This window comes from Rhipicephalus sanguineus, chromosome 2 (genome assembly GCF_013339695.2).
Source record: "Rhipicephalus sanguineus isolate Rsan-2018 chromosome 2, BIME_Rsan_1.4, whole genome shotgun sequence".
In the NCBI taxonomy this organism is placed as follows: Eukaryota; Metazoa; Arthropoda; class Arachnida; order Ixodida; family Ixodidae; genus Rhipicephalus; species Rhipicephalus sanguineus.
Genome location: NC_051177.1, coordinates 55,776,581 through 56,064,102, shown reverse-complemented (window position 1 = coordinate 56,064,102; position 287,522 = coordinate 55,776,581). Strand labels below are relative to the sequence as shown.

At 48.8% G+C, this 287,522-nt stretch overlaps 9 protein-coding genes across 14 annotated transcripts in view; 4 read left to right on the top strand and 5 right to left on the bottom strand.

The window, feature by feature from the left end:
• The first annotated feature begins 119,238 nt into the window (after window positions 1-119,238).
• On the top strand, window positions 119,239-185,140 carry LOC119382998 (transcription factor AP-4). The gene is made up of 5 exons (XM_037650954.2): window positions 119,239-119,469; window positions 131,905-132,073; window positions 178,223-178,394; window positions 179,881-180,095; window positions 180,689-185,140. The coding sequence occupies exons 1-5, from the start codon at window positions 119,381-119,383 to the stop codon at window positions 181,247-181,249; spliced, it is 1,206 nt and encodes a 401-aa protein (XP_037506882.1). The 5' UTR covers window positions 119,239-119,380; the 3' UTR covers window positions 181,250-185,140.
• A 20,247-nt stretch (window positions 185,141-205,387) lies between these two features.
• LOC119381603 (midnolin homolog) lies at window positions 205,388-207,580 on the top strand. Its single transcript, XM_037649378.2, has 2 exons — window positions 205,388-205,405; window positions 206,862-207,580. The coding sequence occupies exons 1-2, from the start codon at window positions 205,388-205,390 to the stop codon at window positions 207,567-207,569; spliced, it is 726 nt and encodes a 241-aa protein (XP_037505306.1). The 3' UTR covers window positions 207,570-207,580.
• Window positions 207,581-209,908: 2,328 nt separating this feature from the next.
• On the bottom strand, window positions 209,909-211,197 carry LOC119382996 (AH receptor-interacting protein). The gene has a single exon (XM_037650947.2). The coding sequence runs from the start codon at window positions 210,997-210,999 to the stop codon at window positions 210,022-210,024; it is 978 nt and encodes a 325-aa protein (XP_037506875.1). The 5' UTR covers window positions 211,000-211,197; the 3' UTR covers window positions 209,909-210,021.
• A 1,444-nt stretch (window positions 211,198-212,641) lies between these two features.
• Window positions 212,642-220,782, bottom strand: LOC119382997 (glucosamine-6-phosphate isomerase 2). 4 transcript variants are annotated; one of them, XM_037650948.2, is made up of 6 exons: window positions 220,719-220,782; window positions 219,812-219,937; window positions 219,642-219,743; window positions 217,066-217,248; window positions 213,436-213,620; window positions 212,642-213,115 (listed from the first exon to the last, which is right to left on the bottom strand). In XM_037650948.2, the coding sequence occupies exons 1-6, from the start codon at window positions 220,765-220,767 to the stop codon at window positions 212,858-212,860; spliced, it is 903 nt and encodes a 300-aa protein (XP_037506876.1). In that variant the 5' UTR covers window positions 220,768-220,782; the 3' UTR covers window positions 212,642-212,857. The 4 variants fall into 4 exon arrangements, with proteins under 4 accessions (XP_037506876.1, XP_037506879.1, XP_037506877.1 ...); XM_037650951.2 differs by lacking the exon at window positions 220,719-220,782 and adding an exon at window positions 220,546-220,621; XM_037650949.2 differs by lacking the exon at window positions 220,719-220,782 and adding an exon at window positions 220,290-220,428.
• A 114-nt stretch (window positions 220,783-220,896) lies between these two features.
• On the top strand, window positions 220,897-249,842 carry LOC119382995 (protein unc-45 homolog B). Its single transcript, XM_037650946.2, has 20 exons — window positions 220,897-221,339; window positions 221,412-221,587; window positions 223,545-223,634; window positions 223,708-223,878; window positions 223,941-224,109; window positions 225,356-225,514; window positions 225,609-225,786; window positions 226,957-227,026; window positions 228,007-228,099; window positions 228,730-228,864; window positions 229,081-229,175; window positions 229,910-230,051; window positions 233,220-233,360; window positions 234,795-234,910; window positions 236,333-236,399; window positions 237,855-237,968; window positions 240,787-240,902; window positions 241,564-241,681; window positions 245,017-245,163; window positions 249,475-249,842. Exons 1-20 carry the CDS (start codon window positions 221,111-221,113, stop codon window positions 249,760-249,762), a joined length of 2,814 nt encoding a protein of 937 aa, XP_037506874.1. The 5' UTR covers window positions 220,897-221,110; the 3' UTR covers window positions 249,763-249,842.
• A 1,643-nt stretch (window positions 249,843-251,485) lies between these two features.
• On the bottom strand, window positions 251,486-267,949 carry LOC119382994 (myotubularin-related protein 6). Its single transcript, XM_037650944.1, has 14 exons — window positions 267,765-267,949; window positions 267,278-267,394; window positions 267,033-267,195; window positions 266,752-266,909; window positions 265,636-265,761; window positions 265,294-265,428; window positions 263,875-264,007; window positions 263,173-263,405; window positions 262,031-262,281; window positions 260,115-260,246; window positions 258,730-258,856; window positions 254,761-254,965; window positions 254,545-254,681; window positions 251,486-253,553 (listed from the first exon to the last, which is right to left on the bottom strand). The coding sequence occupies exons 1-14, from the start codon at window positions 267,786-267,788 to the stop codon at window positions 253,407-253,409; spliced, it is 2,088 nt and encodes a 695-aa protein (XP_037506872.1). The 5' UTR covers window positions 267,789-267,949; the 3' UTR covers window positions 251,486-253,406.
• Window positions 267,950-270,083: 2,134 nt separating this feature from the next.
• LOC119381602 (proton channel OtopLc) lies at window positions 270,084-276,695 on the bottom strand. Its single transcript, XM_049412837.1, has 7 exons — window positions 276,622-276,695; window positions 274,894-275,210; window positions 274,670-274,778; window positions 273,794-274,040; window positions 272,040-272,206; window positions 271,812-271,950; window positions 270,084-271,241 (listed from the first exon to the last, which is right to left on the bottom strand). Exons 1-7 carry the CDS (start codon window positions 276,637-276,639, stop codon window positions 270,310-270,312), a joined length of 1,929 nt encoding a protein of 642 aa, XP_049268794.1. The 5' UTR covers window positions 276,640-276,695; the 3' UTR covers window positions 270,084-270,309.
• Window positions 276,696-283,183: 6,488 nt separating this feature from the next.
• Window positions 283,184-287,179, top strand: LOC119382990 (dehydrogenase/reductase SDR family member on chromosome X). 2 transcript variants are annotated; one of them, XM_037650941.2, is made up of 7 exons: window positions 283,184-283,771; window positions 283,859-283,963; window positions 284,050-284,118; window positions 284,200-284,301; window positions 284,365-284,572; window positions 285,150-285,342; window positions 286,947-287,179. In XM_037650941.2, exons 1-7 carry the CDS (start codon window positions 283,636-283,638, stop codon window positions 287,163-287,165), a joined length of 1,032 nt encoding a protein of 343 aa, XP_037506869.1. In that variant the 5' UTR covers window positions 283,184-283,635; the 3' UTR covers window positions 287,166-287,179. The 2 variants fall into 2 exon arrangements, with proteins under 2 accessions (XP_037506869.1, XP_049268331.1); XM_049412374.1 differs by lacking the exons at window positions 283,859-283,963; window positions 284,050-284,118 and having other exon boundaries at window positions 283,187-283,771.
• The window catches only part of LOC119382993 (anaphase-promoting complex subunit 15B), a 2,181-nt gene continuing 1,583 nt past the window's right edge, over window positions 286,925-287,522 (bottom strand). For both annotated transcript variants that reach the window (XM_037650942.2, XM_037650943.2), the window contains exon 4: window positions 286,925-287,335. In XM_037650942.2, coding sequence (XP_037506870.1) covers window positions 287,324-287,335 — 12 coding nt within the window. In that variant the 3' untranslated portion in view covers window positions 286,925-287,323. The remainder of the gene's footprint in view (window positions 287,336-287,522) is intronic.

Genomic DNA, 287,522 nt, shown 5'->3' with positions numbered 1-287,522 from the left:
GAATTCTGAAAACCCGCCGGTGTAGCTATGCATATCAGCAGCAGCGCATGCTAATGCTGAGCACAATGCAACGTGCTCGATCTCCTCGGTCGATGCCGCATGAACATGCGGTCAACATGCAAAAACGCCCGTATAGATAGAATGAGGGGCAGGTAGAAGAGCTCCGGTTGTAGTTTCGTCACGTAAGACGTCAGGATTTCCAGAAGCATGAGAAAATAACGCTGAAGAAAGAAAGAAAGAAAGAAAGAAAGAAAGAAAGAAAGAAAGAAAGAAAGAAAGAAAGAAAGAAAGAAAGAAAGAAAGAAAGAAAGAAGAAAAGAAAGAAGAAAAGAAAGAAAGAAAGAAAGAAAGAAAGAAAGAAAGAAAGAAAGAAAGAAAGAAAGAAAGAAAGAAAGAAAGAAAGAAAGAAAGAAATGGACAGGCGGACGCTTATTGCAGGATGAACTAACTTATTGCCACTGAGAAGTAGCATATCTTACTTTACACGCTCTTTCAGTGTTTCCTGAACGGTACAACGTGAGCTGCGCCTGCAGTTGGCATCTCTTCAAAAGAAAGACGTTCACCTCGTGCGAGGCTTGGTCACGTCCTTTTTACAGGTACAGCTGGTGCTCACGAAAGCGTTGTGCTGATGTGCCTTGTGTGGCCCCTTTGTGGATACTCAATGAACCTCCTTGTTTTTCAGGACGTCAGGGATTTTTAGGCCTGGGAACGAATACCGGCCCAACGGGCATCACTGTTACAGCCGCGGCAGTTTCCAAAACACGACGTGCGATGGAACTTGACGCGTCTCAACAACGACAGACACGCAACCGCGAAAAGGTAGCGTGACAGATGATGTTGCGATACGCCACGCATTCTATCTTTAACGCCTCCTGTATACCAGAGTTGATGTGCAACGTACACCATGTTTACAAGCCGGTGGGCAATCATCGCGAAAGCTTCACCTGTGACTCCGCACTGTTGCGCGGAACTGTTCCGGGCGACGTGCCCAGGAGCCCACGCAGCGGTAAAGTTGGACAAGTCGTTTAGCAAAAGTGACAGGCCTGCCTATTTTAGCATTAACTGGCGGTTCGGTGGTCCCAGCAGACTCGGCGGAGTATGTTACACGTGTCACCCTCCGTCGGCTCCGTTTAACGGAGAAGAAGTCAGCGCCCTGGGTTGGGCAGAGAGCCAGGAAGGCTTTTTTGCCACGGTGTCTCGAGAAACGGGCCCGGCATTACTTTCCTCGGCCCAGTTAGGGTCACGCGTTGGTTGCGTCAACCGCTGTCGTATGGCGGCGAGCGCATCTGACGCGGCCGTTTAGCGCACACGCGCTGCCCCGTGACAAATTAGAGGCGATAGACACCACCACATTGGACGCGCCGCTCTGACAGCTCCTTCCGCACCTCCCCCCCAGGCACCTCACCCTTTCCATACACCTCTCCAACTTCGTGCTTTGGACCGCGACAGATAAGCGGAGGAGGTGCTGGGAAATGGGGACATGGGGGACGAAGTGGTGGTGGGTATTGCGTCGGTTCCAATAGCGCCGGAGTGTGTCCGTTGCGGAGTCGATAATCGCGCTCAGTTTTCCCGACCGAGGAAGCGATTCCGGATGAGTCAAGACTAAGAAGCGATCGTCAAAAAAGAAAAAAGGAGCGAATGCTCGTTAGGCGTAACGACGTTCAGCGGGCCAGGATCGAAGAGCGTCGCTCGTCGGTCGCGTTGGGGCCCTGATGCTGCTGCTACCACGGAGGGGGCTCTTACCGCCGCTGGAAACTAAGCGCGATTACATAGCCCCAGCTCCTGTAACGGCTCGTGCGCTCTGGCTCTCCATCGATGCACTCTTCGCCGCCTCCTGGCCTCCTCAGTAGCAGCTGCCAGTGTGCCATAAATGGAGGGAAGGAGGCCCCCTTTCCGAGGCTGCTTGTGTTTCACCTTCTCACACGCAGCGTGCGCTAGTACTGCGTCGCTTTGTATACATACAAGCGACGACAAACGACCCGCTGGCTGCTACCGCGCTGTGTTTACGCAGGCGCATTAACAGAAGCGTGTCAGGGACGAATCTATGGTGGGGCGCGGCGCGAACGAGCGACGAATTTCCACGCTCTTTTGTTTGTTTGACCGCGCGGTCGCGAAGACGCCGCCGGCTAATGACTGCCAGTCCGATGATGACCGGGCGGAGCCGGCGGCATCCAGACTGCAGGTGAGTCGAAGCCAACTACCGTCCCTGGAGCCAACAGCGCGCTCTACGAAAAGTGGATGTGGTCTTTGCATCGCGACTGCTTCTCGAACACTTACTTGGCTACGAAATCTTTCCGTATACATATACGAGAGGGGATGCGTCTCCAGGGGTATAGCGCGCTGATTGCTGTTACGAGACGAGAGCTCGGCCCATGCTGTATATACGACAGAAGGCCGCAGCACCAAACAACCCGCATTAAGTGTGATGCAACTGGCATGCAGGAATGTGGCGCGATCGGGAAGCCTGCAATTTGACGATCTAATAAGAGCAGACGTCGATGAACTTGCCCTCTTTTCTCATTTCCTTTAGTAGGAAGCGCGTCATCGAAAGCGAATGTAAACGAACGTACACTGGTGATTTCTGTACATATATACGCTCGTCGAGATATCCATCGATTCAACTTTTCCTTTCGCTGATGACCCAGAATAGGGTGTTGCAGCTGATGGCGGAACTCTTCGTACAGAGGAGACGCTCTTCGATAACGCATCACGCGCGCTCGAAAAGTTAACGTTGCCGGAACGGCAGTATTTGCCTCCGGGGAATTGTACGAATGACGATCGCAGACTTGAAGCGCTACGGCTATTTATCCACAACGGCTATAAGCACTCCATCTTTCTCAACTGGAAGACCTCCCATGGTGCAGTCGGCAGTATGCGTCAACCGAAAATGGTTCGCGTTTTGCATGTCGTAATGACCGCGTCGACTGCTGGAATTGTGTACTACAGCAATTGGGCATGCAGGCGACAGCTTGTGTTTGTGCTTGTGCTTTCGCGGATCAAAGAGAGTGTGTTTCCCTATAGCATCCGAGTCATGATGCAACCAATGGAAACAAAATGAATACGGCTGAGGATTTCGAAGCAAGGAAGATCTGGGCACACTCTAGATGCGCATTCGTTTAGATGAAAGAACATTCCGGTCGAAATAACGTGCCTGCCACAAACAAAACTGAGCATATTCAAGACGCTACGATCGCTTGCTTGTCAGGTTGCAAGCCTGTGGGCGTGAGCAAGCTAGGAGTACTGAATTAAGTCAAGGCCCGTGTTCAGCCCGATGATGCATGGTCGGAGCGAGAGGACGATGACCGATTGCATTTAAGTGGCTCCTGCATCGCCGTAAGCGTAAAGCTCCACAAGAGGTTCGATTCACCGCTGCAATCACGCGCTCAGTGACTCGAAATTAGTCAAGACGACTGTGTAATTTTTTAAACTGTTTAAAATAAAACTGCAGTGTAGAGTTTTAGCGGTTACCTATAAACTTTGTTCTTTTCGTAATTATAGAAAGTTTCTGATCAGGTACAACCGCTGTGCAGAAATATAATTGCTGGGCTTTTACGTCCCAAAACCACGATATGATTATGAGAGACGCCGTATAGAGGAGGGCTCCGGAAATTTCGACCACATGGGGTTCTCTAACGTGCACCTAAATCTAAGCACACGGGCCTAGCATTTTGCCTCGATCGAAATGTAGCGGCCGCTGCAGACGGGATTCGCTCCCGCGACCTTCGGGTCAGCAGTCGAGCACCATAACCACAGATCACCTCAGCGGGTTGGCGCTATGCAGAAATCACCGCTGTATGTACAGATATTCGCCTCCCTGCTGTTGCTGTATTACGAGTATAGTATAAGCCCCAAAATTGCTGCTTTGGTCACATATGACTCAGAAACGCTAAAAAAAAAAAAACTGTCGCGCGCAGTTGTCGACCCGTGTGTAGCGCCTGATAATCCTGATTGATTTATAACACGCTTCGATGTCCTCACTGCTTCAATAAAGAATTTGGCGAAGCTTGCACTAAGTCGCGCAAGGCTTGAAACAGCGAAACTGGATGATTCTGAAGTCTAATCTGCTTGCTTCTAGGCTGTTGCTAGGCTTTAGTTAGGTTAGTCACGACACGGACCTCCACTCTCCAGAAGCGAGCGTCCGCACCTCTCAAAGATCTACGGGCACGTCGTCGTTGGCGTAGGCCTTCCATCGCTTCGGGCTCTTCCATGGGCTCTTCTCGCAGCCGCCGTTGCCTTTACCGTTCATTATGGTATGGCAGTTTCGCACTAGTCGTGGCAAGCCTTTCTTTCTTTTTGTCTTTATTCCCATTGTTTTTCCCTATTTTGCTCTTCCTCTTTCTTTCGATAGCTTTCTATCTCTCTCTCTCTCTCTCTCTTAGTGAACCAGTGGCGAGTAGTGGAATTTCCTCCTCCTAACCCTCCTCCACGCCATCACATCTCTCCTCCTCATGCTCAATTCCCTTTCCCACGCCCTTGCTACACTATGCTATTCATGCATGAATGGATATACGAGTGGTTAGAACGCTCCCCTTCGGATCGAGGGTACGCGGGTTCGAATCCCGCCTTGTGACGAATTTTTTCTCAGCTAGAAATTTTCTTTTTCTTTATATCTTTCTTTCCGTCTCTTTGTTTGTTTTTCTTTTCTCTCTCTCTCTCTCTCTCTCTCTACTCGTTCTCAGGGTTATTAGAGGCCGCACCATAGCGGTGAGTAGTGGGATCTGCCCAAATTCTGTGGCACATAGAAGTTCGTGATGATAGTTTTCCGATAGACCGCACACACAAATTAGGGCTAGCTTAAACAAGTTTGCAGTTAAAATGTTTATTCATTCATTCGTTCGTTCCTTCATTCCATGACCGCAGCTAATCACCACGGCCGGTCCACAGCAGGTCCGGCTAGCCACATGTGTGCAAGGACGACTCCGCATCGGCACGAGCCCGTGCATGGTGGTTGCTGACCGCGGACCAGCAGGACCCATCCGGCGTGTGTGGCGTGCTCCCGCTGGCCGGGGCGGAAGAGGAGCGGCGGGAGGCGAGCACGATAGGCGGTCGCTTCGATTCCCCGGCGAGCATCAGTTCGGGGCTCAATTAGAGATCGAAGAGCCGGCGGCGCCGCTATGCCTGGGAGCAAATGGCCGTGGGAAGTCCGGCTCCGGACAGATGAATGTTTCATAGCGCTCGGGAATGGCTCCGGTGTCGCTCGCTATGCAGGTGGACGCCCACGTGCGCGTTGCGTCTCTATACTGCAGTGAGCGAAAATTCGCGGATCACATGTTCTGTGCGAAAATGTTCTAAAAAAATTAAACTAGTCGTATTGTACAGGTCTGTACTTTAGCGAATAGATTAATGACATTGAATGAACCTTAAATCCACCCCCCCCCCCCCCCCTGCACCACGGCCTTCAGTTGCCGCGTAAACGAAAGTTATGCTTTAACTCTACACTAACGTTGTCACTGTTTCACGGTTGTTGTTTGTAGGATCATTGTAGAAATTTTTATCAGTATTAGCCCGGGGCTCATATTCACAAAAGCTTCAGAAGTCGTTCATGAGCTCTCATTCTCATTGGCTTCGTTATATGTCCAGCATCAAGATTGCCCGAAATCTTATCTTTCAAACTATTTTAGTGCATGACATTTCTGCGAATGCGGGCCCTAAGCAGTCAGTCATCGTTAAACCACGTGATCATCGTGGCGTATGCCGCTTCCGACTCTTTACTAATCACTATGTCAGCCGTTAAGGCTCGCAGATATAGGTGAATTCGGCTCGATGTTCATTCGCAGTACGAATAACTTGAGTGACTTCACCACGCACCCCTTTCTCCTTCCTCTGTCATCTTAACATAACTTCGTCACTTTCTTTCGACTCGGATGCAAATGCACTCGTTAAAACAGTTTCCGAGACGACATTGTGAGACGGACGACAGACAGGACCTTCGTTTGACACCTGCTGCAAAGACAGGGGAGCAACGAATGCAGCAAACAACTGGAAAATCTATAACAAAAGCAGAAGTACACAGCGACGCGCGTCGCCCCTTATTTCATCCTCTTTGTCGACGAGTCATCTAGCACATCGAATAAGGAGGAAAGAAAAACGAGCAAGCAACGAACGGGCCAAGAGCTGCGCAGTAGAATGCGATCCGGAAAAGCACAAGCGACCCGGGGCGCTCTCTGGGGGCCCGCGACAAGTGACACGATCGCGCGGACACTTTTCCGCCCCGCGACAAAAGACAGCGGGCGGCACGGGGGAGTGGCGTCCGCGGCGACGGGTGGACAGCAAGGGCTGTCGTGTTCATCACGGCGTCACGCTCGGTGATCCCTCATTCAGGAACGCGCTCCCGTCGTCTACACCGACGGCCGCTCAGAAGACGACCGACCCCCCCCCTCCACCTCCATTCAAGCAGCCGGGTCAGATCCGATCTGCTTCCCTCGGGCCACTGCGAAGAAAAGACAAACGGTTAGTTGGGCTGTTCGGATGTACGCGCCGTAACGAAAGGCGCGTCGCTGCAGGAAATCTCGCTCCCCTTTTTGTCACCACGGTGTGTTTACAAGCGGGTAAATACGATTGGGCCGTCCTCTTTGCTCCCGTTAGTTGGGCAGCCTTTGTGTGCAGGTGGCGAGAGAAACAGCTTCGTTGCAACGCGATTGATTGATACTGATTAATTCAAATGTGCGTCGTTGATTAGCAGCTCGGCGTCGAGAGGCTTGCGATATCTGAGCCGCGCTCGCGGATTATAACGTCAAAATGCACATCGTTATCCTAGGACATTGTAAGGTATCAGATACAAGTTGGGATGGAAGCTCTATTTTCGAGCACAGCAGCCAGATGTTGAAACCGGTTACTATTTGCCTTTATTTCAGCGTTGTATTTTACATGACCACGCATACAGTCCACCAATAAATATTTTTAACAGTTTATACACCTTGTAAAGAGGATTGGGTATCCATCGAAATAGCGAGATGATCGAAATACAACCCACGATACCGGTAGTTTCAGGAGTCTGCAATGCACGTCCTTTCACACACGCCACCTATTCGAATACGAAGTTTTCGAGAACTGAGTGCACATCTGCATCAGCGTGCCGAAACGGTATTCGTGTTTGCCACGATATGTGGAAGCCCAGAAGCATGACTATAGTTCGTAGGGCACTCCACCTGCGTTTTGAACAGGCAAGGAAACGAATTCCACGAGGGTCAATTAATACAGGTAACTGTAATACTTATTGGTTGGGAACAGCACAGGGAATATCAGGACCTCAGTGGGGTATCATGTCACACTATAGGCCACGATCACTCGCAGCAATGCCGACTAGACGTTGTATTCTGAGAGCACCAGTTTCGGAATCGGCCCACCTTCCAAGGTCCTTTGCTCAGCTAACGCCACGTAGAGAATGTGCGCCATTGCATGCCACCTCGATGAACGGAATGGAATGAATGCGCATTAAATTTCTTTTCAGGAGCAGAGGTGACATCGTCGTTTCAAAGTAGACAACATGACGCAGACATAGAGGTTCGCGCGATTTTGTCACCCTTGGTCCTGTACGAGATTACAGTCGCTGTTTCTCTCGCTTACGCTCGTCAACTACACACGTATACTAAACCCGCCAATCCGCACCTTATAGCGAACTCGCGCACGAAGTTCAGAGTACAAGCCATGCTGTCGCCTTCGTATACGACCGTCGTTACCACGTCGTTCTCGTCTTGCCTTTTTTTTTTTTTTTCCTTTGCTCCGTGATGGCAGCAACGGCAAAAGCCGGCACTTACCTCGCACATCGTCAGTCTCGAAATACCTCCCCGCTTCACAAACTGAGGCTCCTTTCCGAGGATTTTTTTTTTTTTTCGGTAACAAAGGAAGGTATAACAAAGTACATAATCGCAGCACGCTTCCATCTCCATCGCTTCTGTTCTCGCGTGAACAACGCGCCTGGGGGGTAAACACTCATGATGCTGCATACAATTTCCTGCTCCAGTGCACGCAAATTGAATGTTTGCGCTCGCGCCCCATCCGCTGAGTATAAGAAGTGCCTCCCGTTGTTTCTTCTTCGTCATGGAGGAGGCGCAGCACGGCAGCTATGGTCGAGCGTATCCGAAACGAGTCTAGCGAACCAACGCACAACGACTAACCCATCTAAAGGACAAGCGACTACGCGAGAAGAGCACAACGACGCGTACACATCTCCATCGTTCCTCATTGCCGACTCATCCGGCTTTGTAAGCATCCATCAGCCGGCGTGGAACGACCTGTGGGAAGTCGAAGAAGCGACGTGGGTACTGCATGCAACCGTTTCATTAGCCGCCGCCGCCATTCTTCAGCGGCGAGCGTGCTTTGGCTGTGTCCGCGAGTCAGGCCCCTCGTCACGCTGCATCGCTAAGCGGTTGCGCAAAAGCAACGTCCCCGCCTCCTGCTTAGACCACCGCTTATTCAACCTCCCGCGTATACCGCCTCCCCCTAACGCCGTACACGTGTGCCCGGAACCAAAAATACGGAACCACACCGAACGCAACAAGTCATAAGAGGTGACTGGGAGCTCGCTCAGAAACGCCCGTGCGTAACGTCGAGGTCCCTAATTGTGTACACTGGGTTCGCACCAACGCGTTAGGGTTACGGTTCTATAGAAGGCGAGGAGATGCACCTGAAATGTATCATGCCGTTTTAAGCCTCGTCAACCCTGGTTCAGGGCATCGACGCCTTATCTCATCTCTGTAAGGGTGTTTTTGGTGAATCGGGGCGATACGTGTCGGAACGACCCTAGAGAAAAAGCGAGCAATTTGGATTCCCCGACTCCGATTACATCGACTTGCGTACTTATAGAAATGGTGTGTTGGCGCTTTCCAATGTGAGCCACGCGCTGCACGGAAGTATATATCTGTGGAGCTGTGTAACGGCTCGGCCATGCACGTGGTGGGTCTAAGCTGATCGACCACAGCAGATAAGGCTGCCGTGGCGGCGGCGGCGTTCCAGGCGTATCGCGTGATTACAGGGCGAGACCGCGCTGAGCGTTGCCCATTTGCATGTGCGTGGCTGGCCACTCCAACGTGCACCACCTCTCTTTCTCTCTCTCTCTCTCCCCCCTCCCCCTCGCTTGCCCTGCTTGAGGCGAGCACATGCCGTCAGCATATCACGCTGGGCTGGCAACGGAGTCATTTTCCCATGACTCCGCGTTCCTTGGTTTTTCCTTTCCGTATAGCCCGTACGAGTCAGCGCTCTTCTCCTCAATGTTTGTGTATACGATCTTGTGAGTTGATAAGAAGCAAATAATGAAGACGGTTAGACAACCTCCCACGCTCTCGACAGTGCCCTGGCTGAAAATGTGTAAGTGTACTGGCCCAATACGTCAGCCTTACAGCGACCAGAAACTACGAGCATAAATTAAAAAAAAATTATATGACAGGAAAACTGCGTCTACGATCACGATTCAAAGGCTCTGTATCCCCCACCTCCACCCCTAATAAAAAAGAAACAAAGAAAAAAAAGGAAAAGAAAATTCGGCAGATCCCGCGCCTTGTGGGAAACGGTTTCATGCGAAGCACTCAGTGAATATAGTTCTATGCTGCATTTCTTGGCGTTGTGCCAAGCGTTACGAGGTGGATTGACGTGTTTTTGTAAGTGTAGTATAGTTGTGGGCACATCGTGAGCTTACCAGGCACGTCGAAAACACTGGCGTTTCAAGTGTGACATAGTATGACTTAAAGGCCAACTCCGGCGATTTTTCGAGGTCGATGGATCTCAATGAAATTCGCTGGGTACGTTCCTTTGAAAGTTTCCGTCATTTATGCCAAATTACAGGCTTGAGACACGCGCAGACTGTTTGCAAATGAATTTTAAAGAATGTCTGCAAACGCCCTCCCGGTTTCCCACAATTATTGGCAACATTGCGTCTGTGACGTCAATATTGTTAAGGCGACAGAAGTGACGCAGCCGAGGGCACCGCTGTCTGTATCAGACGCGGCACTGTCAGTCGCAGACATTACAGCTGATGCGCGGCATGCTCACCTCTTCACTGTGCGCCTGCTCGTCCCGGCTGTCACAGTTTTCATACTCCGCGCCGGCGTGACCGGCATGCCTTGCACGACTTCCGGTTCGTAACAACTACTACGTCATACGGAGACAGTACACTCGGTTGGGTTTCGGTTTCGGTATTGCGCCTTTTTGCTTATTAAAAATTATTTTCGAATTTGCTGAGCATTTCTGCTATCGGGCGCGTGACAAGAGTGTCTCAGGAACATAAAAGCACCATTACCCTGACATGGTGAAAAAATCGCCGGAGTTGGCCTTTAACGTCAGCACTCACGTTAGAGAGCATACGTCAGTTTTGTCGAAACGGAATGCACTTTACAGTGCGATGATGTGAATATCATACGTAATTTTCGTTAGCGGATTCCTCCGGGGTCGAGCACTTGACTATAGCTTGCTGAATCATAGGAATACAAATGTAATGTTTATTAGACTGCCATAAAAGCGGCGCCAACACTGGAACCACAGACGTTAACCTGACATGACGCCTGTATACCGTAGCAGTGCATATGTAGTGTTCATTCCTTTGTTATAAAATTAAATAGCCAGCACCACAACCAATATTGACGTTGCACCGACATTACGCCTGCGTAGGGTGTTTTTCCAAAAGACTTTCTAGACCTGGCATGGCTCTGTGGCGGAATACCTGAGTGCCACGAGTACCTGACTGCCGAGTGTTTTGTTCCAACAGTGGTCTTAACTGAACTCAAATTTACCAGGAACTGGACTACAGATTTAGTTAGACGTAGCGCGCACCATGGGTGGTCGTGGGACTCAGTGAATCACAGCCAAATAAAAACACGAGACAACTCTTCACCTGGCGCGGTATTCAGAAAAGTTTCAGTGCGTAACTGCTCGTTTACCGTTGGCCGGTCGCATTAACGAGTGACATGTTCTCGCCGTCACGATTGACTAGCATCTACATAGATTGATTCTGCATTGACTAGCATCTGCACGATTGACTAGCATTTGCTCTTTAGAATGAACAGACTGCTGTAAGGTTAAAGTTTCTTTTAAATGCGAAGCATTTGTTAGCGAAACCACGGCACATTGAGCGTTCCCATCTATCTATCTATCTATCTATCTATCTATCTATCTATCTATCTATCTATCTATCTATCTATCTATCTATCTATCTATCTATCTATCTATCTATCTATCTATCTATCTGTCTGTCTATCTGTCTGTCTGTCTGTCTGTCTGTCTGTCTGTCTGTCTGTCTGTCTGTCTGTCTGTCTGTCTGTCTGTCTGTCTGTCTGTCTGTCTGTCTGTCTATCTATCTATCTATCTATCTATCTATCTATCTATCTATCTATCTATCTATCTATCTATCTATCTATCTATCTATCTATCTATCTATCTATCTATCTATCTATCGACGCCGAGGTCTTCGGTACACCGCGATGACAGGCCGGAAATACTTTACATGTGGTCGCACTGAGCCAGCTTTCCAGTGCACGAGGCCGACCCTGTGTGTACCGCCTATGCCATACAGCTGGTTACGCGGGCTGGCCAGCGCAGCTCCGTGTGCAACACCTGACCAGCGCGGCAGCAATGCCCGGCCGCAGTGCGCACACTGGCTGTCGTCTCCGGCCTTATAGCGAGAAACGCAATGTGCCGCTGGCACGCCAGCTCGCGTGGTGCCAGCCCGTCACTGCTCGAGAGGGCTGCCGCCCCTTCGCTGTTCTGACGTACTCTATTTTTTTATTATTATTATTAGTGCTCTATGGTAACCTTTCGCTTGCTCTTCTACCTAGCTCTCCCTCTTTTCACTCTCTCACTGTCTCATTTAGGGAGAACAGTAGAGGCTACATACTCCTCCCGCATCCTAGTTTTTCTTTTGCTTTCTCTCTATTCTTTGTGCGGCTTCAGGTGACCGTGATCCAAACAATTCGCCGGCCTCACATGGCGCTTCACAAGCGGTCCCTGCGCTTGAATCACGCATACTCCCCGAGGGTGCTCTCTCCATAACGACGTGGGAAGAACGGGAGCGCCGCAATATTATACATCGATGGCTGTTACAGGCAGGGGTATTCAGGCTGCATTCGCAGCGGTGTCTCGTAGATCGTCGTCGTATGCCTTTGTTGTCATTTGTCGTAGTGGCTGTAGCCAACCAATGGCAGTCATCGTGTTGTCGTGACGGTGACCAAATCGAATGTTCATTTAAAAATCTAAATAATATAGAAAGTGTCTTCAGCCGACTTTTTAAGACGTCCTCTCGTCACGTGTCATAGGACACAAAACGAGGTATAAACGAAACAAGGGGGAAATTTTCGAAGGGCTCATTTCTATGTCAGACACAACAGAAAACATAGGGATCATCAATTGTTGCCTTTAAATGCAGTGTAATAATTACAACATAAATTGAAATTAATCAAAGTGGACGAAAAGTCACCCTTTCCTTCGGTAGGATCCGAACCCGCAACCTTCGAATTACGCGTCCAATCGAGCAACAATGGAAGGCGCTTCGACAGATGGGCTACACTTTTATAAATACCCAACAAAATGGACGGGGGGCGCCTTCCGTCGTATCTCAATTGGTAGAGCATCGGACGCGTAATTCGAAGGTTGTGGGTTCGTATCTCTCCGACAGAAAGAGTGATTTTTCATCCGCTTTAGTTCGTTTTCAACTTACGTCATAATTATTACACTACCGTTAAAGACAACAATGTTCCCTAAGCTTCCCTGGGCTTAACTGTCTGTTCGATTAATTCTCCTGCCTAAAACGAGGTATAGTATTTCAACATTCGCCGGATGTTACAACGAAAATGTCTGTAGTTTTGTGGCGATTCAAGCACACGACGGCGCCCTCAGTCGAGGTGCTCTCGAGTAAGAACGACCGCAGTACACTTTCTTTCTTCGTATCATCTTTCTTTTTTCGGCTCTGTATTGAATTAGCCCTAGCAGGAAAAGTTTCATACTTCTCCGAAGAAGATAAGGACCGCCCAACGAGGAACGGCACTATAAACGGTAGGCTTAATGGTAAGAGGCAGGAAGATTGCATCGTAGATTAGAAAGCATAAACTTGGGTTTAACAAACGCGGTTATTACTGAGATAAATAGGACAGCTGGTTAGGTTATGCACTCCGTGTTTGGAGATAAGTGGTGATCGATCAGAGCAGCCCGCGCCTGTGTGTGCACGTGTGTGGAGAGGGGGGGGGGGGGTGATCGAAGCCCCCCCCCCCTCCCGTTTCGAGTTTTCATCACAACAATGATGGATTTATTTTGCGCGTCTCCCCTCAGTGCGCAGCTTGTTCGTTTTTCAACGTCCTCAACCCCCATGGGAAAATGGGAAAGGCATGCCTCTAGAGCAAGAAAATGCTTGTATAGCGAGGCATTAAAATCACGTGAGATGACAGCAGGGCATTAGATAGCTTGATGAGATGAGAAATTTTTCAGGCGTGTTGGTCTACAGGTCGAGCTTTTAGCAAACGTCCTCCCGCTTGTCTGACTGATCTACGAACAGGAGGAAGGTGGTGAAAAATAGGAGCTTCGAAAGAGAAAACTGCCATCCTCTCGTTTGCGCTATAGCACAAAGCTGCAAGGAAGACCGCACGGATTTATCTGTAGCTTTGTACTACGATGGATGGACGGATGGATGGATGCAAAAGTTTATTGAAAAATCCCGCGGTGCTCGAATCAGCGCGCAGCGGGCCGCTGCCACGTTTGCCACGTTGGAACGTTCAGGCCAAGCCCTATATACTGCCGCATCGTGGGCCCTCTAGACATCCCAGAGTTGAGCCACGGCATCGGTGCTCTTGATAACAAATAGCCACTTGTCTTGGTTGTTTTGGCCGTGCCTCGTAACGAGGGGCAACGCAAGAGCATATGATAACCCTTCCTTCGCCTTGCAAAGTACCGCATAACAGATTTATCAAAGAGGAGTTTCCTTCGCACAATCCAAATAAGAGTGCTCAAAAAAAAAAAGCATGATGATGCCCGATAATTACAGACAGAACGATGATCGCACTCTCATTTGTATGAGGCGCGTGCCGAATTCGCAAAGAGGAGCCATGCGGATGAGCATGCGTGCTCGTCGCGTAGTGGCGACGCGGCGACGTTTGTCGATGCTGTGGGACTCTGGTGGGAAACCCAATCAAGCAACGCGATAAGTCCCTCAGGATCATCGCGATCAATAATTACCGGCGAGGCAGCACTTCTTCGCCCTCCTCCTCCTTATCGTTTCGCTCCCCATTCGTCCGCTGCCCTGGGCAGCTCTTGGGGATCAAGATTAGGGGATGTACTGCACGGAAAGCGAGGGCCACAAACAACCGAGGTGCCTAATCCACTTAGACCCGAGCACGCGGACAGCGTTCCTTCGGCATCCTGCCACGGCCTCTCTTGCCTTTGAGAGTGCCAGGAGTGCTGTTTACTGCGTAATGCATTTAAGCCTGCGAATCGAGCCTCCACGTGCTCAGTATGCAAGCAAAACGTTCTGTACCACGGCATTCGATGACCCTTCATATTATCCTTTTTTTTTTTCTCCGCCTCTCGATGGGCTGTTTCCTGTCTCTGGTGTTACCAGGCTTATCAGGCGATAATGAACTCCTCGCTTCAGGAGGTGATCGACAGAGATGACCGAGTTTCTTTTGGAATTGGTGCTTTCGCACGATTTCCAAATGCAGGCCTCGATAGATTAGATTACGGATTCAGATAGATAGATAGATAGATAGATAGATAGATAGATAGATAGATAGATAGATAGATAGATAGATAGATAGATAGATAGATAGATAGATAGATAGATAGATAGATAGATAGATAGATAGATAGATAGATAGATAGATAGATAGATAGATAGATAGATAGATAGATAGATAGATAGATAGATAGATAGATAGATAGATAGATAGATAGATAGATAGATAGATAGATAGATAGATAGATAGATAGATAGATAGGTTTCCAGTCAGTTGAAACCAACGCTTTTCAATATTCTCTAACCGGCATCGCGCAAGAGAACAAAAATGAAAGAACAAATAAGCATTCAATGTCACGGTCGAGAACGTCACGGTAAATACGCAGAAGAAAAAAATAATAACGAAAAAAGAGCGAGGGGATAGAATGGACGTTCGATAGTCGAAAATGGCCGAGCAACTCGAGAAGACATACGCGCTCGACGGGCGATCCCGGCGCGCAAGGCTCGCGAGCTGCAGCAAAAGAAAGCGAGCAGCGAGCGGAGGACAAAAGCAAGTAATGGTCGCGTCGGGCCATTGCCGCGAGCGGACCGAAAACTGAATCAACCCGCTCGCCCCGCAATCTCTCTCACATACACACACGTACCGCTTCTCTATTCGGTCACGGCTTTCCTTCCCTCTCTCGCCGTGCTTGTAAAATATCGTTCCGTCGGGGACCCCGGTTTTATAGCCACCCCAGCGCCGTGTTTCGGGCGCTGGAACTGTGTTTGGTTCGAGAATCGTACAAGGCGCCGACATGCAGTCGAAACGCGCGATATACGGAGATTTGTGCCCAATCCACAACCCATAAAAAGAGGGCCGCGTTTAGCTCTCTACTTATTTCGTTTCTGCCTCCCACTCGTGCGCTCTTCTTTTTCGTTTGTTTGCTTGTTGTTCGCCCTTGAGCTTGTTTTACGTAGATTATCTTGAAGCCCTGTCGACCCCCTTAGCAATGAAAAAAGGAGATGGGCGCAGGATAAAAGAGAGAGAGAGAGAGAAGGAGACAATGTTGCTGGTCCACAAGGGTGGGAATTTGGTATAGTTAGAGCCACAATTATTGGCATCATCAGATTTCCTCATGTTCTCGAATTGGCCAATAATGGAACCTTATACCACTCGGAGAGGACACAGCAGTCGTCTGGGCCAACCAGAGCTGACAAGCTGGAGGAATTCGCTAATTGAATTGAAAACAACTTTAATTAGGTACTGCGGAACGGGTCTGGGTCGCGCACCCGGCTGAGTCCCACGTACAAGGACCGCAAAGTCATGAAGAAGGCGCTCGGTCTCCCCATTAGGAGTTCGCTAAGATAGAATTTCCCGATGTTCAGAATATTACCCACTGTCCATCGTACACTCAACACTGCAGGGCCCATTTCCCGCTGTTTTAACAACTAAACACACTTCATTGCGTGCGGTTTTAAACCGACTGCAGGAACGACAGCGAGTTCACTAAATTGCTCGGAATATGCATGCATGTCCTTGATCATCATATGCGCTGCGGGCCAGAATACTACTGCCGAACTTTTTCAAGACAACAGAGATATGTGACCGTCTCTGATAGCCCAATGAGAGAGGTAGTGTTATGAGGCTAGATAAGACAAAAGAAGAGATCAAAAAAGAAATGCAACCTTTCGAGATGAGTGCCCATACGGCAGCGAGAGCATTTTACGCTGTCCCTTTTAGAAGAACAGGTCCGGTGGCTGCCCGGCGACGCTGTGAGTCGTACCTAATACCTCCCGCGATAGAGGAGGACGCTCCACCACTTCATCATCGCCGCGGAACGCGATGAACGCTGCTATACGTTCCCCTCATTTCATTTCACTGTACATCTTATTTTTTTCTCTTCTCTTCTTTTTTTTCTCTATTTTATCTATTATTGCCATTTTCCCTTTCCCCAGGTGTAGAATAGCCAACCGAGCACGTTCTTAGTTAAGCCCCCCCCCCTGCCTTTCCCCTTGGTTTCTCTCTCGCACACACACACACTTTTCTTGATTCTCTTTTCTCTCCGCTTTCCCCTCCACCACTGCAGGGTAGCGAACCAGGTGCTATCTATCTATCTATCTATCTATCTATCTATCTATCTATCTATCTATCTATCTATCTATCTATCTATCTATCTATCTATCTATCTATCTATCTATCTATCTATCTATCTATCTATCTATCTATCTATCTATCTATCTATCTATCTATCTATCTATCTATCTATCTATCTCCTTCCCCTGTGATTATTTAACTAGAAGCTACCGGCGATGGTTGAAAGTGCAGTTACGCGGCGAATAACGAAATGATTCACGGCGTGAGGAGAGGAAAGCAGACGCGTGAAAAGGGCGTGCTACATAAGCGCCTCGTTGTCGTCGTCGTCGCTCCGGCAAGTGTCACGCCAGAGGGAGCACGCTTGCGTGTCGATGCGCATGTTTCCTCGGTGTCGATTGCGGACGACGTCGATTGGCGCGTGTTTGCCACCACCCGATGCTAAACGCCTCCCTCTACCTAGCTCCCTGAATTGATGTCATGGCGCGCAAAAGTCGCGTGCAAACCGACGCGCTCGCTTGTTCGGTCGAGCTGTTTGCTCGTTGTCCTGTTAGCTCTTTACGTTTGCTCGCTTTTCTTGCCTTTTTGACCAGAGTTTCGCAGCCGATTTCATGCTGCGCTGAAGGCCGGCGTGCGGCGGGGTACTGGGTATCAATCAATCAACGCCATCTGCGTCAGTGTCCTTAATTTTTTGCTTGTATCAAAACGTTATTTTAAAATGACACCTGTTTCTTTTACGCGTCAGGCGATCGTACGTCACCTTCGCGCGGTTTGTGTCAGCTACTAATCCGTAACGCATCCTTTCTCAAGTCGCTTCGGGAGGGAGAGGAGGTGGTGAACGGAAACAGTGTTTTGTTAACGCTTAAGACGCTCGACTGCGCTATCGGTATTAGCGAACTCTCCTTATATGTCAAGTGTGAGAGGACCATAATTTAAACCATGGGAAGGTCGGCATTCGGTGGGCGGAGATCAAGCCCAATCAAGTGCCTCGACCCTGCGTTATACATTGTCCGTTACGCCTGACGTGTCATCGCTGCAACCTATTTATCGGAAGGCTACTCGACTACTACATGGTGAAGTTGTCAAAATTCAGCTCTCGTCCTGTGCGGTGTTGCGTAATATGGCATCTTTGCGAGCGAATACAGGACAAGCGCCATCATGGTTGTGAATGTTCTCAGTGTGTTTAATGGGCAAAAGTTTATTTTCACCACTTGTGCATTGATTTATATTGTTTTGACCCCTCTACAGCGTTTACTAGAGACGTTATCACTTAACTACGTCTGGCAACAGATGATAAAACGGAGAGACGTATCGGAAGTGGGCTTCGCCACACAAAGACTCTTATTGTGGAGATGCCAACTTTACAACCACCAACAACATACGTGCAGACTCGTGTGCCCACTCGATCAACCCGCAGAAATGATACTCGCGAAAGACGCCCCGTTCTGATGGCCACATAGATTTTATAGTAGACCTGCGCACCTGAGTAAGCAAAGTCGCCTGCACTAGTTTACAATCTCATAAAATTGAATATGTGAGACAAGGCTTAGGTGACGTGTTCCGCGCGATAATTTGTTTTGAAATACGAAGCCCGGTTTATAGTGGAATGCCAGTATAAATTAAATACGACGTTACCATCCGCGAGCGCAGAGACCTGAACTCAACATCAATATAGTAATTAGGTCCTTTGCGGGAAATATCGTTCCCTGCGCCAACCGCTTCTTCCAGGCATCTACGAATTATCAAACTTCACCACTAATTCTTTATGTTTTTATATTTTAGCGTATCCACAAAGCTATACTATACTCCGGTACTTTATCGCTTAAGTGCTTGAACTATGCTCACACCATCCTGTCTTATAGGCACTTTCTATGTTTGTTTTGCGACACAACCATCGTCGGCTCTGTTCTCTTCTCTAATCCACGAAGCCTCAAGTAGTAAGCGTCAAGTGCCTGCAAAGCAATTACTAACATTATGAGAACAGAATCGCCAGAGACTTGCGGAGGTACACCATCGGTATTACAAGGTGACTAAAGAATACTGTAACGCGAAGAAACAGCCATAACTCTTTAAAAAGTTAACAAAACGAGGCACGCTTCACTTTATTCGAAAGGTCATTCCATTCTGTTCAAGAACTAAAACGTTTGTTCCAGAATATCCACCTTGCGCTTTGATAAGGTCTTCAAGGCCCATCTGGAAATATTTCGAAATAGCCGTGTATATTCTGGAGGGAGGGCACGTTTGAGTGATTCGATGGATACCCACTTCGGTGCCGGTCGTCGATGCCGCCTGTCTCCGGATACCATTTGCCGACGCGACGCAAACTTGAACACGCTGCAATCTGAGCATATTAGCGATCTCTGGAATCGTCGTACCCTGCTTGCGGTAGGCAACTATTGTGTGGCGCAGTTCTTCAGAGATCATTTTTCGTTAAAAAAGACGAGACACCGAGAACAGTAGAAATATCAGTTTGATACAAAATAAAAAGAACAATGAACACAATTTGAATATTGCCTCTGCTAAAAAATGTGAACAATATAATAAAATAAATTTAAAGTGCGTTACAGTATTTTTTCGTCACACCGTATTCTTTTACAAGACATACGTGACGATGTTCAGCCTTTCTTGCGCTAGAAAGAAAGCATTTCTTTCCGTTAGTTCATGGTCGCGTTTATAGCGCAATCATTTAAGAAATGAAGTCATGCAACATAAGAAGAGTCAAGAAATATCGGCGCGCGAGCGACGCAGCAAAGCTGGGACTCTAACTGCGTAGTTCAAGAGCCGTAACGGGATACAAGCGCCCCGCACGCGAAAAGCAAAACGCTTTCATTTATTCTGGGCGATATAACGGAAATCGTTACTTAGAAAATAGTCGGCGTTTACATTTCTTCCGCGGACGATTCTATACTATACGCTTGTCGTTGGAATAACAATCCACTGTGGTACGTTGTATGGCTGTCTCCGAATAGCTCGGGGTCTGCTGCTACGTTGTATGGCTGTCTCCGAATAGCTCGGAGTCTGCTGCTTTCCCCTCACTCGAGATAAAAAGTAGCTCGGACTGAAGTTTGAAAGGAATATTTCCTGTACTCGTCATACTTGTCAGGAGAGGAAAATAGAACAGGCTGCTTGCATCGATGGGAAGTTGATACAGTATTAAACTGTGACAGGGCAGAGGTGCTTATTATCTTTGTTTTCGTCTATGCGACCGGGGCTGAAAATAAACACGTCTTCGGACGTTATATATCGAAGAAAAGCAGTCTTCCGTGAAGGCTGAACAAATAAACACCCATTCATTTTCATCGTCGGATATAATGAGACAGAATGGACGCGTTGGTTAAGAATGGAGTACGTTAATTTATTATGTGTCCTAACTTAAGTGTAAGTTAATTGCAAAACGCGCACTCATCTGCGATGTCACTTTCCTATTTTGTCGATGTTCCAGCTGCAGACGCTCGACCCATCTCAGTGGGATCCGTTTGCAGTGTACAGCTCCCAAGCAACGCAGTGGACTGGTTTTTAACGCGGCAACGCTAAAGAGCTCGTTTCGCAGAAATTCCGGAGTCTTCGTCGGTGTCGGCGTCGTTGGTTGTGAGCGAAAAAATCATCATGTTCGTGACCGAAAAATCGAGAAAGATGCAAATAAAATAAATAATACAAATATTCGGTTCGAGTGAGAATCGAACCCACGCCTTCTGCGTGGCAAACAGGTATTCTACCACAGAGGCACGCCATCACTTGAAACTGCTTCTGGAAAAAACGCCTTACGAATGTCATGTAGTGGGAGAAGTCTAGACTCCTTAACAAATGTAACATTGCGTGGCAGAAGCGTGGAATCGCGCCAGGCATCAAAACATGTGAATTGCGCAACGAGTGGGTGTCTTAAAGGCCCACCCATTACAAAGCGCTCAGACATCTTAAATCATCAGCAGTAGCAAAAGCAACAACAAAGTGAGCATCTGCGTCGGTTCGCGTGTTGCCTTACGGACGCGTATTGGGCCTTTCGCTGATTCGTAAAAGGAAGAATTACGGCGCGGTGGGCATGGCGCAACTGTACCTGCAGGGGGCATTCTAGGATATAGTTTGAAACGACCAAACGCGCACAGACGTTCGTTTCCTTGCAGCACGGTTGAGACATGCACCAAGAACCAAAGCCAGGCTAGGAACTCAGAAGGCGATGCGCACGGGGCCCGATCACGCTATCACGTTCTACTCTTGAAGACGAAGCTCAAACGTCCTCCAAGTGTTTTCTTTTTTTTTTTTAGTCAATGCAACATACGCGACCGAAGACATATAGTAGGTGAAATGAGAGACGACCTCGCAAAGTCCTTAATGGCTTCACTCACCGATAACCATCCACAAAGTCATACGCGTGTCACGAGTACATGCGACAGCGACGCCCTTCATTCAACACGCGGGCTTGTGTCCTCGTTAAAAGTAGCAGTCAACGCGTTTCATTCTTTCAAGTGCCCGACAGAAGAGCAATCGGAGGCTCACACTATGCCGTTAGTTAAAGGTGACGGTGACAATAGCCGCGCTCATTTGGATAAGAGCGGACACCAAATATTTCATCAGCTTCCCCACCTTCATCTGTAGGAGTAAGCCATTGCATATAGCCCGACTGACATCTTCAGCTTTCATTGCAATTTTCAACGGAGAAAACGCCAGGTTTAACAGAGATGAGTAGAGAAGAGGTCACCGGAGATCAGCGCCGCCACGCAGCCGAATAGCCCCGGAGAGGCCACCGCCTTGAGAACTGTATAGCTACGTCACAATACGTAGAAAACACAGGCACGCTGAAAAGAACTCCCCGCAGCCTCGCGGCACGTGCGCTTAGCGCGAGGAGCCTGTGCGGTGCTGAAACGCCTATCACCGACCGGAGCAACGTGTACGCATCACGCGGCATCCGCGTCGACCAGGTACGAGAATAGAACAGCGTTTGTAGTAGCCGCCGCCGTGGCCCACCGCCGTATAAGAGTTATGCCTTGGTACGTTCAAACAAACCTGTTCGACGCGCCGCGCAGGTCTTTAATTTGCCGCTTGTTGTTCGGACAGGTGAGCCTGTCAGCGCTCCCTGCCCTTGAGTGTGCCCGACTGGGCGATGATCGGCGCCTCCCTCGGCGAAGGCGCCAAGGCCAAGCCGGGCTGGGGTCGATCACTTCTCGTGGGCGGAGTTCCAAACAGCGGTGTGCGCACAATGCCTGCCGCCGCGCCGACAGAACTCTTCTAGCCGTCGTCGCAACCTATACGCACTCACTAATACCGTGCAGCACTGTTGAAACTCTAGGGCACTCGTAAACCAAGCGGGCGAGCGAAAGCTAGTCGTGTACCGGCGCTCATCCGACTTCGTGGTCTCTTGTCAAATCCCGTAAGCTCAAGCCTCGACCTCGTGCGTGGCACTGAAGCGCCTTGGTGAGTTAGAGTTAACAACACCGTCAGCGCTGGACGACGGTGTTGTTACAGCCCAAGGAATGTCGAAACTGTACGTTCCGCGAACTACCTGCCGAGTGCCCCTGAGCGCACCTTGCAGGCTTTACCAACGCTGCTCGGCTTTGCTGAGGCTTCAGAGTCCCCGCGCCGACGCTGCAACGGTGACTGGCGTCACGCAAGCCGCCCCAGCGGGCGGTGGAAGACGGACGCGACGCAGCTTGTCTTTCTGACTTTGGCTGCGTGAAGCGCAGGTAGCATGGACGGGGCACGTCACTTCGGTCTCCGCGAGCGCGGGTGCGTCGGCGCGAGTTGCGGGGACGTGTCAGGCCGTGGCGTCCCGCTGCCGTTGCGTTTTGCAATAAGCGAGTACCGCTGACGTCATTTCGTCTCAGATGCCTAAGCCACCCGCTGCGCTCGAGAAGAATATGTAATATTGCGAAACGTCCTTTTTGACACCAAGGGAAAGTTCGAGAGGTTGCTTTCTTTTCCGACCTTTTGTCATATTACATATCTATCAAGGTTTGGCGACAACAGCCCTCAAGAACAAATAGGATTCCCACAAACTATGAGCTTCGTGGTATCTGGACAGCAGCCACAGTTACTCGAAGTGAAAAAAATTAACATCCACTAAGCCCTGCAGGTAGAAGGGAATCAATATAAAAGCCTATGCCGATGGCTCAAGACCTTGGTAGAGAATACGAAATAAGTATGAGACATGTATGCCTGTTTGCGTGCTCTAACAAATGCACACGTGCGCGGAATTGTAACCAACGACGCGGCTTGGGTCAGCAACCAGTACTTATAAAAGACTGCCAACACTTCAGTGCATTGCTGCGGTTTTACATGCAGGGTCTCCCATGAAACACGACTACGCCACCGTCGTTAGATATCATTAATCTTCCTTTCTTTGTAAAAGCTGACATGTTATTCGTTTCTCGACCCGGCCGTTTTCGGAACAGTTGCAGCCGTAACCGATAGACAGGAAAATGTCCGACGTTACGGGACAGCATATCCTGCTTATGTGTATATAAGCATTCAATGCCCGTCTCTGGAATCATATTTCCTTGTTTTTTTTTTGTTTTGTTATTTTTTTTGTTTTCGAAGAACTCATCAAATTTCAACATGCGTTCTCGTAATGGTTGTGCGATACAGTGTCTCGGATCGTTTCAGCGAAGGAAAAGAGAGCGTGGTCTCTGCGATAACGAACGACGCTGTCCTAAGCTATACACCGCAACCACGTGCATTCTCGGCCCCATGCACCAGCAATCGATCAAAAAACTGCGTGCAACGTACTCGCTCAGCAGTTCCACACCACCATGTCTGTCGCGGCGCTGTCTGCGACTTTCCAGACGGCGAAGGAGGGAAGAGGGATCGTACACACACACACACACACACACACACACACACACACACACACACACACACACACACACACACACACACACACACACACACACACACACACACACACACACACACACACACACACACACACACACACACACACACACACACACACACACACACACACACACACACACACACACACACACACACACACACACACACACACACACACACACACACACACACACACTGTAAGAGCCGCAACATGCGACGTCGAGGGAGAAGGAAGCGAGCGAAAGGACGTGCTTAATAGAGCGTAATGCCGCACCGCTTGACGGCCGCACTTGAGTGTGCAGTGGTTGTTTGTAGTCGCGGCTGTATAGTTGTCGCTACAAAACCGGATCGCGCAATAAAGGCACGGCGGCGCTCTGTGACTGCACGAGCCGGGCAATCATACATACCGCCGGCGTCGGGTGACGTCGAGGGCGAGCACCGCGCGGCACACAGGACGTCGTCGTCCAAAACGCGCAGACTGCAGCCGCGCCAGACGGCCTAATTGCCTTCCGGTCACACACGCACAAACAACGCCACCGACAGAGAACAAGTATAGATTTGTACGCCGAAGCAACGTTAGGAGACCGGTGCCTCTGCGAATCCCATCACGAGCGAACGCGCATGCACACATACGAAGAGTTGACGCTTTCTCTACACCTGCATGGGTACCGTTATCCAGATTAAACGAGACGGTACACCTCGTCGAGCGTTACCTGCTGAATTGAGCCAATTCGCCGCAACCGGTCGAAGTGTATTGCAGGGAATTCTGCCGTCATCGGAACGCGGCCGTAGCGACCAGAATGGAATTCGCGACCTCACGCCCCGCAGATTAACGCCGCGGTCAGTGGAACTACCGCGGCGGGTGCTTAAATGGAACTGATGGTGCGTTTAATGCGACAGCATTCTTACGCTCTTTCGCAGAGCGTTTTGTCGTTGTCTGCCTACTAGGCGAAAAACCCGACAGCACGTCAAAAGCCAAGTTCACCGAACGGCGTATATTCACCGGCCGTGGTTCGCATGTATCATCTGGAGTAATGCGCTGTTTTCTCATTCAGTTCTCGGCACAACCATGTAGTGAAACGACAAACGGTTCCTTGAATACCCCCAGAGCAAAAACAAAAGAAGTATATCTCATAAAGAGCAAAATTCTATTAATAAAGAATATGCCCCCTTTTCCAGGGGTTTCTGGTTTTGTCTGCCTGCTTGGCTCCAGGATAGACCCACTGAAGCCGATGCGCCCATCTTGCAGCTCACTCATAGCAAAGAAAGCCAATCCCCAAGGCACTGTGATAATACATTTAGCAGCAGCAACAACAACAACAACAACAACAAGAATGCTATCGCATGACATCTCCAACCATGAGATATGAGTCGTATACGTGAATTATTTTCACAATTCCTTGCATTGGCTGCAGCTCTACCATATTATACTGTGTATATGGTAACATGCCCATACAACTCATTTATTCAGAACCCTTTTGTAAAGCAATCGTATACACACTCCCCTCTCCCCCTCCCCCTCCCCTATGCTACATGCTACAGCCAAAAGCTTAAACGACCGAAAGTTGAGGTAGCGGTGTTTGTGTTGTCTTGATCTCATCTACTGCGTCCGTACGCACGCCTACCTTATATTATCGTACGTCCAAAAGCGGCCGCTACGCTGTATACATAACTTTCAAGCGGCATGGGGACATTAGCAAGCCCAAGAACGTACCGTTACTTGTCTAGAATCACTTCGCTGCGGCGCTACATCTGCGATATCAATTGACTCTCTCTCGGTGTATAGAGGCCAAAGTGCCGGACGTTGCTATTTTCGTGGCAACGCACCGATGAACGTCAGTATCATGCACGACCCGGTACTTATCAACCTATAACATTTGCATATATCCATTACGCGGTATTAACCATGACAGTATGGATACATGCAGCAAGTGATGCGCACTGATGCTTATCGCGCTACATAGCGCATACGCGAATTGTCGCCGCTTTGTCACGACGCGCGTCCCCTGCGACAATTGTTATTGCCACATGCATGAGTCGACGAGCGTGCATCGAATGCGATATTTGAGTAGCAATTGTCTCCTATTGTTGTAAGCTACAGCAAGTAAAATATAGAAAGTGTAATTCATTTCAATGAACGCCACAAGAAAAAAGGCGAGCTCCTCCTTACCGACAATCTCGCAGTGAATGCCGAATTTCGGAGCCAGAGCTGCTTTGTGAGCTCCCTCCCCAATTCACTTTCATGGCCGACGCGGTGGTACAGCGGTACGGTACTCGGCTGACCCGAAAGACGCAGGTTCGGTCCCGGCCGCGGCGGTCGCATTTCGATGGAGGCGAAATGTTAGAGGCCCGTGTACGTGCGATGTCAGTGCACGTTAAAGAACACCAGATGGTCGAAATTTCCGGAGCCCTCCACTACGGCGTGCGTCAACATCATATCGTGGTTTTTGCATGTAAAACCGCGAAATTATTATTATATTCGCTCCCACATTCTCCGTTGGTACCGGTATACACCGATTTTAACCGCAGGAATCCTAAAATGCGTTGCGAGTTTATTAAGAAATGGTTTGGTTTTAAATGCACAATGCTCTAATACGATTCGAGCACAGTATACTACTGTGTAACATAAAACGGTATATCGCACTATGTGCCGTCGTATCGTGTCAGTACAGTATCGTCAGCGGTATAGTACAGCTCACTGTCGTCATCGTTTTTTATAGACCGCATCACTTAAGTGCTACGGTCACACTAACAACATCAAACCAACGATCGTGAATGACCGTAACTCGTCAGATTCCCGAAGTATATTGTGCACGCACGCTGACTCCTTGCAAAGGCAGCGTGCGTGAAAACCCCGGGAGCACTGATGGCTCCCTCGCAGCCACGAAACAGCGCAGGTGTCCAGCTCACGCGAGACTGTTACGGTGTTTCCTGCAGAAAATGCTCCCATCGCCGAACCCTAACAAGCCCTTTAACATTCTTTCTTCGTTTTTTTTTTTTTTTTTCGTCTCCCACCGCGTTTCTTCGTGGGAGTCATCCGTGCTTTCGGGAGATGTACGGCGAAAGCCGTCACTTGCCGCCAGCGGCGGTGTAGGGGGCTGAAGGCCTGATTTAAATCGGGCATTTGTATGCGAGCCGGCGATCCCCTATGCAAACGAGGCGTGCCTGGCAGTGGATCTCCGAAACCTGTGCCGGGCTATAATGCTATACCGGCGGAGAAACGAGCCCCGGGCCACTGAGGGAAAGAGCTCGGTCGGGCTTCTTCGCGCGCTTTCACACTGCGGTACTAATATGGACCCCGTCCCTCGGTGCAGTACTTTGGCACCGCACGGAGGGCCCCGATGGCCTCAGCCAATTGACCCTCCCGCCCCATTCGCCCCCTCGGCGAGCGAGAATTCGGCGCTCGCGTAATGCGCCGATCGGTACTATAGCCCTATAGCTCTCTTTGTACCGAAGTCAGTTCGAGGCCGCCGAGTGTGAATGTCAGGTTTGGTCGGCGCTTCTTGCGGGATAGCGTCATCGCTTCGGGGCCGGTCAGAGACTTCACAAAGCAGATACGAAGCCGGGCTGGCGTGGTCGTTCGCATCTAGTGTACTTCTTATCTGCGAGGGTGAAACGAAAGAATAGACAGCAGTTACCTTTTCAAGACTCGGCCCGTTCGATGGAGTCTGTTGTTCCCTTGGCAAGTCCATTACGGTGTGAATGATGCGCCGAAGTTGCGGTTTGAAGGAAAGAACCTACAATGAAGGCGGTGCACAGTACCGCCGTGCAAGCTGTTTCAGCACTGTTTTGTTCTCGCGTGAACATGCTTGCGTTTATAATTCGTAAAGGAAGATGGCCTATCTTAAAAGTAATGCCTATGTAAAGGTACCCCCCCCCCCCATTTTCTTTCAGGGTGCGTGTGTTTTGAACGTGTGCGCGCATATGTACGCATACAAAATGTAAGAAATTCCGGGGGGGGGGGGGGGTTGAACCCCCAAGATCACCCCGCCCTGGCTACGCCTTTGCCGTCGACTATCACGAAAGATCACATGCGGAATGCGCCTAAGTTGTTTGCGTACAAGTGGCTGTTGAGCCCGTTTTGTCATGTGGTCAGCTATACCACGCAAGCCACGTTTAGGCGGACAGCTTTCCTGTTCTCTCGCAATTTTAGCATAGACTGCGACGGCCTTGCGAGCTTGGTTCGTGAAGCTTTAAATTAATATATTCTACTGAGACCTCAATTCACAGCCGGTTGCATGCGCTGGTTAACTATACGTCCCGAAGACTTCCCTTCCTAACATCGTTTAGTTGTTTTTAGCAGTCATAACCGTACCCACATGCCCTCAGCCTTCAAGAAATAAAAGAAGTAGCAAGAGCCTTTGTATTCTCTTTCATTTTTCCGTGTCTTAATGGCACAGGTCATCTGTGTTTATATTGGTACAAACAGCAACAGCTGTTTGTTTTGAGTACGCGGTGGCTGAGGAAAATGCGTCTTGGTGAGTTGTTTGTGTGCTCTAAACTCGCAGGTGTTGTCAGAATACCTGATTTAGGACAGATGTTTACGCAGAACGTATACGATAAACAGGCGACCATACGTATACAAATGACCTCATAGATGGAGGTGAACACAAATGGCATTTGATTCATGGCCTGATGAGGCGTGTTGGAGGACGTCTGTACTAACACCGTTTGTGTACAACGTCAAGATGTAAGTTGACTGCCGCCAAGCTTGCCTCTTCGAACCTCTGTAAGGACGGTTATTGTGTTCAAAGGTGCATTGCAGTGTTCGCCAATATGGGGCCTAGCTAAACGAAACCTCATAGGGCAACAGAAAGTAGAGCAAAAGATCCGTCGCGACGATAAGAACGGCTTTGATGTGCTGGACACGGACAAAAATTTGTCTATCTTCTTTTTCTTTTTTTGAAGGGTGAGGTGTGGATGGGTGTGTCTGTCCGTAAGGCGGGAGCTGGTGTGGAACAATATTTTTTGTTGGGTGGAGGTGTTTGGGTCATCTTGTGGGGGTGTTAGTGGGGTGCCTGGTGGGGGGTATAAATTTCTGGACACGGAGCTAAGTTCGCTGTAAGCAGATTCCGGCAGGGCATGTTCGACCTGCCGCCTTATTCCGTAGACAACTACCTTCCGTGGCCTTTGTTTTCTTCCTTGCCTTCGTCTTATCACACATATCCCACCCATCATGGCCGCACGTACGGGCGTTGTGCAGTCATTCTTCTGTTCAGCATCGTCTCCATGTCTTAATCGGCTTAAGATTATGCGTTCGCCTACGAGTGATAGAACCGGTATATAGTGGAAGGCAAATAAGTGGCTAAGTTTTCTTTTTTTTTTTTTCCAGCTACTCGAGATTTCGACTGCGTTCAACGTTGCTGCCAGAATCTCAGCTCTTACCACGCAGGGGATTTAGGGGTACGCGGCCTTTCATAACAATGGCCGCCGTCCAATCGCTATGGTGGACGTCCACTTCGAGAGAAATAAACGCTGAACATTCTTCGTCACCGTGAATTAATTAGTTTAATTTCTTCGTTTGTTTTAATAAATGAATGAATGATGCGGGCCGTTACCCGGACCCCAACTTACTTAATTGTCCACATCGTCACGCTTCGTCTCGGTACTCGTTCTGTATAGTTGTATCGGAGCCGATTACAGAGGAGTACCCGGCCGTGCATACTTGCGGCTTCATTAGTTGGAAACGTTGATCCTGAGATTACTGTCACTTTCGTAATGCCGTCTTCACCGTAGCGCCTCCAGTCACCATAATCAGTTCGCGGAAGCAGTCCTTTACCCCCTGTGTATAAAGGTAGCGAACCAAACGTTCACGTGCGATTGACCTCCTCGCATCTCCCCTTCTTCCTTCCTCTCACTCTCCTTCTCGTAAAGGAGCAGTGCAGAAGAGAATAAAACGACCGGGGATCACAAAGGCGCGATCGGGGATCACGGAGGCGGCAGACACGCCTGCCACTTCCCAAAAGGCAAGTGCGTATGCTTCACACTGGTTCGCCCACCCATCGCTTGAGATTCCGATATCTCTTTCTGTTTCTTTCCCTTTAACCCCCCCCCCCCCCACACACACACACATACACGCACAAAAATGGAAGGGGGCGAATGGGGGAGGGACGATGTAAAGTGATGAAGAAAGGATCGGAAAATGTCCTTCGTATCGAGGAACGAGTGGCATCAGAACAGGGCGGCATGTCTTTCGAGCGGCGGCGGACCGTTCCGGCTCGCAGCGCTTCGTGCAGACGGCACCAAATCGTCGACGAGCGCTGACGGCGTTTGCGGTCGTAAAAAAAAAGGAAGGGCGACCCGTTCTCTTCTCTCGGGCCGCCGCCACGGAATATACTACACTCTCGATGATTGAGACATGAACCGGGAAACAGGGGAAGCGCCCGCTCTAATGGAATTTCTCCGACAGCGCTGGGGATTTGTTTTGCGCCGAGAATTGACTCGGTTTCTTCGCCATTCTCCGTTTTTCCTTCTTTTTTTATATCACGTTTTTTTTAAATGTTCGTCCCCCTCCCCGTGCCCCTTCCTTTCTTGCCTTGCCTTTCCTCAATCGTTTCAAATTTTCTCTCGTTTTCGTCGCTTCGTTTTATCGCTTTGTTTGTTTCATTCGTGTATTTCTTGCCGCTGGTCGATGAAGTTACTTTTGTTGTTTGGCGACGCGAAAAGAACAAAAAAAATTGGGGTTACGCAGTAAGCAGGAACGTATAAACACGATAAAGTGACGTAATTGTCGTTGAAGTCTATCAGTATGCCGTAACTTTTTCTTACCTTTTTTTTTTTTTTTTTGGGGGGGGGGGGGAGGCGATGGGAGAATTAAGGAAATTTCGTTCGAGGGAATATACACGGTTCTCTAAACGCTGTCGCTCGCGCGCTTTTGTTTGGCGCCAGGAAAAGGCGTGATGCACGAATAATTTATCAGTCCGAGCGTTATGCTGGCGATATAAAATTGTATAAACGCCCGTGAATATTCGCAGAAAGGAATCAGACAGAGAGAGTATGAAAGAAAGGAGCTGTCGTGTAGGTTAATCAGAACATGCTTTCGGTTAGCTGCGCCGAAGAAATAGAGGATGTGGTCGACGTCGAGGCCAAATGCGAGGATACGAAGTGAGGATGGATAGGTGCGCTCAGACAAAGGAAAATTCTATATTTGTCGCAATGTGTGGAAGGTGCGATACGTGATTGAGAAAGTGCGAAGTAGAGAGAGAGAGAGATAAATACAATGCGGAAAGGCAGGGAGCTTAACAGCAAGATAAATATCCAGTTTTGCTACCCTGCACTGGGTAAGCAGGACACAGAAAAGTAAGGAAAATAAGAATGCGAATAAGTAAGTTAATATAGAAAGCAAGTGAATCTAATTACTTAGGGGGACGGAAGAAGTGAGGGAGAGAGAAAGAAAGAGGACGAAGGCTAAGTGTTTGGCTACACTAAATGTCGGAAGGACCCTTTGAGAGACAGAGAGAGAGCAAGCAGAGATAGTTCAGGTGCATTAAATAGACAAGATACACTATACCTACTATGTCTATGGTTGGGGGAATCATTCCAATGCTATCACTTTTCGCTTTTCGTAAGTGGCCTGAGCGTTGTCAGCGTTATCATCAATGCTACCACCTCGAATCGGCCGGCAAAGTGTATAGTGGTGCACAAGAAAGCAGTGCAACGAGCCAGAGGAATCCGTAGTTAGATACGGACCCAATTATCTTGATCCGTCTAGTATGTTGCCTTCGAGAGTGAGTGAGTGAGAGTGAGTGAGTGAGTGAGTGAGTGAGTGAGTGAGTGAGTGAGTGAGTGAGTGAGTGAGTGAGTGAGTGAGTGAGTGAGTGAGTGAGTGAGTGAGTGAGTGAGTGAGTGAGTGAGTGAGTGAGTGAGTGAGTGAGTGAGTGAGTGAGTGAGTGAGTGAGTGAGTGAGTGAGTGAGTGAGTGAGTGAGTGAGTGAGTGAGTGAGTGAGTGAGTGAGTGAGTGAGTGAGTCTTTAAAAAGCTACTCGTACTGAGAGATGCCTCAGTGGAGAGCTCCGGATAATTTCGACCACCTGTGGATCTTCAATGTGCGCTGACATCGCGCAGTACAATTAAGGGCTTCTATCCGACATGTGACCGTTGCAGGAAAGATGTAATGTGATATTTATTTATTTATTTATTTATTTATTTATTTATTTACACTGCACAATCCATGCGGTATCAATACGAGAAAAAGAAATGTTTTCTGCACACGTCGCTGTTGACAATGACGCCGTTAACGGGGTTGCCATGTCTTATCTCATAAACCATATTTTTTTTCCTAAGTTTTTCCCCGCTGCCTTGAGGAACAGAGCAGCCCCTTTTATTGACCACCCCCTTGTCGCGCACATTTTAATGTTACAGGGCGTGCGGTCTGATCACGTGCGTACGATGGCGTCATCGATCCTGGCCGCAAGCCTTCGTCCCTGTTTACTTCAAACAGAGCGGCGAGAACGAGAAGAAAAAAAAATGGCAATTTAAACGAACGCTTAGTTCGCGAACGCCGTGGTCACTAACGTGGAAAACAAAAAAAAAGGGGGAGGGGGGTGTTTGAAAGAGCGAAACACAAACGTCCTCTTATCTTCTTCTGTAGCCCGGTAATGACCGCGTGGGCCGCAGCCATAAATTTGAGGTATTTATCGCCCCTGCGTGTAGCAGCAGCCAAAACCGCGCCGCATGCCTTCTGCGTGATTAACGTGATACGGCTGGTTAAGCGACGTAGTATGCATACGTGCTTCAGCAAGCTTTTCCTTCTTTATACGAATGCGTCGCATTCTTGTTGTCTTTTTTTCCTCGTCTTGAATCCTTCTCTCTTTCTCTCTCGTTCTTTCTCTCTTCATTTGTTTTTCGTTCGTTGATGTTTGCAGATCTTTTGTACGATAAGGACATGCACCATACACACGTACGCGTGCTTTCGCTCAAATAAAATAAAACTAAAGTCGCACGAACTGAGGCATGTGAAGCGTGCATAACTTGGCGATAATGAAAGCGGAGGGTGGGAAGAAAAGAAGGGAAAGGGGAGCATCTCATCGCGGAGCGCATTCGGTGCATGTGGACAAGAATCCCGCTTAATTTTCTGGCCATCAGCTAGCAGCGTCGTCGGCCGAGCTACTACACCGCGCTAGGAAGCGAAGCGCGTGGGCGTATGTGGAGAGAGAAAAAAGAAGAAAGAAAGAAAAAAAAAGAATATTTTAAAGAAGTATTCCCCCCCCCCCCCACTTTCTCATTCCTTCTTTTTTATTTTTGTTTCTTCGAATTGTCCGTCTGCAGCCCCTAATTGGGTGAGACGCCTTATTCGAGACGTCGCCGGACTCTGCTCATCCAGCGTTGCAGTACAAATGCAGCCGGCATGGACAAGAACTTTTTCTTTCTTTCTTTTTGGCAGCCGCGCGACGACGACGTGGTGTGGAAGCGCGGGCTGCTTCACCGCGGAGTTTCCCGAGCCACCCCTTTCTTGCACATCTCTTAGATTGGCCGTCTTTCCTCTTCTCTGATGCATTCCTCCCTTTTATTCATTTTTGCTTCTGATTGTCTCCCTTTCCTCCAAACTACCTCCTCCTCCTCCTCCTCTTCCTCCTCCCTCCCTCTCTCTCTCTCATTCGAATGGTTTCATCGCTATGATTCAAGGGCATTCCCTCTATACCGTACAGTGCTTTGTCAATCTAGTGCGGGACGGGTGCTAACTACACCAAAGACGAAGTCAACAGGCCAGACCATACAAAGCTGCATTAAATCCAGAACTCTCGTAGACACAAATACGGTGACCTGTAGATCTCCTTTCGCCGCCTCAGACCTCAGAGCTACGTCGCGCGTGACACCTATTCGTGAGTCGTGCGGATCGTCGGCGTGTTGCCCTCCCAAGGAAGCGAAAAAAAAAAGCGCTATAAATTATACACTGACGGTCCTACAACACTTGTCCTCTGACAGGGACACCGCGTCTATCGTCCGTGAAAGCTCAGTTTTCCTTCAGAACATCAAAACCAGTTAGCGCCTTGAATTGGGCTGGTTGGTACATACTGATATTGAACGAAGAAACAGCTCTAGAACAGGACGAAGCCTGTTTGTGTCCTCTCGTCTTCACCCTGTTCTAGCGCTGTTTGTTCGTTTAAAATCAGAACCAATGTCACTGTGGAGGGACAAGGGGTATGAAGAGGTTAGACCTCGTGAATAGAACGAACGGAGCAATCGTTCTGACAGCCGCCATAGCGAATTCATGTGTTCTCAGAACTGGCCAAAGAACGGGTCACGCTAGTTTATACGCACTGTTGCTAGGGGCGAAAATAATAATAATAATAATAGTAGTAATAATAATAATAATAATAATAATAATAATAATAATAATAATAATAATAATAATAATAATAATAATAATAATAATAATAATAATAATAATAATAACAACAACAACAAGAATGGTTTCCTTCGCAAAACAAGAGCAGACTTGTGGGGAAAAAACAGAAGGATTTCCTAGGGGAATTGTCGTTTGGGCGATGCGTGAGCAGCTGACACCAAGAACCGGCAAAACTGTAGCAACAGTAGTCACCATTAGCCAACAGTAAGCTAACATTAACCAGTGTTGGTGCTACGCATCCAGGGACCCCTGACTCCTCACTTGAGGTGCGTAACGAATTCCTGGTGCAGTTATATTTCCAAAATTACGTATTCGAGTTTTTTATTTCGGCTTCACTATAGTTTCGTATGATTGTCTTCGGGTCACATTTTACTTCGGTGTTGTCACCACCACCCCCGCAATCTAACCCGGCGAAAATTTGTTGTTTTTTCTGTGTGTGTGTGTTTTTTAGGTAACGTAAGAACATTGTTCAGATGCGTCACTTTCCTTTCCATAGAATATCCGGCATTAAACGAAGTTGCTCCCACTCAACTTGACTAGCCCCAAACTTCGGCACCTTCAGTAACCGTATACCTACAAATCCGGTTACGCCACAACAGCAGCTAGCCCACCACTGCGTTGGTTTACTAAAGTGAGCTGCGCAGCGTCAGCAAACAAAGTTGGTCTCTCTCTTCTATTTCTTTTATCTTGTTTTTTTTCTCGAACGACGCGTAAAAAGTATGAGCGATCGATACGACTAGTCGTGTTTCCTGGAACCATTGTCATTTGAGTGCAGAAAATTGGACCTCGACTTTCGGACAACAGAAGTAATGGCGTATGCTTTAATTCGTCCTCAAGGCTACGCGAGCCGAGCCGTCTAGCATCACTTGCGTCTCAAATAATGCATGCGAAACTCGAATATATGACTTGGAGCTGACGAAATAACTACGGGATAAAGAGACTTTTTTTTTTCGTTGTTCAAAATGCTGTTTGGTTAAGTTAAGTTACTAAGCGAGACTTTTATTTGGTGAGGCTAGTGTTTTAATAATGAAGCAACCTTCTCACGTTTCAGCCTCTTTTTGTGCACTGTATGTTATTCGGTGTGGCGGACAAAGCTCTAATCTGTTTTTCGCTGTATTATGTCAGTAAAGCTCAGCCTCAAATATGAATTCTTTTTCTTTTTTTAATATGGGTGGTGACTAGTTACGATATGATGTAAATAATGAAATGCACACTTGAAATGACACATAATTTTTTTTCCAGAATAACAAAATATAGACGTCAATGAAGAATAATCAGAAGTAATGAGCTATTGGTCTTGGTTAGCGAGGGCGTCGTACCATTACAACCGGAGGCCTCGCGAACCTAGTTACTATTAGTTACGTAACTAGTTAAGAAACTGCTTACAATTCTCGCACGTACTTCCTATACAGAACCGAAAAAGCACTCTCCAACTTAGTTCTTTCTCTTTGTCTATGGCCTACGAAGCCAAGAGCAATTGAAAACGATGATGCAATAGTCAAACGCTTTGAGCGGCGCAGCTGCATCATGTAACGCTACGGAGTTTATTGAATTCCATAACGAGATTTCCAGGCGCTCCGCCGGAAATACCCGCTTGAATCACGCTCCTTTCGACATGTATAGCGACGTGTTGCTTTTACCGCAAATGAGATTCATATAACCGGATTAGTATACTTACTCGGTCCGTTTGTCTTCTGCTCCTAGCCTCTTTGGTTCAAGGCCCCTTAAAACGCTCTCTCGTACTATTTGTTCGGAAAAGCCCAATCGGAGCAAAATCCAGTCCCTTCTCAACACAAACCACATTACACTCTATGTGTACCTTGGAGAACCGATCACTGGAGACAGCTTCAGCGCGCAGACCTAAGGATGAACTTTTATAAAATATTACGCCCTCTGTATTAGAACTAACGTGTGTGGCAGCAAATGGACCGGAGGCATTCTTGGTCCACTTCAGCAAGAGCACTCGGAGAATGAAAATTTCATACACGGGCCCATCCTCCTGGACACACTTTACGAACTTTTTCTTTACGGAAAACAATGTTCTGGGATCCTGGTTCCAAATGGTGTCGGTTTGAGTCACTTCAAAAGCACCAGTGTAGTATGTGTGCGTGCGTGTGTGCGTGAGCGTGCGTGCGGTGTGTGTGTGTGTGTGTGTGTGTGTGTGTGTGTGTGTGTGTGTGTGTGTGTGTGTGTGTGTGTGTGTGTGTGTGTGTGTGTGTGTGTGTGTGTGTGTGTGTGTGTGTGTGTGTGTGTGTGTGCTCGCGTGCGTGCATTTCTCTGCAAGGTAGTCATCTCTGCCCAGCTTGATTAGTAACGTCTCTCTCTCTCTCTCTCTCTCTCTCTCTCTCTCTCGTGCCTCCGCAATACCTGCCACACAACGCCTCATCCTTTGAAACAACCAACACTTTACGCACACAACAGGCGCGGTGTTCGGTTTCTCAGCCCTCCGGGAGAAAGCGAGGCCCACACCTTCGGCAGGGCTCGTTTCTTTTCGAAGCCGCGCGTCCTCATCATTCGGCGCTGGCGGCCGGCGGCACGCGACACCCATTCGAATCGAGCCGCTGCCGCCGCTGCCGGCGACCAGAGAGGTCCCAGACGCGACGGGTTCAATACGGGCCTTGCTCGCGGCGAGTAATTAAACGGGCCCCTAATGATGGCTCCTTTTCCCTTTCCACCGCGCGCACACAATTGGGGCTGCACGCGACGAGCGTGTCCGCGCTCGCGTGTCGGGGTAACCCGGGGCACACACCGCGACTGGTGGAGAGAGAGGGAAACCAAAGGGGTTCTCGGCGTGTCATTAGCCGCGCACGGGGGAAACGAGGAAAAAAAAAAGGGAAGGGACGCCCGGTAATCGTATTAATAGCCCATTCAGCATTCTCTGGGCATGCGGACCCGTATGGTGTCCCTGCAGCGTCAATGTGGGACACAGCTTACAAAGAGATAAAAGCGAATAAGCTTGCACTTTTTATACGAACACGGCGCTAACGCACTGACGCTGCAGTGCCGGCCGCTTCGTGACGCGGCAGTCGGTTTCTGTTTGCGATAAACCCCGCAGCAAACTGTCATTCTCTACCCCCCCCCTCCCCCATTCTTTTGATTACACAATACGGCTTCCTAATTATTCGTATTCTCTTATCTTCACTGGTCAGACAGTTTGTTGATTGATGGCTTGGTAAGTATATGATCGGTCTGAGCTTAATAAACATGAAAAATCGTAACACGTTTCCCGTGACGCATCCCTGATTGTCTGACTTATCGTATTGTGTTCCCGGAAACACATAGCATCCAGTTTGTTTTAGTTAACACAGAGGAGAAAATTGTTTTGCTTTGGGAAAAGCGCTATGCTCCGCGTTTGTGTTCGTTGTTCCGAAAGTCTATAGGGCTCCTGATCATCGACCGACAGGCAGAAGTCGCTCGACATGACTCGACTGGCAACCAAAAAGAGTGATTTTCCGCGACCGACGTTCTATTTATAGAGTTACGTATTCCTGAAAAAAAGGAGCGGCATGCAGTAAGGATGGCGGAAAACTGTGTTATTCGCATTGATTCATGGCAAATAAGCACTGTCTTCTTTATCAGTAAATACGCTCACGTGTCCAAGTCATCCTTCGTCTTCGTTTGCAGTGCGCTGTTGCTTACCTGGCATAAATCAAGTACACAAAAGAAAAATGACAGACGTTCAGGAGAAGGCTTGCATGGAGTGACGAGAAATCGTTGAACAGGGATTGCCGCTGGAGCCAAGGTTTCGACAAGCCTACAACACTACCCGCTTTAAAGAAGGCAACTTGTCGAAACGTCGGCCCTAGCGACAGTCCCTGTTCAGGTCATCATGATGCATGTACAGTAACTCTAGACGTTCCAGTATGCAAGAGCGTCATCTCCATCACCACACCTGTATACGTCTCGCGATTGCCGTCGCATTGGGTCTGTTTGCAAGTTCCGTCGTTACGTGCAACAAGCGTCAGCAGGCGCAGGCGTCCCGTTGCTGCATCATTGGCTGGTTCAGTAGAGACCCCAAAAGAGTCAGTTTTTAACCAAGGCGATTGTATTTTAACCGCGGCGCTGTTTGTGCGAGCCGTTGGTTTGTAATCCGCGAACAGAAAACTGCCGTCGTGAAGCGGCACGCACTCTTCTTCATGTTCTGCTTCGCTCCCAGAACACGTGCGCCGATTTGTCCGGCGTGGGATGCAATAACTCTGATGGGCGAGAGAACGAGTACAGAGAGAGAGAAAGCAAAAGATAGAAAGAAAGAGAGAAATTCTTGGCGAAGGATTTTCAAGACGAGGCGGGATTCGAACCCGCGTACCCACGGTCCGAAGGCGAGCATCGTAACCACTCGGCTATCCAGGCACGGTAGCAGAACACAACATAGCCTTGTATAGTATACTATACCAAGGTAGTGGGAAAGGGAGGGGAGGGTGTGGAGGAGCGATGGGAGGAAGGGCTGAAGAAAATGAAAAGGAGGATGAGAGAGAGAGAGAGAGTAAATCATAGCATAGAAGGAGAGAGAGAAAGAAAGGGAGGAAAAAGAGAAAGAAAGACAGAAAGAGAATTAAAAAGAGAGAAACATATAAACAAAAGGAGAAAGAGATAGAAAGAAACAGGAAGCTAGAAATAGAGAGCGAGAGAGAAAGTAAGGGAACAAAGATAGAAGGAGCGAGAAATATAAAGAAATATATATATAGAGAAAGAAACAAACAGAGGCAAAGAACACGTACACAGAAAAGAAAGATAGAAGAAAGAAAAACAAAGACAGAGATGAATAAAGAAAGATAAAAATAAAGAGAAGCAAAGAAGGCTGCCCAAGCTCCACACTTCCTTCAGGCTTGGTTCCACTATTGCGAAGCTGACCTCCTTTTTTTAGAGGGTTGCTCTCTCACCAGCTTGGTTGCGCGTCATGTGCGAGGCGGTCATGTGAATGCCGCTCCGAAAGCAGCCGTTCACAAAACATCGCAATGCAGAGTCGTGAGCAATATAAAAGGGAACACCAAATTCGTGTTTAATCAACGATTACTTGCGGTGCACCGATATGAATGTGACGTAATCAACTGCAAGGGATGTCCTTCCACTTTAGCATTCAGTTCTGTGAACGCATTTGCTCTAGCCAACTTGCGATTAGTCGTTATGACATTTAAAAGTTAATTTCAGTATTCCCTCTCAAATTTCTCACGGCTGTACATAATGCAGGCCATCTGTCGACGTGATGCCCGCCGAGAGAGTTGGTTGTACGTAGAATGCAATGCTCGATTTGAGCATCCATACAGTTTCGGCAACACATTCGTGTGTGAGCGTAGTCTCACAAATCCGCTCCTTTCGCGTGTTTAGAATAATATAACCATTAGATCAGTGGAAAACCTTCTTGTGGAAAACTGCCAGACCAATAGAAATACTGCTTATAAAATGGGCGCTGCATTAACAGAGTTTGCTTCTGAATGGTCGGCGTCGTTATGTTATGATGTGCCCTGAATGACGAATGACCGACACCAACTAACGCAGACAGTTCCATCGTAAGCGTGGGCCTTCGAGGTGTTTCCGGTGCACTTCGGTAAACTTCAAAGCGCGAAACTCGACAGGCCGCGAGGAGTAAACGCTGTTTCAAATTCCTCTTCCGCACGCGCCGCTTGGAGTAAATGTATACAAACTCGCTCGTCGATACAGCAGCCACAAATGTGTGGGCCACATGTTCTGCAACAAAGCCTACGCGTATGTGTATGTTATACATGAGTAGGGCACGCGGCCTTGTGACTGATTACTCAGGTTCAAAAGTTTGATGGTTGTGGTAAATATCTATACAGGTGCAGGATGCCCTGTACATTAGAGGTGTGCACGGGCTCCGGGTAGCCCGAGAGCCCGAGCCCGACCCTGCCCGCGGGCCGGGCTCGGGCGGGCCGACGTATATTCACCTCGGGCCCGGGCCGGGCTCGGGCTACTTAAAGTTTTATCGGGCCGGGCTCGGGCCCGGCGCAAAGCCCGACTGAAGCCCGAAATATAGAGAATGAGCGAGAGTTGTTTTCCAGCACGCATACAGCGCCTCTTCCGCGAAGGCCCTCTACCGCTTTCCCTTTCCATTCGCTACTTTAAACAAAAGGGGAGCAGGTAAAGCACTGCCTCTGTTGCACTCCGACAAACAGAGAACTAACACCACCTGAGCTAGTGACGGCGCCACGCGACTGTTCGCGTTAGATTTAAGGCCAAATCCCATATGAGTGAAAATGCACGCGACAGCGACGAGCGACCAGACGTAGATACTTCAGGAGAACTTGCGTTTGGCCTAGTTGGTGCTTACTGTTAGAAATTTTGACCGCACAAAAAAGACGAGGACAGAGGGAGATACGACGACACGGGCGGTAAACTTTGAACTCCAGTTCAAAGTTCAAAGTTTACCGCCCGTGTCGTCGTATCTCCCTCAGTCCTCGTCTTTTTTGTGCGGTCAAAATGTCTAACAGACGTAGATAGCCTTCGTGCAAGCTGACGCTTGCATGGTCAAAAGCGCCGCACTTCGTTGAATCCGGAATCGTTGGACTGCTTGCTGTTTTCGCACGACAATTTGTAATCTGTGCAATAGAGACTGTTCGTCGTGTGTCGCTTGATCATATTTGACATGCTCAATAAAATGCCAAATTACCGGAAAACGATGTTTTGTTTTTGCAGCGAACCTTCAAAAAGCCGAGCCGGGCCGGGCCGGGCCGGGCCGGGCCCGGGATTGTGTTTTCGTACGTCGGGCCGGGCCGGGCGGGCTCGCAGCCCTTTGCCGTCGGGCTCGGGCGGGCCTTCGACAAAGTCAGCGGGCCCGGGCCGGGCTCGGGCTCGGAAATACGGCCCGTGCACAGCTCTACTGTACATTATATAAAGGAGTACTGGCTGAAATTGCGCAGAAACACTTAGAATGAAAGTGAATTTTTGAATAGGAGGGAGACAGAGGCGAGGGATGAGGCAGCAGCGGCACTCCTTTTCCCGAAAGAGAAAGGGAGAAGGGAAATGGCAGCGCTTGTAAACTTTCCTGTCATCTATTTGTTGAGCACAACATAGTGAGTCGAATAACAGATATCTATTTTACTTCAACACGAAAGCTCGAGTTTTATCGCACGCCTTACTAACTGCAACACCACTTCTGCAATCAATGAAGTGAGTTAGGCTAGTTAATGCATTTGCTGTCACGTAGTTACTAGCACCAAAAACAACAAAAGCCTAACGGAAAAACAAAAAAGTTGGTGCAGGACAAAGCGCTGGCTTCTACTGTCCCAAACCTTTCTATAAAAAAAAACAGGGAAGAAAACTTGCGCCATGTGCAAGACTCCGCGACGACATTTCAAGTGAACGCACTGCATTCCACGGTGAACGCGGCAAAGAGTGTATACAGGAGCAACAACGGGCGTTTCTAATGGATAACGTGTCATGCGGGTCACCGCCACTAAAGTGAGGAGAGGAAACGTTCGCTTTTAAAATATGCAACACGGCGAACGTGCAGTTTACGTTTCCGCGGTCTGCTTCTCCGTGCGGGACAAATGGTCGCAGCGTGCATGTATGTATTCTTCCGCTAGTTCTCAACGCGTCGACAACGCAAGTCACGTGTTCCTCGCGAACATATGGAGCCGCCGAACCGTTTGTTCCCGATAGCCGCCGCATGCAGCGCGCGGCGTCAACCGTGTTGTACGGGAAAGCCGCACTAGGCGCCGGTGTCACGTATGTGCAGTGGTTTGGCAGCCTGCGACATTGTTTGCACAGCTTGAGCGCAGACCGCGAAGAATGCTCGCTGTTAGCGCCACGTTGACAACAGAAACAGAGGTGCAGCCTCCTAGCAACGTATACCGTTATCGTCAGTAATTGCGCCAACCAAGTCGGGCCATCAGTAATTGGCGAGCATGCTGCGCGCATGCCGCGTCTCACGATACGTGTGCTGTACTGTGTCTTCGTTAGCGCGGTGTGTTGTGTTTGTGTGCACTGAAATGCAGACGCAAAGATATCTTCCGATATACAATTAATGCACGTTGCGACATGCGGGAGTCCACGCCAGACGAATCCCATAGGCGAAGAATAATTCATCATCATTACCTATAGCTTGCGAAATTGATTTATAAGGAGATCTGGTGGGGAGCTTCCGATGCCGCCCGAAGGCGCACGCCAGAAGCATTGCGACAGCTTCCTCTTGCGTTGCAACGCGAGTGGCGGCGTTAATGACTGATAAAGAAAAAACAAAATCAAACTCCGTACACGTGCTCTGCCATGCACCCCTTGAGCGTACTCACTAAAGTTCATCTAATTCATGCCTTCCCTCATAACACACACACATACAAACACACACACACACACACACACACACACACACACACACACACACACACACACACATATTGTGTGTATATATATATATATATATATATATATATATATATATATATATATATATATATATATATATATATATATATATATATATATATATATACCTGCCTTTCCTTCATTCCCTCTCTCTTTCTATACATTGCCCCTCGATGGTTGCTCGATTCCATAGCTTTTCTTAACCGCAAGCCGTGCGCTTTAACATCCCGTAACCAAACGCGTCGCAACTGCCTCGCATGATCCCAGCCTGAGACCATGATATATGCAGGCAACATATTCTCGTTAGTGCGACAACATCGCCGCTTCAGGCTTTCTTGATTTCTTAATAGCGAAAACACGTGCATGGTGTCAATGGCGTCCCAAGTTTTGTCGGAGTGAGGGTTCTGCTGGTCACTAAAGAACACAATGATGATAACTACGGGGACGATGAGGCCACAATCTCCACAACTTTCGTTTAGAAGCTAGGAATGCTGCGGTTGTATCAACGAGACGCTTAGGTAAGAGGATTGCCGAATCGAAAGGAAAAGTAACGCTTTAACAGCGAAGCGTACTACGTCGTGGCCCAAAATTATCATCATCATGAACGAGCACGCGCTCTCTTCGTTTTCTACTTCCTCTTCGTGCTCTTCTCCATCTTCCGCTTCGCTACCAGAACACGTGCGCCGATTTGTCAGGCGTATAGCAAAAGGGATGCACAAAGTGAAGGAGAGATGTGAGAGTGACGAGGAGGGCGGAGAAGGAAAGAGAGAGACAGAAAGAAAGAGAAAATCCTAGGCGAAAAATAATTCCTCATGAGGCAGCGGGATTGGAACCTGCGTACCCACGACCCGAAGGCGAGAGTCTGAACCACTCGGCTATCCGGGCACGCTGACCGAACATAGCATATCGTATAGCAAGGGGGTAGAAAAGGAAAGTAAAGGTGAGCAGGAGGGAAAGAAGGAGGGGAGAGAGTAAAGCATAGCATATAAAGAATGAGAAAGAGATAAATAGAGAGAAAGAAATGCAGAAAGAGAGAGAAAGTGCGAATCAAAGAAAGAGAGAAAGATAGAAAGAAAGAGGAAGCAAGCGAGAAATAGACAGTGAGACAAAGATAGAAAAGAAAGAGAGAGAGAGAAGGGAAGAAATAAGCAGAGGCAAAAAAGACAGAGAAAACAGAGAGAAGAGAGAAAAAGAAAGAGAGGGAGAAAAAGAAAGAGAAAACTAAAGAGAAACAAAGAAGGCTGCCCAGCTCTATAGTGAAATATAGAGAAATAGAGAAATAGGTTGCCCAGCGAGCGGGGACGGGCCCGTGCTGCGCTGTGCCAAGCTTTGCGCGACTTAGTGCAAACTTCCCGCAATTTTTGTACATTTCTTTCTTTCTTTCTTTCTTTCTTTCTTTCTTTCTTTCTTTCTTTCTTTCTTTCTTTCTTTCTTTCTTTCTTTCTTTCTTTCTTTCTTTCTTTCTTTCTTTCTTTCTTTCTTTCTTTCACCCTCTCTCTCTCTCTTGCGCGCGCGCATAGCTAGCAAAAGGGAGGCAGAGCCCGCAAGCTGCTGGAAGAAAAAAAGTTGTTCAAGGGACATTGAACATTTTATCAGTATACCTATGAGAACACAGCATCTCCCTGTATTGCTCTTTCTAGTGCCCGTTTTTTTTAACCCATATGTAGGGTAGCAAATCGGACGCAGGTGGGGTCGACTTCCCTGCCTTTCTCCTTCTTGCTTTCTCTGCCCCTGCCCTCTATGCAATAGTGTTAAACTGACAGCGCCACTTGCACCGGCAAAAACTCCTACAACGCGCGCGAAGAACACAACGAAAGAATTCGCGTTTGCCCTAGTTGGGGACGAGAAAGCGAGAACTTCGATAGGGTGGCGACGATAGCCGGATCTAATATACGCGCCCTAGCTAGTTCCACGCCCACCCGGCGAGACCAGCCTGACCCCGCAGCATGGTTCATGAATGGCGGTGTATAACACCAGACACTGCAGACAGCGGCCATCAAGAGCTATAACTGCCCCGCCTTCGGCTACGATTCTGCGGAGCTTGGTCACGTGGCCGGTCTGCATTCGGCATTAGACGCAGCCACGTTAGTGTCGACCAGACAGACACTGCATGCATGCACGATGGCGGCGGTGTGTCGTAATTGCGGGGTGGAGGGAGGAAAGAGGGGGGGGGGGGAGGCGTCGAGGCCGCCATCGGGAACTTGCATACCGGGGTGTCTCCGGTCGGGGCGTACAAATTGATTGCGCCGTTCTCGCTGACGGGCAGACAGATTAGGGCGGCGGATGAATCTCAATTTTCGCGTCGTTACCACCTCCAGACGCGCAGGTGAGGAAGGAATTCGTTGCGCTTGTTTGTGGAACCGACTGCGGAATGACGACATGCCACTGCCAGTCGTGTGTATGTTTCGCGCGCGTGCATGAACAGTGTCCCGATAGTTAAAGATTACTTTCCGTTACACGCTATTCATATTTCGATTGGCTTTGTTCTCCGTTATTCGTGCGTAAGCACACCTAGTAGAACAGAAGTTCTTAGTTGGGCTAGCTGGTTTACGCATGCATCATGGCGAAACAACGCAAACGAAAGGAAACGTGAAAGAACCACGGTGCACCCTGTAAAAGGTGCACTATATATGGTTTGGATGGGCTATGGTGAGTTGAGTTGGTTGTGTGGGGTATGGGTTAGGTTACGTTAGGTTAGTGTTATCCGCGTCTGCATTCAACTAGTGTTCTCTGTCTCTGTGCCTTGGTGCGTGGTTGTCCAAAAATTTTTTAGGAGCAGCAAGAAACATGCCTTGTTTTTTGTCCTTCGAAGCACGCGTTCCGAAAATATAAAATCCAAGCTCTTCCCCGCACCTCCCTAACGTTTAAATAAAAATTCCAAAAGGCTGCCAACGCTGCCAGCGACCTTCAGCTTTCTAGCGCGGCCCCGACCGCTCGATGCGAGAGAAACAACTTTACGCACAATTGCCCTCGCACAGCTTTATAGTGCGCCCTGGAATCAATGCGACGCGCTCCCAATTCCGCTTCGCTTATACCAACAATCAGCCGGCGGCGACGCGCCTTTCGTCGATAAGCGAAAATCGCACCAGTGCGGCCTATAGGCGCAGCCGCTTTCTGTAAAGTGATCAACCCGGGCAATTATGTCACGAATAAAAAGAAATAGAAAGTATAAACTGATAGTAGTGGTTTAGGGCGGAAACGTAGGCCAAAACGGGCAGCTCGCGCTGTATATAGAAATAAGGGCCCCAGTGAATGAAAGTGAACAGGGCAGCGTTGTGTAACGCGATCCGAGAAGGCGCTCGGGACACGCTAGAGTAAACTAGAAGAGATAAGCAAACAAGGACGCGGGTATGTACGCACAAGCTGTACGCGTATGGGTTATACACGCAAACGCAGAAGCGCACACGCACGCACGCCAAGCAGACAGACAGGCAGGCGTATACACATCGACGCACACACGCATGTATACATGCGCACGCGTGCGTGTATGCAAATCCAAAGATCGAGCACAGGAAAATTAGCGTCGAGTCCGCGCCCAGCCGTTTCGACGCGGCTCGTTGGCTTCACGAGGTTTGCTTGCATGTCGACCGCCGTATAAGCGGGGCTGTTACCTCGGCGTGCAATTCTCGACTGTATTTGCTGCGCGATGCCGTATGGATGTGGTCGATTGTGAGCTGTATACGCTCACGCACACGGCAATGCAATCTGATAACAACGAAAGGTGGAGACGCAGTGCCTACCGCTGCAAGCTCTTCATTTTCTTTGTAGTCAAGAGCTCGATGAAAGTTCGTTGGACTGGCAACATGATGACGAAGTTGCGGCCATTGACCAAGTCAAAGTCAAAAACGCAGAAGAGAGGTTTTGGGACCCTTACGTGTTCCTTGACCACACTCTAAGAGCGGTCACACTTATCACTGAGATCAAGGAAACCGTACGTTCCCGAAACATGCATCTGCCGTGTGTCTGTCACCTTGACTTAGTCAGTGGCCGCAACTTCATCATCAGTTACTTTTCTTAAATGAAGACCGCTATATTCCTAGCTGTATACAACTTCTTACGAACGTATAAACGATTACACGGCACGCGAGCCATATCGATCTTCTAAAGAACAGGTATGATGGTCTTAGGAAAGTGCACTTAAAGGCCAACTCCGGCGACTTTTCGAGGTGGATGGATCTCAGTGAAATTCGCTGGGTACGTTCCTTTGCACGTTTCCGTCATTTATGCCAAATTATAGGCTTGAAACATGCGCAGATTGTTTGCAAATGAATTTTAAAGATTGTCTGCAGACGCCCTCCTGGCTTCCCACAATTATTGGCAACATTGCGTCTGTGACGTCAGGGTTGGCAAGGCGGCGGAAGTGACGCAGCCGAGGGCACCGCTAACTTCGGCGCTTAGGCCGCTACAGTTAGCGTCTGCTGTGCACAAGGCGACAGACAGCGTTGGTTTGGCCGGCGCTTCGCTGGTCGTCCCGGCTGTCACAGTTTTCATACTCCGCGCCGGCGTGACTGGCATGCCTTGCACGACTTCCGGTTCGTTCGTAACAACGTCTACGTCATACGTAGACAGTACACTCGGTTGGGTTTCGGTGTCGCTGTTGCGCTTTTTTGCTTATTTAAAATTATTCTCCAATTTGCCGAGTATTTCTGCTATCGGGCCCGTAACAGGAGCGTCTCAGGAGCATAAAAGAACCATTACTTTGACATGGCCAAAAAATCGCCGGAGTTGGCCTTTTAGCGCTTGCCGCCAGTTCATTCACCTTTGAGCGTCGCTCTTTCCATAGAAGCCAACTCGGAGAATATATACTTGTACTATATTCCCATCGAAGATTAAGAGCATCTCCTCTCTGGACTGTTGCACGGGAGTGTCAGAGATTGAAATCGCTGCCTCGGCAGTGCAAATTCGTTTTTGGGGGAGTCACCCAAGTATGGTGGCAACCAAGAAGCCGCATCAGACTAAACGTCGCCTATACGAACCACTTCAAGAGCGAGATTAAACTGAGTCGCCAATATGCATTCAGTGTAACGCCCCAGAAGATCTGCAACATGTTCGATGTGACTGCCGGTGACGCGCTCCAGAGAGAAATGCCCTAAATGCCCTGCAGGGTGGGGCAACTGAACTGAACACCTCCAACTGAACTCGAGCTTAGAACTGCGGCACATTCTCGGCCCATGGCAAAGTACCACCTGTGCGTTACGCGCCGCGAAGGCGATGTTAATGTTCTTGCGGGCCACGAGCGTCAACGAAACTTTGTAAAAGGGTAATCTACAAGGGGTGTTCAAATGAAAAAGTACGAAACGACAGTGCGAGTATAAACGAATACTTTATTCAAAGTATACACTATGCGCCTGATCCGAACGATCCTATTGATGAATGAGCCGAAGGATTCCTTGTTACCAGAATTACTGTGCCGTGATGACACCCAGTCCTTCACAGCGTCCTTGAGTTCGTCGTCCTAGTTGAAGCGCTTCCCTTTCAGGTGTTTTTTCAGCTGACCAAACCCATGGAAATCCCAGGCGATGAATGGTGGCCGGTTTAACACCTTCCACTGTCAAAAGTCGGATAACGCCCCGCTACTCATCAATCGCCAAATTTTGCAATGTGATCTCCATCCTGTCCTCACAAGCACTGCTGCGTCAATTGGACGGCGCTCTCTATAAGAGGTTCTGCTCTCTACTACACATGCGGGCTCCCCGCATGCTCCGGTCCACAGCAGGGACTCCAATCGCACCCCCTAGATGTCTCGCTGCATTCTTCCATAGCGGCATAGGCATCTATGTAAACGGTCATGTTGTTACGACGTCTCGCACCTTTTCATCTGAACACCCCTTGTATATGTGTATGTGAGTGGCTGTATCGTGCTACTAAGTGTTTATCAGTGTATATATCATAATCATCGCCCAGCACTTGGAGTAGCGTGCCCGGCAAATAGCCAGGCTAACGCCTCCAGAATTTCATTAAAGCATGTCTCTCTCTCTGTCTCCTCAAGACGGCCTTGTTGGATGTGCGCATAGGTTTTAGACTTTTTCCCATGTGCTGTTAAATTGCCATATACGGCAATACGGTCAAAGCTAACTATGGTGATAGAATCGATTGCAAGTTTTCGTCAGTAAGCATGTATGTATGCACTGTGTGCAGTGGCCCGGGGATGTTCTTCTGGATGCGTCGCACGCACTGCATGTCCTTATACAGCACTCACTGTGCACCGGTACAGCTGACGACTTGTTCATCGTACTTAGAGATACGCTGGGCCTATAGCAATGTTATTGATTTTTGCTTAGCGCTTATGCACCTGACCTGCTCCGTGTCAAATAGACACCATTCTCCAGTCTCGTCACACTTGTACGAAGCTATTGGTTCTGTCAAGCGAAACCTTTCGCAGTTACGGACAAACTCTCAATAAGTCAGTTCCCGTTCAGTGTTCTGCACGGAACAATCGCAAATCAGTTTTTTAAATTTAAGTTTTGCAAACAAAGAAACGGGACGTTATCATTTTTAGAGCAGCGAATTCTGGGCCTTATTATGCGACCAACGTGCACATCGAGAAACTGGCGTCTTTTCTTTTTACCCACCTTAATGCCTTTTCTATCTCACATTTCACTGAATTGGAATTTTCTCTCTAATACGAGCAGCCGGGAATTTAGAAGCGTCACCTTCTCAAGGTTTTTAAGCATTGCTTTTAAATCCCCCATGATCGCTAAATTAGAAACGTTCAAAGGACGAAAATCTAAGAAAGTTGACCTGAAGATATTCGCTTATCTAAATTGTGCAATTAAAGGCAAGATGAGAGAAAAGAACGAACAATGTTGAGCTAGTCAATACGGATTCGTAATGAAAGAATGTAGGCGTGTAGGCGCAAGAAAAGCAATCAAGACAACACATCAAGAAAGAAATACGGTAAAACGATCTTGCAGGTGAAGCGCTGACGAGGCACTCTTTGATCCATAACTGTGAACTGAGCCGTAAATATCGATATAAATCACGGAAACACTAAGAAACGAGTTCATACGCGGCGCGGTAGAGAGTTGCATACTTTGCCGCACAACTACGCCATTCGCGGGAAAGTCAGCTTCGGAAGAGTTCGCGTGGCGTAGAGAAAGGGAAAGGACGAGTGTATTATGCAAGGTTGGAAAAATGAAATGGAAATAAATAGGGCGAGCAGTTAGCTTTGAAGAAAATGTGAAAGAAGAAGAAGTGTACGGGCTTTGTGAAGGCGGAACATGCGATTGCAACGCATACGTCTCAATTGAACTCGCCACACGGTTTCGCAACACTTCGAGAACTTTGGCGAGCCCTTTTGTGAAGAGACGGCGTTGCGCTCATATCCGAGCGCAACTTTTCCAGAATTGGTTGGATAGCAGTTTTTGCGATAGCGAGAGCTTTGCAGTCTCGACAACGACGGATGAGCAACGGGTGAGAAAAAAAAAAAGTGTTCTGAAGCCTCCGGCGTGCCTCGAACCGCACAACTTTTCCACGTCCAGCGGTTGTTGTCTCTCGCAAAAAAAAAAAAAAAAAAGCGAGAGAGAGAGAAAGAGAGATCGGCATGATATAGGAGCGCCGCAAGTGAGCTTTCCTCCAACACTCGGCGCCATCTTTAACATATCATTTCGTTTTATATACCGAGCTCTTCGCGGTTAGTTCATTGCCTCCCCCAACTCGTCACAATTCCTTTTCGTTTTTTTTTTTTTTCTCTCTTTGGTTCAAAGGATTGCGCAGGTACAAACGGTGATTGCCGACTGGGATCGGAGCGTTGAATAATAACTGGATGAGAAACTGTTCTCCTCTGCACTTGCACGTTGAAGAACGATATACAGTGCCGCCATTATATGAGCCAATCGTCGACGCAGCTGCTGTGCAAGATCGAAAGCTACGAAAGATAGCCAACCAATCGCGAGCCAAAGATATACATCTAACCATGGCTCTGGCCTTTGCCGAGAATCGTTAAACTCCCTGTCTCAGTTAGTGTAGCTTTTCCGTGTGTGTACAGTATAGAAATGCCCTCATCATGAGCGTCGTTCTAACGCCGGCTGTAGCAGGCACGGCGCTGTTTTCTTGGTCGTAAAACCCGCCGCGTGCGCCGTCCAAGCCGCGCGTAGATTTTACGGCCCCAATGTCTGAGACGCCTGGCGCCTGCGCTACCATGCTATCTAACGAGGTAGCCGTATCGTCGTCTGCAACTGACTTCCAAAGACGAATGGCATTTCTCAATCCCGCGTCGGAGTCCCCCAACCCGCTCCATTTACATATATTGTGCTACATTGTCTCGCTCGGTAATCTTGGTCGGGACATACAAACCCGCGTAATGTATCTTTTCCTTTTTCGGCACACCCCCTACTCACCGCTATACACGCCCGCTTGCAGAGAGCCAGTATAGTTGCGCATGAAAATTATGGCGGTAATTCGGGCGAAAAATGGAGCAGGCCCTAATCTACCAGAGAGGTCCTTGCGACATACCCTTGGCCTCCGTACGGTTATTTAGTGTAGGAACCAGCTTTATAATGCATCGCCGGGCACGCCTCCCACCATCTCAAGGTTCTACATTTGCTCGTTATTCTCGAAAATGTATCATAGACACACATATATAAACGCTGTATACATTGTTTCACTGTAATATTGAAATCTACGAGGCGCGCTCGAGACAGCGACTGAGAAGGCGCTGAAGACGCGCCCTGACGCTGAGGGACACGCGACGCGGCGGAGAGATTTGCCGCCACATGATTGCGCCATTGATTAAAATTAAATTATAGGCTTTCAGCGATGCAAAGAACCCTGCGGAATACGATATACGCTCCAGTGAGTAGTTATGTTTGAATGCTCGCCGCACTGCCTGATTTTTTTTTTTTTCGGTCATACGTACAGCGAATACACAAGTCATACGTAATACGAATGCACAAGATTTCAAATTGCACTTCTATTGTAACATATAGACTGTTGAATGCACGACTTTTCGGTCGGAGTATACTTTGATCACTTCGTCAGTTTTTTCACTGGCACCCCGGGATATCCAACGAAGTACGCGTTGTGCTTAATCTCTCTACAATTCTCTGGGATTATTTGCCCTCCTTTACCTTTCTCTTGTCCTTCGCGATGGTACAGCGGTTACGGTGATCGGCTGCTGAGCCAGAGGTCGAGGGTTTGGTCACGGCCGCGGCGGTCGCACTGCGATGGAGGCGAAATGCTAGAAGCCCGTGTACTGTGCGATGTCAGTGCACGTTAGAGAACATCAGATGGTCGAAATTATTTCCGGAGTCCTCCACTATACGGCGTGCCTCATAATAATATCGAGGTGTTGGCACGTAGAACCCCAGATATTGTTATCATTTACCTTTATCTTTCTGCCCTATCCGTCTATTCATCTGCGTGTTACGTGAGACCCTCTGGTAAATTTTTCTTTTTTAACATCGCACCTACGACAGTATACGGAACGATGGAGCGAAGCTGAATGCTGCAACATTGTTTCAGGTTGTGGCTCGTCTCTTGCTCGCTATATATCTTGCCGAGCGCTACAGGAAAGTCGGAAGATTTTGCGGCTTCCCGGGCGATCGCATATGTACTGCTTCGCGGAGCCATATAGTATTAGTAGCCGAAGAAAGCGCGTTTGGTTTGGCTCGCGGAGGCCTATAATACACACGATCATGCAAACGTTGTACACGTGCACGCGTGGAGACGAGGTTGCTGGCGCTCTACGTACTGATTGACGTCAAGAAAAAGAAAATTCGCGCAGACCATAGCCGTCTCGGTTTTATTTTACGACCGGCGGTCGTTATTGCCCGTGCAAAGGCGCGGTTTGCATTAAAAGGGGTAGGACGACTCTATCGCTTTTGAGGAAGCAACATACGTGGGGAAGGCATGGCAGGCGCAATACGCCGCTCAACCGGCGTCGCTGACCAACGACACGAAGAGAAAAGAGCGTGGTTTTCTCGAAATATGCCCATATTTATTCAAAACCCGCGCCCATTCGATAGGCGAGATATAAAAGTATGAGGAGACAGCCGTAGCATCGCTTCTTTTATGCTACAAGCTAACTCGCGTGGGATATCGGCGTGCACGAGGCGCCGTCGGGTCTCGGCCGTTGGGTTTTCATAAGCCAGACGCATCACAGAGCCCAGAACGAGTCGCGACGCGCGTATGAGACGAGCGAAAAGCGGAGGGCGACTGTATAGAAGGGCGGGGCTGCCACGTTTTGCTCTCGTTCTTTTTTTTTCCTCGGATTCTTGTCTGCGTCTCCATTTTGCCTGGTTTTTCTGCGGCGCGAACAGAGGAAACGGCGTCGCCTGGGGAATAGGCAAAAGACGCCCGAAGAGAGGGAATCGTAACAAAGTTGCTAGTCGCAAACTCGCAACAGAGTCAGTTTAGTGAGAGCAGACAACGTTCGTTGCGAAGCAGTTTGTGATCGAGAAGCGCCTGGCCAGACATCTCTCTGTTTCTGTCTGCTACCCTCCCCCACCTTCCCCTATCATCCCTCCTTGCAATCACCTCCGACTCGGGAGAGTTGAGTACAGCCACGTTTTGAAATCGAATTCAATTGTGCGCCCCCCCCCCCCCCCTCGCGTTATCATGAGCCCGAGCGGGCAGAGCGCTACAGTGCTGGTTAAGCAGGCTAAGAAAAGAAAGAGCAGTATATGGATGCGTAGAGTAAGGCTTAGTCTGTAGTCTCGCTGCGCTTCTTGTCTGAATGCAGTTTCAGACAGCTCGGCCCCCGCAGTTGGTTTCCAGACAACAACCGAATTTCATTTCTGGCTTGCGCAGCTGTCTTTTGCGTCCCCATCGCCTTTCATTTCTTTATCTGTCTGTCTCCAGAGATCTGCGGCATTTAGCAAAAAAAGTTACAAGCGTCGTGAACTGTCTGGTCTGGATGAAGCGGGGTAAGGCATGGTAGATTCGATTACCGCGCATCTGCGCTTCTTCGTCGCGAGCCGTGCATCGCGCAATAGATGCTTGCGTCACTTCTTGGATCGAGATCTTTGCCGCTGCATGCGAAACAAACCCCCGTCTATACCTGTATTATTGGCGTGTCCTCGGAGCATTACTGAAAGAGAATTCTCGGCTATGAATGCGCTCCGTTTAGCTTCCTGCTACATTTACATGGTTCTTTCTTGCAGGATTGACCGCGGATTTTATTTACGTCAGGAAAGAGAAATTGACAACCACCTGTTTATCGCACGAAGCTACAAGGAAATCCGTACGGATTTCTCAGAAAGAAAGCGTCTTAGTTGCCGAAAAATTTGTCCTGGTCCCGGGTTCGATCCCCGGACCAGGACGAATTTTCCGGCAACTAATAAGCTTTCTTTCTGAGAAATCCGTACGGATTTCCTCGTGGCTTCGCGTTAAAAGTTGGTGGTTGTCAATTTCCCTTTCCTAATCCTTCCGCCCCCTTGCGGGATTCCGCAGAACTGATTCGCAATTAACGTCAATGCAGGCGTTCATACCGGTCATCGCTCGCCTTGCCTCGGGTATCTATTGCCCGAACTGTATCAACTCGTCGAACAAGGCAAGCTCGCGCGGAGTGGCGCGCTATATCCAAGACCACCACCGCACCATGCACTCCAATCCGTACACGTTTCGCGTCGCGGTCTGCTGCATAAAAAAAATGATAAAAAACAAAACCGATGAAAGAAACAAAGGTAATCGCGTCGCCGCCGGGCAAGCTCGAGCTCGCTGCTTTTCGCGTCGGCCACGGAGAGAACGACTCCGCCGAGGCCTGCAGTGCCGGTATCGAGCGTGTAAACCACTCAAGTGGAAGCGGCTCGAACGTGCGTCGACTCCCGAGATGCTAACTCCGGGCGCTAGCTGACTTCGCCGGCGATGCCCAGCGCGCGAGGCAGTTGCGCAGGCAGTGCGGCGCGGTTCTCTCCACCTCGTTTCGGATCATAATCCCTCTCTCGCTTGCCCTTCTTTCTCCGCGTGTCATTGTGAGCAGTATTCCTTCAGTCTTTTCCATCTCGTCTTTTTCTCCTCCTTTCCATCCAACTCACCCTCTCTTCTCGAACAGTCGGAGGCTCGCTTTCCTTCTCCCCCTCGTGTACAGCACCGTTGGAGCTCGCCCATTGTTGACGGCGCAATTTGCGTAGCCCTGCTGCTGCTGCCCAGGGATCTTGCTCGCTTTCCAAACCTCGGAGCTCGGTGCTCAGGATTCCTTCTCGAAGTGCAGCAGTTCGAAGCTCTTCGCGACTTGCTTCGTTTTTTCGGGAGCATTGTTGTCCGACAGCGGCTCGAGCCTCAGTCAAGTATTTGAGTCAAGTATTTGTCAAGTATTTGAGTAGTCAAGAAAGTCAAGTATTTGAGTAGCCATAACGAAAAGAATAAATGAAACGAAACTCTTCAGAAAGAAAGGAAGTCTGTAGAGACTTCCGTGCAGACTAGTCGATCGTTTTGCCTTCCTGAAGACTTGGCTTATTCTTTTAGTCTCCTGAGAATATGTTTGCTGTAAACCCACTTCAGCGTGATTGCAGGCTTGCAGTTCTTATCGCAGGTCATAATTCGCTGTCTCTGTACGTTACCCGTCTGTGTACGAGTAATGCAAGTGAAAAAGGAAAAGGAAGCATACGAATAACAATGAAGGGGCAGTCAATCTGAACGTGCTCATAAAGAGACCGCTCTGGCAGGAAAATATCTTGAGACCTTGGCCCAGACACTCTCGCGTGCACAAGGCCAGAGACGCCCTCTTGCACTTTTTGAAAGTCAGCGCTTCTGACTCTTAGCGAACCTCGTATATGGGGAGGGTTAATTTACTTCGAAGCTGTTGCAAATGTTTATTTGATTTGTATTTATTTCTAGCTGTATTGCAGGCATTGCGACTCTAGACTCGAGCCAACCTAGACCACATCCTATGGGAATGTCCAGGTATAGCACGCAATAAAAGTGATGCAGCCTAAACAGCGACAGCCTCTGAGCGACCTGGAAGTATGCGTTGCTCAGCTCCCACCAGGAGCACCAGCTCTGGGCCGGCCGTCCAGCGAGATGAGGAAGCCGCCAAGGGCCAGTAACCCTTGGCCGAAGCCTAGACGGGGACCAGCCCCCCCCCCCCCCCCCCAATTCGCATATAACAATAATTGTCGGGGTTTAATGTCCCAAAACCACGATGTAATTATGAGGGACGCCGTAGTGGAGGATGTTCCTCGTAATCACAATTTAATCATAATCATAACTTAATCATTAAATCTAAGTACACGGCCCACCAATGCGCAGGACGCTTCATAAAGTTCTTTGATCTGATCTGTACTGCTCACTTGCCTCGTGTATACGGTGGTTAGTCTTGAATATTTTCTTTAGCTGCAGCTTTCAGGTCAAGGGTTATTCGATGACCAAACTTACAAGTTTCTGGGTGTCATAATCGACAGGGATCTCTCATGGAGCCATCACGTATTGTACATAAAAAAGCGGTTGATCGGCATCTGTCATCTATTGAAGTTCTTCGCAGGGAAGACTTGGGGAATGTCACCAAGTGCTATGCTACAGCTATACAGAGTACTTTTCCTCGGCTTCCTGCGCTACAGCTTGCCCGCGTTAACCAACGCAAGCAAAACAAGCCTACGAATACTACAAAGTGTTCAGGCCCAAGCGCTCCGAATTTGCCTAGGCTTGCCTCTTAGCGCATCGACTGTGGCTTCTATAGCGATCGCCAGAGACCACCTCGTCAAGACACACATTGACATCGAAGCATTCAGGACACATATAAGACATATTGCTCGGACTCCCCGCCACCACCTAGCCTCTTTACCAGTAGACCGACCATGCACCTCTTTTTGCCGAACGGTAGCCGCGTATCGCGAGTCTTTGCCAACATGCTTCACGCCCGCTGCGAGACCTTCAATTCCTCCGTGGTGCCTGACTCAGCCTATCATCAGCGTGGCGATACCTGGCATCCGTAAAAATGCAGATATGTCGTCACCGGCTCTTAAACAGCTCGCTTTGCTCCTGTTATATGAGAAGTACCGAGGCTCAATGCACGTGTACACCGACGGCTCCGTTATGACGAACAGCTCAACCGCAGCTGTCGTATTACCTATGAAAGCCACAACATTCAAATTTAAGACCTCTCACCTTACGACATCGACAGCAGCAGAGCTCGCAGCGCTTCTTGCCGCATTACGTTTCATTACTGATGAACGGGCACAAAAATGGACGATCTTCAGTGACTCAAAGGCGGCACTGCAATCCCTTCTGTCACCTTTACGCCGCGGACCGCACGAACAACTGGTATTTCAGATTGCAGAAGAGACTCACCATTTAATTGAGAAAGGCCATGAAATGACTTTTCAATGGCTTCCGAGTCACTGTGGGATTATCGGCAATGAACGGGCCGATCAAGCTGCCCATTCAGCCCATATATATACAGAAAGCAGTCAAATAATAATACCGCTCTCTAGAACTGACGCTGCATGGAAGCTCTGCGTGCTTGCTCGTCAATGCACCACGTCGCAATGGAACGAGCCGCACTTCAAGCATGCGCGACTATATTCCCTGGACCCAACTCTCAGCCTTCAAATTCCTCCAGGCCTTCGCCGAGGTGACGCTACCCTCCTGTGCAGGTTATGGTTTGGTGTCGCATTTACGCGCGCTTACGCGTGCCGCATAGGAATGGACGACACCGCATCATGTGACCAATGCGGCAGTGATGAAACTATTCAACATATTCGGTGCGACTGCCCACAGTACTGTTCAGAGAGACCGTCACTTTGCAACGCGCTCGATAAGTTGGACGACCACACTCTGTCGGAAGAAAGAATCCTGCGCCATCGACTGGACCAAACGTCACAGAAAAAGGCTGTGCAAGCGCTACTGCGCTTTCTGCGTTCAACCGGTCTCTCAGAACGGCTCTGACTGGAACGTCTTGCGTGTGTGTGCATGTGTGCGTGTTTTGTTTTTTTCGTTTTCATTTTATATCTCTCTGTCCTCTTTCCAACTCCTATTTCCCCACCCCTGTGCAGGGTAGCAAACCGGTCACTCGCGCCACGTTAACCTCCCTGCGTTTCCTTTTCATCTATTTCTCTCTCTCTTCTTTGGTGCTCGACACAGGCAATAGTTAAAAATTAAAAAAAGAAATAAAAACGGAAGTTCATATTAGTCTCGCCTACTTAAGCCAACGCGCCTCGAACCCCTGCAGCATTATATTTGCTGCGCAAATTATTCTTTCCCAGGCAGCTCCGGCTCAGAGATCTTCCAAACTCCCGGATGTCCCACTTGAAGCGCGCGACCAATGTTTAATGACCGAATCAGCGTTCAACGTCACGTACTTACTCGTACACTGCGCCAACGTCTAACGAGGCAGTTAATTCCTTCTCCGCTTCCATCCGAAACCGTGCGCACACACGAGAGGACTGTGCAATGCAAGACGCCGGAACGACGCGTTTTTATCTGAGGGAAAATCGCGCCGCATGCGACCGAGTCGTGCGAACGCCACACGCACACACAATGCCTGCAAGCGCGGGACGAGAGTCCAGTTCCAGTTTCTTATGGAGCTGCCGTCCCCGGCAATTTCTCTGATAGACGTCTCCCGAATGAGCGCCAGCCTACCCAGCAGTGCTACACACACAAATCGAGGTCCGCGCCCCGAAATCACGCGCAGGGGTCTGACGCACCACTGCGCGCAGCAGTATGCACGAATGCAGTAGTAGTATAGCAGCAAGCAGCAAAAGAGAAGCAAGTTTGTCGTGGTAGCCCCGTCGTCGTTAATGCAACGACTCTCTATCCGAAGCCGTATACAGTTTCGAGCTGGTGGCGTCCAGATCGCGTGCGGCGATACACGAGCGAAGAGCCATACAATGGGCGCGCGCGAGCGGCGAACAAGAGAGCGCGCGTACACGGTCTCGTTCATGGCGTTGCGAAATAAAGCGTTCCGTGCCGTTCGCGTATGGGACAGTTTGCATCTGGCGCGTATACATTGGGCCGCAGCAGTCGGTTCAGTAGCTGGTTCCGGGGACGGCCGTCTAATGGGGGGCAATTAAGGATTAATACCTCCCCCCACCCCCACCCGCCGGACGGTGATTGCGCCTTAAATCAATGACCAAGCGAGAAAGGGAGAGACCGCTTCTGTTTGAATGTTCGCGCTCAAGCGTGGTCGCTCCGACGGACGTCCCTTTCGTCGCTTGAGTTTATGCGACATAACTGAACGTATCGGCCCACGACTCGGAATATATTGCGCGCGTAAAAAGGAACTGGGAATTAGGAAGGGTCGTCGACCTTATAAGGGCCTTGGGTTGAATACCCCCCCCCCCCTCGACGTTCCGATGGGCTCGGATTATTCGCTTCGTCGCGAAAAATGCCCGAACTGTGCATTGTCTCTCTGTCTCTTTGTCAGTGTACGGTAAGCCTCGGACTGAAAGTTGGGGGGAATGAACTTCATTACGCATTTGAAGTCCAGAGTTGGACGGAAACCCGTCTGGTCAGGAACAGGTATGAAGACAATTAAAACGAGACGCTGACCACGATAAAAGCAAAAAGCAAGACTGAATTTTCATTTGCGAACAACGCTCCACTACGGGAGCCGGAACGTCTTGCTTTTTGCTTTTATCGTGGCGAGCGTCTCGGTTTAATTGCCTTCACATTACTCATTTGTCAATGTATACGTGTCAGCGGCGTCTAGTGTATGTGCTTAAATGCTGCGCTGAAGTTATGCCTCTATTGCCTTTTTGTCTATTGCTTCGTATTGTGTGCTTTGCTGACCGGTCTCGCTGGGGGCTGAGGTTTCCCAAGCCATTTCCTACGGCTTTTTTCTCACCCTCCTCCATTTTGGAACCGTTCTGTGGAAATAAAGATTCATTCATTCATTCATTCATTCATTCATTCATTCATTCATTCATTCATTCATTCATTCATTCATTCATTCATTCATTCATGCCAGAGTAGGTGGTTGTGGCATCTCATCTTTCTGGCACCTTTTGGTGGCACATTGCCGGCATCTCGATTACACAGTTAACATCGCTATACCGCTTAATTTCTTTTTCACCACATATATAAACCCACCATGTCGGCCATATCCATTACGGGAAACGACCGGGAGGCCCTGTCCTCGTAGCGTAATTTGTCGACATGCAAATACGCCTGGGGACTATGGTATGGTTACACCAAATGTCCACGTAACTGAAGGCCACATAAGACGGAATTCGTTTCCGCTGAAGGAGTGGTTATAAGTGAATAGTGTATACTAATGGAAGGAACAATCTCGACAATGCCGCATGGCTGGCAATCGTCTACTTTTCTTATTGGCAGCCTCTTAACAGCCTCCAAGCACACGGCACGCACGCCCGGTGGTTAGAGGGCATGACGTACTGCGTCCAAGAACGTCGCCTCCGATATTTTTCAACGAGCAGCCAAGCGTGGAGACCACCAGCGGTGGGCTTTCGGAGCGAAAGTACAAATTTAAAAACGTACCCTTTAGCGTTTATATTTAGTTCTGACAATCAACGCATTATCGCGAAATAAGCGAAAATAAAGTTTCCAAGGTATGCTTTATATGCACAAACCGATCGGTGTTCTCCCTAATGTCCCTGTTGCAGACGCTTACTTAAAAGGTCCAGCGGCGCCCAGACTGGTCGGTGTCATGCTCACTCCTGCCATGATCACGCGTGTTTTAAGTGGCGATGATGATTATGGCAATGCGATTATGTATAGGCTCAAGAAAGCAAGCAAGAAATATATATTGCTCCGTGGGTGGCCTTCTATTTCCGGAAATACAGAAAAGAACTTACCCGTAATTAGACGGACACATATTCCGTGATAGGGAAGATGACCTTGATCTAGTCCTAAAAAAAAAAAAAAAACACGCATGAGGTCGAGAATCGGTTATGTTGGTGGCACGGTCACTATACTGAATGATTGCCCTGATTCTCGCAAAATAAGGGTTCGCGTCCACGACATCGCGCGCAACTCTTGCAGAACAACTTTTTGAATTCTGATCGGAAATAGAGTTCGTCGTGTCGGCCGTCACAGCGATCATTTTAATTTCGAATAGGGCGAATGATCACTTGTTATGTTACATTGGCACACACGTGTACGCAGCTATAGATGTTCGCGACGCGGCATACGATGCAATCGCCACGTGGAGTTTTAAAAAGGCGCCACTACAATAGACAAAGACGAGGAGACAACACGGACAAGCGCATTTTTTGTCTTTGAGTGTCGTTAACCATCTCGCACAACAAGAAGTTCTATTGAACGTTGTGTTTTGTTGCGTTGCCGCTACTTCAGTTTCACTGTCTGTCTGTCTGTCTTCGCTCTCTTCACTACCACTGCAGTGAAGATACCACAGTGAAGCACCAATTTTGGTTCCCTGTTTGTTGCTTCTTCATCTCCTTTTCACGATATTAATTTCGCGCCGCAACAAGTACGTACAGTAAATCTAAACGCCTACTTGCCCAAGAAGTTATTTTCGAATATATTTTCTCGTCCTCGTGCTTGTAATGAATATAACGCTATCAAGACACGAAAGTTTGTTTTCACTTAGGTTATCGTGGGAAACGAAGAGTCAACCATTCTTTGTTAACTAGCAACGATGAATGAACAAAAAAATTACACCATCTCCCGCTAAAGGGGACCATGAGGCGATGCGAAGCCGGAGCACTTGCACGATCGCGTTCCGTTGGCGTTCGTTGGGCATGCTACCGACCTCGCGTCGTGGAACGCGAAGAGGGACGCTACGCGCGTCGTATCTTCCATCTAGCCTGGCCGTTAATTCTCACAGGGCGAGCAGGGAACGCGGTCGACAGGCGGGCGAGAGGGGGCAGCGTAGAAGAGGAGAGAGAAGGGGAGGGGACGCGCATGCGCTCGAGCTCATCGCGGCGTTGAGCAGGAGAGAATTTCGGCATGTCTAGCCCGCATTTCAGAGGAAGAGTGGAAAGGGGGAGGGGAGAGGGAAAGTGGAGAGGAGAAAGGGAGAGGGAAAGTGGAGAGGGGATGGGAGAGGGAAAGTGGAGAGGAGGTGTGTGGAGAGGGTATGCGCATGCGCAGTAAGGGTGGTCAGAACGCACACCACCACCACCACCACCGGATTGAGCTCCGCCTTAAGATACTTCGCATCTAAAAGGTGAAGTAAGAAAACAAGATTCGAAGACGCAATACGTTCTGCTGCGACCTTGCAATCTGTGAAGGTCGCAAACACGGGGTGATCGAACGCGATAGCTCGCGCACGCTTTCGCAATCACACATTATGCACAAATGCCTATCATTTACTCGCCATTGCGTCCGCAATACGTGTCTGTAATTGCGCGGTATAATCGTCCCGTCGACATGTATACCCTGACGAAATCAGAGTACCTACCGACTGTCTTTGTTTGCGGGCGTTGTCGTCCGCAGGTAAACCCATTTATAGCTGATGCAAGCGTATAGTGCAGGCACACAAAGATGGAAAAGGAGCGCAAACAGAATGTTCGATCAATGACCCGTAAACAAATACCTGCTCGCACTTTTACCTGAGCGCATAAACCTTTTACAGCACGGCCGTCAAGGACTCTCCTATAAACACACCTTGCGCGAACAGTGATGGTCATTCGCATTGCGCGCGCATTCTCGCTGCGCCTTGTAGCGCACTAAAACGCCAACCGACGCAAGTACAGGTATAGGAGACCGCAACGGAACGATATATTTTCTCGTTTCACGAAGCGCCACCCGCGTGGTGCCAGTTCGCGGCTTTCTTCAAGGCCAGTAAGAACACAGTGCTCGCAGATTTCGCGTCCCGCTCATATGTATGGTTCTGCTCACTCGCGATCGTCCGATCAGCTGCTTCTCATTGACTACCGTGCGCACCGCTGGAATACAAATAAAGCCGCGAAGTGTGTGATTGGAGTACGTGAGAAATGGACGATGTGACGCTACACACGCGCTCGCTTACGGGACCCCCTTGTGTTGTCCCGGACTGCCCCAAGGACTGCCGCAGATGCTGGCTGTACACGACCAACGCGCTCACGTGGGCTGAAAGCGTGGTGGCCTCGGGCAGTGCTGGAGTGCCCGGGAAGGTAAACCGAAGAAAACCTCCGATGCTTAAACACGCCCGTCAGCTGGTCGCCCTCCGATCATTTAAGACGAAAGCCGTAGATGCCACTTCAAACGCGAAATCGTCGGCCTCAACACGAGTGCTGCAAAAAATCATCATCTGATGACCAGTACAGTCCGGGACAATCTGACATGTGGCTGACAGTCCGGAGTTCATAGTCGGGTAGCAGATGACGTCGACGGCATTCTGTTTCCTTCCCCTTTACCAAATGAGTGGTGACTTGGGGTCTGTACTGCGTTTGGACCATGTATATAGGCAAAAAGAAGCGTAAGCGTTTAGGGACAAAGGGTCCGGGCTCTGTGGTGCGCGCAGTGAGTAGCGGAGGTTCCGTTTGTTTAAATACTACGCATTTCCTCCTCTTCGCTTCTCTCTCTCTCTTTCTTCTCTCTCTTATAGTGAATCAGTCCTTAGTCGACGTGGGCACGTAACCGGGCCCAACTCGACTAAAAGCTACTGCGCAGCACGAACGAGTATCGTGAGCCCTCAAGGCTGCACTTCTAAGAAAAAGAAAACAAAACAAGAAAGAAAAAAAACACTGCTTCTTCAGAGCCATATGCATTGACCTATTCTCACTCAGTCAGCGAAGCGCCCTCTGCAACAGCGCCGTATTATCTTCAGCGAGTTTTAGAAAATAGAGCTCTCCTCGCTAAACCTAAGATTAATTAAATTCTGAGGTTTCACAAACCGAAATCACGACATGATTACGAGACGCGCCGTATAGCAGGGGACTCTGGAGTAACTTTGACTACCCGCGGTTCTTTGATCTAAGTACACGGGTGCCGTCGCATTTTGACCCAATCAAATTGAGGTCACTGTGTGACCGGGAATCGAACCCGCATCGTTTCAGTGAGGGAGCCTCAACTGCGTGAGGACGCCTTATCACGTATTCTGGAACGCTCCTTACTAAGGTTCCCTCTCTGAGGCCCTCCTTGGTGCTCCCTCAAGTTAAGGTAGCTCTAGGGCTACCTTCAGGCCTCCTTACCTTGCTACTTGCACTGAAAGGGCGCTTCTCTGCAGTACTTTGTCAGCGACAGTGTGCCCAATTTCTTATTTTCGATCGATGCCTTGCACTTCGTTGTTGGAAAATTGCTTGCCAGGCGTGTTTTTGAGCGTGCGGCCGAACGGCTGTCAACATTTTACAGCGAAAGCTGTTATGAGATCATTTCACCGGCCGTTTTTGGTGCCGTAGTTGTCCGCCGCCGCCGCCGCCGCCGCCGCCGGTGTCCGTAACCAGTATCACTCGAAATAAGAAAAAAAAACTAAATAAGAAAAAAATTCCAGGATGGAACGAGGTTCGAACCTGGGCCCTCTGCGTGGGAGCCCAGTATTCAACCTCTGAGCCATGCGGGTGCTTGAAACTGCTTTGCAAAAAGGTCCTATACAGGCTTCATGTCGGGAAGGAACCACATTAGCATATGCAATATAGCGTGGTAGAAGAGTAAAATAAACACCAAGCGTAGCACAACGTGAATTCTGTAATCAGGCGTCACACAATGCGAAATGCACAACGAGAAGGTTGTTCAATGCTTCCAACCCATTACAAGGGGCTCCGCCATAATTCTTCATCGTCATCAGGCACAGCATGAACAAAGTGCGCATAATGCCTTACATGCGTTTAGCAGGTACCACGGCTGTCTGTAGAATGACGAAAAATGGCACAGTGCCTACTGCCCTACTTCTCAAAAATTACAATGATTTATAGCGTAGTGGGTTCCTCGCAAGTGCACTTCTGTTGGTTGCCAAGGAAGCCCATAAGGCTCCCATGATCCATTTCCTCAGGGTCTCAATAAAGTCAATTCTCTCTCTCTCTCTCACTCTACGTTTCTCTGGTTAAAGTGTGTTATAAAGCGTGGTGGGACAGTTAAATAACGACCGGGCGTCACACAATATGCATTACGTAACTAGTGGGTCGTTAAAGCTTCCAACCCATTACAAAGGGCGCAACCATAATTATTCATCGTCCTCAACCGCCGCATCAACAAACTGCCCATAATCGCTTACATATGCTACCTCGCTTCTCCGCAGAACAACGAATAATGTCGTGCTGGGTGCTTCCCAACTTCCCAAAAATTACGCTTTGTGGCGTAGTGGGTACGTTGCTAATGTACCTGTATTAGTAGCCACAGGAGAGTTTATAACAGGCTCTAGAAATGCCGCTCTTCCAGCTTTCGCGGAGGGCGCTACGATAGCCGAGATGTGCGGACGTGTTCACTTCGGCTCCCGCTTTACTCAACGTTTTCGTAACGCTTTTTTGTGATTTCAACGGTATATCGGTAAACAGCAACATCCTGAAGACAAAAGGACCCTATCGACACTTTCTTGAGTGCAGTGAGTGCCTATTTCTACGTTTTTCAACGCATTTTCTATCGTCGCTCGCCTGCCGCCCAGCTAGCCCTAACGAGTGCCCTCTTTGCTTCGACGTGGCGCGCGCTCGCTAGCGCGGCGCCGCGGCTGGCTCGCTGCGCTCTACCACGTCGTTGCTGCTACTTCGGCTGCATTCTGTCACGGCGCGATGGAATACCACGTATCGGGGGAGGACATTGACCCGGAAGAAATCACACCAGACCAAGGCTGGCAGACCGCCTCGTCTCGCCGTGCACTAACCCAAAAGGTGGACTCCAAACCTACGCCGCCTAATGGCGCTTTGAAACATGGAGGGAACAAGCCCTGCGATAGTGAAAACGTCAAGAACAAAATCATCCGAGCGAGCCGAATGCCGCAACTACCGAAGGACGACATACGCATCATCATAAGACCCAGAGGGGGCCTTAATATCGCTAAGCTTGGCCCAACGATCGTCGCCGACGCCATTGCCGTCTCGGCAGGTATCAGCCCTGTGGAACAGCATGCGGACACGCTCTGCCCAAACAGTAAGCAGAATATCTTAGTGGCGAGCACGCCGAGAAGAGATAACGCCAACCGCTACGTGCGCATTAAAGAAATCCGCATCGCTGATAAGACCTACGAAGTGAGTGCCTACGAAGCGGCACCGTATTCTACATGCAAAGGCGTCATCCGGGGGATCCCCGTGCAAGACAGTTCGGCGGACATCGATGCAAAGATCGTTAACGACAGGAATCCACTGGCCCTGGCCGCCAAGCGCATCGGCAGTACCACCGCAGTAATCGTGGCCTTTGATGGACATCGCGTGCCCAACTTCGTGCGATATGGGTCTGTGCTATTGCAATGTACGCTATACCGCAGGCAGATAGATATTTGCTATGCCTGCGGCCGGCTTGGCCATCGTGCGGACGTTTGTCCTAACCCCGGAGACGTTATCTGCCGAGGCTGCGGTGCCCCGAACCCTGATCGGGAGCATCGTTGTACACCCAAATGCAAGCTTTGTGGAGGAGACCACCTCACTGCCGACAAGGCATGCAAAGAACGCTACAACATTCCCTACGTGGTGCGACGACGACGATGGGAGCGAGCACGCTCGACGCGAGACGGAAACGACGATCTTGATGCAAGGTACAAGCCCAACGCAGCCACTCACGACGACGAACCTTCGGAACATGCGACAGATGATCGGTCCGATGGCAACCGATCCCAGTCCCGATCCAGGGGTCGTTCCAAAAGCCGCTCCAGACGTGCATCGAGGTCCCGGAGCCGTCCTCGGGCCCCCTCCCGCAGTACACGACGTGGGGCGCCCAATGGGTCTGCATCCAGATCCCGTTCCGGCTCCCGTCCCGGGTCTCTCTCCGGTTCTCGTTCCGGATCCTGCCCCGGCCGTGGCGGTGTCCATGGTCAACGATCGTCGAGCCCGTCGGCACCATCACCGGCAAGCAACGCCAACAATAAGCGAGGAGCTCTTACTTGGGCGGACACCGTCAGGAGCAAAGGACAAGCTACGGCACAGGTAGGGTCGGGTTCACTCCCAGAGCACGACACACACACCACATCTGAATATCATATCTAAAGCGCGAAAACGCGATGATGAAAGAAACAATACGCAAACTCACGGTCGCCATCGCCGAACTAAAAAATGACAGAAGCGCGTCCACCGCTACACCCACCACCGATCACGCCGCCAATTCAGTCGCTTCGTCACAGCTGCAGCCCGTAGGCGCCCATAATGATTACGGCGAGAGCGCACCTAAGAAACGCGCGATCGTCCGCGACCAGCCAGCTTTAAGGCCCGAGGAGTTGGACGATATTAAGAGCACGCTTTCAGCGATTAAGGAGAGCCTTCGGTTCCTTGGCGAGAGTATGGCCCTTGTACAGTCAACCCTTGCGGCCCACGGTAATCGGTTGGGCCAGGTGGAACACTACCTAGACCACATCGTCGCCCCTGCCGTCGCCGCGGGTCAGCCGGTCTCACAGCGCACAACCACACCAAGTTCACTCCCACACGCGGCCCTTTTGCACCCGTCGGGTGCTCAGGCCAACACCAGCATGCTTCAAGATGGCCACGCCAAATGACGAGTTGCGAATCTGGCAATGGAACTGCAGGAGCTTCGCCCATAAGAAAGCCTCCCTGCAGCAATACCTCCGTAGTCACGAAGCCAAACCCCACGTCATCCTGTTACAAGAAACTGCAGTACCAACCGACACGTTTTCCGGATACCAGTGGATACCCGGCCCCTCGGGAGGACGCGGTACCGCCACGCTGGTTGCTAACAAGATTACCTGCATAGCACACAGCCTCGATGAGCCCGAAATCGAGCATGTTATAGTAGAGATCATCCCTGGAAACACATCCCGACAAAGCGTGTACATCCTCAATATGTACAGCAGCCCCAGCCACCACAGACAACGGTTCACACGCCTGTTCCAGAAAGCCATCCGTCTCGCAGAGTCCAATCCGCTAGTGATCGCGGGTGACTTTAACGCCGCACATCGTGCCTGGGGGTACGCGTACGACACCCCCAAGGGTAACGAGCTTTGGCAAAACGCTAACGACATGGACCTTGTTCTCATCACGGACAAGGCTTTCCCTACACGCACCGGCACATCAACACAAAGAGACACCACCCCGGATCTCTGCTTCGTCAAGAACATTGCCGACGCCCGTTGGTCCAACCTCGCGGTAGATCTTGGTAGCGATCATTTCTTACTGGCCGTACACCTCCCCACTGTCTGCAAGAAGACCAAGTTGTATACGTGGGTTGACTGGGACCTTTTCCGGAAGACCCGCGCAGAACGACATCCTCCAGACGCCGCCCCAAGCCTCGAGACGTGGACGGCCCAGCTCAAGGTCGACGTCGACAAGGCGACCAAAACCATCACTACGGACTTACCAACCGAGAAGATGGACAGTCGCCTCGCCCACCTGCTCGAGGCCAAACAGTCTCTACTGGCCCGCTGGAAAGGACAGCGCCTTAATCGGAGGTTGCGTAAACGCATATCTGAGCTGAACAAGAACATGGAGGATCATTGCCGCGCCCTTTCTAAGCAAAAGTGGGACGAGGTTTGTAACTCGATTGACGGTCAGGTCCGAAATGGCAAATCCTGGAACCTCCTCAAACACCTGCTCGACGACACCAACACCCGCACGAATCAGCGTCATTCGCTCGCGAAGATACTCCATCAGGCTAAACGGACCGCGCCACCGGAAGACGTCACCAAGACCCTCGTGCAGAAATATCTCCCGCTTCCCACGGGCCCTTCGACTCCTCACCCAGAATACCTTGGTACCGACAACACTCAGTTAGACGCCGACTTTTCCGTCGAAGAGGTGCGGCGAGCTCTCCACGAACTCAATGGCCGTTCCGCCCCTGGCCCCGACGGCATCACCAACAAGCTTCTACGTAACCTGGACGACCCCTCCGTCACTTATCTCACAGACACCATCAACGAAATATGGAAAAAGGGCGAGCTACCCGATGCCTGGAAACTCGCCCACACGATCCTCATTCCTAAACCGGGCAAGGCGCCGAGCCTAGATCACCTGCGTCCCATCTCGCTCACATCATGCGTGGCCAAGGTGGCTGAACACGTCGTCCTCAACAGGGTCGGTCGATACCTCGAAGATCACGATTGCCTCCCACACCACATGATTGGCTTCCGGTCAGGATTATCGACTCAAGACGCTATGCTACTTTTAAAGCATCAGATTCTCGACGGAGGTAACACTCAGGACACTCGTGCCATACTCGGCCTCGATTTAGAAAAGGCCTTCGATAACATCACACACTCGTCCATTTTGAAGGCGATCGCAAACCTCGGGCTGGGGCGTCGGTTTTACGACTTTGTCCGCTCCTTCCTCACTGGGCGCAGAGCCGTCCTCTGCGCAGGAGACCTGGTGTCGGAAGAAGTCGAGCTCGGACAGCGAGGCACTCCCCAGGGATCCGTCCTCTCACCGACGCTCTTCAACCTCGTGATGATCGGACTCTCCGAACAACTCTCAAAAATCGAGGGGTTGAACCACACAATCTACGCGGACGATGTAACCATATGGTGCTCCACAGGGTCGGATGCATCGAGTCCACCCTACAGGAGGCCATCGAAACCACCGAATCCTACCTCGAACACACCGGTCTCAAGTGTTCCCCCGCGAAGTCGGAGTTGCTGATATACCTGCCCAAACGCCGCGGCGCAAAGCCCAAAGGATGGCAACCCCCGGCCGAACGCAACATCATCCTCCACACCAGAGATGGTCGTGCAGTCCCCAGGGTAGACTCCATTCGGGTCCTGGGCATGATCATCGAGTGCCGCGGAACCAATACCCAAACGGTGCAGAAGCTCAAGACTAGGACTGATAACGCCATACGGCTAGTACGTAGAGTGGCCAACCGGCACCACGGCCTGAAAGAAGACAACTTGATGCGTCTCGTACACGCGTTTGTTCTGTGCCATTTCACGTACGTCGCTGCCATGCACAAATGGCTACGTACTGAGCGCGATAAACTGAACGCCCTTATTAGAAAGGTCGTTAAAAGAGCCCTCGGCCTCCCTATGAGCACTTCCACGGAGAAGCTCCTCGAGCTCGGCGTGCACAACACGCTTGAAGAGATCGCCGAGGCTCAGGAACGGGCGCAGTTGCTCCGACTCAGGACCACCAAGGCGGGCCGCCATATTCTGCACGAGCTTGGCTTCTCCTCGACGGCCGGGGACCCCCCAGAGTGGACGCCGGTTCCCCGTGAAATCCGAGATCTCATCACGATCAATCCCATTCCGCGAAATGTACACCCCGACTACAACAGAGGCAGGCGCCTTGCGCGGGCGACCGCCTTTCTCAAGCGCATAGACGTGAAAGCGGACGACGTCTCGTTCGTGGACGCCGCTGCCTATCGCAACAACCGAGCCTTCGCCGCGGTCGCGGTTTCATCCACGCAGCGGATCCTAAACTCCGCCACTATCCTCACCTGAGACCCCGAAGTAGCTGAGCAAGTAGCCATAGCCTTAAGTGTGCTCGACAGCAAACGAGAAGTCATCTACAGCGACTCTAGAGCGGCCATGAAAGCCTTCGAACGTGGCGTCGTCTCCGATCAGGCGTTACGCATCCTCCGCAGCGTGGATCCGAGTACTCTCAAGCATCACACCGTCATCTGGTTCCCTGCCCATCTCGGCCGGGTGCCGGGCGCCCCGTCCAACCTCAACGAGATCGCCCACGACGCAGCGCGCGCACTTACCGACCGCGCCGTCACAGGGAAACCTCATCTCGCCGAGTTAGAAGCCAACCGGGACGCACCCATTACGTATAACGACATCACAAAACACTTTTACCTTGGACGCCGCATTTTTCCGCCCCCGCATCCGAAACTTAACAGGCCGCAGGCGCTAACCCTACGCTTACTGCAAACGCACACATATCCAAACCTCGCCAAGCTTCATGTTTTCTATCCCGACGCGTACCCCAGCGACACGTGCCCCTCGTGCGGACACACGGCGACACTCACACACATGCTCTGGGAGTGTAGAAACGCTCATCCCGGCTCTACCTCACACAAGTGGGAGACGTCCCTCAGAAGCTCGCTTCTCGCCGACCAGCAATGGGCTGTCCAGCAGGCCCACGAGGCGGCCGCCAGGTATTCTCTGTCGGTCCCTACGTGGGAGACGCCCGCTACGCGCTGAGCGCGTTCTGCAGGACGTAAATAAAGTTTTTCCAATCCAATCCAATCCAGCTTTCGCTGTGACTGTGCTGCGCTTTCCGCGCAGGCCTGGCGTTTTTTCGTTAAGATAGCGCAGCGCGAAGAGGACAAGGCATTTTACAAGAATAGAGAAAAAAAGAACAGACTCAAGGAATGTGAAACGGTAGGCCCCCTCATCGCACACCGTTCGTGCTGCCGTCTTCCAGGAATGGCAGTTCTTGTTTGGATTAGGCTAACAATGAGATTCTTCACATGTCATGCAGGCTGCTTCCACAATGAGACAGGTGCGGTCGTCTGGGTAAGAGAAATCACATTGGTCTCAGCGAACACAGGGGTGCAGCCGCATGCGCTACAATGTATGCCCAGGAAACCCTCCTTTCCTTTTCTGCGAATTATCTCAGCCACTGAAATTAGTAATCCGTCGTGATACAGGCGAGTGACCTGTGCCTGAAAGCTGGCGCCTACTCTGTGGCAGCATGACTATTTTAATGCGTTGTAGAAGCAAGCCCGAACAATAAACCTTTTGACAAGCTTACTATGCGGAGTTGAGCTTGAACGAGCCTAGCTCACATGTCCAGCAAACATGATCACTGGTGAAATCGAGCTTAAGGTCAAGGAACCCGACAGAATCCTAGAAGGGAATACCACGTGTTATGACGACGGGCGACATTCTTCAAATATTTCGACCATTTGTGACAGCTCAGAATGCAACTCCGAGGCACCACACTGTTAGACTACTAAGAAATAGTGCACATATATCTGAATACTATCAGGACTTGGGTTCCTGGGAACCGCTGCTGTAAAATTTTCTCGTTTAAAAAAAAAACAAAAAAGAAACAGGTCAATCCACGAAGGCGCGATGCACGACCCGATGACGCGCCCTTGTTTCGAATGTAAACATAATAATTTACTTTGACATAACTACATTCGAGTCAAACTTGCACCACAGTGAGGAGATTTCACAAGCTTAACTCTGCTCGGTTATGAAAAACAATTTAACCCACGTCTTCAATTCTTTAAACGATCTTTATTACTCGCTCCCACATAATAGGCCGTTGAAATGCACCAATGAACGCAATGAGCTCCAAGATTGCTCGACCATCCTGTTTTTGTCTTCTGCAACAGGAGAAAGTTAAGTAAACGGAAAAGGCTGTGCACCCATATCGCGAAAAAGCAGTGTACACATTCATCATTATGCACAAAAAATGTTCCTTAATTCTTGCTTGAAAACGGACGTTTAGTCAGTATTTCCCACAAGAGCAGTGTACACGTTATTATTCATCGTTATGCCTAAAAAATATTCCTTACTCTTGCTTGAAAACGGAGGTTTAGTCCGTATTTCACACGTACTCTCGATCCCAGACTTGTGAAACACGCGCATTACCTTAATGAGGCGGCCCTTAGGAAAGGAAGGTTGAAGGAAGCTTTTAGAATACGCTGGCTCCCTCAAGGAGCTCCTTATAAGAGAAGGAGGCATGAAGGGCTCCTCACGTAAGGTAAGGAAATGGTCTGAGGTAAGGAGCGTTTCCGAATACGGGCATAATTGATAATAATAATTGGTGAGGTTTTACCTCCTCCTTCCCCCCCCCCCCCCCCCCAAAACCCCGATATGATTATGGGGGACGCCGTAGTGGAGGGATCCGGAAATTTCGACCACCTGGGGTACTTTAACGTCGCCTAAATCTAAGCGCACTGGTCTCTAGCATTTCGCCTCCATCGAAATGTGGCCGCCGTCGCCGCCGCCGCCGGGATTCGATCTCGCGACCTTCGGGTCAGCAGTTGAGCCCCATAGCCACTAGATCATCGTGGCGGGTCCCCAGCGGGATAGGAGGCATCGTGCTTCGAGGCTCTTTGTGTCAGCGGGCGCAACGACGCGCGCATGCACCCACGCTTTCTGGCCGTGTGGTGTATATATATATTGCGCAGGAAAATGGAGGAAATATGCACGTATATACTATAGTAATAATAGCGACCCTCCTGAGATTACAGACGGGAATGGGCGCTGCATACGGCGTCCTTCGGCGTCCTCCATGAAACGGAGACGTCGTGCTCAAGATAACGAGAAGCAAGTACAACGAAAAATTTTAAAGAAAGTAGGAAAGAGAGAGAGACAGCGAAAGGAGGAGGAAAAAGACACGTGCGTGCGGCAAAAGTACAAGAAGGTGCTCTCACAAACGCTGTGCGCATTTCAATTACATAGCGGTTACAGCGGCTCTCCTTAATAAGTGTGCCGCTATAAGTCGCGTCGCGTCGGCTTTTACGCAAGGACGAGGTGCTTGCTCGCCTCCTCCGTCCGTAAACGGCGACTCAATTACCGCCGATAAGAAATCGCCGTGGTAGCGCCGTGCGCACGTAAGAGGAAAAAGTCGCTTGAAATACAAACTTAAAAGAATATAAAAGAAGTCGCACTGTAAGACGAAAGAGACCAAGTGTGTCTGCAGATAAATGCGCATGCATGCCACATACGAAACGAGATGGCTACAGCCCGAGTGTATAGTGAGTTTCAAAGAACTATTTAGCCGGGACAGAAAAACAGAAAGAATCCTGATAACGCGACGACACTGTTGCATGAGCAGATGGAGCGAGGCGTTGTTCCTGCAGCATTCGCGAACGCATCCTTATTTTTAGGGACGTTGAAGGTCGCGCGCTTTCGCTATTTCCCATTGCGAGGCGCGTGTGTGGCAGTCCCTCAAGCCCGGGCTGACTTGGCAGCGCATGCGCACATCGTAGTAGGCAAGCAGTTACGCAAAAGCTTTCTCTACCTTCCGTGGTAGCTTGCCATGTATGGCATCGCGATGTTAAGCCCGAGGACGCGGGTTCGATTCCCGGTAACGGCGGCCACGAATTTTGATGGGGGCGTATTGCGTGGAACACACGTGTACTTGTAAATTTATGTGCGCTTCAAAGAACTCCAAGGGTCGAAATCAGGGGCGTAGCCAGAAATTTTTTTCGGGGGGGGGGGGGGGGGGTTCAACCATACTTTATGTATGTTCGTGCGTGCGTTTGTATGTGTGCGTATATACACGCAAGCAAAATTGAAAAATTTCGGGGGAGGGGGGGGGTTGAACCCCCCAACCCCCCCCCCTTGGCTACGCCCCTGGTCGAAATTAATCCGGAGTCCCCGATTACGACATGCCTTATAATCATATCATGATTTTGGCGCGTAAACCACAGCAATTGTTGTTATTGCTACTATACTGACGTAAAAAAACAGCAACAAAAAAAAACACTGCAGTAAGTAAGCTCAATATTCGCGATTGCGTTACGAAGTGTAAGTAATGAATTATGAATAAATTGCTCTCGAGCAAATACAGAGTGTGATCCATCCATCCACCCATCCATATCTATCTATCTATCTATCTATCTATCTATCTATCTATCTATCTATCTATCTATCTATCTATCTATCTATCTATCTATCTATCTATCTATCTATCTATCTATCTATCTATCTATCTCTATCTATCTATCTATCTATCTATCTATCTATCTATCTATCTATCTATCTATCTATCTATCTATCTAACACTCGCATTTATTACGAAAGCCCGCGCAAGACACAATCACTCCAATAAGGACAACGGGAAATAAAGGAATACGGCGCCCGGAAAACGAGATTAACGCCTGCAGCTATGTCCGTCGTGTTACTATACAATAGCTAAATTATGCCAACTGAACTCTTTTGTTCATCACGCCCCCGTATCCCTGTCTTTTCATTCACGATACAAATCGCTTCCGCGGGTAAATACATTAATTTCTCAAATACTCAGGAGTGGATACCTTACGGTATTCGGCTGCAAATAGCCAAACGCAGCCATTCTATTGTCTTAGTCTGCGTTGAATCCACCGAATCGCTGGGCGGAAAAAGTAATAACAATAAGTCAATAACTTCAATTTCCGCATCTCGTCGTCCAAGACGACGCGACAGAAAGGCACCCAGCGGAGTGCAGCCACCTCTTATACTTTTTTAAATACTCTCTCTCTCTCTCTCTCTATATATATATATATATATATATATATATATATATATATATATATATATATATATATATATATATATATATATATATATATATTGTAAGGACGACAGCGCAGCAGGGGCGCGAGCGCGCGCTCGGCTACTGGAAGACGAGACAGAAGAAGACAGAATAAGAACAGCCGGCCCACGAACGGGCGTTGTCTCTTGTTTCTCTGTTTCTTCATTACAATGGCGCAGTCTACGAACTATCAACCGTAAGTGCGCCCTCGTGGCTCATCGGCGCTGCGGACCTTCCCTCCAAGGAACGATTATGCAGCCCGTCTCGCTACTTCTGCCGGAAGCACCTGTGCCACCATTCAAGGACGGCGTCCAGGCCTCCTCAGTGGCTCAAGGGCAGGCTTTTCCCGGCGCCGCCACGACAGTACACGGCCTACCGTTGCCTGGGAATGCCATCCACGCTTCCCGCAGCGACAACGGCTTACTCGGTGCTCCATCGGCACCCGAGCCGCTTAGGGGTGCTGTCCAAGCTCCCTCGGACAAGGGTCCCTCCTATGTGAGTACACCGATTGTGTCCAACTCCTCGGACGTCACCACTGGCTCCACGGGCGGCTCGCCCGAGAGCGCCGCCGAGCTTTCCGCCACCATCACGCGACTCCGAGCCACGGTGAACGCCTTGGCAGCGTCAATCTCCGTGCTGTGTCCTGCCGCCTTGCCAGCACTGCACTCACTCAATGCCGCGTTGGCCGCCGCCGCCTCGCAAGACCATGAGGAGAGCTCACCCGAGAGCCGCAGGAAGCTCCTGAATGCCCTCACGGAGCTCTCATACCAACTAGGCTGCTTGGCGTCGTCAGGCTCCGGAGTTTCGGCTGCCCGTATCACCATCACCGGCTGTCTGCGAACTACCGGAGTTCCGCGGCTTCCAGGACGTCGCAGACCATTGGGTGGCCACCGTCAACGCTCTTGGAGCTCGCCAAGCGTGGACGGACCAACGGAAATGGTGCGTGGCCATTGATCGCCTTCGGCACGCTGCCGCGGCGTGGCATAGATTCGAAGGCGTGCGGCAGCAGTCCTGGGCGGAGTGGAGCTTCAAGCTCATTGCTGCTTTTGGCCGGACACCCTCCAACTTCTATGCGACCACCGAGGCCAATCTGACTGCGACCGAGGATGGAGCTCAGGAGGAGAACCACCTCGAGGCTGCAACTGCGCATTGCAGCTCACCGGCGGGCAGTTTGACAACCTGTCCTGGTACGCACATACCTCCGAAACCAGGCGCACCACTTCCTGCCCCGGTATCTGTCACCATACCATCCCGGATAGACGCCGAGACCACATCCCATTCACAGCGGGCCCCGACGCGGCCTCTAAGCTGGTCAGCAGTAGAGCGCACGGAGCCGTCGGCCTGCTGTCTGACGTCAGTCTCCTCGCAACAAGTTGGAAACAATGGACGAACCGCCACTCCATATTCGACCCTCACTTGGAAGTCACAGCCCCGGAAATCGCGGCAGTCATTGGCCGAGTGTGCGAGCGTTTCACTTGCAGAAGCCAATGCAAACGAATTCACAATCGTCGAACATCTGGCCGTTTCGTCAAGATCTCCTGACGACAACATGGCCGGGCCTATCGATGCAGACGGTGTCAGCATCGACAATTCGGGCTACATGGCGTGCGAGCCTGCTGATGACGCGACGCACTTCGTGCTGATGACGCGACGCACTTCGTTCTGACTACGGGCGTACCGCCTGAACGCCGCGCAGATCAAGACGAAGCTGTTCTCGTCGCTACAGGACTCACAACTGATCCTTCGGACAGTCACCGCAGAGCAAAAGAGTACGATGACCGCCAGGGAGATGCTGCTCTGTCAAATAACGACGATCCCGTCCCGCTGCCAGTCAGAGTTCGCACGCGTTCTGCGTTGCGCAAGTCTTCGCCGGCTGTGCACGCAAACGCAGATAAAGACCAGAGCGTCAAGCTGAGGCGGCACGACGATTGTCTGCTTGGCGTGCGACGACCGCTGCATCACGGCCAGGGTAGCCCACCAGACCCACTTACGGCAGATCGACGAGCCAAGCCGCGTCGTTGCAGGCAACTTCGACTACCGCGAAAGAGCCAATTTCGTCAACAAGAGACAAACGAGCCAGCTTCCCGTGCAATGTCGCAGTATGGCCGAGACCAACATTCAAAGTTAGCATCGCCAAAGTTGCAGGCTAAGCCCCAGCGTGGTCGAGACCGGCTACAGCGATTCGACCAGTGTCGCCCACCAGAGGCACTTCGGGCAAGTCTCCCAAACAAGTTGCAGCGTGGTCGAACCCGACCACCGCGATGTAGCCAACACCGCCCACCGGAGACATTGTCGGATGGTCCGCGAGTCGCAGTCATGGCCGAGTGTGATGACGAAAAGCGGCACCGAGGCTGGCGCGCGGGCGGCTACGGCGAAGCAGAGAAAGATGAAGTTTAGAATAGAACAGCCGGCCTATTGAACAGGCGTTGTGTCTATGTGTCTTGTTTCTCGGCATCACAATATATATATATATATATATATATATATATATATATATATATATATATATATATATATATATATATATATATATATATGTATATATATTTCTCTCTCTCTTTCTCGAACACGAATGAACTGCCGGTATCCACGTAGATCTATAGAATAACAACACATTCGTTTTTTACAGAGCAGCTGCGACCATCTTTTACAAGCACGGACAGTCCTAGTATGCTCACGACGACTCAAATCAAATTACGCACGTTTCTCACAGCATATCCCCGCAATTCTAGGCTCCTTGCAAGCTAAGAGCTTGGTCAAGAAGAAACGTGGATAGAGCACAAATTGATTTGATTTCGCCTCAATTGACTGTATTCAAAAATTGGTTTATCGCCACGTGCCGCGATGTGAACAGCCCGCTCAGTGGCTGCGGTTGCGCAATTTAGCGCGAAGACGCGGGCTCGATTCCCAACCGTCGTGGCGGACACATTCGAAAAAAGGTGGCGAGGAGGAGGAAAAGAAAAACGGAAGGACGGGGAGGTTAGCCAGTTCTCAGACCGGCTGGCTACACTGTGCTGGGGAATGGGGTAAGGGGAATAAAAGATAATAGAAAAGAGGTCTTGCAAAAGAAGAAGAGAAAAAAGAAAGAACAATAATACGATAAACTAAACTGCTTAAAGTCCGTCTCTGAGAAGGCGACACGCATTAACGCTTGCGTCTATAACGGGCTTCGTGGGTTCACATGAAAAAAAATAAAGAACAGATGTGGGCAATATTAACCAGAAGCAATACGCTGTATAAGGAGTGCCTCATAACCAACTGTGCAGTTTCCTTACGTCAAACCCAAGTCAATTTGTTAGTTTCTTGAATGAAGCAGACGCAAACAGAGACCGAAGAAATTTTCGTTTGTATCGAAACCATCTGCATAGGCGAGCGCGCAGGGACGGGGGAGAGGCAGGCGACCCCCTAAGGCACCGTCCTTTCACTTCGTTCTGATCGTAAGGGGGAGAGGGGCTATGAAAAGAGGGGGGCGGGGCTACGGTGAAACTTCGCCCCCCCACCCCCGCTCCTAATGGGGAACCCTGCGCACGCCTCTGACAATCTGTCAATGGTGTACCGCCTTTACTTACATAATACATGCATTATGACGTTTGATCGACGATATTCTTATTAATATTCTTAACATGTGCATTGTTTTGTGATTACGGGCGCAATTTAGTAAAGAAATTTAGAAAGAGCGTCCACAAGCAGTATTTGCAATTTGCCCCATTAAATGCGACTTGGCGCACCTTTCGTGTTCCTCTCTCTCTCTCCTCTCTCTCTCTCTCTCTCTCTCTCTCTCTCTCTCTCTCTCTCGCTTTTTGCACTACCTCAGCATCCATTCCTGCACCTTGATGTTAAGCGTCTCTGATAGATTAGGGTACCCTACATATAGTCCTGAAACATCGCTAGCCTTTGCGATATGTGGCGAGATGTAGCGAGATCTTGCTTAGAAGTTCCCAAAAGATGCTTCGAATTAGAAAAAAGTACCAGCACCCAAGTTCAGGAGTCGGGCAGCGCTGACGGTTTATGAACAGCAGAAAGGCAAGCTGAGAAAAGCACTGAGAAGAATCATGAGAAGACGTTTATTCATTGGTGTACATGTGTAGACAGGCGCAACATACGAACCAAGCGCAAAAAAAATAATGATAATAAAATGGGCGCGCGCGCTTAATACGAAATTGGGGATAGAGTCGGTGCTAAAAGGGCCCCATCATCATTACGATCGTACGGTTTGCAGCTCGCGCTTTGAGATGGAGGTCGGGATAATCGGGAGGAAACGAAAAGAACGCGGCGCGATCCAACCCCACGACGCTAAACTACTTCAGACAACATGAAGAGCACTCGCATACAGCGTCCCCATCCTCTCAACATGTATACAGACGTCCCCCCATTCCCACCAAACTTTCACCCTTTGCCGCCAGCTGCCCACCCTGTGTGCTCAAAAGACTCCCGGAGATATACCGCACTATTCCATATGTAACGCGAGAACTTTGTTATGGGCCAAAGACCGTATTGATGGCTAACCGAGTGTAGAGTCACAGAATGAACTTCCAGATAGGCCGCTACTTAGCCTGCTTCAGTGATAAAGAATCTATCTATCTATCTATCTATCTATCTATCTATCTATCTATCTATCTATCTATCTATCTATCTATCTATCTATCTATCTATCTATCTATCTATCTATCTATCTATCTATCTATCTATCTATCTATCTATCTATCTATCTATCTGTCCTTACTTATTTACACATACGGCATCCCTGTGCTGTGTGTGTAAAGCTGGAGTTGGAGCAGTAAATTAGCCTAAAAAAATAACCACAGGCAATTAATTTGAAGCAGCTAACCTTCGTAAGTGAACACAGGCAAACAAAAGAAAAAGAATGTGCAGGTAAGGTTGATAACATATTGGAAAGGTGTTTCACTATGGCGGCTAGAAACTCGTTCAATGGCAAGGAACAGCAAGTACCGGATAAATTATTTCACGGCTGTATTGCAGCCGTGGAATAAGCCCGAGCAAGGAAATGGTATTATATTCAAAGCATGGAAACTACGAGTACACTTTAACTTAGCAAGCGTGTCACGGCTGCAGTTACAAAACCAGATGCAGAGTTAATAATGAGGTGCAGAAACCTCGGCCATTCAGTCTGATAACGCTGTCAAAGTGGTTGGAGGTATTTCCTGTTGTACAGCTAGCCCTGCAAATTTCTACTCGCGTCATATCCGGATCCGGTGCGCCTTTATTTACCTTTTCTTTTTGAGCAAATGTTCTACTACGCTGACTTCCGAAGGTCATTCATCGCGTCGCGATGACCTTGAGCCGCCGCAGCGCAAGTGTGGCAAGCGTGAAACCACGTCACGTGACCCGCTGCTGAGGGGCATCGCAGCTGCGCTCGCTTGGAGCCTCGCTCCAGTAGTACCACGTGACCAGGCGAAGCTTTAATGAAATAATAATAATAATAATAATAATAATAATAATAATAATAATAATAATAATAATAATAATAATAATAATAATATCTGGGGTTTAACGTCCCAAAATCACGATATGATTATGAGGGACGCCGTAGTGGAGGGCTCCGGAAATTTTGACCACCTGGGGTTCTTTAACGTGCACGTAAATCTAAGTACACGGGCCTCAAACATTTTCGCCTCCATCGAAAATGCAGCCGCCGCGACCGGGATAGGTTTAATGAAACACTGTGTGCGTAGCCTTCACAAAACCAAGCCAAACCTACTTTTCGCTCGTGATAACTAATATTGGAAGAGTTAAACCTGACCCGCCATGGTGGTTAAGTGGTTATGGTGCTCGACTGCTGACACGAAGGTAGCAGGATCGAATCCTGGCCGCGGCAGCCGCATTTCGATGGTGGTAAATTGCTAGAGGCCCGTGTGCCTATAGATTTACGTACTTGTTAAAGAACCCCAAGTGGTCGAAATTTCCGGAGCCATCTATTACGGCGTCTCTCAACCATATCGAAGTTTTTGGAGTTAAACCTCAGCAATGTTTCTAGTTTGCACATAGAGGTGCGCAGGGAGGGGGGGGGGGGGGGGGCAAAGCCCCATGCATTGGCTTAATAGGGAGGGGGGGCGCTGCGATGAACCTTCGCGCGCCTTCGCCCCCCCCCCCCCCCCCCCCCCCCCCACCTGAACGGGAACCCTGCGCACGCCTATGAGTTTGCAGTTACGTCCTGTTCGTTATACGCGGGACTTTGCGGTACACGCGCGCTGCAACCGCCTCACTCGTATACGTACACGCGCGCTGCATGCGAAGCAAATAAGACGGCGGCGGCGGCGTCGAAGTTTCTTCTTTCGCGGCGCATTGCGCTGATAGTCGCTACAACAGTTGTGCGTGCGAAGGCGGGAGTGGAATCAGTGCACAAGCATCGAGAAGAGAAACAGTTGTGTAAGTGGCGGTGTATGTGCGTGTATATATGTAAGAGAGAGCGCGAGCGAGTACGCGAACGCGGCGCGAGTTAATTACGGTGCTGGCATTAGGCACGCATTTCACGCCTCTTCGCATTAAGAAAACCTCCGCCGCCGCCGCCGCAGCTCGCGTGTCTGCTGCATTTGCTGCTACTGCGACGACGGGTCGCGCCGCTGAAGCAGGAGTGAATAGAGGCAGCAGAAGAAGCAAGGAGGGCATGGCAGCGCGGGTGGGGGCACACATTGATAGGGCTAAGGCGTGAAAACTAAGATTTGCCTAGAATTAATGAAGAGGACAGTATATAGGAAGGCATAGGGGATAATTCGATTGTTTTCTATAACGTATATATATATACTCAGCCTCACTGCTTCTGCATGCTGCCTAAAGCTCTCTCGCGTCTCTTTTCTGTGCTTACGGTATGTGTGTTCTCAGACAACTGTCTCGCCTCATTTCCCGTTCCTCCCTGCCGGTTTTTACTGCACAAGTTTCCCACCAAATGAGAAGCATAAGCGGGGCGTCTTCAACGAAGCTACTCGTTATGGTTTAAACAGAGTTGGTAAGAAAGAAAGAAAGAAAGAAAGAAAGAAAGAAAGAAAGAAAGAAAGAAAGAAAGAAAGAAAGAAAGAAAGAAAGAAAGAAAGAAAGAAAGAAAGAAAGAAAGAAAGAAAGAAAGAAAGAAAGAAAGAAAGAAAGAAAGAAAGAAAGAAAGAAAGAAAGAAAGAAAGAAAGAAAGAAAGAGATAGAAGGAACACATTTCCGTTAGGAGACAAAGGAAATCTGAAGTTTAGCGTGTGGTGTCGCCAGTTGATCGTGTGTGGAATACTGAAGCGGGAATGTAGTACCGAGTGCATCATAACAGTGTCCCCCGCAGCTTTGTTGCAACCTGTTGCACCGAGCGGTTCCCGCTTATCTGGCAGCAAGCGTAATTCGGCCACTTTCGCGGCCCTTCTGACGTCATAAACGCCGTTGTCAATACACAGAGTAAGTCCCACTGATAGTGCCGTATGACACAACAACACTTTCGATCTTGGGATGAGTGGTAATTAATGCTACGATTCGTGAGGCATACCGTTTTTAGGTGCCTTTAGATAGCATGCGAGGGTTTATTGGTCAGCTGCCAGCCCCTGAGGATCACGTGCTACGTGACGTCATCGGGAAAAAATTGTTCCACATTTCACCGCCGTGCCTACTAGTGGCGCTGGCTAACTCTTCCAAGGTTACACATCCGCTGCCTGTAGCGCAGTTGTAGAGCATCGCAGGCGCCTCGCGAAGGCTGTGGTTTTGGTCCCCACGGGCGACAAGTTGGTTTCTTCGTCCACTGACTTTTCCCTTCATCTTATAATTACTTCCCCTCAATTCAATTCAATTTTATTTCATTTTAAGAATGAGGGCAGCCACGGGAGAACTGCAGATAACACGCCCTGTGCTTTACTTGGCTTCATTATTCCTTGACATGATATGGCTTTGTTTGAGGCTGCGTAAACTTAGACAATTTAGACAAATTAAAAGATATGGTGAAATAAATCCCACGATTAACGTGCTGGTATGGTAAATGAAAAATAGGTCTTGTGAATCACTCCTTCCAGGATTATCCCATAGAAAAAATTGAGCACAAAGTGACCATTGCGGCCAGTGGTCGCTTGTGCTCTTTTCTTTCTGCGGCGACCGCACATACCTTAAAAGCCAACGCTATATAGTATCTCTTCGGACAGGTATGTTTCTATAGCCCCTGATGGAGTGACAACTGAACCACTGTCAGCACTGTCTATGATTGGAAAAGCGTCATTCAAGCAGTCGATTAGTTAGTCCCGACACATTAACTTCCTGGACCACGAAAAATCTCAGAAAGCCGGCCATCCACGTACGCTCCAGCATCCAGGGCTGTCTAACTTATCTATTTTTGTTTTTACGATAGCAATTACATGTACAGTCCGAACTAATGGCCTGGATTGTCAGCATCGATGGTATCAGAGTCAACGGTATCACCGTCGGTATATGATGTTCCCTGTGTATGCGCACGTATAGAGGCTAAATATATACGCATGCAGCATATGTGTTAGGTAGATGCGATGTTATTGGAACGCCAAAGCTGCTCAAATTAGATTTTATTAGGTCATGACTTCGTTGTTCCTCAGTTTTCTTTACATTCACGCAGCGCGAAGAACAGCAATAAAAGTTTCATTCGCCGCGCGCGCCTTTTACGTTTAGATTTCCTACGCAGTTTAAAATTGCATTCAACATTTTCATTCATTCACCGCGCGCGAGTGCACATGCGTTTCGATTGACATTGATAAATATGAACCCACTCGAATTCAAAACCGTTTACCAAATCTACATTGTTTGAAACATCGCCTTTTTCTTTCTTTCTTTCTTTCTTTCTTTCTTTCTTTCTTTCTTTCTTTCTTTCTTTCTTTCTTTCTTTCTTTCTTTCTTTCTTTCTTTCTTTCTTTCTTTCTTTCTTTCTCTTTATTTTTTTTTCAAAGATACCTCCTAATTGCGGCGCGTGTTGCAACAGGATAGTTCTCATTAATCCTACATCAGAATGAGGGACAGCGGTGATATGTCTGCCGTGATTTCGTAAGGATACCGCTCATACGCGGGCTGCACCCGTCCGAACTAATGCATCAAGACACTGATTGCCGCTACAGTAAAAAAAAAAAAAAAAAAAACTAAGGTGCAGGTCTTAACCCGATTACTTGTCATAAAAGTACTGATTAGCGTTCGCGCTAATCAGCACTTTTAAAGCAGATGCCAGTTACCGGCATCTGCTTTAATCGTCGAAAATTTTCGAGGCCCGGGAAAGGGCGATAAGAAGTAGTAACATGGGCTTGTCATCTCCACTCCCGCTCAGTATATACTGCCGGTGGCAGGCAACCGCGCGAATAGAGGCACAACAAATCCCTAATTAGTTCATGCATTAACTATTGGCTAACGAATCGCGTGCGGTGCAAGATGCAGCGCAGCGTGCAGGTGGTGGTCGATACCTCTCATCATCGTTAGCGACGTTAACAAGCGAAATTCTTCCGCAATTAGGCGCCCTGACCGGGGCTGCGAAGATTTCGACTTGATGCCATTACCGCCAGTTGCGGCAATCATTTTGCCTCCAGCTTTACCCGGAACCCTTGTATGTGTATGCAGCGCAAAAACGGACAAATGCACGGGAAGGTTTAAGTACACGAACAAGCGTTGTGTTTCAACCGAGTTATTCGTTCGTGTCCTTACACGTTCGTGGGCGTGCGTTTCCGTTTTATCGCTACATTCGCAATGTACTCACACCAAATGGCCCAGCCTTTTACACTTCTGCGCTTTACCTGGAGTCCACGGGTGTGTGACGCTTAAAGGAGTACTGACACGATTCTAAGCCCCCCCCCCCCCCCTCCCCACAAAGGGTCATTTTTCGTTTTCATAGTATGCGCTATCAACGCTTTCCACACACTGGAGCCAGACAACACGTGTAAGATATTTTACTTTGATTTTGAAGTTTTCGTCGCCCAGCATCTGCAAGCCAGCCAGCTTGGCTAGGATGATATACATTTTTCTCAACTCTGTCCTCACGACACGTGTGCATATATATATAACTATACCCGTTGGAAAGTAGGTGTCACTAACATATTTTTCTAAACGAAAAGTCTAGTATGAAAAAAGAACGAATAGAGACGTGTCGTTACATTTCGCCTTAAACTTCTCTGTCAAAGGAAAAAAAAAAAAAAGACTGCCAACAGATGCATGGGAAAACGTGGCATGATTTTCAACGCCTTGCAAGGACCTCGTTTCCGCACGAGTATACATTATATTGTAATATCTATTTTGAGAACCTCTAGCTATCGCTGGCATTTAGTGTTTCGTCCGTTTTTGTGTGTGTGTTCTGTTTTACTAGTTCTTGGAACAAAAGTGTTAAAATACCAACTAGACCGTTGGGTAAACATCTTCTCAACGTCACGACTACCTTTTCCAATGCCCATAGCAACGCGAGCGTTGTGCGCTCGCTTACTAATGCATTAAGTTAAGTCTGTATCGCAAGTGCAAGAAAGAAAGAAAGAAAGAAAGAAAGAAAGAAAGAAAGAAAGAAAGAAAGAAAGAAAGAAAGAAAGAAAGAAAGAAAGAAAGAAAGAAAGAAAGAAAGAAAGAAAGAAAGAAAGAAAGAAAGAAAGACGTGATGCGCATCGCATAGAAGTATAGTTTTACTGAAAAGATCGGGATTCGGCCATGAAATTCTCGCTGAATACTCCATGCGTAGCAATAAATTAGTCCGCATCTGGAGTACTGATTTCCCGCGAACGCTTGTTTATTCGTTAAATAAAGGATTCTCGGGATATTTTCATCCTTTCGTGGTTGATTTGGAATAAGTCGTGCAGCTCTTATCTGAGTCATGTATTGAGAAGGTTCGCTAAACTGAATGCATCTGCAGTACACCTTCATCTAACGGCCACCATCGCCAGAGCGCCGCAATCGCGTTTTATATACTATATATATAGCAAGAGCACGAGCGTTCTTCGGAGAAGGCTTGCAGCGGGCCGAGTTTGCCTGAAAACGCGTAAAACGAAATGGGCGTGCCGTCACGCTCGCATACGCTCGGCCTCGTGCGCAGGACAAGGAAAAGAAAAAGATAACAACCAGGCATTCCTCGGAAACTTGATAAATTTGGTCGCCGCCGCCGCCACCACCACCACTCCTATCGGCCACTTGCATCGCCAGTAGGCGCAATTTCCTATAAGCAGCAAACCGGCCCGGCTCCGCCCTCCCGCGCATCGATGTAGCTATGCGGAGCGTGCAATCTGCATCTGCTGTTACGCCTGAAGATATTTTCTTTATTCACTGAACCAAAAATGCGAGGGTCATTAATCTACGCGGTTACACTTCGAAACACGAAAATGCGACGCTGTTGTTTATTTATTTATCGTTATCTTTATAGCAATCGTGGAAGAATAGCTTATTGTTTTCCTTCAACTCTAGGCGATATTTAAAAGAGGCCAAGACGTGCCCCGTATAGCGTTCGTTGCGTTTCTCGTTGTTCCAGGAAGTTCAGTAAATAAACAAGGGGTAGGCAGCGGTATACAGGCACTAACGAGCGCGATTCTATGGTGCCTTCAATCATAAAAATTAATTTATTTCGCCAATACGAAAAAAGTCAAGGAACACTTGTCTATATGTCTATCTGCCTCACGCAGGGACAGAATTCAGGCATGTGCTTGTTCAAAACACCACTGACATTTTATTTCTTTTATTCCTCTAACAACGCAATGCATTGAACACGTTCAAAACAAAACGCACGTGTGCCCCTGAAAGGAAAATCAAGAATTTAAGTGCAACAGTGTGGGTTTGAGATCACTGGCAGATCAATCATAATAATCATATTATCATAATCAATCATAATAATCATAATGATTATTATTACGATGATAATATTACGATGATTATTATTACGATGGATTATTATTACGATGAGACGATGTTCGATTCAACTTTATTATTCGAGTATTGCGCGTTGCTCCACAAATAAATTAATTAATTAATTAATTAAATAATTAATTAATTAATGAAAACTACGGCTGAGGACGCACGGAACTGAAAAATCGAGAAGTGACAGTAGCGAATAATCCATCTTCCATCCGGAAGAAACTTGTCAGCAACTTACTCGTTAATTTATTAACGAGTTTTTGATGCTTTATTAATTATCAATTTGCGGTGTTTGACGTCTCAAACTAACGCTGCACTGTGGCTATGAGCGATGCCATACTGTGAAAGATTTCGAATTAATTTTGATCTCTGGCGGGTCCCCATATCGGGCCGCCCAAAGGCGAATGCATGCAGCGCGAGGGTTCCTGCATTGCGCTCCCTTTAAAACGGCCGCCATTGCTCAGAACTGAGCCTATGACATCACGCGCGACGGCAGAACACCGTATAGACTACATTGTACATTACGGTTGCGTTTAAGTGCCGCCGTCTCGGGCTGTCAACCTCGCCGTTCTGTATCTCTAAGTATACCAAATTAACGGCGCTATTCATACGCAAGGAAAACGGCTGTACGCACGCACAAGGAGTTTCGTGACCTTGTTATGACGTCGTCACCCTGTTCTTGACGTCATGACCTTATTAACTGTAGTCATGACGTACGAAGCTGAGAAATCATTCGTGTAAAAGCCCATTGTGGTGGCGTTCGTGAACCTAGCATACTGAGTCAGCGGGAGCCGGATAACTTAGAGCGGCCATGACCCCCAATTTTCGATCATAATATCTGTATTATGTGGCTAATTCCTTGTGCGTTCACAAACAAGCTAGTGAAATTTTAGCGCATTTGGTCGAGCACTTAACTTATAATAGAATATTTTTGTAAAGAAGCGAGCGGCCTGACAGCCGGGTAACACCGGTGCATTCGCGCGCTGTTACGAGTGTCTGCATTCCAGCGAACAATTTTGTTCCTTGGTCAGCTGCGCGTGCAATCGACCTAGTTTAACATTGTTCCGCTCGGCATTGAAAGTGGACGATTTACGGCTGCTGCAACTTTGGTACAAGACGACAGCTCCGCTACATGCAGCACGTGACGTCACACGCGCCATGGCAAAATGGCGGTCGCCGGCGCTGGGCGCGATTTATAGCCGGCGACGTCTAGGACTTATTTTGTACTGAAATAATCCTGTACGGTGCATTGTTTTTTTTTGTTTTTTTGTTCCAAATAGGTGCAATAGATCCTCTAGTTCTATTTTTCGCTGAAAACCGCAAATGGTCGGGTGACCGTGTCATGGCACCTTTAAAGGGACACTAAAGAGCAAAACGATTTTTCTCATATTAGTAAAGTACTCTTTCACGTTAGCACAAACACCGCGCTTGCTGCGAGAAGACGCTTAAGCGAGAAAACGCGCAAAAACAAAATGTGGGTGGCGACGCCACCTTGAAGTTTCCGCACCATTCGCCGTGACGTCACATGTTTTGACGACGCCTACTAGGAACTACGTAGCTCCTAGTCGGTAAAAATGAAGTTAAAAATGAAGTACATTGTCCCCTGAGGGGGCCATAGACTTAACATACCAAGTTTGAGGTTATTCTGTTGAGCCAATGGCGCCAAAATACGATAAATACACTTTGAAATCTGTGACGTCACGCGGGCAGTTTTCGGCGCGAAATTTAAAAATGAAACTTTGAACTTGATTTTCTCCTCTATTAATAAACCTATGATGGCGAAATTGATGACGTTAGAGTTCGCAGAGCGCAATTTATCGATCTAAACCGATTCATTATTGTTTCTCTTTAGTGTCCCTTTAAGCATCCTTGACCGAAAGTTTTTCGAGACGGGAACTGCGTATGTAGTTCACCCGTACCTGCGAACGCTGCCGTACACGACACAATGAAAAGTGGCAAGAACCTGTTGTCGCCATCGCGTCGTCCTTCACACTCGACCGCCTGACGTCGGGGCGTGGAATGTGAACTTTCTCGAGAGCAGCAACACGCGCGCAGGCGAGCGCGACTTCTAGGCGCCGATAAACGTGGAAAAATACTCTATGTATAGATACGATTACAATTTCATTTTCCTCCGCCTCGATCTTTAGATTGCTCTCGAAAGTTCACGGTCCGCGCGTTCCCGTCTTTTAGAAAATCGGGGGTGGATAAACTCGCTCTCACATCGTTAAACTATGATGTGGAGTCAATATCCCATTATATTATTCTGTTAACTTGACACGTCGGTACAACCTCTTTTTTTGTTTGTTTGTTTGATTGATTGATTTTTTTTTGCTTGCGCGTCATGCATACATAAACAGTTCAAGAAAAGTTGAGCAGGTTCAATTAAGGAACGTTTGCAGAGCGACGTAAAACTTTTTACAGCTATCCTGAAAGAGAGGTCGAAAACATAGCAAGTGCCCATGGTGTGCTGTGCGGACAACTTGATTAACTCTTCAGTTACGTGTGCGCATTTTGGTTGTGTGAACACATCTATCCTGTGCGAACTCTTCTGTTGCGTGACCATTTATATTGTATCAATGAGGCTGAGTATGTGAACGACCGTTCGTGTGTTTATCTATCTAGGGTTTTTTTTGTTTTTTGTAGTTCAAAATTTTACAACTATCATGCAAAAGAAGTAGTCCGAGCCACTCATAGGCACCATATCTTGCAACCTCTCCTCGCGTACGCATTAAAACAACAGAAATATCCTACATAATATCTGCAGCGTTACATAAAAATTAACGCCACCCGTTCGCATTCAGAAGAATCAGGGAAATGTTTAACGACTTGATGTGGGAGTCAACGTGGAACGGAGACAAAGAAAGCACATGGAAGTCTGCAGTGTACACTGTGAATCGAAATAAAGCTTTATTTATTTGTATTTGTATACGGAGGTAAACGCTTGGTTCAGTGATATATATATATATACCTCCCTTCAGAAAAAGGGGAAAGAGATTTGGAGGCCAACAAGACTCGCGTTTGGTTTGCTATCCTGCCACGCAGAAGGTAATAATGGGTGCAAAGGCCAGGCGCATTCTGAACAACGCGTTGTCCACAAGGGCTCACTGAATTTTCTCTGACTGCAGCAATGCGGTGTGCTAGCCTACACCAGCCTACACTGAGGAATTGGACGGGGGAGTAGATCTGAAAGTTAGAGATGGAGAGAGTGAGAGAGGGAGGGGGACGGAGCGCCCACACAACGTCACATTTCGTTAAGCTTGTTCGGATACGACATCACTATTAGACTACAGCCGATCGTGCAAGTCTCTTGTCCTTAAACATTTTAACTAATTCGTTTAAACGCAGCCGGGATCGGTCTGATTGAGCATTTATGATCGAACCAGTTTTCAGCGAAGTTCATTGTATAGACAATGCTAATGCATCCGTTCGTCGAAACTTCCGTAACAAAGTATTAAAAAATATATTAAAAAAGGCTGATCTTTCATATAGCAGTGTGAGCGTTCAGGTGGGGTATCCAGGGCTGCACTTTATACGCACTTGTGCTTGCAACCTGCTGCAACGTACGTTGCCATGCCAGCTCGTACACGCCCACGCTCAAAAAGGAAGTTCATTTCTTCTTTTCTTTTATGTGCGTGACTATGTGTGTGTGAAGCTCTCGCGTCCCGAAAGCATCCGGTAGCAGCGGCAATTACGTATGAACTATAAGCGAAATAGGGGTGAAAATAATAGTACGATGTACGGGTAGATTCATTCAGTCAGAGCATGAATGAAGCGAGGCTCGTCAGAACACGTACGAGCGTCGCCGCGCTGGCGTACGGGTTACGCGTTCTTGCATTAACGACCCGCATATACATGTGCGTGCCTATTTCGGGCTCGTGCACAGATACCGCATGTGTTGCCGTCTCTTGTCTCTTTCTCTTCCTGTTTTCATGTACCACTTTTCGAAAAAAAAAAAAAACTTTTTCTCTGTTTTTACTTTTTTTTTTGCGACATACATGTGAATGCAGTCCTCTGTTATCTGTCGCTCCCCTCCAACGCAATATATTTTTTTAGGAAGTGACGTCAATTTATCTACGGCTGCATATAAATTCCTAATTGAGTTCTGGGTTTGCTGTTAAGTGCCATAACCGAGATATTATTAAGAATCACGCCGTGGTATATTTGGCAGAGTCCGGATTAATATTGACCACCTAGGGTTCTCTAACGTGGGCCTAAATATACGCGCATACACACGAGTGTTTCTGCATTTCAACCTCTTCGAATCGCGACCGGCGTGGCCTGGAATCGAACCCGCACCCTCTGCTTGTATAGCGGCGCCCTCGCTGACAGCCGCTATATCTAAACGTCATTCATCAGTTTTCCTCGTCGAGTTGAGTTGCACGAAGCTCACCTTTATGTGACCTATGACAGAGAGAGAAGGAGATCGTTATTGACAAGCAGAGAATTTAGCCGGCGTATAGAAATCGCTGACGTGTTACTCTGCGTGGGGAAGGGAAGAGGGGAAGTGGGGAGGCTACGAGATATGTTCGTGTCGCTTTTTCGTTTTTGTGTAAATAGTCCCCCTCTATTCTCTATATCTCTCTCTGCCCTTTACTCCTCTGCGCCCACTCGCACTGCTGACCGTGGTCCAGGTGTCAGCGGCTCACGCTAGACAGTTATACAGTGCGCTTAGAAGTGATTTTTTTTTTTCCTTTCCCTCCTTCTTCGCGTATATACATCCGCAAATAAATAACCATTTACTACTATACGTTCTGTCCTCTTCTTGCAGTAATGAAAGTTATCACGGTACACGGCGATGCTTGCAGCGCACGAAGGACACGGACGAACAAAGTGAACTTAGAGGACGAAGCGCATCGTCCTGTCTTCAGTCTCTTCGTCCACGTCCTTTATAGTGCGTATACAAATACCGCCGTGTATCACCACCAACGAGCCCACTCTTACATACTTTTAAAGTTATCACCCGGTCCGTTCCACGAGATCCTTGGCAAGCTTTCTACACCTAGCGGTTTTGCGTTATCGCGGAGCATGACGTTCTCCTCTGTGCGAGTCGAAGTGGATAACTCAACGACGAGCGTTCAGCTCACGAGGCTGTCGGGTATATATATACGCGAAGAAATCTTGATTCCATGCATGGAGATCTCGATTAGTGGGGAGACGCTAACGCGTTGCGGCCGCCTCTTCTCTCGAAACGCACAGTTGTGCACGTAATATTCCCGCTTTTTTCGAACGAGCAACCCAGTGGCGCACGCCTATCCTCGCATGAACGCTTCTCGGGCGCGCAACAATGTAACACGCGGGGCAGAAAATCGTGCACGTCGCGCATGCAGTAAGGGGTCTCGGGCCTCTTATTCCCTTCATTCGTTTTACTTCTCCTTTCTCTCTTTCTTTCTCGTTTCTTCCTACCCGTTTTCCTGCCTTCCTTATTTTGTTACTATCCTTCTCTCGGTCTCCCTTTCCCTGCTTGCTTTCTCTATATCCTTTCTTTCCTGTCTTTTTATTCCTCTCCCTCCCTCTCTCTTGCTCTCTCATTACTATAGTCAGTCCTCAGTTTTTTCGTTCTTTCGGTTTTTCCTTCTTTCTCTACTTCATTCCTCCCATTCTTGCTTCATTCTTTCTTATTACATTTCCTTCCTCCATTCAGTTCCTCCTTATTTCGTTCGTTACTTCGTCTTCCTTCTTTCCTTCCCGATTTTCTTTCTCAGCTACTACATCATTGTACTTCATCCTGTCTATACACATTTCCTTCATTCTTTTCTTGCTTACTTTCGGACATATCTTGCTGTCCTAGCTCTCCTCTTCCTCCATCCTACTTTTTTTTTAACTCCAACCACCCATAGCTTAATTCAATCTCTCCTGCCTGATTTCTTTCCTTATTTTTGACTGCATCACCTTGCCTTCTTTTCCTCTCTTCCTTCATTCTTTCTCTCCTTCTTCCTTTTCAGCTATCTGCCTCTCCTCTCTCCAAACTTCTTTCCTTCTCCACTTTCCTTGTTCCATAAGGACCTTCGCCTTAACAGTTGCACTCACGCACGCTGCCGAGTTCCAACGGAATGCCGATCTACTGCGCGCGCGAACTTCGCGTCGCGCCGTCGGGTACACACTATCGCCACCGGAGCTTCCTCGCGTTTTCCTTATAGATACTTTTTTTCTACGACTCTGTGGGACCAACTAAGCGCGTGTGAGTGCAGCGTGGATGCCTCTGTCGAGCGTCCGGAGGAGCGGCGCGTAGGCCTCTTACAAGCTGCCGTCGCGTTCCAAACGTCCGGCTCTCAGCTGCGTTCTATTTGCTCGCGTGGAGCATGGGGAGGAGACAAATAAAGAAAAGATGAAAAAAAAAATGGCGGCGCGGAGAGGCTTGAAAAGGGAACGTGCCTCGCGCAGCTTATCTCCGGAAGTATGCGTATGTACGCGGCGGCCCGCCAGCCGGTGCCCCTCGATATGTGGCAGGCCGGGTGACAGGCGTGCCTGTAGCCGGATGGCGGTCACGCCACAGCGAGCGAGCAGGATTGGAGTGTTTTAGTGCGAGAGCCCGTATGTATACGCCTGGCACCGGCGACAACGCGCCCAACACCGCACCGTGCAGTGACTCATGGCACGCAGCGCGACGCGCCACCGCGACAGTGTATGTACGGGACGATCTCGGCACTAAAGAGTGGGACAGTCGGTCTTCGTGCGCTGCAAAAGCTGGACCTGCAGTCGCGGGCTAACGTTGACACGGGACCACACGATATGCGAGAACACAAGGAAAAAAAAAAAAAACATTTCCGCAGTTTCGGTGCAATGTGAGGTGCTGGCACGGTGCAGTATGTGAGGCAGCCTCGTAACACTTGCCAGGCAAGTGTTAAAGAGGTATTCTGACACAAATTTTCACGGCCGAGATAGCCGCCCTCCCCTCGAAAAAATATTCTGGCTGTGCCACTGAACCGCAATCAACACAAACACGATACGCACGATCATTCCTCCTTGTCTGCTTCATGTCGCAGTTCTTTTTTTTTTTTTTCAGCTAGCATACACCCACATAAAAAACCAAGTTGTAGGGTTAAGGACGCAGTGCAGAGCATTCCAAAGCACAACGACCAGGGTCAACTTTCAGCGTATTGAGGAAAAGGCACAGACTCCCACGAGACATATCGTTATCACAACGTCTTGAAAAAGCAGACTTTCGAGTGTTCTGCGTCCATTCAGAAATGCCTCGAACAGCAGCAAATCGGTGGGAAGTTGTTTGTCGTTCATGAACGAAAGGTAAGCGGTATCCACTCTGTCTGGCAGAAAAAGACGCGCGCGCGCCACTTAAACGCACTGGCTGAGTATAGCGGAGCCAGTGGAATTCACCGTGCTTATCGCTCCGTTCCAGGATACAGGCCGAGAATATCTGTGCCCGTGAAGTGAGCGAGCCTTGTTTTTGACGCTGACCGTGCCAAAAGCTTTCGTGAGCAGAACCTAACTTAATATAATCTATGACAATCGAATAAGCTCAAACGTAACCTAACCTAAGAAATATTGCCCGTTGAAGATAGAAGTTCAGGGGAAAGTGGAGGCTTGAATTTATTAAAAAGTCCTTGATGAAGAGAGGGTGAGAAAGTATTTGGACAAATGGACCTATCCAAACGTTGGCTCAGCGATAACCCCCATTCAAGGATTTGTTCAAATGATAAACTATCGAACTCCCGAAGCTACGAGTTATATGCGGTAACCTTAGCCGCGCTCGGTAAGTGTGAAATCAGAACTAATTCAAGTATTCACAAATTCAAGGAAGTTTAAACATCTCTCGCGAATTTTCACTACGCATAACCGCGACCCCGAAAAAAACTGGGTATTGATGAACGCGCTGTTTCACACGCAGCTGTCTCACATTATATGCTGGACTTTTACCATTCGTGAAAGCAGTGATTTAGTAGGAATATGTTTATATAGCGCTGACAATGGCAACAGATTCCGCGTAAGAACAGCGCTTTTGATCCCGAAACCGAACTGCAAACTCAGGGACCATAACTGCAGTACAAAAAAAGTAACAAGCTTGACGTCTCAAAGAATCGATCGAGCGGCCGCTGTTGTGAATGCTGTATCGTGCGCTTGTAACTGTGAAGGTGTGAAATATGCATGGGCATAGATCTATATTTACATTCAGGGGATCGCACTGACTCGTATATGCTGAATATAAAAGGGTTTGTTCCATGCACAATGCTACCTGCATGTTCGACATGAATTATGCTTGGTATATATACACGTGTTCACACGCCTGCTTCAAACGAAATTCACGAGGATTGTACAGTTCGGTACTGCATTTAATACCACCAACGGTTTTGTTGTCATATGCTAATATAATTTAAAGCCGGCAGTGACGACGCTCTGGAACGTAGACTATTTCGTCTTACTATACAAATGTCCTTCGCACCCTGCATTGCTATTATGCGAAAACAAAATTGAAGGGAACAACCAGATTTGCTTTCAGGATCCCGAGCTGTCCTTGATCCTGGAGTGAATATCAAGCTGGTATACGCAAAGGGTCGGCAAAAAATTTTACCCGTACCGTAATTGCCTATATAGTATTTGTACAGTGAGCGAGGTCTCATATTTTTAGAGCCTTTCATATACTGGTTCTCTCCGCACGCTTGCTACACGCTATCCACTACAAGGCGTAATCTCTCATAACACTTGATTGATTGATTGATTGATTGATTGATTGATTGATTGATTGATTGATTGATTGATTGATTGATTGATTGATTGATTGATTGATTGATTGAGTGAGTGAGTGAGTGAGTGAGTGAGTGAGTGAGTGAGTGAGTGAGTGAGTGAGTGAGTGAGTGAGTGAGTGAGTGAGTGAGTGAGTGAGTGAGTGAGTGAGTGAGTGAGTGAGTGAGTGAGTGAGTGAGTGAGTGAGTTTAACGACCAAATGCAACCCTATAGAGGTAAAGAAAGACACAGCATGCCGAAGAGGACATCCGCAACGTTACGCCGCAGTTACGCTTAATTCCAATGCTTCGGTGTCCCCATCCACCGTCGAAAGGCAGCCGTTGAAATTCTGTTGTGCTTCAGGAGAAGAACATGATCGCGTCGAACTGCCGTTGCTATGGCGTATACACACCACGCGGGAAGCGACATGGATAGTATCTCCACCAGTCGCGATCGCTGTACGCAACTACACGACGCACAAACGTACCTCGATCAGCACCCTGGCACCTGCATCGATAACGATGACCTATATCGGGTCGTATCGCTCAGCGCCCGAGTGGCAACAAAAATGTGCCCCTTTCCAAGTACGACCATGTATAGGTCAGCCTGTTTGCTTTCGGTCGATCGGCATCTCGCGCATGCTTTCCAAGCTGCGTGGCTGCGCAGAGCTATTATCTGCGTGACGCTATTATCAGCTGCTCGGTGCAGACCATTGTTTGTGCCCAGCTCGCGCTGATTGCACACAGGCTGCGCTTATAGAGCTTGCCGTCCGACTACGTTCGGCTAACGCAACGGTGAAGAGCACGGCGATCTCTTTCGCCACGGGTTTTACGTAACAGCGCAATGTGGCGAAAGCTATACGTGCGTCGGTGGTTAAACACCGAGGGCTCGCTCCCATATAGTGCCGGTTGCGAAAGCGGCGAAATCTTTGTTGCGCGCACCACTAAAAAGCGTAATCGCTACCGCATTATAATGTAAGAAAAAGTCTGGACAGTGCACGATACATGCAAAGTAGAATAGGGAGCTACTCGCGTGACAATCTAAAAACAGCTTACAACCTTAGATGCCCATCGTCCTGATACTCTGCGTATCTTTTCCCCAAAGAATAATCGTCGCCTGCCCATAGCTTGCGTTTCCTTTCTTGAAGAGTCTGCGCTCGCTGCTTTCTTATCAAGAATGCATGCTATTTCAAGCTGATAGCAAGCACGCCGCTCGTTATCTTGGAAGGACCGGGCGCGGTGGCGTTCAAGCAAAGAGAGGCAAGCAAGAAAGGTGAAGGTTAAGGTTGTGCGACGAAGGTGCGCCCCAAACGGTGTAAACCGTGTTTAGAGTGCCGTGGTATGCTCTGCATACTATAAAACAGTTTACTCTTACGACCGTACGACAGCTTAATCTTGCTCCTGAAGTAGTTGGTGTATGCGACGTTTAGCCTGATGCGGTGCAAGAATGTTTCATCTTGTCTGTTTAGGTCTCGCGGCATATCGAAGTTACACGATGGGTCAATCTTGTAAAGCGGTCCATACTGGTGATTAGCATCTGTCCAGAGAGACCGCTGGAGCCGCCAAGCGTGTGCCGATACCAATGTGCGTCCAATGTAACGTCCAAGAAGATCTGCATCATGTTCTTTGTGAATGCAAGCGATACGCATCAGAGAGACAGTCTCTGAAGGCGGCCTTGCATCTTCAACGGGGATCGTGCTTAGAGTTGCGACATGTTCTGGGCCCATGGCAAAGCAGCACCTGTGCGCTACGTGCCACGAAAGTGCTGTTGACTTTCTTGCGGGCCACGAGCCTGAACGAAACTTTGTAAACTTGTGTGACTGTATGTGTTATGTGGTTATCACTGTATATATCATAATCGTCACCCAGCACCTGGAGTAGCATGTCAGGCGAACAGCCAGGCAAACATCTCCAGCTTCATTAAAATGTTTATCTCTCTCTTACGACCGTATCATCTCCCACAACAAAACTCAGAGTCCCTTATGCATTCCTCTAAGACGACTCGAAGGCGAAGTCGATCTGTTTCTTAGTCTATGTACTGCCCCCTACAAGAGATAAAAGTTGTGGTCTATACCAGTGCGCTCTTATATAAATAAGAGAATCGAGCTGATGTGTAGCTTTTTTTTTATCAGCGTACCGTGCTGTAGATCAGTACAACAGAGGCGGTATAGTGATGACGAAGATACATGCTCACGTCACGTCACGCGTATGCCTCCACTTTTATTCTGTACCTATATAGCTTTCACGTTGCTGCTGGAGATAAAGTATAGATGGATAGATAACGCGCAGCTGATTCGACATTCGAGGTAATCATTTCACTGTACAGCCAGTACAGTAAAATTATTACCACGACGGTGTCGATTCATACTCCCATAATGGGTAATAATGCTCAGCAAGGCAACGAAACATATCGACGACTTCACCATTCGTGGTTAAATTTCAACGCGCACAAAAGATGCACGTACAGTGAAGTGAACGAACGAGCGCTTATCAGTTTTCACATCGATATCACGGAAGCCAGGACAGCTATATAATAATAACTGTAGGGGTACTACATCCCAAAACCACGATATGATTATGAGAGACGCCGTAGTAGAGGGCTCCGGAATTTCGACCACCGGGGGTTCCTTAACGTGCGCCTAAATCCAAGCACACGGGCCTCCGGCATTTCGCCTCTATCGAAATGCGGCCGCGATCGCGGCCGGGATTCAATCTCGCGACCTTCCGAGTCGGAAGTCAAGCACACCCAAGAAAGCTGGTTTCTGCAACAATAACTATAATAACGACGATGACTATGATGACGATGATGATGATAGTGGTGGTGGACCACTAGTGTTAACGATGGCGCGATCATACGACGCTGAACGCGCGCTCACACCAGCTGTCTTAGATTTCCCGCGCCGCGTGCTCGCCGAGCGGTCGGCCGCGACGGCACGTGTCGCGCCATCGCGGCCGACAAAACAAGAGAAGTACGAGGCTCCCACACGTTCTGGCGACCGCCGGCACGATGCCCCACGCGTACGGCGGGAGCGCGCGAATCGGCTCGGAGGTGCTAATGAGGCGGGTAACGCGCCTAATAGGTCCGCGGCGTCGAGCACCACGCGAAAGGCGCATGACTCCGCAGGGCAACGCCGCTGGCTCCGCGCCGCGGAATCTCGACACCGACCGCGCCTAGCTGGCGCTCGATACAGTACATTTGGCGAAAATAAACAAACGGCAGCGGTGCACGCCAAGGAAAAGCGATTATTTTCTAACGAAGCACAGACTCCTATAGCGTCAATTAGGGTGCGTGCTATAGTATGCCGGCTAGAAATTGCTGCGTGCAGGACTTCCTGCTTTCGGTATGTCTAATCTTTTTCGTTATGAAAAAATATCGCCGAGCCCGGTGTTCCGTGTAAAGTTTGCGCCTATCTATACCGTCTCTACAACGCCAGTAACTTAGGATGCGGGCGAAAAAATATAGAAACATATCGCGACCACGTATCCGCATGCGTGTAAAGACCAGAACGCCGCGACGAGAGAAAGGGGGGGGGGGGGGGGGGCTGGAGAGAGAGCGCGAACTTATGGGGTCCGCATAACGAGATTATCCGATGCAGCTCCTCGCCGTCCCCCCGGTAGACGCCCAATTAAGCCTGGTGGCAACACTGCAAGCACTGCACACACACGCACATCGAGCCGCAGGGCACGTTGCCGGCACTGCGCCGAAGAAGAGTGTTTGCCGTTACGCTCTCTCCACGCCTCATCTTTTGCGTGTTTTTCGTTTCTGCCTCCGTTTCATTTTGTTCTCTTCTGCGGCCTCCTGTTTATAGCCTTCTCTCGTTGTTTCTTTTGGAAGCAGTGCACGCTCGAGCGCCGACCGTCCTGCCATCGTGGCGCGCGCCTCTGGCCGCGCCAAACACTGAAGCGTCGCGCTGTATAGCGTCGCCCATGTATGTATCCAATTACAGCGCGGCCACGCCATCCACGGCAGCATGGCTCAGGCGGCGCCAACAGCATCAAGAGTGCTAGCTTGCCCTTCCTCACCCTCTTTCGACCTCCTCAGGCATTCGCGATTGACGCCGTGGCCAGTGGGCTACTGCTGCTGTTGTCCTGTCGTCGCGAGCGAGCTTCTTCGTCGCGCGGGTCTCGAAGGAGACCCCGGCAGGAGGCAATGAAGCAGAAAGTGGCCCGTCCGGTCATCCCCCCGCCTTCTCCCATACCCGCTCGTGGACAGCCAAACCGTTCGGTGGACACTGTGACGTCACCTGTAGGCTTTTAGCGGGTCTTCCCCGGCTGTTTGAGAGGTCTCGATGTGAGCGCCCTTGCGGCTTCCTCTTTTCCTGGCCATAACCACGCTATGTGGCGAGTCGAGACACGGCGACAGAAGTTTTCACTCCCCCACGTGGTCATTGCTGTGTCTCCTCTCGATCCTGTGTCACGTCTCCTCAAAATTCTGCCCTTTCATGAGATAAGCAATATAAACGAGCAAAATGGAACACGTTGTAATGTGTATGGTGACGTTCGTGGGCGTAACGACTTCGCGGTGTTGGCTCTTTCGAGTGCTCTACCACCCATTCAGAATAGTCTCAAACAGTAGCAAATTGGTGGGAGGTTGTCGTTCATGAACGAAAGGTAAGCGGTATCCCCTCTGTCTGGCAGAAAAAAAAATTGTATACGCCCCACTTAAATCCTCTTTGAAAAAAATGCGCGTCGCAGCAGTCTGGTTTTAGAAAGCGGCATGTCGTCTGAAATACACAAGTGGACCCCCTATTCATTGCGTTTGGTCAGTGGTGTTTCTGTTTCTTAAACTTTAAATAAGTGCAAAGAACTCATTCGCTTGTCTGCGAGACGAAGCGCCACAGTGACTGCTCCCTAGTTGTACTCTGCACAGTGAAAGAAACGGGGGAAACGGCGGCTTTGTTGGGTACAGCGCGAAAGTAACAGATAAGCACGAATAAACATGTGCAGAGAATAAGCGGTACACTTGCTTATTTGAAACGACTTGCCGCTTCTCCCACCCTAATTCTGGTGCGACGAGCTCGTTTTTTAAAGTTCGCCACGGGAAGTTTTCGATGTCGCCCGATATCGGGGGGATTTTAAAAAATGGGTATGCCATAAATTGTCACGTCTTACAACTTTTCTATATCAACAATTGCCCTCAAACTAATAACTGAAAAATTAGTTAAATGATATTGTTAATTATACATTTCGATGTAAATAGGTGCGACTAAGTATTTCCGCCTCTGCGCAGATTTCGTGGGCGTAGACGGCAGGTACCTCACTGTCAAAGCATTTCTATAAAAAAATCAGTATTTTGTAAAAGAAAGAAGACCCTGGAGCCGATACATTATAAAGAGCATTAGTTGTATACTAAAGCACTGAACTACAGACTTCAACGCGAGTCGGCGTGAGGGCGTTGCTGCCACTTCTTAGAGAAACCGGAGTGAACGACACATTGTGACTGTTCAGTGACAACGTTCTTTCGTAGTACTTGTACATTGACGTAGTATAATGACACTGTAGCATCATCACACACTCCTCTCCTCTTTCATTCTTTCACACGTCCTTTCCTCTTCCCAAGTACAGGGTAGCCCACAGGAGATCTCCCCTGGTTAATCTATCTATCTATCTATCTATCTATCTATCTATCTATCTATCTATCTATCTATCTATCTATCTATCTATCTATCTATCTATCTATCTATCTATCTATCTATCTATCTATCTATCTATCTATCTATCTATCTATCTATCTATCTATCTATCTATCTATCTATCTATCTATCTATCTATCTATCTGGTATATATACAACGCGCGCGCGGCTTCACTCCGTTTGCTGAGAATCCGCGAAAAGTGTGGCTACATAGACACAGGGTCACATTCTAAACGGTGTCTTCACCCCGTCGACAAAGGCAGCGCGCCTTCAGCGAGCGGCGGCGGCGCCAGAGATACGAGTGCACGCAGCGGTTGCATCGCGCGACAAGGCGGCGCGGACAAGCGCACGAGTCGCACAATGGCTGCGGCTGACTTGTGACAGCCGGCGCCCGTTTCCCTGTCACGACGTCAGCGCCACGAGCGCGGCGTCGTTCGACGCCGGGCGCCACCGTGTCGTAACCGTTCGCATACCGCGCGCAGCTGGACTCGCGGCGTGCCTTTGAAAGTTACAGCTACCGGCGCACACTAAATGCTTTTAGCGCCCCCCCCCCCCCCCTCGCATTTTTTTCTCAGTTATTCACTGCGTGCCTTTAAAAGAAACGTCCGCATACGTACATGAAACATGAGACTTGCCAATACATGATAGTCCCCTGCGCCCCCTTCAGCACTCCTACGTCAACACCCCCTAGGACAATTAATGTTGCTCATATTCAAACCTCCACCTACTCCCAGCCCCCATCTTTACTTTACTTTTCGAAGCGCGTTCATCGGATACATTTTTAACACACAGGTCAGTGGTTAAGATGGCGGACCAGCAAAACCGTGAGTCAAAAACAGGTCAATGCGCTCTTGATCTGGAACGATAACTAATATTTCGGCTTCGGCGTAGCACGGGGCCTCTTGCTCCGAGAATAATCAGCGTCGATGAAACGAAAGACACTTTCTAAGAATAAATATAATTAATTAATTAATTAATAGAAGGCTTCTTTGGTGGGGACTCAGTAGAGCGCACTCGAATAGCACGGTGATGTATACACTGCCGCACAGAACGGCGCGGCGACAAACATTGTCTCTGACCCGCGTCTTTGCAGACGTTGATTAGACCGCTCAACACAGACCAATGACTTGTCCCATCTCAGCAAGCTAGACGCTTGTATTTTGTGCGAGTATGTGACGTAGAATCTGCTTACTCCAGTCATAAAATTAATCGAGCTCTCCACTGTACGAGTAAAATAAAGTTGATTTTGAATACTAAGCCATTGATACCCGGAGGTCACCGGCACCGCATCTCAGGTAGCCGTGCTATCGACCTATATAGTCTTCCTGCCCGACCACCAGCTTAGATTCACCAGCTGTATAGTTTTTCTGTGGTAGGCCACGGCCTATGCATTTATGACAGAGAGTACATATGCATATGGCATATGACATATGCATATGACAGAGAGTACTTAGCATGTTGCAGAATTTACAACATATTGTATACGATGCGTGTAAATGAAATAAGGAATAAATCACCTTCACTACAAGACTTAGGACGCCGCGGTGGCGCAGTGGTAACGGTGCTCGACTGCTGACCCGAAAAACGCGGGTTCGATCTCGGCCGCGGCGGTCGCACTTCGATGAAGGCGGTATGCTAGAGGCTCGTTTACTACGCTATGTCAGTGCGCATTAAAGATGGTCGAAGTTATGCGGAGTCCTCCACTACCGCGGCGTGCCTCATGATAATATCGTGGTTTTGGCACGTAAAACCCCCAAAATTATTTTGCTGCATGACTTCGGGGTCGGTTCAATCTTTCACGTTGTGTGTATCTAAAGGTTCTTGTACAAACTTTCGCTTTCACCGCCCATTTCTTCCTTATTCCTTCGCGTAACTGTCCTTGGCCTGTTCTTAACTAAGCGTTTGCTCTTTTGTTCTCACGAGCAAGACATCCGAGTCCGCTCTTGAGTACATCAGTCTTCCTCGACATCACCACCACCAAACATACGTGGAGGTGTGTTCGTCAAGCTCAAAGCAAACAGATTACCAGAGGAACACACGTCTGTGTTCCTCAAACAGGCATGGTGCGGCCGCTGTGCGCTAAGCCATGCACCATATATTCAGCCTGGCTCTGATGAGTGGATCTTCGAGTACCCATTGTGCAGTTTCCTGCATGTCTTGTGGGGCAGAGTACGTCGAGCTTTATAAAAGTGCCTCAGCTTGATTCGTTAACTGGGCATTGGTGTTGCTGGGCCTGGCACAGGCACTACCCTGACACTACCCTAGTGTTGCTGGGGCTTGGCAGAGGTCGCAATTGGGGTCACAGTATTTAGCCAATTGGCTCTGTGGTCGCCTAGTTCAGCCCTATGTAACCAGATGGTGCCACAAACTCAATCGCTCACGTCTACGCTTTCGGTAACGTGGCAATCCGCAAATGAGTAGCGGGCGGCACTGTCTGTAACTTGCACAAATATACTGCAGTGTTTCGGTGAGGCAGGCTATTCAAGGGGGAAATGGCCTGCGCTGCTGGTAAAAGCAGACGTTGAGAGAGTCGGGGAGAGGGCTCAGACAGCGGGTGCGGCAGACTATTCGGACCAGCTGTCGGACGAGCGTCGGTGTTAATGACCCGACCTCGGCACGAAAGTGCATGGCTTTCTCGCAAGCGCATTGCTTTGTTTGCGTGGGTAAATGCGTGCGCCCTAAGTAAAGGATTGCATAGTGATATGAAGAAGTAAGAGCACGCTTTGGCGTGATATAGTCGCCCTTGAGATGAGGAGGAAGGAATTTTGCGTAACGCTGGCTGTCTCTGTCTGACGCAGCGTTTTGCGACATCTCAGCTGATCTGTCTACGCAGCTGCGCGGTGAACGTCGCTACAACGAACCGACTGGAATTTCACGCGAAAAGAACAACGACAGTTTATACTGATAGGTATGTTTCAAACTTTATGGTAGTTCACTGAGATAATTTGGATGTTACACGAAAATTAAAAGTGATGTCGAATGTACATTTTCTTCTTAAAGGGACACTAAAGGCAAATAACAATTTGTCAGAGTGAAAGCTCAATGTCTGACAACTTATAAAACGGCAGTATTATCAACAGCAGTGCCCTACTTACCAAGAAATTAAGCTAAATGTATCACATGATGAGCGCCACGAGTGGGACATTTTCGAAGTGACCCTGATGACGCATGAGAATCTGCCTACAATAAATCACTGGTAATCAAACTAGCAGCAATAAAAAAACAACCTTCTGTGCATCAAAAGACGTAATAAAGTGCTGTTTGTTCGTTTCCGTTTGATTCATGGAAAAAAGAACCTCTGTGGCGTTGCCATGGGGAACGGCGCGCGTGGTTCAAAGGTTCCGTTTTCGCCGAACTGCGCTTCGCCCGGCGCCCTGCTTCGCTCACGCGGTCGCGTCTCAGTGGTAGTTTCGGGATCGCGTACTGCCGCGTGTGTTTTGCGCGCTCGTGAAAGTCGCTCTGACAGAAAGTTCGACAAAATGCCGCATGCAACGACGCCGGCACTACGAGCCCTCAGCAGCATACCGCGTTCATCGGGGCTCAAGTCGCTGAATTGGAGCCCGGCGTCGCGAGTTAATGTCTCGTTGTCAAGTTCTCCGTCCACATCCATTGCGGCGATTGCGGCAAGCTTCAATGGCTTCGATGGCCGTTGTTGCTGCTGTGGGTCCCGCTACTTTCACTCTGCTGCTACTAGTGTCGGCGGCCGCGCAGTAAAGGCGGGCAACGTTGGGCACGGCAGCAGTGACGTATAAAAGTCGGATTTCAGGCGGGTGATTTGAAGTGCGCTAACGCGATGCGGACCACTAAAACGTGATTTTATTTCAAAATAAGCACTTCCTTGGCATAAAAGTAGCACTACGAGGCTTCTGGACCGCTATTTCAACAATCAACGTCGACTTAATATTTGCCTTTAGTGTCCCTTTAACAGCCGAGCTGTTTATGCCAGCCGTTAGTCGTAATCCGTCCCCAGAAAATTATCATCATCATGAACCGGCACGCGCTGTGTTCGTCCTCCTCTTCTTCATCTTCTGCTTCGTTCACAGAACACGTGCGTGCGCAGATTTGTCCGGCGCACGGTTCTGATTACGTCTGATGGGTGAGAGAATGAGTACAGAGAGAGAGAGAGAGTGATAAAAAGAGGGAGAGAAATTCTCGACGAGGCGGGATTCGAACCCGCGTACCCATGATCCGAAGGCGAGCATCGCAATCACTCGGCTATCCAGGCACGCTAGCAAAGCATAACATAGCCTTGTATAGTATACCAAGGTGGTGGGAAAGGGAAGGGAGGGTTAGGAGAAGAGATGTGACGATAGGGTGAAGAGAATGGAAAGGAGGATGGGAGAGAGTAAAGTATAGCATAGAAAGAAAGGGAATAAAGACAAACCAAGATAAGAAGGGCGAGAAAGATAGAGAAAGGAATACATAGAGAAAGAAATAGAAAGAAAAATATACAGAAAGAGAGAAAGAGAAGGACAGGAAAAAAAGAAAGAATAATAATACGAGAAGCAAGGAAGGGAGCCCAGTACCACTGTTCTTTCAAGCTTGGCACCACTAGTGCAAAGCTGTCTGGGTTTTTCTTGCGATGAAACCGTATACACCTTTTTAACGGAGAGAAGGCTCCCTCCTTTCTGGGCTGTTGCACGGGACTACAAAAGCTGACGTCACAGCCTCGGCAGTGCATTTTTGGGGGGTCACGCATGTTAACAACAGCCCAGAGAGGCTTATGGCGGCTCCCAGGGAGCCTTCGTGGACAAGGTCTATACAGCCTCTACGTCACACTGACATCATGCATTTCCTAATGTTTAAGTTTTTATATGCGTCGCTGTGGTTCACTGAAGCTTACAAAGCTCAGTGAACAAAGCTCAATCAGTGAACAAATCGCGCTGGTGAGCTTACAAAGCTCACCAGCGCGATTTGTCGAAGCTCAGCTTCGACAAATCGCGCTGGTGAGGCACCGGGGAGCCCGTGCGCTATGATGATTGGACGAAATGGGGCACCGGTGTTATTTGATGAATATTCCATTAGTCAGAATTAAATATAGCCAATCTTTACCGATTAAAAAGAAAAACTACGTTTAGGCAGTCGATGTCAAAATCTATGACGTTACGGCGGGACGTAACGGGAAGGGAAAGGCGGCGTCGCCATGCTTGGTTCTCGTTCTTTCGTCTGTTCTGGCTTGCCAATGTTCTTCTCGCAGTAAAGGTTTTGTTTGTTTTATAGAAAGCTAATTCACTAATTCAGCACGAATTATTTTTTTAGCGGTACTGTTCATTGTTGTGATACTGATACTGGTACTGTTCATTATTGTGCGCTGTCGGTGTTTATTTATTTGGTTTGCGGAACAGCGCGTGTTTGTATAGGCATGTCCATGCGGGTTCTCGTGCTTTCTTCCTTGCCTTCGTCGACTCGTCTACAAAATTTTGCATGCCATCACGTATTTACACACCGCTCAGTGTTTTTTTTTTTCTTTTTTTTTTGACAAGCGACCATGAGTAGCCTGTGCTGTATAAAATTACAGACCTGTTTATCAATATATACTGTGCAAATAAAAAAGTTCAGGAGTCCTTGCTTTACCGGGAAAATGGGGGCAAGCGAAGCTTGGGAGTGCGCGCCTGACGTACTACTTTTCTTTCTTTCTTTCTTTCTTTCTTTCTTTCTTTCTTTCTTTCTTTCTTTCTTTCTTTCTTTCTTTCTTTCTTTCTTTCTTTCTTTCTTTCTTTCTTTCTTTCTTTCTTTCTTTCTATCGCATTGCGCAATTCTCCCACCTAACTGCTTCCTTCCTCCATGCCGGGAGTCGGATCTTCATCCACGTGCTTAGCAGTGGAGCACTTCAGTTGCTACAGGCAACAACGATGGCCATTGTCGATATACAGGCAACAATGAAAAGTGGCAACGCGAAATGACAAGTCACCTCGATAACCTCGATAAAAGATCAGATTGCCGTATCAGAAACGGCTGATTGCTGACAAGCCCACGACAGAGGGGGCGTCAGTTAATGGAAAACGGCGCATACAAATTCGCACGTTACCGGCGCACCTTCAAGGGCCACATTTCTCTGCGCTCGCGGGTTCCGGTTATTTACTTATTTATTTTTTCGATCACACCTACATCGCCAACGATACTTGCGAGGCAATACGAGCCTCGCTTGAAAGAAATAACAAAAAGAGGGGGGGGGGGTTAGATTAAGAACCGCATTCGTAGACGTATTGTTATCGACATATTACTGGAGACATATGCGGCAATGGCAATGAGCACTCACGAACGAGAAGCTTCGTGAACTGGCGACTCTTCTTTTCCTAAGAACACCCACAGCATGGCGGCACAATCTCGTCGAGTTGATTTGCCCCATGCCCGTGTTCTGTATCATATACAGCTGAAGCGTTCCGAGGAATTCAAGAGGTGGCGCCTATACGCGCGCCTGGGTGTTTCTACAGTTCGCGCAGGCCCCAAGCTGTCTCCCGTGTAGTCGCATAAGGTTGCCCGCGGCTACAGCAGGATGTGCGCGCAGTGCAGAGGAGAAGGCGAGGGAAAAATTACGAGAGAGAAAGAGGGAGAACACTCCGCAATGCTTAGGGCCGCAAGGTGAAGCGCCTTATACAGTCGATGACTGCAAATGAGCCCGATGACGACGAGAATACCGGTTCGAAGGCCGACAGATCGAACAACGCATACGCGGCGGCGGCTCCATGTGCTGTTTCGTGAACGGGCAAATTTCTCAGCATCCGGCCTGCTCCATACTACAAGCCACCACGCGCCGCCCAAGGGGCGTTGAGGCTGGCGCTTACGAAATCACGCCGTTCATCTCCGAGGTCGTAGGGGCCTTCGTGAATGAAAACGCCGGACACGAGAAAGGATGGCGCGATGAGCGAGTTGAAGCAACGAGCCAGGCCCATATAGTACGCTCGTGAATCGCGGAACAAAAGCGTGCAGTATCTGTGTAACTTGTCGCTCTGTGTACACGCTGCTCATTAATACGAGAATGCTATATGGCTAGCTCACGCGTGGTCTCGCTCGGCTTTTGGTGCAAACAACAGGCTCGGGAATGTACCCGGTATTCTGCTTTCTGCGGGGGTCTTGAAGACGGAGGTTTGAAGGCGTGGGAGATAGCTGAACATGATCTGTTGCTGTAACCGGGTAGAATTTCGACAACAGGGCAAGACTTGGCTGCAGTGTTGGCACCAGCGATATTTCCTGTTCAACGATTTCACATGATATGTATATATAAACATTCCAGAATTTATATAAGGGAGGGGGGGGGGGGTGATGTCGGGCTTTACGTCGTGTAAAGCCCGACAAATCACTGACTAAGCTCATTCAGACACCGACTGCACGTTATTTGTATCAGTGTGCCAGCGTATCAATGCATCAGCTCTTCCGATTCGCTGTACGAACAACCTTTGGCTGCTTACACGCACCAGTATCTATAGCTACCAAATCCTATATTTCCCTGATTATGCCCTTTCTATATTCATCTTTACCACTGAGGGGTAGCAAACTAAAAGCTGTTCCGGTTAACTTGCCGAGCCTTCTTTCTCACTTCGCGTCAGGGCCCTTTCTCTAGAATATGCTGCATGCCTGCTTATTTCTTTCTCATGTCCTCACGTGACGTTATGTACGGACGTCCAATACGCGATAACCTAAGCCAAATGCACGTACAGGATCACAAATCTGCGGTATCAATAGGCCCGTTGTGTGGAAGAAAAACCGCACTGTGCGGCACTTGCGTATTAAGTAGCCTGTATTGACTTTTGTTGTGGCGTAACCAGGGGGATGGGTGGGTTGAAAGGGTTCAACCCCCCATCCCCCGAAAAAAAATTTCTGCTACGCCCCTGGTTGTTTCTCAGCCCCATTTGTGAGGGGACGCTAGTTTCCATGGTTCGCCGCCTTCGACTCTGTGAAGCCCCAAGGCGCTGCACTTATTTAACAGTGAAGCAAACGCACTGTGCGGGGAGGAGGAGGTAGAGGGTAAAGTGATGAAGGTTGCACGCTGGAATCAAAAAAGGTGACTCGGTCCTCAACACCCCTCATATCCCGCCACCCTCAACCCCCGCCCCTTTCTACTTCGCACGCCTATCTGCGGCGTAGTGCCTCCTGCGAAGGGGAACAGGTTTTTTCGCCCGCTAGAAACAAATCGCGCCTAATCATGGCTCGGATCTAAATATACACCGCGAGAAGACACGCCGCCGATTGCCGCGCATACGCACGCTCTCGGTCATGGCTGTGTGATGAACGGTTCGCCTTGGCGCAAAGGCCCCGCTCGGCTGACGCTTCGCATGGGAGAAGCGGGCGGGCGCGATGAATGCCCGCGCGTAGCGTGAGCGCTGGCACATGTCTGACACGAGAGTGTTTTGGAGAAGCCGCTGCTCTGGGGTGGGTCGCTTTATTTTGGAAAGACCCCTCACACGTGCTGCCGCCCGTGTTATTTATAAGTGACACACTTCTGTACGTAATAGGAGGGCTGTACAATGACGTAATCAAATCGTCATACGAGCACCGACGAGAAAGGTCAGCCCGTGTAAATTTCTGCGGTTGCGTGTACCACACTCATTCATAGAGATGTGAATACCGATAACTGCCTTCTCATTCACTCAATCGTGGCTATCTTTTCTGTGTACAATATGCATGCATGCATGCATGTATGTATGCATGCATGCATGCATGTATGTATGTATGTATGTATGTATGTATGTATGTATGTATGTATGTATGTATGTATGTATGTATGTATGTATGTATGTATGTATGTATGTATGTATGTATGTATGTATGTATGTATGTATGTATGTATGTATGTATGTATAACAGTGTTTGGGTGTCACAAACTTAGTGAAAACCAGCAGCTAATGAAGGGACGTTAATGATACTGTTTTAATGTGTATTGTAGTAATCGTGATACAGATGTGAAGAAATTAAGGTGGACGAAAAGACAACTTGCCGCCGACAGGGACGGAACCTGCAACATTCGGGTGTTGTGTCTGCTGGTTTTCATTAAAATCATGTCAAACAAAGAAACGAGCCCTAAAAATTCCCTTCCTTCATTCAGTGCTTCGGCGTGTGTTTCTAGCTTTTAGCTGCCGCGTGATAACGATTCAGTGAAAATTGCGGTCACTGACCAAGTTCGAAAGAATAGTTTGGCGTCACAATGATGCAGACGACATGTGATCAAATAGCCACAAACAAGAATATACCATACAGTCAGAGTCACACTCGAGCACGACGGAGTTGCGCACAAGGTTTCGTTGAGGCCTGCCGACTTCAGAAGCACCAGCAGTGCTTCCATGGCGCTTAGCGCACGCGGTGCCACAGGCCGAAGATGTGCAGTAACTCCTAGCTCAAGTCGCGTTGCAAGTACACAGTGCTGTTTTTATAATCATAATCATTTCTGTTGGAATGCAGCGGCAGCACACACACGAAACGTGTGTTGTATAGAGCTTCTGTGTAGAATAGCATACAGAGCAAAACGGCGAGTCCGTGCACTGAAATTCGCGCTTTAATATTGAAATAGTGTGTGCGGGCCACGTCAGCGCTGACGAAGTCAGTTATGAGATCCCTTACAGAAAGCTAACGCCTGTTGTGTCTTTATTTCTTCGCAGCAAGCTGTTTACAGTCTAACAAACAATCTGCTTCTCCTCCGACTATTATACTATCGTTTCTTTTGTGCAGCTTTGTTAAGACAAGGATATCGTTAATAAGCGCTTCAAAGTAGCGCTTCCTGGACGTCGCGCCGTAATCTGCCACGAGCCGCTCTAAACAACTACAGAAACGCGGATTTGATTGATTTGAGTTCACAACCTGAAGGAGCGTCGTATGCACACACTTTCCGAATGAACATTTCGTACGGAGCTCTTTAACGTGTCCCTAAAAAAAAAGAAGGACGTTTTCATCGTTTGAAGCGAGTGGTAAACGTCAATGTTCATAAAGGAACGAGAATCGAGACGAAAGAAGTACTTGCATTATGCCGGCCAAGATAGATTACAAACACTACTTGCAAACCAACCCCGCTTGACAAGAGACCAGCCCGCCCAAGAAAGAACCGTACAGGGTGGCACGCTCCTACGACTCGAGGTCTCTGCTAACGAACTTTTTTCTTCGATCAATCAGAAGTGAGGACAAGGTCAAGCAAGCAAATGAGCAAGCTCACGACCTCCACTGGGTTGAGTGGCGATACGTCTAAAGGCGAAGCCACAACGCGAACAGTTTCGCATTTCGGCAATGACACGGTTCGACTGCACGCATATGTTCTGAAACCCGATAACGTATGCCCACCAAGGCTCAGTTGCTCACGTCCAGCCATGCAAAGCAAAGCTTGGTTCTTTATAAGTCTCAGGTCGTCTCGGTAATTCATTATTCTCGTGTGTAATAAATCTATAACTCAGGTATTTCCGGACAATGTACACCGGAAATAGCAATGCACTCTTCGTCAGGTTAAGTATATGTAAGCACTACTGACAGATTCTAGGGCAGTTAAAGAAGGTACAGTGGGGATAAAAAAAAAAAAAAAGCGAACATGCGGCATGTAGATTCTCTGCTGCTTCACAGTTATTTTGAAGCGGTTGTAGCCTGAATGGTGATAAAAAGCCACTGTAGAGTCATCCATGATACAATGAAGAACCATAGCATCTTTTTACTGCCACCAAGGTCAGAGCGTGATGAAAACAGCGCGCAGCGCTGTTCGCGTTTCTTTCCATCCCCCCTGTATATATGTTTCACAGCGGGGCAGTCGTTAGGAATACGCTACGTACACACACCTGCAAGAGAGCTATGAGTGTTGTATAGTATTTGCAGACCAAGCACTGCTTGCAAATGAGTTCTGTGGAATCCTGCATGGTGGCGCAAGAATTATGAAAGAGATAATTGACAACTATCCGTTCCTACCACGAAGCCACAAGGGAATCCATGCAGATTTCTAAGAAAGCCTCTAGTTGAAGAAAAAATTCATCCTGGTCCGGGAATCGAACCCGGGACCAACGCCATTTCGGGATGGTCGCTCTACCCGTTGAGCTAACCAGGCTGCCAACAATTGGCAGCGCGAGGGCTAATTAGTCAGCAGCTCGAAGAACATGTACACAGAATATTGCAAATGAGTTCTCCGGAAAGGTGTTGGTCCTGGGTTCGATCCCCGGACCAGGACCATGTTTTTCTTCAACTATAGAAGCTTTCTTTTCTGTAATCATATCGTGGTTTTGGGACGTTAAACCCCAACAACTAAGCTTTCCTTTCTGAGAAATCCTTATGCATTCCCTTGTGGCTTCGTGCTACAAATGGGTCGTTGTCAATTACCCCTTTCAGTTGCGTTACCCTAATACAGTATACCAAGAACGAATACTTTTTTTTAAGGTGATGTACAACACTTTCAACGATGAGAAGCCAAGATAAAGGCATGCATTGGAAAACAGACCTCGGACAACACTGAGAACCCACGTTGGAGCGAGTGTCAAGCATGTGGATATAATTATATTCACGGATAATTCTCTTAGAAGGACACGATAACGGAGCTGTTAAAGAGCACCCTACTAGCCAGGCCCGTAGCCACGAACTTTTTTCGGAGGCGGGGGGGGGGGGACTTGCTGAAAACCTTGACTATTTGAGAAAAACAACTATTTTTATTATTTATTTTTGGTAAAAGCACCTACTTCACCAAGATTCCGGGGGGGAAGGGGGGGGGGGGGGCTAGGGGCCTGCTACTAGCATTTTTCTATTCGTCTTCAACATGTACTTGCGTATGCAGTGAGGAACTGCGGCGGCGCCGAAAGCAATGCCCATCGCGCCTTTCTAAACATTTCTTGCCTTCTCTTTTTTTTAAATTCCTTAATGATATTATGGCAACCATCCAAACATGACGTCTTGGAAAGTTACCGGAAATCAACAGAGTAGTGGCAACGGGACGAATGGGACGCGTGGGACGCTTTTAACAAACGCACCTGAATAAGCGCAATATGGAAGATTGGAGAAATATGTGTTTACGTGTATACGTGCACGCGCGAGCTTTCGTTCGGCATTAAAGTTACATTTCACGTTCAGCAAGTACATAATTACTTTTATTTATTTCTTTGTTTACAAAAATAAAGACAATGACATCATTTTCGTGCACGCCAATCCCGCATACACAAAGTGAAAAGAAAATTATGTGATGTCAGCAACGCAGGGCCCTCCATATGCCTGGTCGCTGATGTGTGTGTGGCAGGGGCGTAGCCACGTTATGGCACACCGGGCCCGTGCCCCCCCCCCCCCCCGAAATTTTTTTTTGCCATAGCATACAGAGCAGAAAATGACACTCGACCACATCTGCCTGCTCGTCCCCACTACAGATCAAGAAGGGAGGTGCCCCCCCCCCCCCCCGAAAAAAATTTCTGCCTATGCCCCTGGTGTGTGGTTATACGTATTATACATATAGTATATATGTAAGCTCGTGTGTTACAGCTCAAGGTTTCCGCAATTCGTCTTATCTTTATACACGCATCCAACAACGTGCATACAACAACGTTGCAGCGCCACTTTTCCCTCTATAGCTAACTGTATGAAACTCTCGAGTTGAACAGTTTCACCCTGTTGAAGTTTTTTTTTTTTTTTTTTTTTTGTCCCATAGTAAGTAACGGCATCAATCTCGAGGATATCGAGTGGCCGTTGTATTTCATTGCTTTTCAACGCCGCTCGCCATGGTACTTTCAGGTCACGAACGGCGTGCGCTACGTTAACTTGACATGACATTCTGGTTAGGAAAGGGGCGAAGGGTAGTGAATGTTTGAAGCTCAAAATTGGGGCTCTCTTTCCCTCTATCTTCTCTGTCCTCCCTTACAACGATACCCCATCCTCCCTCATATATGGATTGCAGAAGTCCCAAGCTCAAACCACTATCATGACGTTGTGTAAGTGTTAAGACCGCGAACGGGTCACTGTTGGAGGAGGAGGAGGAGGAGGAGGAACAAACCTTATTTCAAATAAAGAGAGGTTTCGGGATTGGTGGAAACCTGGTTGTCAATGTCCTTCGTTCGGGACACTGTGACTCAGCCGCCGCTCTAGCTCTTAGGACTAGGGTCCGTTGGGCTTCCAGTCCAGAACAGTAGCGGAGAGTGGCCTCCTGTGCCTCTCGTGTGGACTCTGTAGCCTGCGGCGAAAAGCTCGCTCCTCTGCTCCACTCGGACCCTTAGCGGGGTCCGGAAAGAGTCGATTCCGCTCTCGAAAACGGAGTAGAAAGTTGACTCGGGGTATCCTATAGCTCTGACAAGTAGATCCCCTGGATTCTCGTCGTCATGACACCCACCTTCGTCTCCTGCGGTAAAGCCGGGCCTCACCCGCTCCTGGTCATGTGGCTGAACTTTCAAGGCGTTTTCACATGTGTTAAAGACAAAAACAAAAGTGACTGCGACATCCCCTGCAGCGTTCCGCGTGCAAATTGTTAGAATGACGTCATGTACCTCTTGCAAGGTCGCTGTGCCCCTTACAAAGCCCCTTTCGTGAGCTACGAATTGATTTGAAAGTAGATATATAGTTAAATGTACGTGCGATTGCTATTGCTACGGATCTGAACCAATTACTTGTGACGTGTTTCCTTTTTTTATCCGTCTTTAGTAAACTTAGCTCCGGTGAGATTTCGTTGAAGCTGGCCTTGAAGAAGCCACAAGCACCAGCCGGATTCGCGTGTTTCTCAGAACAGCCGACACGGTTGTATTTGTCGATGGCATTGTACATATATATATATATATATATATATATATATATATATATATATATACATACATACATACATACATATGCACACACGCCCTCCAAAAGTTGTTGGTTAGAGGTTCATGGAATAGAATGCCAAAGGAATCTGCCTTTTCCAATTCCTTTTTTCGTAGTCTTAGAGCATCTGTACACTAATGATCCCACTAAACACACCGCGCTGTTCCCAACGACAGCTCTGACCTTCTTTTGTTAACGATTCTCGTCGTTTCCCTCAGGTACCTCGGGTGGATCTTTGTTCGTATTGTGTTGCCAACTCAATAATTTCCAGCTGTAGCAGCCAGTCACGCCCGTCGCAAAAAGCTGACATCCTATCGCCTGGTGGATGGTGTTTCATGGCTCGAACGTCCCGCTAGCCGGCACGATCGTGACGGAGGCTAGGGTTGCCAGGTTCGGCCATTTGCGCAAATTTGACTACTTTTTTAGGCGGGTGGCGGCAGAAAAAAAAGTCTTGGCTACTTGGCTACATTTTGGCTACTTTCAAGTTCCCTCTAAATTATCAATATCTTGTGACGTCGCAGCCGCTGGCGTTCAAGTATGCGGTGCGAAAACATGTCGAGGAACGCGTGTTTGCAGCTCCTGAATTTGAATTTGGCGCTTGTGGGGGGGGGGGGGGGGGGCATTACGCCAAAGAAAATACTTTTGGATACGTTGCTGAGACCGGGGGGGGGGGGGGGGGGAGGAGTGTTGCGCGGGGCCTCATTTTGCTGGACATGTACTGCTGCACGGCAAGTATAATTGGAAGCGAACAGGGCAATCCAAAGCCCTGCGCACCCAGCAAGCTTTGCACTCGTCGACATTAGCAATGGGATATCTGACGAACTGTCTATGTTATTAAATGCGAAGAATTCCTTAGCGAACCGTTGGCACTTTGAGCGTTTCTATCTATCTATCTATCTATCTATCTATCTATCTATCTATCTATCTATCTATCTATCTATCTATCTATCTATCTATCTATCTATCTATCTATCTATCTATCTATCTATCTATCTATCTATCTATCTATCTATCTATCTATCTATCTATCTATCTATCTATCTATCTATCTATCTATCTATCTATCTATCTATCTATCTATCTATCTATCTATCTATCTATCTTTTTTTAACCGTTATTACGGATACATGGCGCCCTCTAACGCCGTCTCTCACTCGGCCGTGCACCTTGTTGTGCCTGACGGCGTTCTCCCTGAAATTCTTCGGAACGCAAGAGGAGGATCCACGGCTTCTCTGCACGATGCCGTGCTGGCACTCTAATGTTTTATGAAACATTGTACTGGCGAATTAATTAGGCACGGACGCTGCTTAGCCAATATATGCCCAGTGTCCTACATATAGGACGCTTCTTTGATGCCCTCTAACATCGCCATTTGTTTGCCTGATGACTAGCGCCACCTACAGCACATCAAGCAGCCCTCATTCTCAACGTGTGCAAGCCTAGACATTGCTTGCTTTTCATGCTACCACGTGCCGACCGCTTTCTCCGGGCAAATGCGTGCTTTGTATGAAATACGTCATGGAGAGGAAGAAGTGCAATGTCGGTGCGCACGTGAAACGTTTCAAGGCTTACCACATCCGCACATAGCACCCCTAATGCCCAGTGTCCTATATATATATGGGACGGCTTGAAGAACAGTATAGCGTTTACCTGGCAAGAAATAAAGAACTTCCGCTTTCTTTTGAGAGTATAAGTACGCTTTTTGCGAAAAAAGAAACGTTTGTTTTCTCATTTTTTCTGAGTTTGGGCATATATGGGTTAAAGTCTGTCTCTAAGCCCGGTCGTCCTTAAAAAGCACAACAACGCTTTCAACGGCTTCTGTGCTGAGAACGGACTCGGCATTGTCTTAGGACCCCTTCCTCCGACAAAGGACGATCATCAAGTCGGTTGGATTCTTCGAAATTGTTAGATTTTTCCATCGCACTGATTTACGCAGCATCATTGGAAAACAGAGAAGTATCTTTATAAGCACTGTGTTCAGCAAGCAGGGCCCACGTGGTGGGAAAAGTGTACGGACCGTAGAACAGTAAAGAATACATAGGATCGTATCATCTGCTCATTCGTTTCCTCGAACGACTTTCTTGCTTAACTTTTCGGACAGATCTATATCATCCGTTCTTTAAGATCAATGATCCATCCACTGTAGCCGGACTACCCAATGAAAACGGATAACTAGAGCGCGCCAATGCAAATGAGTGGACTTTTAAAATTCCGAATGCGACCCTATTTCCCGAAAAGAGGCTGCATTCAGTAAGGGACTCGGAGCGCCCCGATCCTCTAACTTGACATCATAACTACTAGTTAGGAGAAATGCCGATTCTTGACTTAATAATGGATGAAGATAGTTCCTCGAGTGAATGAGAGAAACTAAAGTGAGTGGACATCGTTTGCTGGAGATACTTGTCTGCGGATTGCGCGGAGAATGGAGAACTTCAAGTGGCTACACAGCTACGCACGGAACAACGCTTTCGGACCCCTACAAGAAGCAGCGCTGCCTTCCCGAGGCAATATAAGGAGAAAGCAGAACCGCGTATCCCCTCCCTTCCACCAACCCACACTTGCATTTAGGTAAACAAACGCGACGCAGGGCTGGAACCGAGGCAAGAAAATCGTGAAGCCCGCCACAACATCATCGCACTGAAAGCGGGCGCGCCGAGGTTCGGCTTCACCGCGAGCCCTTCCGGCGCGAGCCGCGCGGAGAAGGCCATCACTGCAAATCGTTATTCGTGCACTCTCGAGAAAACGACAGCGCGTTATCTGAACCGCTGGCCGAGCCGAAGCCAATCCACAACAATAAGAACGCCACGCGGCGGCAACAACAGCGCTATGTAGGTCGGCGGAACCATAAGCGGGGGAACAGGGAAAAACAATCAGGAGAACGAATGTGCGAGCGAGAATAAAAGAGACCTCCGCTTATGGGGACGGAAGTCCCTTATCTTTCCTTTGCAGTTTGCCTCACGGCTGGGCGTTGTGCCCCTCCCCTTCCCCGAAGACATCATCGCTCATGGGTGAGGAGGTTCGAACCAAGTCCCGGGGACAAAGGCCGCGAGATCCTAAATGCTAGGCTTTGTTCTGCTTAGACGCGGGAGGCAAGCCTCGGGGCGAGTGTGTCAGAACCCAATCCGAAATTTTTAATAATAGCGAGATCTTCCCGCTAAATGAAACAGGTTATTAGAGTCTTTTAGCAAGTTACGGAAATACGGTACGCAAATACGGCCAGGCAGTACGGTAGCGCTCCGCCTTTCCCACTCACTGTGCTTAAGCCGCTCCCAGTACCAGTGACAGTGAGCCCACCGAACGACAGGCCCCTCGTTAACAAGGCGTAGGTTGACGGGCAACAATGAGGTGAAAACTTCAGCGCAAACCAGGACGGACCGCAAAGAAGGTATAAGTGTTTGTCTCATCAGATCTGCAAGACGGCTTTTCTGCAAGGTTTGGTTTTCTTTTCAACCAGGCACTCTCGTTCACAAATTGCTGTTCTCGCTCATTGTGCTTTCTGCTTTGCCGCTCCCAGTTCCAGTGAAAGTGCGTCCCGCCGAACGACGGGTTCCTCGTACACCCCGCGTAGGCTGAGGGTCAACAATGAGACGTGACAATCCCATAGTCACTTCTGAAAAAAAAAAAAAAAAAGCATTTGTGTTGCTCGCCGGAACTATGAGAGGCAAAAGCACAACGGGCGAGAGAAGCAGTTTTTGAACAACAGTGCTTGGTTGAAAAAAGACCTTGCAGGAAAGCAGTCTTGGAGATTTCTGCAAACCGTCGATCGCTGGCTCACGCTTGTGGTTTTGTTGAAGTAAACGATACCGGGAAGTCTACCTGTACCGGAGGAGCTGGCATCGAAAGGCAGAACAATGCAAAAAAAGGCAGGAGGTCAACCAAGCACCCGTCTTGTCTGGTGCAAGAATAAAAGCAAGAAAAAAGGTTAATGAAAGGGTGCGGAAGATAATCGGAGATATAGCAGCACGTGGAAATTAGCTGAGAAGTGTCAGTCGATGTCTTTGTTATCACCGAAGCGAGGTAACAACTACCGCGCCAGACGGAGTCATGAATCAGCCAGCAACCTAAGTGAGCTCTTTATTAGTACCAGTAATATAGGGGGCCGGGAGGTTCAAAACAACGTGTGACGTCGACTTTTCAGATACATCAGGTGCCATTACACTTCGGTCAGAAGCGCCGACAGTAGATAATCGAAGTTCCGGGAACTAACTCAGATCGGAAAGCGCCGCGGAAGTTGAGAGCGGGCCCAGGCCGCGCATAGAACAATTCGCATCGTTCTCGCGGTAAAGCCATGCCTACTCGTCCACAGAATCTTCCCTTCCGGAGCACCTGTACGGAATACGAAGTCACACTTCACGCCACATGGAACAGGCGCACGGCAGCCCACGAGGTGAATAAGAACGGCCACCAAAGAAAGGAGAAGGCCCCAAGCGTCGGCAATCTCTCCACAGAAGCGCGCCGCAAGAACGGCCTAGGGAGAAGTGAGCGGCGAACGCAGGAAGGAGCAAATGAAAGAGGCGAGCGAGAGAGAAAAAGAGAGCGAGAGAGGTAGTGGAGAGGAAGAAAGAAATCATTTGAACAACGCAAAAACAGATGCGGCGGTTCCCGCCACTATTGATTGACGTAACGACTCCTCAGTCACGTGACTCTCCTCCTATTGGTCGGCCGGAATTCCCGACGTAGTAGCTTACTATAGAGAAAATGGAGTCACAATAGAACAAAACATTCAAATTGTTTATTTATTACATATGCAAAGTGCGTTAAACAAAGCAAAATAAATTAAAACATTGTTCTACTTTTTATACAAATTTTTAAGTTTGTTAAAAAGGAAAATTAGTGCTTGTAAATCAAGAATGCGCGGACCGCGGTGTCAGTTCTCTCAAGACGGGGTCTCAGCTGAAAGCGTGTTCCTGCCAGCTCGACAGCTGATAGACATGCAAGGCAGCAAACAGAGTGCGCTCAAGAAAATAGTTCTGCCGGTTTTGCAGAAATGCGTTGTTCGCTTAGCTAGTTGTGCAAATTAACGCAATAATTGATGCTTATTTCAAGTTTCTGGACGTACTTTGTAACAGTATAGCGCTCTTTACGGATGTCGCATTTTCGCCGGGCCGCGGAAGGATACACTCTCGCACGCTCGCCGCGTTTCCCGCCAAAGGTAGCCATTCGGTGAATCAAGCGGAGGCGCCTTTGTAAATAGCAGCGGCGGATTTTTCGATTTGGTGCGGGAGATCAACCAGATTACACCTGTTTTTGTGGATACGTGCCACCGGGTGATGGCGTTATACCATCGGAGCTCGGAAAAACGGCGGATATTCAACGATTTTCGTCGGCAAGAAGAAGAAGTGATCGGCAGCCTGGTCAGGTAAGGGTGTGACGTTTCTCCCGGCGCTCGGCGGTGCGCTTCTCGCGTGCTCGTACGCCGCCACTCCCGGTTCCTTCGAGTTTCGCCCGTGTTTTGGACGCTTCGCATGCGTCGGGCTTTTCTGCGTCGCTGCGACGCCTGCTTCCACGATGTCGGGCGTCACCGGCAGGCCAGCAGCTGTTTGCGCCGCGGCCGCGTCGCCTCGAGCCAGCTGTTCGAACAGGCTCCTCGTGCGGCAGCCCGCACGTTGTGCCGCTGACCGGAGCGATCGTTCGACTGGCCGCGCGAAATCCTTCCGTTTACGCGTATCCTTCCACCACTCTAAGTTTGCGTAGCGATCACCTTAAGGGAGTGCGGTTGTTTTTCGAAGTTTGCGCGCTCAGCTGACTCCCGCCACGGCCCTTTAAACGGGCGCGCCGGCTCGGTCGTCGCAAGCGCTCATGTTTGCGTAATATTCGTGTCTGCGAGGTCCTTTATTACTGTATTTTCTTTCGCGGGGGACATGTTACTCTCTATTGCATACTTTTTTTCTCGCGTGCAACGTCTTTTGCGCGCAACCGCGACCGCGCGAAGCGGGCGTGTACCAGCTGCTGCACCACGTGGTGGACGCTGTGCACGAGGCCTCTTTCTCCCTTGTGCCTCGTTTTACTGTGCACGTTTTCGCAACTGCTACGACTTGTGCGTGCTTCACAATGCCCTTCGTGCGCTCGCCTACGAGGCGGGTCCCGATCGCGTGCGGCCGCGTTTTTTTCGAACTCGACGCGGTACCCCAAGCGCGCCGCCGCCGGCGACGGGCGCGACGCGGCTGGCTGGGGTCTTTGTGTGACTTGGCTTGGCTGCTGCGTCGCTGCTGCCCGCCGACGCCGCCGGGTAATGGCGGCGCTGGTGTGGGCCGTCTTCCTCGCTGGCTCGCATCCAGGGAGCAGCAGCTGTGGACCGGCGACCCTCCCTTTCCTCGGTGTTCTCTTTCCCGCCTTTCCGTCGCGTCGCTTCTTCCTCTTCGCCCTCGTTCTCGCCCAGAATCAGCTGCGACGCGCCGCAGTGGCTTTTTATGGCGGCTTCTCGGTCTGCCGGCCGGCCGGTGGTGGTGCGTCCAGTTGGTCGGTTTTCGCGGGCTACGCGACCCCCCACCCCCGTGCATGTGACGCCACGCCGCGTCATTGGAGGCCTGTGAGAAGGCCTCGAGATCGTGAGGATGCTCGCGCGGTTTGTCAGCTGATACAAATTGCTGATACAACTGTGTCTCATTGTTGCCTTCTTGTGTCCTGTTCCTTTGCGCTACCATTGTTATCAAAATATGCCATACCAACAAGTCCGCCTTGCAACTTTGATTGTCAGCTGATGCTAGCCGTTCTGTCTTGCCCGCACGCCGGACAGCTGCGGTGTTAGCGATGTCTTGCGAACTTCATAACACAGTGAAATTTGAATTGACACGTTGGGTGCTGACGTTGATGTCTACGCTGTAGCTGGCGTTATTAACTTACAACGTTGTAAACATTTCGGTACGGGCCGGAATGAAGTGCGTGTGTTCGCGTCCCGTTATTACTCTCGCGTGTGTGTTGTCACCACTTTTGTCATCACCAAAATGCATCGAAGCAACTACTGCCCACATTGAGCCACATGTAGCGCTTGTGAGCATTCTCAGTTCCTGAGTTATGCTGAACTTTGAATTTCACCTCGCTTTGCGGAATGTAAACAATAGCTTGAACACAGATAGTTGATTTTTCCGGCCGTTATTGCAGCGCGCAAATTGCCAGAAAAACAGTGCCGCATTGCTGGCATACGAGGAACACGATTTCAGTGAATGCCGATGTTTTTCATGAAACCGGTCGCTCGTTGGGAAATTCAACTACTAAATGTTGTGTTGATTTTCGCGTCACCTGTTCGCCACCTGTGCTCAGAATCTCGCGCTCACAACATGAGATTTACTTTTCATTAGTCTTTTTGTTTCTCCTCCTTTATGTGCTTTACGTTTCTGCCTAGCCACGGTAGAAACGTGGCTAGATAGAAACGCTAGGTTTTTTTTTTTCCCGGTGCACCTCCATCGCATAACCGGGACGAGTCGCGAACGGTCCCGTTCCTCGCGTTACGTAAAATTCGCGACAAGGAAACTGAACGCTGTCGCGTCGTAAGAAGAGGCCACACGGGACGACGTTCTACGTGCAAGAAGAAAAAGAAAACGTAGAAGGAAATGAAAGAAGTGTCTCGCGAATGTGGATCAAGGACGCCTCTTTTATTATTATTATTTTTTCCCTTCTTTGAATGATAGCGTACGGCGCCTCTGTCGAGAGGGCATACGTTTTTCTGAGGAGACGTTGGGAGAAGATGATAACCGACTTGAGCGTCAATGCAGCCGCGCTGCTCAGAGGAAGTGGCGAGCTCAGCTGAGCTGCCATGTGCCGAAGTCGCGCCTTTTATCGAAGGGAATGTTTCTCTTGCAGTTGCAACCCCCCTCACTGCTGAGCGCTGTCGTTATCTGTAGACGTCGCGGATATTTCTGCATCCGCTCTTGCCGTGCTCGTGCGGTTGCCGACTGAGTAGTACCTCTTCCGTCCCTCCAATTGTGTCATTTTTTTTCTCTAACCTGCTTTTTGTATAAAGGCGTCATAAACGGTCCCTACGAATTGCGCAGAGCAATTTTGCTTGTGCGTCCTGATTTGTCCCTGCAAGCTTGTAAAAAGTTGGCGCGTGGTCAGGCGAAAAGCGACGTGTAGTACACCCGCTATTGTAGTAGCCTCCAAGTTGCGAGTTTGGTATTACTGCGTCGTAAATTCTGGAGCGTAACAGCGTTTATCTATAACTGTAACTGCGTTTATCTAAAAGTTGTTTTCGTAAGTGGATATGGCAAGTCGCCTCTCTCACTTCACTTTTTGCACGTAGCGATTTCACGATACAAACTGAATCTTTGCCCCAGCAGTTGCTTCAAAATCGTGCACACGACGTTTACTACAAAACTATACAAAATTATGTCAAGAGTAGCGCCAGTGCTATCCGCAGGTATTGGAGTCGTCCTTGGCTGGTTTTGCGGGCGGAAGCCTGGGCCGGGGGGGGGGGGGGTAAGAATATCTTTAAAGAAAAAAAAGAAAGAACAGTCCATTCAGTCAGTGACGCGATGGGCAAATGATGACGACCACTTGCGTCTGTATGGTGTGTGCCTCGAAGCACCAGAGCCAGCAATGGTAGAACCCACTGGTGTTGGCACTATCATTTGACAGATGAATTGCCTGTTGGCAGTCTGATGCCCGGACACACACGCACACATGATAGTACGTCCGGCTTGATTAAGTATGAAGTAGCACATACTAACTATGCAGGCTATAAAATGAACGCTTCTTATGTAAAGAAAATATCTTCGTGGGCCTCTCCCACGATGGAGTATGATGATATGCAATGGTTTCATTGAATTTAGCCACCGTATTGACGTGCATTCTACCTAGCAATGACCAATCATGCTTATTCGCTGTTATAACAGCAGCATTATTATCTTCATTCAGTCTCAAACAAAGTGTTGATTTCTTTAACAAATATATATATTTTTTGCTCGCGTATTAACCCTCAGCGTTCTATAGACTGCCAGGGAGTTTTTGAAAGATACTCTGGTATATGAAATTGTAGGTACTTGAAAGTGCCAGCGTACTAGCCCTGTTACTTCTCGTGTCTGAATGACACTGTTTCATTCTTCCTTCGGAGCTTATAGGGTCGCCCTTTCTTTTTTGAACGAGCAGTTTGCCCTGTCGCTCCCCGTCGAGAAACAACAGTGCATTCTCTCTTCTTTGACGTAGAGCCAACGAGCTGTACTTCACAGCGAGCGGTCGTGATGTCACAAGAGTGCGCAGGTTGTTCGTCGTTCGCACTGTGACACAAACTTGGCGTTCGGTTTTGTACGCCGTTGCAATTCGCGACACCGCAAATGAGGTTTACAGAAGGGCAAGGAGTCAGTCTCTTTAGTCCAGTGCGTCCCTGAGAATGATTGAAGAAAGAAGGGTCGTTGCTTCGCTTCACCTTGGGTGACTCCTGGAACGCTCGAATTTTTTTTTTTTTCGAAGGTCGTGACAGTGTTAACTGTCACGACCTTGTCTGCTAGCTCTCTGGAATTTTCCGTAGAGTTTTCTAAGAATTCGGTTCAGCCATGCAAGGAGATATACCTCCGTGGTAGTGAGACCACACATATCAGAAGACGGTAGCAAGATATCCTGCTAAGGATTATTTTATGTGGGTACACATCACAAGTAATTTATATCATGCAGTTTGTGCAAAAAGAAAGCAGGCCAGTACAGTTGATACAAATAGCTATTGAACTTATCAAATGATCCTACAACGGTTCATTTGGTAATGTAGCTATGTTTGGTGAAGTTAAAAAAAGCAATTTTGTTCGTTTCCGCTCCTTCCTTTAGGACAACTCTGACGGTAAAAATGCCCAAGAATTGGACGGTACTTGCTTTTAGTTATTTTACTCATACACTGATACAATTTCCTGAATCAAGCGATATCGGTAGTGGCGCAGTCGCTCGAAAAAAATAATAATAAGCAAATGAAAACTCTCTCTCTGCGGTCTAAAAACAACCTGTTGGTTGAGAATACTTGGCGTGCCAAAGATTGTCGCTGCTTGCGTGCTATGTCTAAAAAAAGGGTGTGTATATGTCCCACAAAAGGGCGCGCGCTCTAGGTAAGCTTTAAAAAGAAATGCACGATATCGATAGCGTGTCGCGTACGAGGGTTTCATGAATTTTAACGCTCTCACATCGGCAGGTGCGCATTTATTTCTAGGACTTCTTGCCAGAAGACACACACACACACACACACACACACACACACACACACACACACACACACACACACACACACACACACACACACACACACACACACACACACACACACACACACACACACACACACACACACACACACACACACACACACACACACACACACACACACACACACACACACACACACACACACACACACACACACACACACACACACACACACACACACACACACACACACACACACCGATATTAGCATCGAACGGTGAATTTGTTAACGTAACAAGGAGGGCGAGCGTTCACTAGGAGAAACGTGTAGCCCGCAGATCTCAGCTGTCGCGGATCTTTCCTTGAACAACACGTAATCGTATCGGGAGTCGTCGAGCGGCGGATCGCCCGCCGTGAAGAGGGAGGGAGGGTCGAGATATTTGTCCCTAGGCTGGCATTTCTTTCATGGAGCAGCAGCAGATAACTGGTGTACGGTCATCGCGCGAGGACGTTGCTGGGCGTTGCTTCAAGCATCCCCTCGATGGGTCCCTCCGTGCCGGCCGCTCTTTCGAAGTACTAGTAGGTTGTTTGTTGACCGGACTGCTGTTGACTCGCGCACAGCCAGAAGCCAGAGCAGGTGAGCGACGCATGCCCGCTGCGTCCCCACCTGCCCGCCGACGGTGTGCTTGACAGGCCCACTTCGCTGATAAGTGTGTGCGAAACAGCCATGACAGCCATCGGTCCCACTGAGGCAGCTGTCTCCCCCGCTCCATAACGCTGCTGCCGTGTATATGATGGCGTGCCTTCGCGTAGGGCGCTGCAGCTGTTCTACGTGAGCGTGGCTTTTCAGCGGGCCCCGCCAATGCGCGGGTTATCGGAGGCCCCGCCGCATAGCACAAATGTATACTCATCCCTCTCAGTGTCTGCGATTTCATGCCGCGTTGCAATTCTTTCTCGCAATCTCTGGTGAATGACGAACGTCGATTCTCGTTCTTCGTACCGCATCTTTATTCGTTCGTTCACTCCTTTATAATTTTTTTCCCGTCACCACGTGGCTAACGCATGCAGCTTGCGCTTGACGCGAGAGGGATTGAAGGCTACCGAACGCCGGCGACGTGTTCAGAATTTTTAATACGGTCATTGAAGTTTATGACTGGCTGTAAAAGCGAAGCATATGCTGCAAACGTGCAGCGGTATCCGTTCGGGTTTTCGAAACGGTGAGAATTCTGCCCACGCCGGCGGTGATTTGCTCGAGAAAGATTTGCGCGCCTGGCTTCCCGCGTGGCATTCGAGCTGTACCCGTATGAGGAACTCGATAATGCGGGTTAGGGTTGTTACTTCGGTCACATTGGTGATGGTCTTCGCGGAGATATTCCAGTGGCGAATACAATGTTTCAGCGTTTACGGCCCGTGTACACAATGCCGTCGGTTGCCGTTTCCTGTGAGGTTCATCATGCGACTTCAACGTGTCACCGTTTCTTGTATCGACGGAATGCTGCTCAGTGTCTCGGCATTAGCCCACGCCCGGACTCCGCGAATATTTGGAACACCTTCGATGTGGGTCGCGTGTCTTTGACGGCGCCCGGCGTAGAGGTCACGCACGTTCATACATTTTCCGGATCCCGCACCTGCGGTGCTAGACTAGTTCCGTCACGGCTGTTTCTCTTTTGGCAATAACGAAAACGGAACGGTATACTGTGAGAATCCGTTAGGCGGCGACATAACGCGGCACATTATCGAGTGCTTACTCTTTATCGTAAGCTGTGTCATTGGGAACGATAGAAGAAAACAGACTCATTGTAGGTACGGTTGGCTGTTCATTTAGCGTACGAATCTTGTGACCAGGCTATCCGATCAAGCGGTGTGAATATTGTGACAGCCGTGTTACTGCATTCGTGTACCATCGCTGCATATGATTTTAAGGCACGTGAAATATGAATGCGAAAATGCGTTAGCGAATTGTCGTTCGTGGTATTAATAACGAAGCGGCCACTCTTCAGGTGAAAACGGGCTCGGTAGACCAGGCAAGACGGAAAAGAAAAAATAATATAGAGAAAACGCGATGTGGGTGGCAACGCCGCCTGTCTGATTTAATGTTACAGCTCTTTCTCATCTCTTCGAAACATCGTGTCTCGTTATTTCCGTCGGTAATGCGTCCGTAGGCGCAGAGCCTCCTTTAAGGTGTTTCGCCTGCCGCGTAATATAATAATGAATATGTTGCATGGCTGCTGTTACTTTGGCAAAAGGAAGAAACTGCATTATACGGATCAAGAAGGGGGTGTGGGAGGGTTTCTACACAATGGATTTGCGAAAGCGGCCGTGACCGGTCGTGGTGGCTAGTTGTTTCTTTTCTTCGGTCATCCCGGGAAGATTCCGTCTCTCGGTCCACCTCTGGTTGGTTGCCCGCCGCCGCGACTGTGGGGGGAAGGGGGGGGGGAGGGAGGGGTGTATCGTTTCTCTCCTCCTCCTTCAACCACGGCGAACATTAGCGGCCGCAGTGAGAGCGAATGATGGCCCATGCAACTTCCCACAGTCTATCTTGTGTTCTTTCTGCGCCCGTGTCTGTTGACGCTCAGCGGCATGTCTCCTTTCATTGCTTTTTTTTTCTTTTCTTTTCTTGCACGTTCCATATTCCATTTTGCTCCCCTTTGCCGAGTTTCCGTACTGAAGGTCGTGACGCTTGCCGTGAGCTGGCGAGTGCTTTCTTCTTTTTTTCTTATTTCCCGTAGCTTTTGCCATTGGAGACGACCACAGCGGCGACTGCGACATTGTAAGCCGGGACGAAGGGTGGAAGGAAGTGTTGCTGTATTCCATCAGTTGCGCGTCTTCTCGCTTTCGCTGTTTTTATTTTTGAAGCAACATCATGCGCGAGATTTCTATTGGACGAATGGAAATCAACCTTGGCTCAAGCAGAGAACGAGAGAGAGAGAGAAGAGAACCGCGGCGGGATTTGTGTGGTTTCGTTCTTGTCGAATGGTTGGGGCGCAGCTTTCGCTACGGCGCGCGCTGGTCCTTGGAGGAGCCAGAAATGGTCTCTTCTCGACGCTTGCGTTTTCGGTGTCGGTCACGACGAACCGCGGTTTAAGGATGTTCTTTACATTTTTTCGGTTGTCTTTATCCGCTCCGAGTTGGCGCTCTGTCTGCCTCGCACGCTGTGCTTCTTCATTGTGGAAGCTGCCGCCGCCGGACGTTAGCCGGTGCCCCGGCAGTCGCCTTCTTCGTACGCTTCGTGCCGCCTGGCCCGGGTCATTGTCTGCGTCCGTCGTTACACTTTATTTAGCTCTTCTTCTTCAGCGTCCGTCTCGTGGTCGCGGCGACGGTGAATTATGAGAGAAACGCGAAGGTGAAGAGGGGAGGTAGTGAGCGAGAGCCGCGTCGTTTCTCGCGTGGCCCGGAAGTTTTTCGTGACTGCGTTATGAATTCGGCGACGATCCGACGAGCGAGCCAAGCAAGCCCGGCCGCCGCGACACCCTGGCATTCATACACAAATACACGCGCGTGCTGGCTTCGCGTCGTCAATCTATGCCTCTCTCTCTCTCCCAACTACGGAGTTTCTCGCAGTTTCTTTTCCTTCTGTTTCTTGTTTTTTTTCTTTCTCGATTCCTCGGGAGTACTCGCCTCCAAAGCGCGACCCACGCGTTGTCGACGGCCGCTACGGTTTTCTTTAATATAATTTTTTTTCTGCCAAAGAGAAGTCGTGGTCGTACCGAGCATGCATGGCGAGAGGAGCGTGAGTGACTTCTTTGCCGTTTGCGGTGGTGGTGGTGGTTTGCGTGTAATGTCGTGACGTGTAGCGCGCGCGCCTCGCATATTCGGGCTCGTCAATTTTTTTTTGCATGTCTCGCGTTGTTTCTTTTTTGAGAAGCGCTGCCAGCAGGTCGTCGTTCGCGCTTGGATCGCGCTGGCGTCCAGCGCGTGAGCGTGGCGCGACGCATGCTTTACCGGATGATCATGTCACGGAGCACGACGCGACGCCAAGCGCGCGCGCGCGCTTTTATGTATTCTGCTAATGCACTTTCCGTTTTTCTCTTTCTCTCTCTATGTGCGCTTCGTGCGACGCGTTCTCCAGACTGTTGCATCGCGTCGTGGTGGACGCGCGCGCTGCTTGTTGCGTCACGTACGTGTCGCTGCGGAAACGCGAATGACCGCGCCGCATGTCGCGGACTTTTTCTTTCTTTTTGTTTTTAGAGTATGGTAATCGCTGTACTCGGCGGCTACGATTGTCCCGTCCTTCTCCGTGACAAATCGCATTGGCAGATGTTCGAGCTCCCTTACTGCACGGCTGCGTTGCAGCGTGGTGTGTGCCTTCTTCGCGCGTTTCCGCAATGTCGTCTCGCGGCGGACGAGCACACTCTTACCTCGCGCTGAAAATAAATAAATAAAAACGAGCGAGACAAGAAAGAAAAGGCGTGAACGTCTTTTCTTAGGAAGACGACAACGGCGGCGCTAAAATGGAGCGCACGTGTCGCCGTGGCGCACTTTGTTCTTGCATTTCCGGAATGTATTTCGAGACAAACGACTTTTATTCGGGTATTGTTAGTTTTGTGTGTCAGGTGAGACGCGAATCGTAGTACACAGTTCAGCCACGAACAAGGGACGATAAAGAAAAGCCCACCGGAGAGAGCATAACTAGACAGATGAAGGCACGCTTCGTCTAGAGTTCGAGGATCGAACTATAGACCATCGTACGCCTTCTGGCAAATAGCGGATTCTAAAAAGCGGGGGAACTCTGGATGTTTGCAGATCAGTTGTGCGTGTTTGTCTCGTGTGTTTTCTGTAAAGCGCTGGCTCCTTCTTTTCCTTCGTTGGTCGTGAAGTCACGTGTATTTCGATGGCAAAATGCGTAAAAGTAGCTTGTGTTTGAAAGTTGACATAAAGTTGAAATTCTTGCTTGTGATTTCTTGAACGCATTCGCTCTTTCGGTGCGTACAGCCGGTGAATACATTTACCGTCAAATAACTTAGAACCTGAGCGCGCCTACGGCTGCTGCTTGCTGCGGATTCTAAACCAGCAGCGCATGAGAGCGATCCGCTAACTTTAGGCGTGCAGCCAGGTTATAAACGGTTTGTCTTATAGCAGCATCTTAAGCGCTGCGTCGGCTGCGGGAGGCAAGCCGTGCGTAGCTAACTGCCGGATATTTGCAGCAAGATCAAGTCTAGACGCTTACCTCAGCTCGTGGGGCGTGCTCCTCGACGTTCCGTCGATTCAGCGGCAGTTGCGGGTCAGACTCCTCCGAGGAGGGTGAGAGAAGTCTCGTCTTTAGAATGCGTCCGGTGGCAAACATTAGCACTCCGTTGGCCTTGGCCTGCAGCAGCAGCAGCAGCCATCGTGTCGGTGCACGACCGGCTTCTGAGCATATCGTGCCGCGGGTGCTCTGCTTTGCAAGTGGCGCGATGCGCGAAACAGTTCCGCCGAGAAGGCGTGCGAAGATGACGTCAGCATTAAAAGTTTATGCGTGTAAGAAACTTTGCTAGCGCTATACTGCGCCGTATCCAACTTCTGTAGCTTAGCAGGTAACGTTTCTAGCTGCTAAGCTCCTCATCGAGCTTCGTTTTCGGTCAGGGAGGGCGTATTTTTACGGCGGCGAAATGCAAGAGCACCCGTGTAGAGAGCCAGTGCCTCCTCCGACAGAGCTCAACCACGGCCGCTGTGGCTCAACGCGCTTGTTCAGAACGCTGTATTACGGATTGCATAAACTGCGTGCATCATTGCACGCATAAACGCGTGCATCATTGGTGCGCTGCTACTAATGATGCGTTATTAGGTGTGGGATGTCTCGGACCAGGCGTATAGTCGGTGGAAGTCGCCAGTGAGTCCGCAAGGCGCCGATCGAGCGTTCTAAAGAAGCGTCTTGAGCTCTTGAGATACACGGCGTGCCTCATAATCATACTGTAATCTTGGCTCGTAAATCCCCAGAATAAAATTTTTAATGTGCGCCACGCGACGGTGAATGGCATCGAGAGGTGCGGCTTATGCGAGCGAACGCCCCTTGCGTGTTATCTTGTTGGCGAATTCGTAAGCGCCTTTCAAATGAAACAGAACGCGATGGAGCGTTGCCGTTGGCTAGCTTGCGTGATGGGCACGATGGGTGAGGATTAGCCATAGCTTCCTCAAATATGTGGTTCTTTGTACGTACCGTGATTGTTTGATTGATCGAATTGATCGTTTGATTTGGCTGAATGGTTCTAAGCAGCGGTTACGGGAGACGCCGCAGTGCAGTGCTGCGGAATAAACTTAAGCGATTTGGCCTCTCCACTGTGCACCGACAGCTGTTTACACAAAGTGTACTCTTCTTCGACGTCTCTGTTTATTTAATTTTTTTCCCCCGTTCAAGAACTGGACCATCGTCATTCCGGGTGCAGTAGCAGAATACCGTTTCTGTGGGCGCTGTAATATCGACGAACAGTAGAGCAGTGAGTCAGTGCATAGTGAATAAGCGCCCTTCAAAATAATGCTCGTGTTTCTTCGATACTGTTCGAAGCTGTCACCCGCAACGCGTTTTCGTTTGCGAAGCGGCTCACTGTTGTGTGTGTGTTTTAGATTTAGTGGCAGGCCACAGCTACTTTTCGCGATTTCCGCACAAAAATACTAGGCGACAACGTTCGCATTTCCTTTATTTGCAGCTAGCGTTCCGGCGTCGCCAGATATGGAGCACGTGCGTGTATGTGTGTTCTGTCGGCTACTTAGGCGATGCTCAGTGACGTCGTTATCGCAACGTTGTGATAGAACACGTGCACGTCGTTATACTATAGACGCTGGGTCGTTAACGCCCTGGGCGAGCATTATTATCGCGTCGTTGTGCCGGGCGTTTGCCTCTCTCGGGAATATGTGTTAATGTCCATCCAAGACATCCGAGGATCACACTCCTTGCTAATTCGTTGCGTCTTTCGGTGTTGTGCAGTCGGTAGTGTTGATGTGTTGCATACAGTGTCTGTCAGAATTTCGCCAGACGTCTGGGACGCCTGCTGGCAGAGAAGCTTCCTTTTCGTGTGGCCACTTGGGCCATTCGCGTCTCCCGTCGCGATTGCGAACGCTGGCCTGCGCGCGATCAGTTTTCGGCTCGAAGCCAGAACTGCACGTGCTTTCAACGCACAAGTGGCTCGCGCTTTTGACTATTGGCTCGCCGCTTTACGATGCGTCTCTCGTCGTGCGAGTCAACGTTCGTCATTTTGGGTTCACTGTACAAACAAACAAAGCAAGCAAACAACTTGCGCGTGGCGCGAGCTCCGACGTCGCGTGCCCGAGAGTGATGCGGGTGCTGGTGGTCAGGTGACAGCCAGTTCTCTTCCAGCGGCTGTTGGAGGTGAAACGCCGTTTATTCGACCCACAGCAGCGGCGTTGCATAAATCGCTGTGCCACTTGGCGCGTAACGACTGCCGAGAGCGAGAGCGCGCAACGACTGTTTTCGTTCGAGATGACTGGAGCCCGTCGCCCTAATCCGAGAGGGGACAATCGTCGGACGAGCAAAGCGTGAGTCGCTCGATCAGCTGTTGACGCGCTTGTCGCCGAACATTCGGTGATAGATAGGCCTGATAGCGATCATTTTTTTGTTAAGTGGCTAGTGGTCCCAACGCGATGCCGCTTAGAGGAACGCCGACGTTTTTGTCGTTGTCTCGCGTTTGTCTCGACTGTATGGCGTGTAACGAGAGTTGCGTTGTTTCTTTCGTTTCGGCAGCCGTCTCAGCAATCGCCCGACGAGTCCCAAAACGCAGATGGAGCAGGAGAAGAGGATTCGTCGCGAGATCGCCAACAGCAACGAGCGCAGGCGCATGCAGAGCATCAACGCCGGTTTCCAGTCGCTGCGGACGCTTCTGCCGCACCACGACGGCGAAAAGCTCTCCAAGGTGAGTTTGCCCGTCTGTTTTGTTTCGTTCACTTCTTGCTACTCCGCGGCGGCGTCGTTTTCAGAGTTTTCTGCCCCGTTTCTTGCGGCGGTGGCGTCGGCTCCCTGACAGGTGTCGCGCGCACCTGGCTCTGCCATCAGGGGGCATCGGACCTCTCAGCGTTGTCGAAGTGCCCCCCCCCCCCCTCTCTTTTCCTTCCTCTTGGTTCTCTCTCTCGTCTGTGTCCACGCTCGCCCGCCTGCTGCCCCGTGCACGAGCTCGCTGGGCGAGGAAACAGCTGCTACTTGTTATGCGAAGACGAATTAGGAGCGGCGGACAGCCGTTGCAGCGAGCCCGAGTGTGGTGGTGGAAAGGGTGGCCCCCCGCTCACTCCCCCGTCATCATTGAGCCTACATCGACGTCGTAGAATTATGTGGCGGACGCTATCGTCTATTGAGAAAGAAATCTGTCTGCGAACTGGCGCGAACGAGCGTGTGTGCCGTACTTTATGCGCGTCTGTGTCGGGCGTTTGCAAGGGCCGCAGGGGAGGAACTCGCGAACAGCTTATGGGCCAGCACTTGCGCTTACTCGGAATATATTCCATTGCAAGCGGACCACTCTGCATAGAGACATCGGCGAAGTTTGCAACGCTAAAGGAAGCTACTTCCTGTTCTCAGCCGCGTCTGTTCTGCGTTCCGCGTCCCCCCAAGTACTCTTTGCGAAGGTTCCCGGTGCACGTAACCTCGTTAGCGTAAGAAGCTGTAGTGGTTTTCTTCCTCCTCCTCCTCCTCCCAGACTCCAGGAGAAACGGTACAAGTGCGCAACTTGCCCACTCCCGCCCGTCGCCGAGCAAGGCAATGCCGTCGGTAGTGACGACGGCGGGACGCATTCTAGCGCGGAGGCACGCGTGACGGGCGGCTCGGATCGATGACGTAATGCGCGCACCGAGACGGAGGAACCCGGGAAAACGAACGCTGCTGACGACGACGGCGACCAGACGCGTTTTTCGGCGGCGCGGCTTCTCGTCCGCCGCCTGGACGGCGGATAGACGGAGGAAAGGGGCGGCAGCCCTTCCGATATCCGGCACTTGAAGGAAAAAGTTTCGCAGCCGCCTGCCGGGTCGGGCCGGCCGGCCGGTCGTTCGCCCCTGCTCCGGGGGCCGCCGCCATCTTTGGGTAGCCAGAGGCACCGAAAACGCGCCGTCTGCGGAGACAAAGAGGACGAGAGAAGGCGGCCGGAGCGCCGCGGGAATAATACCAATAAAAAAAATCGACGGGATAGAGCGGAGAAGCGGGAGATGAGGGTGGGGGCGGCGGACGGCCGTCTCGCCGCCGTGCGAGACGGCGTACCACGTGACGCGGTGACGTCGCAGGGACGTCCGGGGCTTGCCGGCAGCGGCGGGATGACGCGTGGAAGAGGGTGGAGAGAACGAAGAGGAGGAAGGAAGAGCGGGGGGGGGGGGTCGCCGGCATCGGTTGCCATGGCAGCCGGAACGCCCAAATACGGGGTGCCGGCCGCGGGCGGGGGTCTCGGATCGATGCACCTTTCCCTTCGGAAACTGGCGCACTCTGTCTCTCCTCCTCTTGTTTTGCTTGCGTGCATTTATTGTTGCGCTTTCCGAAAGCATCCGCCGCTCTTCTTCTCCTGGCCTTGCAGCCGAGCCGAGGGATCTTTTTTCTTTAATTTTTCTTTTTTTTTTTTGCTCGCTGCAGGAAGGGGTTGTGTGCTGCGCGTCTCCCGGTAGTCATCGTCCACAGTGCTCTTTTTAACGCGTTCCGAGCACCGCCTCTCCCTCGCTTCTTTCATATTTTTGTTGTCTCGTACTTCGTTATTACGTTACACTGCACCTTACTTTCGCCGGCTGCTCGAATCTTTCTTTTTCCTCTCTTCTCGTCAAGGTGGGGGAGTGTTTTTGTTTCGTTTGTCCGGTAGCGTCGTCGGGTGCCGAAGGCGCGCGCCTCCGCGCCGTCTCGTTGCTCCTGCGTGTGTCCTCATCAGTGAGGGACCGGTCTAGCAGTGCAGCTTACGTAATGGCGCGGCACGTCATGTGCTATGCGCGAGACGGCTCGGAAAAGGAGGAGGAAGTCCGGGGAGTGAGGTGGGCGGGAGGTGGTCTTCCAGGGGGTATTATTCAGTGCCTCCGCGCTGTCCGAGCTCCGGTGGACAGAACTGGCACGTGCCCTCCCGAACTCTTCGTATACGTCAGCGCCTTTGCAGCTGACCGCGTATGAGCCGTTGTTCCGTTGTGCGCCCCCCCTCCCCTTTTTTTTCCCATTTTCTTTGTTGCACATGGAGTACGAACGCGCCTGGCTGCAGCGAAGTCGCCTCGTCGTAATTACGGACGATGCGACTTTCGCGGAAGCTTTTCGTTCCTTTGTTTACGACGCACTGAGAGTGTTTGTAGGTGACACCCTTTCGGTAGTGTACTTGTTTGACTTGGGCATGGCATTTATGTTAGTTAAAGGTCGCCAAGCGACCTTTAACAACGAGATACGAGCATACACGGCGCATTGTTGCACCTCGCATAGCGGTGTGCGGTTTATATAATAATCACGGAGTCACTTCGCTTGTGCCATTTACACTAAATCGATTTTTTTTTCTGCGTGGCTAATCTATACATGGAGCTTTACTACAGGAAAATTTGGCGCTAGTGTCGATGGGTTCCCGTCGCCGGCCACTATGGCCGTGTATACAGACATTTCGCCAAAGTGCTCAGCTTGCGATCAGCTAGCAACTTTTTCCCATTTAATGTGGCGGTGCCCCCGCTTGCGCGTTTGCACAAGAAAGCATCACATCAACAAGACAGAATTCTTAAAATGCATCGCAAGTCCGGATCTTGCGAATCAACTCCGGGCGGTCCAGGGAGCCTGTGAAGCGATCGGGAGCCTTTGGCTCCCGACCCCTTCGCGGGCGATGCCCTCCGCGGGTTTTTAGGAACCCTCGTCCCAGGACACAATAAAGTTCCTCTGTCTGTCTGTCTGAGTGTCGATGGGTGCATGGGAACGATGGTTAGTGCATAAATTTGCCCAAGCGTCTTTTTTCTGACTCCGTACGTCTTCGTGTTCTTGCACTCCTATTTTTTAGAAGCTAACATTGCGTTTCAAGCGCGACAATTCGCACTCTGTAAGCGTTTACCCTGAGAGCTCGCTGTGTTCAGGACACTATGACTGCTTGGAAATTGAGCAAGACGTAATCAGAAGGCCTGAAATCACTGGCGTGATTGGACAGGTTATCAATGCGCTATAGCTATCCATCGTACTCGTAGTAGGCGAGCGACCGCAGCGCGAGAGTATCCTCCGGCGGTTTTTCTTTTGTAGGAAAGTGCACGGGACAAATAAACGGAAAGTATGCGGGCGTGCGTGCGGGAGGGCTTTTCCCAAAGCCACGCTGCGGTGATCGATTCCCCAATCCGGCTGGCCCGACGGAGAAGGAGCTTCCCGAAAATCTGTCACCGCCTTAAAAAAAAAAAAAAAACAACACAGTGTCGGAATGTGGGGAGATGCTCAACATGAAGGCGATAACTGAAAGATGGATGCGGCCTCATTTTCCTTGCCGTCCCGTGACGCCTCCGTCGTGATCCATAGCGATTGTTTCTTTGCTTTCTCTCTCTCTTTCGTGTGTGTGTGTTATAATTACGGTCGAACGTGTTCGATGAAGTGGTAGACTGTATCACGAGTTCCGTGGCAGTTGTTGTTGCTATTGGTTTACTGCTCGAACAGGCATTTGACACGAAAATTAGTGTAACGTGCGAAATCTGACACGAAAAGCGTTGCATGTGAATAACAGTTTTAAAATAGGGTACCCAGAGCTTTGCGTGCGCGATCTCCTTGGGCTGTCGCCACTGTGCATGCGTCATGCGCCGCTGACCGCAATGCATAATTTTTTGAAGATAGCGTGCGCACCCATGGCGCGCGCAAAGCTCCTTTCCGTTGATCTCGCGAATGTTCGAGCGCGATTCAGTTTACGGAGGACAAACCCCATTCTAGAACACCTGCCGCGTGGTTACGCAAACCCGACGAATACAAGGAACCTTAAGACCTGGGTTACCCAATTTTAAATCTCTGCGATATCCATTGCACTTACATGTTTACGACGGAGCTTTTTCCTTGACAGCAAACTAAATAGTGTCCCGTCTCCCTCTGTCGTCGTCTGTGATTTTTTGCGCTGCTGTTCCGAGAAGCCAACTCGTCACCTGTTTGTGTTTGCATCTACAGCGATAAACGTCGGCCAGATGCGGGAAAGGAAAGTGCGTCAACCGTGCAGCTGATTTTTATTGTATTTACTTGCGATCGGGGGCCGGCGTGCGCAAGCCAGCCTCAGCTGCTGCGGCTTCTGAGCTCGCGCATTTCGCGATACCTCAGCGGCGTCGTCTGCCGGAGTTCTTTTTTTCTTCTGTTTCTGTGGCAGCAGAAGTAGCGGCGTCCGACTAGCGGGCGCCAGTGCGCACATGTTCATCGCGGCGGTCGTCTTCGCCCGTAGCTTGAACCCGGGCTTTATTCCCGCATTGCCAGCTGACGCTGAAGCCGAGCTGCTAAGCCCGAGGAGTGACTATCTCTTTTTCTCTCTCTCTCATCTTAGTGTACGCGGCACGTTTGCCACGGGCATGTGTGTGTGTGTGAGAGGGGCGAGAGGTGGTCGCAGGTGTTCTCGTGTGATCGGACTGGCGAAAAGTGGCGAGGTCATTGTGATGTGGAGGGGTAGAAGGTAGCTCTGTTGCACTTGAGTGATGGTGAAGAAATAGGGTTTGGTTTCTACATTGCCGAAGAACAGCTGTGAAAGATGTGGCGCTGTCGCGACAATGGATATGCGACCAGTTTTGCCGCCGCGTTTAAAGCGAATTGCGCTCTCCGTATGCCCTGTGTTGCGGGCTCTACACACACACACACACAGAGGGAGATCTAGCTCTTATCCTGAGGCCCACTACGAGACAAACGCTGCCTTTTCTGCTCAGATTTACCTAGGAAAAACCCTATCACCTATTATTTCTCCGCTGCATTCAGTTCGGTTACTCCTTTCCATACCGGCCGCGGCCGCATACGCTTCTCTAGTTTACTGCATCGCTATGCCGCAGGTGGTTCTTTTGTTTGTTAGTTTTTTCTTCGCACTGCACTACTCATTCGCCCAACTTAGCTAGTGTTCCAACGTTACCCTCAAAAGTTGTATGTCATTGCTCTCTGCTCCGGCTTTCACTGGAAGTTCATTGTTAGCTTCTATACCTTCGAACAGGAAAAGTTGCGGAAAGGTTTGCCCTTTGTTGCGCTTCTTCCGACTCTTCACCGTCGTCAGCTCGAGTTACCTTTTTTACTCTTGCATAAAGGTCCAGTGGTTTGGTTGAGCTCCACAACCCTCTCTTCGTGCCAATCTCAGCACCTTACCCACATTGCTTCCGGTGCGCGCCTCCTTATTACTTTTTTTTTCATTCCGCGGCACACTGGGACGGTGCTTCCTCCGTCGACGACACATCTTGCGGAAAACCCGGTTTCGCGGAGTGCTGACTCGTCTCTTCTTCTCCCCCACTCCCTTCCTTAACGTACCCGCGGCTCGCGCATACACTGATTCGTTTTTGCACGCCCGAGTTCGCTTCGCGACGTTTTTCTCGGCTCCCTGTTCTCTTATCGGTCGCTCGGCATATTTCGAGGCATTGCGCGCGCGTTAACCCGGTTATTTTGCTCTATCGGGAAGCGCGTTCATAGTAACGCCCGTACCCTACACCCCTAACGTCAAGTGCCCCCCCCCCCCCCCCCCCACTTTGTCTCCTCTGATCTATTGAAGATTCTGCTCAATCTTTTTGGTGCTTCCCGGTGGCATTGCCAAAGATGCCCTCGTTTCCCTATTCTACCGTAGATGGATGGATAGATCGTACAAGGTGCATGACTGCTGGAGGTATGATGCACTGTGGCGCAGAGGATCGGCTCTGACCTTGTCGTGTAGTAGCAGTCTTAATTAAGTTTAATTATAAAGAGAGAAAGAGAGAGAGAGGGGGGGGGTGTTAACCAGGGATAGTTCTTTTATCTAGAGATAGCTGCCCATTACGTATGCGGCATGGAAATACAAAAGAACATATTTTATCATTGGAATAAGTGCATCTCGTCGTGCCTGAAAGGAACATCGATTCCTCGTTCACGTAACCATCACAAAGATATCAAAAGAAAAACAGAGAGAAGACACAGGCGCTCCGCATGCTCTCTTCGTGCAGTATTTGAGCAGTGCGCTGGTAACATGAAACTGTCCGGACTAAACAGCAGATTCTGCATCAGTGGCTTTACGAAAACAACAACAACAAAAAATTACGTATTCTTGCCGTCTGGCAGGCCAAGGATTCCGCTCGAGTCCAGGGACTCAAAGCCGCGACCTGAGGCCACCAAAACCAAATTGCCGGCCCATTCTCCACAATAAAGTCTAATTCTTCTTCTTGTTCCTCCTTGAGACTGGACGCGGTTGGCTCGTTCGTTAGCGTAGACTTTGCTACCACACAGTTGAGTGTGGTTACGGTCTTACCGAACGCGGCAGTAGGTCAGCATTGGTGTTCCGCTTGCATCGCTCTAAGTGGCAAACCGCATCGACGTTTTTTTTTTCCCTGATTTGTTTGTAGCTTTTACAGCCTCGTTCACGATGGCGCCTTCGTTTATTTGATGGTTACGAGACGAATTTTTATTGGGAGTCGTCAACACTCTTCGACTTGCGTTCCAGTGCCGTAAATTCGCGATGTGAAGCGAGCTTGCCTACTCCGCACGGAGAAGCCACTGACAAACGCAGTCAACCTAGTTTTGCCGCTGTGCTTTCGGGGCTACTAATGGCTGCAGCGAAGGAGAGAGTACTCGAACGAGCCGTTGCAGCTGCGATTTTGAAGCAGGCTTCGCGGGTTGCATGCCTGAACTGACGACCTTGAAATTCCTCCTCCTTTGCTTTCTTGTCTCCTCTGAGCGGCGTGCATGGAATCCCGCGAAGAAGGTCGCGGAACAGCCTCGCTAATTTCGTCCGCCGCAGTTTTTCTTGCTCCCCGTGAACGGGACGCGCTATGCGGTTCTCGTTAGGACACTCTTCCTCTTCTTCTCCTGCCTTAGACCGCTTGAGGTCCTAAGCTTTTCTTGGAGCGGCGAACGCGGGGCCCCCTCTTTTTTTTCTTTCTCCGACCCAATCTCCTTCATCAGCCGTGTTATTCCCTTAGCAGAGAGAGACCATTTTTCTCGGCCGCTTTGTTCGTGTCTCCGTGGCTGCCGAAGTGCGGAAATGAAGGCTTTTTTTTTCGCGGGATGCCTTAGGTGTGGCAGCGCCGGCGTTTTGAGTTCTTCTCTCCGTGCACCTCCTCTCTCCATCACTGTCTATTCTGCGCTGCCACCCCCCCCCCTTCCCCCGGCGGCGTTCCCCGACTTCCGAGTAGAAGAAGCCTCGCTCGCTCGTCCGCGCCGGCTCCTTTGACTGCGTTCCTCGAAGTGGGGCAGGAACGTCGAGTAGTGTTTGAGGCAGAGGACAAGAAGGAGTTGGCGGAATGCGCCAACTCTTCCTCTAGTCGCTAGGCGCCCACGGTCCTTTTCCCTGCGGCTCCTGCGAGAGAGAGAGAGAGAGCGCAATGCCGCGGAGGGAGGCTCCTCGAAGGATGAAGACGAGGTGGAGGCAGAGACGTCGCTCCCACCTCCCCCCCCTCCCTCCCCACCTTTTGCCGAATGCCGGTGCAAACAGTCCGTCCGGACCGCCGACCCGACAAATATAGAGCAGCATAGCAGGGAGGCAAGAATGGGGGGGGGGGGGGGGGGGGGGACTGAAGCGGTGCTGCCTGTAGGACGACGGACCGCTTCTCCGGCGTTCGCACGGGCTAGGCGTGAAGGCGGTCGCCTAGCTGTCCCCTGCGTGCCGCCGCCGGCTTGGATGCTTCGTGTTTGTTCCGTTCTCGTCTCGTCCGGCACGCCACTTCTTTCGGGACTGCGTTGTTTGGTTCCGCGGGCAGGCGCCGTTTTATTTTATTTTCTCTTGGCGCCTCTACAGACCAGCCACCAGCGGCGGGCCGGGAAAGGAAGAGAGAAAGAAGCGAGCAACTCAGCTGAGGCCTCGTTTCGTCCCAGCCACGTGGCCGCCAGAAAGGCCGTCGGCGACGTGCTTGCTTGTCGTCGAGGGCGTAATATGGCACTGGACCGAGGGTGTTGTTCGTCATCGGCTTGTAGAGAACGCGTGGGGCCCGCTTTACGGACGGGAAATGAAGGTGCCCCTCTTGTTTGACCGGCGTCCTCCGTCCCGAGATCCTGCTGATTGCGGGAAAGGCGCCGCCGTTGTGAGTGACAGATTTCCGAATGACACGAAGAAAAGAAAGAGAAGCAACAGCTCGAGGAGAAGCCAGCTGCGAAAACTTGTCCCGGCATGTCGCAAATGTGTAACAGTGAACGAACCCCCCCACTCCCCGGCTGTTTGTTGCCTAATCTTTCGCGTATGGACCATTTGCTGTTCGTTTCAAAGCGTTCCGCGGTTTTAGAGCGCGTATCGAAGGAAAGGACAAGGACGGCAATTGCCCGCTGAGTGATTGTGACAGGTCACGTTACGCCGTCGTTTCGGATGAATGCCTTCACAGCGGTGCTCTCCTCTCGTCATTTCTGACCCTCCTCCTTGAGTCGACAACGAGTGGGTCTCGTAATCAATGATAGGGTGCGCACTCGTAACGGTTGCGCCGCTCATTGAGCGAGTTTCCCCTCGTTCAGCAGGGAAGGGGCGAACACCGCGCGGAAGGTAGGAAACCGGTCCCCCGTGAAGGAGGGATGACGCTGCGTTCGCGCCTTCTTACGTAATATTTTTTTTTGCATTATTTCCCTTCCGTTGCGGCTTCTGAATCGGCCCTACAATCTGCCGGCGAGCGAACACCAACCACCTGGTTTCCTCGCGGAGAGCAGGTGGCTCGCCACCTCAGGGACTCAACCCTCCCTGCTCGTACCACCTGTCTTCTTGCAACGTGCAAGCAAGCGGTAGTTGCGCTTGGGTTGTGTCGGACGGGCCCGGTGAAACGCCCTGTTCCAATGTGGTGCAGGAGGGGGTTTGATGAGAAAGAGCCCCCTCCCTTCCCCAGCGCCGGCTGTAGGCCTAAATCTCCATTGTAGTCTTCCCCCCCGCAGAATCCGATGGGGCGCCGCGCACGGCCCCATGTGTTCACGTTCAAGGCTTTTTCTCCCCTCGTCTTCGTCGCATGAACGGCTCTCGAGAGTCCCACGCTACTTTGCATCGATGGCCGGTGCGCGTTTGTTCGTTGCAGTTTTTTTCTTCTTTCACTCGCTCATGTGGTGCGGTCTCAGCTGCTTCGCCAGGATGACGAGTGAATGCATGCCGCGCCAGGCTTGAGAATAAGGAGGAAGATGCAAAATATATATATAGATGAAAGAGACGAGCTAAGCAGTCGGCTGGGGAGGAGGCGGGATTCGGCGAAAACCGCGGGAGTAGGGGCGCTCCCTCGGCCGCTCGCTCCTTGTTCGCGGGACGTCGTGGTGCCGGCGTGCATGCAGGCTGGCGGCGGCCGGTTTCATTGAGGAGATCGGCGGCTCGCATTGCTGGGGGAAAATGCGGACCTGTCTCACTTCCCCCGCTTTCAGAGGAAGCGCGGGGTGGGCCACTTATAGGCGGGCCCGTAGCGGCATGCGGAAAAGCCAGGTGCCGCAGCCTTTCTTCTCTCTTTTCCCTTCGTTCCCATTCCCCCCTCCCTTTTTTTCCCCCATTGTCGTGCAGTCGGTCAAAAGGCCGTTCTTCCACCACTGGGCCTCGCTTTCTTTCATCCCGCCACGTCCCCCCAAAATTCTCCCATTCTTGAAGCTCGTTTTTGCGCCTCTTTCGTACGTTCGTCTCGCGGCACAGTAGCCGAGCTGACGCGGCTTGCTTGCCCGTGATGGGGGATGGTGGCAAGGGGGGGGGGGGGGCGGTTGATCGGAGTTGCTGGAGAACGTTGGGGAGACGCGTCCTCCCCGATCGGTCGGTGCGCCGTGAATGGTGAACGGCACCACTGACGTTGGAGTAGCAGTGATGGCAGTGCAGTCGTGTTCGTATGTTTTATTATTTCGTCCCATTCGAATCCCTTTTCTACTCCTCCTCGTAACTTCCCTTTCCCCGCGCGATCGGGACTCGAGTTTCTTTTCTTTATAAATACGTTTGTTTCGGTTCGATTGCGTCGGAAGTCGTCGCTGAGGATGCGCCTAGCTCGCCAGCTGGCACAACCTGCTGCGAAGCCGTTTGAGCGCGCCTTTCGAAGAAACCTGAAACCGTGTCCTTTTCTTTCGGTTCACGGTGATGAAATCAGGCAGCGCGCGCGGCTGTTGGGTGTGGAAAAGCGAGCAGCAGAAGAGCTCGCTCGCTGCCGTTTTCGTTTCGAGAAGCAGCGAGTGAGAGGATGAATCGAGTGGTAGAACGTTGCCGCTGCCCTTCGCCTCTCGTCCGTACCTGTAAGTAGGGGCTGATCGGCGTTCAAAAAAATAATAATAGAACATCATTACTGCGCGTAGTCGATGTTGAGAGCAAAGACGGCGATGGCAGTTTTAGCGGGGGCCCGCTCGTTCGATTAAGCATAAACGAGTCGCCTATCAGCTTTTTTCTTTCTTTCTTGCTGACGAAGGCGTGCTTCCGTATTGTCGGAAACCTTATCATGTCTTTCGTTAAATGTGGACCCGAGAGCGACAAGCAGAGTCTACGAGTATTCTGCCCGCTCGCTGTTTTCGTTTATTTTTTTAAATGTTGTTTGTATCGTTAAAGCTTTATTCTTGACAAATTACGTCACCGCAAAGATGCGGATCACAGGACGGGGGTCCGTTTTGGGCCCTGTTAGTTACCGAGATTGTGATGCGCGCACGTTGTCTCGCGGCCCTTGCCCCAGAACTGTGTCCCTGAACAACTGTCACACGAGTGCTGTTCGACGTAAGGCTTCGATGTCCACCAAAAATTAGGATGCATGAAACTGCAAGAGAACTCGTACGAAGTGCCCAGGAGAGAAGCTGCCGCACTCGAACCGCTTGCTCAGCGGCAATCGGTCGTTACGCTCCAGGACAGGCAGATGCACGTGTCCACCTCGTGATGAAATCATTTCGTTATCGAATGTAACGCGTGACGTTCACGCTCCTGCGGAGATCTTCCTCTGTATCAGTGCTGACGGAGCAGAGCTTGCGCTCTTGCCATTCGTTTACTTGAACGCGTTACGTATCGGTATCGCTGCATTAAAACGCGTGATAGCATGGCAAGTAGAGTAGAGTAGGTGATGAGCTGTAATTAAGCAATTGATAGGGTTCAATAAAAGCTGACGCATGACAGCGGTGTCCTGCGGTAGCGACGATTATGATGATGAGCATATTTCCGAGCCGAGCTTTCTGTTATGCGAAGGAAAGTGTTGACCACCAGCCGAGCGAGGGTCAGGGCCAGCCCTACTTGTGGGTAAGAGAGAAAGAGAGAGGGGGGGGGGGGGTCATGGCGGGCAATTTATCGCTTCCGCGGCGCGACCCATCCATCAGTCTCGCCGGACCCGACGGCTGGCTCTCTTTTGGCGAAGTGAATCAGCTAGAATAGGGGGGTGTGCTGCAATGGCAGAGGGCCACGCACAGCGCCGGGGCGGCCGGAAGTCATCTGGCTGGATGCGGTCGCTGGCTCGCGCGACGCCGGCGGGTTGCAAAAAAGGCCCTCGCCGCCCACGCTTGCATACACATACACACACTCCCGCCCAATCAACGGAAACGGCGGATAAACGGGGTGACGGCGCGGCGCAAAGGGGTACGGAGGAGGGCCGGAAGCGTTACGCTGAGGGGGGGGGGGGGAGATAAAAAGCAACGGATTAATAATTCCGCCCGGCGATGATTGCTGCACGCGCCCGTATCTTCCTATACTCTATATAATGTTCCCTCCTTTTGTTTGTGTTCTTCTCACCGGCTTCTCACCCCTTTTTGGCACGCGCGCGCAGTTCATCTGGCCACTTCCTTCGACTCGTCGTCTCGCTCGGTTGTTGCGTTTAACTCGCATCCGTTTCCACATTGATCCGCACCACAGTCTCCTCCTCGGCGGGAAGGGCGGCGGCGAGCGAGTGCAGCGACATCGGCCTCGGTGACAAACGATCCGCATGCAAATCCTTCCGGAGGCCATCGTTTTTACGCATACGTCTCTCCGCCGCCGGCGCTTGTGGCGTATGCGAAGTAATGCGAAGAGCTCGCTGTGCGCTCATTTCTATACTTTTTCTTTCCCCTTTCTGTTTCTCTTTTTGTATATGGCTTCCGTTCGTTGCGTCGCAGCCGTGAGGCGAGAGATGAAAACGATGACATGAGGAGAACTGTGCGCGGCGCTTCGTTGTCGGTCGTGGGTGATTTTGAAGATGCCGAGCCACCTCCGCCGCCGTTGCTCTCAACGCTTCCTCTTGCATTGCTGTCTGGCGCGCGTCATGGTCTACCGCACGATCAGGCTTTGCAAGACCGTCACTGCAGGTGGCGTGTGTACGTGAAGTTAGCAAAAGTTAGCTTATTGTGCATGTTTGCGCGCGCTGACTTTCGTTTGGGACAAGCCCTCTATCAGACGCGAACTATACTTCTAGAAGTTCCATGGGCGCGTGGTGTTGAGCTGCACGACTTCACGCAGTAGCCAGCCGCATTTATTTGCCAAGCTCCTATCACTTATGAATGTTTTCCAACTGTCTGGAGTTCTTGCGCGAATAGCTCTATGAGTAAAAAAAAAGTACTCCCCATATCGCTTCCTCTCTATGTCTCTTTCCCTCTACCTTCCTTCCTTCCCTCCCAAACTCTGTTTTTAATTTGCTTTTTAATAGAAGGCTTCGTTGTCAAACACTTTAGTTTCGCAAAGGAGAAATAGAAAAAGCCTTCTAAAGCGTTCTTTTTTCGCCCACTCTTCCTCTCTGTTAAGTGGCTCATTTGCTCCTTCACTCCGACGTTTCCGGCACTTAGCTCTATTGACCCTTAATACAGCTCGCTCTCTGGCACAACCGAAAAAACAAAACAAAGAGGGAGCCCAGTATTACTACACAGCGGCAGTGCCGTCGCGCTATCAGCAGGCCGGTTTCATCGTGGGCGGCCGGCCGGCGGGCCACGGTAGCGCGATCGGCGCCCGTTTACTGCGTGGGCGGCTCCATACGCGACGTGACGCAATTCGGATCAAGGGGAAAGCGCGGATGGTGCTGGTGGCTGGCGGCAAGAGGGGAGATGTGCGATACAAAGTGACACCCCTGGCGCGGCGCGCGCGCGCTGCTTACGCAACGGGTCTCCGCTGTTTCCACGACTCCGCCGCCGCCTGGCTTTTATTTTTGTCGTTTCGCTTTTAGCTTTCGCGTTTTTATTTGTCGCCGTCGTTTGTCTTTCGCTGCCACTTTGCTTTTTTTGTTTCTTTCATCGCCGTTCCTTTCTGCGCGTCTACCCCCTCCTCCCCATCCTCCGCCGCTATTCGTTTGTCGAAGCCGCTTCGTTGCTGTTGCGCAAGAGCCGTGTGGTATTTCCTCTGTGATTGTTTCAGCCCCCGCGGGGTGAGATTGTTCTCTGGGCGAAATGAAAAGCGATGCGGCGACGGAGAGAGAATGCAGGCCCTTTCTATATTTGTTTATCCCCCACCCCAACGATGTCGAAGTCGGTCGGCTTGGGTGTCGCCGACAGCGCGGGCGTTTCTATTTCGATCAAGCGTGAGAACGACGTGTTGGACGACGGAGGCTTTTTGGAGCTTTTTCTCGCGGTTCGGTCTCGCCGGCGGCCCCGGAGGAAAGCTCACGTGAGAGCGCTTCCTGGGGCCTGCTTGAAGCCTATTTGGCCTTTTCGCTGGAGCGCGCTTCCCGATGTTCGACTGGCGGAGGCCTTGAAAAATGTGATGAGGCTGATGTGTCGTGTTTGTGACAGGTGTCACAAATAAGGACGTTCTCGTGAGTGTGAAAAATCAATGATCTTGCTATGACGGCGCCTGTCCTAGCACGTTAATTTAAGTTTTCGCCAATGTTTTTAAGCGATTTCAGCGCCGAAAGTTCGAAATGGATGCTGCAGTAGAGTCCGGCGGCGCGCAAAGGATTTTTCTCGCAGTTCCTCTCTCTTTCTTGCGACAACTATCAATGGGGGAGGGCGTGCAAGCACTGTCGAGTCTTCGAAGGTACCTGAATATACTTTTGAGAAGCGAAACTGGGTTTGGGGGGGGGGGGGGGGTGCGGAAAGCGCGCGGAAAGGGAACGTACGGCTTTTCCGTACGTTCCCTTTCCGCGCGAACGCGAAATGGTGGTCCGCGGGATCGCAACTGAACAATAGGCGTTCCTGTTCGCGTGTAGTGCTGACCTGAGCGACGTATGTGGAGTGTCCACATGGCAGCACTGTTGCCCCTGGCCGGCATCTGCTGTTGGCGTTTCGGGAAGAGCGTTATTTGTGCGGGGCTGCAGCGACCGATGCAGGTCGGTCGACCTATTCGTACGCGTTTCGAGGTAGCTTATACTCTCAATCGCATTCAACGACGAATGTCGGGCGTTCGGCTAGTCACCTGGTCACCGTTTGTTCGGACAGCCCAGTGGATGTAGTGGAGAGTGGACTAGTAGAGGGCTCCGGCGTGAGCTCCGCGCCGTGCATTCGAATGTTCGCGTATTAATGAAGGAAGGAGAGTTCAGCCTTGGAGCGGCTGTCGCAGCGGAGACGGGAGAGCACGGACCGGCGGCGGTTGTTGACAGGATGCTGCGACGACTCACGAGTGTTGGTTGGTGTGTGTTTGGCCCCGCAAGATTGGAGTGCCCGATCGAGGAAGTGTGCTGCCGCAGCGTGATCTTGCTCCGCTCGCTCGCTCGACGTTGTCTTGGTGTGTGTGTGTGTGTGTGTGTGCGAGTGCTCGCGCGCTCAACGCGGCCGGTTCTATAAATGTGGACCCGGTGTACTCCGAGATAGTGACGAGGTGATAGCGGGTTACCGCCGTGTTCCTCTTTGCCTGGCTTCTTCTCCTCGCCGACCCCCGCGATCTAATCGTATTTCGCGAGCACGTGCGGGAACTTCTCCTTTGGAGTCTCTGAGAAAATCCGTTGTAGCATTTGACGCGTCGTCGCGTAACGATCGCTGCTGTGCAGGTTGAGTTCTGCCGGCGGGGTATAGCGCCGCTGGTTTCGGTGCTATTAGTTGTGCTTGTTCCGTACTGTGGTGTAACGGCGCGTGTTTCTTGACTGTTCCAATTTCTGCTTCGCAAACATCCCGTTCTGTCTCTCATTCGTTGTCGCGTAATTTCTATAAGCCTAACCCGTGTCTCTCCTTTCGTGGTATACATAGGGGCGCACCTGGCCTGTTTTGTTCGCTCGCTTGTTCTCCGTGTCGCGTCGTTGGCTCGCGCGCTTTCAGTCTCTCTTTCTCTCTCTCTTTTCATATTTAAAAAGTGCGTAGGCCGATATTTTATTCGAGCTTTTCCCGTCGCAGCTCACGCAACGCGCGGGACAGCAGCAAGAATCAGCGAGAGCACCCTTTACGCGGGAAAAGCATGCCCGCGGGGCATGGACCCGGTTCGGCCGGATCCATAAATGAAAAGCGATATGAGTCGAAGGAAGGGAATCGGCGGCGCGTCGCAGGCACTGGCTGCCCCTGCTGCCGTGCCCTTCTGTTTGTTTGCTTCTTTTCGAGCTTGCTTGTTTGTTTGTGGGCGAGAGCGGCGCTCGCACTGTGAGCGCGCCGAGGAATCGAACTGCCATCGCACGGTTCTCTCCTCCTCCAGACCTTCGCATCCCGTATTTGACAGCCCCGCGGCAGCAGCTATATAGCACGGGGGTATATAGGACGAAATATCTCTCGCTCTCGGTTATTCGCCCGCGCGTTCCACTGCTGCTGCAAGATTTCTCCCGGGCCGCTCACAGCCGCCGCGTGCGGATTTCAGATGGGAGCCGCGCGCACGCCTTGAAATTGAATAAGAGAGCTCGCGATCCTCTCTCCCTCTCCAGGGTCTCGACCGGCGTCGGGTTTCTTGCGGGTCAAAAAATAAAAGAAATAAAAGAAAAAAACGGGGAGACGGGTGGGTGTGCGTGGCAGGCTCGCCTGCACGAGAAGCGAGCGCTCTCCGCGACGGGCAGACAGATTGGAAGAAACTAGCGCGTAATGTTTCCCACGGCTGCCGTAAAGAAGTCCGTTATTTTCTTTTTTTTTATTTCCTCCGTAGCGGAGCTGACGTTGTAGGTCTCCGCGGCTTTTCGAAAAGCACGCCCCGCGAGCGTCGATCCCCCGTCGCTCTTCTTCGTTGCCCGAAGCCGCTCGTCGTGTATCTTTCTTCTGCGACTACGGCGGCCTGTCGGTTATTTGTTTTCGATTCGCTCCATTGATTTGTCTGAAGGAGGCAGTCTGCGCCAGACCCGCGCACTGTGTCTTCGCGCGACGTCGGAATCGGCTGTCCTGGCCGTTCCTTTTCACCACGCTGTTACACACTGCTGTGTTCTGTGTCTGTCTCTCTCGAATTCGCGAGACCGGGAGCTCAGAGTTGAGCGCTTAAATCCTGCAGTACGTGACCTCCCATATCTGTTAACCTCTTCTTTCTCCTCCCATATTTGTTCTTCGGCGTTCTCAAGCTCGCGCACGGGCTTGCGAACCTTCTCCTCTCCGGCAGTGTTTTGTTTATGCAACAGCTTGTCCTTCCAAACGCGTGTCTTTGCCACTGGAGCGTCATCGCGCGTGGGCAGTGTTCGACAAGCGAATCCGAGGCTCCAGGGATCCGCGCGTTTGGGTTGGGAACAAGTGCGTTATAGATGACGTGGAATGATTTGTCGGCAGCGGCTCGCGCCGTCGTGCGTCGCGTCAAATTGATTTGAGGACCATCTGTGTGAAATGAAAAGCTACTCTCATTTTCATGCGTACTCGTGAAAACACGGCCGAATTTCGGTCGTGTTTTCACGGCGGACCCGTACCGTTCTCCGTTATTTCGATATTCGAGTGTCCTCCAGATCGCAGTCGCACGAAGCAGCTTTGCAGGCGCAAATGCAGGGGCTCTTCTTTGCCTGATGTGCGTGCGGAGCAGGGTGGCTTTGCCACACTGCTGTTTTTCAAGCACCGCGGCCATCGTTGCGGTCCTTGGCGTGTTTGTTTGTCCGGGATGCCTTGCGCGAGTGTTTCTCCTTCGCACCATTCGATCACGCCTCCGTCGTATGTGCGGATCGAGAGAACCGGCAGAAAATTGTTTTTGCGAATAAGGCACCTGGCCGTTGTCGATTTTACCTGCTCTTTCTTACTGATTTTCCTTTTAACTCCAGGGGCGTGGGTGTCATTGGCGCTGGTGCCTCTGTTTTCTCTGTGCGGATCCTCGCCTCTATCGAACACTCGTGCTCCTCCTCAACGCTTCCCGCGCGCGGGGCGCTCCAAACGCTCGCGAGGTTTCGTTTTAATGCGCCGCTTCTAAAATGAGGCTCGATGTTTTCTATTATTATTATTGTTATTATTGATTGTTTTTCGCTACGGTCGGAAAAAGGGCTGGCGCGTGCGAAACTGCGTCTTCTTTCCTTCTCTGCCTCTCTCTCTCGTATTTCTTCTTTCACCGTTTGCTGAGTTTATGCGCGGCTTGAGCTTGCGGCCTGTGGTATCGTTCCACCTTCGTTGGCGGTGGTTGTGGTCCGACAGCCTGCTCCTATTGCTATTCGAGGCGCTCCTTTCAGTGGATGTTCCCGCTTTGTCGCTGTCTTCAGTATGGCTGCTGTCTCTACCCGTGGCCTTTGCCTTCTTCTTTCTTTTCTTTAGTTCGTTCTTTCCTTTTCTGCGGTATCCTCCAGGTTGGCCTCGCACCCGTGTTTCCTTCCCATCGGGCGAGGAGCCAGCCTTCTTCCGCGAAAACACAAGCTCGGTGCGTCATCATCGATGTCTGTATGGAAAGAGGCGCCGATTCCCATCGCGGAGCGGCGTGTGAAATGAAACGGAATACTGATGGCGGCGGGACCTGGAAGGAGTTCCGATGCTGCGGCAAACGCGCCTGACTTTTGAGTCTCCTCCTTTCGCTTTTTTGATTTCGCTCTCGCAGTCGTCCTCTCTGGTGGGCTCGTGTGAGGTCGCTCCTCCTCTGCGCGCAGTTTTCTCGTGCGCGCAGCCCGTCCTTTTAATCTGGGCGACGGGCGATGTTGTTGAAGTCGCGCGCGTTTCGTGTCCCACGCGATGATGTAGCCAAACTATAAAACAATTTCCCGCTCAACCTTCCGATGCACAAATTCGGCACCCACGCGCGAAGCCATGGGAAACCGAAGGCAAGAACAGAAATGGCGCGTGGCGTCTTTAGGCGAGGGTCCCTGGAACCTTGACGCCGCAGCATGAGACGACAGGCCTGGAGCGATGAACTGAGAAGGAGATGGAATTGTGTTTTGGAAGGAGGAGGAGGGAGGACTGCCAGACGGTGCTGGGCAAAGGCAGCGGTGTTGCGCGGGAAAAAGGATGAAGAAGAGTGTGTGTCACGGAGTTGGCCGCCAAATGCCGTCACGGCGGCGCGCGTTGCTCTCGCGGCGCCCCGTCAACAAAAGTCGCCGCCGCGGCCGCCGTCTCTCACGCACCGACATCGCACCGCCATTCCCACGCCGAGAACAGTCGGCGGCACCGGCGGCGCCGTGTTTAGTGCACGATGCGAACTGCTGCAAGACCTCTTTCGGCCGCGTCGGTGTGGGTGGGTCTGTCTCACTTCTGCGCTGAAATTTAAGTTGCTTTCGTTGGACGAATAACACGGGTGACGATTATTGAAATGAAGTTCACGCTTTAGAGAGCACGTCAGTTTGTTTTAGGGGAAGCCAGGCACGAACAGCGCTTTCTGCCTGACACGGTGTGTGCTCTCGAGGGCATTGAAAAGGAAGTGTTGATTGTGACGTAAGAAAACCGAGAGTAAGGGATAAACATCGGAACGGCAGCAACACTACTCTCTTAGGTGTTGACGGTAGTCGCGTCGGGAGTTGTTCGGGCGTGGCGAACGGGGAAATGGCTCAGGAAGGGGTCGCCTCGCTCGAAGGGGCGAAAAAGAGTCGAAAAGGAAAAATGGCGCTCGTACGAAACATCAAATAAAAAGCCGCGTCGTCGTCCTGTTGGCCATCGGTGATGAGGGGTTGAGGAGGAGTAGCGAGTGGCGCACGTCATGCCGGCTGCACTCCTCTGCTGTCCCGCGCGCCGAGGTAGCAGCAGTTCCGGTCAGTTGGCGACGTAAGGGGGCCGATTATTACGCTTTTCCTGCTTGTTTGGGTTGCGTCGTCTCTCTCTCTCTCTCTAGAGGGCCTGCGGCGGCGGCGCGTTTGTTTTGGCGGCGCTTCCTCCTCTCGCGCCGAGGTCGTGGAAGGCCGGCGCACGGATGCCTCTCCTTTTTCCTCCTCCTCATCCTTCATTTTGGTGCCGCCGCCGCTTCGCTGGACGTCTGTTGTTGTGGTCCACGCGCGCGGCGTCAGCGACCGCTACGTCGTCGCAGCCAGTGGTGGCGTATGCCTCCCGACTGCATCGTTCGGAGCACTCTTTCTCGCAAGTCCGACCCGGTGACCCTGTTCTCGCGGGAGTAGTCGCGAAAAAGTGGTCACCACCGCATCTGGCGGAGCGTGCAGCGCCGTCGTGAGCGCAGGCTGACCGCTGCCCTTCCTCCTCCACTCCCTCGTATCACTCTTTTTTTCTTTTTTCGGCGGAGCTTGCGAAGTGCTTGAGCAGCATCGTGCGACCGCGGCAAACGAGTGACCGAGCTGTCGGGATTCCCTGCGTCACAATCGAGTCTAGAGACTGGGTTATGGCGGGCCTCAGATATACGAAAGAATAAGCACCGAATACACTTCGGTTGTGGACGGGCTGCATTTACTGTGTCAGCTGTCAAGTGGCCTTACATGGCGCGGAACTCATCGGCTGGCTGTCCTCTGTGACTGTCGGGGCAGGGGTTTGCGAGACTGCTGTGTGTGTTAGCAAACGAAATTTGATTGTTGAGTTATTTCGTTTCTTGAGCAGTTAAAAACCTCGTTTTCAGAGACCCCCTGTGACCGCATATCGGGAGTGTTCCTTTCCCACGATTCTTTACGTTTGTGATCTGGCCCGCGTGGCCGGCCCTGGTGTGAAAAGCGGCGCGAAGCCGTGCAAGACAAAGACGAAAGGGTGAGAAAAAAAAAAAAACGTGAAAGAGTGACAAGAATAGCTTCGGGACTCTTTTATAGCTCGCGGGAAAGGGACCAACCAGCCTCCCGAGAAAATCCAGTTTGTCAAACCCGCCACTCTCGAAGGGCGAGTTTTATGTAGCAAGAACCTGAACCTGGTTGCAATATGATGACGACCGGTATAGGGGCGCGCCACCACAGCGCATGCGCATACGAGTCGGAGGACCGAGCCCGATGTGGCGCTGTGGCCAATTCCGCGTAGAGCACCGGAACGCGATTCCTTGTCCGCCGCGACTATACGGCCCTAATGGCTTGTCCAGAAAGCATCGCGGACCACTTCTTTCTGCCAGCTCCGTCTTGGAGTGAGTGCCTCGCATCTCTGAGGGTATGTCTTGGCCCGGCCGCTGCAGCGGCATATCGGCGTGACGCATCGTTTATGCTCTTCTTAATCTCTCTCCTTAGTCGGCGCCCCATTCCTTGCATTCTTCTAAATGGTACGAGCGTGCGCGCGTTGCGTACTAGTGTGCGAGGCTGTCGCCGAATTGACATAACTTCCTCGCAGTGTTGCGCGTGTGGCGTCGCGGTCACTGTTCGCTTTTCGCAGTCGGTGTCGTTGTCGGACTGCTGCATGCGTTCCTTTGGCGTAAATGCCTGCGGCGCCTTCTGACGTAAACCGGCGGACGTAAGCCCCCGCGTCGCCTTTAGTGGCGCTCATCAAGAACGCGCGAGTTGACGTAATCGGCGGAGCTAAATGGAATCCGCGCATAGTGCGCGGGCCTCCGTACGTTCACGGTTGGATCGGATCAGATGGTAGTAACCTGTTCGGGAACTCTCGCGGAGTGTCGCAAGCCTCCCCTGAACGAGCCGCGCGGAGGATCTATTCCGCTTTCACGGTGCGGAAAAAAATCGCGCTTCGGCGCCGCCGATTGAAGTAGCGTGTTGTAAGTTCTTGATGCGCCGTGAATGAACGCTGAACGAGAGGCGGCGGGGGAGATTTTGTCTTCTCTCCATCACCCCCTTCCACACAGCCCGACCACTCCTGAAAGTTGCTTGCACTTATAGGGGTATTCAGACGGGGGAGGAATGCTCAGGGGAGACGGGGGGATTGTGTATCACGTGACCGCGACGTCACGGATTAGCGAGTGGGCGTGACCCCCCCGCGCCTCCTCGGAGGAGACGGGGACGTTTTCCCCGAAAGGACAAACGATCCCCCTGCGGTGGGGGATGTGGCGGAATGTCGGGCTCTTGTTTGGCCACATTGTTGCACTTGCTCCTGAGAGAGCGGCAGTGGGTGTCCAGTCTGCGGCTGGATGGTCGTCTGCAGTTCGTCGTCAGCAGCTCGTCAAACGGGTGGTGCAAGCCACCAGAGTAGTCTAGTAACACTGGTCTCCCCCTCCGTTCGCCTCGTCCGTGTGAGTGGGGGGCATTTGTTGAGACTTCTCCTCGCGAGCTGACGTCAGTAGGCTCCGCCTTTACCCCCCGAGCATTTCTCCCCCGTCTGAATACCCCTTATAGAGAGGAGCCTCTCCCCACCATACTCCTACCTCAAACCACCACCGAGCCGCCACCATTAGAGTTCTTCTTTTTATCCCTCAGTCATGCAACGCACTGAGAGGCGAGCGCGGCCTGTGGCCCAAATGCCTTGCTCTCCTCTCTGGTCGATTGCGGAGCGATACTCGGAGGAGCCACGCGATTGGTCTATCGACGGCGCGTCGTCGTATAATGTATTGGCTTAATTGGCCCGGCCGGCGGCAGCCGCGTGAACATTCCGTCTCTCGGGGCCGACGGTGGTCCGCCCGTGCGATAGGGGTCTGCGTATATGGTGCGCTGTTTTCTGCTCCCGCGGGAAGGCAACCCTATAACTTTTAGCGGCTTCATCCAGTACGGTGCAGTGTCAGTGAAGGCTATTCATCGGGCGTCTCGCACGCCAGGAAGAGTCGAAATAGGCTGGCGAACGGGCTCTTTGGTCCTGTCGCCGACTATCGCGATTGTTCAGCGAGCGTTAAGGATGAAAGTATTTTGTTCCGTTTTACTGTTTTACATAACCTTCGAACAGGTGTGCTAGTTTGCTCGCCTATTAGGGCATAGCGATTAGAAATGCGAGCAGTAGTTTCGTTAGTTCGGTTTAAAACTGCGTGCAGCGCATTTCATTATGATGTGCTGCTCGGACGAGGCAACCAACTAGCTGATGCAGGAAATTAGTGCAGCGGAAGACACAAAAACGAGAAACCGAACGCAGGCGCTTTGATCCCTTCGTTCGTGTTGTCGAAATTCTTGCAAAAAAAAAAAAAAAAACGCGTCCATGAATTTGATCTACTGCCGGAGAAGGGGTCTCAAACTTCATACGCATTAAGAAGTTGACTGTCAGACTGCTTGAACGTCCGTCTCGCGCGGGACTAAGTAATGGATACGGTCGGAAGAAAATAGCACTTGCGCAATTTCGGGAAACATCGCGCAACACGAAAACGGCCCTAGCAGCACTCTTCTTGTTCCTGATCGTTTTCCCTCAATCTGCACGTATTGCGCGCCTTTTTCTCCGTGCCCGGCTTATTGCTCCACTCGTTGCATCAAAGTGTGGTTACGATCAAGAGACGGCTTTCCTCCGAAGACGAGCGGATCGCCTTGTCTTCACGAGGCTGGCTTCGGCTTTTCTCTGTGCGCGGGCGTCGAAGTGAGGCAGCGGCGCGCCTTCCCCTCGAAGAAGGCGATCGTAATCGCCGCCGTTTCTGGCGGGGCCCGGCGCGCTCACGAATCCGGGGCCGCCGCCGGCAGCCACACCTTCTATTTTGGCCGCCCCAGACACTGTGGCCCCGCGAAGAGGAGAGCGAAAAAGAAGAAGAAAACAATGAGGGAGGCAGGCGCGCTCGGACTGTCTCTTCTTCTTCTTGCCCCCTTTTCCTTTTCCCGACGGTGCTCTCGTTTCGGCGGCGGCGTGGGCCGTCTCCGCGCGATTGTGTGCGTGCGTGTGTGTGGCCCGCTTCTCTCGTTGCTGTTCTTGTCTTCGCCCGTCTGGCCGTCGTAGCGTCGTGACGGCGCGAAGCAACACCGTATGATTCTGCGTTGCACATCGAGCAGCAGCGCATGTGGGCGGGATGCGACGGACGACTGGCTGGCCGCCTGCTGTCCGGCTGGCGGGCGACGGTGTTTGGGCGTCTGAAGCGGTGACGGCTTCCGTGTGCCCTGTTAGCCCCCCCCCCCCCCCCTCTCTTCCGTCATTCGGCCCGACACGTGTTCTCGATTTCGCACCCCCGGCGTGCGGTAGGGCGGGGTCACACCGTTGGTGCGTTCGGCGGTGACGGCACGGAGGAACGACGGCGAGTCGTCGTTGCGTATACGACGTCATCGTCGACTCTTGCCGTCGACCGCGCGGCCTGTTTCTTTTGCTGCTCTTTTTTTTTTCTTTTTTTTGATATTTTACCTTTTCGCATGGCAGGGACGTCAAGAGACTTTTCTTTTTTTATTTCGTTACTTCCCCGCTGCCTTTCTCCTCCTAGTATACTTTCTTTCTTTTCGTACTGGTCCCTTTTTGCATATTAATATGGCTTCCGATTTATTCTTCTTTCTTCCTTCGAACGCCCGTGCCGTGTTTTTTTTTTTTTTTTTGTATCTCCTCACGCCCTGCCTTTCCACACGCATCTTCCCGATTACGCGTTACTCTCGCTATAGGAGATTCTGGCTGCGCGCGTGATTGCGTTTTCCATCAGCCTCCCTCCCCCTTCCGTTATAAGTAGGCTTTTGTTTTCCTTCGTGTTGCTTGGTTCCATTCGCACACGAGTGGACTTTCTCTCTGTGCGTGCGCTGATGCTCGGGTCCACTTTCTTGCGTTCGGCGAGACCTATGCTTAAAATCCTCGCTGTTAACTTTCTGGGAGATCGTCGTCTTTCGTCGAAAATTTTGGGACATAAAGAACAAAAGGAGACAGCCGAGATATGCGGGGAGCGACCCCGCTGGCTTATCTCGTTTGCAGGAGCATTGCGTTCTCTCTGCATTGTACGTGGTGCTTTTTTAAAGCGCAGAAGGGGGATGGAAAGGGGGGGGGGTTGTCGCACACAGCCGCTGCTGCTGCCTTGGGCGAACTGAAGGCGCCTTCGTTATCGGTCTCGCAAAAGGTGCAGTGTTGCCGCCGCTGTTATATTCTCTGCAGGGCTGTCGAAATGAGACGCGGTGGCGGCCTTGCACAGGTGAAGTGCTTGCTGCGGCCGAGGAGTAACGAGGTCGAAAGGTCCGTTGCCCGCCCTCTTTATTCCTCGCGCACGCGGTGCAAGGCACGGTTATAGCATTGTAGGTAGCAGCACGTTGCAACACTCGACGCCCCGCGACGACTCGCTGTTCTTTATTGAACACTCGATCGTTGCGATTCACTCCTTCCTCATCCCCCGCTACTGCTGGCGTCAGATGAGACATTAACGGCAATCTCTCGCTCGTGACAAGAGGTCCGATTGAGTTGCTGCTGCTGCTGCATCGGCGGCGACACGTCGGCGCATTCGCTCTGGCTTGTCGTCGACCTCCGTCCTGTCATCGTTGAGGAGGGACGACGAGATTGTGGCAAGGGGAATTGGGAACGTCGTGTTAAGAGAAAAAAAAAGGGGGGGGGGGGGTGCGCTTATCGGAGCACAGTTATCGCGCGTTAGCTGCTGTTCCTTGTCTAAGTGTAGCCAACTGCGCGCTCTAGTGAGAGTGCATGTGTGTGTGTGTGTGTGTGTGAGGGTGGGGCGGTTTTTGTGAGACCGGAAACGGATGGTCGCCTTTCAACTTGTCGGGCGAGGTGTCGCTGCGTCGAGCTTTGCTTCCAGCACGCAATAAAACCAGGAACTAGACGACGTGTTAAAGAAGGGGTCACGTGTTCTGCGGTGTGCCTTCCCTTTAGAGGCAGGTTTGTTACCTCTTCCGCGGTTTAAACGGCGCCGTGTTCGAAAGCATGGGCGGTCAACAGGGGGGTTACAAGAAGGACACTTGCCCCTCTGGCCCCCCACCCTTCCAAGCCACACCAGCGCTCCCCTCCTTCCCCACCACGATGCTACACGGATTTGCACCCCGAAGACAAAATTCTGCTGATACCCATGCTCGAAACCTACACTTACCTAATGTTATTTTAAGCAGGAGCGGGTTTGGGCTAGTTAAAACGTATTTAGACAAGCAGCGCAAGCGTACAAGACTCGGGACATCAGAGAAAACAAGGGCCTCAGATTATCTACCGAGGTTGGTTTTGTTATTTCTAAGCCTCCCCGATGCTGCCCACATGCGGGGAAAACTCACTTTTGATTTGTGTCATAGTCTTTACCCTATACCTCGTCCGCCCCGCTCTCGCGATCGCCTTGCTTGCCATTTCGAGAGCTCCGGATGCGCCTTCGCTCAACCAAGGCAGGAGCAGCAGCAGCAGCACCTTGCTGGCGGTAGTAAAACGCACCCGCTTTTCTGTTGCGCGAGTAGCAGCTTCTTCGTAACGGGTGACACAGCGCTGGCTGCTTCACCGCATAGCGTGTAATTACAGCGTCGCGACGGAGGCAGTGGCCGGTGGGTGGGCAAGGCGGAGGGTGGCGGGCATCCACTTTCGTCGCCCTGCCATGCCTCGCGCGGCATTTGCCCCAGTTTAAGTCCATCCTCGCCTTCCGATTTTGTCGACAACAGCGCGCTGCCGCGATTTAGCGTCGCTCCATCGAGGGCGCGCCGCGCTACACGCTCTTCGTACTCGTCCCCTCGGTCGCCCCCGTTTTTTTCGTCACCGACGGCGGCGACGACGACGCTGGCCTGAAAGAGCCGATGCTTCGCCGACCCCCTCCTTTGCGTCCACACGCCTGTCCTAACGAGCGCGACTCGCTGATGGCTTAATTACGCAAACGGCCGCGTCGGCGGCGTCGCGCGCGCGGCGTCTGGCCTATCATTTTTGCACCTGACCCAGGACGAAGCGCTGGACGCCTCTTTCGAGTCGATTCCCCGTTCTTTACCCCCTCTTTATTAGATGACGCTCCCTCTCTCTTTCTCCTTTTGTTGCGCTCTGGAAATTGTAGCAGTTGCCTTTTCCCAGGACTGTCTGTCCGCGGTTCCTGCCCTATATTCCTTTCTTTTTCGCGCTTGAATTTACCTGTCTTTGGGAACCAATTAGGAGCTATCATCTAATGTCGAAGAAGCAAGGAGACCTATACCATATCTCATGGGGTTGCAGTAAAAGGCCAAATAACCTCAACTGTCTACAGCATAGGTACACGATTGTAAACTCTTTGGAGCAATCGCTCCTCACTAGCTCGGACCCGGAGGTGCAATTAGCGCTTCTGGACCATGTCCGGCTGGCGGCACAAGCCAGTGGAGCCTTGGACATAGGGCCCCGCCCATCTAGCTCCTAGACCCCTTCCCTTTCCCTCAATAAAAGTTATTCTTCTATACTGCTGCTGCTGCTTGGGAAACGTATAGGTGTAGTAAGGACGGTATCTGTCGGCTGGTAAGCTAATCCGGGCGTGCTGCGTAAACAAACTCGCGTTTATTGCCCGCTGTTAAGCGTTTAAGGTGAAAACCTCAACGCTAACCAGGACAGACTACAAAGAATTAAGAGATGAGACAAGTACCGGCGATTGCCCGCTACACCCACCGAGCCTTTTCAGCCCGTTCATACTCCTTCTTCGGCATCCTCACGTCCTTCAAGTTCGCATCACGTGAGAGCGTCGTCATCTCCGTTATGCCTTACCCCCCCGGGATGTTTATTAAGCGCGCAGTAATGTAACGTTGGTGCGCGTGGAAACATTGCGCAAAAGCTCACAGGGCTTCTTCGCCCGGCCCTCCGCGCGCCCGAGATGAATCGCTCGGCGCGCTGAGGTCGACCGGTTGTTGGGCACCTTGACCCCGGTTGACCCCCCGCGCTTTTTGACCACGGCCTCCCCTCCCGCCGCTCTTCAGTGGCGCGGGGAATCGGGGACAAAACAAAGCCGCCGCAGAATGCCGGCTCCATTGTGTGCCGTAGCGCGTGCGCGGCGCCAAAGGGGGGCGGCGGCGGCAGCAGAGAAACAAAGGGCCAACGACAGGGCCGACGCGTCGTTATTACGACGGGCAGAGTGCGTACGCGCACCGAGCTTGCCGTCCGCAGCCGGTGCTCCGACGTTCGCGCGTTCTTGGCCCGTTTACCGATACTCGATTTATTGGTAATCTCGATCACGGAGTGGAAGGCGCGCTATATGGCGCCCCAGACCACGGGTGTCTTCGCGCATCCATACCCGCCTCTGTTTAACATTCATGCATACGACACTCGTTTTCAGTATCACGATCTATTTCAAACCCGTGTCTAGTCACTCACTCACTCACTCACTCACTCACTCACTCACTCACTCACTCACTCACTCACTCACTCACTCACTCACTCACTCACTCACTCACTCACTCACTCACTCACTCACTCACTCACTCACTCACTCAGATAATTTACATTCGCATGATCGCGCTCCTGATGATGAGGTGACGACGGTCTAGCGTGCACGCTTTACGGTATTTTCCGCTCTTGTCTCTTTAAGCAATAAGAGCCGCAAGACGGCGACTCGTTTCTTCTGTCCACACAATCGCCTAAGCCAAAGCGGTGGTGCAGGTTATATTAGCTGCGTATACGGACGTTGCGTGTCGCCTCCAGCAGTAACGTGCTAGCGGGAGGCGCGTGTGGCCCGGCGCCGCTTGGCTTGGTCCAATTTGCGAGTCCGCTGATCGCCCGCCGCGCCCTGAAGCCCACCCGCGGTGTTGCAGTCGCGGTTCAGCTCCCGTACGAACCCGACGGGTGGCTGCTGCTAGCTACTTGTTTTTGTTGGTCGTGTCCCGCGCGGCAGCACAGCTGCTCGCCCCCTTCCCCCTGTCATACGTTCGCCTGTCTGCGCCCTCGTTTGGGTGTGCAGTTGTGTCCGTACAGTGCACTGGAGAAGGCGTAACACATACGTAGCGAACAGCGTGCAGAATCGTTATTTTAGCTACAATACTTTCTAGTTTAGGAGGGCTTTGGTTTGGGCAAGTTGCTGCGACATCTGCAAAGTTAAACAGCACGACGGACAAGGACGCAAGAAACAAGCACGCAGGACCAGTGCTGATCAGCACTGGTCCTGTGTGCTCATGTTTCTTGCGTCCATCGTCCTTCGTGCTGTTTAACTTCGCAGATATTTTCTAAGTAGAGCTACACAGACGTTTGTCGGTTCCCAGACCTTCTCCAATGAAATTTTCTGACTTGGACCCGATTTACGATTTTGCGAATGCTGAGCCAAGATTTACGAAAAGTGCTGTTTGCGGATGAGGTTCGGTGACGCGTGTCGAATCCTTCCGGTGGAAGTCTTATTTAGGGTGACAAAAAAAAAAATCCGGGTTACTTGCTTACAGAGCAGTGGTATATACGCAGACAAATTCTTGGAAGCAGGCGATAAAGGCGACATTGATGTCGATGTGTGGTTAAAACGCGATGATTTCCTTGTCGGTATTTGCTATCCCGTGTTTCTTGCTGCTTTTGTGCTGTAAACCTAAGTATACTCGTTAATAAAGTGCGCGCATGTGGCAAGCCTTAAAAACATGCTCTTCCCCGTTCTCGCAAACCTCGTCCCCTACTCTCTGTCTCTCGCCTTTCTGATGTGGTGGCCGGGGTATTCCGCGAATTTTAATGTGCGCAGGTTAGCAGGTGTGCTCGAACATCTAACTTCCGTGAACACACATCGGCATTTTTATTTCTTTCAGCGAGAGTTCCCGAGCAACATTCAAACCTCTCTCTGACGTTGTAGTTCAACTTTAGCGTCTGTGTGTACGTACGTGTCGTTGATGGAGGCGATGCTGTGGCCTCCTTGTCTCTCGTCGTTCTATTTCGGTCGTTTCAGCGCGCGACTCGGCTTTCATCTCTCCCTAGTCAGCCAGCGGCGCTGCTGACCACCACTAGTTTCCCCGGTAAAGCAGTTATAGCTCGGGGCGTTTAAAGCGGCAACCGCGCGGAAACTATTTCGGGGCTCCCCCGAACTTTTAAACGCATCTTCGTCGTGAAAGCAGCCTGGCCATCGCGGGCCGCGTTCAAATTACGCCCGAACGAAGCGCGTTTCCACGCGGTTTGGAGGCTCCCTTGAAGGTCACCGCTCGCTTGCCGGCTGCTCGCAGCGAAGCAGATCCACCGTACCCATCTCTCTCTCTCCTTGCATATTGAGCGTAGTGGTGCTTCACCGTTACGATTATGAAACATCGTTAACACGCTCAGGAAGTAGTCTGTCTTAGCTCTTCAATTCATGTTAGGTAAGGGCTAATGCCAAACGCTTACACGGTCTCTTATGCATCTGCCTAAGGTGACTCGAAGTCGAAAGCCGTCTTCTTTTTCTTCCCAGTCGATTGTATTGACCCCACCAGAAAGCTCTGTGCTCCCAACGTGGTTTTGCTCGGCCTCCGGGATCGGAGGCATTGGAAGCATTCTGCACGTCACGTGATTTTGCAGTGCCTCCGGCATTGGTCCACCTCTGACTAAGCGACGGTCATGTGATGACATCATCATGTGATGTCACAAATTTTGTCGACTTATGACGTCAGAAAGTGACGTCATCACATGATTTCTTGCATCACTCGTGTTGACGCCGCAGGTCTTTTTTCGCATTTGATGAGACATCTAAGGCTTTCGCCTTAATAACCCATCAGCCCAGCTTTCAGCATTGGTGATGGTATCCTGGCACATTACGGGATGTTCGCAGTTGACCCGACTCGTTCGTGTATCGTCATATTGGCAACAAAATGCGTATAGGCGCGACCAGAATGACCTGAGCTACGGGATACGTCCTTCACTGCAGATCTGCGCCGTTGCTTCCATCATTCTACTCCGCGTCTTCTTTTTTTTTTTTTTAACACGAAAGTGTTTTATGCCGGGGTCCACCAAGTACATCCGTCACGGATATGACGTTGATAAAATGGACACCAACGGGTGATAAAGAAAAAAACCAAGAAAAAGATACCCAGCTGGGAATCGAACCCACGACGCTGCGGCCGCGACGGCAAGCGCCCGACGCGCTACCCACTAAGCCATCTCGGGAGATGCTAGGCACGGCGCGAACGCGCCTTATATCTTTCATACATTCTCTTTCGCGGCGGGCGGAGCGGGGCGGTGCCGCCGTCTGTGAGAGGTGAAACGAAGTAATACTTCACGATCGACACTTACTAGCGCTTACTCCGAGATTGCACGCGATATCTGAGGTCATGGTTAAAACGTCTCGAATACCGGAGAGGTAGAGTGACCGCGCTGGCGTCGCCGAGGCACCCTTGACGCAGTTACGTTCTTTGCCTTTGGCTTCGTGTTAGCGTGCGTCGGCTCATCGGAGTAGTGCATCTATAGTGTACTAGTACACTATAAGTGCATCTTTCACGTGCACCAACGGGATTTCTCCGCCGCCGACTGCTTCAATTGCGAGAGCACCGACTAACAAAACTGCGGCAAGGACGCGATTTCGACGGGCGAATGTCGTGCCTTGGTGGAGTGAAAGCAGGGCCTGCGAGACAGAGGCCAGCGGGACGCACGCGTTTGCGGCTCAGGCTAGGAACCTCTGCCTCCCGTGTTGCTGAAGCGCAGTGCGTGTTATGTAAGCATGAGCACAGGCGTCGGCTACCCATTACTAGAAAGCGCACACCGTGCCGTTTCTCTCCTTAATTGACGACGCTTTGAAGAAGTGCATACCGGGTACCAGTGTTGATTATGAGCTTGTTGAAATCATCCTTACGCGGGATTCACGATTCGCTGTGTCCAAATATATGTTCACACCGTCAGCTACAACAACAGTTCAATCATGATCATGGGCGTTTGTCGTCGCGATAGAGAGATGCTGTCAACATGGGTGTATCCACGTCAAACGGTGCTATAGCTGCCAAACACGAATAGACGTTGTACAAGCTCTCATATATCACTACACAATAAGCACTACTTCTGTGTAGACACGTTTCACTTTCGTGTTATACCGATTCCTATGACGGAGGGATCAGCCATGTTTTTTTTTTTGCGCTGTGCTGTTATTTGCGATGTAGATGTCTTACGTTCCTAACCAAACTTTGCCTTTAGTGTTTTCCTCCTCCTGTCTGTGTCGGATCTTCGAGCGACAGACCAACGGAGTGACAAACGCCTTGGGCATCCGACAGTGAGCCGTTGACTTCCTAAAAAGAAAATTGATTGCAGCGTGCGCTTTTGTGAGTCTTGTTCTGTAGAGATTACCCCGTGCGGCATGTATTGATTTCTTATAGACTAGCCATGCGCAGAATACAGTTGTACGCCGCTTCTCTCACTTGGAGAAACTGAGAATGCCCGACGCCCGCGAAGACGCGGATTCACGAAAGCGGGTGTCGGTGAAAAGTCTAAATGAAGTGGATGAATGAATGGACTGTTGGGCGAGTTGGTAATACGTGATGATCAAAAAGAGCGCGAACTTACGTGGGACATGACGAAGAAAGCTACAGGACAGGAATGCGCTCGTCCTGAAGCTTTCTTCATCTATTCCCGAGTTATTTAGCGCTCATTTTGATGACCAAAATGAAGTTTTCTTCATTGGCCATTGATGGTGGCCCCGTGCCGTACCCGACAGACTAGTCCTTTGTCCGTTACGCCTTGTCGCGTCACCTGTCACACGGACACCTCCATAGAGGCGCGCGCGTGAACACGAAGCGCCTGGCCGCGCACGTCGCCATCCGGCGGCGCAACGGCGAAGCCTTCGCGGGGTGTGTGTGTGGGGGGGAGGGAGGGGAGTGTTGTTGTCCTGCTACGGGAGCTGCCGCTTCTGTGACGGCTGCTGCCGCTGCGGCGTTGTGCGTGGCTTCAACAGGGACAAGGTCTCCTCCTCTCGAGATCGGCCCGGAATGCGACGGCGGGAGGTCGCCCGGAAAGTCGGCGCGGGCGTGCTGCGGCGCACGTATACAGCAGCAGTAAGCAGCATCGCCCCGCTTTGGGACGGTCGCCGCTGGGCATGCTGCTGCTTGTCGGTGTTGTTGCGCGGCGGCGGAACTTTTGCGGGCTGGATGAAAAACGAGCGACGAATGTTTCGTTTCTCTGTTTTTCTCTGGGGTCCACGGATTCTCGATGGCGCCCAATCGCTAGTGTACCTGCCGGCGTGTTCTTATCGAAACGTTGGCCAACATTTTCTTTCCCCGCGCGTCCGCTGCCGTTATGACGTCTGCCTCCAGGTCGAGTTGAACAGTCCCGTGTGACAGAACGAAGCGGTAGTAAGCCGCACGCGAGTGCGGCACATCGCTGCCTGTAATCGCGTTCCCCCAAGCGCAGCGCGGCGCGGAGAGCCAAGCCGGCCGGCAGCTGGCCAGGTCTTCTTTCACACGCGCCTTTGCCAACGACGCTCGCGTCCTCGCTCGAGGCTCCGGTCTGTCGGGCGCTTGTCCGGTGTAGTAGTAGTAGCGGTGAGCGGTCGGCCGTACTTAGCAGGCGCCCCGTGACTCTGTACACCGCTACCCTCGCGTCCTCGGAAGGCGGTGACGTGTCCGCAAAAGCCGCCCATGCGGCGGCGTGAGCGAGCGGGGCAGCAGCATCATCGCGTGCGGCCCCGTTTAGCGGTGGGCGCGCTCGCGCGCTGGCTGGGAAAACACGACGTGCAGCCCACGCGGCCCGTTGACTCAGCCGCCGCCGCCGCCGAGGTCGGCCCAGTCAGCTGGCGGACCGGCTTCCGCATTCCGGCCGTTTCTCAATGAACGTCGGCGGCGGCGGGTATCGCGTCGCCATGACTCGCTGGCCCCGTTGGTGGTGCCTGAATGAAGCGGCACCCTTCCCGAGTGACGTGCGCGCTCCGTGAGTGACGCGCACACGCTCACGGTGCTGCTTGTTTGATGCCGGAACGTGTTGGACCGGCGCGTGGTCCGCGGAGAGGGCGAATGGTTGCGGCGGCGCGTCTTGGTTTGAACGCGCGCAGCTGTGCTTGCACTGCACCGCTCATTCCCCCGTGAAGTGTTGCCCTGCACTCGGGCATTCGCGATCGGGGCCCCGTGACACGAACGCGTTTGTCAAACACGCCTTTCTTCCTCCCCTTTTTTTCCCCAGTGACTCGTGCGGCAAACGAGGCGTGTTTCGGTTACGTCGCATCGACCTGCTTCGCCCTGTCATCCTTTCCGCCGTCGCGGGGCTCTCTGCTTGCTCACAACTGGCTAATGAGGAGGCCCTCGCGCTGTTCTGGTTTCTGTCTCACGTCTGCGGGCGTCGTCGAATTGCGCCGTTCAGCTGACGTTACGCACGCCTCTTGCTCGTGGGTAGTTTGTCCGCGCCCACCACCCGACGAGCTGCAGGGGCGCACTCGTGGTCAGGCATTTCGGGCTTAAATATCTTAACCAAGTGCAAAGCAACACTCACTGAAACAACAGACACGTAGACAGGACGTGTCTCTTCCTTGTGTGAGTTGTTTTGCGCTTGTTAAGATGTTTCAGTTCAGTTATCGCCAACTAGCCCAAATTTCTGCGTTGAATAGACGTTCCAGAGTGCTGCTTGAGCTGTGTCACTGTGCCTGATGGCCTTGGTTTTAATGCATAGCGGTCGTGTTCGTATGTGCATGGGGGATTCAAGTCGAACCCCAGCCGCGCCCTCACTCTTCCTAGGACTCCGATGTGTTCCTAATTCAAAGTGTGGGGTAGGTCTTGTCCTGGAAGCTCGCGAAGGACCGGTGCACTGCGTGGGCCAAAAGCGTCAAGAAAAGTAAAAAGGATGCTGGCGGCCTTCTCGGATGCCCCGCGGAGTGCGACACCTCTTCTCCTGGTGTTCCCAAATACGCGCCGTCTAGACGAGGGGTTTTCTCGGGCGCCCAGCTCTCGGCTAAATTTAGCCACAACGTAGCTAAGGCCACTCCGAACACTGCGGCGGCCGGCCGTGGGCGTCTCACTTCGAGGAGGAGACGGAGGCGCCGGCGTGGCTTTGTCGCGGCCAAATTTAGTCGGCGGCCCCCGCCCCATCCACGGACGCCTTCGTCTCGTTAGCCAGCTGGCGTTGGATGGCGATGGAAGAAGGGAGCGCGGTTTTGATTAAGGTCGCTCCCCCGAATGCTCACTGCAGCACTCTCGCATGCGTCTGAGCTTTACCCGCTGCCTTATGCCACCTCCATGCACAGTCAGACTGCGCCTGCTCACTTCCACGTCTTCGTGGTGACGCCATGTAGTCGTTGTTCTGACGGGCGAAATGGTCTGCGGCTGTAAAGAAATGGAGTCAGTGACGGAGTCAGAAGGATTCAATGGAGTGTACTGCTGGGAAGCCTGTTTGCCGGATTGCTCGTTCTCTGATAGTCGCACTTTACATGTCTGTGGCTGTGAAGAAGGTCGTGGAACGGGAACGACTGCAGCCATTGTGCAGCGGCACGAGTTGGTTACCCGTGCTGATCTTTTAATACAATAGCAGTCGCTCCGTTTTACCGATCGCTTGAGTTTTACCCGCTTGTAAATCAAGTCAGTAAGAGCAAATTTTGTGCTACTGACGCTGACATTTCGTGCGTGCATCTGCATGTGTGTTCTCTCGAGTCGTGAGGGACAGCGGCCGAAGTTCGCTGTCGTGGGCTTTACCATTGCGTTTGTTGCTTTATGAGATATCGTTTTATAGGACACTCCGCGGTGTGTTTCTCATACTGAGACGTAGTGGGCGCTTTGCAGCGTACGGAGCCTTAGCAATCCTTTATTCGTGCGGTACCAGTTGTCCGTGTCAGCGTTTTGCATGGAGAGTCTCTGAAATGCAGCGGAGGTTATCACTGCGCCCAATTCCTTGGAGTGCGCGTTTTATTGCGCAGCCTCAGCTGAGACTGCCGTTTACGCTGATGGTCAGAAATTTTTGTAGGAAAGCGGGCATTAAATGAGGATCCTTATATTGCTCAGGTTCTGGTCATTCTTCTTTGCAGAAAATGACTGGCTCAGCAGCCGATGCGGTCGCTGAATTTCCTAGCGCCGGAAAGATGCTAGAAAAAAATAAAATAAATAAATAAAGAATGCTGTCTGGGTTGGCTTGTTTTTGCGAGGTCCACTTCACTCTAGCGCGAGCAGTGCTGTTTAAGTGCTGTTTAACCTTTCTCTGAATCGAAAGACGTAACGCGCGACGGAAGCAGGAAAAGATGAGCGCGCGATGGGAAATAACAAAAGAGGAAAAGCCGGCGCGCAGTTTGGAGTGGCGCAGGCCAATTGTGGCTGCAAACGACGTCTCTTGTCTGGCTGTGCGAGTTTTTTTTTCCGTGGCGAAAGAGCTGCTCGTGAGCAGGCAGGCACGGTCGTGGCTTCTCCATCGTCATTGCGGTTACATGGAAATGAGGCGTCATGGCATGTGGCCTCGCGCAGTAGCCTGTAACAGCAGCCACTGTTTACGCAGTGCAGGCGTCTGTTATGGCCAGCCCAAGTGCACAGGGCCCGCGCCCCGTTGTCGATTTGTGCGCTTTCGATTTCGTGCGACGCGCCACCTCGTCGCTGCCATTCAACACAGAACGAAAGAAAGCTCGCGGGAAATGCAAGTTTGTAGTCCCGACTCTTCGCAGGGCGTTCGGTTTGTGGAGCAAGTTGGGAATTCCTTTATGGCGGGGTTCGGGACCTGGCCGGGTTTCGGGCGGTTGGCTTCCTGAGCTGCGCGGCGCCGGCCGCGTTTAGCTTTAGCGTGGCGAGACGCGTGTGTCGTATACGCAGTAGCTGCCGGCACTGCTGGCCCGTCGCCCCGTCGCCTCCGCCTCCCAACGCGCCGTCGCCGGTGACGCAGTCGGCGGCGGCGCGACGGCGGCGGCTCAGCTGACGGAACATATGGCGTCGTTCGTCGCCGCCGGCCGGGGCGGTTGATTGTTTTTTTCCTTCCCCCACCTCACCTCGGCTTGCTGCCGTTACGCTACGTTCTTTCTCTCTCTCACTCGCCTGACTGTTCGCATTTTCTCTTTACCCCCACCCCCCTTTGGTTTCTGCCGCGTTGAGAGGGAGAGCTCTAGAGCGGCGCCGTCGCCGCTACGCCCCGAGAGCGCCCGCGAGGCCGCCGCGTCTGTGCGTCGCTCGCTGGCGTCCTTCCTCTTCTCTCCCAGAGCGCTGGCTTCGCCGCGATGCGCGCGAATGCGAAGCGCGCCGGCAATGCGTGCCGCGTTTTGCGTGCTTTGCAGCAGCACTGCGCTTGTCACCCGAGTGGGGCGGACACTACCGGTACAGTGTACTACCGGTGTTGGGGTGTTTTCGTCCGTTGGCGGCCCTGAAAGTGCCGGCGTTCTTTTTCTTTTTCACCTGGTTTGCTGGCAACCTTGGGTATGGGTTTCGCTCCGTCCCCTCTACCACTGGCACCTGCGTGCGCCTGGAACGGCACGGAAGCCGCTTGCTCACGCACTTCTGTGATCTCCTCCGTTTATCTGCAGTTGTGCGTGTTGACCACGCTTCGGCGAAACTCCCGCGAGAACTTGGGCGTTGTAGTGGACAGAGGGGGAGAATCGCAGGGTCTCTCGGTTTCGATTAGCAGCGCGGTTTGCTTCCGGTTATGGTTAGTCGTATCCTTGGTCCAGGCCGATGTCCTCCTTGGCTCCTTTTCCGCATTCCAGCCGCGCTGTGCAAGTTTTCGCTCTGCGCGCTTCTTGGAACGCCTGTGGAATGCGCTTTGCATATCGCCTCGTGCGCTTCGCGGGTAATTGCGTCCCGGTCCCTTTGCGTGTTTGAGCACGTAACCATAATGGCGTTTGCGAACGAAAGACGTACCTGCCTACTGTTAGCAGTTTTGAAACATCCGTTGGATATCTTTGTTCAGTAAATGATAACGTAGATTTGTGAGCTTTTTAAGCGAGCAGTGGTACCTGCGCTTACGCACTGTTCGCCCTCGTTTTCGTTTGAATTTCCTTGCTAGTCGTGCACGCGGACCTGCAGTTGAGCAACTATGACGACACGAAGTTCCGAAAGCTCTCGCTGCATGGTCTCACCTGGTGACTGCTGCTTCAGTCATCTTGTCCTATGGTAGCTCTTTCTTTGTTATAATTCTTGAAAGAGTGTGTCCGTGTGCGACTCTGGCTCGCGGTGTGCTCGGGAGTGAGTAGCTGCCGTCTTCAACGGCTCGTACGCAGAACTGCTGTTCGTAACATGCGCTCTTTGCACGCCTCACGTGGCCACGTGCTCCATCCACGCGGAACGAGTGCGCCCTGCTTAGTTCCGGGGCTTGGCAGCATGAGGCGCGTCCGCTCGGTGTCGTCGCTGCCGCCGCCATCGGAGTCAGGGTTGCCGTTGGGTAGATTTGAAAAGGAGCCAGAACTCAAACTAAAAGTAGCCAAAGTAGCCATTCCAATTAATTTTGTCGCCAGTTTTGTAGCCAAATAGAATAGAAGCTGTATTATTAGTAGAGATTTCCTTATTGAACAATAAATACTACCCTTTTGAATACAAACAAGACCACAGGAATGAGAGCCCGATTTTTACCATCTTACTTGGTCTTCAAGCCACAGATAAGTTGAAAATAAATAAATAAATAAATAAATTCAGTGAAACTGCATATCGTTTATGTAGAATACCTTTTCAAGTTCTTGCCAGGTGCCGAGCGTCTTCCGAACATTCCAGCCAACAACTCAGTAGGGACATTCAACGTTGAAGCAGTTTTTCTTTGACGCCGTAGACCGAATTTCATTAGTAGAGTTTACATAATACCAGTCTAGCTTCAGAAACATCTGACCGAAGATGAACAGCCCAGTCATTGTGTTACGAATGTCTGTTTTTGTCAAGTTCATACGAGTACACAAGCTGCGCATCATAATGACTACCCTGCGCTTAGCATCAGCATAGATGGCGAGCGTCGTGAGCAGCGCGCTAACCACGCGTTTGCCAACATGCACGCAACTTCACCGCGCTTTGCGTTGTAGTGCCTCGGTGCGCAGTAGCCTGCTGGTGAGGGGAGGCCGCCCGCGCGCATTTTTTCCGCACAGAAAAACTTCGAAACATTGTATTTGATGCGCAAATAATAACAGAAGATGGATACTCCATGCTCCAAAATATAAGTTCAAAAGTAGCCAGAAAGTAGCCATGGAGCCAACCTGAAATTTTCGTCGCCAGACAGGCTAGTAAAGTAGCCAATTTGGCGCAAAGTAGCCACCAACGGCAACCCTGATCGGAGTGCACCGGCATGGCACGGTTGACGGCTAAATCTCCCGCGCGCCTGGCCTGCCAGCGCACCCTTCTACGTAAGCTGCTTTTGTTGTTCACTCTTTCGCCAACCGGTACGTTAGGATAAGTTTACTGAAAGAGCAAGCAAGAAGGCTCGTGGACCATTCCGCTGCTTGTTTAGGCGAAAGCCTTAGATGCCTCATCTAAAGCGCAAAGTGACCGTCCGCGTCAAGCACGAGTGACGCAAAAAAAAAAAAAAATGATCACGCAATGACGTCACCGTGATGCCGAAGTTCGTGACGTCACATGATGTCGCATATGACATCATCGCTTGGTCAAAGGTGGGGGGATCCCGGGTGCACTTCAAACCCACGTGAGCTTCTCTGCGATGAGACCGTACAGCCCGCTTAGCGCGGGTCTCAGCTGTTCTTCCCCGCGAACTTGGTTAACGTTGTGGGGGATGAGTCAGGTCGTCTGCCCTCGAGTACCTTCGTATTAACTCTACATTTCTGTTTGCTTTCTTGCATCCCTCTTGCCCAGTTGGCCGACGGAAGCGTAATGGCTTGCGCGATGCGTGCACACACTACCTCTGTGCCTATCGCCGGCGGCGCGTGATACCTCTTGTGTTGGCCGCCCGTTGAGGCGACGGCGAGAGAGAACGGGGGGGGGGGGGGGGGGGTTCCCTTTGATCTAGCGGTGCGGCCAGGGTGCGGCGGGAGATGGTTCTTCGCCTCGGGAGGCAAGCGGTGATAAGTGCCGCGGCCGAAGTACTGCGCGCCTCTTTCATCTCTCGCTCTCTCTCTCGGCTTGCTCTTGCATATACTCTCCTACTGGATGAATAACCTGCAGCTTACGGCTGCATTATCTGCGCCGGCTGCATTCTTGGCGATGAGAAGAGAGTTCGAAGGCGTCGTTGCGATTCGATGGATTCCGGTCGTTGCAGCCGCCGGCTGAAACGTGTTTTGCGGTGACGTAGAAGCTTGACCTGGCTGCTGCTTCAGTGCGAACGAAGTCGTCAACCAGTTATTTGGATTCCGTGCGTGTTCACGGGCGTCGACAAAATTTTGTCTTGGGGGGTTGCAAACCCGTGTTGCACATCGTGGTGTCGACGCCCATGTGCGTGTATCAGGTGTGACTTTGTAGTCGCCAGCGGGGCTTCTGTCCATGCCCGGTTCAGATGTTCCGCTATACGACATTCTTGTATTTCTGTCCTCTACTGTGCTCACAGTGGGCGCGCCGTTAAACGTAAAGGCAAATAAAAAAGAAAAACAGCCCGTTAAACGGTCAGCTACGTCTGAGCAAACGCGGCACCGGAATCGGAACTCACGACGGCGTCTAACCACCGCGCGGCCACCACTTTTTTAACAGATGGGGCGTGACGAACGAAGGCCCATGCTCGTTTCATTTTTTTTTTTTTTTTTTACCTCGCTCTCGGCCGCAGACAGAGTTCGCACTCCTATCGTGCCGTCCCGCCAAAGACGTTCAGAGTCGAGGGGGGCGAAGTGGCTGTCGGCGAGCCCGCGGCAAACATGCCGCGGCGAAGTTGTACGCAGCCCGCAAGGGAGAACGGGCGGAGGGCTCTTTGCATATCTCGAACCGGTTGTGCGCGCTACGCCTCGCGGAACGCGCGAGCGCGTGCGTGACCATCGGTTTTTCTTGCTGCTGCTTCCATCTTCTCTCCCCAGCGCTTACTCGCCCGCATTGGCATGTGTCTGCGCGGAAGAAGCGGCTACGCCGGCAGGGCCTACTCTCCTCAACGGCGGGAGCACGCGCGCGCGTGTGTGTGCAGATTCTTTTGGCCGAGGAGTCGGTCCAGCCGTCGTCTTCTTCAGAGTGGAATGCCGCGCGCGCTCTTTTCGGATCGCCGCCACCGCCCTAGCGCGGGAAGCAGCCGCGTGCGCGTTTGTGTACACGCGGTAGGGAGGGAGATGGCGCTGAGGGGGGGGGGGCACTATATCTCTCCGGAAACCGGTCCCCCGGCTTCTTGGACGTCGTCTCTCTCTCTCCGTCTTGTTCAGGGGGGCCCCCGCCGAAAAAATGCAGCACCACCGCGAGGCAAAAACCGAGTGTCGGCGGCGCCGGCGGCCCCCGTTCCCACGCCGCCGTCTCGCGCTGGTGTTTCTAGGGGGGGTCCGGGGGGAGGGGGCGGTTGTCTCGGGGAATTCGGCCCCGCCGCGCGTTGGCCCGTCGCCGGCAGCGCAGCCCCTGTGCCCGAACGCTGCTGACTCGCTTCTCTCAATGGAGAGCCGTCCAGATTTCGCCACTGCTTACGGGGCGACCGCGAGTCGCGATTTTGGGGCTTCCGTGCGGTGTAGGGCGGGGCTCTGCAGCGGTGTGGTAGGTGCTACGTGCGTCCAGGCTAGGCCTGCCCACGTCTGGTGGGTTGATTCCTTCAGTGGACACGGTAATTTAACCTATACACTGCGGTTCGTGATGCCACGATACAAAACGGCGTGTTTACATACTTTTTTTTTTTCAATGTGTGAAACAAAAGGCGCAAGTGGTTACCATCGGTCAACTACTCGTCTGTGACTTTAACTGGCCTCGTGCAGACAGCCTAGAGATTTGGAATATATATATATATATATATATATATATATATATATATATATATATATATATATATATATATATAATATGTGTGTGTGTGTTATGGACTGTGAATTCCAGTTTGTCTATCGGCATGTGTGTATATTTCGTATAACTGTGCAGGCGTAATGCAATCAGTGCGATGTCTTCCGACTAGAGGCTACAGCGCAGAGTAACACGCCTCATTTCGTTCCACATTTTCAAACGGTAGCCGTACACCACAGTGTGCCGCCAGAATTAGGTCGAGGTAACCGTGTGCCACGTTGACTGGCGGAGAGTAAAGAAAAACGGCCGCAGTTCAGCTAACTCGCTGCGAGTGTTTGGGCATTGGCATTGCACCGTGTGTGATGACATTAAATGCACTGTGTAGAGGGTTAATGCAAGTCTTGCGCTGGCAGTTTTCCCATGTTGTGTGCACCGTTCTGTTTGCTCGATGGCTAGTCCACGCGGGAGTTGGGAGAATGCAATTATTGTGTCCACCTCTGCGTGACTGGCAACATTTAATGCCGCATTCCTCAGGACCTGCCTGGCGCGGCACCTTCTCGGCGATCTATTTGCTTGGCGTCTTCACTCGCTTCCCCCCGACGTATAGGTATAAATGGCAGTTTAGTTTTATGCTTTCTGGTTTTGCGCGTCGATTTAATACACTCTCTGGTGATAGTATATGTATCCTATCACGATAACCTCCGAGCATGGGAACATTCCTCATATTAGAGGAGAGATCCTAATCCATTACCGGCATGATGACCCGGTTTGACCCGCCCAGCGCTTATGCCCCGCGAGGGTCGGCCGAGGGGGTTGTTCGCGAAAATCCGCGAGGAAATGAAGAAAAAAACGGTGCTCTGGTGATGCGCGCGCAAAGACGTTCGCGGAAAGGTCGACGCTGCTGCTGCGGCCTTGACTTTTGGGGCGGTCCGCGGAAGCGCGCGTCTTTCCTCGCGCGACAAACTTCCCCGTTCGCAGTGCGCGCGAAGAGGAGGGGAGGGAGAGGCCGTGGCACTTTGCTGCTCCCTCACCACCACCTCGTTTGGTCGCTGTGCTGAAGAACGGGCAGCGAACGCTGCGGAATGCGGCGGAACCACGGCCAATATTTCGACACTACTACGAAGACCGGCGGCGGCGGGGCGATAAAGCGATTCTGGAACGCAGTTACCGCATTTCCCGCCTTCCCATCTGTCTCTCCTTCTCTCCTTGTGCCCCGGCGACTGCCGCTACTGTTCGACGGTGTGCGGAGGGAGAGAGGCAGCCACCGCTGGCCACCGACTTCCGTTCTCCCATCGGAACCGCTGCGCCATCTGTCGAAGGGCGACCGAATCATCCACTAGTCAACGCTCCGAGTGCGGTCGATTTGAGCGGGGCCGTTGGCCCGTCCTTTCCGACGCTCTTTGTTGGCTCTGCGTTTCAAGTAGTTCGACGCGCTTAGTAGCCGGTTCTTCCTTGAGCTGAAGCAACATTGCACTGCTGCAGACCAGACACACCAGATCCATCTGTCCTCTCGAGGGCCACACGCCCCGCGCGCTCCGTGTATCAACTACCGTCGGAACAAAACTGGCCTTCGTACGTGACTGATTTGCCATTTCCTGCTTTGCCGCTGTGATGCATCGCAGTGTACGCCGCCGTCCGGCGACGACACGGTTGCACTGCTCCCTCCCCACCCCTGCTCGTTAACCGGCGCAGACTATCAGCTGTTCATTTCGAACAGGTTGCGCGAGGGAGAGGATTGCCAGGGTGGCAAGCGTACATTGCCTTCGCAGCGTTGCGCTCGGGCAGGTCCAGCTGGTGGTGGCCACACCTCGGCCGAGCCGCATTCCGGAGGCGTCATCGCTATCGCGGGCTCCGATTAATCGTGCTCTGCCAGCTAAAGCCTGGCCGGCATTCTCTCTCCTCAGCCTTTCCTCTCCGTTTGCTCTTTGCGCGCCAACGTCTTCCAGGAAGTGGGAACCTGCACGACAGCTTCTGTGTTGTACCACCTCCACTGACTGGTAGCCCGAAGTATTCGCTTACGTAAACAAGGGTGGGGGAGCTGGGTGGGAGTGTTTTTAACCACGCAGCCGCCCGAATGCTCCCCTCCTCCTTTGGGAGGACGTGCGGAGTTTAGCGTCCCTGTGTGGACGGTTGTTCTTGCTTGTGCCTGGTGGGCTCAAGCGGCTTCGTAAGAAGCTGATTCAGTGTGCTGGGATAGCTAACCCCTTTCATGAGCCTATGCGAAAGACTTGGCAGGCGTACTGACGTTTCGCTCTCTCTCTCCGCCCCTCCTCCTCGCTATTACTTTCGCTTTAGTCGCCACCGTGAAGTGCTTCGGAAAGCTGCGGTATTTGCGCTTGTCTCGACATTATCCTAATTGCGCCTCCACTTTACGCGCTCTCCGAAAGGCGTGCTTTTGCTTTTTGCAAGAAAGCCGTCGAAGCGTTGACACGCCGTAGCCGCGTTTCGCGTGCAAGCGTCTCCTACGCGGACGAGTTCACGCGAGCGTGGTAAAAGACGTTCCAAAGTGCTCCATTGCTACAGGCGTGTGCCTTGGCAGCGAGCAATAAGCGCCTCCGTAAAAATGTTCTACAGGCTCATTACTAATCGTTGTCCTGGAGGAGCATATGGGACTTCGTGTAACGCGGGCTTATCTTTCGCGGTTCGCTGCGTAACGTCTCCCTCCCTGGCCCCCCCCCCCCCCCCATCTTCTCTCCCCGTTTTCGCTAATTTGAGCGTTGGCGGCGCGCGCAGTTGACCATGCGAGCACGTGTTCACCCGAGTAGTTGCGGTGTACAGCAGGGGGTACGAGGCAATTGCCGCTCTCCAAGGGCCTCGCAAATGTAGCACCGGGATCTCTATGGGATGGACCACTTTACTTCTCGCCACGCAGAGCTCTTCACGCGGAGATTCGCTGTCTTCCTTCCGCTCAGCGTTGCGAAGCTCGCGCCGTTTTGATTCGAAGGGGGTTCTCGTGCTACCTAGGAAAGCAGTAGTTCGGCTGGTAGCATCTTCCTGTTGCGGATGTACTCTTCGAAAAAAAGAAGGAAAACTCGCAAATTGCGGCTTTCCGTCTTGCATTCGAGTTCGAGAGACGCCTTAGCGAGAGCTAGTTACTAGTTTAGTCACTAGTCCAGAGGCACCTGGGCGCAGTATTACCAGAGTCCTTCAATACTCTGGTATTACGTAAGCTATCAGTTGTAGCGCACTTTTCAGTCGTAGGTGTCCTGATGGTTCCTCTTTTTTTTTTTCTTTTTGCCCAATTTGCCTTCTTTAATTGAGTCTTTAGAACGCGCCCCGGAAGCGGAACCCTGTGACCCTATCAAGCAGTCGTAAGAACACGCTGCATACACTGACGTAGCCAAGGGGTGTTGGCAGGGGGGGGGGGGGGGGGGGGGGCAAAGAAAGGTTTCAGTTTTGCAATATATACACGCACGAATATACATAAAGCGTGGCTGAACCCACCCACAGCGAAAAAAAATATTCTGGCTACGACTTGGCTGCACCGTCACCTCGGGGTTTTTTTTTTTTTTTGCCTCTCGAGCTCGCTGACAAATCGGCCGAGTTTCGCGTATTCCAGAAATAACCGTCGTGATAAAAAGAGAGAGAGAGAGAGATACAAAAGGTCCTCCGCGCGCCAAATTCAAGCCGTGCGCGTCGAAAGCACAACAGTTGTCCTTCCGCGAGCGGCGTTGTTACTCCGGCAGCAGCGTGCGCGGTGGCCTCTCTTCGCAGGTCGATGGCGTACTTGTCGGTTACGGGGCGAAGAAAGGAAGTCGTGATCGACCGGTGCTACCCGAAATGGCACACGGCGAAAGGGAGACGCGAACAGGGGGCGCCAGGCAGTGCGCGCCTGTGGACCCACCAAGGAGCGCAGTCTGCTGGTACACGGGATTTCGCTGCGGCGTTAGGACGGCCAAGACAGTGCACCCGATCGGGAGGAAGAAAGAGCGCGTTTCTTTCTTTTTTTTTCCCCCCCCCATACATATATCTTACTTCTTTTAATAAGCTTTTAGTCGCGAACAGCGGATTCCGGCCCTATTCCGTTGTGTTGTTTTCGGTAGGACACAGTTACGGCAAATGCGCTGAAGACGAGGACAGAGAAAAGGATTTACACACACGAGCGCTGACTTACAACAATATTTTATTTGGAAAACGAGCAACCACTTATGTGGAAAAAAATTCTCGTCTTTCTTATCGTCTTCTGTGCATTTACCCTGTGTCATGCTGCACCTACAAGCCTGGACCTTATTCAACTTTCGGTAGTCGTTGAGATGCAACTGACAATGTCGGATGACTTATTATTGTTGTTTATATTTACAATATCGCGGTGTTTGCCTGACAACACACAGTGATACGTGTGCATTTACTCTTTTAACTCCAGGACGCATTATTGGGCCAGTTTTCCGTCACAAGTAAACGTTTTAATTTTTTCAACGAGCGATAAGTTACCCCCCCCCCCTTTTCTGCCGAATATTTTTTTTTTTTTCAATTTTCCGTGCGTGTATGTAGACGCTCACAATGCGCACGAATGAATAGAACTCGCGTAAGATGACGATCGCGGCGCGCGATGCCGTGCAGCTAGCAGACAGGCCAGCAGCTCCGAGCCAAGCGGGCGCGTCTCTCAGCTGCTGCTGCTGTCGACGGCATCCGCCTGCGAATCGAGGCATCCGGTCGACGACTCCCACGCCCCACTTCCGTTCGACGCCGCCGTCGACACCTCGTTCGGACCGCGAGCTCTCGCAGTCAGTCGAGGAAGGGAGAGGGCACTCAGAGCCGCGTACGAAGTCGCACCTTGCACTGCCCGTGCGCATTTGCCTACGTCAAGAAAGGCGTTCGAAGCAACCACCAGCATTTTTAGCAGCCTCCAGCATTTTTAATAAAAATGTCGCGCAAGCGTCGGCCACACGATAGATTTTTAGTTTGGCCATAATCTTGGGGGTTACGGATACAGAGCTGTCGTAGTAACGGAGGTGGTGGCGACATCTCGTGGCGTTTTTCTCAACTACAACACATTTGATTTTTTTTATTTCGTTTTCAGTCGCGTCAGTGTTTTTGTAGAAAGAAAGTAATGGAAGTACTGAGTTATGATTTGTCTCAAAGTGAATGCTTTACACCAGCAGTTAAGTAAAACATGCCGATCGGTGCAATATTAGCTTTGTGTGTTTGGTGCCGATCACGTATACTTTTCCGGTAACCCATAATCTGCAGGTAACTCATAATCTGCAAATCCCCTAATATGATAGAACCTTATAATGGAGAGAAGCAGGCAGGTTAGCTGTGGTATGCACAAAGCACACGCCAACCCAAAAGCGAGTGTCGTTTGTCATGGTGTGAAGCAGGACATGTGCATGACTAAGATGTATGATCTGCAGCTTGGTTTCTCACTTCTTTGTGCTTATCACTAAATCCTTGTATGCACCAATCAAGAAAGAAATGAGACATCCAGCTCCAGCTTTACATGTTTGTAGCCTTTGGCTGCTTAACATGACAACATACTGGGCTACATGTAACCAGAAATAGCTTTTCTCTATTCTGAGCGCACTTTGCTCACCAACACGAGTCTTTAAAACATTTCTTTTTTTTTGTCTGTGCAGGCTGCGATATTACAGCACACTGCTGAGTACATCTACCAGCTGGAGCAGGAGAAGACACGCCTGCTGTCACAGAACAGCCAACTGAAGCGCCTCCTCAACTGCCAGATGAGCCAAGACAGCGATGGCTCTTCTTCAGATTCGCCCCTGCCTAAGCGCAAGAAAGGTGACAACAGTAAGTGCTGCATCACTTGAATCCTCTCTTTCCTGCTTGTTTTTTTCCTTCCTGCATTGGCAGACAGTAGACTCGTTAAACGGAACCTGAAGGGACCGGGAAAATGTGTTCCAGTTAACAAGAGTTGCGTTTACTGAGAGGTTAACAGGAATGCAGAATCCAAATACGAGACCAATTATATTAAAGGGGTACTGACACAAAAATTTTGGCCTCGCTTTTTTTTGCTGCACTGTGTTTCCGGGGGGCCTGTTAGTCATAGCACAGCGCATTGTTTGCTGCAGCGTACGACAGATAATTAATTACAGGCTCCTCATTACCGACTAGTGTCAGATTCGGTTTCAAAAACACTATGCCTCCGGGTGCAACTATCACCACCTAGCGGGTGCAGCGCTCGATCACGTCAGCACACAGAACAGTGACGTACTTCCGCGCGGTTCGCGAGCAGCCGACGAGAAGTAGGCTACTGGAGCAAAGGCGGCAAAGAAAAAAAATGGCGGCCATGACGTCATCATCACTTGTTGCATTGTGGTCACGTGAGGGAAGTGGGGGGTCACCTTTGAGGGTGTCAATAGCGCGAGGGTGTCGATCGCTCACACAGACTTCAAAATTCATTTAAAATACCTTCCAAGCTATATTCCATGTTGATATTTTGCAGATGATATACGCATGTTCACGGGAATCGATCCCGCAAACTATCTCGGCCGCGGAACTTTGTGTCAGTACCCCTTTAAATGCAGTTGTTTTGCTTAAGCAGCAGTTCTGTTTACTGAGGGTCTACTGTAAGTTCACCATATTGTTCAGGAGCCAATTGATTGTTCAGTACTTTAAGACTTTTAACATCACTGGCTGATATTAGCTTTTCGTGCACCATGCTGGGAAATAGCAGTCCAGTTTTTGAAAATCAGCAGTTTCCTAAGCTCATACACATTGCCACTTTGGCAAAGGCTAGTGTAACTTGAATCCATTTTAGGCATTTCACTCAGCTCAGTGTTAGTTTTATTTTTAATAATTCGTAGCACAAAGTGTAACCAAGACATTCATCAAAATGTTATATGGAAGATGAATACAGATGGCCCCCATACAGGTATACTTACAAACAGATAAGCTGCCCTAGTTAAGAAAACAGCCAGTGCTCCCTCAAACGTTGTCCTCATATTAAGCATGACTGACTTTTGCCTTCTCAATGGCACTGGCCTGTAGCGATATTTTGAAGCATTGGTAATGTACAGATTGGGCCATTAGGAAGGGGACGTATAAATTGTGTTTCAAGCCGTGAGAACTGTGGCAATTTCACTCGCTGGTACATGCCAAACAGCTTTCATGTCCAGGGCACTGTTGCATGGTGCTTTTTGAAATGGAGAACAGCCATTGGCCCAAAGCACACATGAAACACATTCCTTGCCATATTGTGATTTCACATACTTGTTTGATTTTGAGCCACCCAGTCTTGATGCTAATCATTTCTTGGCGTGTTTCTTTATTGCAGTGGATGATGAGGGAATCGCTGGCATGAGCCCACAGGACATCGATACAAAGGAAGACGTCCTGCGTGAGCTTGTAGACCTCAGAGGGCAGCTCGATCGGGAGAGAAGGCTGCGAATGATCCTAGAGGACCAGGCACGCGGAATGGAGTCGCAGGCCTACACTGAACGGATTAGAGAGGCACCTGCTGCGGCACCTCATCACAAGGTCAAAGCAGAGGTAATTGCTGATCTTCTGCCACATACAGTGCTACATAAGTGTGTGAGCTCCAGCTTAACCTGGCTGTGTGATTAGTGGCAATAAAGATAGCATAATACCAATTGTCACATAAGTGATTGCAGTATAAATGCTCTTTACTGTCTTCTGTCATATTATCGGCATTTAAGCCCTGCATGTTTTGATGCTGCATTTCGTTTGGCTAATTATTAAGGCAGGACCATCCTATGGGGGAGTAAGGAGGTAGTGCATGACAGTCTCTTTCCTTCACGAGAAAACAGTGGACAGTTGGCCACTGCTTCTGCTGACTGCTTTCATTTACTTTTTGCCACTGACACCACTTTTCGTTGCTTTTTGCTAACATTTTGCAGCCCCTGTTTGTAAAGCAGTTGTATCATCTTGGACGCCCCTCTTGAGTCTTTGCTCTTCATTGAGTGCTTTTCTGTTGGCTTCTTCGAACTCTACATGTAGCTCCTTATGTTGGCTGCATCACCTGCGTCAGCATCCCAATTTGCAGCAGATGAATCTTTTGAATGTCATGCTCAATGAAGGGTCAAAGCTTAAAATTGTTGCCTCTCTCTTTTTGAACTTTGCAGGAAGTCACTGACACAACACAGACTGCCGTGGTGGTGGCACAGTCTCCTCCCGAACTGGTGACACCACAGTTCTCTCCGGCACCGGCGCCTGTCGCCATACCAGCAGGCGCTGCCAGCCCGCCGAGGGCGCACCCACAGCCGGCAGAGCCTCTGCCCAGCCCCACGGTCGATCTGCCCCAGGACCTGAGCACACACTCCATGCAGCCTGCAGCGCCTGCTGCGGTGACAGTGGCGCCCACCATGGTTGTTCGGGAGGAGGCTGTTGCGCCGCCGCTTCAGTCCTCTCCATGCACGTCGCCGTACCATGCCAGCACGTCTCGCCAAAACTTGGAAACCATCGTGGAGGCCATTCGGCACCTCGAGGGGGATCACCTGTTTCGCGACGACGAACCCCACAGCACCGCCGCCCCCGAGCGTATGAGCACCCCCGGCGGCGACGGCAGCATGCTGCGCAGCAGCTTAAATGTCCTGGTGGTTCACGAGCCTGCGCTGCGTCAGCAGGTGATCCAGTGCGGTACGGCGACGCGCCGGCCCGGGGTCATTGTGGCCAACCACTCTTAACGGCTGTCTCTCCGTGGAGGCCATTTTCTCCCAGGGGTGGGGGGAGCCCGGTTCACCCTCTCTCGCTCTTCTGCGCTATTGCTTGGCCGCAACAAAAAAAGAAAAACAAATTCGGAGGGTACACACCCACACATAACACAAGAGGGCCACCAGTGGAGACACACATATACAAAAACACACACACGGACAAGGACACACATATACGTATACCACACCACAGCGTTTTCAGGTGTTTGACATTGCGCGGGCGGGGTAAGGGGACATGCCGAGACACTTCTGAGAAAGTGCATTCCAGGTTATGGGGACAAAAAGAAAACTCGTGTAAAACTTTTGTCGGGCGATGCTCTCACTGCCTCCTGGTTCGTTTTACATAGCTTAAATGCCATTTTACACAACTTGTTCTTTTGCTATCTCTGGACTGAAGCGGCAGCAAGGTTTTGTGTTTGTTCTTCTTTCCCCCCTTCTTTTTTATTCACTCCTTACCATTCTAACAAAACATGCCAAAAGAGCTGTTTACGATTATTTAGTGGCCGGTAGTAAATGTGGCCATGTTATCGTGCCAGAGTTTTGAAGTTAGCTCACTACCTCGACATACAAAATTTGGTTGCCCCCTGCAGGGTTTGTTCTTGTTTCATTATGCTGTCATTGTTCAGTGGGATAAGCCTGGTCTGTTAGTGTACAACTCTCGTTCAACATTCGAGAATGTTTTGTCAGCTAACGCGAGCGGTGTACATAGGTTTGTATCGATGCTTTCCTTTTTATTTGTTAGTTGGGTTCTGCGCTGATTGACCCCGTAAAAGCTTCGCCAGGGTCCTTCAGCTCGTGGCATTGGCGGAATAAGCCGTACTGCGCTCTCATTGTCTTCGAGAGTGCAGACTGTACCAGTGTATACTTGGACACACATTGTGATTTGCGATCTGATGAAGGCAAGAGAGAGAGGAGGTGGGGGACAGAGAAAAAAAGAGAGGGAACAGAGCGACGAAAAGGTGACGGAGAACAGCGATAGCAGAAGCACAGCGGAATGGTGGATCTTGCTTCCATTTAGTCTGTAATATATGGGGCGGGGAAGGATTCTTGGGGGCTGTACAGTGTAAGAAAAAATCGTGCAAGTCTAGTGCAATGGTCTGTGGGTGGTTCCTTTGGGGAGAGAGAGAGAGAGAGGAGGAGTTTAAATTTTTTCACTCAAAGCAGTTTTTTGCAGTATACAAAGAAACTATACATGTATATGTATAAATATATATTATACGGCGCACTTACCTGTACACATCAGATCATGCAAGCTGGCTGCAAGCATGCCTCACTCATTGTCTCATAGGGTTAAAAAAAAGCTTGTCTGGCAACCTTTATTACTGAGTTATTTTTTTTTCCTGTCTGCATCAGCACACTGATTTGTTTTTGTGTGTGAAGTGTTCATACGTTGGTGACAGCGACAGAGCAAAAAACATTCTAGCAGTTGTGTTGTTTCTCTGTGCTCCTTCCTCTTGTGGCATATTCATGGTTCGCACTGTGCATAGCTCATAACTTTAACCTCTTCCAAGGAATAGAGATCAGTGTATGTCCATTCTTCTCTCGGAAAACTTCATGATCGAAATGCGTTTGTGAGAAGCTGTATTTGTAGTGGTGTGCGTGTGCCATCTGCCGTTATATTTATGACGTCATATACATTCTTTTCTTCTTTTCAATTCATTTTAAGTACACATGTGGCTCTTGGATTTTTTTTTAACCTAGTCCGCCTTTATTATTTTTTAAATCTTTGTCCCCGTGTATGAATCTCGGCAGACGTCATCCCTGTAAGGTAGCATTCATCTAGCGTTGAGCTCCATTTCTTGATGCATTTGCATTCATTGTCACAAACACATGCCACCCACATGAACACGACAGTCACACTTGGACACGCCCATCTGAACGACACGACACACCGTCAGGACGCCTCCATTTGGTGGGGATGGCCGTTGTGAGAGAGCCTGTGAATTTTACGGGTAATGCATTTTTTTCCCTCTTTTCTTTCGTTTGTTTTCCTCGTTTACCCTTGCTTCGAAGCTGAGATTTCTTACCTCAATGCAAATCTAGAGGCAGTGGTGGCTGCTTTCGAATAGTGTTAAGACTTGATCGGATAAAACAGCGCTGTGTTCTTATTAATGTGTCATATCCGTGCTTACTTCGAAAGGCTTTTTTTCGTTGCGTCTTCCTGCCATTACGTTCATGTAGTTGCGTCGGCCCAGCAGCACTTTGGGCAGTCTTGTGTTCCGAGGTTAATTATTTCCACTCGCGGCATTAAACGCTTGCATAAGCTTCATTCTTTAGCGTGCATTTCGATTTTCTTTTTTTTTTTTTGAGTGAGAGTTTGTTTTCTTTTGGCATGTGTGAATGTGTAGATGCGAGAGAGAGTTATAACCAGGTGGGTATAACATTCACAACATTCACTCATGTCACAGATGTGTACACCCATCCTAATTTATATCTCATGTCAACCGCTGCCACACCACATACGGCCACTGCTCGCCAGAGCGAGTGTAGTCGTCGGTTGGTGTTAGGTCCGCGCAACGCCGGATTCCTCTGTGCATTGTTCATTATTACCACACATAGGCAACATTTGCAGCATCTAAGTTGAGGTGGCGAGAGAGTGAGAGTTTTTTATACGCGAGGGTGGAGGGCGAAGGCTTAAAAAAAAGATTTGTATACGCATTTCTTTTTTTTCCCCTCTCTTTCCGTGAGTCTCTAGGACCACCTCGTTTTAATTAAATACCATGTTAACGAGAGAGCTGTAGCCACCATGCCAAGTGTTTGTTATGGCGAATTCCAATTGTCATCTTGGAGGAGCTGCTTTATTAAGCTCAGATTTCACGGACTGGAACACGTAGCTCTCACCTACAGATCATTGCCAAAGTTGTCGTAAGCAGTAATGCGTCACACTTCGGAACTTCCAGATACTGCCCGACGTTGCTGCAAGAGCAATCGATCTCTTGCAGCATAAAAGCTTAATGAAACAACATGTCAAAAGTTCAAACCAACCACGATTCGTCCATTGGAATTAAACAAGTTCTATTGGCCGCAGAGCAAAAAGAAAAAGGCTTTTCCCAGATCGATTGGTGGAATTCGTCATTAGTCTACATCCGCTCTTCTCTCCCCTCATGTTGTTGCTTGGGTCTTCTGTCTGAGCTTTGCTCTGTGTTCTCTCTGATTCGCCATCTTTTCCATCCATTGTAAATTCATAGTTGACATTTATTTTTCGAAGTGCTTGTTTTATCAGATAAACGTGTTTTTTTGTACCGTCATTTTTCTCTTTACTATTGTGTTAAGGCATTGGAATTGAGAACCATTTGTACATATGTTCACCGGCTCTCGTTTTTGACTTTTTTTGTTCATTTGTTTGTTTGCTTGTCCCGTTTGCCGTCTTTTGTATATCTTTGTATCGGTGCATGTGTTACTTTTCACGTGTGCTAGTGAAGGTATTGCTGTGAGTTTCTGTGGGAGGGCCCATCGTTTCAAATTTGGTTACTGTACCTTAAGAATCGTGTGCAGAAAATGTTAGATCTACTTTTTATTGTTCACCTCTGTTTGATATTATATTGGTTTTATCGTGAAGCCCATAACTTGTGTTCATAGAAGGCCAACGTCCAACATTCAACTGTGCATTGTAGATTCTTTTTTCTTATGCCATCCACGTGTGAAAAAAAAATTGTGAACCTTTTCGTTATAAATTATTTTCTTCATTGTGTTTCTTTTATGCTTCATTGATCAGTGGAAGTGTTGAGAAAAAGTTTTACAAAAGCTTGTGTTCAGCTACGTTGGGTCTGCAAAAGTCTGGGCCCCAACCAAATGTTACGTCTCAAATCATGTCTCCAAGTGTCGTTCCTAGCTTTTTGTGTAATAAATGTTTGTCAGTACTGATATCATGTCTTGTATCTGTCATTGGCAAAGCATCACTGGAGTTTCATCTACTCCGCAGTGCTTTGCGTGTTCCCACACAATCTCATTCCTTGTTAGCTGAATGCAGGGTAATGTTTAAGCACCATGCTGTCCATGTAGAGGTGCTTCCTGTACTAACACAGAAACTGGCGATACAGGCTTGAGTTGATTATTGGGGTATGCTCGTGATACAAAAACGAAGCACAGATGAGCAAAACTTAAATATTGAGTCTTCCAACAACAGCATGCCTCGTGATTAGATTCTAATTTTGGCATATAAGACTCGGAATGGAACTTTTCCAATGAAGCACTCTTTCAGGGATGAGTCATTTTAACGTGAACGTGCGGCATACGCGTCTCCAGTGCAAATCTGAGTTGCATGTGTGAAATGGGTTACATAACTTTAGCTTCATACAAAAAATAAAAAGTTGCTTCATTTTACACGTAGATTAGACAAGACATTCATTCGTAAAATGTTTTCCCCGTACCTTTGTATCAAAACTGAGTTGCTGTTAGTGCTAAAGATTTTAATAGTGTAGGTATTGAGTAACCTCTGCACAAAATGAACTTTTGAAATATGAATAGGCCCGTCGTGAAAAGTTCGTAAAAATGTCGTTTTTGATACCGAGACATGAGAATGAAACAAGAAAAAAAAGGTCTTCGCCGTTTATCGGAAATGATGCAGAATGCTGGGAGCCAGTGTTGTAGCGCCTGGGCACAACCTCCGTGATCGTACAGTGTGCTTGCCGGGTATCGGAGGCCATAATTTGGAACCCTGCACAATATCTGCTGACTCTCATGCTCAAATCTTCTATCAAGCAACTATATAGTGTGAAAGAAAAACATTAACCTGTCTCCAGTAGTGCAACTTAGACAATATTGCCTATAACGAGTTTAGCCAAGGTGAAGAATTCATGAGAAACTAAGGGCCAGATGTAAGGTCATTGTCCTGATTCAATGAATAATCTTGCACTCGCTGCCAGCCAGGAGGGTGGCTTGAGGGGTTCAATTACAGCGAAGCAGTATATATACCTCTACCCCCCAACGGTTTCGTCTCCGTTGGCAAAAAAAAAAAAAAACGGCGTCGTGCTCGGACGCTCCGTTTCAAAGGAGCAGATTTTAAATTAAATAGACGTCCTCGACGCCGCTCCTCGTGAAATAAAATGCGTGGCTGCGCTTTATCGACTTCCTGCTTATTGCGGCAGTTGAGATACGCGTCGTCTACAGCGAGTTCCGTGAGGTTGTTTCCTCCAGCAGATGTAGCGACGCAGCGCCGGCGAAGCGTAGGAGGAGGGGCATTCGCTTGCCTAGAGTTCCTGTATATGCTACCTTTAGTTATATGATGCTACCTAAAGGTAGCATATACAGTAACTCTACGCTTGCCGAGGTGATGGCGCCCTCTCTCGAGCGGCCCCGGAGTCGGCGCAGGTTTCCGAAACGTTTTTAGCAATTTTTAGTTAGCTATTGCGATTACTTCTGGGTTATTTCTGTTAATTAGATTATTTTAGACCTTGTTCGCTCATTTTAACCCGGTTTTGAGCATTGCTAGCCTTGTTATGGCCTGTATTGAGCGCCTACTGCGAGCGTGATCACGCCACATGAGATGTATGGGTGGACGACAAGCCGAGCCCCTAAAGTGCTCTGCACTTGAAAAACGGCGTCATGCTCGGACGCTCCATTTCAAGAATGTAAATTCTAAATTTAATAGACGTTCTCGACGCCGCTCCTCATATGCGCTCAGCGTAAGCGACGAAGGTACAATGCTATTAACCGTTTCAAGGGCGCAGATTCTAAATTTAGACGTTCTTCTCCACTTGCCCCGTATAGTCATGGCTATGAACGCGTCGAGTCAGACGGTTGTGTACGATGAAACATACACGGCCGATCTGCAAAACCAGACGCACTTCTTGGCCATCGCTCCCGGAGAAGGTCAGACGCCATGCAATCTCACTTATGTATGATTCTAATGCGCAAGACCATTCAAGTGACGTCGCAATGAGTAATCGTTCTGGGTGTCGTTCACAGCTTCGCTGTCCAACCACCTTCACAACGTGGATTGAAGCCATAATTTTTTTTTAATTTTCGTGTGCAGATATATACGTGCACGCACACAAACACACCCACGAACATACATAAAGAAGGGTTGGACAACACCCCGAACCCCCCGCCCCGACCCCAATGAAAAAAAAAAAAAATTCCGACTACGCGTTGCCTAGTGACCAGTACCCCAGGCCCCCTCTTTTCCAGCAGCAAGAAAAAATTACGGGAGAACTTGACTGGTGTGTCATTGTCAATGTGAATGGCATAAAGGTTCAGACGCGCCAAGCGTCTCAACGCTCTGGCTTGCACGAAGGAAATTCTTGAGGAAACCTGAGAGAGAGAGAGTAAGTTTGTATACTCGGGCATCTGCAGCAGGGGCGTAGCCAGAAATTTTTTTCGGGGGGGGGGGGGGGGGTTCAACCATACTTTATGTATGTTCGTGCGTGCGTTTGTATGTGTGCGTGTATATATACGTAAGCAAAACTGCAAAACTGAAACATTTCGGGGGGAGTTCGAACCCCCCCCAACCCCCCCGTGTGCAGAGACCCTCAGTTCAGGCTCTCGCTGGTGCGGCTTCTCAGCGCTGCGCTTTCGAAGTCTACCAGGTACTGTTGTGCTCGCAGGGTAGTAGATTGCGTCGGCCGCACAGCCGAAGGAGTGGAAGGTATCGGGAATCGAGAAGAGTACGCGAGAGTAAGATATAGCTGCACTTTACCGCTACTTACCTACAGAGCAGAAACCCGGAGGCTTGCTTACGAAGAGGGTTCAACTTAAATTGAGTATGACGCAGCGAGCCATGGAAAGGAAAACGATAGGTCAAGGGACAAGGACAGAGCAGAGTGGGTCAGGGAACAAACGGGTGTTAAGGACATCTTAGTCGACATCAAGAAGAAGAAATGGCTACGCCAGTGCGCTCTGGCTACACCACTGGCGGTATAGCTAGGGGTGTCCGGAATATGAAAGCCCAGCTGGTCAAGAATGGAAGAACCTTGCAATGTAAGGGTGCGATGGATCTCTCGATTGCATTAATGATTACCTCAGTGGTGCTGTGAACGCTATAGTTGCATGAGATGAGTTGTGGTAGTGCTAATCAATGTGCAAAGTGCCTTTGTCGCCTTGCGAAGCATGAGCACCAAGCTTGAGCGGATCTTTCTGGCTTACAGGTAGGGGAGTTGGTAGCGAAGGCGGGATGTTGCAAAGAAAAAAATTACACCATCTCCCGCTAAAGGGGACCATGAGGCGATGCGAAACCGGAGCACTTGCACGATCGCGTTCCGTTGGCGTTCGTTGGGCATGCTACCGACCTCGCGTCGTGGAACGCGAAGAGGGACGCTACGCGCGTCGTATCTTCCATCTAGCCTGGCCGTTAATTCTCACAGGGCGAGCGGGGAACGCGGTCGGCAGGCGTGCGAGAGGGGGGCAGCGTAGAAGAGGAGAGAGAGGGGAAGGGGACGCGCATGCGCTGGTGCTCATCGCGGCGTTGCGCAGGAGAGAATTTCGGCATGTCTAGCCCGCGTTTCAGAGGAAGAGGGGAAAGAGGGAGGGGAGAAGGGTATGGGAGAGGAGCAGCGGAGAGGGGTGTGGGAGAGGAGAAGGGGAGAGGGGTAGAGGACATGGGGAATGGTGAGGGGGAGTGGAGAGGAGAGGAGGTGTGTGGAGAGGGTATGCGCAGTAAGGGTGGTCACGCCGCACACCACCACCACCACCACCGGATTGAGCTCCGCCTTAAGATACTTCGCATCTAAAAAATAATAAACGCCTGTTACGTAGCCGGTGGAGCATCAGGCCTCGCTACTAGGGGCCCAGAGCTCAAACCCGGCGGTCAGAACATTTTTATTCGTGTTTATAACTGAACGCTGCTGAAATGCGTCCGCGATGACGACACTCTCGTGCGCGGGTGTGCTTGTGTGTGACGTCACGGGAAAGCTACATCGCCCATCCGAAACCCGTCGTGCTAGCTAACGAAATGTTAATTGCATTTGTTATCGCCCTCTCTATATCAGGGTTTATCCGACTTTATTAAGTATTTACGAGCTTTAAGGTTTCCTGTGCCTCAGTACATTCGCTCTCTTGCCTGCGAGGCAACTCCGTAAAAAAATCACAGCATATCCACGGAGTGAATGATGATGAGTGGGCGAAGCTGCGGAGGTTCATCGGTAAACCGTGAATCTTCCGTGAATTCTGCCCAGTACATTATCACCGACGTGAGATCGGGCGCGTTTATACTAAAGGTTCGATGAGAGTTATGACGACTTGCAGCTCACTTTAATTTTACATGTACGCTGTGAATTTTCATTGTTTAGAAAACCATTGCTTTAGAAAACATCTGGCGTATTTCGTTAAGCAGCTGGCGTCTTTTCGTTTTGCTTTAGAAACATCTGGCGTCTTTTCGTTTTGCTTTTAGAAAACATCTGGCGTCTTTCATTGGTTTATTTCATCAATCAACGGCGTTTTGAACAAAATTTTTATTGTTTAATCACGCACAGGAGAAATCTCCCACCGGCACCACCTTGGAGGTCAAGATCTGGTACTAGCGTTAAGACTGGTTACGCACTACGAGGGACGAACGGGTGCCCCTTTAAGGAGCTTCGCCCCTAAAAAGACCTACAAACTGAACCACTACAGCTGACGTTCAATGAAATTATGTTTATAAAGCGACTATGTTAACAGCTCACTGTAGAAGCGCGGTGCGACTTCACTGCACTGCGGAACGCGTTCGTACGACTTTGCTTCAGGCAAGTGTGGCTTCACCTCAGAGCGAGAGTTGCTTCCAAGAAGCCACATCTACAGGTGAAATTCACACGTAGCTTCAAGCATGATTTCAAGCACATCGCAACTTTCACGGCCTAGAGAGGGCGCTAGTGGAAATCCAATATGGCTGTCGTTTAGGGGACCGTTCCGACGCCACCTGAGAGTGTGTCTGTCACTTCGAACCGCGTAGTCTTTCGGCTACAGCAGTCGTGTTGTCACGGCTTTTTTTAGGAGGTCATTTACTCTTGGATGTATTACATCGCACATTGCGGGTTGAGAAACGCGTGTGCGGTGTACTTTTGAAGGAGGAGATGTTTTGAACGCCTGGCATATCATTTGCTGTGGTGTGAAGGAATGCACAGCTTCGTCGTACAAGGATTATGCCTGCAGTCTTTCCAACTGCGGAAATGCCCACACGAGCTGTGGCTCGAATAGACCTTTTTCAAGCACACAAGCTCCACCAACGGGCGCGCTAGCGGTCATGGGAAATGTGTGTACGCCGCAGCAGCCGCCTCGATGAGCGCGCGGGCCTCGCGCTGTAGCTTTCCGCTTGCGCCGCGCCAGGACTTCTTAGACGGAGTGAATTTGGCAAGGTGCAACATGTTTACTGCGCAATTCAATCACGAACTTCAGTATTTAGCTGCGACAGCCTCTCGACGATTTCCCTCTGTCCCACTGTTCGACTAGTTGAGCGGCTCAGAAGCGTCACTTTTCATTATTTTTTTATTGGGGGGGGGGGGGGGGGGGGGCGCAGTGCGCCTTGCGGCATAAATAAAAAAAAAAATACAACTCGGTTGCCTATGAAGTGCAGGAGCGGTCTATGATTCGCGGATGCATTTGGAATCAACGTTCATCGACATTGTCGACGAGTACATTATGTGGTTCTGATATTTAAAGAGTACACTAGAAAGTGTAGTCGGCATTTAGGGAAATGAGATACATTCATTGCGTCGCTCGCACCATATATGTAAGGAACGACAAGTGCTTACTAAGCTTCATTGGTGCTATAACTAGAGGTTGGAATAATACTTAGAGCGAAAAAAGAAAGGAGGAGTACAAGGAAGGAAATGCACAAACCTGAGCGCTCACACACAACTGAAAGTTTATTGCACGAGTGAAAAAAAAAGCGTATATACAAAAATGGGAGCGCGTCGCGCGTGTCATAAAGAGGCACAGAAAGTCAAACAACCAAGGTGGGTGCTTACAGCCGATTAATAAAGTTGAATTCCTTGTCTTGTAACGACTGAGAAGGTTGACTGACACAAAGTGTGGCGTTATTTGTGACATGATATGCCTCCGAAATTCTTCCCGTTGTCTGATTAGGTTGATGGTACAAAATTACTGTGCTTTCGAAGATGGGATTACATTTTCATGACTGACATAGCGACGCGAAATGAGACGTCTCCATTCAATGAATTTCGATGCTCGCTGAGGCGCGTATTAATACTTCGACCAGTCTGGCCGATGTACATGTGGACACAAGAAAGAGAAATTTGCGGTTAACTCCTACACAATTTACAAAACAATTGGCATGCCTCTGGCCGCATTTTTCTTTGCCCACCGCAGACCCCTGCGACCTTAATGCGACTAAGCTTATTTGGGGCGCAAACACAACCTTCACCCCCACATCGCTTTGCTACGTTCTTCAGGCCATGCGACTTCTTATACATATGTGGAAGAACTGAAATATTTCTAGTTTCTTCGTTATTTACGGATGGAGGACGTCCGTGTTAATCTTTCTTTACCATGCGAACAGATTTTCGCAAACTGATAGAACGATACGCAGGATATCCCGCCTCTTTGATCACTTTGCAGCTGGAAACTACTGCTCATATTGTGTGCGCAAGTTTTTTTCCAATGCCGTGCGTAATCATGACATCAAAATTCCTCGTTTAACAATATTCGAATGCGCCGACGCGAAATTAAACACCGATTTCGCTGAACGCGGGCTATACTGCCCGCAAACATGCTCCGCAGTGAAACTTAAAAGCATGTATCAAGAAACTGCAAATTATCAGAGCAAGGCATCTCGCAAGTGAATTTTAGTTCCATTCCTTTTTCTTTAAACACGTTTAGAATGTGCTCACTTCTTTGTACAGCGCGTGACTTGTCAATTAAAATCAAATAATCATCTGTATACCTGAACACTGTAACACCTCTCTACAGTTTGGTTAAACCCGATCACGAGCCGCTGTGGCATTAAATGCCATAGCGGCTTGTGAACAAGTAACCATTGAATAAATACGAATTCGGTGTTCCAGCTCACATCGCTCAGGAAAGCACGTTTTGACATGTATCGGCACGTGATAACTCGCGTGCCGCTTAACTGCTACATCCGATATACATCCGCTCGGTAATACCTACAGTGACTGCATCATTCCTTTCGCATTTCATGCGTAGAGATACATGCAGGTGCGTTCAGACATGTGTAGTATTTAGGATTAATAATAGTCAACCGGCGGCGACGCGTTTTTTTTTTTTTTTTCGTTTGGTGCTCCCACGGCGCCAACGAGCAGCGAGCGACGGAACAGCCGGCGGGTTCGCTGTACACACTTTTCCCCTAGTGCTTCGCGCGCCCGCGGGGGGTTCTGGGATTTCTTGAAAAAGGTCTATTCAGGCACGACCAAACGATAAAGGTAAGTCCACGTACTGTACTGGCTTGTTTGCTTTCCTCGTGTCCCTTTCTTCGACGGGGTATTCTCGGCGACTTTGCGTGTGTGACCGCACTTATGGAAGTGTAATTTTTTTTTCCGCTGATAGATAGTACAGAAACACCTGTTGCTCCCCGGGCCCGAACGCTGCCCGCGAACGAAGTGCTTGCTGCTGATGCGTGTGGTATGGGGTATATGCACACGGTCGTTCACTCTGAGATCATGCCAGCGGATGGCTGCGCTCTAGAGGATCAGTTCGTCCGAGGCGCCTTGCACGGAAGCAAAAGTAGGACAGGTGTAGAGCAACCTGAAGCTACTGTTTCTTGTCCTATTTTCGCTTCGATGCACGGCTACGACGGAAGCAATGGCGCTCTGAAGAGCCCAGCCATCCGCTCGCACAATCTAGCTAAGAGTGAACGACCGTGTACCTACAGTCACGACGTCGCTGTTAGAACTCTATTATTGCTTTGCACGGCAGAAACTACGCTGCTTTTATGCGCTTGTAAACAAAAGGCACTTCGTTGTATTTGACTGCTGAAGCGGGATTTATGGAGTAGCACAGCAGATGAGACATGCTTGGAAGCTGATTTCATCACCGCAGAAACACTAATTTCAAATCAAAATTTTATTTCCATCATTTATATGTTCACAGATAGAGGACAACAGAAAAGAAATCTGCCAGTAGGCTGCTGCACTAATCCGCAGCCCCACGCATTGATTGGCGTGTGGGCAACAGAAATAAAAACCAGTCAATAAACAAATGACGATATGTGATCAGTGCAGAATATAAGTAAAAAACGACAGTCTACAAAAGAAGTATTTTGATGACAAAAAATTTGATGGAGTAATCCCCCACGCAGCTTAAGTGCTTCTTCACTACTACAGAAATAAATGCCGCGAGTACAAATGTTTTTTGTTCTCTTGCAGGGTCACTGCTCGTGCAAAGCAGGAAACCTCGCCTTTGACTGCACGGCGTGTGCACTGCGGCACGCAGCAAATTTTGTGATTCTTGTACCTCTTGCCCATACTGAGGAAACAATAAAGGAAATAATTGCCACTACGACTCGCAGTACCTGTCCGACTTCAGTAGTGCACTACAGTGTTCAGAAAAGCCGTCGTTAAACTCGCCAGCGACTAAAAATAAAGCACCAGCGAACCGCCGAAGTGGTGCCGACTGAACGCGGGAATGGGCTGGCTGCGTGGGCATCCCCTTAAGGACAGTTTCGACGGCTGCCGCATGGCGTCGCTACCATCTGTGAAAGTTGCGACATAACTGCTATACCAAATACACTTATGGTAGGGTGACCTAGAATAGGGGGAGTGTCCAAAGCGCCGGCTCCCGCGTGGGCCTTTTGCCGTGAACTCCCGCGCCGCGCCGCTGCTGCGCCGGACCCGTGGGCTTTCCGCGCTCGGGAAGCGCGCGGAAAGCGAGGGGCGTCTGCTACGCGCTCTAGTTTTTTGCGCCGCGTTTCCACATAGGGCACTTGAAGTCTACTTAACTTTAGTAATGCGGTGCGGAATGAAGCTTATCCATCTTTAAACGTTGTGTTAGTGCTGGGGCAACAACAGAATGCAAAAAATCATGTGTCAAGCGGTATCAGCGTGGCCTAGTTCCGGTCACAGAGTTCGAGAACGTTGGTGCGTGTGTAAAAACGCGCAAAACGGACACGCACAAGCAAAGAACGAAAAAAAAGCCTTACACGCACGAGTAATCGGGCAATAGCATCACGCATTCACAAATTAAGCGTAATAAAAATAGCAAATTGCACGCGCAGTCAGCTGAAATACTTGGGCGCAGTGACTTCACGAGCTTTTTACTCATAGTCGCCACTGGTTTGCTAGCCATATGCATACCGCTTTATTTGACAATTCATTAGCCTCCACAAGTTCTTTATTATGTACGGAACACACTGGGAGGACGCAAGGGAAACAAAAAAAAGGTAAAAAAGAGTAGAGACGGCCATACGACCGCAATGCTGTTGGCTTATTTTTATTTCTGAGGTAGCGTACAACAAGCCTCACCGTGCGCAAACATTTGAAAGAAAAGCAATGCCAGGTAAACTAACCTTATTCCACAAGTTTTTGCATAAAAGGCGTAATATAGAAAATGCTTTACAAATATCCAGATATCATGAAACAAAGTTGCAATTAAATGCCCCCATTCTTGCTGTACAAGCTGCCTGAACGAAAATACTGTAAGAAATATATATATATATATATATATATATATATATATATATATATATATATATATATATATATATATATATATATATATATATATATCAGCACGTGACCGCTGAGCGTCAGTATGAAACGTTCGCGCGAGATGCGTGCATTGCTTCAAGCCTTCACCATACGAAGTGAAAACAGTTTCAAACAGCTCATTCTCAACTTCAGATGTTTTCACGGTTCTCGGAGGTTATCGTTCACCCGATTCAGAGACTTTACGAAAATATGTGGACGAGTAGTTACATAAAATACAATTGTTTCTGCGGCAGTTGAGTGCGCGCCAACAGGGCACCCGACCGCAATTTCCCGCTTTTTCCTGATGATCTCAATATAGCGTCCACGACAATTTCGTGCTGAAGCTCCGGAGTACTTAAATAGCGACTCTGCTCATCTCTTGAATAAATATAAAGAGATGACCAGACGGGTAAAGCAGGCCTCTTTTGTACCGCAGACGCGTGCAATCAGCTGCTCTGAACTGAGAATCACGTTTGTTTTCGGGCGATCGCTCGTAACATGAAGTGAGGCACACGATGTTGCACTGTTATCGTTACATTTTCTTTGGTTTGTCTTTTTTTAACGCTGAAGCCTTAGATGCCTCATCAAACACGAAAATTGACCGTCGGAGTCCCGCGTAGCTAACACGAGTGATGCACAAAATCATCACGCGATGACGTCGACAGAACTTGTGACGTCACTATGACGTCATTCAACGTGACGTAATATGATAACGCCATCACATTACATGGTCGCTTTCCATTTCCTCCATGATCGGCCCCCGATGTAGGCAATGTAAAAGTAGGTGAGGTGCAGAAAGCTTGCAAAGCCTTCGATCCTGTCGGCAGTCCGAAACCACGTTATGTGCAGAAAGCTTTCGGAGAGGAGCGAGGTAGGATCAATGCATTGACTGACGAAAAAGATGGCTTTCGTTTTCGAGTCATCTCCGGCGAATGCATAAGGAACCATGTTTTTTTTTTCATGTAATTTTTTCGCATACATTTTACCTACGCGGTCAGTTTTTTCAATATGTATGGGTAAGTCCAACATGTTGACATCGATATTGGTGACCACCACGTTTTTTATAACCTGACGGAAACAAATCGTCAGACCACACATCGTCAGAATTATTTCTGGCTGAAAGCGGGTTTGCGCGCCATACACCATATTATTATTGTTAGTCGTTACGCAAATGGCAAGCATGTCAAGTTAGTGATGCCATGACCCATCGGTCGTGTTGGGCATACGTACATTCGTGCTCCTCCGTGCCAATTTTCGTGTATACCAAGTGAACGAGACGCGAGTTACGCGAGTAATTTTTTACTTTTGGTACCGCGGCCACGCCGACTGACACATTCGGCTTCGCATGAAACGGCTTGAAACAGCAGAGCGCCGAAGGCAGCCTTGTAAAACTAATCGAATGCACGAAATAAAAGATAGGATATGAAGGGTGCAAACGCGTTAGCATGCATGAGCTAGTTACTACGTGCATATATGTGCTATGTTCTCCTGGTTATCTCCAGTTTATTCTCTCCTGCAGCAAGTTTACGTTCGTCATTCCACACGAAAGTAAGCTAAGCGCCTTTTCTCACGATGAAGTGCGCGCAGGATGCGTTCCTCAAACAGCCGCGGAAGTGTGGACCAATGCGGTGACAAACCAGCTGCAAGGTTATATACAAAAACCCCGTTTCAAAACACACAAACGCGTTCTCTGTGTGATGAGTCGCTGCACTACTATGTTACAGTGACGCAGTATTAAATTTTGCCCAAATTTCCACAATTTTAGCTAATAGCGGCCAAAATATCACGCGCGTAGCAGACGCTCGCCGCTTTGACGCGGCTTCCGCCGCGGAGAAAGCCCACGGGTCCGGCACGGCAGCGCCGCGCCGCGGAAGTTCACCGCAAAAGGCCCTCGCTCCTCCCATGTATTCGCGCGGCGCTTTGGACACTCCCCCTATTCTAGGTCACTCTACTTATGGTGTGCACCTACCAAATACACTTATGGTGTTCCACTGACGCGCTGCAAAGACGTCGTATCGGCTTGCACTCCCCGTTTGTGCTTGAAATCATGCTTGAAATATTGAGATTTGTCAGTGCGGTGGCCTGTGTCCTTCCTACCTATAGCAGTTTTCTTAGTTATGGTGTTCCACTGACGCGCTGCAAACACGAAATAAGGGACTCGAAAAGAGTTTGGGGTAGCGCACCAAATACACTCCACGTCCACTCCTCGGTCAGGAAGGCGCATACCACATGACAACAACACGCCGCTCGGCATGCTGCGTGCTAGCAGGCGCCCGTTCCGCGGTGGAGGAGATGCACAAAAGGAGGACGACACGCCGTGGATGCGCATAGAGTTACTGTATATGCAAAGGTAGCATATACAGTAACTCTAGATGCGCACGTTCTGGCGGGGTCGCGCGACTTTGTCCCCAGAAAATGTGCAGTGCTCCGTCGTATCTAGCAACCGGCAGTGTACATACTTCTACAGGTAAAACGGCGGAATGCGTGGCGCGAAAGCCTGACAATAGCACTTGACAACAGCGCTGCGTGCCCCTGTCTCGCTGTGTATGTAGCGTCTTGGATGCGCTGCGCCATTGTGACTCGCCAACAAGCCCAACGTGCAATCTTCGTCGGCTTGAAGGAAAGCCCGCCTCTCTGCAGGTAAGCTCGGCGGCCGGCTATTCGTCGCCGATAATTACACCGTTCACATAGCCCACGGGAGGAACATTAGGTGTACGGTCCTTGAATGCTTTATCGTCGCTTTTATTCTCTCTTTCCTGCACATTGTCCTCTCCTGCGCCCTTTTCGCCTATCGCCTCCATCTTTAGTTGAACGTCTCTGAGAACGCGCGGGGAGGAATAGTAGCAGTCGTATTTCGGTGGCTTCAGCTCAAGGCCTGAAAAATCAGCTCCCGAAGTCGCAGACAAGAGCAATTCGCAACGCGTAAGCGCCAAGCTCTATCAACTACAAACTACGAGCCATTTCTGCGAACGCTATGGCTAAAGTTGATCGACGAGGAAAGAGAACCGCAAGGGGTGGTTCCTGTATCGACCTCTACGTAGCACGCAGCCAGGTGATGTATAAGCGAGTCTGCAAAGTGGACCGTCCATTTCAGCCGCGCTGATTTGGCTCTAGAGCCGGTGAATCGGCGCTAGTCATCAGCGTTAGCTGTCGCAGAGGAAGCTACGGGAGGGCAGTAGCGAGCGCTCCGGCCTTCCTGTAACTGATGGTTCCTTCCCCCCTCCTCCCCGGGCCGCACACCTTGGCAGCCCTGATTAGCGGTGCCCATCTGCTCACATGTCAGTTTTCATGCTGCACAGCAGCGCATACAAGTTGGCGGCAGTATAGTACAGTCGTCTAAGAGCATATACGCGCTTCGGTTGAGCAACGATGGTTGTGGGAAAAGCAAGCTTCGGTGCCTAAAGGCACCCGAGAAAAGAGACGCAAAACCGAGCATCTGTGTCAATGAGCGTGCTCTTTTTTCACGAGAACCGTTCTCTTCTTCTTCGTCGTTGCAGAAGTCATTCGATACACGTGACTCCCCCGCGGGACGTTCAAACAATTTACAACAATGCGGAATTTAATCAGTCCGGAAGTCCATAGGAATGTGTTGCACCGAAGGTCATCGTGGAAGATATGTCCACTCTACACTCTAAGCCAAAATCGAGTATTTGGGGAGTATTTCTGCCACACAACAATAATCGTCATCTGGCTTGCTCGCGTTTCCTTTCTTGAAAACCCAGCTCTCGTCACTTTCCTGTCAAGAATGCTATGTCACGCTGATAACGCGCGCGCCGTTCGTGACCGGGAAGTGCCGCGACCACGGTGATAACGCGAGGAAAACACGCGAGGTGGATGACGATTGTTGTTGTGTGGCAGAAACACTCCCAAAATACTCGATTTTGGCTTAGAGTGTAGATGTTCCATATCTATCTATGACATCGATCTATACAACGAAAATAGGCAGTAGACGCATGCGTAATACAGTCGTGTTTCTGATTGATCTACACGCAACGCCTTGGAGACGAATAAAGATATTCATATGGCGTACCAAATGTGTACTCCAACGAACGTAGCCGCCGAACGGTTGCCTAGTGGTTATGATGCCCGGCTGCTGACTCGAAAGACGCAGGTTCGATCCCGGCCGCGGCGGTCGCGTATCGATGGAGGCGATATGCTAGAGGCCCGTGTACTGTGCGATTTCAGAGCACGTTAAGGAACTCCATGTGTTCTACATTATCCGGAGACCTCCACTACGGCGTATCTCATGGCCTGAGTCGCTGTAGGACGTTAAAACTATAATCCAACTACAGCCAACCAACATCTTATGGAACAACAGAGATTTGTGGAATTCCCCAAGCTTCGTCTCTGTCCTCTACGACGTAACAATCAACACACCAGCCGAGAGACCCCCACCCCGCACTTGTACAGGCAGCAGGCGCATGTACCCTTTGCTGCCTGCAATCGCCGGCCGCACTTGATTTCCTCGGCCTCTCATGCGTGTCGCGTTCCTGTGGTGGCACCTTTTCCTCGTCACTTCCCGCCCCCGAGCGGAAGTTTGTGAGCTGCTACATACGCCTCGTTTTTGCTGTGTCCTCTCTCCCTCTTCTTCTTTCGCCGCCAGACTCGTTTCGCTTCATCGAATCTGGCGCGTGACTTCCGCGGCGACCGATGGCATAGTACAGGCGCTCTCGCGCAGGCAACGTCGCCTGACGCGCGCACGACGCGATGGCAGCGAGCGGCAAATCAGCTTGGTCAGCGGCCGCTCGTTACGGCCAGTGCTGCTGGCACGCGCACCACGGCGGGAGGAACTCGCTTGCTGAGCGATGCAAGCCCCGACTTGGCGTATCCTGCGGCTGCTGACGAAATTATGCGAGAACGCTCGACCGAACGGCAGCTATTTCGGGATCGTGCGAAACTTATCGAAGCTTGCGTTTTGTTTAGGCTACGCAAGCTTACAAGGCGATGAAACAAAACAAAACAAAAAACCGCTTCATTTGGCGAAGTTACGTAATTTCAACCGAACATTCATGTAAATTTAACCAAACCGAATAAGAGGCAGACATAAGCACAATACAAAAGAAAGAAGGGGAATGGATCAAGGGTTCGTTTCTTTCACTGGCATAGCCAAGGGGAGGAGGGGTTCGAAACCCCCGAAATTTTTCAATTTTACACACACACATACAAACGCACGACGAACATACGTACAGCATCGCTGAATCCCCCCCCCCCCCCCACCGAAAAAAAATTCTGGCTACGCTACTGATTTCTTTGTTAGATACAACCTAATGTGATCAACAGATGATAAAGCCAACGAATGTGTAGGGGACAGACGAAACAGATACAACAGGACTTGCGCTTAACTTGCAACTGGCCTTTATTGAAAACAAACATCGTGATATACCCCCGCATCAAGCTCATGCATATGCACTTGTCATCCCACAAAAGATAGCGTGGGTTTATTTTGAAAACATATTTGAAAACAAACCTACGGTGAATCAATGTACGTCGAAAGAAAAGCCACTTCATTTTATTTTAACAGCAAAGAGGGTCTGCTGACACACTTATCACCTGCTTTCTTTATCAAGTAAGCCTCGACGATTTCGCGTTCTGTTTTTGAACTGCCTTTTTTTTAGAAAAGAGGTGTTGCAAAATAAAGGAGTACAAGCACATTGTTTGCAATGTTCTGCCAAGTGGCTACCGAATCCCTTTCTGGACATCGTTATTGTGCTGTCTCGCCCTGTCATTGAAGCATTGACTAGTCTGTCCAATATAGACACGTCCACAACTCAAGGAATATGGTACACTACGTTTGCAGTACACACAGTGTAGACAGTCTTATGATTGGTGTGACATTGCACGCGTTTCTTGGTCCTTTGAAGGTTGCAGACAGCTGATAGTCTGCAAGGCGCTGAAAAAACTATTGATATTATGTCGGTTAGCTATCTTCTTCAAGTTATGAGACACCTTGTGAAGGTATGGGATAGCATGCACAGGCCTTTTGTCAAGATTTTTTGTGGGCCGTTCCTTTGGCTGTTTTGATTTCTTGAGCAATGTCTCGCATACAGATGGTACAACATGCACTGGAAAACCTGCCTTCCTTAATCTGGAGGAGGAGGAAACAACTTTATTGAGTAGTAGGGAAGGGGGAAAGGGAGCCAGGACATGGGGGGATGCTAGGTCGGGGCCCAAGGGGCCGCGGCTGTCGCCGTCCATTCCGCCAGCCTGGACTGAGTGGCCCTGGACATCGCAACGTTTTTTCCCACTCTTCGGGTGAGGGGGGCAGTTGCAGGAGCTCTTTAGGAGGCGGGTGGCGGTCGCATCCCCATAGAATGTGGTCCTGTCCCGCCTGAGCTATAGGCCGCAATACGTACACGACGAGACGCTGTCATCCCTCAGGATGGCCGCCAGTCTCCCGGGGCTGAGCACACTGCGCGTTTGAACTCTGCGCAAGGCCACGGCCTGGTGTCTTTCTAGGCCTCCACATGGAGGAGGATAGATTTGTCGCTCCTCTCTTTGTCGACGGAGGCGATCTCCATAACTTGTTGATGCCTCTTCAGGGTTTGCCGGATGAAGCTGCACCTCTGCCCGGTTTGTATTTGCGCGGGCTGCGAGGTGGGCAGCTTCGTTGCCGGGGTTTCCCTCATGGCTGGGGACCCAGAGAAGCCTAATGCTCACCGCTGGCTCTTGGAGTTTTCTTGCCGCGGTTTCGCTCACTTGTCCTGACCTAAAGCTTCTAATCGCTGACATGGAGTCAGACACGATGAAGAGCGTCCCTTCGATAGCCGTTGCCATGGCGATGGCGGCCTCCTCCGCCTCCAGGACAGACGTAGCTGTGATTTCCTCGGTGCTCGTTGCGCTTCAATCTGCTAACTTGCTTGGACACGCTTGGCTCCATCTGGTGAACGCATGATTTGCGCAAGGCATTAATAATACAAGTAGAGGCTATGCCTCTTTTTATTAGCTTGGAGTGGGCACTGTTGAAGGGTAAAACACTTTTCTTTGACCTAGGGTTATAACTCCAACAGGCATGACTGGATGATGAAAAAAATAATCTGAAGGTCTAGAAAGTGGATGGAATTTCCACAGGGCAATTCTACCGTAAACCTCAGCCCTTCAGAAAGGTTGGCGAACAATGTGAGACATTCTGCTACTGCATCGTCAAGGCAAAGGGCAGGTGATCGTTTTAGGACTATTAAATAGTCATCGACATACCTAAATATACGAATGATTGACATTTCGGTTAGTTTCGCATTTATACGTTTGTCAAGGGATGCCAAAAAATGTCACATAATATGGGGGCTATTGATGAGCCAATACAGATGCCTGTGCTTTGAATAAAGTAAGAGCCACTATGAATGATGACTGTCGAATGTAGGTAGAATTCCAGCAAAGTTAAAAAATTGTCACAGTTCATGCACACGGAATTCTGGAAAGCAAGTTCACCAATTTCATTGATTTTTTCACGCACTGCACGCAAGATACCTTCACGCGTCACAGAATAGTACAAGTCCTCAACGTCTAGGGAGAAACCGACTGCAGCGGTTCCCAGACCACCTTGTAGCTCCAGGACAACGTCATCTGAACTCCTCACTAAGAAGGGATCGTCGAGGTATTGTTGTTGTAGGGACGGTCCGTATACACCGGCGACAAGTTGCTTTTACAGTGAAAGCTGTTATGAAATCGCAACAAGGGCCGTTTTTGGCGCCGTTGTTGTCCGCACCGCCGCCGCCGGCGTCCGTAACCGCTATCGCACGAAATAAGAAAAAAAAGGAAATAAGAAAATTCTCCAGGGTGGTACAGGGTTCGAACCTAGGCCCTCTGCGTTTGAGCACAGTATTCTACCTCAGAGCCATGCTGGTGCTTGAAACTGCTTCGCAAAAAGACCCTATACAGGCTTCATGTAGGGAACGAACAACAATAACATATGTAATGTAGCGTGGTATAAGAGTTAGAACGACAACTAGGCGTCACACAACGCTAATTCTGTAACCAGGCGTCACACAATGCGACTTGCGCAACGAGTGGGTTGTTGAATGCTTCCAACCCATTACAAATGGGCTCTGCCATAATTCTTCGTTGTCATCAACCACAGCATCAAGATCAACACAGCTGCACACAATGCCTTACAGGTGTTTAGCGGGTACCACGGTTCTCCGCAGAATGAGGAAAAATGGCATAGCGGCTGCTTCCCTACTGCACAAAAATTATGATGATTTATAGCGTAGTGGGTTCCTCGCAAGTGCACTTTAATATAGAATGGCCCATATGGTCCATTTCCTCAGGGTCTCAATATAGTTCTTTCCCCCCGTCTCTCCGTCTTTCTCAAGTAACGTATGTTATATAGCGCGGTGAGAGAGTGAAATAGCGGCCGGGCGTCACACAATGCGAATTACGTAACTATAGTGGGTCGTTTAAAGCTTCCAACCCATTACAATGAACTCAGCCATAATTCTTCATCGTCATCAGCCGTCGCATCAACAAGGTGCACATAATGCCTTACAGATGGTACCTCGCTTCTCCGCAGAATGACGAAGAATGGCGTTGTGTGCTACTCAACTTCACCAAAAAATATGATTTGTGGCGTAGTGGGTACGTTGCTAGTGTACTTGTCCCAAGAGAGTTTATAACGGGCTCTAGAAATGCCGCTCTTCCAGCTTTCGCTGTGACTGCGCTGCGCTTTCCGCGCAGGCCTGGCGTTTTCTCGTCCATTCTAATTCATTTCCTTTTGTCGTAATTTCTGTACTACGGTTAAATACTACAAGTAGAGTATCCCCCAAACCTTGCTTGGCTTCGTTACCTGTTGGTTTCATTAAGCACAACATCAAAAATCACAAATTGTCTAAACGACCAATTTCGCACCGCCTTGCTGAGCTGCACGCAGATCTTATATGTCGTTACTATATGTTTCTCGCATGTAATCGAGCCGCTTTCACGAGAAGGCGATTCACGACAGGTTTGTTTGTTTGTGAAAGTTAGTTAATAACAAATCCCCAATTGATTCGACATAGGTAGCTCACCGTTACTCCCATGTGACTCACCTTTTCTACTGCTTTTACAAGTGCACGTGCTCTACTTTAAGAAAATGAAATGACGCAATAATCACGAATTTTTCTTTCTCCTTTTTTTCCATTTCTGGCCTACAGCCCCTGCCTTCTTTATTTCTTTTTCTTCGCCGTATTATCTACTTCGTTTTTTTTTTGTTTTGTTATATACCCCCTGTTGTTCAACGAAATTAGATATAAGCACGTAGTCCCATCTCATGAAGCCACTGAAAAACCGACTCGTAGAATCTGATGTGCGTTAACTATCCTTCGCAATTATAGTAACAGATTGTTTACATCCCACAATTCTAAATACGCAAGTATACTCACTGCTATATATAAGTGTTCGTTTCTCGCAATAAAACTTAGGTCGTGAGAGTTGCGCTTAATATGTGCGCTTCACTTCATTCTTGTGATTTTCCTTCGTACTATACGTTTAATAAGAATTTCAAATACCAAGAACACGAACAATGAACTACACGGTCTTGTGTCTTTCGCCGCTTAAACGCCGCAAGCCCCCCTTTCTCTATTGAGTCACTCCTTTTGTGGTCTGGGAACTCTGGTTACATTTGGCTGTGGCCAAAAGGCGTGACCGGTTACGCAATTATGATGTAACGACTTGCTCTCGAAAAAAAAAAAGAAAAAGAAAACCGAAAAGCGCATGACACGACTTGACACCACAACTCGCAACGCAGTGCGAATTGACCGGACCTTGTGGTTACCGCGAGCAAGCATTTTTCAGGTCTGCTGGCGAAGCTGAACACAGACCTCGAACAAAAGTTCTAAAACAAATTGAGTAGAGAGAAGAAGACGAAAAAAAAAAAAGAAAAAAAGAAAGCAGGTAGAGGACTGAGGGGCGCTTTTGAGGAGGTCAATGAGAGAAACGCTTTTGTTCGAATAGCACATTCACTGCTGGCTCTGGTGACCGAGGAAATACGCCGATAAAACGAGCTTCGCCTCGAAAGTTTAGTCAAAGCTACAAACCTTCCGAGAGTCGATTCACGAAAAAAAAATGAAGGAAAAAAAAGAGAAAGAATCCTAACCTTGGTACGGTGCTTGGAACTGCTTCTTTCATTTTCATCTTGAATACGACGCCGCCTCCGCTTAAAGGCGCTTGCGGAAACCGCCAATTAACTTCGCGCGGGATTTGACAGGAGCCCTTTCCGAACGATTTTCGGTTGTGCTACATGCGGATGCCAAGGAAGTAAAAACAAAAAGTGGTGGGGGTGTAGAAGAGGTGTTAAAGAAAGAAGGGATCCAGTCATCGTTCTTCCTCGTGTGTGTTCGTGTGTTTTCTTATAGTTCACGGTAGACTTCCTTGTTTTCGCGACCAACCAGCTGTTTCAAACGCTCTCGTTGACGGGCGCAGCCCCGACGACGTCTCCGTGAACCACGTGGGGCGCCCGGCGCCCGTGGAAAGGAAAGCGGAGCGATGCGGATATAGGCCTCGTATAAAAGCGAAATTTGAGGAAAAAGTCAGTCGTACAGCTAGCCCACACGCGACCAGCGTGAAAGTCATGGGCCGTTCGCCGAAGGTAAGTCTGTTTGCGCAACTTTAAGCTCGACATGTGCAGGATATGTACAGTTTTAATGGAAAGAAGCAGAATAAACGGAATACATTGCATTGCACGCATGCCATGTATTAAGCTTTGCCTCACTCCTTAATAATTGATACTATGGGACGATTTACACGCCAAAACTACGACATGAGGCATGCCGAAGTGGAGGGCGCTGGTGATTTCGGCCATTAGTGTTCTTTAACGTGCACTGACATCGCACAATGCGCGGGCCTCTAGCATTTCCCCTCCATCGAAATGCGACCGCCGCGGACGGGATCGAACCCGCGACCTTCGGGTCAGCAGCCATAACTACTGTACCAACGAGGCGGACATGCTCACTCCTTACGTAAAGTGCGAAATCTTTACAGGTTTAAAAAAAAAAAAATACTTTTGACGGAATAGACGACAGTGTATGCATTAAAGAACAGTTTCAGTTAGGCTGAGCTGGAGTGAATCACAATCGTGTCGACGCCCGAATAAGTGGGCAACTAAGGTGTGTGCTTGGGCGTACCCTGAGTAAATAGGCATAGTGCGTATAAAGTCACGGTCATTATAGACTTATCCTAGCGCACGTTGAGAAGCCCACATGTTCAAACAAAATGTTGCTGCGGCCGCTTACGTCTCTCTGGGAGACCCATCCGTACATGCGCTTGAAGACGTCACGACGTCCCCGTGACGTCTGCAGAGAAAGATGACCCGAGGTCCAGAGGAGATGTGCGGGAAACAATTGGCTAGACGCGCATGGTGTTAAGGCTTCGCTCAACCTCCCACACCTCCCTGAAGACCTGATCTAGGATAGACCCACGAAAGATACAGCGACGGCGGCTTTGCCAGGACTTAATCTATGACGGCTTCACTCTAAGAAAGTACACGCATAGAGTTGCAACACAATTTTTCCAGGTCTTTTTTTTCCACAAACTGTACGAGATTGGAACTTGTTACCGGAAGACTACGTTTCTGTACCTGATAATCATAATTTTTATTCCCGATTGTATTTACGATAATGTATAATTGTGCAAGTTTTTGTTTCAACTTTCTGTTACCTTTGAACATGGTAACCTATTGTCCTTTCACCTTGTTTATCTTGATGTTAACCTTGTTTCATATATTTTTGTTGCTTTTCACTGTAAAACATGTAACATATGATCCTACAGATGTCTCCCCTGCGATAACGCCTTTGAGGCAACGCAGGTATCCCGTAAATAAATAAATATGCCGAGAGCGTGTTCTTACACACCGAAATAAGACCCATAGCGCTAATCTAACAAGGCGAATTCAGTGCTTTTTGAGATCCCTACTACACGACGATCTCTCAATGACGATGTTCCTCGTTTTCAGGTACTACGGGTTTCACTGTTTCTTCTACTGTGTTCTTGGAGATCAGCGCTGTGCAAAGAAAGTAAGGATGATTTGCAAGAGTCGGTCGAGGTAGCCGCGTCGGAAACGAAAGCCGCGCAAAGCAAAAGCAAACTCAGCAACGATCTCGTCGCACTCGAGACTGGCTACGGCGGCTACGGAGGTCACGGCGGAGGTCACGGAGGCCACGGCGGTTACGGAGGTCACGGCAGTCACCACGGCGGTCACGGATACGGGCACGACGACCACGGCTACGGCCACGGCAGCCACGGGCACGGCAACAAGCACTACGGTGATCACGACAGCGGTCACTACGGTGGCCACGGTCATCACGGGCACCGCGGCTACGGTGGCTGGGGTGACAGCCATCACGGCGGCCACTCGAACCACGGCGCCTACGGGGGTCACGGTAACAGGCACGGTCATTGGAAGCACCACGGCCAACACTGGAAGGACCGCGGCTACGGCCACGAGCGCAAATGGGGCTGGGACAGAGGAGGTGGAAGCCACGGAGGATACGGGGGACACGGCGAGCATCATGGCCACTGGGGTAACCACGGCAACAGGGCCCACTACGGCGGGACACAAGCACGGCCACCACGGGCACAACTCGTACGGAGACCACGGACATTACGGGGGACACAAGCGGGGACACTACGGCGGCTCCAGCCACGGGTACGGTCATCACGGACACGGCCACGGCCACAAGGGCTACGGCCACGGACACTACGGCGGACACAAGGGACACTACGGACACCACGGAGGAGGCTACGGACACGGCTAGGTTCGGCACGTATATGGAACCATGCAGATAATTCCGTGCTCGTTACCGTACCAGTTCTTTCTGGTCTTCTGCTGAGAAACCTGAGATCCCGTGTAAAAATTTTTAACGCGTGATTTCTAGAACTATTTCGTTTTTTTTTTTTTCTTCCCTAGCACTATAGCGCGCGAACACGATATGTGCAAAAGCGGGGTGACCGTTTTCAGTTTCCACTGCAACTAAAATAACGCGATTGTCCAAGCAGATATCTACTTTGATACCATTGATATGCAATTCATGGTCATCCATTATTTCTTATTTCGAGTTGGCAATAATGTCAAAAGAGAATTATAGTAAACATAAAATACGTTCCAATTGAATATTGCTGTTTATACGGAGAAAAAAGCATACTGTAACTGTAAAAGTGACATCAACAATCCCCGGAGCGTCGTGCATTGTCTTAGTTCTAACAGCTCATAAGTCACTGCCCGTGCGACGCACGAAAATTAAGCTTGAGGCAGCCAATCAGTGGCGTTACTGCTCGAATGCACGTACCTCAGAGACGAGTGTATCTTCAAGTCATGTCCTCGCCCGTCCACTCCTGGGCGCCAAAGCACGTCTTACGTTGACGTACCACACCAGCGTGAAATAGACCAATGAGGCGATCTAGGCAGGCATATATGAATAAATAGTAAGCACGCCAATTCGTGTTTCACTTGGGCCATATGTTCTGCGCTTGGAATAACCCCTTCGCATGGGACTTCTAAACAAAAAAACTCACAATTTTGAGGTTGTCATTGAGACTACACACGCCAATGTAGTTCACCGTAATTGTGCTGATCGCACCCACAAGCTCTTGTAGGGTATAGACAGGCCGACTCTTCTGCATTCAGAGAAACTGAGTGGCACAGCCGCATATTGGTGGCGCCACGCTTTGCAACTGTTTACTACAACCTTATAATCACGGCCGTGATGCAATGCATACCCATAGCTCAACTTGGACCGCTTCAACAATTGAAGGTGAGAGAGCGTACATGTGGATTTTCGTGACTTTACTCGTAGCCCCCGAAGGTAACTTTTCTGCAGAAACGCATACGTAGCAGTGAAGCCACCCTGCTGTTTAGTTGAGTACATGTGGTGTGCGATTCGTCGACAAAAAAATTTAAAAAAAAGTAAATATTAGTATTGTTTTTTTTAATTTAGCGATACACCACACAAATAATAATACGCTGCATACCTCCTTTTTATTGTGCTGTTTTTAACGTCTTTTTAAGAGACGGAAAGTTTGCTTAAATTCGTATGTACAGTAGAAACCGAAGGAACAGGAAAGTGTTCCGTTTGTCCGAAGTTTCACTGAAGCGAAGGACACGAAAATTTCCAAGAATCGACACTTTTGAAACATGCCTGAGTGCTTTAATATAATTTTAGCACAAAGAAAAAAAATGGCGGGTGGTTGGCGGTGCTGTGCTTTCAAAATTTATCTCCGACAATATTTCAGCTGCAGCTATCGAGAGCAAGATCTAGGCGTGGAAACCACCAGCCTTCAAGGTCCTACCGACTCCGTCATGACTTTTTTCGTTCTCAGGGATCATTACTCGACTGGCAAAGTCCTCATCATGGATGCGTTGTTGCAACTTCAATATCCTTAACTTTCCCTCTACTGCCTGATCGATTATATTTTGTCCACTGTTTATCGCGATGACGTGACATGCTTTTCGGACATTTCCTGTACCATACGCCGAAGAGCAAGATCGTAGTTTAAGCGGTGTTCACGAAACGATGTGGTCTCTAAAACGCAAATGTTTAATGAAACAACGTAAGTTTGGGCATGCTGGCAGGCCATTCAAGCATCTAGCGCACAAGACAAGGACAGAGTGACAACCGACGAAGAATAGCGCCAGTTTTCGTCGGTTGTCACTATGTCCTTGTCTTGTACAGTAGATGCTGAAGTGATATGTTTAATATTGTGCATATGGACGACCAACCTACGTTGACATATCATTCCGTTAACTCGGCGTTCTCGTTTAAGCGAGCTTCGTTTGACCTAAGCTCAGTGCATTTACTTTGACAAATCGGCAAATGTGTGTTTTCTATCTTTGCAGTCTTGATACAACAGGGACGCCACAACACCGACAGTTCGCCAAACGCTCTTATTTATAGCAGACAGGTAACTGACTCCAATAAAATTTTTACAATCTACTGGTTTTCCTGGCTGTCTTGTTTCCCGTCATTTCGAGGAAATCGTAAACACTCACCTAACGACGGCCTTTCACACGACTGTATATAGAGGAAATAAAAATAATAATACATAATAGCTATACAACAGCAACAAGCCGCGACGATGATTAAAATATGGGAAAGTGTTAACAAATAGTAAAAATTTATTTTCTGCAACCTCGACTAGCGGGAAAAGCTCTTTTCTGCGCACACGCAGCAGTTCTCAACTTGCTTGCGCGTACAGGCACGGCACCCTTGCTCACTTGAACATGCTCATAAGTTTGGTACTGTCCTCTTTGTTCTTTTTCTTCTCTTCCGCTTCGAGCTTCTTAAGCTCGGTGTTCACAACCTTCGAAAGGGACGGGTCGGCCTCCTGAAGTTTCAGCAGATCCGCGCGACACTCGTTGGGACTCCAAGAGCCGAAGTAGGCCTTTGCCCGCCGAAACAGGGCCTTGGCGTTGTTGGGATCCTTGCTGAGCACTTCGGAAGTGTGACGTATGACCTCGTAGTATTCGCCCCGGTTAAGGAGGCACTGCGAGTAGTTCAGGAGAATCGGCACTTTCATCTTGTACAACTCGTTCCACTCTTCGTCACCCGGTTTCTCGCGAAGCAGCAAGTTTTCCAAGTGCTCTAGGGCTTCCCTGTACTTGTTCATGGCTGTGTCCATGTCGCCCGCTTGAAAAGCTCGATTGCCCTGCTCCTTCAGCGAAGGTACGGCACCCAGCCTCTCTTCGGCCGTCATCGCCCAGACGTCCTTTTCGTATTCGCCCGGCTCTTCCACCTTGAGCAGTTCGAAGGTACATGATAAGTCCACGAGTTTCTCAGTTAACTTATCGAGGTCTTCGTGACCAGTGGTGAATTTCTCCTCCATCATGCCGCAACATCGGCGCTTGTGTGGCTTCCCGACGCCAGCGAAGGCTCGGTAGCTTTGCGAAACGAGCGTGTAGTTGTCCAGCAAACATTTGTTTATCGTGAACTCGGCAACCTCCTTAACCTTCATGGATTTTACGCACTGCTCCCAGATGGGAAGTTTGAACTCCTTGCCTATGAGCAGTTCCATGGGGCGACCAAGCTTGCGGCTGTCGTCGATAATGCCGTCCGGATCGTCTTCGTCGGTGCTCAGGCGCTTCACGCAAAAGTGAAACGTGCACTTGGCACCTTTCTCGAAGCGGGGGATCTCGCCGATACCGGGGTAGACGACCTTTTTCTGAACGAACTTCGATATCGCTGGGTTCATGTTTGTAAGCGAGAGTAGCACCTACCGCGCTCAAAACGTCACTTGAACAAGATCCGGAGCAGCTCGTGGAAACAGTTGATCATGTTGTTTCTTTCAGATGTGACACACTTGCCTAAGTAAATGCCCCACCGGCTGATGCGCACAAAAACATGAACGAACAGAACGTTTAGAGCGGACGTCTCTATAAACTCAAAATAACTCGAGAGCAATATTGACGGTAGACGTGAGTATTCCTATTACGACGTCAAGAATTCCACGTTGTACAAACCACGACCTACTGTACTCCTGACCTGCCCAGATATCTGGGGTCCTATGGGAACGCGCGTCCCCGCTCTCGTTCAACCGCTTGCCGTAGGTGGCGCTTCCTATAACCTGTTCGTCTGCTACTCTGCGATCGTTTGGACGGCGCTGGAGTAAGAACGCCTGTATTATGTGACGAACTGCCTGCATTATGTGACTGTTTCTACAAACTTAGACCGAGGGTCAAGTAAGCTATTCTGTGCGGTTAAGTATTTACTGCGCACTGGTTGACTAACGTGAGAAGCCGTAGACTTGCATAGTGTAGGACGGCTGTGTCCTTTTAAATGCAAAAAAAGTTCTAATCCACTTTCCGTATTTTTATTTCCAAAGTATTTTGCATTTACGAATAATAATTACATGATATGAGCGCTCTGTGCTGGCGAAACATCATCACGAGCGTTAAAGCTGACGTCAGCGAACAGGTGCTGACTAGCGCCACAACGCTCGTAGGTTACATCCCTAGCGGCAGGAGGTATGAACTAGAACGTGGGCGCTGGAGAGGGGACATCTGGGCAGGTCAGGAGTATAGTAGGTCGTGGTACAAACATTTTTGTGCTACAGTAAAGTCGAAAGATGGGCAAACTGACGATAGATTATCTTACACATCGCAGAGAAACAAACAAAAAAAAGGAGAACGACGCGACAGGTTAACCGCTACTGTTTGTCCTATCGAATCGTGTTTTCTCTTTGTACTGTTTCTGTACGCTGCTTCGCACGTTAAAGTTATTTCTACTGCAAATAATTTTTACTTATTCAATTACTTCAAATAAAAAGTGCTTGCGGATGAGAGCATCAGTCAACGCAACATGCGCAATTTTAGATATGGCCTTCAAGATCACCACTGAGTTTCAGGTCTCGGAGGCCACACTTTAGACAACACTCGGCAGCCGTTGGCAACATTCGCGAGGTTATATGCAACTTAAAGAGCATAAAAGTCACTGCCCCACCCCTACGCCCCCATTCCCAATTAAAAAAAAAATCCCGTAAAAAGCAGTGCAAGCTGTAACCGAGTGCACTCTTTACAGGTCACTCAACCAACGTTTATAGAACTGCAAAACAGTGCAGAACCACAGTGTTCTGCAGAGCTTATCTTGCAGAAACAAGAGATATTTTATAGGCAAGCTGCAGCTACCGCAGCAAACATGCCTTGAAGAAGGTAATGCGACGGCAGGTAATGGTTCAGTGGAACATAAGGAAAAAAAACTTGCCGTGAAATAAGTAGAACCACAATAAAGGGTTACTAAAGCAAATATTGAATAGTTAACTGCTGAACTGATTAAAAAGATATTCCCCACTAAGGACGCATCATACATACCACGCAGTGCATTGACAAAAACAGGTATCTTGAACAAATGGATCAAATACCAGTTTATAAGTATTTAATAAAGTGTTACAATATCTTGGGGCTAGATTAGCAAAGACATATTAAAATTCTATTCTTCGGTAAGTAATGTTATTGTAAGCACTAAAGCGCCAGTGTCCATCACACGGAGCAGCGTTATAAAATCCCAGAGTCATGGTGCAACAAATGCAAAATATTGTCTATGGTGAACACGGTTCAATGCTGGTCAGCCTTCTTCTCGTCATCAGTCTTGACATCATCTCTATATTCAACCAGCTGGTTATGTACATGCATCAGGCCCTTGAAGTATTTCACAGTCTTCACACGCAGTTCATTGGTTGCATCTTCATCACAGACTATGATTGTCCGGGGATGCATTTGGAATGCAGACACGGTCCACATGTGATTGACACCTTCCTCAATGGCTTTGTACAAGGCAAACGCCTTGTGTGCACCGACAATAAGAATCATGACCTGAAAAAGAAAGAACAGAAAATAATTCGTAGCAGCTTCACTGACTTAACGTCATGAACACTGGTTAAAGAGCAGAGCTGGTGGCATCATATTGCTATTTCATTGCTTGACTTTGATCATAATGTTTAGTGGACCAGGGGCGAGTAGTGGGGCTTGCCCAATTCCTGTGGCACATACCCGCTAGGAGTTGCATTATGCTCCGCAAGAATCAACCTCGACATTAAACAGCTTCGCAACAATAACAACCATTGGGAAAATAAAGTTTATTCAACTCAACTCAACTCAACCAGAATGAAACCACAGCCAGAAGGCAGTCTCACCTCACGTGCATCCATCACGGTGCCTACGCCAACGGTCAACGCTTCCTTGGGAACCTTGGCCAAGTCGTTTCCAAAAAAACGTGCATTTGCCATAATTGTGTCCTTGGCGAGGGTCTTCACTCGTGTCCGAGATGCAAGACTTGAACCAGGCTCGTTGAAGGCAATGTGTCCATCCGGGCCAATGCCTTTTTGTAATAAAATAATAACAGTGCAAGATTGTGGATTAGGACTGTTTTTTGTTCCTTGCTTAAGCAGTGCAGGGATCAGTTGAGGATAGCAGATCACTTAGGTACAGTACAGTTCATTCAGAAAAGCCAACTCCTGTAAATTTATGAGGTCGATGGATCTTCGTCAGTGATGGTCCAGCCAGATTAGGATTAGGAGCAAATTTTGGAGCAGGAAGAAAGCTTCTTCGAAGCAGATTCAGAAAATAAAAACTTGAATGCTGCTTGAGCTTCACCTTCCAAGAGTAGAATGCGATAACGTAATCGGGCCCCGCGCGCATCACCTTCTCAATTGCTAGCCTGGCTTCAGTTCTCGGTGCGTGCCTCAGCCATGCCACAAGGAAACAAATGTCTGTACACGTAACATTGTCCATTTAAAACTATCCTAGAATACCCTACTGCAAGTACAGTTGCGCAGTGCCCACTATGAAATGATTCTTCCTTTTGTGAATCAGCGAAGGGCCCAATATGCGTCCGTAAGGCAACACGCGAACCTACGCATCTGCTCACATTGTTGACGCTTTTGCTGCTGATGATGATTAAGTATGTCTGAGCGCTTTGTAATGGGTGGGCCTGTATAACACCCACTCGTTGTGCAATTCACATGTTTTGATGCCTGACGCGATTTTACGCTTATGCCACGCAATATTACATTCGTTAAGGAGACTCCTCCCACTACATGACATTCATATAGTGTTCTTTCCTGAAGCAGTTTCAAGCAATGGCCTCGCTCTGTGGTAAAACACCCGCTTGCCACGCAAAGGGCCTAGGTCAAATTCTCATTGGAACCGAAGATTTTTATTATTTCATTTGCAGCTTTCTCGATTTTTTGCTCACAACCACCACTGGAATATCTGCGAAACAAGCTCTTTAACGCTACAGCACTAATAGAGATAATTGTGTATTGGAGCAGTTCCAGGGTAGAAAAAATGACGTTTGGGATCACTTGTGCACTAATATTTCGTACAGATTATTATGAATGTGCAAAGAGGAAATGCTGCTCCAATGTAAACAAGGTGACAGGGTCAACAGTTCGAGAACAGCTATTACACAGAGTAATGCCGTATGTTGGCTTCCCCGTAATATGCAAAATCTATTTTGGTGAGGCATTAGTGGCAAAGGCGAACATAGCATATATGGATTCTGTGAGTGACAGGTGTCAAAATGCCACTTCAACAAAATTTAACCAGAAAGCTGCCTGCATAATCATAAAAAATTCGGCAGATCCCACGTACTGCGGGAGTCGATGTTATGTGAAGCATGCAGCGGGAAAGTGTCTGTGGCATAATTTTTTTAGTGCACAAAACTTAACAAAACGGCACGAAAGGTTTGTATAAATTTGATACGCACACATATACGTTGAAGAGCCGCATATGTGTTATATAAACAGCTGTTTACAGTTGGGTAACGCTGCCAACGGCAACGTGGGTATTACCAACACCAGAAGCGGAAAGCTAATATGTAGTGCTTATACTTGTCCCTTATGATGGAGAACGCACGCACGTTTCACAAACCCGTGTGCATGTGTGGATTAGGTTCTTGACAGTCCTTGAACAAGGTCATTATCACCATGATCAGTGAACACCAGCAGCTGGTCATGACTTGTTATCGGATCCGGTCGTGATCGCGGTGACGAAGAGTCCATGTGGAGTGAAGTATGTGGTATAGTACAGCTGTTGGAAATCGTGGATACCTCGGTCATTTTGTCGACAAATTGTCCGTCGATAGAGGCGGCGACATGTCGGAACCTGAAGTCACCCCTCATGTTGGTGAGTTATAGGCCGTCGAGGATGGTAGGCTTGGATAGTGCTACGTAGACCAAAATCAGTGGATGGCGTTTGCCGTATTCATAGACTACCTGGGCGTATGTGGCGCACGTAGCCTAGTCTACAAAACGGCTCTCAATCAATCTGGCATCATTCTCGGTCAGCATGAGGCCATCGCCCAGCCTTCTATGAAATGAAGAGGACACTGCGTCCTTCTGGTGGACTAAGTGCACTTTACGGTGCAATGATGTGAATATCATACGTAACTTTCGTTAATGTATTCCTCCAGGGTTGAGCAATGCTTCAATATAGCTTGCCGAATCATAGGAATACAAATGTAATGTTTATTAGACTGCTATAAAAGCGGAGCCAACACTGGAACCAAAGACGTTAATCTGATATGACGCCTGTATCGTAGGAGTGCATATGTAGTGTCTATTGCTTTACTGTAAAATCAGATCCCCACTACCGCAACCACAATTGACATTGCACCAACATTACGCCTGCATAGGCTGTTTTTCCAAACCAGTTTGTATACCTGAGGTGGCTGTGTGGTAGAGTACCTGATTGCCACGCAGAATGCTTGGGTTCGATTCCTGTTGTGATCCTAATTTTCATTCTTTCCATTCGTCGGGTCAACGCTGCCGATGTCGATTTTTCTTAACGCTCTCGCATTTAGCTTACCAATCTCTGTTCTCGCCGTTCCTGTCAATCCCCTGTGGCGTATACCCGTACACCGCGGCCCGTGATAAACAGGTATGTGCCATACGTGTCTAGAGCAAAGGGTTTGACGATGTAAGCGACAGGACTTTCATGTTATTCATGTCATGATCAGACAGTAATATTCGTCAAATCTTCTTACCCTACCATGCCGATTTTGATCTACACCAAGTTGAGGAGGCGATCATGAGAGCACCCAGACGTAGGCGGCTAGATAGATAGATGCGTAGATAGAAACGCTCAAAGTGCCAAAGGTTCGCTAAAAAATGCTTCGCATTTAAAAAGATTGCTCCCCACAAGAACTGATGCGCACAGTACGTCCTGCTGTCGGCTCAACATAGCATGGCTAATGCTCCATCCTATTAAATGATCATTAACTATTATTGAGGGGGCAAATAACTGCAGAATGTGTACAGCACTCGTGGCAGCAAGTGCATGCGCTCAAATAATGATTGTCAACTAGACTATCTATAGCGACCTTGGAGACCCTGCCAAGAGGCTTCACCGCAATAAATTTTCCTTATTCCTGTGAAGCATATTTAAGATTGACTGGTTTCTGTGAAGGGTGTTTCAAGGTTTTGTGTGTGCTCGGAACTAATGCCAACCTAATGACTTTACCTGCCATTAAATTACATAACTTAGTAATTCGAAAAACATGTATTCCATCTTAGATTTGACGAAGCTATCGAACGCTACATCTGCACTTTGGTAGTCTAGAGCAGTCAGAGACTGAAGTGGCAGGGTGTTCAAGGCTCGTCACCATTATTTTGTGTGCTTTGTGGAAACACCATGGTATACTTTGTTTACACCAGAGTTTTGCTTGTCAGATGGGTCCTACATCGAATTCTCTTGTCAATGACAAAAGTTTAATAGATAACAGAACAAGCCAAATAAATACGCGTAATATGTTTTGCTCTCACCTCCAACAAAAAGGTCCACTCCGCCAGCTTCCGTGATCAGCCGCTCAAACCTGTCACATTCAGCGTTCAGGTCGGCTGCATTTCCATCCAAAATATGGGCATTCTCGGGCAAAATGTCTACGTGCTTGAAGAAATTGTTCCACATGTATGAGTGGTAGCTCTCTGGATGGTCTCTTGGCAGCCCTGCAATTTCATGTTTTGAGGATGTGAAAGCAAAGTACGCAATGTTAACCCAAGAATCCTCCACACTATCGCCGATTATTATATATTTCACAAGGTAACTGTACATGAAAGTGGAACTGCTTGAAAATCAAAACTCAGACATATAGGTGCAAATGCTTTGTCTACAATAGGTGCTGACAAAAATGGCAGTCCTTTAGCATCTTCGGCTGACCGCACTGGTGGCGTTTTCTGTGCACTTGTGCGCTGGCGTACGTTCGTCTGGGCACAACGCGTGCAGTGCCGCATGTTCGGCTGGGGTGGCCACAACACGAGTGCATACCACCGCACTACCATGGAGATCCCATCGTACAGTGCGCGCTGGCAGACGACGCGGTGACGTCCCATCAGTGCACGCATAATTCACGGTTGGCGTTGCCACAGAACATGACCGGACAGGAGGGAAAACATGCGTGCACTGTACATCATTCGTCCGTGCATGCAACAGGCTACTTTAGCTGTCAGTCTTTCGCCGGACAGTGAAGACGATGCAAACACTGCCATAACCTTCGTCGAGCTTGCGCAAAACTCATGTAGCACAAGCGCCTGGAGAACAGACGAGTACACATTGAACACACAGCATTTTGCAAGCACCTCTAATTGGCTCGTTTTTCATCATTTGCGCTCTTATTCCCAATACAAATTGGCAGTTGCAAATTTTCGCCTGCTGAATTTTTACTGCTGTGTGCCTTTCGCAGAGGGCACTGCTGTTGCAGAGTCCAGCTTGGTGGTACACACATTCGTATGGCCTGTAGGGGGCCCTGAAACTCAGGTTGAGTTTGATATAACTTCCCTTCCACCTGCCCCGCCACGGTGGTTTAGTGGTTATGGCACTCGACTGCTGACCCGAAAGTCGCGGGATCGAATCCCGGCCGCGGCGGCTGCATTTTCGATGGAGGCGAAAATGTTTGAGGCCCGTGTACTTAGATTTAGGTGCACATTAAAGAACCCCAGGTGGTCGAAATTTCCGGAGCCCTCCACTACGGCGTCTCTCATAATCATATGGTGGTTTTGAGACGTTAAACCCCAGATAATATTATTATTATTATCCCTTCCACCGCCACGGTGCCAGTGCGGCTCAGCCGAAGATGCCATTTGATCCCTCACAGTCCCGCACTCCCCGAGACACTGCACACACTGTTCATTGGTTGAAGACACCACCTCAGGCAGTCCAGGACTGTAAGAGACGAATAATCAGATTAGTAGATTTCAGGCTTGCTTAGGAGCAAAACAGCAAATTTTTAAGCACACCTTAAATCAACTTTTTCGTAGCATATCTTCCATGCCACATTTCGTTTCTTTCGAAGTTGTGAAAGGTTCTTGCTTGCCTCAGTCTCTTAATTCCACTTGGGGTATCTAGTTTCATTAAAATCTTGCCGCTCTATCATTAGCGAAGTAAACCAGTGCAAAAAATGCTCTGCATTAATTCAGTATTGAATATGTACTACAGCAGGTGAGTCACACAGCAGCAGTATTTCAGAAAAAGTCAAAGTGAAGTTATGTGCTAAAAGCCGGTGCATTGCCACGATATGACTTTGTACTTCATGCACGCCTACATTTTTTGTTATATACTGAAAAAGGTGCTTTAGCAGCTGCATCACAATCGAGGTATCACCATGTCGCAGCAACAGAGACATGCAGGTTCGAGCTACACGTGCTAGCACTGGTGTTCGCTGATGAAGCCAGAATAAACCTCGTGTTTGTTTTGCCCTGGCGTACTTTCTCCACGTTACGTTTCATCCAAGACTCCGCAGTACAGAGGCACACACTACCAGGAAGGGAATTGGAAAGCCCAATGCCCAAATCACAAAAAGCCAGCACCTGTGGAACAATGAATGACAAGTCCCAAAGGGGCACACTGTAGATTTTGCGCCTGTGTACAACTGGCAATAACAATACTGCCACTTCTAATATGGCAAGCCTATGTGCAAATGTTCCCGAGAAAAAGATCACGATGTTCCAGTACAATGTTTTATGAAAACCATTTTTATTTCCAGTTTCTATCGACAAGAAACTACTAGATAAAAGTTCAGTTTCGGAAATGCTGTTTCTACACACTAAAGCAAGGGCTGCATTGTGCACTCTGATGCGTTTGAACACAGTAACACTAACAATAAAGGTGCAGGAGAAAGCATACATTGCATATAAAAAACGTGCAAGCCATTTCGCCAACAATTGGTACATGTTATTTAGTAGCAAAAGCAATCAAGAAATAAACTTTGTCAGGAAATGACTCATGTACATGCCTCCAACACGTTTACTGAACTAAAGAAAACATTGCCCCCAGTGAAATTGCCCAGTGAATTTATCTCTTCGTAACACATTGCACTGGTGAGCATTATGAATTTTATACTTGCCTACATACTCGTCCATGTTGAATGTCTTCACATATCGAAACGACACCGTCTTTTGATTATAAAATTCAATCAGCTTCTTGTAACAGCTCAACGGCGTGCTCCCTGTAAGAGGAAAAAAAATTTTTTTAGACATCCACGAAGTCAAATAATTACGGGAAGCTTAGCGTTACCTGTCGGTAGTCCCAAGACGAAATATTTGTCTGGGCCCGGCTTGAACTCCTGAATGCGTTTCCTGATATATCTGGCCGCCCAGTCAGCCACTTCGCCGTCATCTTCGAGGATAACCAGCCTCATGTCTGGAACAGAGAACTGAAGCTGTAAAACAGTTTTTAAAAAGGTGCCAGAGATCTTACTGAAACGAGCACACTACTGCTACCAGGCAACCAACGACAGCGATTCCACTAAACTCAACTCAACTACTTGCGCTAGCTGTGAATTTAGAGTAGTATCTACTAGCACACGCCCCAAACGATAGCACTTATCGTGCCACTCCAGGCACGATCACATTCCCGTGTTTCATCAGCGATACGATTACTGCGTGCGACTCTACAAATCGCGGGCGCTGCGATTTTATCATGCCGCGCGAACCATTCTACGAGGTTCTATCGCTGTAGTGCACGCCGTGTCGTCTAGGAAGTGATTTTTTACCACGAGACTCGTAATTATTTTTTTCCATCGCTATAAACGTTGGTCAACAGCAGATACGTAGCAGCAGCTACATGAAGGAAGCGACGGATGTTGGCCTCAAACTCAGCGGCGCAGTGGTTCACACACGAGACGCCATGTACTGACGACGCTGGTGATCACAGCTGGCGATCACCAAGCTTGCGAGGCTAGATTCATTCAAAAAGAGACGCGTCATTAGGACGTTTATTTTTACCGCACGCGCAAAGTGAGCACGCACCTTGGCGCAGTCGAGCCGCGGGTACCAGCCACGGTGGTGCAAGCGATGATGATCGTTCACAGTTGCATTCATAGATGACGCAATCATCGCATGCGATTCGCGTTTCGTTTAATACCAAACGTAAAAGAAATTAAAACCATGATTACAACGTTGTTAGTGGAGAAACGTGATACCTCTGACCAGTGCAAATAGCTGATTACAAAGCAGCTCGGCAGTAGGCATTATTAACGCCTTTTAAGGCATTACTAGCCTACGAAGCTTCGGTGTTTTTGTCAGTGCACGTATCAGCGGTGTGTGTTTGCTGCGTGAATAAAGTTTTGACAGTTTCGTTTTTCGAGAGTTGGATGAAAGCACGCCGGTTGCATCGTTGTACTCGAGTTGACGTGCTTTAGCAAAATTTGTTGACATGCTCCTAAGACGGCGCGGACGAGACTTCAGAAGTATCTAGAAAGTCGTCGCAGGGAGCCGGCGAGTTATTTTTGGCTGCTTATTGGGGAGCGAACTTGTAGTGTGAGCTGACGGCAAAGTACGCTCAGCACGCGTTCCTGAGATCATTGGAGAAACGATGACCACGGATGCATCGGAACAGAGCTCTTCTTCGAGCCCCGCACAGGCTGTAAAGCAAGAGGGCAATGATTTGTTCAAGGCTGGAGATTTTGCAGGCGCCCTGGAGAAGTACACGAAAGCATTGTCGATCGTGGACAGCGGGGAGAAAGCCGTCTTGCTGAACAATAGAGCCGCGGCTAACTTGAAGCTACATAGATACGAACAAGCCCTAAAGGACGCTTCAGAAGGTGAAATCGACTTGTACTACGTGTGTTAAAATTTCGTTTGTCAGGTAAATATCGCGTCTTTTATCCTTACAGTTCTGGAACTTAACCAATCGGACGTGAAGGCACTTTTTCGGCGGAGTCAAGCTTACGAGGCTCTTGGAAAAGTGGACGAAGCTTTCAAAGATGCCCGTAAAATTCTCCAAATTGATCCGAAAAACAGCGCTGTCCAGCAGTGCCTCCGCCGTCTTAGTCAAGCCATTGATAAAATCGCAAGTATATGTTTTGTAAAGATTATGGGTTTTTGTATAAGACTATCTTGCGCTATCTGCTGCCGTTTCTTGATATTTATAATAATCAACGTGCAATCCAAATCAGTGTATCAGTTGTGTGAAGTGCCCTTTCTCGACGTAGTATATTACCCAGATCCAGAGGAGTGCATTATCCAGGTGCCATATGTACTATACATTCGTGTACATGGTCTGTTTTTGCAGTCGTGAGCAGTGTGCTACATATTGTTAAGGATGGTCTGGGGCACTGCCAGGTTTCAAAGGGCATGTGACATGCCACTAACTACAGCAATGGCGAAAGAGTAATTTTTTTCATGTCACATAATGGCTGCAGCCAATAATGAACTCATTCACACATTTCGAGCCACTGACGAAATTGTTTTTATGCGAAAAACAAAATGTGATCGACTGCACCTTAAAAATGCTTGCAGCCAATAATTTACACATTCACATGCTTCGAGCCACTGATAAAATTGTTTTTATGCAAAAAACAAAATCTGATTGACTGCACAATAAATTGATATTGTGAGCGCTGACTGTGCCGTTCATCTTGCTGGCGCCGGCGGCAAAAACGGGAGATATGTCCTCGTATGCCACAGTAAAAACAGATGGGGCGTGCAGGGTGCCAGGGAGCGGAGTGCTGCTGTGCTGGTGCCTTAGCTGCCATCGCGACCAAGTGGTCGTATACAACGTCCGCAGGCGCAGGTGGAATTGGTACCGGAGGCCGTGATGCAACTTCGGCATATGAAGGCGCATGGAAGGGCGCAGGAGACGGGGCACCTGCGACGCTCGTCATTAACGCCAGTTCATCCTTGATGATGTCCCGCAGATTAGTAGGAGGAGAGCAGACAGATGAAGTAGCTGTGCGGCCAGGAACAATGCCGTGGAGTTCCTCTCTCACGATGGTGCGGATGAGAGCGCGCAGTTCATGTTCTCCAGTAAGGCGGGAGTCACAGGAGGCGTGTGGAAGGCGCATTGAGTGGAGTGCGTCCAGGCGTTGGCACGTTGTAATGATGTCCTGAACTGAAGTTGGGTTCTGGATAACCAGAGCATTAAAGGCGATGGAGTTGATGCCTTTCAGTACATGACGAATACGATCGGCCTCGGGCATGTCACTTTGGGCACGGCGGCAGAGAGCCAGAACGTCTTCAATGTACGACGTGTACGATTCGTCGGGTCCCTGGATGCGAGTAGCGAGCTTCTGTTTCGCTACCTCAGAGCGTCCTGCAGACGTGCCGAAGATCTGACGCAGCTGCACCGTGAATGCTGACCAATCAGGAAAGTCGCTTTCGTGGTTATGATACCACGTCTTCGCGACCTCCTTGAGGTAAAAGGGAACATAGCGCAGCTTGTGTGCCTCGTCCCAGTAATTGCAAGCACTGGTTCTGTCGTAATTGTCCAGCCATTCTTCTACGTCCTCACCATGAAGGCCGGAAAATACTGGAGGGTCTCGCTGCAAGGTACTCACGGTGTACTGAGGCCCAGCAGGCTGAGCAGGCGCGGCAGCGACGGCAGGAGATGCGTCGTTTTGTGCCATGGATGTTGTTGGCGAGCACAGACGTCGACCAGACCGGAGCTCCAGGGGTGACCGGTAGAGCAAGAGGACGTGGGAATCACAGCACGCTCCACCACTTGTGAGCGCTGACTGTGCCGTTCATCATCTTCACTTGTGCATACAAATCATCGTGATCATCATCATCGTGTTGGCTGGTCGGTGTTCGGTTTTTGGTTCGCGCGCCTTTGCTGTAAATATAACAATCGTTCTGTCGTACCTGACGTCGTCTCACAATATTTAGTTTCTCGTGATATTGTGGCTCGCTAGAAACAGTGATGAAATGTGGGGCACCTTATTATAGATTATTGGAAATTTGATGCACTCATCAACAGCGCACCATAAACCGCACCCGAAGGAGATATCTAACTTTCCGTTTCTTTGCAGGCAAGAGAAAACGCAAGCACCACCAACAAGGTGACACAAATGATTGGCGTTATTGAGAACAACAGCTCCTCGCTTGAACTCAAGAACCAGGTAACAACAGAGACCCAAGATTCTTGTGAACACTCCTGATGTTTCATTGCTCATTTTCTTCTGTCACTTGTAGGCTGCGAACAACCTAGTTGTTATAGCTAGGGAAAAGGCTGGTGCAGAGGCCATTATCCATGCCAACAGTATCACGAAATGCCTGAGCGCAATGCGTTCGTTAAAGAATGCGGAGTTTTCCTTGTCTTGCATACGAATATTCAGCGAGCTGAGTAAGAAGAAGCTGGAGTGGGTATGTGAACTCTGTGTAATTTTGCTGCTGTTCGAATGCTGAACCCAAGCGTACCTTCGCAGGCTTTGAAAGTGTTGAACGAGTTCGGACTTGCCGCAATGATTGACCAGTTCGTCAGCAAAGACGAGCAGCACATCACAGCGGTGCAGTACCTTTTCCAGGCTATCATCAATACTCTCAGTGGGATGGACTCTAAGGAGTCAAAAAAGCCAGATCAACAAATGATGAAAGGTGTGTTATTGGATGTGTGGAGATGAGAAGTCATTAAACATTTTGATGAAGGGGATTATGTTTGTCAGGAACACAATTGCTTTCTATAGCAGTGTTTTCATGTACCCTTAGATTACTCTCCATTTAGCCCTTTGCAATGCTGCGTACTCATTTGGAGATGCGACTTACTTTTGTCATCTCTGTGCACTATTGGCAAGGAAGAGGCCACAAACACTCAATTAATGGTAAATTAAGTATTCCTGTTGCCTTCTATCACTTCTGGTTGAAATGTTTTGCTACAAATGATTGCTTTGGTGAAGCGGTACAGTAAAAGCTCGTTAATTCAAAACCCGTTAATTTGGAGAATCAGATAATTCAGACGCATTCTGCGGTCCCGGCAAGCATATGTATTGTTTAATGGTATAAAACTCGTTAATTTGATCATATTTGGCCGTAACTCGGTTCATTCGGACGATTCTCGGAGCGGGGGGCACCGAGCGTGAAGCACTGCAAATGTTTGACGCAAAGGAGCGAAAATGGCGTTCGTGGACAACCGAAACGAGATGGTCCAGTCTGCATCGCCATCGTCATCAACGCGAACCGTACAGTAACGACGTTCCTGGTTAATTTCGGGTTAGCACGTTTCAGGTTAGTTGAGCCACAGTCACATTGTGAACATAGTCGTGAGCGAGGAAAATTGCAGCTTTTACACTGCTCTTATGCAAAGTAAGTACAGGATTTATGTCTTCATCAAGAAAGTGAAAGAGTTGCCGTAATAGACATTTGTTTATTTTTTTCTTGATACTTTTGATAATTATGAATCTGGTCGATTCGGACATTTTTTCCAGTCCCGTGAAATCCGAATTAACGAGCTTTTAATATACCATGTTTAAAGAGACGTTGGACATGGGGCATTTCGACACGAATTTAAAGAATTTTTTTACCTTTTTATGAAGCAGATAACTATCTCAAGCAACTTGAGTGAGTGGTTGAATTCGGTTTATGAAGAAATATAGCATGACTGACTGTGAGTTTATTTGGTAATTATTTACGTTGCAATTACAATTAGTTGCTGTAATATGTGTATAACTTATTCTAGCACTACCACTTACTTTTAATTTGGTCTCCTGAACCTTGGTATAAAATTGCATAAATTTCACGCATTTAGTTGATCATAATGCATATCACAAAGGGTTAAGAGCATAAGCTAGGTAGCTAGGTGTAAGCGATGCCCATAAAAAGACTTATTTTATGTATTTTTCTGCAGATAACGAAGCACACATTGATGCAATCATGCTTGCACTGGTGAAAAGTTCCTCCAGTCGTGTCATGACAGCTCAAGGCCGTGACGCCATCTTGGAGCTTATCACAAAAAATGTTGACTATGATTGCCTCAACTGGGGCATGAAGTTGGTTGATGCGGATGGTAATGTATAAATTATAACACAGTCCACTCAGTGTTGTCTCATCGTGCTAGCTGTATTGTGCTCTTGAGTCTTCACGTCTGGTGAATGTTTCAGGCCTTAGGGAATTGCTGGAAGTTGCGAGTGAGCTCGAGGACATCAAGTACGAAAGCAGCATGGATATAAGTCCAAACACGAGACCGAACTGCTCAGTTGCATTTGAAAGGATATACTTTTGTATGGACCACGACAAAGCAAAAGAGAAGTACAGGGAAAAAGTGATGGAATACGTCAAGTAAGTGTCGAAATGTGTCAAACATGTACGTTCAAGAGGTACCCCTCAATGCTGTGTTTGTATTTGCACCTCAAAGGGTTTTGGCATCATCGCCACTAGCACGAAACCACTAGAACCACTAGCACGAAAGAGTGAATAAAGTAATAAAACTCTTTAGTCTGTGAACTTGTGTCCATAATGCAAAGCAACACTACAGTTAGAGTTACAGCGGAAAGCAGGGCTGTTGAGTTGAATCCCACAGCTACAATGCATCTGCTGTTATTATATGTTACCATACATTCTAGAACAATTATTGGTGCTCTCACGAATCCTAGATTTATGCCACTTCATTCATGGTACACAGACACACTGGTTATGCATGCCCATCTAACTATTGAATTGGCCATGAATTTTAATCAATTTCTGATAGTACTGCGAGTGGCATCTTGCACGAGAGAGACAATAGATGCATGCATATGAACGCATGTGCCTTTGCCCTGTCTCGTGTGCTTGCCTTTGGCAATTGTTGTGCTCCAGATCTTTCAACATGAACATATGAAAATTAGACCAATGGCAAAAGCACAGCTTACTTGCAGTGATCTTTTCTTTTCCTTTTCTTTTCGCTGCTGCATGCTACAGCATACTCCCATTATTGAAATTTGTTTATGTGTAACATACATATAAAAACAGAAGTCCCTTTAAACGAAGTTTTTTATTTCAAAGGTAATCAGTATCGAAATTTTAAGGTGGCATCACCAGATTTTTATCACATTTCTGGCATCCTGAGCCTCCAATGATGTTAGAGCTTTCTTCTTTGCAGTTCTGCAAATGTAATCATAGAACCTAGTTTAAATTTGTGCTAATAATATTTAGTGTATATCTAATATCCACGAGAAAACAAATATAAGTGAAAAAGTAGTGAAGTTAGGTCAAAAGTGTTTTCCCAGGACAACCTTTTGTCATTTTTTTCTGCGGGTATAAAATCCCCTAAAGACTGTTGTAAAAGATTATAGATCAAGCTTTTCAGGAGGCCTTATGAAGGAATACTTGATTCCCTGTGCTATCATATATAAAGAAAGGCATGCAAACATAGCCCCACGAGTAAAAGAAGTTGAAACCCTAGTAGAATGTTGTGTCCGTAGATAGTGTGCTGGATATCATCCATGGCAAGCTTACCTTTGTGGCTTTCAGTTCGAAACTGGGAGATGCCGAGATTGAAAGCAAGGTTCGTGTTACAGCTGCAATCACTACATTGCTTCTGGTAAGCCACCATTATTTAGTGCTTTGATGTACAGATCATAGCCACCAGGATTTTAGCCTTTGCATCTACTTGGTGAGATGATTTTTTCTGACAGCTTTTCAGTGGTAAAGATGAGGTGCTTAGTATATATTCGTGTCTATGGATGCGTGAATATTAGAAAATTTTGAGTAACCAGTCAAGTTGTGTTCTGTTTGATGTCTTCTAATTGGGTAATCACTATTTGTAAATGCAAATATTCTTTGAACATCTCAGTATGTGAACTGTGCAGAGACACATCCAGAAGCACAATAAATTTCATTCCCACAGATGTAGTGTAGGCATGAAACAACCTTTGTAGTTGAGCAGGCTATGATGCTCAGGGAGCTAGATTCTGTTAGTGTACAGTGATCATTCACAACCTCTAGAGTCCTGTGTGCATGAGCAAACTACTTAATTTGTTCTTAATGTGCAATCTAATGACACACATTTGCCTGCTGAGTAGGAAAATGTGAACATCATTTTGCACTGTGAAAACAGATGATGTTAATTATTAGAAAGAGTACTATCTCCAGAGTACTTCATATTTGATTAGATTCTGGCACAATTCAATGCATATTCTATTCACTCTCGAAAATTACTCTTGGCTTGCCTATGTACTGTCGTAAGCAATATGAGCTGGAACACTAAAATTACCTTTTAAAGGCCATAGCGGCTGAGCGCAATTGGCAAGTGCAAAATTGTTCATGTCACTTAGTGCTCAAGCGGAAGGGTATCTCTTGCAATTCAGTACGTCACGTTCATATCAGTACATTACAAGTAATCATTGAATGACCATTAATTCGGTGTTCCAGGTCATATTTCGCATGATAATGTGTGTCTAAATTTATTATTTTTTCTTTTCTTAAAGGCATTTTGTTCTTTTAGAGAATTTTGTCACCAGCATGTTTTGCACCCGCTTCCATAAAGAAGGTTCATGTATTTGCTGTCTGCATGTCCCTTAGGGTCCACTAGACGTTGGCAACAATTGCCTCGCTTCACCAGGGGTTGTTGAGATGATGCTTGCCATGGCCGGCTCTGAAGAAGAACTGCAGCAGGTAGGGTTGCTAACATATACTCTGGCCCAATGGTGTATGAATACGAACTTGTTAAACCATTTTACGAATGTTTTGTCAAGTTTTACGAAAAATAGATTAGTGTGTTTGCAGAATAATTCTTTAGAGTGAAGCTTATGTAAAATTAGGGGCATGTCAAAATGAACAATCTTCGAAATATTTCAGTGGACTTATCGTATCCACATGACTTTGTCTAGATTACCTCTGCTTTGTCAAAACGCAGGCGCTATACTTAATTATCTAGGCAGTACGTTGCAGCTTCGTCAAGAGGAGCGATGTGTGGTTTTCAGCAAAGAACACTTGATAACTTTAGCACCTTATAAGCTTAGTGCATACCTAGAACCTCTGCAGGCACGCTTTGTCACAATTATCGTCACTAACACGTAAACTGCTTGTGAAAATGTAAAGTCGAGGCAAAAATGTGCATATAGCTGGGGGATTGCAGGTCTAGGATGTTTGATATGATATGCAAGCTGTCTGGGCTGCAAATTTAAAGGGACTCCGACTTTCGGATACTTGATGAGGAGGATTCTGCAGAGCAACTCCTTTTCATTGGATCAAACACTTCAGGACGTTTCTTGATTCCCCATATCACGTTATTGCACCTTGCAGAGAGTAGCTGCTGAAGCCATCATTGCTGCAGCGTCCAAAAAGGACAAGTGCACAAGCATCATATCCACTGGACTGGGCATTCTCAAAAAACTGTACAAGTCTGAGAACGACAACATCAAAGTTCGCGCACTTGTCGTAAGTGTCCGATAAACAAAGTCCTTTTTGATGCTTTCTTAGCTGCTCATTTGCTCTGGCTGCACCACCTCGTTAACTGCAAAGTGTACAATGAGAATAAATTCACTTCTAGATGTACACTTTCATTGTTCCTAGTAAGTCTGGAACCATGGACCATGATGAAGCACCAGCCGAAGTACCATGGTAAATGTCGTTTCACTGTGAATTTTTTAACAGGGGCTGTGCAAGCTTGGCTCCTTTGGTGGCACCGACAGCAGTTTGCGTCCTTTCTCTGACGGAACCACTCTGAAGCTCGTGGGCACGTGTAGAAAGTGAGCATTGCATTGCATTTCATTGCAGTACTTTGAGGGTTAGTAGTGTTTGTGTGTAGCGTCATAAGCATGAACCATCCAAACCTTTGCTAGTTGTCTAAAGAGTTGTGCATTATAACTGGCGCATGCCTATTGTTAAAGCAGACATGCGGGTTCACAGATCTTTTTTTTTGGCAGATGCCAGCATACATGCCCAAACGGCTGGTTGGCTTTTCATACAGATAGATATGGATACTGGAGGTAATGAGGTCAGGTAGCCGAGACTAATATACATAATTGCTTGATCTGCCCTTGTTGGCGTAGTGTAGGGTAGGCACTGTTCGCACTACTACAGCTCGTGCAAGCTCCAGTTCTACATATAGTTAGTTGCCCTACAGTTAGTTGCCCTTCCTGTCATGATGTGTGATAAGGTGGTTCGGCCTTCTATCGGCACATTTTAATGAGGACCTAACTGGTTGTCTTTGCCCACCATGGTGGGTAAAGACAACTGGCTATGAAAGTGGCCTATTGGCTTACTGGCTATGAAATTCCATTACTGAGAGAAAAGTTGTGGGTTTGATTTCTGGCATTGGTACCTGCATTCTAATTGAAACTGAATGCAAAAATGATGCAAGATGCAAGTTTATGAACCACAGATAGTGAAAATTCATCTCGAGCGTACCTTAGTGTACCCCATAGCCCACGGTGCGGTTTTGGCAAGTCATGATTTGATTTTTGAACTGGTTGTCCTCCAGCTTCCTTATCAACCCAAAGAAAGACAAGGATCTCAGAAAGTGGGCAGCTGAGGGTCTGGCCTACCTTACTCTTGATGCTGAAGTGAAAGAAGACCTCATTGGTGACAAGGCTGCCATCCACGCTCTCATCGACCTGGCAAAGGTACACTGTTTGGTCATCTCTGCTCGTACATGAATGTCATTGATTACATTTACGACGGCACGTGTAATGGCACAGCTTGCATGCTCACAAGTTATGTTTTTCCAGAAAAGTAAAAGTGAAACTTGAGCAGGGACAGTGTATGTAATGAGCTAAAATAAATTTTTGAATCGATGAAGGCAAGATTAGTTCAACATTTGCACTCAACATTTAATGCATTTTATTTTCTGACTTGTGCTCGTGTGATGTAAACTGTGTTGGCTACATAGAAGTGCCTCGCAAAATGTTTGAATTGTTTTAGTATATTCTGATGCTCTATTTTAACCCCTTGAGGGTTTTTGTCGTACATGTACGGCAGAAGCTTCCTGGTACCAAAGGGTTTTCGTCGTACATGTACGGCATAGCGTTTATTTTTAAAACGCGCGCCTTTTTCGATCATTTCTCTTGTTTGGCCTGTGCTGCCACACTTCGGGAATACAGTAAAACCTCATTAATTCGAACTCGGTTATTTCGAAATCCCGTTTAATTTGAAGGGTTTCTGTGGTCCCATATTTTGCAATGTAAATCTGAGTGGATATTTTGAAGCGGCAGTCAGCGCCAGCCCAGTTAATTCGAAAACTTTGGGTGCCATGTGCCAATTCCATATCCCGATTTTGCCGCAACTCCGCGGAAGCGACGGCCATTAGAAGCCACAGGGCAATGCAGTGTAGCAATATTAATGAGTGACAGTTGAAGCAACCCAGCCTCGCTGGTGCTAGCGCAAAAAGAAAGTAATAAAAAAAAACGCAGTCTCGTGGTCAGCTACGTGTGCCTGTGGAAAAAAAAAAAGATGTGCTTCACTGCAACACAGCGGTGACACGCGGGCAGCATGTCGCATGCTTCTCACAACGTCAACGCGTCATGATTTACCTATTCTTTTTGGGAAAAGAAAAGATAATAAAGGACGACCTGACGGAATTCATGATGTATGTGAACCTCCGACTAGCGGTTGCTCCGGCAATTTGCGCACTTGCACTGCTGGCGGAGTTCTTGCCTGTAACGCCTACTTCGAAAACTCTGTTCGAAATCTTCAATGATCATGTTTACCAGCCAGAACAGATCGCGGATTCTGTCACACTGGCCATTATCATATTCTTTATTTTAGCAGAAATAATGGGCGAATGGTCGCATCATGACGTGCTGACGCTGCGAGGAGCAGGTGACATGCTGCCCGCGTGTCATCACTGTGCTGCAGTGAAGCACGTCGTTTTTTCCGCAGGCACGTATTTCAGCTGACCACGAGACTTCCTTTTTTCTTTTCTTCTTTTTTGCGCTGACAGCAGCGAGGCCCGCATTTTCCCGGGTTTGCGGCAAAAATGGGACCGGATATTGCTGGAAAACAACCCTTGGAGCCGCAAACTAGAAGGCCAAACGACCACCTCCGATTACTTTCAGTAATTCAAAGTTCCGTGCATCCCGCTTTTTGTATGTTTCGTTAATTCGAAAACCTGCTTAATTCGAAAGTTTTTCACAGTCCCAGTGACTTTGAATTAACAAGGTTTTACTGTACATCGAATTTTTTTCATGCGCCGATGTCTCTCTGTTGCATTTCTTTTTTTCACTTCCCAAAACGGCGCGCCGGCTATTGCTTGCCCATCTGAATGCGTTCACGGTGCATCTGGTTTAAAGTGCGCGCCTTTTTGGATCATTTCGCTTGTTTTGCATGTGCTGCCACACTTCAGGAATACATTGAATTTTTTTCATGCGCCGATGTCTCTCTGTTGCATTTTTTTTTTCACTTCCCAAAACGGCGCGCCGGCTATTGCTTGCCCATCTGAGCACGTTCGAGGTGCAGCTGGTTTAAAGTGCGCACCTTTTTCGATCATTTCTCTTGCTTTGCATGTGCTGCCATGCTTCGGGAATACGTGGAATTTTTTTCATGCGCCGATGTCTCTCCGCTGTTGTTTTTTTTATGCTTCGCAAAATGGCGTGCCGGCTATCACTTGCACAACCGAATGCGCCCGCGGAGTGGTTGGTTTCAAACGCGCACCTTCTTCGATCATTTCTCTTGCTTGGAATGTGCTGCCACGCTTCGGGAATACGTGGAATTTTTTACTGCGCCGATGCACCTCCGTGCGCCGATGTCTCACCGTCTATTTTTTTTTTTTTTGCTTTCCAAAGCGGTGGCTTTCAATTGCGCATCAGAACGCGCAGACGCGGTCTGGCAGGTTTCAGTTTCGTCCTTCGGGTGGTTTTCGCTTCTTGCGCCCGCGAAGCTGATGGCTGTTTGGTTTCTAATCTCTCAAAGCGTGACCGCTTGTTACTCTCTCGTTTATTACTCCCCGGGCACGATTACATCTGTTTCCGTGCGGCGCTGAATTACATAAATGACGCCGCCGTGATTGCATTTCCTGTTTTGGGGCCTCGGAAAAACTAACTACGTCTTGTTGGCAATAAGACGGAGGATTACTGTAGCTTTTTCACTCGTTTTGCTTTCCGGACGGGCGCACAACCATAGAGTTTTCTTCTGTGCGCTCACTGACGCAATTCGCTTACGCCATGTAAGCGCACGCCGGTTGCTCTGCTGCCGGTGAGTCGAGCAGCGATTCTTCCGATACGGACTGTTCCCCAAGTGCCGAATCATAATCTGATTCATTGGATTTAAGTTTGTCAGACGAGGATTTTTTGACAATTTCAGACTCCGATGACGATCAAGGAGCGACATCTGAAAAGCGTGCGCGGCGAGCCATGCTTCAAAGACTATCATGCGCTGAAATGTTCTTAGTGTTAGAGCACGGACATCTTTAACCGGAAAAGTACTCGGGTGCGCTTATTTTTGTATGTCTGTGAGCTATGTTTAATACAATGCATAATTTTTATTTATAAAAAAGAGTTAAAGATTTTTTTAGGATTTTGCTTGATTTTACTACGAATAGACCATGTGTATGTAACAACAGAAATGATTTTTTTTGTCACTTTACGGTCATGAAAAAAATTTTTAGATGATTTTTTTCTGAAATAGAATCGTCTGAAGAATTTATTTCAGCAATAAAAAAATTACACGTTTTTGGACTGGATTTCGCGAAAAAATTCGACCCTCAAGGGGTTAAAGAAAGATATAGCTTCAAAGAAAGGGTGGCATGTACTACCTACCTAATATCAGTGATGCTCTACTGTCACACTTTGGTGCAGACCGAACAAAAGTCTGTCCTCTACGGCGTTCTCACAACATTGGTCAACCTCACAAACAGCTATGAGAAGCAGGAAATCATACCAGAGCTCAAGGAACTTGCCAAGTTTGCCAAGCAGCATGTACCTGAAGAGCATGTATACGTAAGTGATTCCTTTTACTAGTTTTTGCCAGGAAAATGGAAATAAAAAGGCAGAATAAGCTGCTGTATTCATCATAGGTGGTCTGTATGGTGGTTCCATACAATAAGGCAAAGCTCTTCGCACAACTGTAATAAAAGCATGAACTTGTGTTGGCCACTGCACCTTCAAGACAGTTAAAAGTTGCTCAAAGAATGTGTGTATATGTAATCGTAGTTAATTGACAAGTGTTTCGAACTGTATGCAATTCCTGCATCTCATTTTTAATAAACAGGACATGCAAAGTGTATTCCTAATTCACAAAATTGCATAACATGATATTCGGCACACGACAGTGCCTAATGTCAGTAAGTTATTGTGCTAGTTCTGACTTGTATGTGCAAATATATACATGCTTCCAATTAAGCGTGTGATTGGTTGTCATTTTTGAAAGACAGTATGCAGAGGTGATAATGTGTGCGTAAGCAAAATTTTGCAAGTAGAATTTTTAGTGAGACTTGTCTGCTGCTACACCATCTTTGTTTTAGCTGATAGTACTGCATATTTATTGGGGTTAATGTATAACAAAAAAATTGCAACGGGAAAAACTATATGCGGTGCATTTACAGGGGCCCTGCGACACTTATTCAGCATGGTCAGAAAACACTGCTGATCGGTAGTCGAGGCTTCTGAGAAAATGTGAGCCGACCATTATAGTGCAGCACATGGCCTGGAATTTACAATTCATTCTCAAAGTCAACTAGAAATTGCTCGCTCTTCTCTCAACAGATGACGCCATAAATCCAAATGACTGCGCCATAAATCCAAAGCCCACGGCCATTGGCTGATTTAAGCATCGTGAGCTGCATAGTTACGGTGGCTGCTGCGGGATGCCTCGACATGTCCGCACACTCACTCACAATCACACTGAAAGTAAGCCCTGCGTTCGTAGAAAAAAAGAAAAGAAATTGCTCAAGGTTATGATGTGTGCTGACAGACGGACTTAGCTTCTTGCCCTTTTGTCATCACACGCCCTCTCCCCCCCCCTCCCACATAGCTTTCAGCATGCTTGCTAGTATGAAAGGAGAGAGAGAAAGTGCTTAAAGTATGCGACAAATCCTCTAACTCCACTTGTATTTGACAGATTCTAAAGATTTTTGCGGGAGTCGATTGCGGGGGTTGGGAGGCAATAAACTCCTTTAATGAAGCCATTTGGTTATTACTTCGACAAGTGTTGCAGGGCCCCGTTAAAAGAGCACTAACTATTATCAATTGCGACATGCACAGCCTGTTGACTGCTGGCTGCCCTTTATTTTGTTCTGTGGGCTGTGCATGTGCATGGCTTGAGGGTCACATTATATTTGTGTTGAGGAATTGTACAATACAAGAATTCAGTGTGAGAATTTTGCTTGAGTGTTTTAATATTTGTGACTTCATGTGGTTTCTTACTGCTTGTAGGACTCCAAGGAGCATGTCGACAAACGAACAAAAATTCTTGCCGAGTCGGGTGTCACTGTGGCACTCGTGGCCCTGTCATCGACAGAAAGCAAGAACAGTCGGGAAATGATTGCCAGGTAAAGCCACCTTTTGTTCTACTTAATTAATGCCCACGTTGCAAATAACAGAAAGGCTGGTGCCGAGAAAAGGGCCTGTAAACAAGGGTGAAAGGTGAACTTGTCAGCTAGTTGGTTGAACATATCGCAGGGGAGCAGCGCTACCCTACAATATGTTCAGTTGCCAGTCAGCGCTACGTGTTGTTGCTTGTGTGCCTTACTCATTCGAGCTGCCCCCCACTGACCAGGAAACAACCCCATGATCCAAAATTTGTGAGAAACAGATAACTGTGAACTTGTACGACGTGGACATGCTGCCACAAGATTTATGCGAATAAGTGCTGTAATAAGGAAGTTACAGGGCATACAAGAACCCGCATCAGCTGGTTTCAGTTTCTCGCTCAGCCTCCCACCCTTCTCTGCCACAAAGAAGGGTACGCGTAGCCTGTTGTTGTGACTACGACAACTTCGACAACATAACATGACATCAGTGATTATGTAATCAGTGCGCAGCCAACAACTGAGCAAGGCTTCCTCCACATTGCACTCGGGTCAGAGCGGCATGGTGAGGAAGCATGGCAACTGCGCGACCAAAGCCGCATCACCACAGGGCCAAGTCGCCATATTGTAGTGCAGAGGACCAATTGATGAAGTCGGTGCTACGTAAAGTTGCCCATGGGCAACTTTATGTCACTTCGCGGGGGAGGAGGACTGGACAGGTACTGGAGAGGAACGCGGGAATTGTTTTTCTAAAGGGAGCGTCTGTGCGGCACGCAGTGCTGTGATATTCACAAAATGTGACCGCTGCGGTCTTGTGCACAGATGTAAAGAAAGAGTCAGAGCCTGTATACTGGCCCTTCAAGGAAGTAGAATGGTTTTTATTTCAGGAAAATTCTAACTTGGCGCTTTTATCAATGTTCGATGCAAAGGGAAAGAAAGTGCAGAGAAAGCTGCAATGCCACCACTGGGATCGAACACTCAACCTTGCATTCAGTTTGGAATGCTCTTGCAACTGAACTGAGAAAAGTGAGCTCCCTGAGAAGTCACCAGGTCAGCAAACAACTAATGTTAACTTCTCAGGGTTACGCAGTTATTCATTGTGTGGCAAATGTCTACCGCTGCCAGCAAATAAGAAATTTCACAGTTGTTTGTGAGATTCCATATACTGTGCAGGAATAAGAGGTATTGCCGACAAGTTTGAAATATGATCCTTCCGCAGGAAGTTTGTAATGCCGTCATATGACATCTCATGCTTACTTCATGCACTCAGACGGTGCCTAGCGAGACAGTCTGGCAAATTCGAATTTCTTGCTCTCGCATTCATTGCTTCACCCTTGAGGCGAAACTATGACTTTTTAATGTGTGTACTGTATCTTTTGAAATAGCAGTGTAAACATGTGCTGATTGATGAAAAGTTTATCATCTTTCATTTCTTTTCTTCAGAGTATTCAATGCAATATGTGAGCATCAGGAGCTCCGTGGCCACGTTGTTCAGCAAGGCGGAGCAAAGGTAAGGCAGAGGGCTTGCACTCCGTTCTTCTTTAATTTGTAAAAGGATGCTTCAAACAGTAAAGGAAAAAGTTCATTCAGTATCATACATTTTGATGCAGTTCCCTTATGATGCTGTGATGCCAACATAGTGCTTGGCACATATGTTGTAATTCATTGAATGCACATATAACATTATGTTCAATTTACAACCTGTGATGTTCAGTGTGTTAAACTTCTTAAAACAGCATTAAAGCCTTTATAAAAGTAATCTAGCTCAATTTGATCACTAGGCAAACTTCACATGATACAGTTCATATATACCGTATTTTCCGGTGTATAAGACGCACCTTTTTTCCTAGATTTTCGCTGGTGCGTCTTATACAACGGTGCGTCTTATATACGCAAAAAGTCTTCTGCGAGACCAATTTGTTTATATTTAATTTATGAGTACGATAAACAGAGCTCGAGAGCATTCGTAAAAATATATCTAATTTTTTTGTAACAATGAAGCGGCTGCGATCTTAGATGTCAGCTACTTGCTGTTCAAGCAGCGCGGCGACCACGGAGATTACGGCCGCAATAAAAGCCACCACTGTCGCGTGCCCCATTGTACTGTTTGTTCTTAAACGAAGAATTAAACCCACAGAACTGAGGCAATAAATAAAAAAGAGCACCACATTGGTCCGTTGTAACGTTGTAGCGCCCACAATATCAGTTACAAAAGCGAAAGTACCACTTCATTATCATCATCATCAGTTTCCGTGTGAGACGTCGCTGCAGTCCAGCAGTAGTCGCAGCTTCCGGCTTCCGGTCGCCATTTACGTTTTGTATGCGTGTGTAGGTGGTATCCGACGACCGTGTGATAACCGTGCGGCGCGTTCGTTGTTTATGTGTTCTCGCCAAGTCTGGTAATGCCCTAAAGGTATGGTAGCCACCATAGTACAGGCAGTGCCAACGATGTGCTTCAAGGTGCTTACAATGCTGCGTAAAAGTTACTCAGAGGCTGACGACGGCAACCCAGCGATGCTGCCAACCGAGGCGGAAGAACTTTTGACAGTGCGCCGGAGGATGTGGCTTCAAATCCAGTAGAATAAATAGTGGCTTTCTGCGCCTTAATAAAACTGCTGCTTACAGATATTCAGTGCCGTGCGTGACTACGCATTTCGCAATCAATGTACTCTGCGTGGGTCATTGTGTTTTATCATGTCGACTGAGTTAAAAATAGATGCGTCTTATACAAAGGTGCGTCTTATATATCATTTTTTCTTCCGAAAGTCGTAAAAAGTAGGGGGTGCGTCTTATACAAAGGTGCGACTTATACACCGGAAAATACGGTAACCAGTATGATAATACAATCATTTGTGTTATCTTGCGGTCACATTGACCTTTGACATCATACGATTGCATTGACTGTTGAGCACAGCACTTGACCAGTAGACAGGCTCGCTTGTTTTATCGTGTTGTGTGCTTGCAGGTGCTGCTCAAGCTTGCTCTGGAAAACACACCCAATGGAAAGATGATAGCAGCACAGGCCTTGGCTCGGCTCGGAATCACCATCAATCCTGAGGTTGCTTTCCCTGGTCAGAGGGTGAGCCACACTCTTTTTGAATACATGCTGTCGTAGCCCGAAGGGCCCCCTCTCACCAGGCCACAGTGCAAATTTTGGTTAACTTATAGGAAGTAGTAAGGTTGTGTCTAGGGGGTGTAGCGCCCTCCTTTAGGTAGCGAACAAATCGGATAGCGCGCGACCGCAAGAAAAGGAAATGAAAATAGCGCTTAGCTGTGGCACGTGAAGCCACAGCTCACGTTCCCTGCTGGCATTGATTAGGGTTTAGCCGGCCACACAGTCAGCCTGGACTGACTTAAGCCGGCGTACCTGGAGACCACCATAAAAAGCCTCACATTTATGCCTGGCCTGTTTTGCTGCCACAAACGGCCTTCCGTGACATTCCGACTTCCAGTCTACGCGGGTGGACCTGTAGCACCCTCCTTTAGGCAGCGAGCAATTCGGGTAGTGCATGACCGCAAGAAAAGAAAAAGACGGCGCTCAGCTGTGGCACGCGAAGCCACGGGTCGCGTTCCCTGCTGGCATCGATTATGGTTTAGCCGTCTCTTTCTTTTGCTCCTGTGGCATAAGCCTACAGGAGTATTTAACCGAAAGAATTTTCCAAATGGTTTTATTATTGGAGGAGCGAGATAGTATTGAATAGTGGTGTTACTATGCTCTTGGGAGGGAAGAGCCGCTTTCGACAGAGACATTCTCCTCCTTTGCCTCAGCTAGCGTCCTCGAGCGGTGTGCTTTTCCTGCGTTCTCCCATGTGCTGCAGCACCCTTTTTACAGCAGTAGCAATAACTTTCGATTGTATGTGGATGAAGCATAGAGTTTCATAAAAATAACTAGAGGGATATCTTTTTTTTTTTTTCGGAAGTCTGCCCTTAGGCATAATATTTATTCAGAAATACACATATAAATTTGCTTCGTGTATGAAGTCCAGTAACGAGCGGTGGTGAGGTCCACTAATCCAGCGGTCAAGGTGGGGTGGTCGGCCAGGCCTGAGGCCTGTTGCACGTAGGTGACGATGGCTTAATTGTAGACCCTTGCATGTCCACAATAAGTGTGTGACAGTTACATCGCTGATTGGGGCGTCGCAAAATGGGCACGATGTACCATACGGGCCGCGATAGTTTTGCGCCCAAAGGGTGGTCACGGGTGGGGTAAGTGCAACCCCAACGCGAAGCCTCCGCAACGTAACCTCCTCTCGGCGGGTTAAACCACCTGGGAGGTCTGACCCACACGGAGGTATAAGAGCTCGTGTGGTACGTCGGAGGCTTTCTTTTTCGGCACTAGTGTCTATAGGAGCTGCAACGCATGGTACTTCAGCCAGCACGGGAATGATGGGTAGTGCATGGGTTTGTCTAAGCTTCATTTTTTCGGCACTGTGTGGCTTTTGGACCTTTAAATATGGTAATTATTAAAAAAAGTTCGGCAGTCCCACTTCACCACCTTGGCCCTTTTAGGCTCACCATTTTAAATCAGTTCATGAGGTTCACAACAAGCCATTATTTTATCCGAAACAAAAGGCAAAACACAACACTGAACAATGCCACAAGTATGTTCGAAGCCACAAGCACGAAGACTAGTCAAACACATTCGCTGCTCATCATTCCCATGGTGCTGAATGATCGCAGCGCTGCAGTTTCCTCTAGTAAATATTGTAGGAAACTCTACGGTATGAAGATCCTGACACTTCTGTTTTTTATTAATGGAAGCTGTGCGAGCCAGAATATTAGCAACAATGAGCATGCATGCTACCACAATATTGCACCATTGGCCTTGGAAATCAAACTGAAGACAATGCATGTGAATGTGTCTTGCAGCAGCAGTCAGATAAGAAATGACATCTGATTGTATGGTCCTTCGCTGCTTTCTTTGTGTGTTTGAGGGGTGTAATGAAAACGACCTCGCACATTGTCACAAACTCTGGACTCGCTTTCCGACGAGGGTAGCGATGCGGACTTGTTGGGTTGCCGTACATTTAGGGGTTGAGCGTGAAAGAACACAAGGACAAAAGAAGCAATGTACACACTGGTGCCAGTGTCTGTATACATTCCTTCTTTTGTCCTTGTGTTCTTTTGCACTGAACCCCTAAAAGTACTCATTTTCTCTATTACCAGTGATGAGCAGTGAGGTGGCTTGCAGAATCCCAGTAACCTTTGCTGGCGAGCTAGTTGGCAATGCATAGTTCGTACGTATAACAGCACTGTGTAACTAACTAGCTGGAAGTCAGCACTGTGTCCGGTGTCTTCTTAGTTTCTTGTTGCGTTAGTGCTCGTATAAACTATGAACTTTGCAGAATCCACCTTCCACTGCATCATAATGATGCAGTGGAAGGTGCACTCAACTGCACTTTGGAGAACGCAAAGCAGTTGACTAACGAATAGCTCGATCAAATATTGTTCCATGTAATTGAAGGACCAAGCAGAAAGTGCACCGACGAGCTTTCTTGGAACTGGCAGAGGAAAATGCACCGAAAACTACGCTTATTCATTTCTTTTAAACGAAAGGGTTCGCATTTGTTCCGTAGACTACAGTTCAGTCATCATTGCACAGGAAAGTAGGCAACATTGTTATGCGATACAGCCGTACCATCATTCTTTCATTTTCCTTTGCTTATACCTCAATGACATTTGAATGAGGGGTGGGCATACCATCGTGCTGAAAATATTAGCTGCATGCGTTCACCGTGGTAACGATGGCACAGTACACACATGAGGAAACTGTAATCGGTATCACTTTGTTAGTGACTCGTGACAGCCCTGCAGATGACGCACTTGGCACACAGGTTGTTTCTGAACCTAAATGCAAATTTGTTATGACTTTACGCTCTTTTTTTTTCTTTGCACAGGCTCTCGAGGTGGTCCGGCCCCTTTTGTCCCTGCTTCACCCAGATTGCTCTGCGCTGCAGGGCTTTGAAGCACTGATGGCACTCACGAATCTTGCTACAGTCAGTGAGAGTGTCAGGTAAGCCTACAAATAAGACTGATGTTATCATCTTTAGCTGTAGTCTGTACAATTTCTGTTAATTTTGTGATTTACCTGTATAAAAAAGGTGACGGAGAATATCTGATCATCCCTGCCCTGTCTTGTGGGAACTTGCAGTTGCATGCAGCTAAAGTAGTGGTGCAGGTTATGCCCAAAATTTCAGTGCGCAAGCAACCTGCTGTTGTGGTCTTATGGTTATGGTACTTGACTACTGACCCGAAGGCCGCGGGATCAAATCTCGGCCACAGTGGCCGCATTTCCATGGGGGCAAGATGCTAGTGGCTGGTGTACTTAGATTTAGTGCACATTAAAAAACCCCAAGTGGTTAATACAAAAGTTTCAGGTCATGTAGTGTTGTTCAGTGACGATTCTTCTTGTATCAAACCATGTGTGTACAACCTTTTTTAAAAACGAGGGAGAGCTCTTTGAAAATCACACGGAGCTGTCACTGCCTTAAGTTTGTAACCCTATACCTTCTAATAAGGAAAATACTTTGTGTTTTGGAGCTGTCTCGTATTGCAGCCTTGGTGAGGTAAGAGGGAAAGGTGACACTGTGTTTGTCAATATTGTGGAAATGAACATCTTGTGTGGGGTACAGTGGCATCTTCTAACATCAGCTGTCAACGTTGTATCTCTGCAGGACCCGCATGATCAAGGATGGAGGCATCACCACGATAGAGAACTATTGTTACGAAGATCATGTCATGCTCAAACGGGCTGCCACCCAGTGCATCCTGAACTTGATGCAAAGTGAAGAGGCAAGTCTTACTATTCAAAATTATTTGTTAGTGCAGTGTTGCGACTTCTTTTGGGTGTGTCTGTCTATGCACACATGTGTTTTGTGCCTGTTAAGAATTGCAGCTTTGAGTGCTAGAGTTTTAAACCAGGAGACCTGGAGAAATGGCATTGCTGCCGCTGTGCGCATTCAGACTGCTGCAAGTGTAGTAAAAATGCACTGGTGAAAAAAGAACGATGTTTTAAAGTTTTGGTTTCTTAGTTGGCAAGAGGTGCCAAAGCTGAAAATTTAAAAAGTACATGAAACCGCATGTAGTCATATACCGTATATACTCGCATAATGATCGCACTTTTTTTTCAAAAAAATTGACGCCAACTTCGGGGTGCGATCATTACGCGGGGTAAATTTTCCGTGAAACAATATTCTGAGCACCGAAAACGCAAAGAAGTCGCTAATCTGAATTCTTACGATAGCTATCATGAACATAACCAAAAATAAAAGTAGAGTAAGGCTTACCTTTGTAATAAAATGCACGCATTACGCAGGAGCTACATGCATGGAACACTGCCCTTTTATTTTTGAACTCTCTGACCCCCTAACGTTCATTCTGAGTCCGAAGCGTCACTGGCGTCAGTGTCGTCGCCGCACGATTCACTGTCGGAATCGGCAGTGTCTTCACTGTCCCACAGACGGTCATCTTCTGTCCCGTCGAGCGCGTTGGAAATGCCAGTCTTCTTAAAGCTCTTGACGACCACCTCGTCGGAAATGGTACTCCACGCTTCGAGAATCCATGAGCAGAGGACTTCCACGGAGGGTCTCCTGATTTTGCCACTTGGCGTGAAATCGTGGTCGCCCGCCGCCATCCACTCTGCGTACAGCCTCCGGACGTTGTCCTTGAACGGTTTGTTCAGTGACACGTCCAGAGGCTGTAGCAGCGAAGTTAGACCCCCAGGGATCACTGCGATTTCCGTGTGCCGCTCCTTCAGCTCGGTACGGACACTGTCAATGAGATGGCCCCGAAAGCTGTCCAGCACAAGAAGTGAAGGAAGCAGAAGCGCTCCTGCTCTTCGCCCCCAAACCGTCTTGATCCAATCGACCATGTGGTCTGCCGTCATCCACCCTTTTGCTTGAGCGCGGATGTGGATGCCACGGGGAAAGTTTCCCTTCGGAATTGTTTTCCGCTTCAGAATCACGTACGGCGGCAGCTTCCACCCGTCTGCCGTCACTGCGAGCATCACGGTGCACCGCTGCTTCTCCGCACAACACGTTTTCACGAGCACACTTCGAGCACCTTTCTCGTTCACAGTAGTGCTTCGAGGCATGTCAAACGTCAACGGCGTTTGGTCGGCGTTGCCTATCTGTGACAGCAGGAAACCGTTCTTCTGGCGTATCCTCGTGACGAACCTGTGAAAATCGATCACTTTGTCTTCGTACGCGGATGGAAGTCGCTGGCACGACGTCCGCCGCCTCAGCGACAGTCCATTCCGCCGCATGAAGCGTGTCGTCCAGCCGGAACTGGCGTGGAAGTCCTTTGTGGCTATTCCCAGCCTTCGGGAAACTGTGCGCGCCTGCGTCCGTACCATGTCTAACGACACGGCACAACCGTCTTTGCGCATGTCCCTCACGTATTCGAGGACTGCCTTTTCGATGTCAGGGAACTTGCCCGTTTTGGGTCCGCGGAAAGCCCGGCGCGTGCTGTTCGTAGCCATGAGCTTCTCGCGCTGTTTTTTCCAATATCGGATCCGGATTTCGTCGACGCCGAAATGTCTGCCGGCAGCGCGGTTTCCGTGCTCTAGCGCGTAATCAAGCGCCTTCAGCTTGAACGCGGCAGTAAAGCTCGCATACCGCCCCATGGTGAAACGGTGCTTCAACAGACGATCACAAAGCACAGCCAAAAAAACGTGGTGTCGAGTGACGCCGTGACGAGCGACTGGGATGGCGGCGACACGGCTTTTTCAGGAATTATGGGAATGCGTCGGCAGCTTGTTGCTGCGGGATGACAACAGGTCGACCAACAGGCGGCCGCCGCTGTAACAGTGAGGGATAGCAAAACAAACATGGCGGCCCACAGAGCGAAGCGACCGCATTTTTTTTTCTTCTTTTCGTCAGTCACGGTGGTTGTGAGTATGTCACGCGCGTCAAAACAGTCTCTTCTGTCTAAATAAGGAATGCTTTTATTTAAATCAGTAAATTTACGGCATTAGCGTAGTGATGCCTGCTTTCAGATCACAGAAACAAAGATGGGCGCGTTCAGCTGCCACAGACATAAAACACATGGCGGGCATTCAGTGAAAACTGCGGCATTTGCCTTTACTGCAATCCTAAATGGCACGTTTCCGCCAACGGTGGGCAAAAATTACGAATATGTTTGGTGCGTGCAGTTCACTTGGCGAGTTTGGAAGAGTTATTAACGCAACATTCGACAGATGATAAACGCGATGATCATTGGCTAGACTTGGCACACGACATATCGATGCAGCAAGTTCGGGGTGCGATCATTACGCGGGGAAAAAGAAAAATCGAATTTAGACGACAAAATTTAGGGGTGCGATCATTACGCGAGTGCGATCCTTACGCGAGTAAATACGGTAGAGACTGCAAGTTCAGCTACCTTTTGTTGGAAAGTTTTCTTTTTCTTATGTTTTTCTTTCTTTATGATAGACATGAATAAAGGCATCTGACCCACCTTCACAATTCAAGAAAATTTTATTTTTATAGAAAGACCTTTGTTTCTCCTGCACTTTTCTTGGAATCAGTGCAGCAGTTACTCAACTAAATGTCGAGTTCATCATTTCTCTCGATTTTTTTTTTCAGCAAGATTACTTGCAAGTTTGGTACTTTAAAAAATGAAATTCCTATATACTTACCACTGCCTTCTTTTTCGCCTAAGTTTCGCAAAAACATCATACCTCTTCATGACATTCTTCAATAAAGTACTAGACATCCTTGCTTTCCTCGTTTGTATGGCGTAAATAAAAAGACATCATTCCACGTGCACCTTGCCATCAGGGGAGTGAACTGCCCTACAGCTATGGACTGGTATTGCCAAACTTACGATACATATTGTTTTATTGAGCCATGCAGACCAAACATAATGCAGTCATGTTAAGAAAAGGGAATTTTGTCCAATGATACAGATACATGTGTTCTACGTCTGCAACAAATCAAATGACAACTGTAATAGCAGTCGGATTTACTTATGCTTACGTTTGCTGCTGACTCTGCCTTTTCATATAGCATTTATGAACGACATGCTTTATTTTAGATTAGAAGAATGAGCATTGAATTGCGTTGCTAGTATTGTGTGCTTCTCTTCTTTTCATAACTACCACACCTTACGAGCAATACGTTTGGCAGGTGGTCGCAATATACGAGAAAGGTGATCGGGTGAAGTACCTCACGTTGTGCCTGGAGGATGAAGACTATGACACGGCATTAGCTGCTGCTGGAGCATTAGCCATGCTTACATCAGTCAGCACTGAAGCCTGTCGTAAAGTGGTGGAGGTAAGCCTGTCGTCCTGAAAGACTGTGCAAGACTAACCACGTGCTGTCTTACGGTACTTGTAGAGCAGACAGAAATCAGCAACTTGCCATTTACAGTTCTCATTAATAGTTCAAAAGGAAAGATGAATATCTGAACACTTCAGTTTGTGCAAAATAGTGTGGGGCCAAAGTGTGGAGTTCGTGGTGCCGGTTGTGTCTAGGTGCTGAAGGTTTAATACTATATAGTGAGGGATTGATAATTAGTTGGTTAGTTTGTTGTTAATAAGTAAAGGAGGAAATTCTACGTGAAATTTCTTTTCTGCACAAGGCTAATGACTGTATACCATTTGTTCATATAAATTCATAATCGGGGTTTTTAGTGGTCCAAGACCCTTGAAAATCCTGGAATTTTATGATAGCATTTTCAAGGCCTTGAAAATTCTTAAATTTTTTTAGGCCCTCAAATGTCCTTAAATTTCGTCAATATGCTTTGTTCAGCCAGTTTCTGGCAGCTGCTTTTTGAATAGGCCTGTGTGAATATTCAGTCGCATATTACAGTTGTTGCATTCGCTTCGACATTAATTTAAAGTTTGCAGTGATTCCACTCCTGCGCCAACTGCGCCAAAGTGCGCCATATTGTATTTACTGCGCCATCCTGATAATATCGACCAAAATTGCGCCAAACTGCGCCAAAATCTCGGGTTTGGGGGTGTCTATCATCGGCAATCGCACCGCCGGCGCGTCGAACATGGGCAGCTTGATCTTGGGGCTGCCAAAGTCGCAACCATGGACCAAGAATTATTCCGCTGAATAAATAGCGCTCGCGCGTGCGTCCCGAGTAAGCCACGATGCCATGCACGGTGTCGACGCAGCTTCTGTTCTGCAAGTCGGCTCGACAGCAAAACGCGCTCTCCGCAGAGGCTCGTGACGTCTAGGCCTATCGGTAGCAAGAAAGTGCGACGGGGATTCATCGGCGGACGTCGTCTGTTCCAGAAACGCTGCTGATAGCTCGTTTCAAGCGTCACACGGCACGCAAGGAAAGTAATGTTAAGTAATAACTACATGCGTGCCGCTGAAATGTCTCGCTTCTGTTTCTGGACATCGCGGAATGAAATCTGAGATCGCTAGCAGTAGATATATGGAACAATATCGAATTTTCCTTGCTTCGCGTTTATGTAAGAGCACGCGAACAGTGGGAACGCGTTGACACTTTTCCTCAGATACACTTTATCCATGGATCTTCATCCAGAAGAGCCTTTTCCCAATTCCTTCCACCAGCACATCAGAGTTTGTAATCATTCTGCGGTAAATATCCCCTAAAAAGCCCTGCCCTTTCGAGCTCACGTGCTAGAGTTCCAATTCTAATTTTTGCTTGCTTTTTTTGAAAATGTAATCTCATCAATAAAAGCATTTCTCCTGGTCGGAGCAGCCGCAAATGCGCAGCTGTCAGTAGCGGGCCCGTCGCTGAGGGCCCACAGTGAAGCGGCTACGCCATGTTACACGTCCGCCCCTCGCTTTCGAGGGTCAATCGCTGACGTTAAAAAAAAACCAGTTTCGCTTAAGGGCGAAGCAATGAATGCGATACCAACAAATTGTATTGTTAAACGAAGTAAGGCTAACAGCTAACTCTTTTGGATCCTATCTCGCGTAACTCAACAAAACGCTGGTTTAAAGGGGGTCATGAAGCACCAATTGGGCTTGTTGAAAAAACACAACCTGCGGAAAGCTGACACGGCTATGAACTGCTCTGCCAAATATTACAGTCGTGCGCGCCGCGTAAAGGCCACAAGCGGAGCGCGAAGTTGCCGTTTCCTCAGGCGCCCTCTTTTCAAACAGAGGCCGGTTCTCACTCTCGTCCGTGGGCGGGGCGTCTGCACGTTGACGTCGCGGAGACATAGCATGCTTATTGGCCGATAGCCGGATGAGATGCGCTTTTGCCACGGGGTGCCGCCACTTGCCCGCGCCGCACTCCTCAGTCTGCTAACTTTACACGGTAGCCGCACTCGCGCATGTGAATCACAGCGGGAGAGCGATCGCGTTTCATGACGCGTGCTGACGTAACTTCTTACCCCCGTGCCATCCCTCCCTGTCTAGCTTCCAGTGCGCTCGTCGGCACGAGAAAAGAGAGAAAGCGCTGAGAGCGTGCGCCAAACCCCCGTAAATCCGCTGATTCTTGACGGATTCGAGAAATTTTTGCGGCAATCGATTCGGGAGGCAGTAAACTCCGATACTAAGGTCATTAGATCATTACTTGGAAAAGTGGTTCATGACCCCTTTAAGGGAATATGGCCGCCCCAGGAACCGAAGCGTTTTCGTGCTCTGAGTTCTCTAAACGCGAAGTAAGCGTTGAGAGCACAGCAAGTTTACGAACCGTCTCTTGATCCCTCGAGATAGCGCGCGCGCAAGCGACTGCGCCCGCCGAACGATGCGGTCCCCCCCCCCCCCTCCGCTCCCCTGGCGTCCCTTCGTGCTCTTTACGAAAGACGGGCGGAGCGTTTCCTCTCTGTTTGGTGAGCAATCGACAGCAGGCCCGCATGCGGGAAGATGTTATCTCATGCGCTCTCCGTGCGACGGAGACAGACAGCCGCTTCAACCGCGTTCGTCGCCAGTGCTCGCGAGCTTTTACCCGCGGCTAGAATGCGCGTGGTGATGTTATTAATTTGCACTTTATACGGAAAATTACGGCGATGGCAACGGCAAAAATCCGCCGAGAGTGTCCATATAATCGCTATCACAATAAAAATTAAAAAAAAAATTGAGGAGCCATTTCACTCTGTGAAGTGGATGATAAGCGAAGCTGTTTCGCGCATGGCACAGAGGTGACATGGTGGAGGACAGTTTGGTATGCAAGGCCAGGTTGTTAACGGCCAGGCTGTTAACGGCCAGGCTGTTAACATTCAATACGCAATATTAATGCGAAAGCCTTAGATGCTTTCTCAAACACGAAAATTGACTGTCGGCGGCGTCAATCGATTGATGCAAAAAATAATCACGTGATGGCGTCATCACCACGTGATAGATCGTCAAAGCTTGTGACGTCATCATGGCGTCATATATCGTGATGTCACGTGATGACGTCATCACATGACATTGTCGCTTTACACTGCTTCCGTGATCGGTGCGTCGATCATGGAGCTAGCGCAAAACCAGGTGAGGTGCAGAAAGCTTGCAGAGAGGGAGGGGGAAGATCTACCCGTCGATCGAGAAGAAAAAGAACCTGGCTTTGGCGTTGGAGTTTTCTTAGGGGAATGCATTAGCGACAGTGTGGCTCTTTGGCATTGAGGCACTGCTGTACATCACGGCGTTTGTCTACCACGTCTGCTGATAACCACATAGATGTACTTAGAGTGTCATTTCATAAAATGTAATTTTATTGATTCGGCATTCTGTTCATTTGTTAGTGTAGAAAATAATCGCCGAAGAGGTTAATCCAAAACACTCAACTGCATGAGCCCTTATTTTTTCATTAGCGAGTGAAGTATGGAGTTCTCCTGAGATGATTTTTTCCATGAGATTTGCAATGAATCGAAATATTTCTAGCGTTCATAAGAGCCCCATAATAATATTCAGGGGCTTGAATGTTAATGCAATATGCTTCTGTATTGCACTCCAGGATGTAAAATTTGCTGCTCCATAGTGCTCCCAGGTGCAAAATTATCTGCTCCAAAGTGCTCCAAGATGAAAATTTTTGCTGCTCCAAAGTGCTCCAAAACGGAAATTTTGCTGCTCCAAAAATTGCTCCAAATCAGAAGTCTTCGGTAGCATCACTGAGTTTGGAAGTATTTGAGATGAACAAATAGGTATATTCTGCTGCATGTAACCCACTTAAAAGATGGAACCCTGAGTTCTAAGTGTGAGTCAACTCTGAAAATCTAGAAACAAAATTTATCGAACGGCTTTCCTCTGCATTCTTCCAAGTTTTTAACAGTTTAATTTGGCATAGGAGCCCCACAATATGCATGCATGTTCAAGTAGGTGTTCTTAATTTCCTAAATTTTCTATCTTTAGTCTTCACTGATGATTAACAGACTGTTCTTTACACTTGTTGCGAATGGGCACTCAGCTCCATATGTCGGCAAGCTCACTCATTAGTCGACTCACTCAAACTCGCGGCTCGATCCGAGTCTGAGTGAGTCCAGCTGAGTAATATTTTGGAGAGTCCGAGTTCGAGCGAGTACGGATGAGGAAAGTTTTGCTGAGCCCAAATCCGAGTGGGCCCCAAGTGCAAAATATATTTCTTGAGTGAGTCCAAGCAAGCTCCACTTTTTTTTGCGGACTTATGCTCAGCTCTGTGTCGATTGCTACAGGAATGAGCTTGTAAAAAACACGCAGGTTAAGGACTGGGAGGACATATTTGGTGGCCTGGCGGCTCACCAGAACGAGGGCCTCCAGCACCGTGGCATCTGCATCCTGCACAACCTGGTGCATTCCACGCGAGAGGTGGCAGAGAAGCTGGTCGACACTAAGGTACTGGAAGTCCTGCTCGCAGTCAGCCAGATTGAAGGAACGGCCAGCAGCGAGACGGTGAAGAAGCTGGCGCAGGAAACGCTCAAGAAGGCTGAGGAGTGGAAACTCATAGAGAAGTCCGAACAGCCCGCCGAAGGCGACGACGTCCAGTAAAATGTTTCACGATTTCGACGACATGTGGAAGACGTCGAAGACTGGAGAGAATAAACTCATTTTGTACGTAACTTTACAAAGAGACGGTTTGTTGGTTGTTCCTAACTGCCACGGTAGCCTAGAGGCTAAGGTGAGGATGCGGGTATGATCTCGGCCATGGCAGCTACATTTTAATGGGGGTGCAAAATGCAAGAACTCATGTACTTAGACTTAGGTACATCTCAAGGATCCTGGACTCCCCCACTGTGGTGTGCCTCGTAATTATTGCGGTTTTGGCACATTAAGCCCCACAATTTAATTTGCTTTCGTTGTTTTTAGGCTGCTCTTGATCAGTCAATTAAAAAAATGCATCATAGTTTTTACTACTGCCATGAATGGTGTATTTTAAGTAAGCTTGTTCGAATATTTGAGCACTTCGAATATTCGAATTCGCTTTGATTTGAATTTAAATTATTGGAAATTTCGAAGTATGTGAAATGAACAAATAGGTGTATATTAGTCCGCATGTATTCCTCCTGTAAAGGTGGTTTCACTGCAGCGGAAGGGTGCTGTATCGTGAATGCACCTTTCCAGGAGAAATCTGCACTGCCGCGAAGCCCCAATTCAAGGTTAAATGAACAAATTACCCTCTCATCGTTTCATTATTTATTAAGTTTAAAAGCTTGTTATACCGGCTTATATGCTCTAAGTATAGTAAATTTTAAAACGTAACACATTTGACAGGTTTCAAAAGTCAAATCCTGCTACTATTCAAAGTTGCTTCCACTTCTTTCGAACCAAAAAGAATGACATTTGCACATGCCTTGTTTTAGTTTTAAAAAAAATAATATGCAGGTTAGTTGGGTCATGACAAATACATATGCTCATTTTTTTTTATAATATGTGATACTATGTACTATTCGAATTCGATTAGGAATTATTCAACCAAATCACTGTTTCTTCGAATTCGCTTCGAACCTAAAATTTACTGTTCGCACAAGCCTAGTTTTAAGAAAGTGTTGCCTATTTATCTCAATTGCTACATTTTTAAGGCTTACCGCTGTGTGTGTACAATCAATGCTTCAATGTGTCCATTTGACGGGAAAGTGCTGCTTGTCAACAGAAACTGCTACTCAGTAAGGCTCCTCTGTGGCACTTGCATCCATGTATCAAATGCTTAACCTCTTACGTCACGAAATTATGACAATAGGACAGATTTAATCTTGGCTCGTGAATCCAAATTACACACTTAGGGGAGAGAAATCCCAATTTGGACATCACGTGTGGTCTTCTAGCAAAAGCCCATCAACACACTGCTGTCTCAGATTCGGGAAACGATTTTCACACGCACCTTTCAGTGAGGTGTGAGTGCTTGAAGAAACTATCGTGTGGTTGTACCCATTCAAATGCACAAGTACAAGTTGCCATCTCTGCAGTACTTACTGCATCATGAACTGCCATAAGACAGTAGACTAGTTCACCTGACAGGTCTGTTTGTAGTGCAAAAAAATGCGAATACTTTACACTTCTGCTTGTATTTCAAGCGTTGAATTTTACAATGGAGGCTCCCGTATATCCACACTATCTGAAGCTAGGCGTTTTATGCGATCTAAAATTTCTGTTGCAGTTGGCCTGCAACAGTTCTGCACATGCAACAACATGAAAGCGAGTGTTCAGAGCAAGTCCCACAATGCTGTATGCAGTAAGTTGCATGTACTTTCTTTTATCACGTAGTACAACAAGACACATCTGCAAACCAGATTTATTCGCATGCCATTTAGCTTTGATTACAACTTTTCGAGATTAAAACATTACAACAAAAGTCATTGCAAAAACGTAGCAGCATTTTGTTAAAGTGGCACTCAAAACAGCAAACACCAGTGAATTGTATTACATTACAGCATAAAGCAAAAACATCGAGTGTAAAGGAAAAAATAACATTATAAGGGGTTACAAACTCTGTACAGCTAAACAAAGCAATGTGGGTATAGATAGTGGGCCTTGATTCTGTTGAAAAGTAAAGCTGTTAACGGGTACAGAGGAAAAAAAGAAAGCATCTAGGGTAGGTGGAAAGAACGTGATTAAAAAACAGTTACACACACTCTGAAAAGCATCAATAGTTTTAGCAAAGACAAAACAAAAAAAAAGGCTGCATAAATGTAAAGGAGCCGTTAAAACCACAAGCTCTGATCCAAGACGAAACACAACTTCCACAATGCCATGATTGTGTTGGTGCAAGTGTTAGGCACAGAAAAACGGGTTTCTCCGCAAGACATCACATGTCGACACGCACACAACGTTCGTAGTAGTATATATGTATAGAGTATACGGTAAACTTGCGCACAACCACACAAGAGTGTTAACACGGTGTGCAAAAAACAGCTCTCACGGGGACGTGAGGGAAGGTTATAAAAGGGCTACGTGATAAAAGGGCTCAAGTTTTTTTTTTTTTCCTTTTCTGTGTGACGGCGAAGCAAAGCACAAGACACCTCTACTCTCTGCAAGGGTCACCAACTGGAATGTTGGAAGTGTGACGACATTGAAAGGAATCACAAGGAGAAGACCCTGCTCTAATGGGTTAAAATAATGCCTGCCGTGTACTAGTCGGAAGATACAAGTGCCAGCAGATCAGACTTAACTAAAAGTACTCCATTGCGACCACACCTACGGCCTGACAACTCGCGTGGGAGTGCTGTTCTGGACCGGTTAAAGTTCTGCCATGCTGGCATTTTGAGCCAATCAATAGGGCTGTATAGTAGTCTTGCGAACCAATCAAGGAATTTGACGATGTGGCAGAATTCGACAGCGTCCAGAATAGTACGCAGGAAACAAAATATGACCACAACAAAAACAGCAGTTTTCATGAACGTATATACCATACCATAACAAATGACTAGAACAAAGAAAAAAAGGAAAGTTAAAAATTCACATTCACAATGCGTGCGGTTACCTAATTCAAGCAAAAGGACTTGTAGCTAAGTGACAACACGCTCTTCGAGTTTTTCCGAGGCAGCTACTCGCCATGGGTGACGAAAGCGCCCTTTTAAAAAGTGCTCGTTCCCCTTGGGAACAGCCCTGTCATGTTGCATCATACAGAACATTATGCAACACAGCAGCTTTCTCACCTAACGCGAGAACAATGGAAACAAACAATCAAATCTCTTTGCGGAGGCTGGTATCACAGCCGTCACAACAGGCATTAAAAACAAGCAACAAGAAATATTCTGCGAGGTCTCGAAAGGGCAGCAGCCATGTCTACGACGAGGATCCCTTCCTTACGCATTTTTTTTTTTTGCATAGCTATGGCCTACGACCCGATAGTAGTCATGAGACGAGCGAAACCCGTTACGTCCTTGTCATGTGCTTGGACCTAACAATTCCTATGCTAATTTAAAAGATGTCAACATGGTGGTGCTACAAAGTGCTCTCGATCTGGACAGCCTAGCTGCGGACCTCACGTGGTGTACAACGGTAGCAACATTAGTGTCTTCTTTCTTTCTCCCCCCATTTCCGAGAGTACAAAAAGAATGTTGTGGTGACGTCTTCGCGAGGGCGCGACACGTTCTGACTCGATGGATCCTTGCAGTGCGATGGGATGGGAAGCATGGAAGAGAGAGAGGGGGAGAGTAGGAGGAGGAGGCACCTGTCTCTTCTTCCCGGCTGATTTAAGAATCTATCGAATTGGTGTGCGTCAGTTCTTTGTAGCAGTGTCGGCAAACTGGTACGGGTCGCTTGGTCATGTGCCCGGGTAGACACAACCTCTTGTCTATGCAACGAATGCAGAACACGTCTCCGCAGCTCCAGCAGTGGAACTGAAACGATTAGACGTGCGATTATGATGGGGCACCGCAAGATCTCCAAATATGTGCAGTTGCTGCACTTGTAAATTATACAAGAAGAATATAGCTGTTCTACATTTCCATCCTTCATTATGTGCAAACGATGCACGACAGACACACAGGTGTACCATATTACTTTGGCTGTATATGACTATTATGCAAGTGCCACTTTGCATTCCTGTGCCCCTTTGTCATAATGTCTTTTCCACACCTGAAGGAAGCTTATTAAAGGGACGCTAAAGAAGAAGGATTATTTTACCAATATGAGCAAATTACCCTTCTGAAGTAGCAAAAGCACAACTCTTGCCATGGGAATAAACTTTGTAAGCCAGAAAATGAAAAAGGTGGCAACACCGCCTTGACTTTCCTGTACTAACTTGCCGCTGTGACATCACAATTTTGGCAGTGTCTGCTAGGGCTATGTAATTATCAGCAAAGTTAATAACATTGTGTTCTAAGTTAACCAGAGACTTAACGTGGCAAGTCCTGTTGTCCTTCCTCTTTCGTCTTCGTCTGTAGTGCGCTTTGTTCTGTTATACCATGCAAAGTTTCAATAAATTTCATTCAGCCAATGTGGCCAAAATACCACATTAATTAAAGACTCCAAAATCTGTGATGTCACACAGACACTACACTTCTGGCCCAAAATTCAAAAATCAAACTCGCCTTCAATTTCTCTTCTAATAATGAACCTATCATTGCAAAATCAACGACAATAGAAGTTCTAAAAGAATAAATTATCGGTCTACACTGATTAAATAGAACCCCAAAAAGAAACACAAAAAAAGATAAGTTATGACTGGCTGCATGCATTTTTCATCCAATATCATTGCATTCTGTTCATTTACGTTAACAATGGTCACCACAGAGCACACCACACACACAAAAAAAGGCCTAGGAATGTGAGAAATGGGAAATCAACCAATCTTACAACCACACTATTACTATATAAGCAGTGAATTACCTTTCTCCTGAAGTGGTCAAATGGTGTGGAGCAGGGGCATTCCTTGATGTTCCTAAAAGACTTCCAGTCCACAGCCACTGAGTCAAACTCCTCCATCAACTTCTGAAGCACTGTGGAACCAAAACTGTCCCCCAGCTCTGCAACAGAGAAATTTCGAGAAAGCGAGTTACAAACCACGAAAAATAAGCGAGACGGCTATGGAAGTGGCGCACTCACTGTGTTGATGCAGCTTCTGTCGAAGCTCCTTGCACTCGCTGTAGTCGGCATCCCCGAATCCCGAGTCACGCACGCTGACGGCCCCCTCCGAAGAGGCCGGCTGGGAGTCCAGCTCGTCCCCGGTCAGCGACTCCCCCAGCACAGAATCCAGGTCCTTGCTCGGGGTGTCCGCGTGGTGCAGCAGCTCTCGCAGCTGCGCTATGCGCTGCGTACGGGCACAAAAGATACTCGTATTATTTGCCAGCTACATCTCACTCAACGTAACACTTTCTGGTGTTTTACGTGCCAAGAGCACGATACCGCCACGCATGCTTACTGTATATGCTCGTGTAAGGACTGCACTTATTTCCCACGATTTTAACGGGGTGCGGCCCTTACACGAGTCAGGCCTGTATCCTTCTGCAAAGACCTTGTACTGTTGCTGTGACTGTTGTAAATAACAGTCTAAACAGTGCCAAGTGATCACACATACTTTATTTATGGACGTTCATCGCTGCTTTCGCTCTCGCTCCTACTTTACGTGTCTGTCTCATGGGCGGTTTCCCAGAGATAGCCATCTTCTGTACCATCCACGCAATTCGTGAAACTTAACTTGTGCTGGTGCATGAATTTGCACATTTGGCAGCTCATATTTTTTTTTTAGAATTCTTGCTCCTAAGTTGGGGCTGTGGCCTTGACATGGGGGCGGCCCTTACGCGAGTATATACGGTATTTCCTTTATTTTAATGCGATTAGGCTTCACCCACAAAACATGTTACCACCACTCATTGCAGGCCGTCCCACAATGTTTAAAAACTTCACAATTGTCTCAGACTGTCCTGTTAACATTACGTGCAGGACACGAGTAACCAAGTTCATTATAGAGCTAACGCGAGCACCACCAATAATGCTAGAAGGTTCAGTAAGGCATGTATGAAAGCCGATGAATTTCACAGACGAGGAAATTATCAGCGACCAACGTCTGTGCTCGCTGTCACCATTGTACAGCGAGTGTTGCTTGTACTTTGAGTCTTTCTTTTCCTGGGCGTAAGTTCACCCAATAAAGAAGTTTCATCTTTACCAGCTTGAGTTCTGCGTTCTTCACCGTCACACCCATGTGACAATATGATTATTAGGCACACCATAGCGGAGGTCTCTGGATAATTTCAACCACCTGGGGTTCTTTAACATGCACTGACATCGCACAGCACATGGGCCTCTACCATTTTGCCTCCATCGAAATGCGGCCACTGTGGCCGTGATTTAGCCCATGTCTTTCAGAATCAGCAGCCAAGCATTGTAACCACTGTGCCACTGCAGCAGCTATCTCACTCACCAAGCAACACAGCACTGTTACCTGTTTGAAACACGTTAACGCTTTACCTCTTGCAAATGAGCTTATCATGTTTGCACATTTCGAGTAGGTAACGTCCACGAAGCAAGGTACCATGAAACAAAATTCTGCAAACAAATTTCCCATTCAGCCGGCATCTAAAAAAACGTAGCTCTGCAGTCAAAACTCATTTTTTAGGCCACTACAGAATGCCATGCATCACGGATTGTGAGAAAGCAGCAGCAACCATGATATGCCAAGCCTCTGCAGAGTAAGTGCATGTAAAGCATCATATGCATCAAATGCACGCCACTATATCTGTCATGCCTGATATGGAATGTAAATTATGGCAATGCAACACAACATAGTACACGAAGTGGGAACACGATGCATACAAACTCTGTGGACTCTGTGCCCAGACTGTGCCAATGCAGCAGCCAGGATAATTCAACAACCAGGGAAACATCAATGATGTTATAAAGCACAGAGCTCAGATCTGTCAACAGTAACACGCAAATGTATGTCCAAAAAGTATTGCTGATGAACACTAGCATTATGATGAAGTGTGCATTGCAAAAAAACAGGACACCCATGTCTAAGTTCAATTTACATTCTTAGTGACACGGGTTGCTGGAATAATAATGTTTTGGATTACCACGATGTGATTATGAGAGATGCCATAGCGGAGGGCTCCGGAAATTTCGACCACCTAGGGTTCTAATGCACCTAAATCTAAGCACATGTGCCTCTAGCATGTTGCCTTCATCAAAATGCGGCTGCCGCAGCCGGGACTCGATCCCACAACCTTTGGGTCAGCAATCAAGCACAATAACCACTAGACCACCACGGTGGGTACAAGTTGCTGGAAGTCTGCAGGAAGGCACCTGTGATCTTGCTGAGGTACAAGCCTCCGGCAATCGAATGCTCCTCCGTCGGTTCCTGCCAATTCACTGGAATGCACCGGCTTTGCTACTAGCGATGCACCGTGCATAACCTTAAGTTCTAGCTTAGGAATTCGGTAGTTTGAAAGGTGAATGGTTAAAAGTAGAGCTGTGTGAATAGCAAAATTTTGGGTGCGAAGCGAATTCGAATAATAAAGATTAAGTGCGAATCGAATCGAATAATTTTCGAATATTTCTCAAACATTTTTCGAATAATTCGAAGTGAAATTACAGAAAAAGTTGCTGAGAATCCCTAAGTATGTTCTTGTGAGATAGCAACATGAAAGTGTTCCTTTTCGCTAGGTTGATGAAGCACTGGTGGGGTCATATTTCATAGTTGTCTTTCTTATCAAGAATGAGGCAATGTAGAGGCCGAATTGTATTTATGTACAGGTCGGTCCACTGTTAAAGGGAACACTCGAATGAGCCCCCTTCATTTTGCTGGCCCCCTCATTCCAAGTGGATGTGGAAACGTTGTTCGTTCAAGGTACTGGTCTGTCAAAGGGAGTCGGAACTGTCAACCACCAGTAGTCTTATGTAAATCTAAGCCACTGTACTGTTGCAAGAGAGCGATATCCTGACATGCCCTGAACGCAATTGTTCCCTTTAACAGTGGACCGACCTGTACATGATTTGGTGCAACCAAAGTGTTGCCGACAACACTTTACACGTGATAGGCAAACATGCCATTTCCTCAGCCTCTCCTCCTCTTTCAACTGCTGTGGAAGGCCAACTGATGTGGCGGACAAGGGTGTGCTCCCTTCAAGTCCGGAGTTCCAAATCTGCCTCGTAGACATCGATATATAAAAACATCTGAAATTTTGGTTGCTAAAAAGCTTCGGCATCCGATTTTTCGGACTTCCTGCCCAAATTTTCGGTCCAAAACAGTATTAATTGAACTCCCAACTCTGCCGCATCTTTCATCTCCGTATTGGAACCAGCGTTTTCTTGAGTTAATACATTTGCGACCGTAGCGGAGCTTGAAAGGCAGCTTTGCCGCAATACGGGGGTGTGATGAGGTGAAGCATATTAAAAAATCTAGGGACCTCTTCCAAACGGACGTTGACTGTCTCTTGGCTAAGTTCGACCGTAACGGACCTTGAGAAGCAGCTTTGCCGCAATACGGGGGTGTGAGGAGGTGAAGCGTATTGAAAATCTAGGGACCACTTTCAACCGGACTTTGTCTCTTGGCTAAGTTCGACCGTAACGGAGCTTGAAAGGCAGCTTTGCCGCAATACGGGGGTGTGATGAGGTGAAGCATATTGAAAAATTAGGGACCTCTTCCAATCGGACGTTGACTGTCTCTTGCCTAAGTTCGACCGTAACGGACCTTGAAAAGCAGCTTTGCCGCAATACGGGGGTGTGAGGAGGTGAAGCGTATTGAAAATCTAGGGACCACTTTCAACCGGACTTTGTCTCTTGGCTAAGTTCGACCGTAACGGAGCTTGAAAGGCAGCTTTGCCGCCATACGAGAGTGTAATGAGGTGAAGGATATTGAAAATCTGAAGGGGTAACTTTCAACCGGACTTTGACTGCATTTGTCTTTGGGAAGTTCGAATAGTTCGAATAGTAAAATTTCAGTGCGAATCGAATCGAATAGCAAACACTATTCGAAAAATATTCGAAATTTCGAATATTCGCACACCCCTAGTTAAAAGACCAATTCTGTTATTCTGAGAATTACCCAATGTAAGGAGAGCATGCACACACACACACCTTGACGAGGTGTTGGATGTGGTCTTCCAGGCTGAGGATGTGATCTTTTGTTGCGGCCAGGATATCACTCAAGGGTTCACGTGGATGGACTCCATTCTCAAATCGGTTGTACATACCCCTCCAGAACCTGTGGACAAGGCGTAACACTGACAGCTAAAAAAACGCTGTTCTTGAAACACCCACATTGGAGTTGAGTGCACTACGGATTTGTCTGAGATAATATCAATAACATGCACTGCCTCTGCTTTTGTACGATTAAAAATGTAAATTTTCTCAGCATGACACGTCTTGCTTAAGGTACGCTCGCTAGTCTAATAGCCATGTTTTTCTAATGAACTACTTTTACGCACATGCTTAGCTACGACTGCTTTGCATTCAGCACCTTCGGTTGCAGTGAGCAGTATATATGGAATCGCAACGAAAGTGCAGATTTTCCGTAGTTCTATGAGTTACCTCAACACAGGTCCCTGACCCTGGAAAGCTACCCACAAAGTAGGTATGCGTGCAACATTAATCTTAACTTTCATGTGGCACCTGAATCTAAGTGTGCAAGCATTTTTGCATTCTACCCTATTGAAATGTGGCCTTAGGACAAGCAACAAAAAAGGTTGGTGAAGAGTATTTAGCTATGCCTGAACTCCTGCCAAGTAGAGAATGATGTTTTAATTTGGTTCATGGGGTTCAACATCCCAAAGCAACTCTGGCTATGAGAGATACCATAGCGGAGGGCTGTGGATAATTTCCCACCTGCAGTTCTTTAACGTGCACCGACATCGCACAGTACGCAGGCCTCTAGCATTTCGCTTCCATCGAAATGCGACCGCCATTGCCAGGAGGTGTTTCACGTGACAGATGCCAATGCAAGGGCCCTGCTTTCATAAATGTGTAAATCTAAATTACACACTAGTCGGCACGTGAGGACCATAATAGCTACAAACTGCCCATGCTTGCATACACAAGTAGGATACTTTACAACTGTCTACTCTGTGATACTCGTGGTTTACGAACATAAGAGAGCTATTGCTCTAGAGGCAACTTCATGCAACGTAGAATGTGAGTGAACCAAAGTGTTGCTGTTTTTCTGTGCAATTTAGGGTGTCGTTACTGGTGTTAAAATAATTAATAATTACTCAGATTTTACGTCCCGAAACCACAATGTGATTATGAGGAACGCTGTAGTGGAGGGATTCGGGAATTTCAATCACCTGGGAATCTTTATGTGCACCAAACAAGTACATCGGCCTCTAGCATTTCGCCTCCAACGAACTGCCGTTGCCGCAGCTGGGATTCGACCCCGTGATCTTTGGGTCTGCAGTCGAGCGCTATGACCACTAGACCACTGTGGCGGGTGGTGTTAAAAAGGAAACAAAAGGCTTGTTGCAGACCTGACTGCCTGTGGAGCCAGTGATGGGTGCAGGGTGTCAGATCCTCTCCTGTCTGTCCTGTACAAGGGGTTGATATACTCCGAGATGTGGTTGCCCAGATAGGCCCACAGTGAGTAGGTCCTGGAGCTCAGCCTACGACACAAGCAATGTTACTTAGCGGTGGCTTTCACACTTTAAATAGTAGCCCTTTCTTGAGTTTCACATTTGGAGAGATTGGACAGAAGGTCTTACAAGCTCACACGCACAGAATAATTCTATACCCAAGGATTCACACAAATCGAGGAACACATAACAAGACCAAATGCTGGACAGAAGCTGCCAATGAAAACGAATGCTTTCCGTTTCTTCTTTTCTTTTTGTTCCTTTTTAAGCAACCTTTATTACAGTCACATGCCCCTACAATGAACACCTTTACGAAAAAATTACCTGTATAGCTAAGTACAGTAGAACCCCGCTGTTACGTTCCTCATTGCTGCGTTTTCCCGGCTGTTACGTCGTTTTCCGTCGGTCCCGGCATAGCTCCCATAGGATACAATGTATTGGGAACCCCGCTGTTACGTCGTAACTGTCGGACCGTTCCAGTATGATACGTCGCGAAGTGCGCTCGGAGCCGACCGAGTGACTACCAAAGAGAGCCGCTATGGTGCATTTTCACGCAGCCTGGCCTCGTTTGACCGTAATATTAGCCGCATGAGAGGTGCAAGCAACAGAATCTTTCAATTGATGCAAACAAAAGCATGGCCTTCGAGATTCAAATTGCAAAGATGGCGTCTATGACGTAACTACTCGCGAAAGCAAGGCCTTCGAGATTGGCATTTACTATTGACAAAAGCATAGCCTTTGAGATTTGCATTGCACAAACATGGCGTGTATGACGTAACTGCTTGCAAAAGCAAGGCCTTCGAGATTGGCATTCACTTCTGCCATCGCGTTGGCGTAGACTCATCATCATCATTATTTGTCGGAGAGCGGGAGGAGTTCGAGCTGGTTGGAGCTTGCATGGTCGTGCGTGCGGTTCGTGGTCGGACTCGCCGCGCCGGTCGTGATTGCGTGTGCTTAGTTCTTTCATGCCTACAGCTGTTGGTTTTAAAAAAATCACATACGTTGATTACATTTCTGTGGATGAGGCCGTCGTAAGCTCCGCGTTTCTATCCATCGACTAGATCGCGGCTGAGCGCGCCAATTTTCGTGCTGCTCATAAGAATTGAAATAAAGTTCTGTACCACTAAATATTTTGCCGTTTTTCCTGTTTTTCGGCTCTTACGTTTCCCGTCTCTTACGTTTATTTCGTACGGTCCCTTCAAAAACGTATCAGCGGGGTTCTACTGTATTACGCTACACTAGAAGTGTTACAGTGCATGACCTTCACAACAAAGAGCCTTGTGTAACAAAGTACTCTGACTGTCCCGAGCACATTGCTAAAAAATGTTTTACAGTATAATAAAAAAAAACCATGAACAAGTTTTACGAAACCACAGAAGTAAAGACGATGTTCACAATAACTTGCACTGACAATATGCTATCGTTCCTGGCAGCCACCTCACATGGCAAGGTACATACCGACAACTTTATCGATGGATTTCGGTTCTGCCATATTGGGATGTTAACCTTGCCATTTTGTATCTTTAACAAATAACCAAATAGTGCTATGGTGGACATGTACACATGAAAACGGTTGGGTTGGTGCACTTGACATTTGCTGATCTTATCAATTCACATCACGATACACAAAAATAAGAAAACATTAATTTAACAGCCCAAGGTGGCGACGCTTATATAGCTTACGCAAAATCATCCACAGTGAAGTCTTGAAACCATTATGATTACAAGCAACTGTTACGAGACGCAGATCACTCAAACGGAGTTCATGGTAGGTACACACTAATCCAGTGCTGCTCAGCCCCAGCAGTACAGACCTCAAGTCAAGGCGATCCTTCTCGCAGTTCCCGACGAAAGTGCCAAACTGGCACGAGTAGACGTGGTCATGGATGGTGAGCAGGAAGCGTTCGTTGAACTGGAACGAGGAGGGAAATTGGTGCATCAGCTGCCAGACGGCGTCCACAAACTGGGTGAACACGGGCGCCACTTCGCGTTGGTCGCCCTGAACCAGGCCACATCGGTCCATGAACTTGTGCCCAAATGCTAGCCAGTCCTTTTCAATCAAAGCCTGTAACACACACAGACGAAGGGCCCTGGTAACACTACCAAGCCACAGCTTGCACATTTATACCATGTTGTTGAGGTCACTCGTTTTATTAAGGTGGCCTGAATTAATAATAAAAAAATGATTTTCCTACTTTGAAATGAGGGAAAAAGGCAGAGGTTTCATACGGAAAAGAAGCTAGGAAGTATGCCCAAATGGCAAAATTCCTAGCTAGTCATTACACACTAGGGAAAAGGAAATGAAATTACAATGATAGGGACATGCGAATGATAATGATTATGGGAATCAGAATGACATAGCATGCGTATACACAAAAGTTCGGGCTTCCCTCAAAGTTTGCAGTCAAGTTTGGCATCACGCAAGAACTTTATTTAACCCAAATGCCCAGTAAAACCACTGAAGCTCTGGCCAAGGCATCAAGTTAACCATTTCAGACAAAGCTGCCATGCAGGCTACAAGAGTCACTATGGCAAGAAGTTCTAGATTGATCCTGATTACTTCAAAGTCTCATTAACAACCTGTTAAATGAGATCAAAAATCAGCATAGCATAGGCAGTGCCAAGCAGTAGGTCACAGACTGCAACAATCTCGTTACACTGCTGCTATCAAAGAAGTAGTAAGACACAGTCAACAATTATACCTGGATATGAAGCTTGTTCAAGTGCTACACAAACCTGCCACATTCTCTCTTCTTTTTGCTAATCTCAAGAGAATAAATTTCCACCAGAAGTGTTTTTTGTGAACTGCAAGTTCCTTAGTGAAAGGGTCACTGTGTCACTACAGAGGACGACACTGTACCATGAAATCAGAATGTGTATGACAGTTCCTTAAAGCTTCAGCTGGGCAATCGTACCCTGTTTCAGAAGATGGCATGAACGGCAAGATTGCGCCAACCTGAAAACCCATGATGGTGCGATAGTAAGGGTCCAGCAGGAGGCTTGCCAGGGAGCATGTCTGCGCTGTGCGGTCCCAGCCATCCGAGCAATGCACCAGCACGCTTACGCCATCTTCTACTGCTCGGGCCACAAAGTGTGCGGTCTCCAGAATGGCTCGGACGTGTCGCAGCCACCCGCTTGCCTCCAGACCTCCCAGAAAGGCCCCCATTGAGGGTTCACTTGCTTCGCACGCTGCAAGATGGCAAAGTCCAGCTGCAACATGCTTCATCGGAGTCTAGATACTGTCTGCTTTTACCTATGTTTAAACCTACTTATTTATATATTTAGCAATGGTTTAAACATTTTATAGTGTTTTAGTATGCTTACTTATTGCCATTCATGGAATACCATGTGGAACTGCAGTAGCGGACAGCAGTAGTAACAATGCTGGTAGTGGTGTGCCTATGAGGGTTGCTTCAACAGTCGAAAGTTTAGTGCTCACCTGTACCCCCCCACCCCCACTCCTCCCTCTTATCTGTCAATTTGTACTAACCTGCCAAGATTTATGTGGTGAACCGGCCAGCCCCATCACATATACTATGGTTTAAGTGCCAAAATATTTTAGGAGAGTTTGTTTAGCTTTCATTGAGAGCATGCATACTGAGCGTACACACAGAGCATACATATTCCATGCACACTGAGAAATATACGGTTTACTCACTGTCGATGAGCTTCTGCAGGCTATTGCGCATTACATGAATGTTTTCTATGCCAAAGAACTGAAACTTGATGTTCTCGTAGAAGTTCTCATTCTCGTAGCCTTTTCCAGCAGCCTTGTTAGCCATTGCATTGATCTGCGCAAAGGGAGAAGACGCAGATGAGCACAAGAACAGATTACCATCTGTCTAGAGCAGGGGTCTCAAACACGCGGCCCGCATACGATTGCCTCCACTAGTAACGTAGCCAGAAAATTTTTTCGAGGGGAAGGGGGGGTCAACCATATGTTATGTATGTTCGTGCGTGTTTGTATGTGGGTGTGATATATACCAATGCAAAATTTTCGGGGGGTAGGGGAAGTTGAACCCCTAAACCCCCCATCCCTTGGCTATGCCCCTGTCTTCGTCCCGCGATTTTTTAAATTTTCTTAAGTACGTTCATGAGCAACTCAGACATGACTAGTCTCAAGAATTTCTTTCAAGAGGCACACCATGCGGTCACCATGTGTTGGAACATAACCGTGGAACAAAAACTGTATACGGTTGAACCCCTTTATAAGAGGTACTGACGTAACAGACCATTGGGTATAAGAGACACCAGTGTGCCTACAGTGAAATAGATGTTGATCAGAAAATGAGAACATGGTACTTTGATTATAAGAGACATCTCATATAAGGGACAAAAAATGCTCCCCAGTGCGTGTCTCTTATAAAGGGGTTCAACTGTATTTAATAAGAATTGGCGTACAGATTTTCGTCATCTTGGAAATTGGTATCGATATGTTTCTTGAATCCTGACACCAAATGCCCTTCGGAGATATGGGAACGAGATGAGATATAGGAAAGGCCTCCTTTCAAATGGCAACATTAGCTGACGTTTTGTTCAAAGCTTGAGACCCCTGGTCTAGAGACTACATAGTACCATAAGTGATGCTTGGTACAAACTTGTTACAACTTCTTTTTTTGCTGAGCAGAGTACCTAATGCACTGCTGAATAAAGAATTTCTGCAGCACCATTTACGGTAAGTTCAGTATGCTTAGACAACTGCTGATGCTGTCGCAAGAACATTTCCTTGTCTATGTCTTAAAGCATAGCTGCCTCGCACAAAACAGGAAATGCTTTTAATTTGCACAGTGTCTTTTTTTTTCTGAAGCATATTGCTTTGGATGAACTAGTGGATGACGTATATGGTGTTCCATGGAGCGAGGGCAGTTATGGCCAAGGAAGGAGCTTGTGTACCAAATGCACTCAAGTTCCTGTATCTTCATTAACAATGTTAGGACTCATTTATTAATTAGTCATACAACAGGTATGAATGAAAATGGGAAGTGCAACAACCAAGAGCATGACGACTACATCCTATGACAAATTTATCAGCATAAAGACACAAGGCAGATGAATCAACGTTGAATGCAACACTCACCCGAGGCCGTGTGTCCACCACATACATAAATTTAGAGGTAGGATTTGACTTCAGGATACAATTCAAGAGTTGCTCGTCTTCAACACATCGTGCTGAGAATCCTGACAGTGGCTGACTGCATCGGCATATTGCTGCCTGGAGAGAGGAGTACTAAAGTTTAGACATGCTACATGGAAAAAAAAAAAAAAAAGAACAAGACAAACAAGCAAACTAGAACACAATAAAATTAAATGCTAGCCTATTACTGCACTATGAAAAGCGTTATTCAATTTATGATCTATATATGAGGCTTTAAGAGCCTCACTGGATTGCATCCAACAAACATTGAGCACTTGCACTCACCATGTTTTTATTCAGGTAGGAGAGAACTGGCAACCTTCCTTTACTGCGGAACTGACTACTGCCAACGAGTATTGCAGTACTGGCCACGGCGGGGACATATAGGTGCCTAGGGTATGTATCACAAATCTGGAATATACGTCCACAAGAAATTAGTTACGCCACCCCCGGATGTTAAAGCAGGCATGGTTCATTCGATGAGTGCCACACTTTATAGCCCAATTCGTGCAACAGTTCAGTGCAAGTTTAGTAATAAGGTACACGGTCAGTGGGAGCACTGTGAACTTTGTTCTGCACCTTGCCTGCACTGTACAGAACTCATGGTGAAAGACACAGATGCCACCATGATGATAATGTTGAAACACACCCATAGATATGGAGCCCCTGTGCTAGATCACAAAGAGCTAGAAGATCCAATGGACTCTTACATCATAGTATGTGAATACATACTCCAGAGACGTATTAGCATAAATCACTGCTCTACTTTATGCTTGAGAGCACATATTCTCGTGGGCCCGTAACATTCACCCAGCAAGGCCACAGCAGGAATTTATATAGACACAGCGTAATCTCCTCTTTTACGTATTCACTATACAAACGACGGTATGCAACTTTATCCTACCATGCATTCCAACCATACAAGGATTTGTATGAAGCAAAAATTGTTTGGTGTTTTGGACACACTTCAAAACAACTATGGCAAAGAGAGGTAATATTTTTCGCATACTACAGATCACCTTAAATATAGATGTTAAGGTGGATGCCATCATAGGCCAAAAATAAATACACTCCTAACGGCAATAACCATATGGCCGTTATGCCGATCTGTAGGCATGAAAATCATTGTACCGATGCATTCAAAATTTTACGGTCAGGTAAATTTGATGCAAAGCTACCACACAGATAGAGCTGAGAAATCATTTGAATACCAACCCAAGATAGTGGCACTCCCTAACCAAAACTAAATTATGTATATCGCATTACAACGTAAGCGTGACCTGAAACAAGCACGGTAATGTAGGTGCCTTAGCAGCAATGCAGACCGAAATTACAGCCTTTATTAATGTATATGCACTGACGCATACATTTGTAATGATAGCTCATACGGTATCAGCGTACCTCATAATCTTGATTGATGTTTGTTGCGGACCAATAGGTGTTTGGAACACCCATTCGAACATACTCCGCTTGGAAGTCGAACTTGTTCCAGCCCATTGACTTCGTGAGGTCTTCATTTGATGCGGTATAATGGAAGCAGTATAGGTCGTTGATGTGTACTGAAAGAAAATGGGTACGTAATTTCAAATGTTACATATTAGTGACACTTAAAAGAGGCACACGCGATCGAGATGCAGTGCAAACACGTGAAAAAGGGTCAACGTCAGTGGATTCGTACTCACGGGGCTGGGAGAGTTGCTGCAGAGAGATAAAGATGTCATGGCAGTCCCTCTCCTTAGGAATCAAAAAGGTTACACAGAGGAAGTTCTTGCACCTAATTTGAAGCGGCGTGCCGTTTGCCGAAATGGGAAGCTTTGCTATCGATGCAATGTGCATGTGAAGGATCTGCGAATTAAAGAGGGCATGTATAAGAGCTCCTTCATAAGTGTAAACAGGCGGCGATCTGCAGAAGCCAGTGAAACGTTACCCATGTTTCTTTTTTGCGATCTGGGTCGAAAAAAATGAGATGAGTCGTAGTCAGATAAAGGGACCCGGTTGAAGATTTACGGTTGTTGAATCGATCCAGCATGCGGACATTTTCAACCTGCCGCGAGAAAAAAAAGAACGAAGCAGCTGATTACAGCAAATGAACGGAAACACTTCGAATGAGGTGGTCATTTGTTTATGTTCGTGATACTGCGCTTCGATCGCGTTCCCAATATCGGTGAAGCGTATGCCACTACGCGAATTTTACGCGGCGCCGAGATAAAGTACCAGGCAGCTAGCGTCGTGCTTCCTACTACCGTTACATATGACACATGAAAACCTGCTTGTTCAACAAGCCGTCCACTTTTGTTATGGCACATGAGTGCGGGGGCACCGTATCAGCTGTGAACATTTACCGGCTCAGTACCAGATTGCACGAAATGGGGGGTGTGATTCATGCCAGCATACGGACGGTACAAGATACTTACTTTAGGGGTCCGAATTGCTTCCATTACGGTCCAATCAAGAGGAAAATAAACAATAAACACATGAGGAACTGCCTCCCCCACGTACAGAGGAGGGATAAGAGTTTTGTTTACGTCCCCCCTAAAACCACACGCAGGCTTGCCGCTTCGCTACATCTCTCACATTTGTACTTTTGTCGCTGCGTTCTGCTTGCCATAAAAACGAGCGCCTGGAGCGCCAACGCGTGGTTGGCGCGCATTTCGAATATTGCTCTGGGCTAGTTATAAAGTTTTTACAAGCGGGAGAGAGCCTCATCACAGTAAAGTACGTGAACCGACGGTTACATCTCGTTAATTTTGGACTATAAATGTGCCTTGACTGAACTACCACATAAAATGCCAAACGCTAAAACAGGCCTCATCTCGTTCCCAAGCCCTCTTTCTCATGTGCTTTTTCTCTCCCAGGTCACGAAGAAAGCACGCGCGGTAATTAATTATCAGCGTGACACGGCATTTTTGATGGTAGTGAGCGCCGAGATTTAAAAAAAAAATGAAACGGAATTCTTATTATTACCGTTTGGGGACAAGATATACCCGCAGTGGGTGCACTCTTTTTAGAGGGCACTGCAGGTATGTCCCAAAACCAAGGTAGCATCACTGAGAATGAGTGGCGCGGTTCCAGTGAATTCTTCGTCTTTTCGAAGCAGAGTTGCACCTTGTAGTAACACGGCGCTGTTTCGATCGCGATCCATGCACGTTATCGGGATTGCACTTTTCGATGTTGGTGCTCAAGATGCAGAAAGGATGCCAATCACGTTCGAAAATTCAAATCCAGATCGGACTCAATCGCGATCGAAACTGCACGGTACTGTGACAGAACTTGCTAACTCTCCGAGATGTGATAACATTCGCATATATGGTTCTCGATATACAAAAATTAGTTTTATTGGTGTGAGCCTTGTGTTCTGTGAAGAAAAAGAAATCCCTGAAAAGAAATCCGTGCACTTACCTTGATTATCTTCGTTTTTCAAAGTCCGTCCTGTCTCCAATGTCTCTGTATTTCTTCTTTCGAGACAGTAATGTATGTACGCATTTCAGATGCATAGCCGCCGTCGCCGTGCAATCTTGAATACCACGGCGCATGTGCGGCGTGTGCGGCGTGCGCGCCGAGTGTCTTTGTAGACAAAGACAGCGCTGCCTTCTTGTTGCACCATGCTGTCGCCGCCAATTATGCTTCGCCGTTCAGGCAAAATTCTTTTTTTTTCTTTTTTCTCACTTTTGCTTTGCTTTATTCTGTGACGACCAGTTGTGGTCGTCGGTTCGGCTCCTCGTATTACCCGCGGTGCTGTTGTGGACAGTGTCGACTTTTCGAGTCAATCGGAGACGGCGCATCCTCCCTGACATGATGGTGAATTTAACAATAAGGCGCGGCATTCCACCATGACTGGAGGTAGAATAGTCCGCCCTTATGTATGTGGGAAAGACGTCGTTCCTTCGTGTGCCCACGTACAGCTGCACACAATAATTAATCAATATGCACTTGGAGTGTTTCAGAATTATGAAGCGTTCGAAATGTGTGGAAAGCAGTGAACCTTGGTGTTTCTTTTATACATGACTCAATAATGTTATTTAATTAAATACGTACTTATAAAAATTCGCTGATGAACTTTTTAAGGTGCCATTAATCCTAATGGAAAACAACGTGTCGTCCTAGGAGTATACAGCTGATCGCATACGCATGCATGTGCACACAAAAAGCTGGCACTGCTTATTTCTGCAGCGTGAAGAATTCAGGCAAGGTTCTTTCGGAGAACCGGAACTTAATAACTGTCGCCAAGGAGATGTTCATGAGTGATGCAACTTTACTCCTTACTGTCGAGCAAGATTAAGTCGTGATCTTGTTCGCTCCCGCAGCTCCAACAAAAACGTCAGATGCACCGTCATTACAGCTGCCATGTGTAAGCAAAAGTTGGCTTTTATTTTTGTTTGACAATGTAACTATGTTATCCCAATAATATGTTTTGCCTCTCCATGGATGAGATATGTCGTAATTATTTCAATATAAGTGTTGTTTTATGGGTTTATGTACTGCTGCGAAGCGAACGCTATGGCATCACAGAGCACGACGCAGAGAAAAATGACACGAGACAACACGAAAAAGACAGCACAACATAGTAATAACAATGATAATACATTGCACTAATAACCTTCATGGAAGGTTATCGTGAAACATAACGCGATAAACGACGAGCGCAAGCAATCCACAGACGCATACGCGCTCTGCGTGCTTTGAGCGCCCTGAGGCCGACTGCAGCTGCGCCTTGAACAAAAAGTTAGCGAAGTGACTGATGGCATCATGGCTTGGAATGTACCCTGAATATACAATAGTACTGGCACCCTGTCTTTAAATTACCATCGCAGTGCACGACAACAAACACAGAACGACAACAGCAAACACTACAGCTACGACAATCTACCAGGAAAAAAAATCAATTAAATAGTTCTAGGCGGGACGCTCTGGTCGTGGTGCATACGCATCTGAGCCCTTAAACGAGTTCATCACGAGCGTTCAATCTCCACTCTCGTAAGCAGACTTCCAGATGTCGGCGAGGCACACGGAAGCGTGGAAACGGTAGAAGAGCATCAGCGGGAACGTGGCGTGTTTGACCATGACCCAGGCGTCGTCGCCGAAGCAGAGGCGGACGTTCTGGTTCAAATGGTGCTTCTCCATGTTGAACGTGTTCGTCACCCAGATGGTGACGTTGCAGATGATGAGGAAGGTGACCATCTCCCTTCCCGGCTTGGTGAACCGGTGTCGCCTCGAGTTGCTGCATCGACGGAGGCCGTCGCTTAGGAAGATCGTCTGCACCACCACCTGGGCGACGGTCAGCAGGTGACTGACGACGCTTGTGAAGTTCCAGTACCAGACGTCCGCGGTAACGGACATGATGTAATACACGAAGTAGAAAGGCAGCGGCACGTACAGCAATACGTCATCGAGGAGCGTGATAGGGTGGACGTTGCAGTCCAGCTTGGAGATTTTGACGTAGCCCCAGACGACGGCCAGGAGGGACACGACGATAAGGACAGTGTCCTGGACGAGGAAGATGATGCTCTCGACGCCGTCGAAATGGGGACCGCTGAACGCCACCTGTCCGATGACGAGAGACACGATGGCCGTGAGCAGGAGGAATATGCCGGCGAAGAGGCCCTTGTTGGCGGCGTGACAGTCGGCGCTTACGACCAGGTTGCTATGGTAGCTGGCGTCGTGCTGCTGATCGGTGCTCGACTCCGCGAACATCGACTCCCGCCGCGCGAAGTGGTGGCTCGGTTCGGTGCCCACGTTCTGCCACACGATGAACCAGACGCCCGCGAGGATGATGTTGTACTCGATCGTGAACGGGTGCAGGTATGGCGTGATGGCGATAGTGTTTAACATGGGACCTCCGTTGAGGCTCGAACCGTTGCCGTGGTACGTGTACACTGTCTCGTTCATCACCGCTGAAAAGGTAAAAGAAAGGAATGGAGACGAAAATAATAAATGGCAGGGGCGTCGAAAGAGCCTGTCAGATATTATACAGAATCTAAAAAAAAATATAGCAAAATGCATGGTGGCGATCTTCCTTGCCTGGTGCATGCCAACTGCCGACACCGAAGTACAGTGGGGGACTACATCACGTTATCTGCTTCACTATGTGAAGTTTTGTTTCGTGAGGCCCAATCGATGATTTAAACCCTTGACGACTGCATGCGAAGCCATAGTGGCGGTTGGTAACAGCGAACTTCAATCTAGTTCATAATGTGGAGCTTACTTAATGAAATTTTCGTTTTACCGTAAGCGAATAAAATTGTCTTCAAACATGCTAACAGTCGAAGAAAGAGAAGATTCCGTGCGTTGCCTGACAGGTTTCAGACGCCCCCGTTCTTCCCTTTCTTTTAATTGTCTTTGTTTCGTAATCCACTTTCGAACCTGTCGACGCAGATTCCTGTTTGTTCATCACACAATAACAACATTAACATTTAAGCTGATGCGTGAAGCTATATGCTTTGAGCAATATAGTATATACACACCCAAGTATCCGCTGTCATCGCCGTAATGGGTGTTATGCCGATACTCTTGCACGATGCTGCTGAACCAGAAGTACAGGCAAGTGCCAATCATGTGCATAAGCCCGAACCTAACGAAGCCAGTTGAATGATTTATCACAATCTGAAAAGGGAATTGAACGGAAAACAAATGGCATCGTTGTGCTCCTCATACGTAAGCCGCGTGAGTGTCATAAGAAAAGGTATACTTACGTTTGAGTACTTGAACGCCATGAACAGCTGGTAAAAGGAGTATGTCGGCCTTTGCACGTGAAAAACTATGTTGAGCACGTCCTTCGTGTTGCATCCGTGCCACAGCAGAGCTTGAATGCTACGCTGTAGCAAGAGGCCTTCGTTCACCAAGTGGCAAAAGCAGAATACTGGAAGAGCGAAAAGAAATACTTCTATTAGGTACGAGTTATCGAGATGCATGGGCGAATGAAACAGTAACGTAATTTTAATGCACCACCCAGGCTTTTACAGCGCTCTATCGCGGTGCTGTGGACGATCCCCTGCACGCCTCCGACTATATTTCGCTCTTCCGTGGCAATCGTCGAACTGGTTTCTATATTCATGAGGTTGACATTTGCACTACCTGCAACTTTCGCATTTGGCTTTGTACTACTGTACTTGTGTTCGCTTTGCCTGTCATGTCTTCGAGGGGCGCTACTTATAAGGCCATTACGTCAAATCTGGTTCGCTGCAGCTATACTCTATATTCACTATAGCTCGCACGCCTCGCACGCGGGGTTTTAGGTTCCGGTAATAGTGAACGCGCAAATGGCTGATAGTCTCGTATCTATGTTTGATTTCAACTGGCGCACACTTATCTTAATTATCGGTATCTACACTTATCGATGCGATATAGGCGTCATTTAAATTAAATATGCAAGTGAACTCGCAAAGGCAGGCTTCTCCTCACAATGACACGTGTTGCGGTAAAGCCAGCTTTCAAGGCGCGTACTGTGCGTGCACACGTTAGTAACTGGGTGAGGGTTCGCGCGTGTGGCCTTATACACGCTGTTGCCCGCGAAAGGCGTCAACCTGTGGTAGGTCGAATAGTGTGAGTCTCTCGGTGCCACGTATGTTTGGCAGATATTTGATTGCTTTACCGCCGGCTTTGATGCATCGTTTGGGAACCAAAACGCGCGTGGTCAATATATAATGAATCGAAAGGAAAACATAACAAAATTCGCCATGTGCATCCTGAATAACGCAGCTAGAGGCCAAATCTACCGTTTGCTAGTAAAGGGGGAGAAAACGAGAGAAAAACTACACTCATGCTGCAAGAACTGGTTACTCTAAAAGATTTGTGCTTTGAGAGCACATGTAATAGCTACCTCTGACATATACACTTTATCTACAGCTGTGCTATTACGGATACACATGGTGAATTCCGTTGTGTTTTCCTTTCGAATCGCTCTATAACGGTCATGCACGCTTTGTCACTCAAGGATGCAGCAAAGTCGCGAGTGATGTCGTCAAATGTGTTGCGCGCACGCGGCAGCAAGTCACTTATACTATTCGGCCTACCCCGAGTTGATGCCTTTCACGGGCAGCAGCTTGTGGCCACATGCACCAACCCATACACGGTTATGAACTTGTCTGCGCGTAAACAGGGCGCGCCTTTAAAGCTGGTTTTACCTCAATAAGGAATATATTGAGGAGAAGCCTGCTTTTTCGACATTATCCATTAGCATGTTCAATAACAATGACAAGCTAAAGATAAACAAGATAAGTGTGCATCACTTAAGCAATGAGCTAAACGAAAATTTCACGAATTATGCGTTGCCCAGCGCACTAGTACACGCATGTCATTTAACGACGCACAGTGGTTCATGAGCGTGAATGTTCCCAGGATGCGCTTTCTCCGCATGACGCTTGTAACTGCCTATTCAAACCGTCAGAGGTGCGCAGGTTCGCATGCAAAGGGCAGCCGCCTTTTACGTGGGAGATGGTCGACTTACCGACCATGCCACCTTTGAGGTAAAAGCTGCCGCTGTGCCGTCCGCTCAGGAACCACAGCTCTGGCGCGGGAGTCTTGCGGGCGTACGTACTGAACACGCTAGCGGCGCTGTGCACGTAGAGGCCGATCTGCGAGGGACGCACTTTGGAGCGCACCTGCCGGCTGGCCGAATACTTGTATCTCAGGATGTCTACGTGGAACAACGCCAGCCAGCTCATGCCAACAGACGCGATCACGATGCTGAAGATCTGCACGTTGACACGAAAAACAGTGTTCATTGCACACATGCGAAAGGATTAACTACACATGACACTTCAAAATTAAATGGAAGGGAAGGTTCTACTACAGTATTGAGTCATCGGCTGCAGCTGATATATGTATAGGAAGGTTTGCAGAAATTTTTATAGACGCATATACACATATACGGAAATAATCTCGTAGCTGTACCGGCTTTATCTTAGTTTGTAGGCGCGGGAAAAATAGTGAGTAATACTGGGCGCTGATCATAGGAAACCGCTATTGCATGAATTGTTACATTCCACTAATAAAAGGAAAGAGTCTTGCGTAAAATTTGTAATTAAAGGCTGCGAAATAACTACAAGTTCTCAAAGTGTTTGCAGGTAACTGACGCCATGCATGTATGCTTCGGCGCACCGTATACACTACATATTCATATGCACAAAAAAGATTATCGCTCCGAACAACTATCATTTGTAGCCAACTAAGATTAGCGTCGTCATAACATGCAGCACGATAAGACCAACTTGATATTTTTCAAGCAGGCAATTTCGGGACCGAATGCTATAACATTAAAATTTGGCCTGCTTTCTCGGTCGTGCAAGGCTCGCTATGAGAAAAAGACAGGTGAATGACCTACCTCGGGTGCGTGAAATTCGTCCAAAACACGGTCGGTAACGCAGAATGTAGAACCCATGGTGAATACGAACACCCCGTATATGCAACTAAGCACAATGCTGAAGAACCTCCTGCATAAGAAAATCAGACGCGGTTACTAGAAGACGTCACTGTATACGCTGCAACGTTGATTCATGCAGCGTTGCTTATATGCTCTCGCATTAAAAGAAGGAATATATGGTATACCTCGGCCTCACGACGTCCTCTTCCTTGGAGTACCTAGACGTGCTCTGTACAGAGTGCTCGACCACGCTCTCGTTCCACGTGACACCGGAGGACTTTGCGCTTCGGACGCTGCCCGCCGATGGGCACCGCACCGTCTCGTTGCTGCCGTCGAAGCCGTGGACTTTCTCCACGTCGCCGCCTTTCGTCGGCACCGTCACGATGCTGAGCGCCTCGTCTCCGAGAGCGCTCACTGCCCTCGACAGGAGGTGGCTCTCGTTCTGAGAGTTGTTGTTGCATTCGTCCAACTCGACTTTTCGGTTCCTAAGCGCCGCTATTTGCTGCGGCAGCAGAGAAGGATGAGAGAGCAAACGAGAAGTTTATGTTAGTTGCAACATGCCGAGGAAATGAGAGGCCATATTCGTGTCACACAACTCTCCAGTAGACTATACCATGTCTTCCCTTATAAAGAACACTGCGCAAGGCAGAGTACTGCGAGAGAAAGACTGTGAAATATAGTTTATATAGTGGCATATTCTCGTGGTTGTTTGGTAATCCTATAGCATTGCCAGAGCCCTTCCAAACAACCACGAGAATATGCCACTATACAAACTGTATGTCACAGTGATTGGTTGTCAGCTATCTCGTTAAAAACGGGTTTAAGCTGCATTACAAGAATAACCGTGCATACATCGGTGACAATCTCGCCTCGTGATCGTCAGTTAACCGTTTCATCCTGGAGCAAACGTTTCGCTACTCTTCCACGGCTTTCTGAAAGTACCACTAGAATACACCATAGCACCCTTCTCCAACAACTAAGTCGGCGCACTTCACGGTAAACAAAGAAAGCTGGGGACCACTGTTACCATGCGATCGCTGTTACCATAGCGCTCCCCGTTTTGTGCTATATACTGGTTTGTAATCATGCTTGCACCTTCGACTATTTTCTCTTAATGGTAATAATGCGCCAGCTACAAAGGCACGCATGTGCAGGTTCACTGATGCTTTCAGGTTTTGTGCGCAGTCGCCATTTCTGAGCCGCCAACTAAAACAACTACAACGCCCTGGCTAAAATGCGGTGGCCTTGAAACGCAACAGAACCAAGCATCGACATCATGGATGGTCTTCCAAGAGTGCGTATACCGACGTATACCATATAGTGCGATGTACGAACCTCCCAGAAGACGATTATTCGCGTTGTTTGACGTACATCCTGAACCGCGCTGCGTTGTTACCCGCGACGCACACTCATGTCACGTGTTCAGATCACTATCAGTTGTTGATGCCGTGGTCATTGTCTATGGTCATGCCTCTCATTATTTTCAGCGCTCTTAAGCCCGGCTGCAGCAAGCGTATTCGGAATGAACATATAGCTTTCTATATGAATTGCGAATTATGCATGAAGGCACAGTGTACGCATGCAGAGATTGACTACAATACAAGCTTCGGAGTCATGAATCTGGGTGTATACATGTAAGACTGCCACGCATTTTTTAGTAACAGCATTCATTTCGGTCGTTTTATGTCTTTTACACGCCTTTCCTTTTTCATTAACGACTGCAAAAGAAATGTCTTTTCTCAAGGCATCACTGAAAACGCACGCGTTCATGCAAGCGCTTTCTCTTATTCGCCGTATAGTCTATAGCGGGTGGGTCGTACTTATACTAGTACACATGACAGCGTCAACCCGGCAAATTAAGCGCAAGTAACCCTTGTGGCATCAGGCTTAAACGAAATCAAATACCCATTCACCTCAGGTAATAAGTCCATGGCGGCTTCTGCTTTTCGTATGCGTGCGCGCCCGTGTCGATACCGACCTGTCACCATGCAGGCAGGCACATCTCTGCCACTTCCAGGGCAATGCGTATACCTTCTAGGTTGCCTGCTGATCGTGACGCCGGAAGTGGAGAGGAGGACGTCGTTACGTCACCACAGGCGGTATTACTCGGCCAATCTGCTCGAAGGTTGTCGTACCTCCCCCCCCCGCACGCAAAAAGAAAGAACAGATGCCTTCCAATGCGGCAGCATGCTCGCGTATATGGCACGAACGCAAGGCGGGCGGGCCGGCACTGCGCAATGCGTCGACACCCTTTGGTGCCAGCTTGAACACCTTTGCGCGGAAGAGAGTACATCACGTGATCCGCATGGCTGTCAGTCAACCTAGCGTGAACGAATTGCCCACGCGGTGTCCTACAATGCATGCCTCTCTGAAGCACGCTCCGAGTGTTATATTACACACTGTGTGTTTTGTTCCTCCATTCATTAATTCACGCGGCGGATTCGTGTTTCAGCGCAATGTAAAAGAAGCAAAAGCTCAGGATGAACGCGACGGTGAAGCTAAGCCTCGAAGTATGGCGTGCCTCGGGTGCTCGAGACCTTGAAGAAGATCTCATTAGTCGGGCTTCCACGAGTGTGAAAATGGCGTTCTCTCTGCAACGGGCATCGTAGCGCGCCGGCCGGAAGAGCCGATATGCGTCTGCGCTTTCCCCTGTAATTTCATTTTTCCCTCTCTCGTTGTTATTGCCATTGTTCCTTCGGAATCTCTGTCTCTCAATCTTCTCGTCGTTCTTGTCGAAGAACCCGCGGGAATTTATGCGCCCTTGTGTAGGAGAAAATTGCGGTCTGTTTACACGATTCGATAACGTCTCAGTCCCCAAAGAAAAAAGAAAGAAAAAAAGAAAGCTACACCGGCCGCACTTTGCAAGGACATTTCACTCACTTCTTTGTTTTCCTTTTGATGAGTTATAGAGAGTACTGAGTTCGAAGTTCTAGAATGATTATTTCACCGCGCAATTACCGGTCCACATATTACTGAACGCCGATATGGGCATTCGAAAATCTCCGTTGTTTTTCATGTGAATTCAACGAAGGATATTCGTGAGGTGAGCCGAGATGAAGCACGGGGGCCAAAAGAAGAATTATGGAGCTGTGTCTGCTAAAACCGCGACGCGATTATAAGGCACGCCTTGTAGTGTTTGACCGCTGAATGGCTGATTCACCCGTGTGCGCAAGGAAAGAAATCATCGATCACCTTCTGCGCCACTGTTACTGTTATGATAAACAGCGCCAAACCCTCAAGTGTGCATTGAGCAGACTTGACGATCGGCCTTTTACGGAAGAAAATACCTCGGGAGCCTAACTTCACAGCTCATGCATCAGTCTAGAAAGTCATGTACGATCCCTTCTGCAGTAGTGAAATGCCCGTCCGTATAGGTATACGGTACGCTATGATCGTGAATTATCTAGATTCATGCCCCTCTTCCTTCCCTCTCTCTTTTATTCTCTGCTTCTCTCTCCACGTGTAGGGTAGCAAACTATACATCGTCTATAGACCTTTTCACAGACGGCTCCCTGGGCGCCGCCATAATCCTCCCTGGGCTGCGCTAAATAGGCATGACCCCCCAAAAATGCACTGCCGAGACTGTGACGTCAGCCTTTGCACTCCCGCGCGCAGCCCAGCACGGCGGCGCTTTTTCTCTCCTGTGAAAAGGTAATTTCCCTGCTTTCACGTCACGCCGTCCTGTGTATATTTCTCCCCTCACCCAGTTAGACTGAAGCGTCATCGTAAAAGGATAACTCCTCACTCATATATTGCGAAGCTGCTCTTAAACGCAGTGCTTACGTCATGCAACAAGAAAAAGAAAAGTACTTGACTGTGTCACCTGTCAACTCGGTCCATCGTCTCGTATTGGAGATTCAAGCATGGCTAGGGCATTATTGCTCCTATACAGGGTGTTCAAAATTAAGCTTTATGGTTTTCTTAAAATTCAGCACTGGGAGGTACGTGAAAACCACCTTTGCAGATAAGTTTTTTATCCAGTGGGACACAAAGCGGGACAGTAATTATCGCTGTCAGCCGCCCAATTAACTGAGATTGAATAACTAACTTTTTAAAGAAAGCGGGCATGTTTGTATTGAAAAGTTGAAGGCAGTCGCGTTTCTGCAGTTTCACTTGGAAGAATTCTTCTAGCATGCCTGTGCCCCGAGATATTCCGCTGCAAAGTTTAATTGCGGTTAGCATGATTACGCATGCAAGTCGGTGAGCACTGGCGCAAAGCTCCTCCCCGATGTGCCGCGGCAGTTGCGTGCGGCGTTTAATCTGACAACGGGTCGAAGGCATAGGCAAAGATGATAACGGTTACCATTTTGGTACCGGCTGACGATAGCAAGCAGTGACTACTCGTCACATCGAGGAGGAACATTGCGCCGATCCTCACCGTCTTATATATATATATATATATATATATATATATATATATATATATATATATATATATATATATATATATATATATATATATATATATATATATATATATATATATATATATATATATACAATCGCGCAGTTTCGTTGCTCTTCCTAAGGAGCAATAGAGGCAGCACTCATTTGGGACTTCGTCAACTCTTATATCACTAATGTTCTCGCCGCTACCCGCCACAACCAATGCGTCCAGCAGGGCAATGGAAAATATTTCAATGGATTGAAATGTGAAGAGGTTGGCCTAGCTGACTAACACGCCCCTCGCGCGTCCCTAACATGCTGGGTGAGATAGAATAAGTAATTAGTCACGTAGGAGCGGCGTTGCTGGTTGGTACCACTGTGGCTGTTATTTACAAAGACAGACAACTGTAAATGTAAGTCATTTCCCCATTATTGCACTGAAACTGTTTGATGCTAGCTTCAATAACTGAATAACTGGCGTTTCCTATATATGTCCTACAGTACAGATATTTGTTCACGTTTTATTTGTAGTTATTTTTAAGTGAGGGCTTATGACAATGTCCGCAACTAGGCGTGCGCAGGGAGGGGAGGGGCAGGAGGACCCCCCCCCCCTTTATTACTCATTTAAGAGGGGGGCTGAAAGCCTGTCCCATACTTTTGCACAATCCGACCTGTGCCATGAGTGTTTAAAGAGTAGGGTTATGGTCACGCAGGTTTCTGACGTAAATGGCGGCCGAAGGACCCCCTTATGTTGGATCCCAAGAACTGTTTACTTCCCGTTTTTACTCCCGTAAAGCCAGGTATCAAAGGCAGGCCATTCTGAGAAGGACGTCATCGCTTCATTTTCATTTTGTCATCCCCATGTGAGGCACGTTGTCTTTAGGACTCGACCACCGAGGGGGAGAGGGGGGCGCTGCGATGAACATTCGACTCCCCCCCTCTGGATGAACTTCCTGCTCACGCCTATGGCCGTAATCATTGACAGGCGCCGTGTCAGTCCATGACAAAGGCATGCAAGTAAGGAACTTAACTAATAAAAAAATAAGGAAACATAAAGTGAAGAAAGAACGACATTCGCGGCAAATATATAACTTAAAGGGCTGTTCCGCGCGTGTGAAATTCACTTGATAATCGCATTTTTCTCCCCGCAGAATAGCGGTGGAACTGAGAAGCGCGGCTCCGTGAGCCGGCTAAACCTCGCGCTATATTCAGGCAGCGTCGAGTGGAAAAAAACTCGGAAGCCCCGCTGTTCTTTTCCACGGAAATCAGTAGGGGCAGCAGCGAGGAAAAAAAGAAAGCACAGAGGAAGCAAGAACGACGACAAGAACAACGCCAACATTAACAAGGGAAAAGCGAGTGGAAGGGGGCAAGACGAAGATGAACAACGCACAAAGAAAAAAGCACGGGTCTGCGACCGGCAGGAATCCATCTGAAGTCATCGCGGGCGTCCGGGGCTTGCGCGCCCCGACCGTGCCACCGCATACGATGTGTTGCCGAGGGCGACCAGACCGTACTGAGACCGCGCTCGCGTCAGACAGCGAAACAGCTGGGGCTGAATGAACGAGACCGCATAAGGACAAAACCCCTTCCATTGCGTAGGTGCAAGTCACCCATGTACCGAACGCAGTCCCTCATATGGTTGCATAATCTCGTCAGTTATGAAATGGATAATTGACAACCCCCCGTTTGTAAGGCGAAGCCACAGGAAATCTGTACGGATTTTTCATGGAAGCTTTTTGTTGTGGAAAACGTCGCCCTAATTCGGGGATGGCAACCGGGATTAACGTCTTTCCGATGCGGTTGCTCTACCGAATGAGCTAACCATGCAGGACGAATTTTTCTGCAACTAGAAGGTTTAATTTCTGAGAAATCCACACGGATTTCCTTGTGGCTTCGTGCTATACAATCGGGTGGTTGTCAGTTATCCCTTCCATAACATTTCCGACACTTTGCAGGATTCCGCAGAACTCATTTGCAATCTCGCCCGTTTCATCATCCTTTCAATCGCCATGCTTCAAAATTAAGTGTATGAGATTTGAATGAAAAGCCACAAAAGCACGCGCGCCCGCATGCATGATATACAATTTGACCAAGAATGCCCAAATGTCGTTACTCTCTGGCGCAGTTATCCAGGGATCCTTGGAATTTCCACTGCTCGATGAACGTAGCTCTTACAATAATAATCATAATTACTGTATCATAGCCGTCGTCGTCTGCACTACTAAATCCTCAGCAGCTTCCCCAACGACCACTGTATAATGTGTAGGTATATTCTGCCGGCCGGCCCAATCTACAGGATGACTAAAAAGCCGCAAGTGCGCTTCTCCACATACCTCGCTTAATTCTACCATTTAACATGGCGGGTTTCGGTCTAAAACCGGTGTCAGTGTTTGGATTGGTGAAGATTCATGCCGCCCTCTGTTCACCGCACCGTCCAAACTTCCGAAAACTTACGTGCCCCAGTTTTAACAATTCTACAACATCAATAGCTTCTACTATGTATAGCCTGCAGAGAATGCCGCCATCTTGACTGAAACAAGTCACGCATGTGGAAAAGCGTACTCACGAAATCGTGCGAATCGTCCATTAAGCGTTCTGCCTTCCTTTGCACTCACGTACTCCTCTCTCTAGAAAAAAAAAAAAGAAAAAAAAACTGCTTATATCGCTTCTGAGCATTATTGCATGACTTGCCCAACTCCACTTCTCATTTAACTCTCTACTCTTTAATTTCTTGCTCATGCTGCCATCATTTCATTTTAACAGCGAAGTTGTTCAGGCTGTCGGTAACTTGCGCTGCGTCGTAAAAAACTGTCATCATCATGAACCGGCACGCGCTCTTCATTCTCTTTACATATGTGAAGCTGTTTAGGCTATCGGAATTTTTCCCCCTCCCCGGAATTTTTTAATTTTGCATGTGTATATGTACACGCCCACATACAAACCCACTAACGAACATGTATAAAGTATGGTTGAACCCCCCCCCCCCCCCCCCCCCCCATGAAAAGAGAATCTGTCAACGCCCCCGGTTACAGCAGTATATATCGATGGGTTGGTGTCGCCGTCAACCACGCATTCGCAGTACCCTGGCGGTACGAAATTTGAAGCTACACTCTAAGAAAAAGTCGAGTTTTTGGGCGTTTCCTTTCTTGAAAACCCGGCTCTCGTCACTTTCCTATCAAGAATGCTATGTCACGCTGATAACGCGCGCGCCGTTCGTGACCAGGAAGTGCCGGGACCGCAGTGATAACGCGAGGAAAGTACGCGCGGGGTATGACGATTATCGCTGTGTAGCAGAAGTACTCCCCAAATACTCGATTTTTTCTTAGAGTGTAGTAAACGCTTTTGTTTCCACCACCAAACTACATCAATGGTCACAGGGATTGTAGACTGTAGCCATTCGAGAGGCAAGGTGTAGCCGCCTTCTTCCGTGGCCCTCTTTCGAGCAAGCACACAAACAGCGAAACAACAGCGGTCGGCACAAACTGATTGTGCCGACCGCTGTTGTTTCACTTGGTCCATATATCCTACGGATATCCACTGTTCCGCGCCTGTCGACGCGCGCATCTTGGATCCACACTCGCGGAACATTATCTTAAAGCAAAAAACATACACATACTAGAGTTATAGTTTTGCTTCGATCGGCTTGTGTTGTAGTTGATGCGTCGACTTACAGCTTAAACGCTCTTCGCGCAGAAAAGACTGTCCTAGAACTACGGCGCTTCAAAATCTCCCGCGCAATGAACTCAATTTTTTTTTTAAATTTTGCCTGTATTCAAAAGTGGTGCTCACGTCCTTGACAAAACATTACAAATGTTTATAGCCACATTTCTTGTTTTAGAAGTTTTAGAAGGTAATTCGGAAGTGTAGCCAGCTTCTAGCTTTCGTTGTCTCGTTCTGCGTTTAGTTTCATATCAGAGTTCTGGTTTCGTTTGTCGTGAGAATTGGCAAAGCTATCGTCATCGCTTGCAAAGGCGTGAGTGCAGCACGGAGTGCAGTGAGAGTTCCATGTAGTAGTGAGAGTAGAGGGTGGGCGTGCGTGGGTGGCTTGAGCTCTAGTGCTCCAGTCCACGTAAAAAAATAAACAGACCTGAAACTACGTGTCGGCGGGAAAACGTCATGAAGGGGCGTTGGAATAGAACAGCTGTGGTTGCATCAGATAGACTGCTACCACATCTTGAGCTGTGTTCGCGCATTCAACGCGTGCAATCGCGTGGTTGTGTGTAGCGCGCACTTCCTTGTTTAAGGTCTCTGACAAGGAAGGAAGGTGTCGCCGGCAGAGACTTAAAAAAAAAGAAAAACGATCTTGGCCCGAGGGGTAGCTGCGAACACGGTGCAAACAGCTGTAAACACGCAGTTCTGTTATCTTTTTTGCATTCACCCATTGAACCTTGGAGCGACGGCTTCTCCGGCTAACTGCCACTGTTGTGTTTTTTTTTTTTTCTCGCACGCGCGCACAGTTGCATGCAGCAGTCGACAGCACGTCTCCGAGGCAGCTTGGGAGCTGCTCGACTAGCTCAACAGTTGAAACTTTATAAGCAAACATGATTTCTCTCATCAATCATACGGTTTTCTTCGTTAGGGACTTGTTCTGCTTATACATCCTGTCAGCTTACTACCTTCTCTGGGAGTGCCTACTGCGGATAAAAAGCCAACTCTCACCGCAAGAGCCGATTTCGTGTAAGTTAATAGCGCACTGCACTGCTTACGTGACGTCACAGCTTGTCTACCAGCATTTACTGCAACTGGTTGCTGATAACATTTCAGACCGCTCCATGATAAACAAAACTGTTGTGGTGACGGGAGGATCAGGAGGAATAGGGCACGAGACAATGCGAGCGCTTTTATCTCTGGGTGCTCGTGTTATCGATGGTAACAACTTTTGTTTACTCAAAGAGCAGACTAAAAGCAGTCGAAGTTACAAATGTTGTTTTAAATATATCATATGTTTGTTACAGGAAGTCCGGATACCAACTGCAAGGAAGAGCGAAGGCGTTTGCTCTTGGAAGGCCACGCAACGGCACAAGGTTTACAAAGGTTTCTAATTTGTTCTCCTGTGCGGATTTCTTGTAGAGTTACTGTCTAACCAAAGCTAAACATCTTTACAGTGGAACTCCTGCATCTTGACTTGAGCTCAATGGCTTCTGTGAAGTTATTCGCAGAAAAGATACTCCAGAGTGAAAGTAAAGTTGACGCCCTTGTTTGCAACGGTAAGTTAACTTGAAACCCCCCGATGACACAGAGCACTCAAACCAATATCGTTTTCTGTCAAGCTGGCGTGATGCTGATGCCATACCAGGAAACTGAAGACGGCTTTGAGTCGCACATGAGCATCAACTACCTTGGCCACTGCCTCCTGACAGCCTTGCTGCTACCTCTGCTCATTGCTGCCAGTAGCAAAGGACAAACTGCGAGGATTGTTAATGTATCTTCATGTGTACATAAAGCTGGCCGCATAAACATAGATGCTCTCAACAGCAGGTGAGCTTCATGCATGTGGTGTTTACCAGGGATCGCACAACATTTGCAGCCATTGTGAAGGAAGAATTAGCACATTATGTGCTAGTCACCATAAGCTATTGCTTATGTTTAGTCCATCATATATATTTCTTTTGCCTCACTTTGAATCTTCATCAATCAATGTGTTTGCATATGCTTGTATTGTTTCCTTACCATATTTGGTCATGCCCACTTACTTGCACTTTTTAATGCTTCTGCAGCCATCGTTTATTATTAGATATCAAAGTAATGCAGCTATATCCTGTGAGCCCATTGATGGCCGTGGGTGACTATAATGTGCAGATCCAGATGAACTTCTGCAGATCTTTTGCATGCACAAGAATATAGATCCAGGGCTAATCTTGTGTTTTCTGGTTTTGGGCTGTGCTTATTTAAGACAGGGACACAGCAAAGCACACAGAAATAGACAGGAGCACTTGAGCAACTAAAGGGCATCGTAAAACCGTGTGATGCGTTCCATCACATCAAGGAGCTTAATTTCTTTTCTTCTTGAACTGTATGGCTGTGCTACACTCCTGTTTCTACATTTTTTTAACAGAAAGACATACTCCTGTTACAATGGTTACACTCAGTCAAAGCTGGCACAGGTGCTGTTCACAAAAGCGCTTGGAAGGCGTTTGCAAGCCAAGGGTATTCCTGTGACCGTCAACTGTGTCCACCCAGGAATTGTGAACACTCAGCTCTACCAGAGGGTATGGTGGGCACCTCTAGTTGCTGGCCTTTTCTTCAGGGTAAGTGTTAACATTTTTTTTTTGTGCATACATGTGTGAGTGCAGTTTAAATGCGCAAGCACATGAAAGTGCTTGAGGTCATAGTGAAAACAAATTCTGCTCCCTCTTGAATTGTACAAACTTCTGCACTAAGGTGGGGTATATATTACTAGAAGAAAAAGAAACAAAGAAAGACACAACTGGTAAATCAGTGTAGTATCACAGATTCAAAGGTATTTTCTTCTATACTATTTTGGTGGAGTAAAAGCTCTCGAAACTTCTCATATTTAGTAATTGGTGCATTCAAAATACAATGTGCCTTATCACTATCAGTAAGGAACAACTTTGCCCAAGCAGGCATTATTGAAATCCACAACTTCACTGCAAGTCAGTGCGGAAATCTCAAAGTGGTTTCACCACCAGTTTCCATGGTCTTTTCTGGCTTATCAATCCTCCTCTAAATGTCGGAGTCAGCATTGTGGCAAAGTTCCAGAGAGGTGATTTACGAATACTACTCTTTCTTTTATTCCATTCTAGCTTTAACTCATTTTACAGCGTCTTAAATGCACTGTTAGCAAATTTTATATATCTATAGCATGCACATGCTAAATTGGATGTAGAAAGTATTCTAGCTTGTGCATTCTTTTTTGTGGGGTAGAAGGGAAAGTTCAGTACATTAAGTTTCTGACTTTGCATTGTAGGGGAGACCAGCTTAAGGTTAGTTTAATAGACACCTGTGGTGGTGTCTTAATGGCTGTGGCATTCTGCGTGAGCTCACAAGTTCAAGTGTAGCCATAGCAACTATACTATCCAAAGGGGTCATAAATGCAAAAATTTGTGCACCGTGTGTTTAGGTCAATTTGAAAGAGCCCCCAGTTATAGTGCCTTTCATAGTCCGCAAGTTGCTTGGGACAGCAAACATTACTTGTGCAAGTTCAAAAAAAGAGTACACAGAACTAGATTAAGTTACTTAATCGTTGACCCTTTCACTGACCACCATGTTTAGGAAGCCTGCAGCCAAAGATGGAGTAGACATGCACTAAAAGATCATTCACTGATGCTTTGTGGTATCTGAGGTTCCACCAGCCACTTCTTTTCAAAAAAGAAAGAAAAAGATATTACAGACAGTTCTACGCCTGTGCAATCTGAGTAAACTGCAGAGCTGCCAAGCAAGAGCCACCACCTGACGAACACATATTGAGTTCTTTTGTCTTTCTTCTTCTTCTCCTTTCTTTCCTTATCTCTTTCTGTATTGCCCCCTCTCTCCCTACTAACCCTCACTTCCCTTTCCCACCCCCTTGCTATAATGTACTATGCATGGCTATGCTATGCTAGGAGCTGCTTGGCACATATCCACTTTCTGTGGCTGGTGACGCGAAATGGTGGAATGAAAAGCTTAAACAGCTCCGCTGCTAAAAGGACTGCTCACATTTATTTATTTCTCATATACCATACAGCAAACAGTGCAGTAAAAAAAAAAAGCATCTCTGTACATACTCATCTATGCATAATCAAACTTCACAGTTAGGCGCAGATTATAGAAACGGCAGCCACATTTACCAACATTTCCGTGATGAGTAGCAATATTCTTTTTTGGCTCACATTTCTTACTTATTTCTTGACAGACAACAGAAGAATGTGTTAAGACAGTACTGCACGCAACGTTTTCGAGCGAGCTTGAAGGCATCAGTGGCTGCTATCTGGAGGAATGTGCACTGGCTCAGTCGCTCTCCCTGTGCGACGACCTCTCTGTCCAAGAGAGACTTTGGAACAAGACGTGGGCGCTGCTTTGGCCATGGTTGAATGACCGAGCCAGTGCCGTGGATATCCTGCTCGCCTCTTGAAGTCGCCCGCTCACTGAGACTTCGAGAATCAGGATACCAGGCCTTGTTCGGACATGATAAACTGCAGGGCTGAGAGTTCGATGACCAAAAATGACCGAATTGCTTGAGCGTAAGAATATGACAATTTATTTCTGTGTTCATGTTATGTCGAATGGCAGCTAGTGGAACATCTGCAAAGAAAGAAAGCACAATGAAGCAACATGTGAATCAACATTCATTGTTATTCCTACAACAACACAACTTTCTCTAGCCTTTTGATGATGGTCTCCTGACTGTGGCACTTGCTCAACTTGGGCAAATAAAATGTGGGACAAATGCAGGTGCCACTTAGCATTAAAGGCAGGCATTAATTTCTTT

Excerpts from the sequence above, each read along its gene's own strand:
- LOC119382995 (XM_037650946.2), top strand. The coding sequence starts at position 221,111 with ATGACCACGGATGCATCGGAACAGAGCTCTTCTTCGAGCCCCGCACAG. Across the intron at positions 221,588-223,544 it reads GTCAAGCCATTGATAAAATC|GCAAGAGAAAACGCAAGCAC; the intron begins GCAAGTATATGT and ends GTTTCTTTGCAG. Across the intron at positions 233,361-234,794 it reads TACCTGAAGAGCATGTATAC|GACTCCAAGGAGCATGTCGA; the intron begins GTAAGTGATTCC and ends TACTGCTTGTAG.
- LOC119381602 (XM_049412837.1), bottom strand. Across the intron at positions 274,041-274,669 it reads ACGAATTTCACGCACCCGAG|ATCTTCAGCATCGTGATCGC; the intron begins GTAGGTCATTCA and ends GTCAACGTGCAG. Across the intron at positions 271,951-272,039 it reads TGGCGTTCAAGTACTCAAAC|ATTGTGATAAATCATTCAAC; the intron begins GTAAGTATACCT and ends TTCCCTTTTCAG.
- LOC119382990 (XM_037650941.2), top strand. The coding sequence starts at position 283,636 with ATGATTTCTCTCATCAATCATACGGTTTTCTTCGTTAGGGACTTGTTC. Across the intron at positions 283,772-283,858 it reads ACCGCAAGAGCCGATTTCGT|ACCGCTCCATGATAAACAAA; the intron begins GTAAGTTAATAG and ends ATAACATTTCAG. Across the intron at positions 283,964-284,049 it reads GGGTGCTCGTGTTATCGATG|GAAGTCCGGATACCAACTGC; the intron begins GTAACAACTTTT and ends TGTTTGTTACAG.
- LOC119382996 (XM_037650947.2), bottom strand. The coding sequence starts at position 210,999 with ATGAACCCAGCGATATCGAAGTTCGTTCAGAAAAAGGTCGTCTACCCC.
- LOC119382994 (XM_037650944.1), bottom strand. The coding sequence starts at position 267,788 with ATGGAAGCAATTCGGACCCCTAAA. Across the intron at positions 263,406-263,874 it reads CCTGCAGAAGCTCATCGACA|CGTGCGAAGCAAGTGAACCC; the intron begins GTGAGTAAACCG and ends GCCATCTTGCAG. Across the intron at positions 260,247-262,030 it reads AAGGATCGCCTTGACTTGAG|GCTGAGCTCCAGGACCTACT; the intron begins GTCTGTACTGCT and ends CTTGTGTCGTAG.
- LOC119382998 (XM_037650954.2), top strand. The coding sequence starts at position 119,381 with ATGGCGTTATACCATCGGAGCTCGGAAAAACGGCGGATATTCAACGAT. Across the intron at positions 178,395-179,880 it reads GCGCAAGAAAGGTGACAACA|TGGATGATGAGGGAATCGCT; the intron begins GTAAGTGCTGCA and ends TCTTTATTGCAG. Across the intron at positions 180,096-180,688 it reads ATCACAAGGTCAAAGCAGAG|GAAGTCACTGACACAACACA; the intron begins GTAATTGCTGAT and ends TGAACTTTGCAG.
- LOC119382997 (XM_037650948.2), bottom strand. The coding sequence starts at position 220,767 with ATGCCTACTGCCGAGCTGCTTTGTAATCAGCTATTTGCACTGGTCAGA. Across the intron at positions 219,744-219,811 it reads CGTCTTGGGACTACCGACAG|GGAGCACGCCGTTGAGCTGT; the intron begins GTAACGCTAAGC and ends TTCCTCTTACAG. Across the intron at positions 213,621-217,065 it reads AGTGGACCTTTTTGTTGGAG|GCATTGGCCCGGATGGACAC; the intron begins GTGAGAGCAAAA and ends TATTACAAAAAG.